The 288,358-nt window shown below is 38.1% G+C and overlaps 2 protein-coding genes across 2 annotated transcripts; both read left to right on the top strand.

Annotated features, from left to right (window-relative positions):
- Window positions 1-105,753: 105,753 nt before the first annotated feature.
- NECTIN3 (nectin cell adhesion molecule 3) lies at window positions 105,754-183,349 on the top strand (the record flags this gene model as incomplete). The annotated part of the gene is made up of 6 exons (XM_082655324.1): window positions 105,754-105,913; window positions 155,289-155,630; window positions 164,633-164,929; window positions 168,060-168,177; window positions 172,242-172,393; window positions 179,421-183,349. The coding sequence occupies 6 exons, from the start codon at window positions 105,754-105,756 to the stop codon at window positions 179,999-180,001; spliced, it is 1,650 nt and encodes a 549-aa protein (XP_082511450.1). The 3' UTR covers window positions 180,002-183,349.
- A 6,812-nt stretch (window positions 183,350-190,161) lies between these two features.
- LOC309823165 (uncharacterized protein) lies at window positions 190,162-242,692 on the top strand (the record flags this gene model as incomplete). Its single annotated transcript, XM_082655323.1, has 5 exons — window positions 190,162-190,168; window positions 191,515-191,653; window positions 193,805-193,889; window positions 241,661-241,723; window positions 242,513-242,692. 5 exons carry the CDS (start codon window positions 190,162-190,164, stop codon window positions 242,690-242,692), a joined length of 474 nt encoding a protein of 157 aa, XP_082511449.1.
- Window positions 242,693-288,358: the final 45,666 nt, after the last annotated feature.

Here is a 288,358-nt window from a genome sequence, read left to right as displayed (position 1 = left end):
AATTATGGTAGCAGTACTGTAACGTAGTAAGGCATGGACAAGGATTTAGTGTAGCCTTTAAAGAATTTGTTGCTTTTAAAGCCAGTGCTTTGTTCCATCATTTTCATTGTGCTAATTTAGTATGTAATGATGAGTGTTAGGCAGGATCCCAGCACCTTACATCAGGGAAGTGATAATAAGTACTAACGAGCTGTGCTAAAAGTGGATACCAAAGTCTAAGACCACCAAACATGACAGGAGGTTGTATGCCTTTCCTAGAGTGAGAACACTCAATTTCTTAAATGTGAAAATCCAGGAATGGTCAACCCTATGTAAATTTGTGAAGAAGCCAAAAACTTCACTCTTCCCCTTCTTATATCTCCCTCTTCATCCTCTTTTTGCAGAAGTCCAGGCTTTTCTCCCTGTTGACCTTTGCCCTTAAAAAATGAACCGAAACCAGTCTTCAGCACCTAGATGATATCATGCCAGGGAATATCCTCTCCACATTTCATGTATCTAAGTCTTATCTACTATTTTGCAATGTCAGTCCCCTATTTATATTATTTCATCAGTCTGTAGATAAGTCATGGATAGTATATGAGTAGCAAATGTGAAACCAGTTTTCTTTCCAGATGTTGCTTTTTAATGGTCCAGAGAGGCTAAATCTATACTGCATGAAGGGTAAAATTAAATGATTTCAATTAACCTGTTAATTTGATCCATATATCACAGCATTGAGAAATGCAATGATGCTTCTTAAACTTTCACTGGACAGTTTAAGCATCTTCACTGATAACCAAATGACTACCAAGTACTATCCTCTCCATGAACTGTGACAGATACATATAAGAAAATTATGTTCACGTGTAATATGTGTTATGTATGTAATATACTGTATAAAAAGCAACTCATATGCCAGGTGCTTTACACACATTATCTCATTCAAGAACTCTGCATATACTTGTGCCCTGGACAAAGGAGTCCAGCAAAGCAGACAGAAGTCAGGGCTGAAATCCAGGCCAGGTTCTCCTTGCCAAATTTAGGAAGACACATGGACAATGTTACCCAGCCCCCGACACCCCGCAGTGCGGCACCTTTTTCTAATTCACATAAAGGCACTGTGTGTGCTGGAGTTTGCCAGATCTCATTTCATACTCAAAATAACTCCATTAAGAATGTGCTTATAGGTGAACACAAGAGTTAGAGGGGTTAAGCAACTGGTTTCAAGCCCCACAACTACTAAGACACATCAGAACTTGAAATGAGACCTTTAAATGCCTGCCTTTAAATACCATGCTTCTTTCCAAAAAAGGGAAAGTGGGGGGAAACGCACACATTTCCTTTATCATTGACTGCTTAGCTCAATTGTTTGGAGCATGGTCCTTATGAAACTACAAAGGTTTAGTGAGAGGCGGTGAACTACACTTTGTTCTAAGTCATGGCTGCACGCTATGCTTAGAATGCAACGCAAGGACAGGAGGGTGTTGGGTAGCATAGTTCAGTGGTTCTCAAACTTCAGTGGGCTTCAGAAGCACCTCAGAGGGCTTGTTGAACAGAGATCGCCGGGCCCCCTCCCACAGAGTTTCTGATTCAGTAGGTCTGGGATTGACCTGAGAATCTGAACTTTTTTTTTTTTTTTTCCTTTGCGGTACGCGGGCCTCTCACTGCTGTGGCCTCTCCCGTTGCAGAGCACAGGCTCCAGACGCGCAGGCTCAGCGGCCATGGCTCACGGGCCCAGCCGCTCCGCGGCACGTGGGATCTTCCCGGACCGGGGCACGAACCCGCGCCCCCTACATCGGCAGGCAGACTCCCAACCACTGCGCCACCAGGGAAGCCCGAGAATCTGAACTTTTTACAAGTTTCCAGGTGATGCTGATGCTGCTCACCTAGGGACTGTACTTGCATAGTGTACAGGATCTGTTCATTCAAAAATATAAAACTATAACGAAAGAAAAAAGCCACTAGTCTGCAAGTCAGGAGTATTATCTAAGAACATAAAAACAGCACAGGTCTTGGGTCTCATTGTTCTCTCTGTTCAAATGAAACTGCTTATAGGATTATAATGGTATCTCTAGCTTCCTACTTACAGCCAAATAGTATTAAAGATTGAAATAACAATAAAAGATAACAGGGTACCAAACTAACTAGTTTGGGTGCTTAATATTATTAACTTTGGGAGAAATGGTACTGGTAGAAATCTTAGAAAATGAATAAAGAATTGGAAGCTTGCCCTACGAATTGCATATTCATTTTTGTCCCTTTATTCATTTTTCATATGTGGGCAATCACAGTTAATCACAAAGCATTTCTCTCAGGATCATTCCTAAAGTGTGAAATAAATATTCCAATAAAATGTTTAGTAGAGTGTATCCAGTTTCCAATTAAAGAAACATGCTCGTATGGTGTCATGAATTCCTTCCACAAAACATTTCCTTTGTGCAGAAACACTTTATGATAAATCTGAAAATAACCCTATTTTGTCAGGATAACTTAAAGCAGAGTGTCTGGTGAATCCCCCTATTGCCACCTCCCCTGCCACACATCCTAAGAAATAGCCTATGCAAAATAACTTGATCTTGTCTGTACATGTAGTCAGCCAGTGAGAAAGGCACTATCAGTCATCTTACTAATCTATACATATCACTCCATAATCAATATGGCTCATGTACCACCTGAGTGATCACGTGAACCAATTCTGTCAACACATACTGAATGGTTACCTAGGGCCACCATCCACTTGTCCACAAGAGATCCACAATAACCTTGTCCTTGCTTTCTTTTCTTCTTTTTTTTTCTTACTCTACTTCCTTTTGTCCCTTCCATATTTTTAATCTTCTTTTAAAGAATCTCAATTGTCCTACTCCCACTAGTAACATGAAACAAAACAAAAACAAAACAAAATGAGGCCATCCATTTTCTGAATGGTGGAACAGTAGATCCACAGCATTTAACTAGAGCTCATTTAAGAGTTTTCTTAGTCTTCAGGACCAAACCCCTTAAGGGAAATAGTGATGCAATTGTTTGATGTCTTTCACTCAGCTGGTTGGTTTATCTTTGGAGCTCTTAGTTACATCTGGGAAAAAAAATTCAGACAGGTGGGCTAGTCTTGATTCCCATGTAAGCAGCATTGTCCTGACAGTTTGACCACAGTTCTGAAAATCAAGTTTTTCTGGCTCTGAGTCGCTGACAAGTCTGTCTCTGGCTTTAAGGACAGCCTTGCTTGGAGAGCTGTTTTCTTTGATGAGCATGTCAAACTAACAGTGATAATACTGTAACAACAAGGCTTTTTCTCCCTTTATTAAAGCCACAGGTAGAAGGTGGTTATCTGGTTTTCATATGAACTACGACAAATGAGAACTTCCTAAGGCTTTTTTTTTTTTTTTTTTTTCGGTACGCGGGCCTCTCACTGTCGTGGCCTCTCCCGTTGCGGAGCACAGGCTCCGGACGCGCAGGCTCAGCGGCCATGGCTCACGGGCCCAGCCGCTCCACTGCACGTGGGATCCTCCTGGACCAGGGCACGAACCCGCGCCCCCTGCATCGGCAGGCAGACTCCCAACCACTGCACCACCAGGGAAGCCCCTCCTAAGGCTTTTTTAAAGGGACAAACTACTGAGAAATTTTTAATTAAAAAAATATTATGGGGACTACCCTGATGGTCCAGTGGTTAAGACTCTGCCTTCCGATACAGGGGGTGCAGACTTGATCCCTGGTCAGGGAGCTACGATCACACATGCCTCATGGCCAAAAAACCAAAACATAAAACAGAAGCAGTACTGTCACAAATTCAATAAAGACTTTAAAAATGGTCCACATCAAAAAAATCTTTAAAAAAAATTATAATTATGGTCAACTGATATGGACCTAAAATTCAATATATCATACAAGAAAGCCTCATTATAAGGCTAGGACATCTTCTTGTATATGACAGACCAAAGCTAGAATGGTAATTGACTTGCGTACAGGATTTTTAAAAAATCAGACTTGCCTTTCTCTCAAGTTGTCTTCCCAAGGGGCTATTTAGCTCCTCAGTTCTGAAACAACAATAATAAGAATAAAAATAATAGTGTAGAGGGATGACTGGTAAGGCAGAACTTGAAGTTTTCTAACGAGAGAATATGTATTTTAAAAACTGCCAATCCCTTCAGCTTCTACAAGGGAAGACATCAATTAGCTGTGGGAAGAACCATTTTTCATTAAGTGGTGTAAAACAAATAGGCATCCTGTGTTATGGGGTAAAAGTGTAACAGGCTTCCTTTTTCTTTTTCCCCCATGACTGAAGCTGCTCCACCATAAATCCCTTGGAATAAGGAGCTCTAAGAATGCTGAGATAGGGACTTCCCTGGCGGTCCAGTGGTTAAGACTTTGCCTTCCAATGCAGGGGGTGCAGATTCAATCCTTGGTCTGGGAGCTAAGATTCCACATGCCTCACAGCCAAAAAACCAAAATATAAAACAGAAGCAATACTGTAACAAATTCAATAAAGACTAAAAATGGTCCACATTAAAAAAAAAACTTTAAAGAGAATTTAAAAAAAGAATGCTGAGATAGAAATGTACAAATTGCTGAGGTGATTTCTGGGAAAAAAAGAGATGGAAAACTTTACCCTTGCTCCTTTTGAGGTTGCAGGTTATTCAAACACCTCTAGCTGACTACGGCTGACATGGCTGAGGTTAGCTGGTGCTTTCGTTGCTCAGAGAAAACTTGATATGAGAAACAGATTCTGAACTAGAGAGCCAGATTCCCGACCTGGCCTGAGTTGTCTTAGGCGTGTATTACTTCTGTGGAAAAATTGCCTGAACCCACCGCCCTGACACAGTGGGTTTGCCACAGGGAACAACAACAAAAAGCTGTGTGAGCAAGTTTGAGTGTGTGTGTGTATGCAAACCTAAATAGCTGCCTGATATTGGAGGTCCAGTCATCTGATGGCACTGGGTTACCACCATGGCTGGGATGACCCTGGCTAGGAAGACTTCCTCTCCCTCTACAGACCTGCACCCTGAGGCACCTCAGCAGGGCACAGTGGAAAGGCAACACAGTGGTCCCTTCTTAGCTGCAGTTGCACTTTTGGCAGTTTCAATTACCCACAGTCAACCACGGTCCAAAAATATTAAATGGAAAATTCCAGAAATAAACAACTCATAAGCTTAAAATTGTGTGCCATTCTGAGTAGCATGATAAAATCTTAAATCAGCATCCCCTTGTCTGGCATATCCCACACGTTAGTCACTTAGTAGGCTGTCTTGGTTATCCGATCGACCACCACTGTACTACAGTCCTTGTGCTCAAGTAACCCTTATTTTACTTAATAATGGCCCCCAAATGCAAGAATAATGATGCTGGCAATTCTGATATGCCAAAGAGAAGCCATAAAGTGATTCTTTTAAATGAAAAGGTGAAAGTTCTAGACTTACAAGAAAAAAAAAATCGTACGCTGAGGTTGCTAAAATCTACATTAAGAACAAATCTTCTTTCCATGAAATTTTGAAGAAGGAAAAAGAAATTCATGCTAGTTTTGCTGTCATACCTCAAACTGCAAAAGTGATGGTCATAGTGCATGATAAGTGCTTAAGATGGAAAAGATTTCAAGTTTGTACAATAAGATATTTTGAGAGAGAGACAGTATTCACATAACTTATTACACTATATTGTTACAATTGTTGTATTTTACTATTAGTTGTTATTGTTAAGCTCTTACTGTGCCTAATTTATAAATTAAACTTTATCATGGGTATGTATGTATGGGAAAAACATACTACATATAGGGTTCAGTACTATCCATGGTTTCAGGTACCCACTGGGGGTCTTGGAATGTATCCCCCACAGATAAGGGGGGACTGCATTACCATTTTCAACAGTGAACACCTACTCAGTGAGGCCAAAGGATGCAGACAACCAACCAATTTCCTCTTGATGGGATTTGATTATAATCCTAACTAAGCACAAGATCTAAGATAGCCTCTGGGTTTCTGGGCTCTGAGAGGACAGAGTTGTTCTTACAATGCCAAAATGGCTTCTCCAAGCCATACTGAATAGGATATTTAAAGAAACATGACTTTATTTTGTTCTGGGTTTCATAATTGCTGGTGAGTCTGTGTAAAAATACATCACAACATTTATTCAAAGCTTACCAGCTTACGCCAAACACTACAACAAGCCCTTCACACATATTAACTCACTTAATCTTCACCATGTCTTACTCTACAAAGGGACCCACTTTGATAAAAGATCATACGGTTATTAAGTGGAGAGCAAGGATTCAAACTCAGTCCCATTTAACTCAATAACAGTTTAGCAACAGAATTCAGCTAGCATTACCAATCTCAAATTTCAGATGCTATTTTGAAAATCTCTTAGTAAAGAAAATAATAATTAGCTGAAGCCCTGTTCATTAAGGAGTTAGCTACTTAATCTTTTAAAACAAATCCTCTAGAGACAGTACTGATTTATTAGAGAAAAATAAATGCAATTCCATATAAAGGTGACATTTTCAGAGAATAATTTCTTTTTTTTTTGCGGTACGCGGGCCTCTCACTGTTGTGGCCTCTCCCGTCATGGAGCACAGGCTCCAGACGCGCAGGCTTAGCGGCCATGGCTCACGGGCCCAGCCGCTCCGCGGCATGTGGGATCTTCCCGGACCGGGGCATGAACCTGTGTCCCCTGCATCGGCAGGCAGACTCTCAACCACTGCGCCACCAGGGAAGCCCTCAGAGAATAATTTCTAACAAATTCTGAGGGTAGTCAATGATGTCCATAATATACTTAATACTTTACCTAAATGTTTTACATGGTACAACCCACTTTCACATACCTAATCTTTTTTTTTTTAACATCTTTATTGGAGTATAATTGCTTTACAATAGTGTGTGAGTTTCTGCTTTATAACAAAATGAATCAGCTATAAGTATACATATATCCCCGTATCTCCTCCCTCTTGCGTCTCCCTCCCACCCTCCCTATCCCACCCCTCTAGGTGGTCACAAAACACTGAGCTGATCTCCCTGTGCTATACGGCTGCTTCCCACTAGCTATCTATTTTACATTTGGTAGTGTATATATGTCCATGCCACTCTCTCACTTCGTCCCAGCTTACCCTTCCCCCTCCCTGTGTCCTCAAGTCCATTCTCTACATCTGCATCTTTATTCTTGTCCTGTCCCTAGGTTCTTCAGAACCATTTTCTTGTTTTTTAGATTCCATATATATGTGTTAGCATATGGTATTTGTATTTCTCTTTCTGACTTGCTTCACTGTGTATGACAGACTCTAGGTCCCTCCACCTCATTACAAATAACTCAGTTTCGTTTCTTTTTATGGCTGAGTAATATTCCATTGTATATATGTGCCACATCTTCTTTATCCATTCATCTGTCAATGAACACTTAGGTTGCTTCCATGTCCTGGCTATTGTAAATAGAGCTGCAATGAACATTGGGGTACATGACTCTTTTTGAATTATGGTTTTCTCAGGGCACATACCTAATCTTAATTGTTCTCAACAGATGGCCTTTACAGGTCTTGAGATTTGTACAGAAATTAAAGTTGGCCAAGTTGAAAGATTTATTTCTAAAAAAGGACATTTAGGAAGATTTAGCAATACTCCAAGCAAAAACTCCTTTCCCCTCTTGATTTTCCCACTTTTATTATTGGTCCCACCATCATCCAAGCTTAAAACGCTGAGGTCACTTCTCATTCTCCCTCTTCCTTCATCTTGGTAAGTCACCAAGGCCTGTGACCCTTTCCATACGTGTTTACTTATTTAATTATTTATTCCCACATTATTGAGGAGGTTTTTCTTCCTAGGTCAACCATTAGCCATTATAAACTCTAGCAAAGCTCACCCCACACAATATTCCAAGCCTCTTAACTGGCCGGCCTATTTTCAGTCTCACCTCCCTGATCCATCCCTCACAATTTCAAGATTGACTCCCCAAAACACTAGTTTGTGTATATCCAAGAAAGTACATTTCAAAGCCATCATATACCAATCGTTCAAAAAGGACTCCAATACAGAATACTCCAGGTTCCACGGCGCTCTTTTTGACTGCTTGAGAATATATAAAATCCTTAGCCTAGCACTCAAAAGAATTCACGACACAGCTTCAACCTGCATTCCCAGGCTTCCCTCCACTGCTCTCCTCCTAATTCACCCCTCTGCTCCAGCCTAAGCACTCTACTAGTAGTCCCTCCCCTCCCCTCCCCCCCCCCACCCAAAACACCTGGTATTTTCCTCTTTTTTGTTTTTGTACTTCATATCTCTAACAGAAGAGTTCCTTTCTTCTTACTATCAACCTATACTCACTTTTCCCATCATTCAAAGACCAGCTTAGATCACATTTCCTATAAGAAACTCTCCTGGCCATCCCAAATAAAAGGAATAGTCCATCCGAAGTGTCAAGTGTCTCTTCCACTTATTTGCCATGGAATTATCTCATGGAATTACCAGTTCCTTTTCCATGTGTATATCTTTATTCAAACTAGATTGTAGAAAGTTGCAAGTAGGAACTAACATCATATATGTTGTTAACCTCGTGTGGCACTTCTTGTTACATATATATTTAAACTCATAATACTATATATCAATATTCATATTTCTGCCTCACAAAATACTAATTAACTTATTTTGGGGAATCCACTCCTTTGTGAGGATTTGTCTCCATGACCCTAAAAGAAATAACTAGACTAATGGCAGCAGACTGGAACTAGTCAGGTCAAATGTAGCTTCTATTTTGGTTGTTACTTAACATGAAGCTCTTTTTCTTAGAGCCCCAAGGTGAGTTACCTATCTAATGGCTAAATCAGTTCTGTTCTTTCTCATGTGCTGAGTCTGTAATTGGCATAAATGTTCATGTACCAAGGGTCACCTGTTTGACTTCGTGACTCAGATAGATTTTACAGCTCATACCAAAGAAAAAAGGCCCTTTGATGACCAGTGACACCCTGTAAGCTGACAAATCACCTCCTTATTATCCCTGGCATCTCCCACACCTAGCCCACTAGCAAGTGGCAGCTCTGAGAGATGCTGAAGGTTGAAGCCAAAAACGAGAACCAATACGAGTCCTTGAAATACTGACAGGCTTTAGGCAGACCAGACTTTTAAATTAGCCATTCTGAGACAGATAAAAGATTTTGTGTTAAGATAAAAAGAAAGTTAAGTCTCATAGCTTTCTTGTGTGGCAGGTTTTAATGCCTGAGAGAAGTTTTAACTGTGACTCGGGTGGTGGCTGGTCACAGACATTGTGCCTTACACCCTCCTCTTAAATGAGTTAACATCTTCCTTAACTTCACTCAGATGAGTATTACTGCTCTGAATTCTGCCATTTCAGATTAAATGAGCATTAGCACAGGTCCCGCAGATGAGAGTCAAACATGCTTGGGGAAATCTTATAAACTAGAGACTTGGCTGCTAAAGTTTATTTTCCAGAAGGGCTCTGGAACCTCTTGGAAGATTATTTTTTTCTAGGAAAAGAAGGAGTCAGACCCAAAGGCTCAGATGATAAAACCAGCTTGGTTTCTGACATTTCAGCCCTCCAAGGACTCAGATCTGGAGACGGAAGCTATGAGTAAAAACTAAAAAGACACTGGCATGCAAGTTACTACTACTTTTAAAGAATTTCTAATAAAAGATAACCCTCCCAAAAATGGGAGAGAGGCATTCCCCCCACCCCAATTCACTACAGAATAACCCCCTGCGTCAGTGGCAGCCCCCAGCAGAAGAGGCCCAGTGAAGCAGCTCCATGCAAATGTACCATATGATAAATACTCAGTCTTGTTGAGACTGAGCACAAGAGAGAAATACCCTTGTTGCCTCCTCATAAATACTGAGCTGGGGCAGTAAAGCTGTTTAGAGGGCTAGAGTCCAGCAATGACCTGTAAAAACCAGTGAAATATGGTAAAACTATCAAAGCGACTCCATGTTTACTCAGGATTCCTTGGGTAGAAAAAAACTTAGTTAATGTTTACTGAGTGCCTTGAACATGCCATTGCTTTTGACTTCCTAGTTTACTTGATCCTCAAGTCAATTCTGTGAGGCAGGTACTAATATTTTCTTTTTATAGATGAGAAACCTGAGTCTTAAAGAGATTAAGGTCCCAAGGCTACAAGCTGATCAGTGATAACCTGGGGATTCAAACCCAGGCTGTGAGGTTCCAGAGCCTGATGGGTAACCACTAAGGTACACAGACTACTTGCTTGCACTATAGCAGGAACCAGGAGGGCTTGCTGTGAAGCTAAATGAAAGCTCTTTGTTCCAACAAAGGCCAGAATTGGTGCAGCTGTTTAACATTAGCTGAGAATCCACTACAGCCAGGTGGGGATCAGGACCCCCTTTCTAAAGTGAACCAGGGAATCTCCAGAGCCTAACAAGAGGACATCCCAGAGCAGACAGCCTGACATCCAGCCAGACCAACAGAGGCAGGTGTAAGATTCTTGACAACTCCTGCAGCTGCTGCCACACCGTCTTTGAGACTTCGTGGCAAGTGCTCACAGAGGTTAGCATACTGGGGTAGCTCTTATCCCCTTCATTTGGACAGAGGGGGAGCGAGACAGTGTCATACTCTCTGCATGCTGGGAACGCTCATTATTGCTACTGTCCTGGGCTAGGCTTTAGGAGATTAGAATTCTTCCTCCTGATTTTTTCCTGGAAAAGCACTTCCTCATTCTGAGTATTAGTTTCCTATGTTATAAAATGAGGGAGTTGGAACAGCTTACCTCTGAATTTCTCTGTTTGAATAAGACTTTGAGTTAGGAAACTGGAAAAACAGGTTTTATATTTTATTGTAAAATTTTACTATGTAAAAGGAAGGAGAAGGGGAAGGGAAGGAGAAGAAGAAGAAGAGAAAGTAAGAAAGAAAGAAAGAAAGAAAGAAAGAAAGAAAGAAAGAAAGAAAGAAAGAAAGAAAGAAAGGAAGGAAGGAAGGAAGGAGGGAACGAAGAGAGGAAGGGAGAAAGAAAGAAAGAGAGAAAGGGAGAGAGAGAGAGGGAGGGAGGAAAAGAGGGAGGGAGGGAGGAAGGAAGGAAGAGAGAGAGAGAGAGAAAGAAAGACAGAAAGACAGAAAGAAAGAAAGAAAGAAAGAAAGAGGAAGAAAGGAAGGAAGGAAGGAAGGAGGGAAGGAAGAGAGGAAGGGAGAAAGAAAGAAAGAGAGAAAGGGAGAGAGAGAGAGGGAGGGAGGGAAAGAGGGAGGGAGGGAGGAAGGAAGGGAGAGAGAGAGAGAGAAAGAAAGACAGAAAGAAAGAAAGAAAGAAAGAAAGAAAAAGAAGGAAAGAGAAGAAAGAAAGAAAGAAAGAAAGAGAGAAAGAAAGAAAGAAAGAAAAAGAAAGCGAGGAAGGAAGGAAGGAAGGAAACATTTTAAAAATAAACCAATGGAGGGAGGGCTTAGAGACTGTAAGAAAGGTAGAACAGGTAACAGAAAACAAGAGAGAGAGAGAAAGAAGGCATCCCAGGGTTAGTAGCTCTTGGAGAGGACTGAAAGGTTTCCTCCAGGTTTTAACAAAAATAGATTAAACCTTTTTTCAGTGTGTTAAAACATCCTGCAGGGTATTTTAGGGACCAAGATAAGTCAGTGCCTTCCCCATTCAAGATGCAACGTACAAAAAGAATGAGGTATGAAATACTAGGAAGTTCTGAAAGTGACTGTCGCTGACAGTCAAGGACACATTTCTTGACATTGTAAACAATGGGATTTTCAGATTCATCTCCTTTAGAAAAGAGTGAAACCTTTGTTCCTTAGAATGTTTTAAACTCAGCGAGACAAAGAGTGTACTGTTTCAGAAATGTTCTGTATTGTGTCAAAGAGCCCATGGCTGAGAATGGTCTGATGGGGATCCCCAGGGAACAGAACTGGGTGACCTATAACTTCTCTACTCTTGTGGATTTCTGCTATCTTAAACCTTTTGCTGCAAGCAGCCAGGTCCCTGAGGAATGGAGAACTGAAATACAACAGGTGGTTTGGCTGGCTCTTTCCAACTGATGTAGAAGCATGCCAAATGTTTTATCACATCACCCAGTGTGCTTGCACTCCCTCCCCACCCCCGGCCCCTGTCTCTTTCTCAGACACACACAGCACACATGCACTCATCACCCACACCTTTTCGCCTGCACTGCACTTCTGGAAGGGGCCTACATAGGCAAAGTGAGGAAGAATACTTCATTGCTGTGCAGTGCTATAGCTCCCCATAAAGCGGGGCCCAGGGAAGAAACCAGTCAGGCTTTTTATCTCATCACTGCCCTAACAATGTACCCAATTTAGATCTACCTGCAGGTGGTCATAGACAGAAACCTAACCTAAACAAGAAACCAAAGCATCCTGAAATGTAATAACAACCTAAGAATATGTTCACTTAGGAATGATTCAATCCTCTGATCCTAAGATACAAACAAAAAACAAAACAAACCACTAAGTAGACAAAATGAGTTGAGATGATGCTACTGTCTGTCACAACTTCAGTGTCATGTGTATTTATAACATCAGATCTTAGAAAATGCCTAAAGATGATTCTGGGTATAGAAAATTGGAAGAGGTGGGACAGAAGTATTACATAATTTCCACTTTACTAAATGCCATCATATTTTTACTGAATGTTTAGTATGCACTAGGCTAAATAATGTCCCTGCCCTCAAGGGGCTTTCAGCTTACTACAGAAAGTGGACACATAAACACTTAATTGTAATAAAAGAGAGTACTTTTATTATTGAGGCAAAACAAGTATGGTAACACATAGGAAGGAAGGACTCTCTATGAGGTACTGATGAGGGTCATCAGAAAAAGCTTCACAAAAGAAAGAGGCTGAGGAGGAAAAGGAAAATACTTTTTTTCCTCACTTAATAATCTTATATTATCCCTAATTTGCAGAAGAGGAAATTGAAGTTCAAAGGGATACAATAACTCGCAAGAGAGCTAAGCTGTGAGAGGTAGCACTTGTGCCCAGGACTCTTTATGTCTGCCATGTCCTTCCACCACACCTAGGCAGTGGCCCTTGAGTTGATCCATCAGGATGTAAAGGGTTTGAATAGATGGAGACTGAGAGACCAACATGAGTCAAGACACAGGGGAGTGAAAGTGTACTGCAAATTTGGTGAACTTCAAGAAATCTAATGAGCTTAGAGCATCAAACACATGGGTGGATACAGAAAATGAGATCGGAAACATTTTAAAATAACAAATGGAGATGCAAAAGTTTCAAATCTCAAAAAAAGTAGAAATTATAGGTCACTCTCTCAGCTGCTTATCTACATCTCCCTTTTCCTAAGATCATTCTTGGTTTAAGACAATTCCCCTACATTAGCAGCGTGTATGTTAGATACTCAATATGACTAAGATGGTGACTTTTTAAAAATAATCTTCTAACAATCAGATGAGAAATTAATGGGATGTTTTTAACTTTGACTTATTATGTGACTTGAAGAAAGAGAGAGGAAGGGAAGAGGAAGATCAGAATAGGAAAATGAGAGCTTAGAGAAATCAAATCCACAGATTATCCTAAATCTACCATGTACTTATATAATCCTCAAGGCACTTGAAATTCTATCACTGGCACATGTTAACCTATTGCCAAAGCTTTATAAAATGGGGTAGGAGGAAGAAAGGCATTTGGTGTACATAATTTGTACCAAAAAAATTAGAAAATGAATCTCTCTTTGGTTGCTGCCAGAAATTGAACTTTATATGGAACCTTTAAATTCAGCCTAATTCGTAGACTTCTCAAAATACTTTATCTCGTGACTCAATTTATTCTCAGGCTAGGATTACACCAAATCTGTGGTCTGCACGCTGTATGTACAATGTGATCACTGTAGTAAACCATATCCACTCTACATGATAAGATTCTTCTGTACATGATAATCAAGTTAACTCAGCATATGTCCAATATTTCCTTTTCAAAGACTCTGCTTTTATTCAAAGAATTAAATATGAATATATTTTTCCTTAGTACTACCTCATTACTACCAGAATATGGATGTTCTTGTTTATATGCTTCATTATCCTTATAAAATATGAAACAAAAGTGCTTTCTGTATTTCCCTGCCAAGTCAAAGAGAAATCCAGAAATTTATTGGGTTTCTATTGACCCAGTAAATGTAAGACAGAAATCTAAATGCTCTTAACATTGTTTATGCTAAAAATGTATCAAATTCTATTCTGAAAGTACACTGACCTATAAAAAGCATTTGTCTTGCTGCGGTAAATAGGAGTCCTAGATATCTCAGCTCAAACTGAAGTTTACTTTGTTCTAATCAGAACTAATGTATCAGGTCACTTAATAATGTCCTTGTGACACAAGAGAATCATCCATTCCCTAGTTTGTTTGCACTGCAGCGTAAGGTACTCCACCAAACTCAAAATGAATAAAGAAAATAGAAATTTTTAATCCTACTAAATTGATAAATCTCTCTGAATATGGATAATAAAAGATACTTTGTTGAAATTGTCACTCTCAAAAATACATTGCTCAGAAATAAAACTAAGAAAACAACTTTCAAAATGAATTTTTTACAAACTTGTAGCCCAGAAGATCAAGAATATAAGGCATTGTGGATATTCAAACTCCAAGAGTAACTTTCTTTCACTTTCTCTTGCCGTTTGCTCCATGTACACCAAAAGTGTAATGTGGATTGAGACGTTCCTTTAAGACAGCTCTAATGTCACCTGTTTGGCAAGTCCTCCTTTAACTACCAAGTTCCATTGAAACATCTCTCCTCGGTGCTCCTATAGCCCATTACACACAACTCTATAAAGGTGCAGTTACTTATTCTACCCTGTAGTCTTTGACATACATATCTATTTGTCCTTAAGAACTAGAAGCATTACTTACTCAACTTTGTTTTCCCAATGCCTAGCTCAGTATATGGGACACAGTAGGTGCCCAATAAATGTTTATTTGATTGAATAAGTGACAAATGAACAATATCTACTCGTATAAAAGATCATTCTGTACATACGTCCAAAATTGCATCTTCAGATCTATTTATTCCCTATCCTATGCAGGTATATACCTCATTTTATTGTGCTTAACTTCACTACACCTCAACAGATAGTGCATTTTCTTTTACAAATTGAAGGTTTGTGGCAACCTTGCATTGAGCAAGTCTGTCAGCACCATTTTTCCAATAGTATTTGCTCACTTCACGTCTCTGTGTCACATTTTGGTAATTCTCACAATATTTCAAATGTTTTCATTATTATTATATTTGTTATGGTGATCTGTGATCAGCGATCTTTGATTTTACTCTTGGAATTGTTTTGGGGTGCCGCAAACCATGCCCATATAAGACATGAAGTTAATAGATAAATGTTGTGTGTTCTGACTACTCTACCAACTGGCCATTCCCCCATCTCTCGCCTTCTCCTCGGGCCTCCCTATTCCCCAAGACACAACAATATTGAAATTAGGCCAATCAATAACCCTACAATGGCCTCTAGTGTTCAAGTAAAAGGAAGAGTTACACATATCTCACTTTACAACAAAAGCTAGAAATCTTAAGGAGGAAGACATGTCGAAAGCCGCCAAGATAGGCTGAAAGCAAGGCCTCTTGCACCAAACAGTTAGCCAAGTTGTAAACGCAAGGAAAAATTCTTGAAGAAAATAAAAGTGCTCCTCCAGTGAACAGAAGAATAAGAAAGCAAAATAGCCTTACTGCTGATATGGAGAAAGTTTTAGTGGTCTATATGGAAGATCAAACCAGCCACAACAGTTCCTTAAGCCAAAGGCTAATCCAAAGCAAGGCCCTAACTCTCTTTAATTTTATGAAGGCTGAGAAAGGTAAGGAAGCTACAGAAGAAAAGTTGAAGGCTAACAGAGGCTGGTTCATGAGGCTTCAGAGAAGACGCCATCTCCATAGCATCAAAGTGCTTCTGTGCATAACCTGGCTCATTTTGACTTTCAGCATTATGATTTCCATCAGGCAACATATCTCACTAAAAGTATAAAAAAAAAGCTACAAAATGTACATATATTTTACCTTAATATTGCTTGAAACAATGGCATGGGCTTACGAGCACAGTGATGAATTTATAATCTGAAACTCAGTGACTGTGTTACACTGTGACTTGGGTATATAATTCATTCTTCAGGCAAGGGGCTGTCAATAGGCAGCTTCAAAAAATAATGAATGTTTGCAGTAATAATTTCATGGGTTGACTGAAACTTAATAGACTTTATTTCCAATTTAGGCCTGTGATATGTTCCAGTAGAAACAGTCTCAAATGAAATATAGTCTATTACAATACTATTTAACCCTCTCTTATTTTGTTAATCCTTTGTTGTTCTTTTATTTGGCTTTGTGTTTACAGCTGAGGCAGACTGTGTTAGCCACCTCACTTTTCACTTTACTGCATCTGTCTCAGCCTTTTTCAGTCTACTCTCCATTACCCAGGGAGTGGATGCCCAATGACTAGTTATCTGAGTGGTGAGGATCCTTGCTTCAGCTCACTACTGCCAACCTCCCTCTTGGCCCTTTTATTACTCAGCATTGGGTAAAGGAGGAAATAAAAAAGACTAAATCTAGATTAGTTCATCCTGCTATCGCCAGAAGATCAAATTAGGGACAAGGTTAAGGCTCACATATCAATAAAAGTCTTTGATATTCATAGTTATGGAAACATTTGACTACCAGGAATAAATAATTCGATGGGCTTGAGTTTGCAGGCCCACATGTACAGAGACAACATGTACAGACTATAATCTTAGAATTTAAGAAAGAAAAAAATGAGACAAAAACTAGGAGAGTATTGAAACCTTTCAGTTGCTGAGTGTATGATATACACCAAAACATTCTTTAAAATAATGGCTCTTATTCAGGGGTATATATCAGGTTCACCTGAGATGGCTTTGCAAAATTACACATAGCTGGTATCTACCCTAGAACAAATGAATCAAAAGCTCTAGAGGTGGCCTAGACACAAGTATTTTAAAAACAATTAGTCAAACTCCCCAAGGGGATCTGATGTGCATTTCTGGTAACAATAAATCATTGCTTACTTATTGTCCAGTTAGTACCCAAACCAATTAATTTGATGAGAAAAAAATGAATAAAATGGTTTAGGGTAGTTAAAAATTCATTGGCAGGACTTTTCCTTTGGGTCCTCTGTCATGGTGCTCAGAGCAACAATGGCTACTTACGCTTTTCATGATACTAACGCACAGAGAAGTGTCTAACACCACAGACTCATTCTGCAAAAGAACAGGCCAACTCAGTAAGTACAGTAATCATCTTCAATCACCTCTTATCTAAACTAGACTTAAAAATCACATATTTTAACAAAATTTCACCAAGAGCTTATTTTTAAACTCAGTGAATAAACTATAGTAGATAATGAGAATTCGTTCAAGTGCTACCCTTTGCCTGCTCTAAAATTAAAGAGGTGCTTATACAAATCTAGGAACTAGATAATCTATAAAAGTGAAGTAATAATTATACTAAAACTACATCATTTCAACATATTGTAGATACTAATAGGAAAGATGTGGATGAACCAGGGGATGTTTCTTTTCTTCTAGAGTTGATACAAAAGTAATTGAGAGGAAAGAAATGAGAATGGCAACATCAGAAGAAAGAAATTTTCAATGGAAACATAACATCTGAGGTACGACTGACAGAAGAAAAAGGTTGGTCTCTTTGGTTCAGGTAAAATGACACCTCTGCAGAGTTAAAATATAAGGGACAAGAATGCCAAAGAGTTGACTTCTTTACCAGAATAAATGATTCCCTGAACAGAGATCAAGAATGCTTCTATGTTCTCAACAGTGCTCATCATCTTGCTGCCTTCAGTCAGTGTTAATAATTATAGCATGTCTGTCCCTGCTGTGACCTCTGAAAGAACTTATCTTCCAAATCCTTTCTCCTGAGGAGAGCATCCCTTTCCCTCTGCTCGAGGACCAACCCACTTCCTTAGGCAGGGATGGCCCTCATCCAGATCCAGACCATTCCTGCTGGCAGCTCTTGTCTGGATCCAATTGTCCTCAGCTGGAGGTCCAGATGGCTCATTCCTTATTCCCCAGCAGGGTTTCAGCAGCATCCACCCCTTCCTGGTCTCTCTGCCATTAATGCCACCAGGCCTTGAATGTTTTCCCTAAATCCTAACAGCAGATTAGTAAAGCATGTAGATTTTATTCCCATGGAATAGAAGTCGGCAATAGAAGGAAGACAGCTTCAGAAACAGTACAATATCTTTATACAATGTAAATAGCGAGATCCAATTGTGAAGTATTCTGAAAGTTGGTTTTTATTCATGGCATTTCCTACATATATAATGACCTGTACATCTATATATGAATGTCTATCAACATCTATTGATCCATCTATCAATTGACAGATAAACAGATATGTCAGAGTAACAGATGGATGGAAATTGTTTGAAAAATACCATATATAGATAGAGATATAGACATAAAGATAGATAGATGAGACAGATAGATATCCATATCTATAGCTGCATCTATACAGAGATATAAAATTTTTCAAACAACTAGATAGACACCCTGTTTAAAAAGTTATAATAAGTAAATCTGTATCCATATTTATCTGTCTATACAAACATTTTTAAAGAGTTTCTGACAACTTGTCAGTTTACCTGAAGTTGCCATACTACATGAGATTTTCACCAAATTTGAAAGGTATGATTGGGATGATCTGACTTAAAATACAGACTCTGTGTCAAATGCAAAGTTCAATCTGGGATACTTTCTAAGGTAGCCAAAATTGAGGATATATTTTCACCTCATTTGAAGTATACATTTTGGATGGCCTGACTTAAGACTCGGGTTATATAGGATATACAAATTTCACTTTGTGAACCCCAAAGAACCTATCGGTCATCTTCCAGAACAGGTGAATTGAAAAAATGTGTTAGTTTGCTAGGGCTCCTGTAACTTATTAGTACAATCTGAGTGGCCTAAAACAACAGAAATTTATTCTCTCACAGGCTTGGAGACTAGTGAAATCAGGGTGTGGGCAGGGCCACGTTCCCTGTAAACACACTAGGGAGGGATCCTTCCTTGCCTCTTCTAGCATTTGGTGGTTGCTGGCAATCCTTTGCATTCCTTAGTTTGTGGCAGCCTAACTCCAGTCTCTGCCTCAGCATTCACATGGCCTTCTTACTGTGTCTTCTCCGTGTCTTCAAATCTCTCTCCTCATAAAGACACCAGTCACTGGATTTAGGGCCCACCCTAATCCAATATCACCTCATTTAGCTTGATTACATCTGTAAATACCTGATTTCCAAATAAGGTACTGAGGTTAGAACATTAAACTTTCTTTTGGAGGGACAAAATTCAACAAACAACAGGAACCATTAACCAACATGGGTGGAGAACTCTGCTATGCCAGGCGCTTAAATACCCATCTGGAGAGACAGGACCCGGGCTATAAGATGCTATGAACACAGAAAACAAACAGAGCTGCAACTAGGACCCTAAAAAGAATTTTTAAAAATTTATTGTCCAAACTAAAATACATTTGATAGTGGAAGTGCGTGCGATGAATGATTACGCCAAGACAACAGATATAAACCAGCACTATCCTGAACAAACTGTAATATATATTTGCCTTAGTCCTAAAGGGAAAAATCACAATACCAGACTCTTGAATCACAAGTATCATTTTGCATTTAAGTTGCTTCTCAAATGGGCAACTCCATATAATTAAGGTTCTCTGGGGTGGGGCACACAGGGATTTGTGTATTTAATGATGGATGATAATTTCTTTAGAGAAATAAACAATTGAAAGAAATTGTTTATATGTTTGTAAGTGTTGAGGTGTTTTAGTTTATCTAACAATCTGTAACTTTTTGCTGTGAACTTTTTTATGCACTTATAAATAGACTTAGCTAAATTTAAGCCTGACTCTCATCTTCAATTTATGTTGGTTAGCAGCTCCCAAAGAACCTTCTCTATGTTGTCTTCCCTCAGTGTATTTGATCACAGTTGGCAGGAATGTTACTGGTTATCTTCCCTGAAGCTTGTTTCTCACACCACCAAAATTAAACCCATCGTCTAAATCCTTATGAATAGAGTAAGGGGCTGTACAATAATTGCTTAGCTATCCGAAGTCACTGAAATTCAAATGTAATAACAGGCTGAGAAATTTGGGGTTTGTTTTGATCTTTCCAGAAAAAAAATGTGGGAAAAAAAGAAAACTCAACAAGCTGATAGTTTATCATAAAAAGTAGGTCAGCTCCCAGAATGAAAGGATGACTGTTTAATTAACTAGAAGCTTGAAACCCCAAAGTGGGTAAACCACTGTGTTTGTCTTTTTAGAGATTAGCCTTTTCGACATCTTTGACATATCTGCCTGAGTCCAAGATAATAATAATCAATTACATAGTTTGGAACTCCTAGATTACCTACCCACAATGTTAGATATTAGGGTAACTATATAAAAATAAAACGCTACAAGTCTACAGACATTTTTTTGTGTATTCAGTATATACTTACATGTATAACTAGAAAAATGCAATAATAAACCAGTGACCCCAACTGAAATTAAGTGCATCTTAAAGCAGGATGTGACCCAGTGTGGACTGGACTCATAAAGAAATTCTCAGAGTGAGTGTTATAAGTGCTGTTCCTTGAAGGTGAGAAGATAGAAGAGAATATACCAAGCGGAAAAGATAATGTGCAAAGTCACAAGCAGAGGAGAGAGGAAGGAACTAATATTTATTGAGTAACTGCTATGTGCTGGTCAGAGTACTTCATACCTCACTTATATTATCTAATGTGACCCTCACAGCAAGCCTGGGAGGTAAGTAGAAGTGACAAATAAATCACTATAAGTGACACAGCTAGAAGGCAGCAGAGAGAATATCTGAGCAAATATTCTCTGATTCCAGAACCTAGCCTTTTGTGCCAGGCTCCCCCAAGGCACCTATTCTACATAGTAAGGAGACTGGCCTCGCAGGAGGCAAGGCCTTAACGCTGGACAAGAGCAGGATCTCCCAAGCGAGAGGAGCCTCAGCTCTCTGGAGTCCCTCTTCAGGAAATAGTCACCGCACTGAGGTGAAGTTTCCTAATTTGGAAATTGGCACACAATCTTCATTTTCTCCTCTACAGCTATTTAAAGGAATTACTCTAAGACTTTGTTTATTACAAGGAAATGTGTAGGGAAAAAAATGACTTTACACAGCTGCCTGTGGGAGTAATTTTTAGCAGCTTGAATTTATATTAAAATAAGCTACAATGTAAGTGTAAATGTGATAAGTCAGTATACTGCCATTTTGTACATTTCAGGGCCTTTCTTTACTTTTTTGACATGAGCTACCAGATTCTTTTCCCCTTTCACGTACAAAGGATCTTGCAGGAAAAAATAATTGTTTAACTATTTGAGAAGTTGTTCAGCTTGGCTACCCACTCAGGGGTCAAAGTTTCAAAAGTTTTCAACTAATAATTACATGGATAGTCTACATAGGAATGACTGTCAGAAGGCAGGAAAGCCTCCTGGATAAAGAAAAGCCTTGGACTAATATAACTTTTGATGTGCATTTTCTCATTAGTGGATAAGAATCTAGGGGTTTCTTAGTTCACAATGATAAAAGGAGCTATCGATGCCATCTCTTTACCTCTACACACGGGACCATGTTTCCGTCAGTTAATTAGTATGGATAAAGCCATGTGAAATCCTAAGATAAAAAGTATATATATTATACACAGGAGACATTGGTGAATGTGTCATCAGGAGCATTATTTGAGTTTTCTTAAAATGAAATATGAGTTCTGCTAAAGGTGCTTCATATTCCTTAGGATGAGGGTTTTAGCAAGGTAAGTTTCATACTCCTTAAACTCAAGGTTTTAAGCCAGGTAAACCCAAGTAGCTAAAAACATGTAAAGATGTTTTTCTCCCTTGGTTAAAGTGGGCAGAGGTGCAATGTATTAACTCATAGAAAGGTTAAGAGCAAAACAACTTTCCTTGCTCTGCAATTTGCTCAAGAAAACTGTCTAGGAAAAGAAAAAAGGGGAAGTGGGAAAAAGGTAAATGCTTTTGCCAGGTCGTTGGACAGAGAAAAATAAGAGCCCCCGCAATCTAGACCACTGGTTCATTGGAAGATGTTTACTATGTACCAGACTCTGTGCCAGGCGTTCAAGGTACAATCTGAACATGACAGACACAGAGCTTGCAATCTCGTCAGGACAGCACAAAAGTAAATCAGCAATAAGGACAGAATACGGTAAGTGACGAGGAGATTTTTCAGACTTGGAATATCTAGGAAGATCCCTTGGAAACAGCATTGTCTAAGCTAAGACATGATATATGAGGATGAGTTATCCAGATGAAAATTTGGGGTGAACTGGGATGGGAGTTGGAGTGGGGGAAGGGTTTATGTTAGGGATGCTCCAAGCACGGGAAACTGTGTGTTCAAGGACCTATGGTATATTCATACTGTATTCAAGAAACTAAAAAAAAAAAAAAGTTCAGTATGCCTGTGGCACAGAGGGCTCCTTAGGTAGGGCCTGCTTCACACAACTACACTGAATGACACAGCCGTGAGCCTTACCCTCAAAGACATTAAATCCACTTCGACAGACAAAACTCAACTGTGAATGAATCAAGGACCAACTACATAGAAAAGAAGTATTCTAAGAAGAGCAAATCAGTGGTGGGGGAAACGATACCTTACTTCTCTGCCTCCTCTCTTCAGTATCCCTTGTGCATGTGAAAGTTTTGTGAAAATGAGAGGAGGATATTCATAATGGCTCCTTGGAAGAGGTTTGCCATTTGTCTGAGTATAAGCATGCTCTTTGGTTCTCTTGCAAGAGGAAGAGGTAAATCAAAAGTGCACAAGGAAATACAAGTGAGTGTCAGTATTTGACTGAGGGTAGGAACATGTGGTAAAGAAGACACATGGTAAAAGCATCAGGTAACCTAGGAGAGGGCAGGAGTTGGTCAAGAATTTAGTGAGTCAATACATATGGCCCTTTGATCTGAGTGGGAGTTCCGTAAGTGGACCAGAAAATTACAACAGGAGGTGTATACAGTACAGAGATTATTCTCTAGGGAAATTCTAAGACCTAGTCACAAAACCACTGGGGAAAAAGTGAACTCCTTTTAGATGTCGAATCCCTCACAACCCTATGCAAGTTGTAGTCAGAAACTCAGCTGCTTCCATAACCAGGGAAGACGCAAATTAAGATAAGACTGAGGCAGCCACATTAATTTTAACGCACTAGTCACTGCAGTGGTCAATCCTCAACAAGGCTTATATATCACTCTCAAAGTGGTCATTTTCCATAAGAAGATTTATTAGAGACTTTAGTTAGTCAAGAGGTTGAAGACTTCATGCTCCTTTACTTATCCTCCTTTGGCGGTGTAGACTTACTGCTCTGTTGGTACATATGGGAAGGTCCACCAGCAAGCAGATGGGTAGGGCTTGCTGTGAAGGGGTTTTTTTTAGTGTACAGTTTAGATAGTCATGTGCGTGTGTGTGTGTGTGTGTGTGTGTGTGTGTGTGTGTGTGCATGCTATAAGTAAGATAATAGCGCAAGGATAAGGAAGGAGAAAAGTGAAGGGACTGGAATGAGACAGATATAAGTATAAATGAGGAGAAAGAATATGCAAGAAAAAATAAAAGGAAAGACAGGGCTATGAAAGTATAATATAGAGAGCAGGGAAATGATTGGTAAAGTACACAAGGCTAACATTCATGTACCTTTTTACACATACAAAAAAATTATATGTATCAGGGCTATATTTATAAGTAGTTTAAAAAAACTGACTGGAAAGATCACATCAGGTTCAGAAAATGGTTCTCTCTGTGAGGGAAGTAGGGAGGAAAATGGAACTGGTTAGGTGGAGGAAAGAAAGTCAACTTTATCTGTGCTTTAAGTTCAAAACAATGTGAATGAAAATGGCCCCATTTTTAAATTCCAGGCAGGTACATGTGGATTTGTTATATTCTCAGCAGTTTTACGGTAATGATGGTGTGTGTAATTTTTTAAAACAGAAAAAGAGAAAGACGGACAGGGTTTTGACGACAGAGTATAGAGCAGTGGTCCCCAACCTTTTTGGCACCAGGGACCGGTTTCGTGGAAGACAGTTTTTCCACAGACGGGGTGGGGGCCGGGGGCAGGGTTCAGGCTGTAATGTGAGCGATGGGGGGCGATGGGGAACGGCAGATGAAACTTCGCTCGCTCACCCACCACTCACCTCCTGCTGTGCAGCCTGGTTCCTAACGGGCCTAGGACTGAGGACCATCAGTGGTCCAAGGCCCAGGGGTTGGGGACCCCTGGTGTAGAGCATTAAGGTACACTGCCTGCCAGCTAATTACCAGCCATGTGAGACAGGCAGGTATTTAATGTCACAGCGTCTGGGAGTGACTGGAGGGCAGTTGGTTTCCCACCCAGGATAAAGAGAATCATCTTTGGTTCCTTCTAGTCTCCGTATGCTTTTCCTAACATCACCTCTAGGAACCACGCTGGCTGCTTAGCAGTCGCTCTCTGCGGCTCAGCTCTGTTTACTTTCTGAGGTTGCTGATTAACTGATGTGTTTTCTGTCAACTGAAATTTACAGACACATTACCATGTTTGACAGGCACTGTGAGCTACAGTACAAGAATTTCCTGAGGAGAAAAGTGCAGCAAGCTTTACTGCAAGGCTTTTAATTCCCTTCTAGCTAAGGCAGTGTTTCCTACCTCTATTAATACCATTGGTGTGAAATGTTAAAAATCCCTCACTAGAATTCTTGTTCACCAGGTGCCTACATTTCCAAAAGGTAACTTTGCTTCTAAACCAAGGTAGAGTATAATAGGTACTTGCAACACAGATTCTTAATAACAGGCTATGTTGACCGAGCAAGAGAAGCTTTTCATATTTTATGAAGGGGAGCAGAAGTTAAAGCCTCCAGTCAACAAGTTACCCAGGCTCTGAATAAGTACAGACCTGGGAAAAGAGAAAGTGAGGTGCTTTGAAAGACAAATGAACAGAAGCAAGTACACAGAAAAAAAGATTGATTTGTGTATTTTATTGTGCAGGAGCTATACTAGCCCGAAGATGTGGACTGGTTAATGAATTTCCTGAGGTCACACAAGATGAGGTTAGTAGCATATAGAATCAATGGATAACCCTACATCCAAAGAAGAAAAAAACAATGACATGTAGAATGACTTTTAGAAATCCTTCAGGCACAAAAGGAGCCATGAACATAAAATCCAGATAATCTGAGAAAGTGTCACCGAAGGTTAGAACAAAGTAGGATTCTGTGATTTAAGAAGTACATAATATTTTTGTCTATTTATTTAATATAAGCCATGCCAATACACACTATCAACCCACACTGGCCCCAGCTTACCAAAAACGAAACTAGGCAAAAAGTAGCTGAGGGTCACAAAGCACTGCATATTATAAATCATCACTTCTAGGCGTGTGTCTTGGCTACCACACCAGCCTGTCTTCTTACCCTTATACTGCCTGCAGCAGCAGCATTTGCAGTTATTTAATTATATTTGAGCAAATTCTGAAGAAGAGACCAAGAAATTATTATATGGATACAATTAAATGAAAAAAACTCTTGAGTGTTTAAGATAAAATCTGGGGCCTGAGCTAGAGTCTGAAAGTACTGAAAGGGTAAACTGTGGCTTTGAAGTATTTCTGGTTCATGATAGAGATTTCACTAGTAGAACTGGAAGCAGAGGAACAATTGATCATTCACCTGAAGCAACTGCCAGACAACACTAACTCTTTGGTGGTTTTGTGCTAAAGAAGAGACCAGTTTGTTTCCTGCTTAACAGGAAGAGAAAGCTAAGTTGCCAGTCTTCTAACCTTATAATAAATATATGTTATATACATGACCATGTGCATCCATCCATGTGAAATACATACACATGGAGAAATATCACTCCCCAAAATATTTACACAGGTATAAATTTATTAAGGAGGTACTAGTACCTTGTTTGAGATGTTAAGAGCCAAGTATTATGCAACCCCGGTGTAGTTTCTCTCATTACTAGATGAGTTGAAGAAAGAAAAGAAAAAAACAAGCACAATGAAATTGAAGGAAGAACTGCAGCTCTGGCAGATGCTTCTCTTGTGTGAGCTTTCTTCTAAAGAGGATGAAATGCAGATGCAAATGAAAAGTGAAAGTTTCAATGTGTTTTGTATAAATGTGAGGAGTAAACACGTCGAGCAGCTAAATTAGTTGCATATGTGTTGAGAGAGAAGGGTGATATCATTTGAAGAGCTAAAATTGGAGGTGAGCAGTGACAATGACCGAGAAACAAACTCCCTAGGTGTTAGTGTCAATATAGGAGATGAGAAACAGAACGGAGAGTCTAGAGAGGAAGCAGGGAAACAGTCTGATCAAATTATGTTTGGTCGCGTTTAAGAAGTATGTGCCTGAGAAAGGGAAGGAAAGAGGGAGAAGTTCATACCAACACACTTTAACAAGCAAGCAAATAAATATAATTTTAAATTAACTTGCCATGGTGATATTAGTCCACTGTCAAAAGGACAGATGCAAGCAGATTAGATGAGGAAGAAGCATGCTATTTGGTAACTAAGAGAGAACTAAATATTTATATCATGACATCTAAGTTACCCAAAGTAGTATCCAGGAAGATGGAGGGTAGGTCATCCAAGTAAGTGAATATTTAGAATAATGAAATCTTAACCCGTTACATGTGACTACAAACAAGGCAATCATTTTGTTGAAAAGCTCACTGAGATATATAGGACTCCTCCCTGCTCAAATAACATACACAATAGCATTTACCCTTTTCTTGGGAACACAGAAATCCTATCATGAGCATCCTGCTGATGTTCTGGATGTCGCATAGCAATTGAGGACTTCGGATTTCAGAACGGACTCACTGAATTCCTCCCACCTACTAAGTTAGTCTAGATGCCAATTTTTAGCATCTCTTCCTCTGTGGCAAGTCTAATGATATGGAGGGCAGCCTCTTCACTAAATGTCCACAGACTGCTGCTCTAGTTATTTAAGCAGTTTCTTCCTTTATCCCTAGGCTGGCTTCCTAGACATCCTTTGCTCACTTTCTGGGTGGAACCTAACATGAAGTAAAGGCTGATAGAGGAAAAATTAGTTTTAGTCATTTTGTGTCATACTGACTCACAAAGGAAAAATGTGGTTCTACTCGGCTAAACAGCACAATGTATGAGATTCATGCATAGGCTGATTCTGATTTAGAGAAATTTTATGCTAAATTTTGATAGTGAAAATTATATACTACTTGACAGGTAGCGGGAGAGTGCCTTGCTATTATCATCTTGCCTTCTCTCATCTGATTTTTGCCTTACACTCACCCTTGTGCACACTGTCCACACTCAGCCTTTAGCCAATTTTTCACATTGACACTTCTGTGCAACAGCAAAAGCTCCAAAGAAGTCCCACTCTATTATGTGCTTCAAGATAAGATATACACAAAAATAGCATTTTTTGGAAAACATGTCACCACCTTAAACACAAAATCTTTCCCAACTCCTACGTCTAGTCCATGATTCCTTCTTTCAGAAAGGAGGCAGGAGAGGTTAGATGAAATGAAGTAAGCATTTCCTCCCTTGAGAATCTGCTTGCTCAATATCTTAACCTTGCAACTATACTTAATATTTCCTTTGGATTAAATGTCATAGATATAACAGCTACACTAAACATGAATGTGTACCTAAGTTTAATACAAATGACCTGGATGCCTCAAGGGGAGTTTTTTATACTTCCCTCTGAAATAAGAAGGTGTAGATAAATGACCCCTCTTATTTCAGAGGGAAACAGAGTTCTAGGTTTGTCATTTGGCTTTTTTTATGTTTGTCTCATTATTTAAAAGACGTAATGCACTCCCCATTTGTCTGCTCTGAGAAAAAACACAGATGGCTTCTTGGAATTGTGTAGATCTAAAGTGCTTAAAAGGGAGGGAGGGGATATGGGGATATATGTATATGTATAGCTGATTCACTTTGTTATAAAGCAGAAACTAATACAACATTGTAAAGCAATTATGCTCCAATAAAGATATAAAAAATTTTTAAAAAGTGAGTCTCATTTTGATTGAATTAACTAGAGATGTTATCTGAAAAGAATTAACTCAATCATATATCAAATACTTAAGACAAACAAGAATAAACTTTTCCTTCCTGCCTTCCAAAAAAAGGGAGGGGCATATATCCTTCACTCAGCAATCAGAAAAGTTTCTTCACTGCTTAGGGGTGACTGGATGTAATGACAAAGAATCAGAGATAAAAAGTTAGAATGAAAAGTCTTGGGTTTTCCAGTTTAAAAATGGTGGTGTAGAAGACCTTGAACTCACCTCCTACCACAGACACAGTGAATATACACCTACACATAAAGCAGTTCTTCCTGAAGAAGAACTGAGAGCTGATAACAGATTCTGCACAGCAAACAATAGAGGGACTACACAGAGATGGGTAGGAAAGACAGAGACATGGTACCAATGGGAATCCCACACCCAACACAGCAATCTGCATTAGGGAAGGATATCACTGAGAAGCCAGGTTGTAGACTCACCCTGGGACACAGTGAAAAAACAGTGATTTTAAAGGGCACCTAGACTATACATTAAGGAAATCCATTTACTAACCCCAGAGGATCTGCCAAAAAAGTGGGGAACTGCTGGAACTCTCTCTGTGGTCAAAGGTTCCAGAGAGCACCATATTTTGCATTCCTCCTCCACCTTGATAGCAAGGTGGAAATATGGCTCACACTCTAGGTGGTCTGCCAAGGCTGCCCCAGTGCACCCCAAGCCCTTCGCTCATACCAGCTACAGCAATCCAGCTAAAGGTGGCCCTAGCACAGGGCACCACAAGACCCCATGCCTGCATTTTTCCAAAGAAGACATACTAATGGCCAACAGGCACATGTAAAGGTTGTCAACATGACTGATCACCCAGAAAATGCAAGTCAAAATCACAATGAGATACCACATCACACCTGTCAGAATGGCTATTATCAAAAAAAAAAAAAGGAAGAACAAGTGTTGGCAAGGATATGGACAAAAGGGAACCCTTGTGCATTCTTGGTGGAAATGTAAATTTGTACAACCACTATGGAAAACAGTATGAAGTTTCTTCAGATTAAAAATAGAACTACTATATGATCCAGCAACTCCACTTCTGGATATTTATCTGAAAGAAATGAAAACACCAATTTGAAAAGATATATGTACCCCAGTGTTCATTATAGCATTAGTTACAATAACCAGGATATGGAAGCAACCTAACTGTCCACAGAGAAATGAATGGAAAAAGAAGATGTGGTATATACATACAATAGAATATTACTCAGCCATTAAAAAAGAATGAAATCTTGCCATTTGTAACAACATGGATGGACCTAGAGGGTAAGTGAAATATGTCAGACAAAGAATGATAAAAAGCATATGATTTACTTATACGTTGAACCTAAAAAACAAAACAAATGAACAAAAATAATAAAACAGAAATAGATTCATAGGTACAGAGATCAAACTGGTGGTTGCTAGCAGGTAGGGGAGTAGAGAGATAAGCTAAATAGGCAAAAGGGATTAAGAGGTACTAACTTCCAATTACAAAATAAATAAGTCACAGGGATGTGATGTATGGCATAGGGAATATAGTCAATAATAAGGTAATAACTTTGTATGGTGACAAATGGTAACTAGACATCGTGGTGATCATTTCATAATGCATAAAAATATCAACTCACTATGTTGTACACCTGAAACTAATATAATCTTGTAAGTCAATTTTACTTCAATTAAAAAAAGAATGAAAAGTTTTACTGCCTTAATAACTAGACATGAGAATCTGAAAGTCCCTCCAACTATTGGACAACATATAACAATAAATGGACAACCTGAAACTCAAGAAGAAGGCAGCATGATTGAGCAAAAAGAAGGCTAGATGACAAAAAAGCAAGAATGATATACTGACCTAGATTCAAACTGGAAAGATATTACTCATTCCTGAAGAAGCAGCTGGTGATCAAAGTATAAACTATCCTTATACGATAAGTTTATTTCCCAAATGACTGATAACAAGATGCCGCCATCTTTAAGTTCTCCAATTTTCTGGGGTCACTCTTCCTGTAGTTTATATTTTAAGTAGGTCAAGGCCTCATCCGTCATAATCCTCGGAGGATTTTACATATTTCACAAGAATTCTGAGAACTACTAGGGTCAAATGCTCTCATGGTCACCTCTTATGCTGCTTCACAGCAAAGTCAACAACCTGAAACCAAATATTACCCATCTTTGTTTTTAAAGTCCTTCAATCAACCTCTATTCTTCCCTCCCTACCACCATGGAAATTTCTCATTGGAAAAACTTTCCTCTCAAAAAGCCCAGCTTCCTAACACATTGCTGCATCAACCAGCATAAGCATCCTTAAATCTCACCTTTCATACTGTCCCTAACTTCTATCTCCCAGGCTACCTGAGTTACCTCTAGATTCTCTTTTATGCAAAGTTATTCAGCACTCAGCTTTGCCTTCTATTTCACAACAGTGACTGTACATTGGAATCACCTGAGAAACATATAGCATACCAAAGACCAGGTCCCATCCTATACCAAATGAATTACCATCTCTGTGGGTGAGACCAGAATATCATTACATTTTAAAAGTTCCCCAAGTGATTCTAATGTACAGCCAAAGTTGAAAACTTTTCTAGCCCAGTGCCCCTTGGGCTTTAATGTGCATAGAAACCACTGGGGGGTCTTGTTAAAATACAGATTCTGATCAGTAGATGTGAAGTGAAGGCCCAAGATTCTGCCTTTCTAATAAGCACCCCGTACTACCCTAGTAGCAAGATTCTAGACCAGTAATTTCCAAACTTGTGGCACACTGAAATCATGCGGGGAGTTTTAAAAACTGATGCCTGGGCCCTCACCCCAGCCATCAGAATTTTTAGTTTTCTAGGTGTTTCCAAACCCCTGTTTTAGACCATGAATTCAGGAAGAGTGAGTCTGTCATATCTGTTATCGCTTCCATTTCCAAACCAAAGCCATCTTTCCAATATCAATCTGGCTATTCCCCTTGTGTGCAAAAGCTTTTGTAGTTGGCTCTTATTTTAAACAGCATTTTTCCATCCCAGTTAAAGAATGCTGTACGTGTGTCTAGGACAACTATTTATTAACTAGTATTAGTTACTGTCCACTAGGAATTTATATGCAAAGACCCAATACAATAACACCTTTGAGTATATCTTTACCTAAATAGACATTTCTCCAAAGAAGACATACAGATGGACAACAGGCACATAAAAAGATGCTCAACGTCACTAACTATTAGAGAAATGCAAATCAAAACTACACTGAGGTATCACCTTATACCAGTCAGAATGGCCATCATGAGAAAGTCCACAAATAATAAATGCTGGAGAGGGTGTGGAGAAAAGGGAACCCTCCTGCAATGTCTGTGGGAATGTAAATTGGAGCAGCCACTATGGAAAACAGTATGGAAGTTCCTTAAAAAATTAAAAACAGAGTTACCATACGATCCAACAATCCCAATCCTGGGCATATAAATTCAAAAACTCTAATTTGAAAAGATACATACACCCCGAAGTTCATAGCAGCACTATTACAATAGCTAGGACATAGGAGCAACATAAATATCCATTGTTAGATAAATGGATAAAGATGTGCTATATATACACAATGAAATATTACTCACCCATAAAAAAGAATTAAATAATGCCATTTGCAGCAACATGTATGGACCTAGAGATTATTGTACTAAGTGAAGTAAGTCAGAGAAAGAAAATATCATGTGGTATCACCTATATGTGGAATCTAAAAAATGATACAAACGAACTTACAAAACAGAAATAGACTCAGATATAGAAAACAAATTTATGGTCACCAAAGGGGAAAGGGGGGGAGGGATAAATTAGTAGGAATTTGGGATTAACAGATACACACTACTATATATAAACTAGATAAACAACAAGGACCTGCTGTATGGCATAGGGAACTATATTCAATATCTTGTAATAACCTATAATGGAAAAGAATCTGAAAAAGAATATATATATATACACATATATATATATAAAACTGAATCACTGTGCTATAGTTTCCCTGAAACTAATACAACATTGTAAATCAACTATACTTCAATGAAAAATTGTTTGTTTGGGGGAAGAAAAAATAAGTATTATCGTTAGCAGGTATTGCTAAATCCAGGTGGACTTTATCAGCCATCAGATCTCAATAATAAGACCAACTGGACATTGCTCCATAATTGGTATCACGATATGGGCTCTTGTAAAATTGGTACTTAAGTACCAGGAGTGCCAAAGTCTTACCCTGGGGGGTAGTTAATGGGTTATTCATTTCATGGAAGCCCATCCGGATGTCAAGAGAATCACTGGTGAGTCTATATGGGGAGTCAGAGTCAGTGGTTGACTACACCACTAGCTTTATAGGCAGACACTCCTATGTTTAAATTCTCTCTTCAATTTTTGAGCTCATTTTTTCCCATCTATAAGAACTGGAATAATTCTAATTCTGCCTTCATTACGCACATATACACAAACACCACATATATATGGAGAGAGAGAGAGAGAGAAGTTAAAGAGAAATATATATATATTAAATCATTGCCTGTCCATAACCCTTTGCTCAATAAAAATTAGCATCTTTCCTTTGCATATTACACTCCAACCAGTTTGCAATTATAATTGGCAAGTAAGATTTTTTTCAAATATCAGTACTTTCATAGCTTGATTTTATATCATTCTATTCGTAATTCTACTCCTAACACTATTAAGCAGAACAGTATACTAGATGTTGTACAGAGGTGTGAAGGAAGTAGGTATGTTTTAAGGTATCTGAAAAGCATATGACTTACTGTCTTACAGGATAAACATAAATATATGAATATATAAAAACATATACTTACACACACAGCTAGTTTCAGCTGTGCAAAGAACCAGACATGAGGTCTGTACTGTTGCTGAGAGACCAGGCCCTGGGGACATCTATCTGTGAAAGCTGCATAAAAATGATGAGTTTGTATAGAATTTTTAAGCCACAAAGGAGGGGCCTTGGTGTGACAGAAAAGCGAGAGAGAGCAGGTAGAACAAAGAAGAACACTATTTAAACAGTGTCATTGTCAGTGTTCAGTGGCAATACAATCCCATCAAGAAAACTACAGATCAGGATTTAAGGACCTACATTTTTTAATAACTGAATATAAAATGAATTAGCTTTTTAAAGCTTAAGGTTCAAAGGTACTATGGGATTCTCCTTTCTCTTCTCTGACAATTCTGTAGTGTTTTATACAAAAGAGACATAGTTCAAGGGATTTAAAGGGTATCCTATTACCTTGAAGATCAGTCTGATCTGCAATTGCCTTGCTGTTGTGAGTTCTTTCTGCAGAAACTGGAGACCTTTGAATAGTTTTCACCTCAGAGTACTTTTAAGTCTTTTCCAAAAGTGAAATGTGTGTTTGTCATGTGTATTTGGCAGGAAGGACAGGAAAGCAGATAAAGCTTTTATTGTACTTGATACTCTGACAATTTGAGTTTCATTCACTTATAATGAGATGGCTGAATTTTGCAATAAATAATAGCTGCTCCATTCTCTGATCCAACCAGGCTCCATGCTTGTATAATCAGATGATATAAATGAACAGACCAAAAAGTCAGCAGTCTCACCATGTACTATCAATGTTAAATTGGTCAAATACCCTTTACGACTATCAGTAAATGGATGCCATGATATGAGAGAACTGAGATGGCCAGCAGGTTTTCCAGCACTGTTCAGCACTATTCTGAACTCAGTTGTCTTTTTACCATTGTTCTTTTTTATTTTTATGCTTTTTAAAAAATCACCTATCAAGGATACTTGAAAACAAGGAATATTGCAAAATCCAACTCTTTCACTACATTGTTTCTACTCTAAAGAGGTCAAGAATCACTATTCCAACCTCTTAGACACAGAGCCTTAAATAGAAGTATCTTCTCTACCAGAAGAGGAACAAGAATTTTCAGTTTGGGAGCACTCCAACAGCCAAGTGCTATGAATAGAACAACAGTATAGATTGGCTGTCCTGCTTGAGTCCTTATGCCTTCAATACCGGCTTCAATTCTATACTCAAGGTGCGGTGGTTCAATTTTTAAGTTCCATACAATCTCACACTGAGTATGCAACAATAGATGCTGGAAAATCTACAATACTTGAACCCATCATTTGGCTGAGGTTGCAGGGCAACAAACTAACCTGAAATCTAAAAAAAAAAATGCACTCCAAGGATAAATGGAAAGCAAGAACTTGATGAGCTGGGGGTAGATGCTCCTGGACACATGTAATAAGAATTCATCTAAAATATTTAAAGAATTGTTACAGGCTGAGTGTTGGCTAGTCGGAGAATATAGAACCCCTATGGGCTGCAAACATAAGGGGTAACTGCCCCCACTTGCAGACCCACTCTGCAGAGACCTTGCAGAATTTTCACAAAAACACTGTGAAAGTATTAAGTAAGCTTCCCTTGAGATGCACTCCTGGTGAGGGAACAGTCTGTTGGAAAAGCACACCCCTACTTGGATACTTTTCTCCAATCTCTCCTAGGATCAAAGGCCTTCAACTGTTGAAGAAGGGAAACAAGCCCTGTCTCCCTTCCCCTAAGGCACTGTTGAAACCCACTGTAGCTAAGGGACTGGAATAGAAAAACAACTCTCTACCTTTAAAGGAGGAGTAAGAACAAGTGCTGGCCCAGACCACAGAAGCTCTTCTTCAGCTAGGTGAGCAACAATATCATGAGGTCTCACTCCTATGACACAGTACACAGTACCTGCCTAAAACTAAATCTTAATCAAAACAACAGAGAATATGCCACCACAACCACACACACACACACCCCAACATGCAACTAGAGGTGAGTAGCAAGGAACACCAGTATGCTTTTGGGAAACAAGCAAGATCATGGAGGGAGACCCTCTCAAAGGGAAGATCTAAAGCAGAGGGTAGAGCAGCCATCATAAAAACCTGACAAACCAGCCTCCACTGTGGGTAGAAGGTAATGCTAAAAGATTCAAAGTTTGTGTTGCACAGAAGGTAACCACAGCAACAACAAAATACAAATGGAGCTCAACTCCTGACTTCACTGACCCAACCTCTCTCCATACTAAAGGCCTAGCAGAAGAAAGGTGTTACATCATCCTCAAGCATAAAAATTATTTATCTCAGTCTTTGCTATCCTATACAAGATATCCAAATGCCAACAAAATATTAGAAGGCATCAAACAAAGTAAATAAAAAACAATGCATTGTCAAGAAACAAAGCAACAAACATACCCAATCTCAGATATGATATAAATGTTGAAAACAACAGACTAGGAATTAAAAATAACTGTTATTAATATATAAATTAAGATAAAAGAGCAAAACACAAATATATGCTGTCTAAAAGATACCCACTTTAAATATAAAGCCATAGATGGATTAAAAGGAAATGGAGGGCTTCCCTGGTGGTGCAGTGGTTGAGAGTCCGCCTGCCGGTGCAGGGGACGCGGGTTCATGCCCCGCTCGGGGAGGATCCCACATGCCACGGAGTGGCTGGGCCTGTGAGCCATGGCCGCTGGGCCTGTGCGTCCCGAGCCTGTGCTCCATAGCGGGAGAGGCCACAGCAGTGAGAGGCCCGCATACTGCAAAAATAAATAAATTTAAAAAGGAAATGGAAAAAAGAAGATATATCATGCAAATGCTAAAGATAGACATCTGGAGTACCTATATTAATACCAGACAAAGTAGACATGAGAACAAAGAATATTGTTAGGGATGAGGAGAAATGTTAAAGAACAATAAAGGGGTTAATTCTCCAAGAAGACAAATAATAATCCAAAATGTTTATGGACTTAACAACAAAGCTTAAAATACATAAGGCAAAAACTAATACAAATAAAAGGAGAAATAAACGAATTCACAATTACAGTTGCAGATTTATGTCTCTCATTAATTGAAAAAATAATTAGGCAAAAAATCAATACAGATATATAATAGAAGACCTATCAACCTTATTTAACTTCATTTATATTTATACAATACACTACTAAACAACAGCAGAATACACACGATTTTCAAGAGCTCATGAAACATTCAACAAGATAAGCCATCTTCTGAGTAATTTAACAAATACAAAAGAATTGAAATTACACAGATTAGGTCCTCAAACCTCACATATAATCAAAGAAACGCAATTAAAAATAAAGATAACATTTTCTACTTACTCACTTGGAAATGATTTTTTTAATACTAAAATACAATCTTGGAAAAGACTGCTAGAATACACACTGCTAATGGGAGTGTACATTGGTACCGTCAAGAGAATTTATCAAACAATTTATTACAAACCTTAAATTTTGCAAAATTTGACTTAGAAATTCACCTTGTAAAAACTAATACTAAATAAATCATAAGAAACCTGCACAAAAATATGTATAAGAATTGTCTTGAAGTATTATTACAATGGTAAAAACTAGAAATAATTTAAATATGTATCAATATATTAACTCATAACAAATAAATATCCCTTCATTGAGTACTATGTACCAAGAACTGCTCTAGGCACTGAACAGGGAGGAGTAAGACAATCAAGTTCCCTACTTCCATAATAGTAGGGAAAACCAACAATTAAAAAATAAATAAATATATGATATAATTTCCAGTAGCAATAGAAAATTTGTGAATTCACCAAGTAAATTTGGTACATTTATACAATAGCATGCTATGTAGTCATTAAAATCAAATTGCAGGGGAAAAAAAACTGACGTAGGAAGATATTTCCACTATATTGCCATTTGTAACATGCAATAAAAGACACGTATATAAACTGAATTGTACCATGTTTATCACAGAAAAAAAGGCGTAGTATGAAAAGAATGATGCAAGAATATACCCTAAAATATTAATAATTATTATTTTTCAACTGTGACTTTTTTACTTTAAATTCTGTTTTCCAAATGTTCTAAACTGTACATACATTACTTTTGTAATCAGAAAAACATGCTCTTCAAAATAAGATTAGGCCATGAAACAAAGCAAAAATATAAAACAATTGAGGGGAACGTTTTTATGCTAGTAGTTGTTTGTAGTTCTTTGTTTATAATTTAGGATGGGGGAAATTTAATAAAATGTATAGGTCTAGGAGAAAGTAAATACAAAAAAAGGTGGCTAAAAAAATGCAACAGAGAGTGGTTGTTTAGACAAGGCCCCCCAAAAGATGGAGGTTATGGCATCCTAGGCACAGTCTTGAAGAGGAAAAGAAACACATATTTTTTGAAATAGGAAAAATCAGAAGATAAATAAAACTTCAAAGACAGTTTAGATGGTGCATAAAAGCACAAAGATAGTTTAGAAGGAAATAAAGTTGGGAAATTTCATAATAAATATGTACAGTTTCCTTCATTAAGAGTTAATCAATTGTGTCAGCTCACACTTAAACAATCAGGAATGAGTATACAAGCCTGGCAGAACAAAAAAGATTTGCATGGCTAAATGAGATCAATGTGAAAAGGAGTCAACTTAGATGAATAAAGGATTACTCAAGAACTATGAGGCACCAACTACGTTCAGAGAAACCAAGTAATAGTGAGATCAACCAATATGGCCATGTGACTTTGCCCAGACTCCCTTTGTACTATGGAAACAGGAGAAGAATTGAGATTAAAAGTGAATTGGTTCTCTCCACTAATCCTTGCAAAACATTTTAAATTCATAGGTGAGTTATACCATAGGAAAGGAAATAAGGTTCTTAAGTGTTTTTTATTTTGCAACAGCATAGAAATAAACTGTTTCCTAGGTGGGACTCTTCTTTTTTTTCATCTTGCCTTTAAAAAGAAAACCTTTTCTCATGTTTCTGAATGAAGCTCATCACTTATAAAAGGAGGCGTGTCACATATCTGAGATATATTTGAATTCGCATGGGTTGATTAACTCTAGGTGGAATCAGTAGAAGCCAGTGGTTTCACGTATTCATCTCTTAACTCCAAAACTTTCCCTTATTTATGGCAAGGAAAACAAGGCAGAAAAAAATATATTTCTGGGACTTCTGTAGTGGTGCAGCGGTTAAGAATCCATCTTGCCATACAGGGGATGCTGGTTCGATCCCTGGTCAGGAAACTAACATCCCACAGGCCATGGGACAACTAAGCCCGCATGCCACAACTACTGAGGCTGAGCACCACAACTAGAGAGTCTGCATGTCGCAACTACAGAGCCCATGTGCTCTGGAGCCTGTGCGCCACAACTACAGAGCTCACACACTCTGGAGCCCATAAGCCACAACTACAGAGCCCATGTGCCGCAACTACTGAGCCCATGTGCTCTGGAGCGCATGCACCACAACTAGAGAGAAGACCACATGTCACAACTAGAGAAAAGCCCACATACCACAACGAAGAGCCCACGTGCCACAACGGAAGATCCCACGTGCCACAACTAAGACCCGATGCATCCAAAAGAATAAATAAATAAATATTTTTTAAAAATTTATATATTTCCTTCATATAACCTCAAAATATCTTTGATTAGCATAAAAGCAGCTATATCAAATGTCAACGTGCTACTTTGATTCTTCTTGCTTCTACAAACACCATATTTAATCATGATCATAATTGTCATCATGGCTCTTTACTAAACCCAGATGTATCTTTCTGTTTGGAATCTTCCACTACTTCCCTATGTCTTACAAGTTCAAATTTCTTAGCTGCTATCATCTTTCTTACCTAAAGTTACCTTATGTATTCTTTGGGCCCTAGAAGAAAGCCAAGACTGTGATTTGCTTACCATGGCACAAAAGTTGGCACATGGAAAAAGCTTAAAAAACACACCATAAACAAAAATTTTGAACACCAAAGAAAATCATATGCAGGTTGATCTTCTCTTGTTTGTGTCCAAAGCTTGTATATGTTTAGCTGATAAATCTTTTCTTGGGCTTCTTCCTGGCTCTGTGAAAAAGTGGTGGTTGAAAAGTACAGCTAAGAGAAGCACATCTAGACTGGAAGAGTAAGGACCTCTGAAAATCTACTCCTCCATAAAAGTTCCTCTAAAAAAAGAACAAGAATACTGGCAAAAATTGTAAATATCAACTTTTTTTAACTCTGGAAAGTAAGAAAAGGCTTTCAACAATCTGAGGAGTGTTCCATCAAGAAAAGTGGCTGAATCTCAAGAATAACAAACTTCATGACATTTTAACTTGTGCTATTCCCATGCTTCTCTCCCAGCTGCATTATAGGTTTATAAACCAGTAGTCTTAGAACCATGGTAGTTATAAAAAACCAGCAGCCTAGCAGCCATTTGGAGGAAACAAAATGGGTTTGGAGCTCCCCCAAAAGTCCCATCCCAGAGAGCTATCAGTATTAGATTTATTTGGCAGCTCCCTAAGAAAGTCCCGTTCACAGAGCTTGTCTTTATTTCACTGAATTGAAAATTTCCTCAGTGAGGAAAGCCTTATACCCTGGATATTTGTCAAAAATAAAATGTTCTAAGAAAGTAGTATGAAAATCTTCTGTCAACAAATTAGACAACTTAGATGAAATGGACAAATTCCTAAAAAGATACAACCTAAAAAAAACTGATTCAAGGAGAAACAGAAAATCTGACTAGAACTGTAACAAGCAAAGAGATTGAAATAGTAATTATAAAACTTCCTGCAAAGAAAAGCCCGACCCAGATAGATAGCTTCAGTGATAAATTCTACTTGACAATTAGAGAAAAACTGATACCAATTCTTCACAAATCTTCCAAGAAATATGAGAATACTTCCCAACTTGTTTTATGATTCCAAAACTAGATTAAGATGCCACAATAAAACTAGATTAAGATGGAAAAAATAGATTAAGATGCCACAATAAAAGAAAATGACAGACAATTATTGTTAATGAATACAGATGCAAAAAGCTTCAACAATATACTAGCAAATGAATCCAGCAATACGTAAAAAAAAGAGATTACACACCATGGCCAAGTAGGAATTATTCTAGGAATGCAAGGTTGGTTCAACATCCCAAAATCAGTGTAAAACACCAGATTAATTAATAGAATGAAGATTAAAACCACATGGAGGTCTCAATAGACACAGAAAAAGGATTTGATAAAACCCAACCACTTTCATAATTAGAAAAAAAAAAAAAAACACTTAAACTATGAATACATGAAACTTCCTTACCTTTATATAGGACGTTTACAGAAAACCCATAGCTGACATACTTAACAGTAGAAGACTGCTTTCCCCCTAAAAACAAGAAACAATACAAGGATATCACCACTTCTATTCAACATCGTACTGGAAGTTTTATCCAGGAAAAATAGAAAAGAAAAAAAAGGGAGGGGGCTCCCAGATTTGAAAGGAAGCAATAAAGCCATCTCTATTTGTAGATCATGCAATCTTATATATAGAAAATCATAAAAATCCACCAAAAAAATACAGCTAATAAACAAGTTCAGCGAAGTTACAGAATACACAATCGATAAAATACCAACTTGAATTCTATACACAGCAATGAACAGTTCAAAAATGAAATGGAGGGCTTCCCTGGTGGCGCAGTGGTTGAGTCCGCCTGCCGATGCAGGGGACACGGGTTCGTGCCCTGGTCCGGGAGGACCCCACATGCCACGGAGCGGCTGGGCCTGTGAGCCATGGCTGCTGAGACTGCGCGTCCGGAGCCTGTGCTCCGCAACGGGAGAGGCCACAACAGTGAGAGGCCCGCGTACCGCAAAAAAAAAAAAAAAAAAAAAAATGAAATGGAGAAAAAAATTCCATTGACAATAGCATCACAAAAAATAACAGTAATTAGGAATACATTTAACAAAAGAAATTAAATACATGTACTCTGAAAACTATAAAACGTTATTAAGAGAAATTAACGAAAACCTACGTAAATTAAAAAAAATTTTATTTTCATGGATTGGAAGACAATTATTATTAACAGCAATATTTCCCTAACTAATCTACAGATTCAATGCAATCTCTACCCAAATCACAACTGGCATTTTTGCAAGAATTGATAAGTTTATCCTAAAATTTATATAGAAATTCAAGGGGCCAAGAATAGCCAAAACAATCTTAGAGAAGAACAAAGCTGAAGGTCCCAGTAAAATGGGGGAAAGAACAATCTTTTCAACAAATGGTACTAGAACAAATGGGTATCCACACAGAAAGAAATTAATTTGGACTCCTACCTCACACCACATGCAAAAATTAACTGCAAATTGAGCACAGACTTAAATATAAGAGCTAAAGCTGTAAGACACTTAGAAGAAAATAGGAATATATCTTTGTGATTTTGGGTAGGCCAGAGTTTCTTAAATAATGACACCAAAAGCACAAGCAACAAAGAAAATAAATTGGACTTCATTAAAATTAAAAACTTTAGTTGCAAATCACACCATCAAAAAAGTGATGTGATAACACAACCCAAAGAGTTACAGAAACTATTTGTGGATCACATATCTGATAAGGGATTTATATTTAAAATATAAAGGAAATCTTACAACTCTATAATAAAATTACAAATAATTCAGTTGAAAAATGAGCAAAGGATCTGAATAGACATGTCTTGAAAAAAGATATATAAATAGCCAATAAACACATGAGAATATGTCCAACATCATTAGCCATCAGGGAAAGTCAAATCAAAACTGCAGTGAAATACCACTTCACATCCACCTGATGGCTAAAATCAATAGGACAGATGATAACAAGAATGTGGGGAAACTGGAACTCTCATACTTTGCTTCTAGGATTATAAAATGATACAGACACTTTGGAGTACTGCTTGGTAGTTCCTCAAAAAGTTAAAGATATAGTTACTACAGGACCTAGCAATTCTGCTCCTAGGTATATATCCAGTAGTAATGATAACATATGTCCATGTAATAACTCATACACAAATGTTCATAGCAGCATTATTTGAAATCATCAAAAAGTAGAAACAACCCAAATGTCTATCAATTGATAAAGGGATAAACAAAATGTGGTATATCCATACAACAGAATATTATTCCGCCATTAATAAGAATGGAGTACCAATAGGTACTGCAACATGAATGAACGTTTAAAAGATTATGCTGTGTGAAAGAAGTCACACACAAGAGACCACTTATTGTATCATTTCATTTATATGAAATGTCCAAAATAGGCAAATCCAGAGACAGAAAGTAGACTAGTAGCTGCCAGGAACTAGAAGGAGAAGCAATGCAGAATGAGTATTAAAGGATACAGGATTTCTTTATAGTGTAATAAAAGTATTCTGCATGTTGTTGAAATGGCAAAATTTCATTCTTTTTTACAGCTGAGTAATATTCCATTGGGTGTATTTATGTCTGTATATAAAAATACAAATAACTCAATTGAAAAATGAGCAAAGGATCTGAATATATTTATGGCACATCTTCTTTACCCATTCACCTGTTGATAGACACTTAGGTTGCTTCCATATCTTGGCAATTGTAAATAGTGCTGCTATGAACACTGGTGTGCATGTATCTTTTCAAATCAGTGTTTTTGTTTTTTTCAGATATATACCCACGAGTGAATTGCATGGATAGATTTAGAGGGTATTATGCTAAGTGAAATAAGACAGAGAAAGACGAATACTATATGATATCACTTATATGTGGAACCTAAAAAATACAACAAACTAGTGAATATAACAAAAAAGAAAGAGACTCACAGATATAGAGAACAAACTAGTGATTACCAATGGGGAGAAGGAAGGGGGTAGGGGCAATATAGCGGTTGGTGATTAAGAGGTACAAACTATTATTTATAAAATAAGCTACAAGGATATATTGTATAACACAGAGAATATAGCCAATATCTTAATAATAACTATAAATGGAGTATAACTTTTAAAAATTGTGACTCACTATATTGTGTGCCTGCAAGTTATATAATATTGTACATCAACTATACTTCAATAAAATAGAAAACTTTTAAGTATTCTGCAAATAGATATTGTATGGTTGCACAACCTGTGAAGATACTAAAACTCACTGAATTGCACACTTTTAAAGGATGAATTTTATGATATGGAAGTTATATATCAATTAAAGTTTTACCAAAAAAAAAAGAACAGCCAGTACCCGAGATAGCCAGAACCAATATGATAAAGGAGTCAAGGAAAGAAGCTGGCAGCTTGAGTGATGGGGGAACTATTGAACCATGGAAACGGTGAGGAATGACAGGAGGGAAGACTTAAAATGTAGGATGATGGTACTTAAAGGATTATGAAGATTACTCTGTATGTGGTATAGAGTCCATAAAAGAGTTCAGGTGACTTGATTTCATAACCATAATCACAAGGATAAATAACAAAATTTAACAAAACACTACAGCATGTTGGAAAGTAATATAAAGGAAATAACTTACATGTTCTCTGGCTTTAAAATTCTCCAATAACAACAAAGATAAATTTGCAACCACAGTGAAAATTGAAAAAAAAAGGTTTTCTTTTCTTTTCAATGTAATAAAGCATAGAGAGATCAGTTTGTTAATTGTTTGTAATGAACAATGTTTCATTGTTTCATGTTTTGGAACAAACTACCAAAAAAAAAGTCACACAAAACACATGGAACTCAAACTAGGCCTTCAAGGGTGAGTAGAATTTAGATAAACTGCAGAGAGGAATTATCAGAGGACAGGATATTAGAAGGTCAAGTCCATTTGTCAAGCCACAACAGATTTGGATACAGTTACGCACAAAGTCAATTTCTGCGAATCCATTATTAACTTTTTTTTTCACCATCTCTGGATATGTCCATGGGAATTGTCTCTTAAGTGCTAAACCACCATCCTACCCCATTCAAAACTACAAGGTCACCAGAGTTATATTACTAAAACATCATTACCATAGCTTTGATGGTTCTTTTTTATCTCCATTATAATGCTCACATACCTGATAAGAAATCATAGCTCCTTAAAGATGGTCATCATTTCAACTTCCACTTTGCACTTTCTTTCCACTTTCTTCTCCCAACTCCTGTCAGCAAATCTTGCTCCTACCCCTACCCCAACCAACCCTCCTTCCAGGAACACTCAACTAGTCATCAGTCTCCAAATCTGATTTTCTTTCACATGCCTCAGTCACTGCCATTGTGCTCACTTTTACCCGTCTAAAATAATCTGCTCATCGATGTGTTACTTATTCTTTAATGCTAAGTTCAGTTACTAACCATCCATCATTAAACCTTCCTAAGCCTCTCTCTTTCTCTGTACACACACCCAGATGGTAAAGGGCCTCTATTGGTTGCTTCCACAACACTTCCTACAAACTGCTTTGCTGTTTCTTCTTCATCTCCCTTCACTTCATCTCCAACACTTACTACTGGAGTGTCCCAAGGTTCAGTCCTTTGACCTCTTCTTTATCTCACTCCCTTAGTAACATAAATAGCATGTTTAAAGATAATGAAAATATGATTTGTCACCTCAATTTCCTCCAGGTGTTTACTCAAATGACGCACTATTTTAAAACTGCGATTCTCATCCCCAACCTCAACACTCATTATTCACTTTTCCTATTTTATTTTTTTCTCCATTAACACTCGTTGCCTTCTAACATACTATATATTTTACATATTTAGGGTTCATTATCTATCTTGCCCATTAGAAAGTAATCTCATTTGTTAATTATACCTCAATAAAGCTAGAAAAAAAAGTAATCTCCACAAGGGTAGGGGTTTTTGTTTTGTGGACTACTGTATCCTTATCATTAAAACATTGCCTGGCACACCGAAGACACTCAATTAATTTTACGGTATAAAGCATATTTGTTATATAAATCAATTTCCTTATGTGGGTTGAACTCATTCTCTTGGGATACAATGGGAAAGTATACGGCATTTTCATCAACTTTTCACTTTACTGAATCCTCATATTCCTAACTTCCATGTTTTCCCAGAACAGTGTTACTTATCTCAACTGACAACTTTTATTTACATTTTCAATATGAGTAGCTTGCAAATAAAGATTTAATTTAATCTTTTCATTTTTCTCTTTATATAGTTGATTTATTACACAATGCAAGGAAGTATTTTATAAGGCCATTAAATTTAGTATTTACGTAAATGGTATTTATACACTGCCACCAGGTTGACCACAGAAAATTACACAGAACTGAGAAAACCAAAGGCACTACAACCAGATATCTGATAGAGTTAATGTTGAATTAGACTCAGACCGATAAATAACTAAACTAAACAGGATAATTGGCTGATGGAACCAAAATATCCTCTTTACTACTACTGAAAGCTTGAGTAGAGGTATAGGACAACACAGGCTTCCTAACTGCGAATAGAATATCCCCACGCGGTTACTGGCAGCACTGAATAAACGGCCACACTTCCCATTCGGGAGCCTTCCGGGTAAAAGAGAGACTTTACCTGGCAGGTCAAGGAGGTGCTCGTCTCGACTTGCTCACATTTAGAGATGGACACTCCCAAGACGAGGGGAAGAAGCAGCCCAGACACGCCCTGTTCCTCCCCTCCCTCAAATCCACCAATAAGATGAAGTCCTTCTCCTTGCTGAGGGCAGAGCTAGTGGAGGGGCGGGTAGAGAATAACGGAAGCATTAAGAGAAATGCCTTCCTCCCGGAAACTAGAGGAGCAGGAAATGAGGATTCCTCCCAACAGGGGTTCTCAGGCTTGCCGCTGGTAACATGAATGCTGCCTTTACGGAGAGTATTTGGAAGAAGAGAGGACCCTCTGGGCTGATCTTTGAGATCAAAGCATGCAGGTCCTATGGAAGCCTCTAGTTTTCACTCCAGGCAACATTTCGGTGTGAAAGGAGAAAAGGTGCACTCCTTTTTGTAAGGTCGGATCTTAACAAACGGCACCACGAAACAGAGGAAAGCTTCAAGTGAGCTTTATTAGGGAGCGCTCCCGGGCGAGGTTCACTGGTCCGAGAGAAAGGGGCCAGAGAAGTTGCACCCGGGCGAGGGTCGGGCAAGATTTTATAGGGGAAGAAGGGAAAGGGGTGTGGTGAATCTGGGAGGGCGCAGGGTATTCCTTATTTGGTGGTCTTTTCGGGTATCCTGGGCGACAGTTAGTCCTGCCCCTCGAAAGGCGGGAAGGCTGGGCTGGGTTCAAAGTCCCCAGGTCAGTTCCTGGAACTGGGTGGTCCGGAATGTCTCCAGGGCAGTTTCTGGAACTGGGTGGTCCGGAGAATTTCGGTCTGATGCAACCTGTGAATCTGATTGTGTTCCCCTGCCTCGGGCCAGTTGGCCTTACACTTTTTTCGCCCTTCCTTTAGAGTAACAGACACCTTTGGACATTTTAAACACCAAGGTAAAACGGGTTGAACCTCTCATTGGAAGTAAATTAAATCCCAGTATTCAAAAAGTAATTGTTAATTTTTGTATTTATCCTGGAAACATGCGGAATTGAAAGGCTTGTAACAGAAACAGCCCCCTGACTCCAACCTATCCTGCTACCAAAGATAGTCACGTTCAACGTTGTGGCTCTTTTTTTTCTGGCACTTAACCTCATATTGAAAAATATATCTAATCTGTTATGTCTTATCAATTTAAACATTAGTTTTTAACTTCCTCATAATTTAAGACATTAGCAGTTTTACTGTGCTTTCTCTTTTCCCAGCCCACAAAATTAAAAATACCAGACTGTTTATTCAGTATTTAGTACCTACATTAATATTTTCTGCCAGATCACATCATATTACATTTTTTTAAAGAGTATGAACATTTTTTTAAATTAATTAATTATTTATTTATCTTTGGCTGCTCTGGGTCTTCCTTGCTGCACACGGGCTTTCTCTAGTTGCGGTGAGCGGGGGCTACTCTTCGTTGCGGTGTGCAGGCTTCTCATTGCGGTGGCTTCTCTTGTTGTAGAGCATGGGCTCTAGGTGCAGAGGCTTCAGTAGTTGTGGCTTGCGGGCTCTAGAGCACAGGCTCAGTAGTTGTGGCACACGGGCTTAGTTGCTCCGTGGCATGTGGGATCTTCCTGGACCAGGGCTGAGACCCATGTCCCCTGCATTGGCAGGTGGATTCTTAACCACTGTGCCACCAGGGAATTCCCTACATTTTTTCCTTGACTGAATTTTATTTTCCCCTATAGTTAATAATTTCTTAGCTTTTTTTCCAATTTGGAGTTGCTAATTTTTCACACAACTTCCAGAAGTCTCTTGTTTCACTTTTCCACACAGTCAACCCTCTTTTTAAAACATATCTATCAGTTCTTTGCTTTTCTGGAAGTCACTGTGACCCCTCTTACCTTGTTCCTTTTCTTTGTTTTGCTCTTTCACGTTGGAGGAATTCCCCAACTGGCAGGTGATCCTTGATGACATATTCAGATTTGAAAGTCATGTACTATAAGACTTATTGGAAACTCCATGTGTGCGAAATTCTTGTTGAGAGTAAGCACTTCACTGTGGGGGTTGGGTGGCCAACTAGCCTTTTTGCTAGGTCATACAAAAATGTCACTCTCACTGGTTATTTTCTCTGTGTCTCTTCAATTTCCTCAGAGAAGGAGCCTCCCAATTCTTGCTTCAGGAAGGAGGTGACTGCTGATTTTCTGGGATTTGAGCAGGGAAGGCAGGGAGGGCTGTGTTCTTATTCATTATATATGCTTTGAATTAGCCAGTTTACCCACATTCATCTTTGTGCCTGACAACCACAAGTCTAGAGTCCCTATGGCTAACTTTCTTCTGAACCCAAACCTTTTATTTCCTCTGGAGGTGACAGAAAGGTGGGCACTTGCTGCATGGGGGAGGGGTGGGACCTAGATGACTGTCCAATCCTAATTTATATCTTAAATCGATGCATTTGTTTTCACTCCCCAGTGTACCCCTTGTCATTCAGGCCTATAAACAGCAGAAACTCACAGCTCTGGAGGCTGGGTGCCACCATGGTTGGGTTCTTGTGAGAGCCCTCTTCCAGGTTGCAGATTTTTCATTGTACCCTCACATGGTAGAAGAGTCAAGGAAGCAGCCTAGGGTCTTTTTTATTAGGACACTAATGCCATTCATGAGGGCTTCACTCTCATGACCTTTCACCTCCCAAAGGCCCCACCTCCTGATACCATCACCTTGGGGGTTAGGATTTTAACAGATGAATTTGGTGAAGACAAATATTCAGCCCACAGCACCCCTTCTTCTGATTAACTGGTACCTTTAATATCTGAGCCTTTCTATGGCTTGACAGATGAATAAGTTTGTATTTTGTTATCTCCCTCTGCTTGCTTTTAAGAGTCATCTTCCCCTGCCCTATTAAGTGTTCCATCCATCCACTTGTCATATTTCCCCCAATTTTTATCTTTCTTGTTCACTGCTATCTTCTCTCCCATTCTCATTGTCTTGTATAAATCAATACCTTTTTTATTCCTTCCTATAATTTTGCTGGAAATTTGGGAGGGAGCAAAGATGAATACTTTTGTTCAATCAGCCATGTTTACCTGACAGGTTTCAATGAATTTTAAAGTACCTACACTGTGCTAGGCAGATGGGGGCATACAAGCAGTAAAGAATTTGGTTTCTGCCCTGAAAATCTTAAGAATTAAATTGCACTTTGAGGTAATAGTTCAGAAATATCCACAAGGCAGTACAAATGAATGGTTTAGACAAGAAGTAATATGGCTGTTTAGATGAAAGCCATGATGATGTTGATGTTGAAGGATCAACAGGCTCTGGGTAGGAAGAAAGAAAACCGTGTTCCAGGCCTAGGGAAGTCAAAAACTAAGTGTCTGAAAGATTGCACCAAGTTGTGATGGAATAAAAACTCCGAATTCCAGTACATGCTTTATACTGATGGTTGAAGTCTATTTGATCTACTTGATCTATTGATTCATTAGCATGCATAACTCCTAAAATGCTTTAATTGACTTCCTGTAATACTGTAGTTTAAATTTTTCAGGCAGACATCTGAAATTATAATTTTTAGCTAGTCCCTGCCTAGTATTTATCTCTAAAATGTTTTGTTAAAACTTTCTCATCCAGGGGGCTTCCCTGGTGGCGCAGTGGTTGAGAGTCTGCCTGCTAATGCAGGGGACACGGGTTCGAGCCCTGGTCTGGGAGGATCCTGCATGCCACGGAGCGACTGGTCCCGTGAGCCACAACTACTGAGCCTGCGTGTCTGGAGCCTGTGCTCCGCAACGGGAGAGGCCGTGATAGTGAGAGGCCCACGCACCGCGATGAAGAGTGGCCCCCGCTTGCCATAACTAGAGAAAGCCCTCGCACAGAAATGAAGACGCAACACAGCAAAAATAAATAAATTAATAAACTCCTACCCCCAACATCTAAAAAAATAATAAATAAATAAATAAGTAGTTGGGTAGGAAGATATCACTCTTCATTTAAAAAAAAAAAAAAAACTTACTCATCCAGGCTTACAGTCTTAATTTTTTCCTTAATCTTCTGACTAAAAAAATAATAGGTATATTTAATATAATAGGTATATTTCTGATAGCTTTCTCCCCATTCTCCCAAAGTGTCAATAAAAATCACATACACACATTGATTTCTTATGGGGTATGTATGTATAGATATGTTTCTCTAGACCAAGAAAGGGATACTTTCAGCTGTATTTGAGGAGATAAAAGAGCCAGAAGTTGCTGTTGTTTGATTTTACAAAACAAAAAATACAAAAACAAATCTTGTCATAGCTTCAAGTTTTAAAGTTTTAGGGCTTTACAGAAACTTTCAGAATTTCAATTTCAATCACAACTTTCTAATATTTTACAGCCCTGCCAAGTTAAACAGCAACAGTTGTGAGATTTATCTACAGAACAAATGGCTAAATGACCTTTAAGGCAACTTGCCTCGTATGTCAACTACGGAAAAAAAATAAATAAATAAAAGAATAAAGAAAGAAAAAGAGCTGTAACTATTGAGATTAGTTGCTTTTCTTCTTTTTGCCTGTAACTCAATATCTGGTATAATAGATGTAACATAAGAGCATAGAGGTGTTTTTAAGGAATTTTTCTCTAAAATGTGTCATTTTAAAAATTTATTATTAAGACACTTGGAATTTTTAGGCATTTTGATCTAAAATATGTCAGTGTTTCTCAAAGTAATTGGGTTGAATTTTTCTACAAATGTGTGTATTGGCTTATGTTAAACTTGGCTGAACAAACTGTTACTGTGAGACTGCATTTAAAACAACTGGTGGGATTTGTGGAAAACACATTTCAATCACTAATAATTTGCTTTCATATTACACATCTCTTCAACCAGCTCAAAGGAGTTTATAAGACATCTTTTAAATTATAAATATCTTGTAATATCTTACAAATACCAGACATTACTTTCATTACAAAGAATTTTATTCTTCCCATAAGGAATGATTATCAGTAAAATGTTACAGATAAGAAAAGTGGAATATTTGATGGAGGTTTTATTCACCAGTAAGAGAGCTTTGTTCTAAAACAGGTAGCAACAATATTTACATTAGGTTCTGTGTTTATGATCCATGGTTATCACCATAATTAGGATAGGGTCTAGGTTAACAACCTTCTAGAGCATGAAAACAGGAAGGGTTCTGGTACTCCAGGGTGTTAATTGGGATACTTGCAAGCTTTAGCCACATAGGCCTGAAGTTAAATACTGGTCTACCATCTCTAAGCTATTTAACCTGAGGCAAATTGCTTCACTTCTCAGTTTGTTGATATAAGTAAAGGTGCCATATCATGGCAAATAACAAATGGAGACTATTATTAACTTGTACAAAAGAGGCAGCAGTTAATGGGTCAAGTCTTTCCGGTCCCTGGTCAAAAAAGCAGATATCTGCCTGTCTCAAAGGAGACACATTTAGATGAAGAGAAATTTTGACAGACCTCTTCAGGAGAAATCTGTTCTATTCCCTTCTGGTCTATATTTTAGACAGCAATTTGAAATTTTTCCTGACAACCTAAGTTTTTCTTTTCTTTTTTTTTTTTTTATTCTGTACTTTAAAAATGGTTGCCTTCACTACTGCTAAAAGTGACAGGGCTAACAACAAATCATAGCAAACTATAACTTCTATTATTCTGGATAACAAGGTTTTCTGCATTTCTGAAGATATGAATCATGTTTAAAACATTAAGTATTTTAGACAGAAACACTTTTAAGTCATTTTATATATTTCCTGCCTTCTTAAATATAGTGTATGAAATATAATTTTAAATCTTTTTAATGATCCATGATCTTAACTGTGAATAGCTATTGGACTGTGCTCTATTTAATCTCCCAGTAATCAATTCCTTTGATGAAAGGAAAGTTCCTTTTTTTTTTTTTTTTTTTTTGCGGTACGCGGGCCTGTCACTGTTATGGCCTCTCCCGTTGCAGAGCACAGGCTCCGGACGCGCAGACTCAGCGGCCATGGCTCACGGGCCCAGCCGCTCCGCGGCATGTGGGATCTTCCCGGACCGGGGCACGAACCCATCTCCCCTGCATCGGCAGGCGGACTCTCAACCACTGCGCCACCAGGGAAGCCCGAAAGTTCCTTTTATTGATGAATTTATACGATAGTATGAGAGATAAACAAGAGAATAAAAGTTCTAGAGCAACTTTACAATAACTATGCTATAGATAACCACAAGGTACTGTAGGAGCTCAGAAGTGGAGCCGCACCTCATTTAAAGTAGGGGTGGGCACTTTGAGATAAGGGATAGGAGAAGTTTTCCAAAGACAGTTGAATTCCAAAGAATAAAGAGAAATTAGCCAGCTAGAGAAGAGGAAAGGGCACAAAGGAAACTGTGAACTCAAAGGAGATTGGTCTGACACAATAATGGGGTGCAGGTGGCAGAACCGCAAGATATTTAATGATAGAGAAGTAAGCATAAACCGAATAATGAAGAATTATGAATGCCAGGATTCAGAGTTTAACATTGATCATGAAGGCTAGGGACTTCCCTGGTGGTCCAGTGGTAAAGAATCCACCTTCCAATACAGGGGACACGGGTTTGATACCTGGTCGGGGAACTAAGATCCCCCATGCCACGGGGCAACTAAGGCTGCGCACCACAAGTACTGAGCTCGCAGGGCTCAACTAGAGAGCCTGCTTGCCACAAACCACACAACCCACGCGCTCTGGAGCCCCCGCACCACAACTAGATAGAGAAAACACGCATGCCACAACTAGAGAGAAGCCCGCGCGCCGCAGTGAAGAGCCCGCGCACCACAACGAAATGATCCCGCATGACTCAACCAAGATCCTGCATGCCGCAACCAAGACCTGATGCAGCCAAAATAAATAAATTAATTATTTAAAAAAAACTGTATCACGAAGGCTATTAGAAGCCATTGGAGACTTTAAGAAGGAGACTTAGACTTATCAGACTCATATTTTGGAAGGACTATTCCAGCAGAAGTGTGAAGAATACATAGCAGGAAAATGAGACCAGTGATAAAAAGATAAATTAGGAGCCAACTGCAAGATTCCTGGTGATGCAGGTTTTTATGACTCTGGAAGTGTGGTAGCGGCTGTGAGCATAAAAAAGAGGGGATAAACCCAGGAGTTAAGAATAGTACTGATTTCTTGGGCTTCCCTGGTGGTGCAGTGGTTAAGCATCCACCTGCCAATGCAAGGGACATGGGTTCGAGCCCTGGTCCAGGAAGATCACACATGCCGCAGAGCAAAAAAGCCCAGGCGCCACAACTACTGAGCCTGCACTCTAGAGCCTGTGAGCCACAACTACTGAGCCTGCGTGCCACAACTACTGAAGCCCATGCACCTAGAGCCCATGCTTCTCAACAAAGAGGAGCCACCACACTGAGAAGTCTGCACACTGCAAGTAAGAGTAGCCCCCACTCACCACAACTAGAGAAAGCCCGCGTGCAGCAATGATGACCCAATGCAGCCAAAAATTAATTAATTATTTATTTATTTAAATAAAAAGAAGTAATGAGACCTTACTAAACACTGTGGGCATTCTGAGGTCTCAGAAAGGCCATGCTTAGAAGTAGGGCTTTTCCAGTTCTAAAGTAAAGATTGCTCTAGATCCATCCTAATAAAACCTAAAATAAAAAATACTGTTTATCAAGCAAAGTTGCCAGTAAATTAATTCACCTCTCAAAGGGTCAACACTCTTTAAAGAAAGACAACATAATCCAGATTCTCCACATGTATCTTCCGCAACATCAAGTATACAATCAAAAATTATAATACATATGAGGCAGCAGGAAAATGTGACACATGACTCCCACTCCCCTAAGAAAAAGCAGTAGAAACAGAATAAGAGATTACAAAAATGTTAGAATGACCAAACAAGCATTTTAAAACAAGTATTATAAATATGTGTTCAAAGATTAAAAGGAAAATATGGACATAATGAGTGGAGAGATGGAAGATCTCAACTGATAAATGGAAACTCTAAAAAATACTGAAATTAATTTTGGACCACAAAATTACCATATTTCTAATAGGGCGAAAATTTGCCAGCTGGTCTTAACATCAGATTGGACTCTGCAGAAGAAAAAACCCAGTAAGTTTGAACACAGTCACTAGAAACTGAAGCATACAGAGAGGAAAAAAAAAGTCTGTGACCTGTAGAAGATTATCAAGAAGTCTAGCACATAATCAGAATTCAGAAGAAGAAGAGATTGGGCAGAAAAATGTCCAAATGAATTATGACTAAAGTTTTTCCAAATTTAATATAAAAAATCAACCCACAAAGCCAGGAAACTCAATAAGACATTGATATTCTAAATGCTGAAATGTTAGAGGCAATCAAGAAAAACAAGACCTATACAGAGGAATAGCAGTAAGAATGGTCATTGACATCTCCTTAGAACTAGTGCAAGCCAGAGACAATGGAGTGGAATCTGTAAAGCACTGAAAGAAAAAACTATCAATCTAGAATTTCATTTATGCTTTCCCAAAAAATTCTTCAGAAATGAAGGCAAAACAAATACATTTCAAATAAACAAAAGTTAAGGAACTTTTTTTTATAAGCAAACCTGTACTGCAAGAAATCATAATGGAAGTTCCTTAAGCTGAAATGAAATGAGACAGGACAAAAACTCAAACTTATATCAAGGAATGAAAAGCACTAGAAATGGTAGATGTTTAGGCAAGTATATAACAGTTTTGTTCTTGTTTCTTAATATCTTCAAAAGATAATTTACCTTTTAAAAGAAAGAGTGATAATGAATGTGGAGAATCTCATAATGTAATATTTCTACGTGTTCATTATTAGATGGTACACAAGTGACACTCCATGTATTCCAGAAATATTTTCCTTGCTGTGTTATGAAAACAATTCAATACATTAATCTTATTTTTCAGTAATTAGTAATTTTAGCTTGAACTGAAGATTATGCAGAAGGAACAAACTTATGACAAGGGACAGTCATCAGTATGAGCCACATCTGGTTCAAATACATGAAACTTCAAAGATAATTCATTCTTTGCTAAGGTTAATGGCTCTACTGTTCCCTTTAAGGAAAAATTAAAAGTTGCATTCTAATAAATAAATAAATAAAACAGATAACTGCAATGGCACAATAATTTGGAAAGGATTAAGTGTAAGTATAATATCTAATATTCTTAAATTATACATCCTATGATATTATGTTAGTTCCAAGTAGACTGTTATAAGTTAAGGATGCATATAGTAAACCCTAAGGAAACCACACACACACAAAGAAAGAGTTATAAGTGAAAAGCCAAGAGAAGAGATACAATGGAATACTTATAAGTACTAAATTAATCCAGAAAAAGGAAAGGGGGAAAAATGAACAAAGAACAAACAAGACAAATAGAAAATGAAAAAGTGAGTGGTAGACAAGCACCAAAGTATCAATAATTATATTAAATATATTAGTACTGAGCATATAAATTAAAAGCAGAGATTGTCAAGCACAGTAAAAAAGTAAAATCAAAATATACTCTTTTTAAAGGAAATGTCAATGAAATAAGTAGGTACAGACATTAAAAGTAAAAGAATGGGAAAAATAATATTATGAAAACATATTAATGACTCTCCTTGAGTCATTAATAGAACAATCAGTTGGGGGGAAAAAAGTAACTACATGGAAGATTTGAACAATAGCAGCTACCAACTTAAACTAATTGGTTTAAACTAATTGTAGAACACTACATTCAACAATGGGAGAATATACATTCTTTACAAATAACTGTAAAGTATTCACCAAGATAGGGCATATAGACCTTATAGACCTTATAGACTGCCACAGTTTCAAGGATGCTGGCAGAAGACATAACAGTCCAGGGTCAGAGATAAAGGACTTTATTACTCATGGCAATAGCTAAAGCTAGAGTATCTCACAGGATATCACAAAAAGGGTCAGATGATAATTGTATACACGGTAGAGTGCATTTACAGGAGAGGAACCCTGAGTTTAGGGAACCCAAATCTTTTTATAATAAGCAGTAAGCCTGCCTGACCTTTCCCTAGGAGGGAGACATTACTTTTATTATATTTATTGTACTAGGCAATAAACAAGCCTGGCTTTTACTCTAGAGGGAGACACTATCTCTTATCCTTGAAAAGATATTCCAGAGAAAAGGCCATCAGTACTTCTGCTCACAAGACATACAGAAATGCAAGGGACCATACAGATGTCTTTTCTAACAGTGTATTGGCATAAATTTAGGCAAACAGATGAATGTAATAGAATAAAGCATCCATAAAGAGATACACACATTTGATCAACTGATTTTCCATACAGGTGCCAAAATAATTCAATAGGGACAGAAACGTCTTTTCAACAGATGATGGCAAAACAACTAGGTACATGGAAAAAAAGGACCTTTTGCCCTACTTCACACAATACACAATGATTAATTAGAGATGGATTTCTGATCTAAATGTAAAAGCTAAACTTCCAATGAAAATATATGAGAAATTCTTTGTCATTGATACTATGGAATAGGCAAAGATTTCTTAGGACACAGAAAGCACTAACCACATGCAAAAATAGAATGACTTCATAATTTTAAACTTCTGCTCATCAAAAGACACTATTTAAGAAAATGAATAGGCAGGATATAGATTGAGAGAAAATACTTGCAACAAGTATATGTGTTAAAGGACTTGTATGAACAGAAAACTAGTTTATACATAGATCAGGAGTTTTTTGAGTCAGTACACTAGAAGGACAACGGGCAAGACAGAAGAGAGTACTGCCTGAGTGTTTGAAGTCTTGAATCACCAGGTGTAGACTGGATAGGAAAAAAGTAAGAAAAAGAATTTGATATATTGGAAGACAATTAAGTAGTCATTTGACTAGAGATATTAATGCTTTCTGAAAGCAAATATAGACACAAGAAAAGAATGAGGATGGAGGAAAAGGAGGCAATAATCAGAAAGAGCATTACTTGGAATTTAAAATTTCAGACGTAGAGCAGACCTAGGAAATAGTGAAATAAAACGGATATTACTGATACCAAGGCACAAGTCAACACCTGACAACAGGATGCTGAAAATCAGTGAAGTAACAATGGCATGGGGTTATTGACGGGATGATGTCAAGCCCTGAGGAGGAAAGGAAGCCAGTGAGCCAGGTGCCAAAGCTTTCCATGATTATGGATTAATGAGAAAGTCAGCAGTTAAGAGTGACCAGAGGAGAGTGAGGGTAACTTGTTTATAATGGCATAATGGACACATATGCTATGCATGGTTAGACATTTTCATATTAAATTTTCACAGTACCCCTATAATATTATTACCTTATCCTCATTTCACAGATGATTAAACTGGAGTTCACAGATGTTAAGTAATTTGCTCCAGGTTATAGAGTTTGTGAATAACAGAGCTCGATTCAAAACCATATCTGCTTGAATGAAAAGTTAGTATCCTTTCTACCATGTCATACTAACAGCAGATAACCTGGGCTATAAGTGAGAGGGTATGTGAAGGAACAATGGTGCTGGTCAGGGAGGGACTAGAGGGTCAAAAATGTGGACAATTTACTCTCAGCCTGAGTAGGACTAAAAGCGCCTACTACTGAGAGGGTTGAGAGAACTGGGAAGAGATCTTTTACCTTCAAAAAACAGCAAGGTAGCAGTTAATTTAATCTGGGTGATGAACTGTTCTACAAAAACCTTGGGTGTATAAGAGAGGTTTTTGTGATTCTTAGGGTCTACCATGGACCACTCAAGGACTTATTACTCCAAACCTAAATCGAAATTTTTTTAATAATTAGGTCTGTTATTTATAATTTTTTTTATTCTTTTTTCTTTTCTTCAAGCTCACAGTTCTTACTTCTTACAGTTGCCAATATCTTTGCATGTAGAAGCTCCTCTCTCCTCTCCTAACGTGTTTCTCCTAACCTAGGAAAGGATTATAAGCCAGATAGCCAAGCTTATTAAAATCATAGGCTATATAAAGCTTAGTAAAAATATGTGCTACATAAGAACAAATTGTTTCTGACAGAGGCCCTGAGAAAGCCTTCTATAAATGAGGAGCAAGAGCTTTTGTTTAAGTGATCCATTTTTGTTTATTTTTAGTTTCAAGCTATGTTACGGGTGGGTGAGGTTGCTGGCTAACTAAATTCCAGTAGGTAAGGTCTTGCTATACAGAATCAGAATAATAAAATTATTAAATATAATTTGTTTAAATATTATTTAATTAACCTTTAGTAAATGTTAAATGAATTATACTAAAACTTTTTCAATTATAAGTCTTCTTTTTGGCCTATATATTTGTTCATCATTTGGAAGGTAAAGATATTTTTAATGAGCCAAGATCTAATTCAAACAAAATGAATTTGTTTTGGGCAACTGCTGACAGCATCTTTGGATCTTTGAGCTGAGCCTGGAGCTCACTGGATTGAAAATGGTGGTATCATAAAAACAAATATCATATATTAATGCATATATGTGGAACCTAGAAAAATGGTACAGATGAACTGGTTTGCAGGGCAGAAATAGAGACACAAATGCAGAGAACAAATGTATGGACACCAAGGGGGGAAAGTGGCAGGGTGGTGGTGGTGTGATGAAGGAGATTGGAATTGACATGTATATACTAATATGTATAAAATGGATAACTAATAAGAACCTGCTGTATAAAAAAATAAATAAAATAAAATTCAAAAAAATAATAAGTTTTCCTGAATATGCAAAACAAGCACTTTCACCTATTTCTGGAAAGCTTACAGCATTGCAGAAAGCAAAATCAGGAGACAATAAGCATACACCGGTGGTAAAAGAAAAAAAAAAGAAAGAAAATGGCGGTATCATAATTTATAATGTGAGAATAGACTCAGAATGAGGCATAAGAAGGATAGAAGAGATTTATTAAACTTTAGGTCCACATATCTTGTGGTAACTTCTGAGAAACCAGAAATTCTATTTGTCCATACGTATTATCTTTCTTCATAACACAGACTGTCATCAGACCATTTTAAGCTACACAGTAAAAGTCCACTGGCCTAAACTATTCATGTCTTTGGGAAAGCTTAAATGAGACATATTTCTGTAATGTTTGGGTTTTATATAATGAACATGTATTATTCCTGTGCTCAGAAAAAAACAAAGTATAATAAAAAAATTTTTAAAGTATGAAAAATTTATATAGAATTTGCTAGTTTTTCAAATTACACTGGAATAAAATTGAAGTTCTACTAAGCCAGAAGTGTTTAATAAACTAATTCTTGAAGCAAGTGGTCTTTATCACAAGAGCTAACTCTAAACTACTGTGTGGGCTCCAGCAAATCAATCTAAGTGCCTGCTATATTTTTCTACATATACCTTAAAAAGAGGATCCAGAAAAATTAAATCCCTCTCGACACGTGGGCGAGAAGTTGATCTGTGTACTTAGTTCCCGCTTCTCCATTCTGTGGCCACTGAATAAAGCTGTACTGTGAGGAGGAGGAGGAGGAGGAGGAGGAGGGGGAGGAGGAGGAGGAGGAGGAGGAGAAGAAGATCCAAGGCTATTTTTAAAAGAAAAAATAAAATCGACATAAATAAAGACCATCCCTGCCCTGTCTGTGGAGGACATAAGAAAGGCAAGGTTTATAATCCCACCAACTTTTGTTTGGTAAAAGCTTGTATATGAAGGTAGGAGGACAGAGAGAATGGATGCCATGGGCTTTCTTTTTTTCCTCTCTTTTATCCTTCTGACTGTTCCCTGGCATACTGACAAATCATCAGATTCTTCCATCAAAGTTCTAATATAGACAGCATTTGCCTTTATTTTTAAGACCATCATCACCTACAAATGAAAGAACTGTTAACTTGCTTATGTTATCTTTTTTCCAGCTCCTCAAGAATATGGAGGAAATTGAGTTAAGACAGGCATTTTTTTCCCTACATTTCATAGAACAAGCCTATATAATTTATAAACAAACCAAACTGTCAGTTGCTTTTAACTCATTATTTAGGTAGAAAACAGTTGTTTGAGGTGGTTGCTGCTTTTAATTTTTTTAAATCGCATCTGTAACAAGTTCAAGGTAATTTTGAATTCCAGGTTTGATTCAGTAATCAGCTGAATGAATTTTCAGTTGAAATTCTAAAGAACTGTATGAATAAATGTTACTGTTTTTTTTCTCTTTTGAATATGTGTTATATTTAAATTTGAAATCTTGGGCACTTCATACATGAAGTTATAGAGATTATATGGTAATCAACATATTTAAGTTTGTATTTCCTAACTGTGCAGTTATGTTTACATGCAGAATATAAAGTAGAGGGCCTTCTAAGAAGGCGTTATAAGTAAATTTAACCTTGAAAAATGAATTGTCTCTTCAACTATGCTATATCCTCTCGTTAATGTTTACAGTATTCATAGAAGAATTGCTAGAGAATGTGCTGGAGAATCTAGGGAAATGTTTAAAAAAATAAGCTTAAAAAATATAAAATAAAATAAAAAAATAAAAATAAAAAAATAAGCTTAACATTTAACATTGCCTATGTTATATTGATCTTCTTAGTGGAAGTTTCATAAAGCCAAATTGCCTGTCCATGTTTTCCAGCATGTAGTATTTGAAAAAAATTGTCCCACTGGAAACAATAATAAATGAATTTTCCTATAATTACCCTGGCCACAACCACTTAGTCTAGCTGCACTAGCATGAATGTTGGTGCAAGGCCCAGGAGGTCGGTACAAAATCAAACCTCAATAACTACAGCAACAGGCAGGAGCAGGCATGGGAAAATTGGAATCCTAAAATTAGATTCTTTCTAATGGGCAGAACAAATGGGCAGAACAAATAACTGCTCACAAAGTTTGACTTAGAATCGTGGAATGTTACAGCTTATGGTAAATCTGAGGACCAAACAGATGAGTGCAGCGATTAATTATTAATTGCTCCCCCCACACTCTCTGTTTTCCTACTCACCATCTCGCCACTTGGGCCACTCTATGGAAGGGCCCTCACTGCTTTTTGATTACCAACAGTGGAGTAACCGAAACTCGCAAACGCTCATTTTGTTAAGATCAAAAGCCTTGAGCCAAGAGTAAGGCAAGAAAGATCGAAAAGGTATATCATAAGATATGTGCTTTCTCCACCCTTCTACAACCCATCTAAAAGGCCTGTTTGACCTTTATTGTTGCTATCGTTATCTCAGTGTACCACAGTCTTCATATCCCCCCAGTGGTGGTTTGTGCTGAGCGTGAGGCCTGGGGTGCTGCTGGAGGGCTTCTCTCAGTGTTCCCGTTCCACCCTCAGATTTCATCAGTCCCTGCACACCTGCACCTCAGAGGGCATTTCTCTCCAAACACTGGCCCCCTGCCTCAGCAGGAGACTGCTGTTGCTTATTGGGGGTGGTTTTGATTCTTCTAGTCTAGCCCCCAAATTAGGCAGTCTGTGTACCTGGGCCTTGGGGATGGGGCCTTTTCAGCGCTCCTGCTTCTCTCCGCATGGCAACCAGACCTTCCCTTGTTTCTGAGGCTCCAAGAACAGCTCTCTCTGGTCTCCTGCCCTACCCTAATCTTTCTTGTGCACATCCAGGGTAAGCCTATGGAGAAGAGTTTGGAAAAGACTGTGAATTCCCCTCATGAGCCGGGCTTCCAGTTATCCTAAACTGATATGCTAGCCCACACATGGCCTATAGGAATTTACTGGCGTTTTAGCTGATTTCTTCTTAGCTGCTTCCCTGAAGGCCACCTCTTCCTCCTTTGCTCTGCTAAAAGTAAAAGAGTTTGTATGTCCCATCCCTCCTCAAAGGGGTTTATCACTCTTTGAGATTCAGTTGCCTTAGCTGCCTTGCAACTTGGTTCTCTGATAGGTTTAAGAAAAGATAGGCTCTTTTAGACTATCTGGATTATTCCTGTTGTTAGTATAGAGACAACATTTTTTTTTTTTTTTTTTTGGTACGCGGGCCTCTCACTGCTGTGGCCTCTCCCGTTGCAGAGCACAGGCTCCAGACGCGCAGGCTCAGCGGCCATGGCTCACGGGCCCAGCCACTCCGCAGCACGTGGGATCTTCCCGGACCAGGGCACGAACCCGTGTCCCCTGCATCGGCAGGCAGATTCTCAACCACTGCGCCACCAGGGAAGCCCAAGGCAACATTTTTTTGTGTGTGGCTTTCCCTGTCCTAAACAAAAGTAGAACCTGTAGTCTCTCATTAGTGTCCAAAAAACATCCTTTAAAATTCCTTAAACTTTTAAAAACTCAATAATCTCAGTGAAATGAAAGAAAATGAGAACCAACAGTGCTTTTGCCTACAGCAATTTCTCTGGCTTTCTCCACCAAGGGTTGGGAAAACAGATTGCCTTAGGCCCAATATCTGCCTGGTGAGCTCTGAAAGAATGGTATGGGATGTGTTCCCTAAAGCTTCTCACACATAGGGCTATAGAACTCAGGGTCCTGATCACTCAGTGTTACGGACTGAATGTTGATGTTGCCCTAAAATTTTTGAAGATGGGGGTTTTAGGTTGGTAATTAGGGTTAGATGAGGTCATGAGGGTAAGGCCTTCATGATGGAATTAGTGCCCTTACAGGAAGAGACACCAGAGAAGCTTGCTCCCCTATTTCAAGCACACAGAGAAGAGGTAATGTGAGCACACAACAAGATGGCAACCACCTACAAGCCGAGAGAAGAGACTTCAGAATGAAGCCTACCTTGCCAGCACCTTGATCTTGGACTTCACAACACCCAGAACTGTGAAAAATACATGTCTGTATCAAAGCCACATAGTCTACAGTACTTTATTATAGCAGCCTGAGCACAGACACCTAGTATTGAACAGTCTAGAATTATCCGAGAGATATTTCTTAGACCAGTGAAAACTGTTATGGTTTGTCACTGGAGTGTGGCGATCTCTAATCCAGAGAGGTTTTAGTTATGGAGTGGCTTTTCTTATAGCCCCAGCATGGGCTTGTGTGGGTGAACCAAGCCATGTGAAGAGTTACAAAGGATGGACCTGTGTGATCTGAAGATCCAAAGATCACTCCTATAGGATGAACAAGAAAGAGGGCAGCAACATCTTCCAAAGGCTCTGAATAAAACACACGTTTTTCCAGATAGAGTACCCTAGTAGGGACTTCCCTTTTCTGTATCTTTCCTTTGCATACCCGAAGGTCTTCTTTTTAATTTAACTTATTCATCTAACAAATATTAGTGTTTACCGTGTGCCAGGCACTGCCCTGGAAGGTTGGAATATATCAGAACGCAGAACAAAGAGCCCTACATCTAGTATGCAGTTTTCATTCTAGCAATGGGAGACAGAATTAAACAATATATGAGATACATAAGTAGATGATATAAAATAAGGAAATTTATAGGTGCTACAGAAAAAAAGAAAAAGTAAAGGGAGTCAGAAGTGGTGTGGGTGATAAGTTACAGTTTTAAGTAGGGTAATCAGTATAGACTCCAGTGCAAAGGTGGCATAGGAGCAAATAATTCACTGAGGTAAGGGAGCTAGCCAGGCAGATAACTGGGGAAAGAATGTTCCCAGCAGAGGGAGCAGCCCACAGAACAGCCCTGGGTGAGAACGTGCTCAGTGTGTTCCAAGAACAGTACAAAGACCAGCAAAGAGGAGAGTGGTGAGAGTGAATGTTAGAGAGGCAAGGGACGAGTTGGCAAGTTATAAAATTACAAGTAGCAGGGCTTATCTGTACATATTGTTTCTAAGCTCCATGCTGAATGCCCCTCCTATTGCTGAATGATCCCTCTCCTTTTGTATCTGGCTTCTTAAATAAAGAAGACTCTTATAATGTTCATGCTGGGCGTCACCAGACAGGGGTTGACTGGAGGGAGGCAATAGTTCAGTCCCAGATTAATAATACAGCAGTTAATAGAACAGTTGTTACCAGATCATTGAAACAGGTCTCAGTCTAGATGATCAATAAGTAAGATGATTTTAAAAATTCAGTATCATTAGTAATCACCAAGATATAATTTCCTACTATTAATATAGATTATTTCTATAAAACCTAGTTGGACATACTGTTATTTAGTATTATCAAAGATGGGGAAATAGAAACTCTCCAATCAGGTAATTGGAAGCATAAATAGGTTACAACTTTACTGAATGGCAATTTGGCAATACATTAGCAGCTCCCTTAACTGGCCTCTTTTTTTTTTTTTTTTTTTTTTTTTTTGCTGTTCGCGGGCTTCTCACCGCTGTGGCCTCTCCCGTTGCGGAGCACAGGCCCCAGACGCGCAGGCTCAGCGGCCACCGCTCACGGGCCCAGCCGCTCCGCGGCACGCGGGATCCTCCCAGACCGGGGCACGAACCCGTGTCCCCTGCATCGGCAGGCAGACTCTCAACCACTGCACCACCAGGGAAGCCCTGGCCTCTTTTTAACCAGTTTTCTGAATTAACCAGAACCCACTGTTCTCTCTACAAAGCACACTGTCTAATACCATCTGCACACTGAATGCTTGAAGCTAAGGGGCTTCTCTCAAAACTACCTAAGTACTGCTGCTTTCTCAATGTTTAGTAACCAAAGGGGTTTATCAAGAGGATTATGTTTTCTCTAAACTTATCATTTCAGTTCTAGTCATTATCATAATTGTTATTTATTAAATATTATATAATCTGATGAAATGAAAATGATTTTTTTTTCAGTGGGAAACATGTGCTTTGAAATGACTCAATGAATATACATTTTTTAAAGAAAAAAAATTGCTGTCAAATCAGATGTGGGTGAATCAAATGCAAAAGAAATTGTAAAAATTTTGAAAAGCTGCTTTTCAAGTGTTTTAAGTTCTCTCTCCATTTTAAGCAAAGTGAAACTAGAATCATAAATGATTTATTAATTATAGTTGTGATTTATGGAAAAAAAGGTGGTTCAGAGTTCCAATCAATAAAATGTACTGCAAACAGAAAACAAAACAAACAGACAAAACTTTGGCCCAAAATTAAAATGCTGGCACATGGAAGAACATAAAGCAAATAAAATAAATAAGGTATGTATGTATCATTTTAATAGATTTCCTGCCTTCAACAACTTCTTTCAACTAGCCTATCACTCACATGCAACAGGGCTTCAAATGTATAGGTCAAAACCTTAAAATCATATGGTCACATTAGCAGTCTAATAATGAGAAAACATCAGACAAATACAAACTGAGGGACATTCTAAAAAATAACTAACTTGTACAGTTCAAAAGTGTCAAGGTCATGGAAAACAATTTGAAAAAGATGAGACATAGTAACTAAATGCAACATAGTTATATGGATTGGAATCTGGAACAGAAAAAGAAAGATGTTAATCCTGAAGCTCAGTTTAATATTTACCAATGTTAATTGCTTAGTATTGGTAAATGTGCCATGGTTATGTAAGATGTACATTAGGGGAAGCTGGCTGAACAGTATATAGGAATTTTCTGTACTATCTTTGCAACTCCTGTGTAAATCTAAAATTATTCAAAGTAAAAATTTTTTAACTGTATGGGAAAAATCCACTTTACCCAGTTCCAGAAATTCTACTGCTGATGGCTTACTCTAAGGAAATAATTTAAGATGTATGCAAAGGTTTAGCCATAAGCTGTTAATTGAAAATAACTTAAATGTACAAAATAGGTGATTGATTAAATATAATTATGTATTACAATCAATAGCATATTTCCTAGCTATTAAAATACTATTTTAGAAGTATTTTTAATTATATGGAAAAAATATTTATTATATAATATTAAGTGAAAACAAAGGAGATTTGAAACTAGGCTGTAGAGTACGAACTCATTTGTATGTGTGATTATATATACACTCTCACAGAATGCACAAACACACACACACACACACACACACACACACACACACACACAAGCATGCACAGAAAAAATCTTCGGAGGGCCAAAGATTTTAATAAGGGTTATTGCTAGATTTTGAGATCAATGTTGCTTTATTTTCCCCAAATTTAAAAATGTATTGCATTTTATGATTTAACTATGTCCAATGAACTTCAATTTTTTTTCTTTCTTCCTTTTTTTAAATGCCCAATGCAGAGGTAGAACTTTCTATTTTTTTCTTTCTCTTCTTCCCTTTCTCTCTCTCTCCTTCCCTCCTTCCTCTCTTACCCTTCCTTCCTCTCTTACCCTTCCTTCCTTTCTCCCCTCCTTCCTTCTTAAGGTAAACTACTGATATTATCAGTATCTTTGAAACTGCCTGAGGGAACCACATTTGCATAAGATTAGTGGCTTCCTGGGATACAAGAGTACAGGAGCTCAAACCACTTTGCCCCAAGATTCAAGATTACTGAAATTTGTTGGAATAGATTAGGATAACCCCAACAGAAGCCCAGTGACAAGGAAAGGCAAAAAAAAAAAAAAAAAAAGCCATGGAAATAAAGTCACCACAGAGGCAGGAAAAGATGGTACCAGATGACATCTCTGACAGAAGATAGGTTCTACATAGAGGAACCTATCCCAAATCAGTCTTGCCACAGGCAGGCTGTGTCTTCCTGAAGTAATTATGTGAATGGCTCTAAAACGCTAGAATATAAGGGCCCCAGGGTAATTTTACCATGAAACACCTTTGTCCTAGTGCAGCACTGAGGAAGGTGTTGGGGAGTAAGAGGATCCTTCTTTGAAATCTTAAACAATCAGTGGACAATAAATAATCTGCACTGACTGATGCAGAAGCTGCTGGAGCATAAAGTTCATCCTAAACGTCATCTTCGCAGACACCAGCCGTTCTAAATGATTACCGGACTTCTGGTTGTCGCCAGCTTCAGCTGCAACATTACAAGGCAGCAGCACAGCGCTGGAGCAGGTAGTGGCTTTTTAACAAGCAACCAACATCTGTTGGCAGTTTTGAAGTCTGCCAGCTCAAGGGGTGGCGTTGCCAGATTTAGCAAACTAGAATATGGGACTCCCAGTTAAATGTGAATTTCAGAGAAACAATAAATAGTATTTTAGTACAAGATTTCCCAAATGTTGCTTGGGACCTACTTATAATAAAAAGATATATATATATATATATATATATATATATATATATATATATATATATATATATATAATTGTTTATCTGAAACTTCATTTAATTGGAAATCCTGTATTTTATCTGACAACCCCACCAAAATGATGAGTCCAAATCCCCACTGTAACAAGGTAAGCATATATTACTTCTCATTTTTCTAACTTAAAATGTTACTAAATAAAATAATATAATGGGAAACATTTCTGTTAGATTTTGTTTGTAGTAGCTCTAATGCCTTAGCAGGCTGATATTATAAAGAAGAGAAAACAAGGGAGGAGGCAACTGACCTCAGGCACTCTTCTATTAAGGCATCCTATTACCCTTGAGCTAGAAGTCTCTACAGATTGGACTGAAGGAAGAATTTTCAGCTACAGGAATTATTTATTTATTTTTGGCTGTATTGGGTCTTCATTGCTACCCGCGCGCGCGGGCTTTCTCTAGTTGCAGTGAGCGGGGGCTACTCTTTGTTGCGGTGCACGAGCTTCTCATTGCAGTGGTTTCTCTTGTTGTGGAGCATGGGCTCTAGGTGCGTGGACTTCAGTAGTTGTGGCATGTGGGCTTCAGTAGTTGTGCAGGCTTCGTTTCTCCACGACATGTGGGATCTTCCCCGACCAGGCTTGAACCCGTGTCCCCTGCATTGGCAGGCGGATTCTTAACCACTGCACCACCAGGGAAGCCTCTAGCCATAGGAATTATGTTAGGCATTGTTTGCAAGAAATATAAAAGCAATAAAGCTGGCAAGAAGACAGGAACAAGCAGGACTGGTCCTTGGAATACGAAAAGGAGTTTGGGAGGGAGATGAGTGTCAGGGAGAGAAATTGGATTTCTTGCTAACCTGCTATCTAAGTAGGTAAAGTCAAATATAACACTTGGAAACGTGGTTCACTGCTGGGAGAAGTTATTCACACCTCAACTGTAATTTGGGACACCCAGAACTGCATCTGCAAGAATCATTTGTCACTTCAGCAGTAAAGAATAATGATTATTAAGAAACAAAAGAAATAAGCCAAGCTTTTGAAGTCAGGAACTCAGGCAAGAAAAGTGACAGAAATCAGATAGGTTACTGATGTCAATCAAGGTAAGCAAATCTGGAATCTACAAAACTGTTATGATCAACACCCCTGCCATAAGGACATGGAAGAAGAGCCTAATTGCAAGGCCGGAAGTATTTGAGCTCTTAATATTACCTGCCAAAGGCGGAAGATGGTGGGCAAACTCAGGACTCCCTGGGGCTGCAGGGGACTGCAGGGACATTAGAATAGTTACCCTTGTGTTCCTACCATCTAGGCCTTTCTTGCCATATAAATCATTCAAACTGTTTGGAAAGAACTGATATTACAACTAGAGTCCTAACATAAGATATAGGTTAAACAAAGTTATTAAGCTTTCTTCAGTAACAAAGGATACAGCCCTTTTGCACTAATCCTCCTTGCAACCATGATTCTATTTGCAATACGGTGAATAACTAAGTGCTTAATAAATGCTTTTTGATGGGAATGAGAATGTTTTGAATGGTAACAGAAGGGCCAGAAGGAGACTTGAAGGGAAAATTGACTGCCACCCATACAGAGACCAACTTGACAGAAAAAGTCAGCTGGGCAAATATTTGACTTACTGTACTTGTTTCTATCTATCTGTCTTTGTCCCAAAAAGTTTTAAGAGGGCTTAGCTGGGCAAATGTGTTCTTGCTTGGTAGCCTAGCAAAGGACACACATGATGGGAATGAGTTATCCCTTTCTAGTTATGCTGCGTTTTCTGCAGCAAGGGTGCAGTTCCTTCTGGGATGGGTAAATCCAATTAAACAATTACTAAGTCTCCACGTTACATTCCATCTATAACTATGTTCTTCATATTTGTTCCTTTGTTCCGTTATTTGCTAGGAAATATTAAAAGACTTTAAATCAACTGTTAAATTATAGAAATTAATTCGCTTAAGCATTTCTCAGGTCCTACTATGTACAAGGACCTTTGCTTTGTGTTAAAAAAATATTTTTTGGTGGAACCAAGCAGTCCATCTTCTAGGCAAATAATTAAGAAGTTCATGAACATTGTCAAAAGTGGCAAAAAATGGAAGCAACCCCAAACTTCATCAATAGTAAAATTGATAAATAAATTGTAGAATATTCATACAATGAAATATTATTCATCAATGAAATGAATAAATGCAACCTGTTCTCATCAACATGAGTGAATCTGAAAATCATTTGGCTGAAATCATGGACAAATTCATGCAGTATGACTCAATTGGTATAAAGTTTAAGATTTGGGGAAACTAAACAATATAATAATGTCAAAGGATAGATATCTAGGTGGCAAAATTATAAAGAAAATCAAGGGGAACAAAAATTTAGGATAGAGGCTACTTCTGTTTCAGAGGTAAAAGAGATACATTTGGCAAGGTGTCTCTGAAGGGCTGATACTGTCCTATTTCCTAAGGCTGGGTGGTGGGTACAGAGATATTTATTTTACTATTATTTAAACATTACATATAGGTTTTATACACTTCTTTGTATGTATGATATATTTCAAAGATTATTTTTAAAACAGAGGTTTAAAAAATAATTGAAGGGGAAGCCCCTAAGGGATATTTTTTTCTATTTGGATATCTCAGAAATACCAAGTCTATAAAACATATTTTAATTAACTACTATATGTAACATAGATAGCTAGTGGGCACATGCTGTATAGCGCAGGGAGCTCAGGTCTGTGCTCTGTGATGACCTAGATGGGTGGGATGGTGGGGGGGAGGGAGATCAAAGAGGAAGGGGATATATGTATACATATAGCTAATTCACATCACTGTATAGCAGAAACTAACACAACATTGTTAAAGCAATTATACTCCAATAAAAATTTTTTTTAATTAAAAAAAAGAGCTTTCTCTAGGTTTTTATGAGTATTCAGATATTGATGTACAATGGGCAATTTAGATGATCACTATTATGGAAGGGATGTGGAGCAATGAAGAATATCTCTAAGAATATATGTTCTCCATCTTTGGCTCTAAGATAGTCAAATCTTGTTAAATAAGAAACCGTACTTATGTTTAGGATAAATTTAAATAGAGACAATGAATTAACTGAGATGACATCATACTATACATGACTATGATATCTATTAGCTGAGAGTAATCAATTGAATGCCAAACAAAATTAAGCCTCAAAACCAACTGGATGAGTCAACGATCCTATTATACAGATGGTGAGACTTTGATACAGAGCTAGCCAGTATTAAAAATATAATATTTGTGTTTTTTTTAAATTTTTATTAGAGCACTTAATTCAGAGACCAGATTTTCTTTTGTAGTGAGAAAAAGAAAAAATAATTTTTAAATATATTTACCAAAGCAAAGGTAATGGAATTGGAATTGTTTTACCTGGAGAAAAAAACCCTAAAAATCAATTGATGGCTGGCCTCAGACCCATGAAGGGTTTATACAGGAGAACCCTGAGCAGATGTTTCCTGTGTCTGGAGAAGAATAAACAAGAGACATTGTATTTAAGTTGAACAGGAGTAGATAGATAGATAGATACATACATACATACACAGACATATATACATGTCCGTTAATGTATGTTTGTTGTTTGTAAATACATAAATCTGGAAGGATATGTAACAATGGTTAACCGGAATTTACTTCTGAGGAATAGCATCAGGAGAGAGTCAGACTTGGGATACGAATCTTTAACTTTCTATACTTCTGTATTATATGATTTTTTTAAATTAACAAAGTATTACTTTTTACTTTTCTAATTTAAATTGTTAATAAAGAAAAAATTGGGATTGGGTTGGACAGCATGGTAGCTCTGATATTGAGTCTGTCATCCTTGTTACCCTATTATCCCTCCAACTGGAAATAAAGGACTCTTAACTATAAGCATTGTCTTAGTCAAGCATAATTTAGTTGTAGGAAATAGAAATTCACTTGAGCACGCTTAAGTAAAATGATTCCAGAGGACATGAGTATATCTGGGATGGTCAGGAAATGGAAAGCTGACAGGAACTCTCCAGCTCAAATGTTATCTTTTCCCTACTCCTCTGTGCTTATTTGCTTTACTCTTCTCTTTTTCTACATGTATAGAAATGGTGTCCTCCATCTCTGAATCTACATTATTTTCCAAGACTAGCTTCTACAACCAACTACCTAAAAATTCTAAATCATGTTTTCAAGTCCCAGATTGTCTCCTAAAAGTCAATCATCTGTACCAGAGTGTTAGATTTACATGTCCATTTTGCCAGTTCACAGGGATGGAGCGTGAGCTCTGAGAATGAGAAATGGGCAGGTTTTCTGAGATTGAATGTGGGACAGGAAGGGAAGAATAGCATCTTTTCTAAAGGGTCCTAAATCATTGTAATGGCCTGCTAAGGTTTAACTTTTGGGAATATGCTATCTACGCCATATAGTCCAAGGTTTCATACTATATATATTTATAATATCATACTTATATGTGATTTTTTTAGTAATATTATCTTTGAATTTTCATCAGACTACTTTATCCATGAAACTTTATATCAAAATTATTCAGAAAAGATATACTTAAAAGGATATGGGCTGCTTTATAAATCAGAAGCATCTCTGCAAATTCCAAAGCCTGGGAGAAGCCTAATAAACATAAAATACCGTTCCAACAGGAAAGGTGCAAATAACAAATGTCACCTTGGGACGATAGAGGAAGACGGCAGGTCATCAATTCCAAATAACTTTAATGGTGGTAGGTCCATGGAAATGATGTCAGTTTCCTCTAGACAAGACAGACCATCTCTGGTGTTTTGGTGAATGTCTGAGGTGGAGGGACAGGCTGAAAATAGAAGTCATAACATCAGTTATATTGGTGAAGATAATGTGTGCAAAATGAGCAAAAGAACATAAAATTGAAAAGTTCCTATATTAGGTATAGACAGACAACGGCAATCAGGTCAAATTAAGGAAAAAACTTTTTGAGGGGATAATTTTTACTGCTATGGCCCTGGAAGTGAATTTTCTACTCCTTTGTTTCTCATCTTTATTTCAATAGTACCTTCCTTCAAACTGGACATGTAACTGAACAAAAGATAGTTGAGATTGTGAGGAATTTATTTACAATGAGAATATATCCATTGAGAATCATATCTTAATAGCTTGGCATTGTACATTTGATCATGCAAATTTTTTTTCAGGCAAGAAAGATAAAAAGTACAGCCTAGATCAAGGACTCTTTCAAAGTAAGCTAGCTTCAATGTATTAATAAAGAGTTCCAGAAATTGGGTCAGTGTAAATAAAGTATTAGATAATGAATGAATATAATCTAAACTAGAAGATTTTTATTTAATATTATCTATTCTTAAGTCAATTCATTTGATTGGTATTAGGAGATGGAAGTAATGTACCAATAGTTTTCTAAATGTATGGATTCTTCGCTACAGCTAGAACTTTAAACATTGCTTAGGTATGCGATCTTGAGGATGTGTGCTATTGGTAAGCTCCAAATAAGATTCATTAAGACACAGTAGAGAGCTCAGTGCATTTTAAAAATCATATCTGAACAATCTATTTTAAACATTTTTCCTTGCATGATAAAAACATCTTTCCAGTTAAAAAATAGACATAAATTCAAAGAAAATGATTTGTTGGGTAACCACTTCCCTTAATTTAAACTAGCAGTTCACTGTTCTCAGAGTATAATTCCCAGACCGTCAGCATAAGCTCCACCTAGAAACTTCTTGGAAATACAAAATGTTGAGCCCCACCCAGACCTACTGACTCAGAAACTCTGGAGGTAGGGCCCAGCAATTTTAAAAAGCCTTCCAGATGACTCACATGCACACTAAAGTTTGAGAATCATGGCTTTTTATTACCATTCTACTCTGATGACCTTTACTGAAAAAAGGGGAAAAAATCTAGGCCATTTATAGAAATGAATTCCCCATCAAAATGCCTGCAAATGTATTTTTGAGCCTTGATGGATTAATCATTCAGCCTGGGACATAAAGATTAACCAAAATAATTACAATTCAGCAGCCTTTAAGCATTACATTATTTTAGATAAAAGAAGGCAAGTTTCCATTTTTCAGGTAAAAAGTATTACAATAGTATTAAATAATTTTTCTTTTGCTATTGAAGATTCTAATTATGGCATTCTCTGTAATCATAGCACAGCAGAAATAATCTGGTAAGGACTGAGAATGTTTGTTTAATGAGGTTGTCTAATTCAGAACTTAAATTGAAATTTTTGGAGTAAGTTTTCCCCTGGCCTGAAGATTTTTATACTGGTATTTCATGTTCCAAAAGATCATTCTTTATTCATAGCTCATTTTTCTCACCTTCATATTTTTCCCAGGCATGAAACTTCTAAGTACTTCAAAGGATGTTGTAAATGCTAGTTAACATAGGAAAGTGATTACTATCTATTTTATGGCCTAATTACTCTGTTTCTTTTTCCTGCATCTCTCTCCATGCTTTGCAGATCACCCTTGTTGGTCTACAAGAGCCCTTAGAGGCTAGAAATATTGTCCAGAGATTAATGAAGCTAATTATAGGTTGGGAAGCTAATGTGAGTTACTGAAGATATTAACAAAAATTTTACAAGACTTTCAAAAAAATCTCTTTGGATAGATTTTTAGGCCTAATCAAGCTTTCCTGTAGACAAATGGCCCATTTTAAAATAGCCTTATTTAAATTACATTATTCTGAAGGAAGGTTTTAAATTCACTGTCATTTATACAGAAAATAAATTATCACTTTGATTAGAAAGGAGAAAGACATTGTAGACAAAAGCAGGAAAACAAATCCACACTTACATTTTTTTTTAAAAACTATGTAAGTTATGTAAAAAAAAAAAAATTAGTCCTGCTCATTCACAAATTTTTTTCCCTTTTGGATTTACAAATAGAATAAGAAATTTTCTTTTTTTAGATCTCTGTTTCTCTTGAGTATATATTATCAGTTATTTAACTTTGAAAGAAAATATATATGAAGTATAACTTGAGAAAAACCTTAAATATTATTGAATTAAAAGTTGATAACTAAAAATTGGGCTTCCCTGGTGGCGCAGTGGTTGAGAGTCTGCCTGCCAATGCAGGGGACACGGGTTCGTGCCCCTGTCCGGGAGGATCCCACGTGCCGCGGAGCGGCTGGGCCCATGAGCCATGGCCGCTGAGCCTGCGCGTCAAAAAAAGTTGATAACTAAAAATTATCCTTTATATAAGTTTTATGATGAATATAATTTAGATATAACACACCTTAAGATATTCTTAAGCTACCCAGACTTGCAGCCAAACTTTCCCTAAAAGGTAGCCAAACATTTGAGGCCACTCATTCAGTACCCAACATACATTTCTTAATCACTGGTGGTAGTAGTATTATTGGATATAATAGCTTGGAGTTATAGCAGGATATAATGTTAGTACTATAATATTTAGTCAAAGATCCAGGAATACCAGAATTTTGTCCCAGTAGCACATCCACTTATTTAGTCGATACATATTTATTGAGCTCCTACTACTTGCCAGGTTCTAGGGATATAGTTATGAACAAAACACAGCACATTGCTACTTTCATGGAATTGATGTTCTATGTGGAGTGACAGACCATAAACAAATATATTGAATAAATATTTAATGTATCAGATGTCAAAAAGTGCTGAAATGAAAAAGTCAGTTAAGGGACAAGAAAGTAGGTGGGATATAAGTGGACAGGGAAAGCTATTCTTTTTTTAATAAGGGAGTCATATTAGGAAAGGCTTCTCTAAGAAGGTGACAGTTGCAGAGAGCAGAAAATTCAGGAAGGGAAGAAGCTTTATGAACATATGAGTTAAGAGTGAGTGATGAGTTAGTGAGGGGGAGTTGAAGATGATGAAGTATTAGGTAGCAAGCCCAATGTCACTAAGGGCTGTGTAAAATAAGGTACATCCTTTGGGTTTCATTCTGAGACAGAGAGAAAACATTGAAGTGTTCAGAGCAGAAGTGTGACATGGGTTTTTTAATAATCACTCTCGCTGCTGTATGAGTGGCAAAGCTGAAAGCAAGGGCATACATTGGAAACTATTATAATAGCCCAGGCAAGAGATGATAGAGACTTGGAGTAAGATGGTAGAGGTAGATGGAGTGAAAACTGGTCCTATTTTGGCTATATTTAAAGGTAGAGCCAAGAGGGTTTACTTATGAACTGGTGTGGGATATGAAAAAAAAAAAGAGAATCAAAGATGATTCAGGGTTTGAGATTTGAGCACTAGAAGAACGAAGCTCAGCAGAAAATATATATATGGCTGGAGCAAGAGAAGTTTCTTTACTATTAGTGGAAATTTTGACTTCTTAGAAGACTTATCACATCAATTGAAGGAGAACCTAGTAGGAAAAGGAAATAATCTGACAAGAGAGAACAATGTCCAGAAAAAATGAGGGCCATTCCCAGCAGAGCAGCCTGCGAGAGATGAGCAGGACATTTGTGGGAGACAGAGGCACTCGTGGGCCATCCTCACGTGGCCTATAGACAACAGACCCCTCAGCATTGAGCATCCTCAGATTCAGGTCAGAGTTGGAGATAAGGAAAATGGATGACACCATATAATAATATGCAATGGAACTTAGGAATTATGATAAAACATCACCAGGGATCCTTCAGAAATAACTGTAGGAAACTTTGCAGGAGGCTGGAGGTTCTGCAATAGCAGATGTGAAGAAGAGCCATCAAACAAAGGTTAAATTTAGTTTAACATTTATTTCATTTGAATAGAGTACGGCTAATCTAGGATTTCTTACGTGTTTCTTTGGTTTTAGAGATTTTTATAAGCAAGAAATGAGAAATTGCTTTCATGCTGCCATTTTTCGCTAGTGGAATGTTTTGCAATTATTTTTCTATATTATATAGAAAACAAAAATTCTAAAGTGGCATAAAATGTCATTTAAAATGCCTAAAACCTTTCTTTCCATGTGATTTTATCAACAAAAGATATATACAACTATCAATACAATTTTCAACACTGAAAGAAACAAATCGGATTTATATGTGATGTTACTTATTTTGATATTTCTTATGTACGCTATTTGTGCTCTTCTAGAATCAGATGTATAAAGATAGTTTACCAACAGCTTCATTTGAGATAGGTATGTTCTAAGATGCATTACATCTTTATGTGGACGGGATACACGGTGCATGCTGCAACTGATATTTTAAATCACTACAAATATAGTGAAAGAGATATGAGGCTTTTCATATCATATCTAGGAATATAAACACCTCTTTTCTAAATATACAATAACAACTGTCAGTAAGAGCTGATCATTATTTATGTAATAGAAAAGATGCATTTGGCTTTTGTGATACACACAGCTATTTTTCTCAATTATTCTTGCCATTTCACTCACCATACCAAGAACTACCTCAGAGATAAGAAACAATGGCCATTTTCTTCCAGGAACAAAGTGAGAATTATTTTGTTTCATGACGCGATTTTTCTTTCACAGTTCTGAAAGCCTCGCTGGTGTTGAGGAGTTATTTCTTAAAATCTTCTTCACACCAAAGACAGAGTAAAAAAGAGAGAGAAACCATCAATATAGTGCTATTTTCATATTTTAATGGGGCACTGAAGAGAAATTAAGATCAAAATGTTTAGGAACAGTTTTAAGATCATAATTGATGGAGTCCCAAATAGAAGACTGAGTTTCTGGCTTAATTCACTTTGATGGAAAAAGTGAACCCTATGAGGTAGGTGGGGAGTACAGATCTATTACAAAGCTTTGCTTTTTAGAGCAACCTTATGATAATTAAGAACAATTAGGAACCAAAGTATATTAAAAACCACTGCTTATGTGTTTATCCTGGGTCATGGGCTGGTGATCTTGGCATTGTGAAAAGAAATATAAGGAACTATTTCTACAAAATCTCTAATTAACCCAGGGGACTTTCCACAGAATTTATAGCCTAACAAGGATTCTAAATGGATTTAAGACATAGGCAAATATAGCTGTTGCATTTTCATAAATAACTCTCAAGGGATACATTGACATGAAATAAGGATATCACTTCTCCTTTCTAAATATCAGCACCACTTCCAAGATGTGGGGAGAATTTCAGTGGGATACAAGAAGATTCCTTGAGTGCAACTTGGAACATAAACTCCATTATAGTAGGGAGTCTATTGGTCTTGTTCATCACTATATCTTTAGCAGCTGCCACAGTGTCTGGTCTATAATAGGAGCTCAATAAATATATTCAATACATGATTGAACCTGTTCAGGAAACCATATATATTAGATGTATGATAACTATGAGTTGCTATGATGTATGTATTCCCTGACGTGTGGGAGTGAGCCAAAAGAAAAGATTATCTGCAAGTGTTGGAGTAACTCTCTTCAGGGCCAATTAAAGAACTTCCTATGGGCTTCCCTGGTGATGCAGTGGTTAAGAATCCGCCTGCCCATGAAGAGGACACAGGTTTGAGCCCTGGTCCGGGAAGATCCCACATGCCAGAGCAACTAAGCCCGTGAGCCACAACTACTGAGCTGGTGCTCTAGAGCCTGTGAGCCACAACTACTGAAGCCCACGAACCTAGAGCCTGTGCTCCACAACAAGAGAAGCCACCACAATGAGAAGCCTGTGCGCCGCAACGAAGAGTAGCCCCCACTCGCCACAACTAGAGAAAGCCTGCACACAGCAACAAAGACCCAGTGCAGCCAAAAATAAATAAATGAAGTTATTAAAAAAAAAAAAAACTTCCTATGATCTCATTTGAAAGGTTAAATTAATTACAGGAAAAGCTATCTACAGGTTAAATCTTTGAGCCTGTACCATGCACTGTTGGTGTCCCACCCATATCCCCTTGAGCTTTCACCAGTATAGTCCCCTCTACTCTCCAGCTACCAGCATCTTTATCTCTTTGCCAGAGGGCTCATCTGGCTGACCATATCAGGGCTAGCTTCTTGGGGGTATGGCCAATGCAGCCTTACAGGTTCCTGTACTCAGAAGGGGGCCTCATGCTTGGGGTTTAATTCTCTGCTGTTGCTATATTGAAATTCTTAGTAAGTTTAACTTTGTTCTATAAGTGAAGTCCAATGGGGCAGTAGAACATGCACAGGGGTTTGGAGGCTCCACTCATATGCACTCCCTCTTCTTGTTGCTTCCTGCCTCTCCCCTACCCTGACTCAGTGACTTCTGCCACCTTCTGCCTTTGGCCGAGGGTCTGGACACAAGTTGGGTGAAAGTCAGGGTCAGGCACGTGCATACAGCACATTCCATGTGCCCAGTTGTAGGATGAATTGGGGGAGGGACCAGGCAACCATGAGCCTCTGCATTTGCCCTGTGAGTAGCCCTGTGCCAGAGCGATCTATTAAATAAATAGCAAGCACACACACAAACTCACTCATATACACACCTATGCATGCACACATGTACCATGTGGGGGTAGGGGGCCTTTTCTTGGCTTTTTGAGCAAGCAGCCCCACATTCTCATTTTGCTTTGGACCATGCAAGTCCAATAGTTGATTCAGTGGAGCTCTCTCTGCCCACAGACATGGCAGACCAGCAATGCCAGAGAATGAATTTCTATCCCACTCTTTTCACACCAGCCTTAACTAATGGCTGACTGCTGGAATTGGTGGGAGAATTATGTGTTCTACAGTGGCTCCAGAGGTCTCCAGCGGGATTCACCTCCTTTATTATATGGTAACTTGCTTAATAAAGTGCTGTTATTGGCCACCTTCCCTTCTCTATTGTCCTTCCTCACTTCCTCACTGGTGCTTCCTAAGATCATCTTCCAAATATACCACTTGGATTTAAATCCTTGAACATGTTTCTGGAGAAACCCAAAGTAAGAGATTCCCAAGCCAATATTTGAGACGTTTCTAATATCCTTGACTAATTGAAAAATAAATATCTCCAAAAGAGTGGGGTCCTTTCTCCCACAGATTTCTCTGTAATTCAGAGGCTTTGGGGTTTGTATTTTTATATACCTTTTACTACTCAGGATGCATAACCAAACTTAATCATTTCTCCTTTGTTTACTTTCTCCTTCTCTGGTTTGAATGCAAAGGGTTCAAGTTTCCTAAGGGTTCCTCCACATTCTATAATTCTATAAATCTCCTGTCTTCTTTCTGAAGGAAAAAGAAAAGTTGTTCTACACTTATTACCACAAGAGACAATAATTTTCTGTGGATTTCTGAATTCTGCTGTGGTGGTGTTTGATTTTGTTAAATATGACCCTCATATGACAAAAATTACACAATCTATTTCTGATCATTTGTTCTAGAAAACAAATATATTCAACTGAATCTGAAATTTCAACATTACTTTCCAGATTTGGGGGAGAAATTGGAAATGGTGGGAAGGTGTAGTAGGTATGGAATTTTTTTTAAGACCAAAATATATTTTATATTTAACTTATTTCTGTTTTAAGTCTTTCCTTTAAATTTTTATTTTCATACCATGAAACTTGGTTATTATTATTATTCTGCATCTTCAGGCACTGCTGCTTTCTGCTGACATGAATGCAAGAGAGTTTAGAGAAGGTGCTATCAGCATATTTGTCAAACTTTGCATTTTGGGAATGCCTTAGAGAAAAAAATATGACGCTGAAACTTAGTAGTTAATTTCCACCTGCACCCTCTTCCCTCCAATGACTCATGGATTCTTGGCTAAAACTAGCTGCAGTCATTGATTTTTTAAAAAGTTCCCCTCTTGCCATGTCTGGGACCTAACGGATGCAGAAAGGATAAAACCAAACTAGGGCTGCTGAAGGAAATTCCAGATCATCTCCCAACATAAGTACCTTATGCATACCTCATCCTCTCTAGGAATAACACTGACTAACATGCCCCTTGACTTTGAGCTATCTGCTCCACCTGTCTCCAGTGATTCTTCAGTTCTAACTATCCTCTATACCTAACCACTTCCTTTTCCCAATTCCTTGTCCTGGTGAAAAGTTCATTCATTCATTCAAGTGTTCATTCTTTTAACAAAAATTAATTGGTAACATACAGTGAGATTCAATGATCTGTAACTCAAGTACAGCTGTGGTCTGCGGAATGCCAGCATCACTATCACCTATGAGTTTGTTAGAAATGCAAATTCCTCGTCCCTACCATAGACCAATTGAGTCAGAATTCCTGCATCCAGGATCCATGCCGTAACTACCTGTCCAGGTGATTCCTATGCACCCACAGTTTGAGAAGTATTGGTCTTTTTCTGGATTGGGACCCAATAATTGCAGTTCTAATAAGTTTTCAGGTGACATTGCTACCGCTAGTCCAGGGACCACATTTTCAGGAGCACTGATCTAGAAGTTCAAGTTATTATTCCTGCTACCTAACGAAAGCCTGAGTCTAAATCTCCTCAAATTATAGAGCTTTAACCTCTGCTTTGTCCAAACTAAATCCAATTTTACTGTGAATGTTTCAGCCCCAGCTTGCCAAATCATAGCTTTTTAAATTTGGTAGCAATTTCAGACAGATGCCCCTGTACCCTGTTAATATTATTACTCTCATTATTTTTGTTTCACTTGCTTTATCTGAAAATCTCATGGTATGTTCAACTAGGCACAAACTTAAAATTAGACTCTCTGAGTTTAAACTATAGATTTACCATATTACCTGTCTAATTTTGAACGGTGACATACCATTTCTGGAACCTATTTCTTTATCTGCACAGTGGAGATGAAATGGATTGGAAGAGATTATGTAATTGAAAGAAGCTAGCAAAAGGTCTGGTACATACTAGGTGCTCAATAAATGTTATTTAAATTTTTATATCACAGTACTCTTCTCTAACACCATCTAACACCAGGTAATGACATGAGATATGTTAAAAATCATTCAACTTTTCAATCTTATTTATGTCTTCAGAGTGCATTTAGTTTCACTTAAAAATTGATTCAACTTTATTGTCTATATTTTATTCCTGGTGACCTCTAGGAAGTGTAAAAATGCTGATTTTCCTTTGATTTTTAAAATTACCTAGAGTTTTAAAAGTAAAGCAGACTATAATAGAATGTTATGTGTATAATAGAATGTGGTAGTTCTAATGTTCAGTTTCCTATATTTCCTTATCATTTGATGTCAGATAAAAGTCATAGCTAAATGTACCCTAAAATTTCTCATTAGAAAAAAATAGCTTCAACATTGATGAAGTCTTTCATCCAAGCACCTGAAATCCCTTTATAGGCATTAGCTAATTAAGCTTTAAAACTCCTCCATCAGGAGAGTAAGAATTAGAACACATGGACTAGAACCACATAGGCTAGTTAAGAAATAGGGGCTCATACTAGATCTATGAGTAAACTGCAAAGATTACAGCACAGTCTGTTCACTTCCATCATTTTAATGACTGATGTGGAACTCCAACTTTAAAATGGTTTTTAAAATCCTATTTCCATAAAAGTAGTGCATGCATATGCTTACAAAAATCCAGTAGGATTGAAAGGGTTATAAGGAATATCAACAATTTCTTTCTCCGTTATCTCCCCAACCCTATTCCCTAGAGGCAACCTCTCTTTAACTACTAGTTTTTGTATTTATAAATAGTATGTTTATATTGCTATTCTTGATTTACCAATGTTAGATACTATTTATGCCCTTCTATGATAGATGAGGATTTACCAATCACAGCACAACCACCACCACCCCTCCTCCATTCCTCCCACTAGTTATGTCACTTTTAATTAAATAACCTAACCGTGTTGAGAGTATTTTGAGTATATATAAATGTTCACTGCAGAGTCAAGGAATTGTACTATCAGTCAAACAGTTGCACTACAGTTACATTTTCTGTCTTACTCACCTTTTAAGTTTTGTTCCTGGAATTCCTATTATTTTACTTTGTTCTTGCAGGTTCTTATAACCATTCTATTTTTTTTTTCTGAAGTCCCATCATATCAGGTGTTTATCAAATGAGTTTCCCCTCTCTCTCCCATCCTGACCACAGCAAGTTTCCATCTCAACTCTCTGCTTCCTTTGGGGCTGCTGCTCTCTAAACCTGCTGCATTGCTATCCTGGGATGATCCTTGACTACTCTCCTGGGTTGCAGCCCCTGGATTTCATACCTTCCTATTTCCTAGTTTATTCTCTATATTGCTGGAGGCAAATTTTCTGAGTCTTTGCTGACTGAAAATATTTTTCTGCTACTTTCTACCCCACACTTGATAGATTCTTTATCTAGGTATAGAATTCTAGGTAGAAAATCATTTTCCATCAGAATTTTGAAGGGATTTATTTGTTGTCTTATAAAGAAAATAAATGACTTGCTATGAGTAAATGCAAAGGTAATCGATTAAATATACCAAGGTCTAGGTTGGTATATATATAAGCATATTTTATATTTATATATATATACACACACACACACATATATATACACACACACACACATATATATATACACACACACGCACATATATATATATGAACAAAAGAAAAATATAGATTACATGGTAACAGCATTTGGGTTTAAGGCAGGACTGGTTACATAATTTGAGGAGCCCAGTGCAAAATGAAATTGTGAGGCCCTTTGTTAATAAATTAAAAATTTCAAAGCAACAAAAGTAGAGCATTAAACCAAGCATGAGGGCCTTCTAAATGCAGAGTCCTGTACAGTTGCATAGGTAGCACACCTGTGAACCTGGCCCCAGTTTAAGATCTGGCTTTATAGATCATTTTCTTAATCTCCAATCCCTCAGTTAACTTCGTGGAGCCTTATAGTGCCATTTATAAAACAGGAATAATAATATCTGTCGTTCCAACCATCCAGGGTTGTGGGGAAGTTATGCATAACATGGTAAAAACAATATGTGTGTAAGTACTATGTAAATCACAGCAGTGTAAAGAAGAGTAGGTATATGTGGAATATTTTCTTGTATCACTGATAAAAAGTGTTAGGTTGGTGTGTGCTTCACTGTGTCCTCATTTATGCATGGATAACTGATGTGCAGAAATTCACAGCTTCAAATATATATTTTAGAGCCAACCCAACACTAGAGTTTTGTACCAGAGAAGCTACAACTCATTGTTTATTATCACATCATTATCTGAAACTCTAAAATAATGGACTTTTAGTTGAAACTTTCTACTAATTTCACCTTACAGATAGCACTTTAGAGTCAGCACTTAAATCTGTCTTAAGTTGTGACCATGGGTGGTAACTGAGAGTGTGATTTATTATTATTCTGCCCTGTGATTTACCTGGTGTCCCTATTAAAACTATGGGCCTTTACCCAATTTCAAGCTGTATTCATTGGTAAGTGCGTACAGATGCTTGTTTGGGTGTTTAAATCCTAGATTAGTTACTAATCAGCATCCGTGGTTTTATCATAACCCAGCCACATCCATTCATTTACATATTGTCTGGGGCTGCCTTTACACTCCAACAGCCATTGAGTAGTTGCAACAGAGACCCTATGGCCTGCAAAGCCTAAAATATTTATTATATAGATCTGAAAAGTCTGTTGACCCCCCTTAGACCATCAGTCCTGACTTCTCAACGCATCACCACAACCCAATGAAACCGTCCTAGCACCCTCACATTGTTGCCCCTCTATCTGGAATCAGATCACCCTGCAGTACCGAGCACTCCACTAGTCAAACTATCCTGTCTCCCCAGCTCCTAATCCCTCCCCCATCTCCTGATACCTGCTGCCTCTCTGGTGGCTCTGACCTCAGCTTCTTGTTAAACCACAACTGACACTTAACCTCTGACATAACATCTGCTCCTGACAATCAGAAAGAAGAGACCTGCAGATCCCATTCAGGTGCAACGCCCCACCTCAGCAGCTAATCTAGTAAGAATTTTCAAGTGTTTTCTGGATCAACTTTGGAAAATTTGGTGCATTTCTTCACAGTGTATATTTTTCACTCCTATCCACTCTGGATATTAAACATCAACTTTATACCTAGCACTCTGCTGTCTAAGAGAGAAAGGGCTAGAAGATGGAGAGAAAGCTGATTTAGGGAAGAGGGAAGGGACAAAGGAGGGTGGATGAGAGAAAACAATCAAGAAAATGATCCAGTTTAGTGATAGGCTGTAAGACACAGGGTGATTGACTGACTGACTAAATATATTAATAGATAAATAAATGGGGGATTAACGAGAGTGATTGCAAAAGACTTTGCTGAGAAGATAGGATCTGAGCTAGCTAGGCCTTAAAGGATGGTGTGGATTTGGAGAGTGCATATAAGGAGAGAGTAGAAAAAATAAATAGGTAGGTGAAATGAGTTCTGTGTCTGAACACCCGCCACCAGGGGTCACAAATTGTGGAGCTGACTCCCTTCCCGTCTCACACCCTCTATCACCACTGACCCAGTCCCTGTAGCAATAAACTGCAAAAAGATACTTCTAATGAGTAAACTAGAAAATGGTGACTCTCTGGCTGAACCAATTAGGTAAAGGCACTCTCCTCCAGCGAGGCAGGCAGGCCTGAAGGGCACAAACTTGGGCAGACAGGGATGACTTTGTCTCCATTTGCACCCTCAGGACCAGACACTATCACGCACACAGTACTACTTGACCAATAATACATTGCAGACCAGAAAAGGGTGGATCCCTAGCTGCATCTTTTGTTTAGACATACTTTGTTGGAATCTTCCAGTGTGTTAAAACGACTTAAATTAATATCTGACAATATACTCTGTTTGTGAGACCATGGCTAAACAGTTATTCTCATACATTGCTGGTGAGACAGCAAAAATCACACAATCCCCACAGAGAGGAATTTGACTAATTCTAGTGCAGTTACTTATGCATTTACCCTGACACAGCAATTCCAATTCTAGGCATCTGTTGTAAAGATATACTGGCAAAAATACAAAATGACTTGTGTCTAAGGCTATACTTTAAGAATATACTTTAGAATAGCAGTAAACTGGAAAAAACAAAACTTCTATTAATAGTAGAGTGGCTGAATAAACAAGGGTTGGCAAACATTTTCTATAAAAGGCCAAATAGTAAATAGTTTAGGCTTTGTGGGCATATGGTCTCTATTGCAATACTCAACTCTGCCATCACAGTACAAAAGCAGCTACAGAAGATAAACGAATGAGTGTGTCTATGTTTCAATAAAACTTTATTTGTGGACACTGAAATTTGACTTTTGTATAACTTTTGTGCCACAAAATATTATTCTTCTTTTGATTTTGTTTTCAGCCACTTAAAAACATGAAACTCATTCTAGGCTTGAAGTCCATACGAAAACAGATGGCAGGGACTTCACTGGTGGCACAGTGGTTAAGAATCCGTGTGCCAATGCAGGGGACAGGGGTTCCATCCCTGGTCCGGGAAGATCCCACATGCCGCAGAGCAACTAAACCCGTGCGCCACAACTACTGAGCATGCGCTCTAGAGCCCGCGAGCCACAGCTACTGAGCCCGTGTGCTACAACTACTGAAGCCCGTGCACCTAGAGCCCATGCTCTCGGCAACAAGAGAAGCCACTGCAATGAGAAGCCCACAAACTGCAATGAAGAGTAGCCCCTGCTCGCCACAACTAGAGAAAGCCCACGCACAGCAACAAAGACCCAACGCAGCCAAAAAAAATCGGAGAAAAATAACAGATGGCAGGCTAGATTTGGCCCTCAGACTGTAGTTTGTCAATACCTGGAAAAACTATAGTATATAACAATGTTATCTAATATAGTTCGATAAAGAAATGAGGAAGATATCTATATACCGATATGAATCCAAACTGTGTTAAGTGAAAGAAACAAGGGGCAGACCAGTGTTTATAGTATGCTATTGTTTATGTAAGAAACTGAAAGAAATATGAGTACATATGTATAATGTTTATGTTTTCAAAAAGAAATGATGGAAGGATAAACCAAACACTAAGCAGTTACAAGGGGAGGGACCGAACATGGTGATGTGAACAGAAATGGGAGCAAGACTCCTGTGAATATAACTTATATTGTTTCGACTTTGAAATATAGTTTCGACATAATTGACAAACAAAATGAAGTCACAAAGAAAAAAATTGATTTAGTTATCCACATTTTTAAATGGAGATATTTTACAAAGAATCTACATTTCCTTTCTCTTGAAATATTGAAAGATCTGTCTGGCATCACTGAGTCTGCCTTCCCACATGGCAGTCCTCCAGAGGAAGCCACGTTTTAGCAACTTCCTTTTCAGTAAGACATATATTCTGTGTAGGTATTTAAGTTTGCAACTTCTGCCCCAGGAGAAGCAAATGAATTAATACTTGATGCTTAGTATGGTGCTAATAGAAAACTATTCACTATTTTGAGCACAAGCATGAAATGATAGAAGTAGTATTTCAGGGAGATTATGTCGGTGTCATGTGTAATGATTAGGAGTGGGGAAGAGCCTGATTCCAGGCGACAAAGACAAGTTTCTGAAGGGACTGTCCACGAGGCCTGCCCCACTCTCAGACGTACTTAACGCTGCCCTGGGCATGGATCTCACGGGCCTGCGGCGTCAGATACGTCGCTACTATTCAGATGAAGCTCGGCCTCAAATCCTGGACCCCGAGGGCCTGCTGAAGCCAGCCACTTGACCACCTCCTCCGCAGGAGCCCCGGGCGAGCTTGGGAAAGGGCCACTCTGATGGGACCGGGGAGCCCGCCATCCAGGCCATGCTTGTTAGGACTTGTGGGTGGCCACGTGGCTCCAGGCCAGGCAATGCGCTGTGGCCAAGTTGGGGCATTGGAGTGACCACCCTCAGGCGCCCAGGTGGTCAGGAGGGGGCCCTCACCCATGCCTCACCTTTCCCCATCCTGCACCCAGTGCTTTGCGGAGATGAGAGCTGGGGTGGGAGGCAGGGTCGGGGTGGGGGACTGAGCCTGTGGCTGTGAAGTTGCCAGGGCATCGCGGCACCCTTGCCTTCTGAGGCCACGCCCACTGCGCCGAAACCACAGCTCTAACACTGGAGGTGCCTGGGAGTCGGGCGTCCCTCCTCAGAGCCAGAAAACGGTCACTGTGCAGGGAGCAGCCTCAGAAAACCTCCACAAGGTGCTTCAAGCCTGATGGCCGCCCACAGCTCCTCTGCCAGGCTCGGGGTCAGATCTTGAACTCAGGCCACGGGGTGTGGATGGAATTTTATTTTAATGAAAAGACCAGTGGTGTGTCTCTAGCAGGTGGCGCGAGAGCAACACTAAGGTGAGATAAAAACCAGCTTTGCTTAAAAAAAAAAAAAAAAAAAAAATTGCCCAAGCTCTCTAGGTATAGGTCCTGGACTTGAATCCATTTCTCCTATCCTGTACAGCATCCTTCCTCTCACAGCACGTTAACTTAGGCCAATTGATTCAGTTCTGTGCATCCTTGGCCTGTGTCAACAAAAAAGCAATATGTTAAAATGGGATGATTTCTGTAGTCCCTTCCAGATCTAAGATTCTATTAGCCAGGGAACTGTGCTTCCATGTGTGGGAGTGGGTCTGGGGAAGAGGTAGTAGTATTTGGTTCCAATTCTCCCCACACCCCTTTCCTTTAACTGTAAAGCAAACAAGGAAGTAGAATACATTTGATCTGGCATGCCTATAGAAATTAGACTGTAGCTGGTCCCAAAAATGACTTCTAGGGTCACCTTGTATGTCACGGCAGACACTGGAAGGCTCTCACGATGTCTCATATTTTGCGAGTAGACTAGCCTACCACCTTTCACCTTACACCCAACTACTTCCTTAGGAGAAGGGTTTTTAGTTAACAAAATACATACACTGGCATAAATACCCAATCTTGAAGCTCTGCTTGTTTCCAGAGCATTCAAGCTGTTAGTAGCTGTTGGAGCCATCATTCCTACTTCATGTGAGTATAGTTTTAGATAACTCCCTTTGTACAAATTAAATAGCTTCTTTATGGGTGTCTTACTTCTCTCAATGGGGATAATTAGATCACATTTTCCTTTCAGCCTGGGAGAAAGATCCTGGAGAAGCTTTAGAAAAATTGGTAAGTCACTCTTTCTTTTGTATTTCCTCAACTCCATGGCTTATATTCCCCCTCATATAAGGAAGACTCCTTTTCAATATATTCTCCAATTTTGAGAAAGACAGACTGCCAGGAGCTGAACTGCTGTCCTGTGGCCAACAGGCAATTCCTGGCTTCTAACCTCTGGCTCTAACTTCTCTGTGTACCTCTTTGAATTGGGAAGATTAGTGACATAGTGGATCACTGTGGGCTGTCCTGCCTTATGAGAAGACCTTTGGGTACCTGTACTTCCCTCTTTATTCCCTGAGCCAGTGACTACATAGAGCAGGAATTTTTAAGATCAAAGACATGCCTCAAACATCAAGTATTATAATCTTTGTAGAGTGTAACAGGAAATCCAGTATCCCAGGGACAAAATAAAATGGGAGGTACAATCCTCGAATATCTAGAACTCATTTGTTAAACAGGATCCCAATAATGGTTAACATATCTGAGGTAGTTTATTTTAAACCTAGGAGAGTAACTCAGAGTATGGTTTATACAATTAGAAATCACATTTGCAAAAATATTACTAATTCTACTTACTCCACATGTTCAATATACATGTGCACACATGCATGCACTCTAAGAGAAAAAAAATCAAAAAACTACTCCTTCAAATACACTTATTTTTTTATATTTCAAGGTAATAACCACAGCTATCAGGGCAGGCTACTTGGGAACCTCAGAAGCATCAATCAGTTTCATAGTTAGCATCACCACCTTTCTCTGGGGACCACTTTGTATGAGGTAGAATGTGCCCCTGTTCTCACCAGGGCAGACAAAGGGAGCTGAATAGAGAGGATGAGAGCTACCCAGCCTGTTCTCCATGGAAGAGCAGGGAGCGGAGAATTAGTCAGCACTCACTCTTCCACCTGCTTCCCAGATGCCTCTTAAGACTGTTTTTGCATTATGTGTCTTTTCCTTCTAAACTTGGACTGTTTGCATAGATCAGCAAAAAGATATCTCTAACCTTGCCACAAACACTGGATAATTAAGTTGGATTTTCAACAACTCCTTGACACCACTTTCTCTGGACCAGATTTTTAGGTTTGGGATCTGAAACTTCGCTTTTTAATTTTTTTTTTTTTTTCCTAATCTTTTGGCCATGCAGCGCGGCATGTGGGATCTTAGTTCCCCCACCAGATATTGACATTGGAAGCACAGAGGCTTAACCACTGGACCACCAGGGAAGTCCCTGAAACTTTGCTTTTTAAATTGCTCTTTTCCTCTTCTCTTTTTCCCTTCTCTCTCTACCATTTTTCTACCTCCCAATTTATAGAAGAGGGAAATATGTGAATAAATATGGAATATATTCACTAAAAGCATTATCTATTCTTTGCTTTTATTCATTTGTTCATTTAACAAATATTATTTGAATGCATCTATATATTAGCTAAGTGCTGGGTATGTATGTAGTAGTCAACCAAATAGACAAGGTCATAATGAAGCTTATACTCTTATAACATTAAATCAGATAAATATTTGCTATGTAAAGAAATAACGAGGGGTAACTAATTTAGGATGGAGGGTCAGAGAAGGCTTCTCTGAGGGAGAAACACATATGAACATCATATGAACAGTAACATAATATGAAACATGAAAAATATTTGATGATTCTAGATATTCTGGACAAAGTATTCTCCTAATTCTTATGATATTAAAAAATATCCCTGAGCATATCTACATATTTGCGAAATAAATGTCATGGAAAGTTGTGAATATTTATTTGTAAGTAGAGGTCTATTCATTTTTCTAGAATTTAAACCGGTTTTATCCAGCAAACTTGCATTTTTCTGGTATTATGAGAGAAGAGCCCAGATAAAAATAGTTCTTTATTTGATGTCAGTGGGGCTTACTAAATAGAGTAGTAAAGGTAAAAGCAGTGAACCAGATGTACTTAGATGTGTAAGGAAAGAATTTAAAATCTCAATATGAATGAGAGAGGAAATCTGCTTAATACTATAAACAGACTTAAACTCTTCTCTGATTACACCTTTGCAAGCAATTGCGATGGAAAGAACACACAAACAGGAAGGAGGAGTTTTTCTAGACACTATCTTGGTTAAACTTTAGAACTTTGTTATAAATCCATGAAATACAGTCTGCCTCAAAGTAGGCCCACAATTGGACCCGCCTTCAATGAAATTACTGAATTAACAAGATAACGCATTTATAACTTGCTTTCTCATTTATAAAATGGTTAATTAACATACCACCTGATTCTCAAAACAGATCTTTGAAGAAAGTATTATTATCCCCATTTTAAAGAAGAAACAGAAGTTAGGTGATATGCATATAGTGAATTAGTGAGTGGGGAAAATGAGCTTCAAAACTTGATTTTTCTGACACCAAGGCCTGTGGCCTTGGTGCTGACTCACACGGCTAAGCCTTATTGTAAATCAGAGAGTCTCTGACTCTGTCCCGAGAGGAGTGACAGACAGATTTCATACAGTAAAATGGCAGTTGGACAATCATACTTTCTGCCATGTCACTTCATGGAGAGCAAGGTGTCACAACCTCATCTCATCCTAGCTTTCTTCAGAGACCCATTAAAGGACCTCGCATTCAAAAGCAAAGGGGCAGATATATCTTCACTGTTAACATGGTTCTGAGGCACTTGTGACTGGCGCCTGCAGAAGCAAACTCGGCTCAAATGAGATCCACACCTGAGACTCATAGATTCATTTCTGCCATGAGTGTCTTTTGGAAAGGAGGATGCAAAAGAAAGAGGACAGAGGTCTCTGAGCAGAGTGAGAACTTGCAAGCATGCTGAGAACTTTTCCTCCCAGAACAATATTTAGTGGAAAGTGTTCTTCACAAGCCTGATTTGCTCTTTAGAGACCTAAAATCCTAAAAAGAGGTAGGTGTGTCCCAATAATTTCAATATTTAAAGAAAACCAAGTTCCTGCCTTCAAGCAAGATGATAATAATTACAGTAATAGTAATATAATAATAGTGATGTGGAAAATAGGACACTTTTACTTATTTTGTCTCCACTCTGAAACAATTCAACTTTAGGCAACTTAAGCATCCTTGAATTATTTTTCATCCCAGAGTATTTACGTAGAATATAGCCAATTTCTAATTTTACAAAAAAATGATTTTCTAAAATCACAATAGCTATGCTTGACTGACGTTGTTGGTTGACCAACCCTACAATCATTTCTAAAAATGATTCTTACAGAAGGCTAAAAGGCCCATCCCAAGAGTAGATATTATACATGACGCAGTCCTAGCCAAAGAAACATGAGGAAGGTCTCTTGGAAGGGTTTTGGGAGGAGTTTCAGTATACTGTTGAAGAGATGTTGTTCACTTCCAATTCTCTCTTCTTCTTGCCTTTAATTTGGCTGTAATGCCTGGAGCTGTTGCAGCCTTTTTGTGACCACAAGCATTGAGGTTATGAGGATGAAAAGGCAGAAATCTATGTAGACCATGGAAGAAAGACTGAAAGAACCTAGGCCTTAGATGTTGTTAATTAGCTGAACTAACATCAGCAATTGGCTACTTCAGCCTTTCCATTATATGAGAAAGTAAATCCCTCTTTGTTTGAGCTACTGTACCTGAGATTATCTGTAATATGCAGCTGAAAGTATTCAACTGATAACACTGTGTAGCTTTGAGCTAGTTGCTTAAAGGGTTTGAACCTAAGTTTCTTTGTGTATAAAACATAAGAAGGTTGAACACTTTTAGATCTAAGAATTCTCTGATTCAAAAAGTTCATTGGCCCTATTCAGAAACAAATTTTTATAAAAAGATACTGTACCCATTTCTCACTTTGTTTTCAATTTTATAAATAGCATTATCTTTGTAGTGCTATGGAGATATGAAACAGTACATATTTTAAACATATTTTGCTGTTGTTTAGTGTATAAATGGTTATATCATTTTAATGCAAAGTGTTTCGTGTTTTCATAATTCTTCACAAGTGTGGGTCCTAGTCGATGCAATGGGAATATTCCACTGGACTCATATGGAAGGCCAAAATGCATGATTTATACTTTCCCATACAGATACATAACTATTGGCCTATCACAGAAGAGTATCTGTTTTAAGAGGACTAAGACTTAATTACAAAAGGCCTATCAATTAGGGTCTTACTCTGAGCCCAGCACAAGGAAAATACCTTTTCCAATGACAACTTCAAAGAAGTCTTTCTATTGTTGCTATTTAAAGATGACTGGGAGGTCACACTTGGTCTTTGAAAAGGAAAAATCTCCCTAGGCAAAAGAATGAAAGTAAGGGATTTTAAAAGCACTTTTGAAGTAGATTTGCAACAACACACTTGCAAGGAGTGAATGTTACCTTATTTTTAATAGGAGACTATATTATCATAACAAAAACTATTGTCTTCTCACACATAATTTTAAGAGTTTTAAATGATATGGGACTTCCCTGGTGGCTCAGTGGTTAAGAATCCGCCTGCCAATGCAGGGGACATGGGTTTGAGCCCTGGTCCGGGAAGATCCCACATGCCGCTGAGCAACTAAGCCCACGCGCCACAACTACTGAGGCTACGCTCTAGAGCCCGCGAGCCACAACTACTGAAGCCCGCATGTCTAGAGCCCATGCTCTGCAACAAGAGAAGCCACCGCAGTGAGAAGCCCGTGCACCACAATGAAGAGTAGCCCCCGCTCACCACAACTAGAGAAAGCCTGTGCACAGCAACAAGGACCCACCACAGCCAAGATATTAATTAATTAATTTTTTAAAAAGAGTTTTAAATGATAGAAGGGTCTTAGCTCCATCTGAAGATTAAATTCCTGAGAAATTACATTTATTTTCAATCTTAAAAATTTGGATTTTAAAAAAACAATTCTAGTGAGCAGAATTTTTCAGAGTATAATATTTGGACTGAAAAACTTAATGTGTTATTACTTTTGTGGGCTCAATTTTTTAACAGGTTAATATGTCAAAAATAGCTAATACACACAGTCTTTCTGCTCTTAACAGTTCAATAGTTACAAATCATCGTGATTCAGGATACAATTCTACTACTAATTTTGGCTTAAATGGTGGTAGAATAAAGATTCGGTTTAGTATACTACTCCTTTTTAAGTTCCTTTTAAAAAACCTCTCAAAACAGATGCATATTATACTGGATTTAACATGAGTAATAAATAAGTAAAAAAGAGTTTACACTAAGCTGACAACTTGTTTAGAGTTTTTTATAGATGGAGCTTAAAACAGTCAGAATCTCACAAAATTTCTGAGAACTGAAGAAAATCAAATAGAATTTGTGCTGCTTCTGTGTAAGCAAGTCCTTGTAAATTTGTTCTTGTCTCTGTTTGACAGATGATGGCAAATAGTAAAATGGTACTTATCCCTACTGGGGTGGCATTTCCAGGCAGCTTAATTACCCATTCTTTCTTTTTTTAAAAATATTTATTTATTTATTTATTTGCACTGGGTCTTAGTTGCAGCAGGCAGGCTCCTTAGTTGCAGCATGTGGGCTCCTTAGTTGCAGCATGCCTGTGGGATCTAGTTCCCTGGCCAGGGATGGAACCCAGGCCCCCTGCATTGGGAGCACAGAGTCTTATCCACTGCATCAGCAGGGAAATCTCCTAATTACCCATTCTTAGGGTATCCTCCAACTCACAGAGATCATCTCTTCCTATTGAAACAGGAGGGAAGGGGGCAGGGCACAACATTTAAAAGAATGACATAGCCTTTGAGGATCAGACATAAACTGGTTAGAACTGACTAGGCCCAAGATGGCGGAAGTTTCCAGTAGTCCTTGAGCCTCATTACATACTCAGTGTAATACATTAGCATCTAAATGACACACCCACCAGTGCCATGACAGTTCTGAGGCTGACCATAAAAGGACAAAAAGTAGGCAGTGGTCTAATTCCTGGAAATCCCTGCCCCTTCCCCAAAATAGCTGGAATAATCCTCCCACTCCTTAGCCTCTGAAATTACCCAGTCCATAAAAACTGTCTCTATGAGAATCTCTTTTACCTGGGCCCTTTCTATCTCTCTAACCCCTTATACCATTCTCCTATTCTGTATTAGTCAGTATATAGCCAGAAAAACAAAACCCAAGGATCATTATAGTGGTGAGATATTACCTGAAAATCAAGAAGCTGCTCTCTTCCCTGGTCTGGAGCCCACCAGTCTTCACTTCTCTTTGATACACTGGAGATATTAAACCTGTTTCTACTGTGGTTGGAACTAAACAGGCACTTGTCTTTCTGTAGATGCTGCTAAAACCTTTACTGACTACTAGGGCCCAGAGCCTACTACCACTTCTGTTGTTGCTACCAGAGGCTCCACCAGAAGCAGAAAAAATGGCTTCTTCATTTGCTACTCTAAATGTCCTACCAATGCTGCATGGTATCAGAAATGAACAGGAAATGTGCTGAAAAAGGAGTCTGCAAAATGTAGTTTTCTGGCTTCCAGCCCCTGTGATTTAGAGAACACAGAAGGTCAGGAATGGAGCCAAGAGCTACACACAAATAATTGGCACATGCGGGCTTTACACCGAACCCTTTCAAGACACACATACACATTCATATGGTTTTCATAAGGTTAATACCAATTTATTTTCTGGGTCTCAGCTTAAATAACAGTTCACCAATCAAGCTCTTTTTCACCACACATGTTGATTTGGGTCCCCTATTATATACTCTCAGGCACCTTGTACTTTTCCTCACATTAAGAAAATTGTCACCAAAAAATTGCATAATTTTTCATTTAATATCTATTAAACCAAACCAAAAAATCTCCTATTAAACCAAAAAATCCTTGGAAAAAAAGGACTTCTATGTCTTCTTTTTTGATACCTCTCCATTGCATGGAGTACAGATCATCTGAATATTTACTGAATAACTGAAATATATCTTCTATCATAGCATTTGAAAGGGTAGTTCCTTCATTCATTGTCAATAATCGCTCTAGGATAAAATATTTAATAGTTCTGAAAGATTATTTTATCATTAGGCAAAGGGTCAGTTTCTCAGGGATTTCTCTCATGTTGTTACACATACAGAGTTTGGAAGAAATGACATTTTAGTTTCTCTAGGTGAGTTGAATAGACGTATGAATGCCTAGATCTTTTTCAATAATGTAGTATATATATCTTTTTAATGTAGTATATTTCACAGTAATTTAAGTACCATGGAGATAGTTATGGAATTAGATTAAAAAAAGACAAATTAAGGAATTAAATAGATGGAATTTCTATGAAATGTACAAAAGACAGAGTAAAAAATAAACAGAAAATTATAAAGCAGAAGAAGGGAGGGAAGAAAAAAAAAAAGAAAATTATAAAGATTCCCCCTCCAATCTTGAGGTTCTAGCCATCTAGTTATAGAATCACATATGAAAACAACATCAAAACATTTATTTACCCAAATATTCACATACATTTTATACCAAAATAATATTTTCAAACACCGAATGGGAACAGCTTAGAATTAAAAGTATTTGATCATGAAAGGGATAGAGCTGATTTTTCTTGACAAACTGGCTTGTAGCTTTCTAATTTAGTTCCACTCATTAGGTCAACACTTTTGTTTGGCGTTTTATTCCAATAACAGAAAGACTGTAGGGTACAAAAGGGTAGCAGAGTTATCAGCAGTCTGTTATCTTGAAAGCTGGATTCCTGTTTCTGAAACTGGATTTTAAGAATTCTAATACTCAAAGTGTTTGATCTTTTTCTAAGAGGTGAGTCGTATTTACACTCTTCCATCCTCAGCTGCTTACAGTATAACAATCCATAGGTTCCATTTGTGGGGGAGGGAGGAGATGAGGTTACTGTCAACAAACCTTTAAATTATTGCGGTGGAGAGGAAAGGGTCACAAAACAAGTTAAACTGGAAGGTGACTGATACAATTCATCTAGGAGAGCTTCAGTTTTTTTTTCAGGGAAATAAGCAACGTTATCCGATGACAATGCCTAGGCTAAGGAAAGGGATGGAGGCCTGAGGATAAAGGAAAAACATTGGAGCGATCACTGTAAAGGTTTCAATAAGGATGATTATAAGACTGTTGAACAGCTTTGAGAACTCAAGGGGAAGTTTGATACCATGAAATTTCAGGAATTGTATCTCGTGCCCTGTTGAGATTTTATCAAGCAACTCCTGATCTTTTGAAATGGAGCAGGACCCTCTGGGGCCCTCCTGACTACAAATCCTTTCCCTTTCCCCCATTTCTTGTTTGTAGGAAATAGGCTGCATTCAGCCTCCTTGACCTTCCCTGAGCTCCAAAGAGCAGATTCAAACAGTTGCTTATCAGGAAAGGGAGGGAATGCAGAAAGAAAGGAAGAGCAGTCAAGAAACAATAGTGCAGGAATGGGACAGAGTCCTGGTTCCTCCTCAAGGGATATACATAACATTTATCTTTGAGTTCTGCAGGAACTAAGGCCCCCACCAAGGTGGAGGACGGTAACTTCAGCCTGAGCACAAGATTCCTGGAACACCGCCCTGTTACCTCACCACCACCCAATCAGAAGGAAGTCTGCACACAGTGGAAGATAATGAAGACTGTGACCTCCTCCCCAAATGATTGTCCCTTCAAAAACTTTCACGGTCCAGCAGAATCTTCAGAGTTGGTTTTTGGACACAAGTCCACCTTCTCCCCAGGTTGCTAGGCTCCTCAATAAAGCAATCTTTCCTTTTCCAACCAACACTTGTCTCTTGAGTATTGGCTTTCGAGTGGTGAGCAGTACTTCGGTAACACGATGGCAAGAATGCTGAGTGTTGTTAGTGAGGGCTAGCGAAGCAAACAAAGGCTGGTGAGTGCATTATTGAGAAATTTACCATGGAGTCCAGTCTGGATAGGAAGGCAGAAAAGCCAGAATGAGAGTAATGGATTTGGAGATAAGTGTTAGAAAACAAAACTCGGAAGATGAAGAGTCAATTCAATAATGATGGTAAACTGGTAGGAAAACAGTAAGCTAGTTTAGAAAAAGCTCTTCAGTGAGAAATTCCCACTGAGACCAGAGGTCCACAGGAGGTTGGAAAGTATTGATGTTGTCAAGGTCCTCAAGTAGTAGAATGGAAAAAGTGTACACAGAAATTCAAAAGAAGACAGGTTGTTAAATGATGTCTATAGCACAATGATCTAGAAGTAGATACACCCAGCCCTGTTCCAGGTAGCACAGGTTGAAGAAGTAGAAAAAAAAAAGAGCTTTCTATAGAAGTGGATGCAAAGAATCTTAAACTTTAGAGAAAAAATTATGTTTTATTTAGTTCAAGAAGGTAGAAGTATTAAAAGTAAGGATATGGGGATGTTAGTTCATGATGGAACAGGGGTCCTAAAGAGTCTCATGAAGAAAACAAACAGACTGGTCAGGAATGGAGTGAGCCTAGGGTGGTGTTAGGGAAACTAGGTAAGGTGGTTAGAAGTAATGCTGAGTTTTATGTTAAGGTCTTTGAATGTTGGTCAAAAGAATTAAGGTAAGGTGATGGGGAATTGTATTAATAAAAGAAAACTCTTTTTCCTCTCTGCTCTACTCACACCAATTTCTGACATCAAGTGTGGTGGTGGAGAAGTGGGGGGTTCCCAGACAAAACAATTCTCCAACCTTCCAGAGTAACTCCTACAATTCAGTTATGACACTAACTACCTGGTGTTAGCATAGGTCCTAAAAATTAAGGACCCAGCCCCACAAGACAGCCCCCATTTCAGATGCTCATCACAAGTTCCAGGTTGTCAACTGTACTTCTGACCAATCAGCTATAATTGAGCATTTCCAGGACCCTCTCCTGGGGTTCAATAATTTGCTAGAAGGGCTCTCAGAACTCAGAAGAAACACTTAATAGAATTTACTACTTTATTATTAAGGATACAACTCAGGAATAGCCAAATGGAAAAGCTGCATAGGGCAAGATCTGTGGGAAGGGGGACAGAACTTCCATGCTGTCTCTGAGTACATTACCCTCCCAGCACCTTCACATGGTCACCAACATGGAAGCTCTCAGAGTTTAGAGGGTTTATGTTTTTGTTTTTGTTTTTGTTTTCTTTCTGCGGTACGCGGGCCTCTCACTGTTGTGGTCTTTCCCGTTGCGGAGCACAGGCTCCGGACGCGCAGGCTCAGCAGCCATGGCTTACGGGCCTAGCCGCTCCACGGCATGTGGGATCTTCCCGGACCAGGGCACAAACCCGTGTCCCCTGCATCGGCAGGCGGACTCTCAACCACTGCGTCACCAGGGAAGCCTGAGTTTAGAGTTTTTAATAGAAGTTTCATTAAGTTTGTTACCGAGTCCAAGCTCGCTCTGCTTGCTGCACAACAGGCAAATAAATCAGGAGATAAGGTGTTGAGGCAAGGAATAGCGACTTTATTCAGAAAGGTAGTTGTCTGAGAAGATAGAGGACTAATGTCCTTGAGTACCATCTTATCGGGGCCTGGATGCCAGTTTCTTTTACAGAACAGAGATGGGGAGGAGGTGAGGAAGTAAAGTAAAAAGGCCATATGTCTTGCAAAACATCTCCTGGCTTGGCCAGCCTCAGGGAGGGGATGTGTTAATTTCTTCTTTCTTGCAGCCATTCACAGGTGGGCAGGGTCAGAATGTTTCCCTGTGAGCTAAAAGGGCACTTTCGTTTAACATTTAGGCACAGGGGCAGGGTTCCCCGAGGGAGGCCATTATGTACGCTTATAGCTATAGACAGCACCCCTTTAGTGATTATAGTAACAAAAAGCAACTGAGAGCAAAGGTTAAAGTAAGAGAAACAGATCCAACATGGAGTCAGATTTTTTTCTTCCCTGTTACAAGTTGACATAATTGATTAAATCATTGGTCATTGATGACTAAGTCAGTCTCCAGCTTCTCTCCCCATCCTGGAGGTTGGGAGTGGGGTGGGACTGAAACTTCCAACCCTCTAATCACTGGGTTGGTTTCTCTGACAACCAGCCCAAATCCCCCAGTCACCTCATTAGCATAAGCACACTAATGGTTGAAAGGGGCTTATTATAAATAACAAAAAGCACTCCTCAAGAGGGAAGAGATATGGGAACATATGTATATGTATAACAGATTCACTTTGTTATAAAGCAGAAACTAACACACCATTGTAAAGCAATTATACCCCAATAAAGATGTTAAAAAAAAAAAAAAAAGCACTCCTCTCACCCATGTCATTCAGGAAATTCCAAGCATTACAGGACCTCTGTGCCAGGAACTGGAGAGAAGAAGAACAAATGTGTATTTCTCATTATGTCACAATTAGTTTTCTACTATTGCTGTAACAAATTACCACAGACTCAATGGTTTACAACAACACAAATTCATTATCTTTCAGTTCTCTACATCAGGAGTAGAGCACAGGTCTGGCTAAAATCAAGGCATGAGCATTCCTTTCTGGAGGCTCTAGGGGAGAATCCATGTCTTTATCTTTTCCATCTTCCAAGCACTGCCAAATGCCTTGCCTTATTGTCCCTTTCCTCTATCTATAAAACCAGTAACTTTGTATCTCTCTGACCATTTTTGCCCACTATGCAGCAAAGCCAATCTACTAACACCAGGTTGGTGAAGGAAAGTACAGGCTTTACTGCAGGGCACCAAGTAAGAAGAATGGGCAACTCATACAACTCCACTCTTTTCCCTCCCTTCCATTCAATAATTATTTATTGATTAATGATAATATAAAAGAAATGGTACTGGATGTTTCAGCAACCTGAGACACATCCATAAGAATCAAAGGAATAATATAAAGTGGAAGTAAATTATAAAATTTGCCCAATAATTAAAAAAGTCAGTTATGTTATTTCAACCTTTGCCATTTGATCTTCGCCCACCCATTTTCTTCTCCATTTTCTGTCTTCTTTTAATATCCCTCTGCTTCTACCCATATTTTCATTACTTTTTTTGAGTGTTTCTCTTTCCATCCCTTTTCTTCCTCTTACTCATGTGTCTTTTACCTCCTGTTTCCCTCGGTTTCCTATGTTACTATATTTTAGCACACATTCAAACCACTGGGGGAAGAAACTATTTTGTTCTAAAATACTAAAATTCCCCTGAATTCATTTTCTCCTTTCCATCCACTTTATCACTGCTCAAGTTCACACTTTCATTCTCTCTTCTCCCTACCACTTCCTTACTAAATTTCTGCTTCTACCTCTCCTAAATCCCCTGACAACCCATCCATCCTCACCTTTACACTGTTCTATGACTTTTCTAGCAAACCTAACCTTGTCATTCCCCTACTCGAAGTTCTTCAAGTGTTCACACGACATACCAGATAAAATCCAAACTTCTTTATAAGGTTTAAAAAAATTCCTTCCTACCTACCTAACTTCATTTTTACCTTTTCCCCTAACTTCCCTTTGCATGTTACCCTCTGGCAGCACAGAAATACTTGTGGTTTCATCATTCTCTGTCATGCCTCTGTAACCTTCCATCTGTCATTCTTATATCCCCTCAGCTGCTTTCATGCCATCCATGTGGCAAACTCCTAGTTATTCTTTAAAACTGTTCAAATACTACTCAGCCATTAAGAAAGAATGAAATCTTGCCATTTGTGACAAACTGGAGGGACCTTGAGGGTATTACATTATGTGAAATAAATCAGATGGAGAAAGACAAATACCAAATGATTTCACTCATACATGGAATCTGAAAAAAAAAAAGCATGGTGGTGGATGGTAATTAGATCTTTGGTGGTGATCAATTTATTGTGTATACAGATGTCAAATTATAATGTGGTACACCTGAAACTTATATAATGTTATACACCAATTTTACCTCAATTAAAAAAAAAACAAGGGGGGGCTTCCCTGGTGGCGCAGTGGTTAAGAATCTGCCTGCCAATGCAGGAGACATGGGTTCAAGCCCTCGTCCGGGAAAATCCCACATGCCGCAGAACAACTAAGCCCATGCGCCACAACTACTGAGCCTGAGCTCTAGAGCCTGTGAGCCACAACTACTGAAGCCTGCGTGCCTAGAGCTGGTGCTCTGCAGCAAGAGAAGCCACCACAGTGAGAAGCCCACACACCACAACGAAGAGTAGCTCCCGCTCTCCACAACTAGAGAAAGCCTGCGCACAGCAACAAAGACCCAACACAGACAAAAAAATAAATGACTGTTCAAGTGTTACCTTTGCTGTTAGCGTTTCTCAGTCTTTTAGGCAGACCTGAGACTCATCTTCTGCTCTTTGCTATATTGTACATCCCTCCACTGTTTGCAAGAATACTATTATTGGTATTTGGGGTCAGGACTTGAGTTTTTCCATTCCTAACACCTTACGTAAACTTCAGCATATAAGAGCTCAATCATGTTTGCTCGATTGCCCTACCCTTTTATTTAACCTACCTGAATATCAGTGCCTAAAACTGTATTCTTTGGAACACTAGTGCCCCTACAAAGAGTTGTATATTATAAATAGAGTTAGCCTTTAGATAGCTATGTGATGTATGTTCTCATTGTAGGTTTAAGAGAGAAGTTCAATTCTTCTTTTCCCAAGTAATCCTCTTTTTTTTTTTTTTTTTCCGGTACGCGGGCCTCTCACTGTTGTGGCCTCTCCTATTGCGGAGCACAGGCTCCGGACGGGCAGGCTCAGCGGCCATGGTTCACGGACCCAGCCGCTCCGCGGCACGTGGGATCTTCCCGGACCAGGGCACGAACCCGTGTCCCCTGCATCGTCAGGCGGACTCTCAACCACTGCGCCACCAGGGAAGTCCCCAAGTAATCCTCTTATCTTTTAGTTTCATAATGATTCTCAAGGGCAATCAAGGTCTGTAAAATAAATCTAAACAACCTAATATTTCAAATTTCTATTTGTCTTTACCATGATCTAGATCAGGAACATCAACCAAAAAACACCCAAATCATACGCATATATGACTAACACACCAGCCTAATTACCTCCAAATTTACTTCTTTCAAACCCGCCTCTGCTTAACTTGGATTATTGTCAATGAAATAGAACAAATTTTGCTCATTTGCCTTATTGCTTTTATTTCTATTAATTGACAGATTGATGTGGGCTCTGTGATTTTAAACAGTTTGACTTACAGAAAAATAACTGTTATAAGGGAAAGTTTTGGGAAATAGTCACCGAAAAATACAGCATCAATCAAAGTTCAATCAGGAAAACAGAAACTATATTATGTCACCTAGGGAACTTAATAATAGGGCATTGTTACACAGGGCATGAAGGGGAGGCTCCATGCCAAAAAGGGGAACACTGAGGTGATTCAGAGATATGTAACGTAGGAAGCCGTTACCACCTTAAGGCTAGGGAAACAAAGGGAAAATTTTGGGTTATTAGAACTAAGAAACTCAGAGGACAGATCTCGCTGGCTAGGGCATGGGTCTTTGAGAAGTAGGCATAGCCTAGCTGGTGCTGGTGACTCTGATGTGTTGTGATGAGTCGGGTTCTTACAATGTAAAAGCGGGAGGCTGGAGCCAACTGCTGATGACAGGAAGAAGGGCTATTGCTACTGAGGTGATGCTGATAGCAGGAAGCAAACAGGATGGAACAAATGTCTTCTCCCCAGCCCCTACCTACCACCCTCCCTCTAATGACTTCTGTTGATCGAACCTATCAATAACTGGCAAAGAAGACATAGTTTGCACAGCCCCAGCCCCAGTATTAAGAGTGAATATGGAGTGGAGAGATGATAGCTTAATAAGTAGCACTAAGAGCAATTAAATCAAGAGTGTTAAGCCATGGTCAGTTAGAGTAACCGTCTCGCAGCTTGAAAAATTCAACATGATCATATACTCAAGACCTTAAAAAATTAATATTCTTCTGTTGAGTCTGTCTTCCATTAGATATGCACTGGAGTATGCTATGTCACTACAGTTATCATTTAATCATCCAATCTGGGAGCTATATGGCAGATACGGTTCTAGGTGGTTGGGTTTCAACAGTGAAAAAGTAAATAGGTCCCTGCCCATCTTTGGGGAACTGTCCTTCTAGTGAAGGGAAAACAGACAATATATAAAGATATAATGTGTCACATGGTAAGTGCGATGGAGATAATAAAGCAAGTTGTGTGTGTGGGAAATAGGGATTGGAGATGGGGACAGCTCTTTCATATGGGGTAGTCATAGATGATCTCAATGATAGAATGCAATTTGAGCAAAGACCCAAAGGAAATAAGACGGAGAAAGCAGTATGAATATATGGGGGAAGATCTTTTCAGTAGGAAAAAGCTGTATTTGATTAAAGTGGGTGGACTTTTTTGTGGGTTTACAGTTTGTTTTTAACTATTTGCATAGTTCTGCTATAAAAGACTGTGATTCTAGCTGGGTAACGTCAACTTACTGTCAAATATAGTGCCAATTCAAACATTCCACAAAGCATTGCTCATCTCTTCCACTGAGGGAAAAGCTATACTTCTTCACGTAGCAGGTTATAAAAAAAATTGCTGATGGTAAAAGGACTAGCTGAAGTACATACATAATAGTCCACCTCTACTAAAAAATACTTCTTTTAGAGTCAGCTATGAAATTCTAGTAGCCTCAAACCTTTAATTTGGATTATTTGAGTAAATGTAAAATGCCCAAAACTGTACATAATTATGTCTTTTTTGAGATGTCGACCTTCATTTTTTAGTTGAGCTAAGGAAACTCAATAATTGGCCAACAGTCTTTAAGGCATAAAGTGGGACGGACACCATCAGTACTTTTAACCCAAAACAATGAAATCACTGTTGGCATTAGGATTATGTTGCTTTTTGTTCAGATAATTTTTTTTTCTTGGAAAATACGTGCATACTTTGGGTTCAATGGTGCCAGAAATATTAATGTTAGCTATGATTAAGTTTCCTTCAACCAATTTGTCACTCAAACAATAAAGGTGAACTTATCTGTAAGTCAGGTGCCTGAAAATGGTATAACCCAGTTATACTCTCATGTTAAAGCCTTTTAAAAAAACAACAATAATTCTGGCCCTTGAAGAAAGTGAGTTGTACCACGTAATATAAAATCTTTTTCTGTAGCTAGTAATAATTTCCTACAGGAAAGCTTGAGGTGGGTATATCTTCATTTGAGGAGAATGTAATTTGAGACTGGACACTTCCAAAGTAGAAGTTTGAGTTAACTCAGTCAACTTGTTTTTAACTTTTTAAAAGGAATCTTGAGAGGTCAGTGGTGTCTACTGGAAGGCAAGAACTTGGTTCTGGCGGCGAGACCACCACACATGGCTTGTAGTGTTTGCACTTAACTTCTGTACCTAGGTTCCTCTGGCTGTCAAGTAGGGATAATAGTAATTTCCTGCTTTGACTTCTCTGGCTGAAGATGATACATTAACACAAATTACTATTATTAAAACATAATGCATGCATGCACGTAAAACACCAGCGTGGTGTTCTTTTCATGCTCATATAACATGTATAAATACTGCTCTTCCATGCACTCTTCACTTTAGGTCAGAGGAGAATAGCATGCCACTAATCCAATTCTCAAAATATGGAGGAAATATATTCTTTAAAGCTCCATATCATCCTTTTGAGAAGCACTAAACCTGCTAATCCCTCATGGTCTCTGTAGCAATTGCATTATGGCCCCCATATTAAGCCTTTGGCACCTTTTCAAATGTTGGCTAAATTACTTTTTTCCTGGAGACTAGAACCATCAGGGAAAGGCTACGGTAATGAAATTTGCTAGGGACATTAAAATTTTGGTTGTTTAACATTTAACTGAGTATCAACAACGTGTTAAAGTGCTATCTAAACAGATAATTAGCTACTCGCTGCGCAGTGGGCTCTGTCTAAATTTAACTGTGAAATTAGGTTTAGGGAATGCGAAAATAGGAAAAGAAATTTTCTCAAGGGAAACGGTGGTGTCAGCACAGCTGAGGAATGTCACAATAGCTACATTTCGTCAATTATGATCGTCATCAGGGCATCTCTAGGAGCAACGCAGGACAAGGTTTCTTCTTAAGTGCATCCTGAAACTAGGTGATGGAAAGGAGTGGTTGCAGGAGACAGGCTTACAGGGGACGACAGAGGCAACAGGCATAGACTGCGAGAGAGAAAAAAAAGGGGTGGAGGAAAAGAGGTATTTTAACCCAGCGCTGGAAGAGAGGTTGGGAGGCGGAAATTAAGAAAGAAAAAAGAGCGGCGGGCAGGGGGTAGAACTGTGTGTAGCCTTGGAGATGAGTAAAACATTGTAAGTCAGTGGATGGAGGTCGGGGAGACCCTAGTGACTGAAGGGGGAGGACAGCGTGATCTTGGCGGCAGACAAGCATTAGTTTAGCTGCGACAGGCGGCTAAATCCTTGTTTGACTTTCTTCCTATTGGAGCACATTTGTGGCTCTCTGGAGGCGACGGCAGGACCAACATAAAATTAATGGTGTCAGGACTGAGAACCTGTGTCCTCTGCCTCCAGCCCCCCTCAGGACAGTCGAAACTGTCCACCACCCCCGCAGAACCGCCGATGGCTGTGGCTCCAAGGTTAAGCCACCAGGGCTGTGCGTGGCGGGCAAATAAAGAGGTCAAGGCGAGCAGCTGCCGGGGTGAAGGAGGGTCGTGGTGGTTCACGGACGCTCCTCTCACGGGCACGTGTTTAGCACTTCCCGAGGTCGCTTTCCCGCGATCAGTTCATAGGAAAACAGGCAGTGAAAATAAAATTACACGTGCGAACATGCAAATGAAACAAAACCAAAGGAAAACACCACGGCACTACAGGCACTCCGACCGGGGAAATCCAGGCCTCCTGTTGCCAGTCGCCGGGGGAGGATAGCGGACAGCCTGGCGGTCAAAGAAGCGAGAGAGAGAAAAGCAAACCTTCTGGGGCCCCTCTCCTTTCCCGGCTCCGTTGACCCTTTCACCAAACTGCCCACCAGAGAAAGGGGCAAGAAAAACGGCTGTGCAAACGTGCCTCGGCAGACTGGGGGGGAAGTGGGGCTGGGAAGAAAGGAGGGATTCGGAGAGCTCAGCTGTCCCGGGAAGCAGGAAGGAGGAGAAAGTCTCTCCTTTCAGCCCTCGGCGAGGAGGGAGATGACTAGTCCGACACACTATGTCCAGCTTCCCAGACAGGAACCTTTCGCATGGGCAACGGAAAGACAGCCCCATCGTGCCTTCCCCTCCCCCGCCTCTCGTCCGGTCCCCGCCAGAGGGAGAGCGCCGCTCGGGGGAGCCTAGCTGCGAGCTGGACTGTCCCACCGCCCTCCGCCTCGGTCTGAGCAGGGGCCGCGGTGGACCAGCAAGGGGCGGAGTGGGCGAGACCATTGGAAACGCTGGGAAGGGGGACGAAGCAGGAACGCGAGGGGCGGGGCCTACTAACCTATTCCAGATTTTCCTGTCCTCTTTAAAGCCCTGCTTTCGGAGAAACCCCGTTATCAAAGAGGAGAAAAGAGATTTTGGGTTTTTTTGAAAGGGGAGGGGCGTGTGTAGGAGGGCGGGGTGGGAGGAGTCGGGCTTTCACTCCCGGATCAGACGTGAGCGCGAGTTGCGCGGGCGAGTCCCTGCGCTCTGAGGGTCGGCTTCCTCTCCCCCTCCCGTGCGGGCGGGGTGGTGCGTTCCGAGTTCCCAGGAGTTCGAGGCGGGCGGGTGCCGGTGGGGGGAGGGGAGTGGCGGTGGTGGTGCCGGCGGCGGCGGCGGGCGGCTCCCGCCTCAGCCTCTGCAGTGGCGTCGGCGACGGCGGAGTTGAAGCAGCCGCGAGTGCTCGGCAGAGTGTCAGCCGGCGGTGACGGCTCAAGAACTGGGAGTTAGGGACGCGCGCCCTTCCGCCGGACCTTCCGCCGCCGCCGCCCACAGCCAGAGGCGCCGGGGCCCGGGGAGCCGGGGGGCCGGAGAGCGAGCTGGCCGGGGGGAGGGTGGGGGATGGCGCGGACCCTGGGGCCGGCTCCGCTGTGTCCCGGAGGCGGCAAAGCACAACTTTCCTCCGCTTCTCCCCCCGGGGCCGGGCTCCTGCTGCCGCCCCCGACGCCACCGCCGCTGCTGCTGCTGCTCTTCCCGCTGCTGCTCTTCTCCCGGCTCTGTGGTAGGTGAACCTCGGCGGCCGGTGCGGGCTGAGGGAGGCGCGACCGAGGGTCCCGGGGCCGCGGCCGGGCCAGCGTGGGCCGCTCTCCCGGGCGGGAAGCGGTTGTGTTCGGCGGTTGGCTGCGCGAGCGGGTGCCGCGGACTCTGGCTGGAAACTTTTCGCCGCGCCTGGGGCGAGGCCGGGGAAGGGCCGGGGCCGGCGACTGCGGCGCCGGCCGTCCGCTCTCCTCGCTCGCGGCCGCGCCGCTCCCCACGCTGCGGGCTGGGGTTCGGCGACGGCGCTTTCCGCCCGGACGCCGAGTGCTTCGTGCGCGTGGCTCCGTGTTTGCTCCGGGGACCGTTACTTCCTCGCCTATTCGCGGAGGAAGCCGAGAGCGCGGACTTATGTGCTGGGGCTAAGGTGACGAGATGCACGTTTGCCGCCTCCTTTTTTCCCGGGTGAAACTTGAGCTGTGAGCCAGGATACCTTTAGGGACCAGAGCTCGACGGAATGAAGCCTTCGGGTTCCCACACCTCATCGCCTTCCACCCTGGAGAAGCACCATGTTAGCCCACCCTGCAGCATCCCCTACAGTTTTCTTCGGTCCTCCGGCCACTTTCTGCCCTGGCAGCCTCTGGATCGCTTTGCATTGAGTCCGTCGCTGCCTTCCAGTTTGTGGGACGTCTGTCTCACTGTGTTTATTTTAGCAAACGCTATTTGTCCTCAGGACTTCGTTGTATGTGTAAAATACCTGATTGCATTGACCGTGCCCCAGCTGTTCCGATCAAAACAAGCCCCACGCCTCTTCCCTTTCTTCCCACGTTGTCTTATAGTTTTGTCATATTTGGGAGGTAGTCTCTTTGTAAGTTCACTTCCTAGGTATCAGAGACTAGAAGCCTACTTGTTAAGAATAGCTTTAAAAAACAGAAAAAGAAAGATCTCCGTTTCATGCAAGAGAGGTGGACTTAAGTGATCCTTAATGGAAGGCGGCGATGTGGGAAAGTAAGGCCACCGGTCTTTGGGGACTGGCTCTGTCTTTTGGTAATACCGGAACACTGCAGGACGTTATTCATTCGATGACTCTTACTTGGTGAGGAAAGTGCAGAAGGAAAACTTAGGCTTGCTCAAAGCGTGTTTTACCTGAGACATTTTTACTGGTACCTAAGTCTGCGTTGGATATCAGTGTTTAATGAAATCTTAAATGAAACCAGGAGTTTTACCAGTATTTACTACAAGGAGAGATGTGTGCGGATTTATTGGATGGTGTGATTTAGAAGAAAGAGAATCCTGTACCCCTGTACCGTGTAGGTGTGTCAGGCTAGCTGGTTATGAGGGAGGCAAAATTTTCAAACGATTGAGTGCCTCTTATAGGCTGAGAATTTCCACTACCAAATCACCGTCACGTTTCAAGCACTGTAATGACACGTTCTGATTTACAGAGTATAGCATGATAGATGGCATGTTAACTAATCTACATTGTTTCTGTAGTCCCTCTCCCCAGATGTTTGGTTCCACTACATAAGTCTTAATGCTGTTACCGCTTTAGATTGATGCGAGATTCTAGATTGAATTTGTGTACCTTCTTTTCCATTCAGGAGGGTTGTGGATTACAGTTAGGTGGGAGGAAGGTGGGAGTGGATGTTAACAGTTTACTGTTCTGACTTAGATTGTGTTAAGGACTGAGAGAATATTTGTATCTCCAGTAAAGTTTTATCTAGCTAGGCAAAGCCCCGTAGAAGACTGAAGCAAGGTAATATGTACAGTTAATACAAGGAAATTGAACCCGGGTAATAATTTCATAGTGAATGTGCAAGTGAAATGTTGATTACTTTTTGAAGGAACACATTGGTTTTCACATGGAAGAAGAAAAGACTTAAAAAAAATCTCTTCAATAATATGCTGTTGGAGGGATTTGATATTTTAGAGTCCTAAAAATTCAAGTAGTGTAGGCAAATGGACTGTGATTTAGAGAGGTGTAAATTAAAGTTTTTAGAGTCAACTCAGCTTGTAGTTGTAGAGACAGACACTAGTTTTGTGTCACTGTGCACTGCTCATTTAAAGAGCTTCCTTTTTTGGGGCTTATAGTGTTACAACACCCTAATTTGTGAACCCTTATGACAAGTTTTTAATATCAACCTGTATTTTAGAATTCAGTCTTTGAATATGGCACAGTTGTCCTGATTTATGGATACTTAGTAAGTATGGAAACGGAATTTTCTTGTAACCTGTTCGTTGGTCTGATATTCATAGTACTACTTAACAAGGTTTGGCACGTACTGATGTTTGAGTTGTTTATTTATTTATTTATTAAAATTTTATTGAGGTATAGTTGATTTACAATGTTGTGGGAGTTGTTAGTCTTAGAGTTGAGAAGATTTTTAGGCTTTAAAGAGATGACTATATGATTTGTTAATCAGAATGCTTTACTTTTTTTTTTACCACATACAGATTTATTATTATTATTTTTTTGCTGCTGATATTTTTGATATTATGCTTACATTTAGCATGGCCTTAACTATGCTACACTTCTGCAATATCATCTATTAGCACAAGATAATTTTTATGTCATGTTAATTTTACTGCTGTAAAAACCCTCGCAGTCAAACTGGTAGGCATGATATTCTGTAAGCTATAAAAAATTAATCAGATTTGCTGTTTTGAGGGTGTACATTATCTGTCTTATTTGAAGAACTGAAATTTTAAAATGAGAATTTTACAGGTTAACCAACTGTCAGGGTTGGTTGGTTTTTTGGGGTTTTTTTGTGTTTTTTTTTTTAAAGCCTAAGAAAGTCCTAGGTGTAAAGGTCAAGAGAATTAGATTTTTCAACACTATCTGACTTGATATAAACCTCATTTATTTAATTATGGAAGTCCATATTTCTTTATAATGGCAATAATCAGTTCATAGGTGATCAGATTTATCTTACTTTCCCTTCCAACATTTTTTCTTGAGGAGTAGAGAATATTAGGATACGGTATTGATGAAAGAGAAGGTAGACTATTTGACCTAAGTTCCAACTTTTTCCATTTTCAACAGGGCTATATCTTAAATGGATATTTAGAAGGTGATGGAAAAAAGATCTAATATGATGATTGAACATTGAACAGCACTTTCAGAACTCCCTATGTTCATGGCGCTTGATAGGAACTTGAGGACAAAACATGAATGAGGCAGAGTCCTGGCTTCAGGGAGCTTACAGCAGTATGATAGACATAACGTAAACAGATGGATAGGACAGCTCAGTATTTATGATAGAGATCTGCATGAGGTGTACTGTGGGTTACCCAGAAGAAGGATACCTAACCCATTAGGTAGAGATGTTAGTGTAAACTGAGAAAAAAAATTGCTTAAAAAAATTCAGTTGAGTTAGATTTTCTTATTGAGATTAGACATTGTGGTAGGTGGAATAAGTTTGCTCTCTCTCTGCAGTTTATGATTTAGATGCTAAATAAACAGTTTTATTCTGAAAAATGACTGCCACTTACTAGCTGTGTGCATTGTTGGCAAGTTATTTAACCTCAGTAAACTTAAGGTTTCTCGTCTTTTCAAAAAAAGGTTAATATCAGTTTGCCTATAGAGTTCTTGTCCTCTTGCCTGTAGAGGATTAAATGAAAGAATAAAATAAAACACTTAGAATGCATGGAATGTACATTCAAATTTTAGCATTTATTTTATTGCACATTATAAACCAACCAACCTAATATTTGTCATTCTTAAATTCTACGCTGATGACTTGAATAATTGAGTTTTCAAGTTGATTGACTTGCCGTATTTGTACTTTATGTCTTTCAGTGTATAGCCTAGTCAGTGCTCTTTAAATATTTGTTAAATTTACCTCAGGTAAATAATCAGATGACCAACTTTCAGAATGTTAGGATATAGTGAAATTAACTCAATGGTATAGTTGTATGGAACCTAGTTGAATCATCCCTTAATGATGTAGAATGCATTTTAGGACTGGGCAGTTCTATACGATCACCCAGAATGTTAGTGGTTATATTGAAAAATGTGGAGTTGAAGAGGGAGTCATGATTTCACTTCTACCCTATGAAGTTACTGGTAGTTTCAGGTTGGAGCCTGTAATACATATTGCCCATATGAATCTTTCTGCATTCAAAACAGATATGATTGGAAAGTGAACCAAATTTAAAAGGACGCAAAAAAGACCAAATTTTCCTTTTTGCATTTAGCTACAGAATCAGAAATAGGAATTGGAAAAAGCTGGGCAATTACATATTTGTGGGTGTGTGTGTATTTACCGTTTTACCTTGTTTAGTCACGCTTTTATATATATATATATATATATTTACTGATTTCAGCAACTGATGCACATTTTGCATCTGTGTAGTTAAGGAATAGAACTTACGGCTTCTTGCCTATTATTTGAAAATTGTTGAAGAGAAGCTGGCTGTGATACCCTTGTTAAAAAATAGTATTTTGGCATTCTGTAATTTACCCCTTAAAAAATTAGTGAGTTAATAATATATTGCTATAGCATATTCTGTAATCTATTAAAGTCCTCATAAAATTGACAGTACTGGCTGTATGGTTTGTGAAAGATGTGGCATTTGATTAATAATGGCTATTGTGTAAATGTCGGATAAAATCAAATAACCTTTAAGTAAGTAATGGAATTATTTTGTGTACCAGGAACTCAGATCTAAAAATCTAAGCACCATTAATGTCATACTTTTGATTACCTTTTATATTTTTATCTAAAATTGTCTTGCACCCATATGCTTTCCTAAACTTATGATTTTTCTGTAAGGCTCTGACATAGTTTAATTATTTACATAAATAAAGTTGTGTATTTAAAATTTTAGTGAGGGCTGCCCCCTATAAGTCTAGATACAGCCATATTGCAGGTACTATAGTTGTTTTGGAAAGGATATTGTATTGCATACTTATATTATGACTTTTACATGTTCTCTTTAATATAACATCCAAGGAGGTTATTTTTCTTGTAACCCTATTAATTGCCCAACATTCATTCTGCTAATTAAGATCAGTAGGAAGGAAGTACCTTGTAGCGTTATGAGTAGATATTCATAAACTGGAATTTGAGGCATGTGTAAAAACATACCAGCTCATAACTGGTTTAAATGACTAAGAGTTGATAGTATGCTTTTCAGCGTTTCTGACGATTATTTTGTAGGTGTAAGGTAGTAAATTATACATGTGACTCTATAGATAGGAGAGGTTGTAATAGTTTCTTCTTTTTTTTTAACTTTACTTGTTTTCTTTTAACTTTAATAGTTAAAAAAAAAAAAAGAAAGGGACTTCCCTGGCTGTCCCCTGGTGGTTAAGACTCTGAGCTCCCAGTGCCGGGGGCATAGTTGCAATCCCTGGTGGGGGAGCTAAGATCCTGCGTGCCACAGGGTGCTGCCAGAAAAAGTACAAAAAAAATCAAACTTGCTCTTTTAGATAGGTTGGCTATTGTACCAGTAGAGGCTCTTTACTTTAAGCTCTCAGGTTTCTTCAGAAGAAGTAAAATTTTTAAAAGAGGGTTGTCTATAAATCACTATTCTCAGCTAGCCAAGGTCAGCAAATGTAGGGTACGTGGATAGGTTCAGATCCTAGTTTCTAGGAAATCTTTTTCAAAAGAACATTCCAGGCCCCGCTATGGACTTACTGGATCAACATTTTTTGCAAGTGGAGAGTGGGGAGTGGAGCCTGATGATTGGGGCATTTGTATTTTGAGTGACATCTTCAGATGATTGTTTCTTCCCTGGATGGGTGCTATTTTTACAGCATTTTTATATATGATTTGACCAGATATGGTCATTATTTTGTTCACTGTTGTACCCTCATGTGCTAGGCATGTAGTGGGCACTCAAATTTCTTTATTTCAAGTGCTTAATAGAAAAATAAAATTTAGTCTAAACCAGCACTGTCCAATAGAAGTAATGTGAACTATATACATAATTTTAAGTTATGGTGCCACATTAAAAAAGTGATAAAAGAAACAGGTGAAACTAATCTTAATATACTTTATTTAACACAGTATAACCAAAATGTTATCATTTTAGCATGCAGTTGATATTAAAGAATTGAGGTATTTTACCTTTTTTATTTTTGTAGGAAGTCTGAAATCTGATGTGTTTTACACTTACAGATTGTTGTTTGGATAAGCTATATTTCATGTGCTCAGTAGTCAGGTATGGCTGGTGGCTACCATATTGGACAGTGCAGGTCTAAGTAGGTTATGCCCTTCTCTAGCTCTTACTCATAAGGCCTAAAATGTTATTACTCTTCCTACCTACTCAAATTCTGAAGCGCCCAGTTTAAAATTAATTTTCTCGGTAAAGCCTTGCCTTACCACTTCTTTCATACAGTGAGCTTTTCTTCTTTATAAAGTAGTTACTCTTTTTATTCATTATCTAGTAATTTAATTGTAAGTTGTTTTGTGGTGTGTGCTCTTTGCAGTAAAAACCTTGCCTCAGACTTCACTGTATGTCATCAGCATGCATCACAGAATAAACACAAGTTTTTTTGTAAACTATATAGGTTTTAACATGTCAGGGAGGAAGAAATTTTTCTCTACCCTTCTAGGTTCTTCTGGCTGGTCTAAGAGTTACATTGACATGAGACAGATTAACAGGAGAAAATCAAACAAAAGTTTAAGGGCATGTATACATGGAAGAGACCCAGGAAAACTGCCAGAAACCCTCACCTTAAATACCAACTTCCGCTGAAGACAAAAGAGGGTACTGGGGGTGGCGATTTGGGACTTCAAAGGGGAGAAAGGCAATTCACATGAAGATGGAAAAGCAAATGTTTGGTAAACAAATTTTTGCTGGGCCTTGCAGAGACTATGGGACACAGAGTGGACTCTGATCTCTAGGCCCTGCTGAGTTTCCCCACCACACTTAGCCTGTACTTTTTGCAGATATCTCTGGTGATAGCTCAATTCCAGGAATAGGCCCACTATCTAAATTTTTTTAAGCAGTTAGGGGGAAGGTCAAAGTTTCTTCCTGAGTCTTTTGGGCCTTGATTGTTTTCAGCTCAAAATAATCGTGTGCCAAAGAGACGTTGTGGGGTGGTAAGTTTTGCTCCCAAACATTTGCTTTTTTTTCCCTGTTAATAACTTTAAGGAATTGACCAAATTTGCTATACAACAAAATGGTATCAAGAGAATACTCGGTTTATGATTTCATCTTCCATGTTGAAATAAAATAATAATGCAGAATAATAGCTGTAATAAGTAACTACAAAAACTTTTCTGGATTTGACTTCATTTCCTATCTGATGCTAGCTATCTTTCAAATCCTTAGTCCCTTGAGCAAATTGTGTTCATTTTTTCATGCTTTTAAGTTTAGAGCAATGTTTGCCGAAGTGTTTAATAGAACACTAGTCTCAGAAGATATGTTTTTGGGAGAAAGAACTGTGGTTGAATACACTTGGGAATGGGAAAAACTAACCATCATGGAAAGTCAGTATGTGCATTAGTTTATTAATGGTTTAAGAAATTCTTTAGTAAAATATTCTCTTTTGCAGTGTAATTAAACAACCTGTTATGCTGCAGAAGCTTTGTTGTACAGGACATGCTATAGGAAATACATCCTTAGAGAGCTTTGTATATTTGATATTATGTTGACGTTGCTTCTATCTGTACCTTCCAAGATAGGGGAGGAATGAATATATATATATATATATATATATATAAAATATACATATAACTCATTTATTTAATTAACTAGAAAAGGTTGATAGGCTTTAAAGACGTTACTTGGTGAGAAAATTCTTTGTTGGCTTTTCTTTTTTCCAGAAATTCCTTTTGCTTTCTTTATCTCTGTCTCTTTACTCGCCGTTGTGTTACCCATTTTGAATCTGAGGTATTTGCGAAATTGACCTAGGAGGAATACAATTCTTCCTCTTTGGTATGGCAAAATTAGCGGTGTATTATTTACCCCAGGATATATGTAGTTTAAGCAGCTTCTGTGGGATATACCTCACTTTATGTATAACACATCACACTCTGGGTCTGAGTTTTAGGAATAGAGTGGGTTTATTTAAGATAGCTATTCTCTTTTGTAATGGAAGTGTACCAGTGCTGTTATTGGGAAGGACATGAAAAAAATCAAGAGGCAGATATAAAAATAGGTGTACACAGCTAGGACTCCAACTTAGCATTTGAGAACATTATATATAATTAAGAGCGTGCTGGACTCTTCTAATTGCTTCATTTCAGAGGAAATACAAAAGTATTAATGAAATAAATGTTAGTACTGGGAAACTGTGGTAAGATGAATTTCATATAGTGACTCTTTCTATGAGTTATCCATGATGGACATGATTGTTATTACTAAAATATCTGAGGCCATGGGTTTCAAAACTTATTAATATGATATCTAATTTAGTCATAGCTACTGTGGGGTAGATTAAGATTTCATTTCACAAGTGTCCTTGTCATTATGAACTCCAAACTCCCTTCTAATTTGATTTAGATTAGAGATAATCATTCATGGTTATAAGTTCAATTTAATGTTAACTAAGTCAGACAATAGTCTATCTTTTATTTAAATCTGCTTAGTGATACCCTGGTTCCTTTATTTTAAATGCACAATTTTTAAAAAGGCTCTCTATTTATTTATTTTTTACTGAAGAGATTCAGATGGGAGAAGGTACATAGCTAACAGTTCTATCCTTCTCATTGAGGGCAGGGCTAAAACGTTATAGCATTTTTCACTAAACCATGAGTCTGCATATATTAATTGCTGTAGCAGCTACTGTAAATCCAAATCTCTGATTTCTGCTTGTTAAACTTAAAGGAGGTAAAACATTACCACCAACAAAAACTTTGAGGAACATATGCAAATAGTGCAGATGTATTGAACATCAACTTTTATAGTAGCTTCCCTATTCCTATAAGCAATTCTGAGGTTATAAATATATGATTATTTTGATGACATAGTTTCATTTGCCTAGTCCACATTAAAACCAGAGTGAATTTTAACTTTGAAATAACAGTAAGAAACTCTTCTTAAATTGTTACCTTCTGTTTGTTGTACACTAGTACAGTGTCAAAGATTCGTTATTTTTCTTTTAAAGCTGGTATAGTCTTTTCAGTTGAATGACAAAAAGAAGGTATATCAGGACTAGAATTAGTAATACTAATGAAAACATCTTTCTTAGCAAGAAATAAGACTGTTTAGACTGTTGACACTCTTTTCTGTATTTAAGATAGATTTTTACATTTTTCAATGAAAAACATTGTCGACTTTTATTTAAAGATTTTTAAAAGAGGTAGCAATTATGGAGGCTATTTTGAAACCATGCATTGTTTATCAAACTTATTTTCCATATGTGTATAAAAGGATCTGGGCTTTCATATATTTTTGTTATGTTTATAACTGATAGTGAAAATGTTTAAATATATAAGTAGCTGGTGAAACTTTTATACAACATGTTAAAAAGTCTCTTGTAAAAGCTTTAACACTAACAGCATCTGTTAAAATATAAAAACAAATCTGAAGTTCCCTAAGAAAAATACATTATTTTTCTTTGAGGATACTACTGTTGCTTTGCTGCCCTCTACAGTCATCTAAAATAGTCACTCTTGACTTTTCTCCCATGAAATGATTAAAATACTTCCTTGACTTGTGTGCTTTAAATTTCAAGAGTGGGTTGAATAATATTTACTGTCAAAATATGACAACGTTTTAATTAATCACAACAGTTGATCTATACCTGTAATGCAAAAAATAAAAGGTTTACAGATTGAAGCAGGGGATGGATTGGGGACTATTGCACATCAATCAGGGAACAGATGATAGATAGAGCACCAACCAAGTGATAGGTAGTGTAGAGGATATCACAGTGGAATAAGATGTGATGGCTGCTCCCAAGCTTATAAATCCATTTGTAAGACTAACTGCGTGTTAGATATCTGTAATAGCATACCAAGTAGTATGATACAGCCTAAGAAGATCAGTAAGGCTTGGAAGAGTCAGGGAATGCTAATTAGAGGAATTGAAACTTTTGAGCTATATCTTAAAGAATGATTCGAGTTCAGACAGGTAAAACAGGGTTATTTCAAACAGGGGAGAGAATATTTATTAAAACATAAAGCACCTGTTACACAGAAAGGGCTATGCTAGGACCCTTGGGGTCTTTGCCCTTAAGAAATGTAACATTTAATTGTTAGCAGATGTGGAATTAGAAAATGGTGTGTGTGTGTGTGTGTGTGTGTGTGTGTGTGTGTGTGTGTGTGTGTGTGTGTGTGTGTGTGTGTGTGTGTGTGTGTGTGTGTTATACCCAGTTACTTAAGCTTTCTGCCTGTTTCAGTCCTTATACACTTAGCTAAATAATAGCTCCTTTATCGAGTTGCTGTGAAAATTAAATGAAATCCTTATTAAACTGCAGTAAAGTGCTTTACAAATACAGCTATCCATAACGCAAGGGAAAATGAATTGTCTCATGTTAGAAATATAAAGTGTTGTGAGATTGCAGAAGAAGGAGCAGTTTAACTGGGAATGGAGGAAGACTTAATAGAAGACCTAATTTTCTAGCTGAACCTTGAAGGAAGAGTTTTCCATTTCTGAGGGAAGTCAGTGGAAAAGAGAGCATTCCAGGCTGAAAAGATCACTGGACTGAGGACTCTGCGGAAGGAATTGATGTTTCCATGTGGTTCAAGTATGAGCTTTATGGAGGGAAGTCATAGATTTTAAATACTTTGCTGATACTGAGGAGATTAGACTTTGTGTGGGAGGCAGTGAGGAGCTTTTGAAGGCAGGTAACTATTGTCTGTCAGTGATTTGAGAATATTTTATAGCTCTGATAGCAAGGTAAAAGATACACGGGAGATATGAGAGACAAGTGAAAGGGAAAACCATTGCTGTTGTCCATAATGTCCATAGTGTTGTCCATCCAAACATGGTGTTTGGATATCATAGGTGAGGAGAGAAGAGTTGGATATGAACTTATGTTTCTCTCTTGAATGACTAGAAAAGTATAGTAGAAGGATTGATGAATCGATTTGGTAACTTTTTGGAGGCATTTTAATTGTGCCTCTGGGGCATATTTTAGAGCTGTAGTTGGAAATTTGTTCTGAGAGGGTAGTGGGGGAGGATGTGGAATTGGGAATTATCAGGATCCAGGTATTTGGATTAGATAAGCTGTTTAAAGGAGAGAGGAGGTGGGGGGGGGGGGAGAAGAGAAGAGAGAAAGGAAGGAAGGGGAAGTAGGGAGCGGACTGGAAAAAATTTTAAATGTTGAGGTACTTTGGGGATTTCCCTGGTGGTCCAGTGGTTGAGACTCTGTGCTCCCAATGCAGGGGGCCCGGGTTCAATCCCTGGTCAGGGAACTAGATCCCACATGCCACAACTAAGAGCCCGCGTGCCGCAACTAAAAAAGATCCTGCATGCTGCAGCTAAGACCTGGCGCAGCCAAACAAAAAAAAGGTTGAGGTACTTTGATTAGATAAGAGGGAAGGAGGGAGGGGAGAAATAATCTGGGAACAAATTCTTACTTGATAAATAGACCAATACATTTGGTAGTTAAGGGAAGTGCATTGATGACTTAGTAATTTAGTACAAGTGGTTAGGAAAAGGGTCAAATTCCAAAAAATTAACTAATGAGGGGATAGTGAAGAAGTAGTAGGGTAGGGCCTGCTCTTGGGAAAGAGGAACATGAGCAAATAATTTGAGGGGGAAGAATAATGTATCAGTTATTGTGGGCTGAATGTGTTGTCCCAATATTCCTATGTTAGAGCCCTAACTACCAATCTGGTGGTGTTAGAAAGGGTTCTTTGGCAGGTGATTAGGTTTAGATGAGGTCATGAGGTTAGAGCCCCCATGATGGGATTGGTGCCCTTATAAGAAGAGAAAGACACCAGAGCTTCCTTCTTCCACCATTTTGAGGATACAGCAAGAAGGTAGCCATCTGCAAGCCAGGAAGAGAGTTCTCACCAGAACCCAAACCATGCTAACACGCTGATCTCGGATTTCCTATCCTCCAGAATTGTGAGAAATAAATGTGTGTTGTTTAAACCACCCAGTCTGTGGTATTTTGTTATAGCAGCCTGAGCTAAGACATCAGTGAAGGTTCTTAATTACGAACACTTCAAACTTAACTTTGATTAAAATAAAATTTATTGAAGGATATTGAGTGGTTCACGTATGGAAATGAAGAACCAAAGGAGGCTAGGCATCTAGAAACATATCCAGAACCATAGCCAAGATAATGTCTAGGGGCAGTCTGTCAAGGTCATTGCTTTCTGCCCCTTGAAACACTGGACAGTGTAGCTTTGCCTATTATACTGACATTGCTGCTCTTAGAAACTAGATATGGTTATTGCCATAGCCCAAGAGTATATATTTTCCATGGCTGTCCACTACAGAAAATTGAAGAAAAGCTTTTTAATTTTTATTATGAGACTTCTCTGTCTTTGGGAGGGGGATGGGAAAAGAACATTGATATGGCAAGGTCCAGGAACAGAAAGTAAGTGGAAACATTAAAAACACAGATGAGAGAGGCTAATCTTAGAAATGGTGAGGGGCTCTTCTTTCTACTAGGCAGAGAAAAAGAAAATGATAGGTGAAAATACAGAGAGATTTCCAGGTATAAGAGGGAAGTTCTGGAGAGGATTTCATCTTTATTGATTTACGTGATAAACTTTGAGAGTGCAGGGTGATGTTGGGACTTAGTAGTAGAACCTGTGGGCAGAAATGGAATAAGTCATCAATTAAGAATGAATAAAATGAAGTTAGAAGTCAATTGTTATTACTAAGGAAGAGAGAAGGATTTGTGATTAGAAAGTAATGGGAAAGGGGCTTCTGGAGTGCTGGTAAAGATTTATTTCTTGACCAGGATGATGGTTTTGTGGATATGCTTACTTTGTAATAGTTCTTACAACTACATACTTACCATTTATACTTTTCTGTTTGTGTGTGTATGTATATATACTTTGTTGAGTCTTTTGGATTTTCCATCTATACAGTCATGCAATCTATGCATAATTAAAGCCTTATTTCTCTCCAATCCTTATACTTTTTTTTCCTTTTCTGTTGCTTATTGCACTGGCTAGGACCTCCACTATTGATGTTGAATTAAAGTGGTGACCGCAGGCATCGTTGTCTCATTCCTTATCTCAGAGGTAAAAAAGTGTTCAACATTTCAAAATTAAGTATGATGTTTGCTGTAGTTTTTTTTTTAATAAAACTTCTTTTTATCAGTTTAGGAAAATTTCTATTCCTAGTTTGCTTAAGAATTTTTATCATGGAGTTTAATTTTATCAAGTGCTTTATCTTAATTTTGAGATGATCATATACTTTTTTAAATAATGTGAATTACATTAAAAAAATGTTAAGCCATCTTTGTGTTTCTGGAATAATACCAGTTTGGTTTTGATGAATGTATCCTTTATTATAGGATTCAACTGACTTTTTAAAAAAATTTTTCTTCACCATCTATGTTTATCAATTAAATTGGCCTGTAATTTTCTTTCCTTATGATGCTTTTGCCAAGTTTTTGTATCAAAGTCATGCTAGACTCATTAAAAAATATGAGAATTGCTGCATCTTTTTCTATCCTGTGTAAGAGTTTAAGATTGGTACTTTTTTTTTTTTTCGTAGAATTAGTTGGTAGAGCCATCCTAGCCTGAAATATTTTTTTTATGGGAAGGATTTTTAGTTACAGTTCATTAAATAATCATGGTACTGTCTAGATTTTCATTCTTCTGTGTCAGTTCTGGCACATTGAGTTTTTGTAGGAATTTGTCAATTTCATGGTTTCAAATCTTTTGACATGAAGTTGTTCATAATGTTCTCTTACTACCTTTTTAGTGCCTGGAGGGTCTGTAGTAATGCCCCCCTTTCTCATTCTTCATGTTCGTATTTTGTTTTTTTGTTTTCTGGATCAGTCTTGCCAGGTGTTTATCAATTTTATTAGACTTTTCAAAGAACCCATCTATGACTCGTTCTTGATGCTCTTTACGTTTGTTTTCTGTTTCATTATTATCTGTTCTACATTTTCTGTTTTTGGAGGGTTTATTTCCTATTCTTCTATTTCTTGAAATGAATGGTTAGATTATTGATTTTTAGCATTTCTCTTTTTCTTATACATGCATTTGAGCCTATAAGTTTTCCAACTAAGGTCATATTCACAGGTTAACACCTCCTAATTGCTCTTTCTGCATCTGTATTTTTTCCACTGTAATATGTGAACTTCTGCTACATTAATTTTTCTAGATAATGTTTTTGGCTTCCTGTATTTTCACTCTTCAGTATTACCTATTTTTTCCCTCTTGCTTATTTACACTTTCCCTGACTTGACTTTAAGCTCCTGGAGGGCAAGGAATGTGCCTCCTCTTTGTCCTTTCTCAGCATAAAGCCTGGTCAACACAGGTAAGTGTTAAATAAGTGTTAGCAAGAAATACGGATGTGCAAACAAACTGAATTAAGAATTTGCCGGGCTTCCCTGGTGGCGCAGTTGTTGAGAGTCCGCTGGCTGATGCAGGGGACACGGGTTCGTGCCCCGGTCCGCGAGGATCCCACATGCTGCGGAGCGGCTGGGCCCGTGAGCCATGGCCGCTGGGCCTGCGCATCCAGAGCCTGTGCTGCGCAACGGGAGAGGCCACAGCGGTGAGAGCCCCGTGTACCGCAAAAAAAAAAGAATTTGCCTTTCTGACTTCATCTCTGTTATTTGTTACCAATACTTAGATTTTTCTTCTCCAAACTTCCCTTGCATTTTCTGTTTCTGTGAATCTGTTTACTTTTGTACTTCTTCCCATAGTGCCCATTCTCTGCTTGGAAAAACTCACCTTGCCTAAGATCCGGCTTAAATTCCACTATTTTCCCACAGATTACCAAACAAAATTAGGAATCACTAGTTTGGGCTTAGCTGAAGGAAAATTTCACTTTTTAGATGCAACTTTTCTCACCCTACATGCTTCTCTCATTCGTTCTCCCAATTTTCTGTTTTCACCCTTAACTATGGTGACTTTCATAAAGGTGATATAACCCGGTTTGCCTTGGAAAGTCTAGGCTTACAACTGTTTTTCTGGCATAATTATCAATAATACTCCTCCACTTCCTTTCACTCTAAAAAATGTTTTGGCTTAGATGACAAATTATATGATTGCTCTACCATACATCCATTGCCTTGCATGTCTTATTTTCTCTTCAGAATTCTCACATCTTGGAAGTCTCAGGCTATACTGTTTTCTACCTTATAATACGTAGTACTTAATATTCAGTGAATGAAATGCAGTAAATATTTGAGCTCTTACTGTGTTTCATACATACTTGTATTTTTTCCATATTAGCTCACTTATTTTTTCAACCTAGCCTTGTAATATCTAATTCCTTGCCCCAGTGTTTTTCACTTAAAGTGAAACATCTTGCAAAATCTTCACTCTAAATCAGTTCAGCTGTACAAATTCTTATGCTTACTTCTCAGCTACTAGTGGGACTTGGGGAGAAAAAAAAAATCATATAACCATGCAGATTCGTGCCCCTAAAGAATCAGGCTTTAGCTTCAACTGGACCTCAAACAGTTTTTCTAGCAATCCTCTTTTTGGTTTAGTCAGTGCATGCTCCCATGTTTGAATTTTTTCTTTTAAATTTTACTGAAACCTTGTTAATTAGGTGATAATAGTCCCATTTTATAGGTGATAAAACAGGCTCTCAAGTACCCAGGGTCACACTGGTAATAATTTAGAGGTCTGTGTGTTCTTAAATCTAGGTTAGTCTGGCTCCAAAGTTCTTGCTTTTTTATTCCATCCTGTTCTACCATTTGCAATTTTAATTCTTATTCTTAGGTCTGAAAAGTATTACACTACTTAGCCATAAGCTCCATGTACTTGTTTAGAGGTACCTCTTTTAAAATGGTAAGTTTGAGATTTTTTGATTATGTTATGTAAATGTGTGTATAAATTTTTAGGTGTATCATTGTAGAAGGCTGTCATTTATGAGGATTGATAATACATCAGTGTCTTTAAAGCACTAGTTCTTTACAATGTCTGCTTTATCTGAGAATATTTACATGTTCACAGGCCTTCTGCTTTTTATGTATCATTTATAATTAGGTTAAAGTAAATTTAAGGATCAGAAGTAAATTCATCAGTATGGTTAAAAAACAGTTCCCTTGGTTGAAAATTGTTTACTGTTGATTATAAATTTTTACTGCTGTAATAACAGTAAGGCCTAAGATAATATAATTATTATAGTGTTTTGGGGAATACATTTTATAATGGTGATTGAAACTCATAATATCATTAGTGTTTAAAAATTGCTAAAATTTCAGTTTGAAATGGGAATTGCAAGAGCAGATTCTTAGTAATTGTTATGAAAACCCATCTCCCATGCATTTTACCTCTAGTGGAAGTAGTGCTTACTTAAGAACTACAGCCCCCCTCTACTTTTTATTTTGAAAGTCACTGAGCTTTTGATTGTCTCCATTAATAGCCATTCTAGGTTTTCTTTCTGTGAAATGTTTAGGATTTATTCATAACGTGCTCAGCATGATGGAGTTGGAAAGATTACTTTTCAAAGCCAAGAGGCTTCTTGTCTGTGTTTTGCCACTAGCCATATGATAAGGGCAAATCACTTCACAGTCTCTGTAAAATGAGATTAGATCAGATGTCCTGTAAATTCTCTTCCTGATCTAAGATTTTGTGCTTCTGTTCTGAAAATATAAAGGAACTGTACTTAAAAGCATAAGGTGAATTCAACTAAAGGGAACCTTTATGTGGGTTGATTAAATCAAGGTATTTTCCTTATTTGAAATTAAAAGGTAGTGACTGAGAATAGATGATGGAAACAGCATTTTAGAAAGAGCATTTTATAAAGGCTGAAATTGCTACTTAAAGATTGGTAAAGATGTACAGTGGCATGAAATTTATCTTTAGTGTTAATGTATAGGAAATACTGTAGTAGAAGTTTGCTGTTTCTTGAACCTGTTACTTCCTGTGTTGGTTACATATAAATCATTTTTATAGAAATCTAAACCTTAAAAAAATTAACTCTTTGGGGCTGATTTTTTTTAGCTTTGTAGAAAACTCAGACCTGTAGTTAGAAGTTAACCTTTATTGAATTCCACTCTAAAACTGTGCCATCTAGAACTTTCTGCAATGAAGCAAATGTTGTATAGCTGTAGTCTTCAGTATTACAGTCACTAGCCACATGAGGCAGCTAAGCACTTGAAATATGGCTAGTGTAACCGAAATTTTAAATTTTATTTAATTTTAATTAATTTAAATAGCCACATGTGACTAGCTGCTGGGACAGAGTTGTTCTATGAAATGCTAAGCACTGTGCCATAGCATAATTAGAAGACTTCAGTTCTAGTTCTCTACTGTGTCATTTCTGATTACTGCCCTTTACCCACTTTGGACTTAGCCTTCCCTTCAGTCTTATTTTATTTATATTTTGGCCTCATACTGGATCTTTGCGTAGCCTGGAATCGTCTTCCTAGCCAATGAAAATCTTAGCCTCGAAGGCACAGCTTAAATGCCACCTCCTGCAAAGCTTTTCCTGATCCTCTGGACTATAGCAAAGGCATTCTTATTATTTACATGACCTGTGGTAAGTCTTTTAACCCTTTTGATTCTTAATCTGTCATATGAGGTACCTATGTACCTCACAGTGTGGTTTTTTTGTGTGTGGGAGGGGTGATGAGGTGTGGGGGTCAGATGAAATGGTGTATGTAAAAGCGCTTTGATAATTTTCAAGAATACACAACTGTAAGCTGATGATGTGGTGTGAAAACTGAGTCTCAGAAAGATTGACTTTCCCACTGTCTCCCATTTTCTGCCTCACTTTACTTAATACTTCAATCCCAGTAATTATTTAGCTACATTGGTTTTTGTAATCTCTAATCGTAATTTCCTTCTTGACTAGTTTCAAGTCTGTAGTCTACCACTGAAATCATTTCTTTGCCTGCACATCAACTGCTTGCTCATCTCTCTTCTAATTGTGCTAGCCTGGTGAAACTCTCAACCTAGCTGAAATCTTTACTCTCTGCCTTGTTAGTTTCTCCAGTCAGGCAGCTGAATGCTGATTGATGTCACTGTAATTCAAGATTAGTAAATACAAGTGGCTCTTGGTACTACTCTGAAATCATACATTTTCCTAGTTAGTGGTTCTCAAACTGTTTGGTCTTGGAACGTTTTTGTGCCCTTAAAAATTATTGAGGGGACTTCCCTGGTGGTCCAGTGGTTAAGAATCCATCTTGCAATGCAGGGGATGCTGGTTCGATCCCTGGTTGGGGAACTAAGATCCCACATGCCAGGGGCAACTAAGCCCACGCGCTGAAACTACAGAGCCCACGCTGTCTGGAGCCCGTGTGCCGCTACTAGAGAGAAGCCCATGTGCCGCAATGAAGAGCCCATGCGCTGCAACGAAAAATCCCACGTGCCTCAACTAAGACCTGATGCAGCCAAAAAATAAAATAAATCAATATTAAAAAAGATTGTTTTTTAATTATTGAGCACTACAGTGAGCTTTTCTTAATGTGGGTTTTATCTGTCAATATATATTTGGTTAAAAATTAAAACTGAGAAATTTAAAAATGCTTTAATTCCTTCAAAAATAATAAACCCATTACATATTTTTATGAAAAATAGGTGTTTCCTATAAAAAATTTAGTGGTAAGAGTAGCATTGTGTCTTATTTTGTGAATGTCTTTAATGTCTACCTTAATTGACAACAACTGGATTTTCATACCTGCTTCTGCATTCAGCCTGCTGAGTATCATGTTTTATAGCCTCTGGAAAATCTACCATATACTCATGACAGAATGAGAATGAAAAAGACAAATAAGATCTTAGTATGACTGAAAATAGTTTTGACTTCATGAACAACCAGAAAAGGTCTTAGGTAATCTAAAGGGTCTCACTTTGGGTACTGTTACTTCAGTCTATCTACTCTTTCCCCACAATTGTTTTACACCTTATTTCTTTTTACGCTTCTAGGACCTCCTCTTATCTCATATGAAATCCTTTCTGTTTTAAAGAGAAAAGAGAAGTAGTCAGAAAAGAACTTTCACCACCATTATCTACCAACCTATCTGTCTGTACTGGTAGTCTCTGCCTGCTATAGCTGATGCACAATGAAGGGCCAACAGTATCTCTTCTAGTCCTGTCCCATACTGCCTCTTCTCAACAGTTGTCCCTTCTCTTGTCTCTTAAATTTTTTCAGTCATTTCAGTCAGCTTAAAAATATGCTATAACATCTCCCATTAAAAAAGTACTCTCCCTGACCCATCATCTTTCTTGAGCTGCTTGCTGTCTGATCTCTTTCTCTGCCCTTATGGTAAAGATTCTCACAAAAGTTACAGGTATAATAAATGTTTTCCAGTCCCTCTCCTATTCTCACTTTTTTATAAAAACAGCCTTACTGGGCATAAGTGGCATATAATAAGCTTCACATATTTAAGGTGTACAGTTTGTTAAGTTTTTTTTTTTTTTAACATCTTTATTGGAGTATAATTGCTTTACAATGGTGTGTTAGTTTCTGCTTTATAACAAAGTGAATCAGTCATACATAAACATATGTTCCCATTGTCTTCCCTGTTGCGTCTCCCTCCCTCCCACCCTCCCTACCCCACCCCTCCAGGCTGTCACAAAGCACCGAGCCAATATCCCTGTGCCATGCGGCTGCTTCCCACTAGCTATCTACCTTACTACGTTTGTTAGTGTGTATATGCCCATGACTCTCTCTCGCCCTGTCACAGCTCACCCTTCCCCCTCCCCATAACCTCAAGTCCGTTCTCTAGGAGGTCTGCGTCTTTATTCCTGCTTTACCCCTAGGTTCTTCATGACATTTTTTTTTCTTAAATTCCATATATATGTGTTAGCATACGGTATTTGTCTTTTTCTTTCTGACTTACTTCACTCTGTATGACAGACTCTAGGTCTATCCACCTCATTACAAATAGCTCCATTTCGTTTCTTTTTATGGCTGAGTAATATTCCATTGTATATATGTGCCACATCTTCTTTATCCATTCATCCGATGACGGGCACTTAGGTTGTTTCCATCTCCGGGCTATTGTAAATAGAGCTGCAATGAACATTTTGGTACATGACTCTTTTTGAATTTTGGTTTTCTCAGGGTATATGCCCAGTAGTGGGATTGCTGGGTCATATGGTAGTTCTATTTGTAGTTTTTTAAGGAACCTCCATACTGTTCTCCATAGTGGCTGAACCAATTCACATTCCCACCAGCAGTGCAAGAGTGTTCCCTTTTCTCCACACCCTCTCCAGCATTTATTGTTTCTAGATTTTTTGATGATGGCCATTCTGACTGGTGTGAGATGATATCTCATTGTAGTTTTGATTTGCATTTCTCTAATGATTAATGATGTTGAGCATTCTTTCATGTGTTTGTTGGCAGTCTGTATATCTTCTTTGGAGAAATGTCTATTTAGGTCTTCTGCCCATTTTTGGATTGGGTTGTTTGTTTTCTTGTTATTGAGCTGCATGAGCTGCTTGTAAATTTTGGAGATTAATCCTTTGTCGGTTGCTTCATTTGCAAATATTTTCTCCCATTCTGAGGGTTGTCTTTTGGTCTTGTTTATGGTTTCCTTTGCTGTGCAAAAGCTTTGAAGTTTCATTAGGTCCCATTTGTTTATTTTTGTTTTTATTTCCATTACTCTAGGAGGTGGGTCAGAAAGGATCTTGCTGTGATTTATGTCATAGAGTGTTCTGCCTATGTTTTCCTCTAAGAGTTTGATAGTTTCTGGCCTTACATTTAGGACTTTAATCCATTTTGAGCTTATTTTTGTGTATGGTGTTAGGGAGTGATCTAATCTCATACTTTTACATGTAGCTGTCCAGTTTTCCCAGCACCACTTATTGAAGAGGCTGTCCTTTCTCCATTGTACATTACTGCCACCTTTATCAAAGATAAGGTGTCCATATGTGCATGGGTTTATCTCTGGGCTTTCTATCCTGTTCCATTGATCTATCTTTCTGTTTTTGTGCCAGTACCATACCGTCTTGATAACTGTAGCTTTGTAGTATAGTCTGAAGTCAGGGAGCCTGATTCCTCCAGTTCCTTCTTTCGTTCTCAAGATTGCTTTGGCTATTCGGGGTCTTTTGTGTTTCCATACAAATTGTGAAATTTTTTGTTCTAGTTCTGTGAAAAATGCCAGTGGTAGTTTGATAGGGATTGCATTGAATCTATAGATTGCTTTGGGTAGTAGAGTCATTTTCACAATGTTGATTCTTCCAATCCAAGAACATGGTATATCTCTCCATCTATTTGTATCATCTTTAATTTCTTTCATCAGTGTCTTATAATTTTCTGCATACAGGTCTTTTGTCTCCTTAGGTAGGTTTATTCCTAGATATTTCATTCTTTTTGTTGCAATGGTAAATGGGAGTGTTTTCTTGATTTCACTTTCAGATTTTTCATCATTAGTATATAGGAATGCCAGAGATTTCTGTGCATTAATTTTGTATCCTGTCACTTTACCAAATTCATTGATTAGCTCTAGTAGTTTTCTGGTAGCATCTTTAGGGTTCTCTCTGTATAGGATCATGTCATCTGCAAACAGTGACAGCTTTACTTCTTCTTTTCCGATTAGGATTCCTTTGATTTCCTTTTCTTCTCTGATTGCTGTGGCTAAAACTTCCAAAACTATGTTGAATAAGAGTGGTGAGAGTGGGCAACCTTGTCTTGTTCCTGATCTTAGTGGAAATGCTTTCAGTTTTTCACCATTGAGGATGATGTTTGCTGTGGGCTTGTCATATATGGCCTTTATTATGTTGAGGAAAGTTCCCTCTATGCCTACTTTCTGCAGGGTTTTTATCATAAATGGGTGTTGAATTTTGTCAAAAGCTTTCTCTGCATCTATTGAGATGATCATATGGTTTTTCTCCTTCAATTTGTTAATATGGTGTATCACATTGATAGATTTGCGTATATTGAAGAATCCTTGCATTCCTGGAATAAACCCCACTTGATCATGGTGTATGATCCTTTTAATGTGCTGTTGGATTCTGTTTGCTAGTATTTTGTTGAGGATTTTTGCATCTATGTTCATCAGTGATATTGGCCTGTAGTTTTCTTTCTTTGTGACATCCTTGTCTGGTTTTGGTATCAAGGTGATGGTGGCCTCGTAGAAGGAGTTTGGGAGTGGTCCTCCCTCTGCTATATTTTGGAAGAGTTTGAGAAGGATAGGTGTTAGCTCTTCTCTAAATGTTTGATAGAATTCGCCTGTGAAGCCATCTGGTCCTGGGCTTTTCTTTGTTGGAAGATTTTTAATCACAGTTTCAATTTCAGTGCGTGTGATTGGTCTGTTCATATTTTCTATTTCTTCCTGATTCAGTCTTGGCAGGTTGTGCATTTCTAAGAATTTGTCCATTTCTTCCAGGTTGTCCATTTTATTGGCATAGAGTTGCTTGTAGTAATCTCTCATGATCTCTTTTATCTCTGCAGTGTCAGTTGTTACCTCTCCTTTTTCATTTCTAATTCTATTGATTTGAGTCTTCTCCCTTTTTTTCTTGATGAGTCTGGCTAGTGGTTTATCTATTTTGTTTATCTTCTCAAAGAACCAGCTTTTAGTTTTATTGATCTTTGCTATTGTTTCCTTCATTTCTTTTTCATTTATTTCTGATCTGATTTTTATGATTTCTTTCCTTCTGCTAGCTTTGGGGTTTTTTTGTTCTTCTTTCTCTAATTGCTTGAGGTGCAAGGTTAGGTTGTTTATTTGAGATGTTTCTTGCTTCTTAAGGTGGGCTTGTATTGCTATAAACTTCCCCCTTAGAACTGCTTTTGCTGCATCCCACAGGTTTTGGGTCGTTGTGTCTCCATTGTCATTTGTTTCTAGGTATTTTTTGATTTCCTCTTTGATTTCTTCAGTGATCTCTTCATTATTAAGTAGTGTATTGTTTAGCCTCCATGTGTTTGCATTTTTTACAGATCTTTTCCTGTAATTGATATCTAGTCTCATGGCATTGTGGTCAGAAAAGATACTTGATACAATTTCAATTTTCTGAAATTTACCAAGGCTTGATTTGTGACCCAAGATATGATCTATCCTGGAGAATGTTCCATGAGCACTTAAGAAAAATGTGTATTCTGTTGTTTTTGGATGGAGTGTCCTATAAATATCAATTAAGTCCATCTTGTTTAATGTATCATTTAAGGCTTGTGTTTCCTTATTTATTTTCATTTTGGATGATCTGTCCATGGGTGAAAGTGGGGTGTTAAAGTCCCCTACTATGAATGTGTTACTGTTGATTTCCCCTTTTATGGCTTTTAGTATTTGCCTTATGTATTGAGGTGCTCCTATGTTGGGTGCATAAATATTTACAATTGTTATATCTTCTTCTTGGATCGATCCCTTGATCATTATGTAGTGTCCTTCTTTGTCTCTTTTAATAGTCCTTATTTTAAAGTCTATTTTGTCTGATATGAGAATTGCTACTCTAGCTTTCTTTTGGCTTCCATTTGCATGGAATATCTTTTTCCATCCCCTCACTTTCAGTCTGTATGTGTCTCTAGGTCTGAAGTGGGTCTCTTGTAGACAGCATATATAAGGGTCTTGTTTTTGTATCCATTCAGCTAATCTGTGTCTTTTGGTGGGAGCATTTAGTCCATTTACATTTAAGGTAATTATCGATATGTATGTTCCTATTCCCATTTTCTAAATTGTTTTGGGTTCGTTATTATAGGTCTTTTCCTTCTCTTGTGTTTCTTGCCTAGAGAAGATCCTTTAGCATTTGTTGTAAAGCTGGTTTGGTGGTGCTGAACTCTCTCAGCTTTTGCTTGTCTGTAAAGGTTTTAATTTCTCCATCAAATCTGAATGAGATCCTTGCTGGGTAGAGTAGTCTTGGCTGCATGTTTTTCTCCTTCATCATTTTCAGTATGTCCTGCCACTCCCTTCTGGCTTGTAGGGTTTCTGCTGAGAGATCAGCTGTTAACCTTATGGGGATTCCCTTATGTGTTATTTGTTGTTTTTCCCTTGCTGCTTTTAATATGCTTTCTTTGTATTTAATTTTTGACAGTTTGATTAATATGTGTCTTGGCGTATTTCTCCTTGTATTTATCTTGTATGGGACTCTCTGTGCTTCCTGGACTTGATTAACTATTTCCTTTCCCATATTAGGGAAGTTTTCAACTATAATCTCTTCAAATATTTTCTCAGTCCCTTTCTTTTTCTCTTCTTCTTCTGGTACCCCTATAATTCGAATGTTGGTGTGTTTAATGTTGTCCCAGAGGTCTCTGAGACTGTCCTCAGTTCTTTTCATTCTTTTTTCTTTATTCTGCTCTGCAGTAGTCATTTCCACTATTTTATCTTCCAGGTCACTTATCCGTTCTTCTGCCTCAGTAATTCTGCTATTGATCCCATCTAGAGTACTTTTAATTTCATTTATTGTGTTGTTCAACGTTGCTTGTTTCATTTTTAGTTCTTCTAGGTCCTTGTTAACTGATTCTTGCATTTTGTCCAATCTATTGTCCATTCTATCTCCAAGATTTCGGATCAACCTTACTATCATTATTCTGAATTCTCTTTCAGGTAGACTGCCTATTTCCTCTTCATTTGTTAGGTCTGGTGCATTTTTATCTTGCTCCTTTATCTGCTGTGTGTTTTTCTGTCTTCTCATTTTGCTTATCTTACTGTGTTTGGGGTCTCCTTTTTGCAGGCTGCAGGTTCGTAGTTCCTCCTGTTTTTGATGTCTGTCTCCAGTGGCTAAGTTTGGTTCAGTGGGTTGTGTAGGCTTCCTGGTGGAGGGGACTAGTGCCTGTGTTGTGGTGGATGAGGCTGGATCTTGTCTCTCTAGTGGGCAGGTTCACGTCTGGTGGTGTGTTTGGGGGTGTCTGTGGCCTTATTATGATTTTAGGCAGCCTCTCTGCTAATGGGTGGGGTTGTGTTCCTGTTTTGCTAGTTGTTTGGCATAGGTTTTCCAGCACTGTGGCTTGCTGGTCGTTGAGTGAAGCTGGGTGCTGGTGTTAAGATGGAGGTCTCTGGGAGATTTTCGCCGTTTGATATTATGTGGAACTGGGAGGTCTCTTGTTGATCAGTGTCCTGAAGTTGGCTCTCCTACCTCAGAGGCAGAGCCCTGCCTCCTGGGTGGAGCACCAAAAGCTTTTCATCCACACGGCTCAGGATAAAAGGGAGAAAAAGTAGAGGGAATTAGTAGAAGTATGAGGAAGGAAAGAAGGAAAGGAGGGTAGGAAGGAAGGAAGAAAGAAAGAAGCAAAGAAGGAAAGAAGGCAAGAAGGAAAGAAAGGGAGGGAGGGAGGAAGGAAGGAAGGAGGGAAAGAAGGAACAAAGACAGAAAGAAAGAAGATACAGTAAAAATAAAATAAAGTATAATAAAGTTATTGAATTAAAAAATTCTTATTTAGAAAAAAAAAAAAGGGACGGAAAGAACCTTAGGACAAATGTTGGAAGCAAAGCTATACAGACAAAATCTTACACAGAAGCATACACATACACCCTCACTAAAAGAGGTAAATGGGGAAAAATCCTAAATCTTGCTGTCAGAGACCACCTCCTCAATTTGGGATGATTCGTTGTCTAAAGGAGGGAAGGAAGGACGGAAAGAAAGAAAGAAAGAAAGAAAGAAAGAACGAAGGTAAAGTATAATAACGTTATTAAAATTAATTATTAAGAAAAAAATTAAAAAAAAACATGGACGGATAGAACCCTAGGACAAATGGTGGAAGCAAGACTATACAGACAAGATCTCACACAGAAGCATACACATACACATTCACAAAAAGAGGAAAGGGGAAAAAATCATAGATCTTGCTCCTAAAGTCCACTTCCTTAATTTGGGATGATTGGCTGTCTATTCATGTATTCCACAGATGCAGGGTACATCAAGTTGATTGTGGAGCTTTAATCCGTTGCTTCTGAGGCTGCTGGGAGAGATTTCCCTTTCTCTTCTTTGTTCTCACAGCTCCCAGGGCTCAGCTTTGGATTTGGCCCTGCCACTGCGTGTAGATCGCTGGAGGGCGTCTGTTTTTTGCTCAGACAGGATGGGGTTAAAAGAGCCGCTGATTGGGGGCTCTGGCGCACTCAGGCCGGCGGGGACGGAGGGGCACAGAGTGCGGGGCGGGCCTGCGGTGGCAAAGGCCGGCGTGACTTTGCACCAGCCTGAGGCGCGCTGTGCGCTCTCCCGGGGAAGTTGTCCCTGGATCCCGGGAACCTGGCAGTGGCGGGCTGCACAGGCTCCGCGGAAGAGGGGTGTGGAGAGTGACCTGTGCTCGCACACAGGCCCCTCGGTGGCGGCAGCAGCAGCCTTAACGTCTCCTGCCCGCCTCTGGGGTCCGCGCTTTTAGCCGCGGCTCGCGCCCGTCTCTGGATTCCGCGCTTTCAGCCGCGGCTCGCGCCCGTCTCTGGGGTCCGCGCTTTCAGCCGCGGCTCGCGCCCGTCTATGGGGTCCGCGCTTTCAACCGCGGCTCGCGCCCGTCTCTGGGGTTCGCGCTTTTAGCCGCGGCTCGCGCCCGTCTCTGGAGTTCCTTTAAGCAGCGTTCTTAAACCCCTCTCCTCACGCCCCAGGAAACAAAGAGGGAAGGAAAAGTCTCCTGCCTCTTCGGCAGGTGCAGACTTTTCCCCGGACTCCCTCCCGGCTAGCTGTGGTGCACTAACCCCTTCAGGCTATGTTCAAGCCGCCAACCCCAGTCCTCTCCCTGCGCTCCGGCCTCAGCTCGCAGCCCCGCCCGCCCCGGCGGTTGAGCAGACAAGCCTCTCGGGCTGGTGAGTGCCGGTCGGCACCGATCCTCTGTGCGGGAATCTCCCCGCTTTGCCCTCCGCACCCCTGTTGCTGTGCACTCCTCCGCAGCTTCGAAGCTCCCCCCTCCGCCTCCCGCAGTCTCCGCCCGCGAAGGGGCTTCCTAGTGTGCGGAAACTTTTCCTCCTTCACAGCTCCCTCCCACTGGTGCAGGTGCCGTCCCTATTCTTTTGTCTCTGTTTTTTCTTTTGCCCTACCCAGGTACGTGGGGGGTTTCTTGCCTTTTGGGAGGTCTGAGGTCTTCTGCCAGCCTTCAGTAGGTGTTCTGTAGGAGTTGTTCCACGTGTAGATGTATTTCTGGTGTGTCTGTGGGGAGGAAGGTGATCTCCGCGTCTTACTCTTCCGCCATCTTCCGCTTTCTCCCCTGTTAAGTTTTAACAAAGGTATATACACTGTTGAGTCATCACTGCAATGAAGATAGTGAATGTTATCCATCACTCCCAAAAGTTTCTTTGTGTCCCCTATAAACCATCCATTTCATCCCTTCCTAACCCTCTTCCCCCAAGTAAGCACGGATCTGCTTTCTGTCACTATAAAGTAGTTGGCAATTTCTAGAGTTTTATATAAATTGAAACATACTCTATGTATGTCTTTTTCTGTCTTCTTCCAACATAATTATTTTGAAATTCATCCAGATTGTTGCATATATCAGTTTATTTCCTTTTATTGCTGAGTAGTATTTGGTTGTATGAGTATTCCTTTTAAAATTTTTTAAAAGACTTTATTTTTTAATAGCAAAATTGAATAGGATGTACAGTTTCTGTATCCCCCTTGGTCCATGTGTGTCTCCCCTTCCTCCCTGCAACATCCCGTACCAGAGTGGTGTACTTGTTACAGTCAATGAACCTGCACTGACATAACCCAAAGGCTGTAGTTTATATTAGGGTTCACGCTTAGTAATGTACATTCTGTGGGTTTTGGTAATTGTATAATGACATGTATCTACCATGATAGTATGCCAGGAGAGTTTCACTGCCCTAAAAATTCTGTGTTTCACCTGTTCATTTCTCTATCCCCTCTAACCCCAGGCAACCACTGATCTTTTTAGTGTCTTCATAGTTTTACCTTTTCCAGAATATCATACAGTTGGAATCATTTAATATGTATCCTTTGCAGATTGGCTTTTAAATTTAACAATATGCACTTAAGGTGTCTCCGTGTCTTTTTGTGGCTTGGTAGCTCATTTCATTTTAGCACTGAATAATACTTCATTGTCTGGATGTACCACAATTTAGTTATCCATTCTCCTACTAAAGGACAACTTGGTTGCTTGTGTGTTTTGGCAATTATGAATAAAGCTCTGTAAACACCCATGTGCAAGTTTCTGTGTGAGCGTAAGTTTTCTACTCATTTGGGTAAATACCAGGGAGCACAGTTTCTGGATTACATGGTAAGAGTATATTTCATTTTGTAAGAAACCACCAAACTGTCTTCCAAAGTGGCTGTACCATTTTTCATTCCAAGCAGCAATGAATGGGAGTTCCTGTTGCTCCACAACTTTGTTAGCATTTGTTGTTGTCAGTGTTTGGATTTTGGCCATTCTCATAGGTGTGTAATGATATCTCATTATTGTAATTTGCAATTCCTTAATGATATGATGTTAAGCATCTTTTCATATACTTATTTGCCATCTGTATATCTTCCTTGGTAAGGTGTTTGTTAAGGTCTTTGGTCATTTTTGAATTGAGTTGTTTGTTTTCTTGCTGAGTTTTAAAAGTTCTTTGTGTATTTTGGTTAATAGTCCTTTATTACATATGTATTTTGCAAACATTTTCTCCTAGTCTGTGGCTTGTCTTCTCATTTTCTTGATTATGTCTTTTGCAGAGCAGAAGTTTTCAATGTTGATGATGGCCAGCTTATCGTTATTTCATTTATGGAACATGTCTTCGATGTTGTATCTAAAATGTCATCACCATACCCAAGGTCATCTAGATTTTTTCATATGTTATAGGCTAGGGGTTTTCTGTTTTGTGTTTTACATTGAGGTCTGCAATCCATTTTTAGTTAATTTTTATGAAGGATGTAAATTCTGTGTCTTGATTTATATTTTTGCATGTGGATGTCCAGTTGTTCCAGCACTACTTGTTGAAAAGACTCTCTTTGCTCCATTACATTGCCTTTGTTTCTTTTAGAGATCAATTGACTATAGTAAAATTAATCTATTTCTGGGGTCTCTGTTCTATCAATCTGTTCTTTCACCAGTGTCACTGTCTTGATTACTATATCTTTATAGTCAGTCCTCAAGTCATATGTCACTGTCTTGATTACTATATCTTTATAGTCAGTCTTGAAGTCATATGGCATGTGTTCTGACCTTGTTCTTTTCTGTCAGTATTGTGTTGGCTATTCTGTATCTTCTGTTTTTCCGTATACGTTTAGAATCAGTTTGTCAGTATCCACAAAGCAATTTGTTGGGAGCAAGGATCATGTTGAATCTATAGATCAAGGTGGGAAGAACTGACATCTTGACAAAATTGATTCAGTATTTTATGGAATATTCCATGGAATATTCCACGTTTATTTAGTTCTTTAGTTTTCCTTATATAGATCTGGTACATATTTTGTTAGATTTATACCAAAATATTTTATTTTTTGGGTGCTAATGTAAATGATACTGTGTTTTTAATTTCAAATTCTATTTGTTTATCATTAATATTATAGGAAAGCAGTTGTATCCTACAAGCTTGCTATAATTGCTTATTAGTTTGAGGAGTTATTTTGTTGATTCTTTCTGATTTTCTACATAGATGATCATGTGATTTGTGAACAATGTTTTATTTCTTCTTTTCTAATCAGTATATTATTTATTTCCTATTCTTATTGCACCAGTATGATGTTGAAAAGGTACAACAGTGGGAACATCCTTGACTTGTTCCCGATCTTATGGTGAAAGCTTCTAGTTTCTCACCATTAAGTATGGTGTTAGCTGCAGGTTTTTTAAATAAATGTTCTTTATCAAGTTGAAGAAGATTCCTTCCTACTTGAGTATTCCTTTTTATTGCTGAGTAGTATTTCATTGTACAGGTATACCACAATTTGTTTATTCATTCACCTGTTGATGGACATTTGGGTTGGTTCCAGTTTCTGGCTGCTAAGAATGAAGCTGCTATGAACATTTGTGTACAAGTCTTTGTATAGGCACAAGCTTTTTTTCCCCCTACTGAGTAAAGATAAAGGAGTGAAGTTGGTGGATGATATGGTGCTTGTATGTTAAAGAAACTGCCAAATTATCTTCCAGTGAGGAGGTACCATTTTACAGTTCAACCAGCAATGTAGGAGAGTTCATTTTTCCACATTTTCTCCAACACTTGGTGGTGTCAATCTTTTTAAATTTTAGCTACTCTAATAGATATGTAGTGGTGTCTTATTGTGGCTTTAATTTGCATTTCCCAGATGATGTTGAACATCTTTTCACGTGCTATTTAGTGATGTGTCTGTTACAATCTTTTGCCCATTTTTATTGACCTGCTTTGTATTTATGGAGTTTTGATAATTCTTTATGTATTTTGAATTCAAGTGCTTTATCACCTATAAATCCTTTATCAGATTTGATTTGCAAAAGACATTTTCGCAGTAAGTGGCTTGTCTTAAGAAGTGTCTTTTGAAGAACAGAAAATTGTAAATTTTATGAAATCCACTGATTGTGCTTTTGATAACATATCTAAGAAAATATTTGCCAAGCTAAGGTCACAAAATTTACATTTGTATTTCCATATTAATTTTAGCAGTAGCTTGTCAGTTTTTATAAAAAGGTTGATTGGATTTTGATTGGGATTGTGTTGAATCTATAGATCAATTTACAGAGAATTAATGTTTTAAATATACTGAGCACTCCCTCTTACAAGAGCAACGGAATCACCACTAACTGCTGAATGGTCATCGACAGGAAAACACTGGAACTCACCAAAAAATATACCCCACATCCAGAGACAAAGGAGAAGCTGCAATGAGATGGTAGGAAGGGTGCAATCACAATAAAATCAAATCCCAACTGCTGGGTGGATGACTTACAAACTAGAGAACACTTGTACCACAGATATCCAACCACTGGAGTGAAGGTTCTGAGCCCCACGTCAGGCTTCCCAACTAGTGGTCTGGCAACGGGAGGAGGAATTCCTAGAGAATCAGATTTTGAAGGCTAGCGTGATTTGATTGCACAACTTCGACAGGAGTGGGGGAAACAGAGACTCCACTCTTGGAGGGCACACACAAAGTAGTGTGTGCCTCAGGACCCAGGGGAAGGAGCACTGGCCCCTTGGAAGACTGAACATGCTACTGTTGGCGGGTCTCTTGCAGAGGCAGGGGGTGGCCATGGCTCACCGTGGGGTCAGGGACACTGGCAGCAGAAGTTCTGGAAAGTACTCCTTGGTGTGAACCCTTCCAGAGTCCACCATTAGCCAAAGAGCTGGGTAGGCTCCAGTGCTGGGGTGCCTTCGTTAGGCACCCCAGCACTGGAGTGCCTACTTCAGGGAGTACTCCTTGGCATGAGCCGTCCCAGAGTCCACCATTAGCCCCACCAAAGAGCCCAGATAGGCTGTAGTGCTGGGGCGCCTCAGGCCAAACAACCAACAAGGAGGGAACCCAGCCCCACCCATCAGCAGACAAGTGGATTAAAGTTTTACTGAGCTCTGCCCACCAGAGCAACACCCAACTCTACCCACCACAAGTCCCTCCCATCAAGAAGCTTGCACAGGCCTCTTAGATACCCTCATCCACCAGAGGGCAGAAAGCAGAAGCAGGAAGAACTACAGTCCTGCATCCTGTGGAACAAAAACCACATTCACAGAAAGATAGACAAAATGAAAAGGCGGAGGACTATGTACCAGATGAAAGAACAAGATAAAACCTGAGAAAAACAACTAAACAAAGTGGAGGTAGGTAACCTTCCAGAAAAAGAATTCAGAATAATGATAGTGAAGATAATGATAGAGAAGATAAGATGATAATGAAGATAATGATAGTGAAAAGAATGGAGGAAAAGATGGAGAAGATGCAAGAAATGTTTAACAAAGACCTAGAAGAATTAAAAAACGAACACCTACAAAAATTAAAGAACAAACAAACAGGTGAACAGAACAATAACTGAAATGAAAACTACACTAGAAGGAATCAGTAGCAGAATAACTGAGGCAGAAGAACGGATAAGTGACTTGGAAGACAGAATGGTGAAATTCAGTGCCATGGAACAGAATAAAGCAAAAAAGAATGAAAAGAAATGAAGACAGCCTGAGAGACCTCTGGGACAAAATTAATTGCACCAACATTCACATTATGTACGGTTCCCAGAAGGAGAAGAGAGAGAGAGGACCTGAGAAAATATTTGAATACATTATAGTGGAAAGCTTCCCTAACATGGGAAAAGAAATAGCCACCCAGGTCCAGGAAGCACAGAGAGTCACAGGCAGGATAAACTCAAGGAGAAACACGCTGAGACACATAGTAATCAAATTGACAAAAATTAAAGACAAAGAAAAATTATTGAAAGCAACAAGGGAAAAATGACAAATATCATACAGGGTAACTCCCATAAGGTTAACAGCTGATTTCTCAGCAGAATCTCTACAAGCCAGAAGGGAGTGGCATGATATACTTACAGTGATGAAAGGGAAGAACGTACAACCAAGATTACTCTACCCGGCAAGGATCTCATTCAGATTTGATGGAGAAATCAAAAGCTTTACAGACAAGCAAAAGCTAAGAGAATTCAGCACCACCAAACCAGCTCTACAACAAATGCTAAAGGAACTTCTGTAACTGGGAAGCACAAGAGAAGAAAAGGACCTATAAAAACAAACCGAAAACAATTAAGAAAATGGTCATAGGAACATACATATCAATAATTACCTTAAACGTGAATGGATTAAATGCTCCAACCAAAAGATACAGGCTCGCTGAATGGATACAATAACAAGACCCATATATATGCTGTCTACAAGAGACCCACTTCAGACCTAGGGACACATACAGACTGAAAGTGAGGAGATGGAAAAAGATATTCCTTGCAAATAGAAATCAAAAGAAAGGTGGAGTAGCTATACTCGTATCAGATAAAATAGACTTTAATGTTACAAGAGACAAGGAAGGACACTACATAATGATCAAGGGATCAATCCAAGAAGAAGATGTAACAATTATAAATATATATGCACCCAACATAGGCGCACCTCAATACATAAGGCAACTGCTAGCAGCTATAAAAGAGGAAATCGACAGTAACACAATAATAGTGGGGGACTTTAACACTTCACTTACACCAACAGACAGATCATCCAAAATTTAAATAAAGAAACAGAAGCTTTAAATGACACAATAGGACAGATAGATTTAATTGATATTTATAGGACATTCCATCCAAAAACAGCATATTATACGTTCTTCTCAAGTGTGCACGGAACATTCTCCAGGATAGATCACATCTTGAATCACAAATCAAGCCTCAGTAAATTTAAGAAAATTGAAATCATATCAACCATCTTTTCTAACCACAATGCTATGAGATGAGAAATGTGCTTTGTGACCGCCTGGAGGGGTGGGATAGGGAGGGTGGGTGGGAGGGAGACACCAGAGGGAAGAGAGATGGGAACATATGTATATGTATAATTGATTCACTTTGCTATAAAGCAGAAACTAACACACCATTGTAAAGCAATTATACTCCAATAAAGATGTAAAAAAAAAAAAAAGGTGCAAAAAAAAAGAGAAAGAAATGTATTATAGGGAAAAAACAAACACATGGACGCTAAACAATACGTTACTAAATAACCAAGAGATCACTGAAGAAATCAAAGAGGAAATCAAAAAATACCTAGAGACAAATGACAATGAAAACACAACAATCCAAGACCTATGGGATGCAGCAGAAGCAGTTCTAAGAGGGAAGTTTATAGCTATACAAGCCTACCTCAAGAAACTAAGAAAAATCTCAAATAAACAATCTAGCCTTACACCTAAAGGAACTAGAGAAAGAAGAAAAAACCCCAAGGTTGGCAGAAGGAAAGAAATCATAACGATCAGAGCAGAAATAAATGAAATAGAAACAAAGAAAACAATAGCAAAGATAATAAAACTAAAAGCTGGTTCTTCGAGATGATGAACAAAATTGATAAACCATTAGCCAGACTCATCAAGAAAAAGAGGGAGAGGACTCAAATTAATAAAATTAGAAATGAAAAAGCAAAAGTTACTATAGATACCGCAGAAATACAAAGCAACCTAAGAGACTACTACAAGCAACTCTATGCCAATAAAATGGACAACCTGGAAGAAGTAGACAAATTCTTAGAAAGGTATAACCTTCCAAGACTGAACCAGGAAGAAACAGAAAGTATGAACAGACCAATCACAAGTAATGAAATTGAAACTGTGATTAAAAATCTTCCAACAAACAAAAGTCCAGGACCAGGTGGCTTCACAGGTGTATTCTATCAAACATTTGAGAAGAGCTAAAACCCATCCTTCTCAAACTCTTCCAAAATATTGTACGGGAAGGAACACTCCCATACTCATTCTACGAGGCCACCATCACCCTGATACCAAAACCAGACAAAGATACTACAATAAAGAAAATTACATATCAGTATCACTGATGACTATAGATGCAAAAATCCTCAACAAAATACTAGCAAACAGAATCCAACAACACATTAAAAGTATCATACACTATCATCAAGTGGGATTTATCCCAGAGATGCAAGGATTCTTCAATATACACAAATCAATCAATGTGATACACCATATTAACATAACAAATTGAAGAGTAAAAACCATATGATCATTTCAATAGATGCTGAAAAAGCTTTTGACAAAATTCAACACCCATTTATGATAAAAAGTCTCCAGAAACTGGGCATAGAGGGAACCTATGTCAAGATAATAAAGGACGTGTGACATACCCACAGCAAACATCATTCTCAATGGTGAAAAACTGAAAGCATTTCCTCTAAGATCAGTAACAAGACAAGGATATCCACTCTCGCCACTATTATTCAACATAGTTTTGGAAGTCCTAGCCACAGCAATCAGAGAAGAAAAAGAAATAAAAGGAATACAAAGAGGAAAAGAAGTAAAACTGTCAACTGTTTGCACATGACATGATACTATACATAGAGAATCCTAAAGATGCCACCAGAAAACAACTAGAGCTAATTAGTGAATTTGGAATGAAGTTGCAGGATACAAAATTAATGCACAGAAATCTCTTGCATTCCTAAACACTAACAACGAATGATCAGAAAGAGAAATTAAGGAAATAATCCCATTCACCATTGCAACTAAAAGAATAAAATACCTAGGAATAAACCTACCAATGGAGGTAAAAGACCTGTACTCAGAAAACTGTGACACTGATGAAAGAAATCAAAGATGACACAAACAGATGGAGAGATATACCATGTTCTTGGAAGAATTAAAATTGTGAAAATGACTATACTACCCAAAGCAATCTACAGATACAATGCAATCCCTATGAAATTATCAGTGACATTTTTTTACAGAAATAGAACAAAAAATCTTAAAATTTGTATGGAGACACAGAAGACCCCGAATAGCCAAAGCAATCTTGTGGGGAAAAAAACGGAGCTGGAGGAATCAGACTCCCTGACTTCAGACTATACTACTAAGCTACAGTAATCAAGACAATATGGTACTGGCACAGAAACTGAAATACAGATCAATGGGACAAAATTGAAAGCCCAGAGTTAAACCCGCACACCTGTGGTCAACTAATCTTTGACAAAGGAGGCAAGGATATACAATGGAGAAAAGACAGTCTCTTCAGTAAGTGGTGCTGGGAAAACTGGACAGCTACATGAAAAAGAAGGAAATTAGAACACTCCCTAACACCATACACAAAAATAAACTCAAAGTGGATTAAAACCTTAATGTAAGGCCAGATAATATAGAGCTCTTAGTGGAAAACATAGGAAAAACACTCTTTGACATAAATCACAGCAAGATCTTTTTTGATCCACCTCCTAGAGTAATGGAAATAACAAAAATAAACAAATGGGACCTAATGAAACTTAAAAGCTTTTGCATAGCAAAGGAAACTATAAACAAAATAAAAAGCCAACCCTCAGAATGGGAGAAAATATTTGGAAATGAATCAACGGACAAAGGATTAATCTCCAAAATATATAAACAGCTCATTCAGCTCAATATTAAAGGAAACAACCCAGTCAAGAAATGGGCAGAAGACCAAAATAGACCTCTCTCCAAAGAAGACATACAGATGGCCAAGAGGCACATGAAAAGCTGCTCAACATCACTAATTATTAGAGAAATGCAAATCAAAACTACAATGAGGTATCACCCCACAGCAGTTAGAATGGGCATCATCAGAAAATCTACAAACAACAAATGCTGTAGAGGGTGTGGAGAAAAGGGAACCCTCTTGCACTGTTGTTGGGAATGTAAATTGATACAGCCACTATGGAGAACAGTATGGAGGTTCCTTAGAAAACTAAAAATAGAATTACCATATGATCCAGCAATCCCACTACTGGGCATATACCCAGAGAAAACCATAATTCAAAAAGACACATGCACCCCAGTGTTCATTGCAGCACTATTTACAATAGCCAGGTGGAGGCAACCTAAATGCCCGTTGACAGATGAATGGATAAAGAAGATGTGGTACATATACCATGGAATATTACTCAGCCATAAAAAGGAACAAAATTGGGTCATTTGTAGAGACGTGGATGGACCTAGAGACTGTTATACAGAGTAAAGTAAGTCCAAAAGAGAAAAACAAATATCATATATTAACGCATACATGTGGAATCTGGAAAAATGGTACAGATGAACCAGTTTGCAGGGCAGAAATAGAGAAACAGATGTAGAGAACAAATGTATGGACACGAAGGGGGGAAATTGGGGGGGGGGTGAATTGGAAGATTGGAATTGGCATGTATACACTAATATGTTTGAAATGGATGACTAATAAGAGCCTGTTGTATAAAAAAATAAATTAAATTAAAAAATATTGAATCTTCTAATCTATGAACAAGTATGCCTTTCCATTTATTTTATTTAGGTCTTTAACTTCTCTCAGCCAATTTTGCAGCTTTTAACTATACTAGTTTTTCATAGCTTTTGTCAGATCTCTCCTTAGCCTATCTTTTTTTTAATGCTAAACAACAGTGTTGAAAATTTCTTCCCAATTTTTCATTGCTAATTCATAGAAATATAATTGATATTTGTGTATTGATCTTAGGTCCTACATAAGACTACTACCATCCTTGCTAATCACCCTTGATATAGTAGCTTTTTTGTAGATTCCATCTGATAGTCTACACAGATGATTGTATTTTCTGCAAGTAAAGACAGTTTTATTCTTTCCTAATCTGGATGCCTTTTATTTTGCTTTCTTGGCTGCTTGTACTGGGTAGAATCTTCAATATGAGGTTGCATAGGACTCAGGGAGACTGCCTGGTTCTTTACGTTCTCTCTCCCTAGTTGTGGCTCTGGAATTCACTATGGGCGGTAAGCTGAGTCCAGTAATCTGGCTCATCTGTGTGTTTGCTGTCTCTCGGGGATCATTCTCTTTTGTTGCCTGCTGCTTATTGTCTTGATATGGTTGTTTCAAGCAGGTGGGTATATCCTGTTACTCTTCCTTGGCTAGAATCAGCGTGTCCATACTATCACACATCTAGTCCAATCAAGTTTTTATCCTCACCACTCACTAAAGACAGTTGCCAAATTCATTAGTTACTTATCAGTCCTCTTTTTTGGCCTATACAGCATTTGGAGTAATTGATCACTCTCTTTCTAGGTACTTGCTAACTTATTGTGCAGGATACTTCTTGGTCCTCTTCTTTCTTCCCTGGCCACCCTTTGCCGTCTTTCTTGAATTCTGTTTAACTTCCAAACCTTTAAATGTTTGAATGCTCCATGGGTTCTTAGTCTTTGTGTTGTTAATACTCTTTAGTGGTTTCATTCAGCCTAATTACTTTATATACCTTTTTATAGGTTGATTATTCTAAATTTACATTCTCAGTCCATCACTCTCTCCAGAACAGCATACTTTTATGTATTCAGCCGCTTATAAATATATCCATTAGGTATCACAAACTTAACAAGTTGAAAACTGCACTTCTGAACTCTACCCCTTAAAAATGCTCCACTTGCTAATTCTCATTTTGGTAAATGGCAACTCCACCATGCCACTTATTCAGGCCATAACTTTGGAGTAATTTTGGCTTCTCTGTTTATCTTTGACCCAATATTTGGTTCCATCACCAAAAATCCTATTTGGTGTGCTTTCAAAATACAGTATATCCAGAATCTGACCACTACTTAACACTGCCACTTTGATTAGTATGGTCCAGACCCCATCTTCTCTCTCCTCCTTTAACAAAATACATTCTTAACTGGAATCCTTGGTTTAGTCCTTTTAAAAGGTGAATTAGAATATGTCATGTTTCTGCTAAAAACTGTCTAGTTTTTCACTTTATCAGGATTAATAAAAGCCAAGTCCTACAAATGTATAGTCTGGTCCCCTGCTGCCACTGTGGCCTCATTTCCTGCCATTCTTCCTCTCACTTCACTATAGGGACACTGAAAGGTTCTTTTTTCCCACTTTTTCACTTTTTTCAAATCTCTGCTCCAGTGTTATTTTAAAAAGGCCTTCTTTTATCACTCTTTGATCAAAAAGTTACGGTTTTCTCGTAAAGTAATAACCGTCCCTTTTACCTTCCTTTATTTTCCTCCATAGTTCTTACTATCTGGTATCTTTTTATTTTCTTGTTAATTCTGTCTTTCCAATTAGAATGTAAACCCTGTAAGGACAGGGACATCTCTCTGTTCAGTACTATTCCCAGCCCCTAGAACAGTGTCTGGAAACAAAGTACATACTTAATACATACTGATAGATTAATGCCCTGGATTCTCTCAACCATTTTTGATATGTGATCCAAGCTTTTCCTTAGAGTATAGGATCTCCTATGATCCCAGAGTTAGAGATTCTTTCATACTCTAATAGTATTTGAGTTTTCAGCTTATAGTTTTCACATTTTATTAGTCACTTGGCTCTACTCTGTCTGCACTTATCTCTGTTTTGAGTGTTGTTTGGGGATATTGTTGAAAAGACTTTTGTTACATATTTGGAGTTGACGTGGCAAACATTTATCAGTTTAAAACAATTCAGACTAGTTACTGAATCAGTGTGCTGAAATTGTTGAGGATACCTAGATTCTCTGATTTTACTAGTCTCTTGAAAATGTATACGTATTTCAGTCGTTGCTTTAAAAAATTATTCTGAATTTTGAGGAGTCTGAAAGGATCCCTACTTTAGAGATGTTTGGAAGTATTGTTTGTAGTTGGACACAGCACAATCAATAAATGTTTCATTTGTATACTATTTGCATATACTTATTCTGTAGATCCTAACACTTGGAAGATCCTGGGACCTAAAATGTCCAAGATGCCTGTCATTTCTTGTAGGTTGAAAAGTAAAATGTAGTAAATGATAATATTAAAATATCAAAAAGGATAGTATTAGAGATAGATTTGTGATGACTTCTTTTAGTTCTTGGCTCATTTCTTGGACAATTGCCACTTTACTCATACCTCCGTTTCAATCAGTTTTCTTTAATGTGATCTCTAATATGAATCTCAAGTCTTTCTGTTTGTTTTTGTTTTGAAAAAATCCGTAGAAGTTACATCAGTCCTATATACATTTTTTTTCTGTTAGAAGCTTCTTGATCAATATATATATATTTCCTGATGACTTGAATCCTCTGGGTACTCTAAATACTCACTGAATGACTTTACAAATACACATGAAAATTCTGAACAGTTGTTTATTCTTGGTTCTTGTGTTTTCATGGGAGCCACAGGTAGGGGAAAAGCAATCCTTTCTCTCTTTCTCTTTGAAAGGATAATGAGTTCAGTTGATTAACTACAAAACTTTTTATTTGATTTATATCAAATAGACACACAGAGCAGAAACAGGACATCGTATCTTATCATGTTTTTCGTTGGCTTCTAGAGTGTGCAGTAGCCAGGATATTACAAAGTTAAAGTCTTGCCAGACATGATAGGTTCAATTCTTTGCTGTTCTTAGCCTCTTTATGTTGTAGGCTTTACATCACCATTAATGAAGAACATATTTCAAATAACTTAGATCTTTAGTAATAAACAGTTGTTTCTCCAGTACACTTTTGCTCTCCAGTCAAATGCTCCAGTGAAGCTTCAGATGGGAAAGTGGGGGGAAGAAGAGGCTCAATGTTTGGGAGCTCTTGAGTAGTGAGGCATTCTAATATTGACCTTGGTCTAAGAACCACAAAGGAAAATGTTTCTCCACTTTTTTTTTTTTGCGGTACGTGGGCCTCTCACTGTTGTGGCCTCTCCCCCTGCGGAGCACAGGCTCCGGACGCGCAGGCCCAGCGGCCATGGCCCACGGGCCCAGCCGCTCCACGGCATGCGGGATCATCCTGGACCGGGGCACGAACCTGTGTCCCCTGCCTTGGCAGGTGGACTCCCAGCCACTGCGCCACCAGGGAAGCCCTCTCCACAGTTTTTAGATTCCATGGGGGAAAATCTTATTCAGAAGTGGCTTTTAACTTTTGGGTTTAGTCTAGGATTGGAAATGTAATAGACACTTTTGTTTGCAAGCAACAGAAACTAACTGTGGCTAACTGAAAAACAAGGAGATAGGTCATTAGAAGCTCATGGAATCTAAGGGAGAGCCAAATTATCAGTACTTAAAGGGTAGTATAAAGCCTTGAGTAAGGGTTGAAACAAAAAAGTTTTACACCAGAATTGACTTTTGCAACAAGCAAAAACTACTCAATGTTTCTGTAGAAAAATTAGAAAGTAAAAAACCACTCATAATCTCCTAGAAATTAAAACAAAAAAAAATCGAAAAGAAAAACCTGATAGTTACATTAATATTTGTTTATGAGTAAAATTGAACACGTTAAAAAAAGCCATTTATAGTTTTTTGGTAAATATCTGCTCAGGCTCTTCAATTATTAGAGGGTTAGTTTTTTTGGTCAAATCTGTCAACTTTTTCCTTGGTGGTTTTTCTGTCTTTGTTGTTATGCTGAGAGTGGTTTTCCCCGTTTACGTATTGTAAAATATTTTAAATACATTTTTGATTCAGTGGATCCATTTTTTCTTTTTCCTATCTCCAAATATTCTCTTTAATAATGGTGGCCATTAACCATGGTTCTTCTTTCTTTATTTTTCAAAAATTTTTCTTTAATTAAAGTATAGTTGACTTACAATATTATATTAGTTTCAGGTGTACAACATAGTAATTTGATATAGAATATGCCGCAAAGTTATTATGCAATATTGATTATATTCCCTGTGCTGCACATTGTATCCTTGTAACTTTTTATTTTGTACCTAGTAGTTTGTACCTCTTGAACCCCTTCACCTGTTGTGCCCCTCTTCACATCTCTCTTCCCTTCTCTCCCCCCTTCATAACTCTCTCCCCTCCCCTCTCTCCCACTAGTTTATTCTATCTGTGAGGTGATATCTCATTGTGGTTTTGATTTGCATTTGTATATGATGACACAAATAAAGAGATTCTGTATATAAGAGAAAACATACAGTATAATATTTGTCTCTCTGTCTTTATTTCACTAAGCAAAATATCCTCCAGGTCTATTTTGTCGCAAATGACAAAGTTTTATTCTTTTTTATAACTAATAGTCCATTTTGTGTGTGTGTGTGTGTGTGTGTGTGTGTGTATTACATCTTCTTTATGGATATTTAAGTCATTTCTGTGTTTTGGCTGTTGTAAATAATACTGCTTGAACATTGGCGTGCATATATCTTTTCAAATTAGTGCTCTTGTTTTTTCAGGTAAATACCCAGGAGTGGAATTGCTAGATCATATGGTAGTTCTATTTTTAATATTTTGAGGAACCTTCATATTGCTTTTCATAGTGGCGGTACCAATTTACATTTCCACCAGCTGTGCATGAGGGTTCCTTTTTCTCCACATCCTCATCAATACTTGTTATTTTTTGTTTTTTTGGATGATAGCCATTCTCAGTTGTGAGGTAATATCTCATTGTGGTTTTGATTTGCATTTGTATTTGATGATAGTGATGTTGACCATCTTTTCTTGTACTTGTTGGCCATCTGTTTCTTCTTTGGAAAAATGCCTGTCCAGGTCCTCTGCCCATGTTTTAATTGGGTTGTTTAGTTTTTTGATATTGAGTTGTATGAGTTCTTGGTTTAGTTTGGATAGTAATCCCTTATTGGACATACCATTTTCAAATATCTTTCCCCATTCAGTAGGTTGTCTTTTCGTTTTGTTAGTTTCTTTCACTGTGAAAAAGTGTTTAAGTTTGATTTGGTCCCATTTGTTTATTTTTGCTTTTGTTTCCCTTGCCTGAGGAGACAGATCCAAAAAAATATTGCTAAGACTAATTTCAAAGAATGTATTGCCTATGCTCTCTTATAGGAGTTTTATGTTTTCAGGTCTTGCATTTGGATCTTTAATCCATTTTGAGTTTTTGTGTGTGGGTTTGTTTCTGGGCTCTCTATTCTGTTCCATTGGTCATGTGTCTGTTTTTATACCAATACCATAGTGTTCTGATTATTGTGGCTTTGTAGTATAGTCAGAAGTCAAGGAGTGTGATACCTCCAGCTTTTTTTTTTAATTGCTTAGGCTGTTAGGGTTCTTTTGTGGTTCCATACGAATTTTAAGATTATTTATTCTAGTTCTGTGAAATATGCCACTGGAATTTTGATAGAAATTGTATTGAGCCTATAGGTTGCTTTGGGTAGTATGGGTATTTTAACAATCCATGAACATGGGATATCTTTCCATTTATTTGCGTCTTTTTAAATTTCTTTTATCAGTGTCTTATAGCTTTCAACGTACAGGTCTTCACCTTCTTGGTTAAATTAATTTTTTAATTTTATGGCCACACCATGCAGCTTGTGGGATCTTAGTTCCCTGACCAGGGATCGAATCCGGGCCCTTGGTAGCTCTAACCACTGGACTGCCAGGGAATTCCTGTCCTTGGTTAAATTTATTCCTAGGTGTTTTATTCTTTTGTTTTTGAAAATTCTGAATCATTTTATTGGATAAAGATATAAAACTGCCTATACAATATTCTTTTTTTTAACATCTTTATTGGAGTATAATTGCTTTACAATGGTGTGTTAGTTTCTGCTTTATAACAAAGTGAATCAGTTATACATATACACGTTCCCATATCTCTTCCCTCTTGCATCTCCCTCCCTCCCACCCTCCCTATCCCACCGCTCTAGGTGGTCACAAAGCACCGAGGTGATCTCCCTGTGCTATGCGGCTGCTTCCCACTAGCTATCTATTCTATGTTTGGTAGTGTATATGCGTCCATGCCACTCTCTCACTTTGTCACAGCCTACCCTTCCCCCTCCCCACATCCTCAAGTCTATTTTCTAGTGGGTCTGCGTCTCCATTCCGGTCTTACCCCTAGGTTCTTCATGACCTTTTTTTTTTTTCTTAGATTCCATATATATGTGTTAGCATACAGTATTTGTTTTTCTCTTTCTGATTTACTTCACTCTGTATGACAGACTCTAGGTCCATCCACCTCACTACACATAACTCAATTTCATTTCTTTTTATGGCTGAGTAATATTCCATTGTATATATGTGCCACATCTTCTTTATCCATTCATCTGATGATGGACACTTAGGTTGCTTCCATCTCCTGGCTATTGTAAATAGAGCTGCAATGAACATTTTGGTACATGACTCTTTTTGAATTATGGTTTTCTCAGGGTATATGCCCAGTAGTGGGATTGCTGGGTCGTATGGTAGTTCTATTTGTAGTTTTTTAAGGAACCTCCATACTGTTCTCCATAGTGGCTGTATCAATTATCACACCAGTCAGAATGGCCATCATCAAAAAATCTAGAAACAATAAATGCTGGAGAGGGTGTGGAGAAAAGGGAACACTCTTGCACTGCTGGTGTTTATTCTTTTTGGTGCAATTGTAAATGGAATTGTTTTCTTAATTTCTATTTCTGATAGTTTATCATTGTGTATAGAAATCTGCCAGTTTTTGTATATTGATTATGTAACGTGCAACTTCACTGAATCTATTATTTCTAATTTTTTTTGGTGGAGACTTTAGTGTTTTCTATATATAGTAGCATGTCATCTGCAATGACAGTTTTCCTTATCCCTTTCCAAATGGAATGCCTTTATTTCTTCTTCTTGTGTGATTGCTGTGGCTAGGACTTTCAATATTATGTTAAATAGAAGTGGCAAGAGTGTGCATGCTTGTTTTGTACCTGATCTTAAAGGAAAAGCTTTTAGCTTTTTACCATTGAGTATGATATTAGCTGTGGGTTTGTCGTAAATGTCCTTTATTATGTTTAGGTATGTTCCCTCTTTACCAAATTTGTTGAGAGTTTATCGTAAATAGATGTTAAATGCTTTTTTTTTTTTTTTGCATCTGTTGAGATGATCATGTGCTTTTTTTACCCTTCACTTTGTTAATGTGGTGTATCACATTGATTGATTTGCAGATATTGGACCATCCTTACATCCTGAAATACTGCTTGATCATGATGTATGGTCCTTTTTATGTGTTGTTGAATTCTGTTTGCTAATATTTTGTTGAGGATTTTTGCATCTGTGTTCATCAGAGATACTGGTCTGCAGTTTTCTTTTTTTGTCGTGTCTTTTTCTGATTTTGGTATGAGGGTAAAGCTGGCCTTGCAGAATGAGTTTCAGAGTGTTCTCTGCTCTTTAGCTTTTTGGAATAGTTTGAGAAGGATAGGTACTGACTCTTTAAATGTTTGGTAGAATTGCCCTGTGAAGCTGTCTGGTCCTGGGCTTTAGTTTTTTTGGAGTTTTTTGATTACTGATTCAATTTCATTACTCGTAATTGGTTTGTCCATATTTTCTATTTATTTGTTCCTGATTCGGTCTTAGAAGATTGCAATGTCTAGGAATTTATCCATTTTTGGGGGGTTGTTCAATTTGTTGGTGTATAACTGTGGTATTATGATTGTTTGTTGTACTTCTGTGATGTTGGCTGTAACTTTTCTTTTGTTTCTAATTTTATTTGGGCTCTCTTTTTCTGGAAGATTGTGACTAAAGGTTTATAAGTTTTGTTTCTCTGTTCAAAAACCCAGCTCTTGGTTTCATTGGTCTTTTCTGTTGGTGGGTTTTTTTTGGTTTTCTTTTTTTCGGTCTCTATTTTATTTATTTCTGCTCTGATCTTTATTATTTTCCTCCTTCTACTAGCTACCTTTGGGCTTTGTCTTCTTTTTTAATTCTGTTAGATGGAAAGTTAGGTTGTTTGAGATTTTTCTTGTTTCTTGAGGTTGGCTTGTATCTTCTCTTGGAACTGCTTTTACTGTGTCCCATAGATTTTGGAAAGCTTTGTTTCTGTTTTCACTTGTCTCAAGATATTTTTTGATTTCCTCTTTGATTTGTTCATGGACGCATTGTGGTGTTCTTTTTTGTGATTTGTTTCTGGTAGCATGTTCAGTCTCCACGTGTTTGTATTTTTTCCATTTTTCTTTTTGTAATTAATTTCTAGTTTCATACCATTGTGGTCAGAAAGGATGCTTGATATAATTTCAATCTGTTAAATTTACTGAGACCTTTTTGTGGCCTAGCATGTGATCTTTCCTGGAGAAAGTTCCATGTGCACTTGAAAAGAATGTGTATTCTGTATTGGGATGAGATATGTATTCTGTAGATATCTATTAAGTCCATCTGGTCTAATATGTCATTTAAGACCACTGTTTCCTTATTGGTTTTCTGTCTGGATGATCTATTCATTGATGTAAGCAGGGTATTATAATCCCATACTGTTACCATATTTTGTCAATTTTTTCCTTTGTGTCTGTTATTATTTGCTTTATATATTTAGGTGCTCCTATTAGGTGCTCCTATATTAGGTGCATATATGTTTACAAATGTTACCTCTGCTTCTTGGATTGATCCCTTTATCATTACATGATGTCCTCCTTTGTCTTTTGCTCTGGATTTTGTTTTAAAGTCTGTTCTGCCTGATAAAAGTATTGCTACCCCATAAGCTGTTATTCTTAAGGTTGTAAGGAGATATCATTAGCACTGTCCCTTCAAGTTAATTCTGATACTTAATGTCTTAGTAAGGTGGGATTGCTATAACAAAACACTATAGACTGGTTGGCTTAAACATCTGGCATTTATTTTTTATAGTTCTGTGAGTTTGAGAAATCCAAGATCAAGGTGCAAGCAGAGGGTGTTGAGGACCCTTTCCTGACTTGTAGACAGCCACCTTCTTGCTTTGTCCTCACAGAGAGGGAGAGAGAGCTTTACTCTCTCTTCCTTTTCTTATGAGGACACTAATGCCAGCCTGTGGGCCCTGCCCTCATATAACCTAATTACCACAAAAAGACCCCACCACCAGTTAGGTATTCAATATATACATTTTGGAGGAACACAAACATTCAGTCCATAATACTTCTTTTATCTTTTCTCTTTTCTGCTTCCACCTGAGGAAGATGATTCTGTATTTTTTATTTGCTTTTATTTTGAACATTATTTACTGTGATTCTGACATCAAAGAAGAACACAAAGTAAAAACTAAAAGTTCTTTCTTTAATCCTTAGTAGTGTCCCTCCTTAGAGTAACTAATGTTTATCTTCCAGAGTATATAAAAAATTATTGTCAGTATATATGGAATATGTGGCTCATTTTTTTACATTTATATCTTCAGTCCATCTGGATTTGTGTGTGTGTGCGTGTGTGCGTGTGTGTGTTTAGTAAAGCAGGGGTAGATCTATTTCCAAATATTAGCTCTTGTCCTTTCATCATGTCTTGACTAATTCATTATTTCCCCACTTGTACAACATATTACATATTGTATGCCATTCTATATGTTGATCTGTTTGTGTACTTTGAATTGTTTTAAGACATTAAGGTTTTTATTATTTTTACTTTAGTATTCTTTCTCCCCTTTACTGTGCTATTGTGGGTTTTTTTTTTAAACATAGTGTCCCTATTCTAGTTTCAATAAGTTTTGTCATGGTTTTTACTGAAGTTGCATTGAATTTGTGTGCTAACATGGAGAGATTTGCTGTCTAAGTAGTAGGTATTACGTCTTTCTTCTCAGGAACATATCTTCCATTTACTCAAGTTAATTTCTCAGGTTTCTAGATTCTTTACAACATTATTCATGGGTGTTTTAAATGTTAATATTTTGCAAATATTGACTTTTTCTACAGTAAGTTTGTAAAGGTTATCACTTGTTATGGCATGATGAATATACATTTTGTATACAGTTTGCATGGTTTGCAAGCAACCACATTATTTGTCCTAATAGCACTTTACTTGGCCTTCTTAGGTTTTTCTAGTAATAGGTTTTTCAAATAATAATTTTGTCTTTTCCTTTCTTATTCTTATTCTTCCTTCTTTCCTTTTCTTGTCTCATTGAACGGGAATTTCTAGTCTAAGTTGAATGATGATAATGACAGTGCACCATCTTGTCTTGGTCTTTCATTAATAACCATGCCCCCTTTTAAATTTTAGCGTTGTGATGGCCATTGATTTGAGAAAAATCTACTTTATTATTAAGACTCCTTTTCTCAGTTGTTAGTTATTTTTTAAAAATCAGATAATGAGGGCTTCCCTGGTGGCACAGTGGTTAAAAATCCACCTGCCAATGCAGGGGACACAAGTTCGAGTCCTGGTCTGGGAAGATCCCACATGCTGTGGAGCAACTAAGCCCGTGCGCCACAACTACTGAGCCTGCACTCTAGAGCCCGTGAGCCACAACTACTAAGTCTGTGTGCCACAACTACTGAAGCCCGTGTGCCTAGAGCCCGTGCTCCACAACAAGAGAAGCCACCACAATGAGAAGCCTGTGCAGCACAACAAAGCGTAGCCCCTGCTTGCCGCAACTAGAGAAAGCCTGCGTGCAGCAACAAAGATCCAACGCAGCCAAAAATTAAATTAATTAATTAAAAAATTAGATAATGAATATTGAATTCTATTAAATGTCTAAATTAAATTAATTAATTAAAAAATTAGATAATGAATATTGAATTCTATTAAATGTCTTTTTGGCATCAGATGAAAAAGTTACGTGACCTTTCAGTGTGATGAATAGTCTAAAAATATCCTTACATTCTTGAATATCCTACTTGGTCATTGTGTCTTTTTCTTTAAATAAAGAGCTGTGTGTTCTTTCATAATATTATATGAAATTTTCAATATTTGTAAATTGCCCTTTCATTTGCATAGTTTTGGGTATAGTACTAGGCTTATGATAGCTTGTTAAAATGCATTAGAATACGTTCATATTTTATATGTTTTAGGTTAAATTTTAAAAGCTTTGTAATTATGCTTGAAAGCATAAGAGCAATGATGGTACATTTTTTGGACTTGATACTTTTTTGGTGGAGTGGCTAAAAGAAAGCCTTTTTCTGCCATAGCTGTTAAGTATGGTCAGTGTGAATTGTCAGTCCTTTTTTGTAATATCCTCAATCATCTCTTGGGTGGTAAAGTTTGCCCTCTTATCTAGCTATCTAGCTATGTATGTATCCATGTATGTATCTATCTAATATACTCATTTATGGTTTTTTTTTCTTCCCAAGAAAGAAAAATTATTATTCATGGAAATAATATTGTGTAAAGGTTTTGTTGTTGTTTAGAACTGTTGAATATGTTTAAACACATTTTTCTTGGTTATCTTTTTAAGTGATACTTTTCTGCATTTTTGTATTTATTTAAAAATATTAACTAGACATAACTCTAAATTTTAAAGGTATTTATACAGTTTCTATATTCAAGTGCTTATATTGGTTTACTTCTTAGTTTGAGCATTTATTTTGCCAGGACATGTATGTGAGTTGTAAACTCTCCAAGGATTTGTTATATATGTTCTAATATACCTGTTAGTGAAGATCATCTTGCTTGAGTTTAGTATTCATTAGTATTAGTTCTATGTTCCTAAAAATGATTTATATTTCATCCATTGCTTTTAGGAAGGAAATCATTATTATAAAAGTGAAGTTTGGTATCATTTTATTTTAACTTTTGCTTGTAGAATAGTTTTTTTTCATCTGTGAAATAGAAAAACTTAATTTCACATTTATATGTGTTTTTTGAATTCATGTTTTCTGGCAATTGGTCTATCTTTAATGAAGTGTTTTATACAGATTTTTGGTAGAGGAACTCTCCAAAGGAAGAAACTTTGGTATTATATTTGGTTTGACAGATCCTAAATGTGTTAATTATCTGTTGCTGAGTAACAAAATACCCTAAAATTTAATAGTATTAAAACAGCATATATTTATCACCTCTCAGTTTCTTTGGGTCAGGAATCTAGGCATAGATCAGCTGGGTCCTTTGTTTCAGAGTCTCTCACAAGGCTGCAGTCAGGGTGTCAGCTAGGACTGGGACCTTACCTGGTGGCTTGACTGGGGAAGGACCTGCTCTTAAGCTTACTCTTGGCCCAATCTAGTGCTTTTCCACTGGAACACATATTGGTGATTATTTGATTCACCTGAGAATCATTCTTTGGGTCTTAAATCCAGCCCTGGGAACATCTAGCTCTTTTCAGTCCTTCCTGTTACTCGGTCATTAGTGTCTGTGTGTGTGTGTGTGTGTGTGTGTGTGTGTGTGTGTGTACTTACACAAGGAGAAGAAGGAAGAGGAAAACAGGAAGGGAGGGAATTTGATAATATGTTAATGTAACTTTTTTTCATTTTTAAGAACTACGCTTTTTTGTTTTTCCTTAGGTGCCTTAGCTGGACCAGTTATTGTGGAGCCACATGTCACAGCAGTATGGGGAAAGAATGTTTCGCTGAAGTGTTTAATTGAAGGAAATGAAACTATAACACAAATTTTATGGGAGAAGATACATGGCAAAAGTGCACAGACTGTTGCAGTTCATCATCCTCAATATGGATTTTCTGTTCAAGGAGAATATCAGGGAAGAGTCTTGTTTAAAAACTATTCACTTAATGATGCAACAATTACTCTACATAACATAGGATTCTCTGATTCTGGACAATATATATGCAAAGCTGTTACCTTCCCACTTGGAAATGCTCAGTCCTCTACAACTGTAACTGTATTAGGTAGGTGTACTTAAATTGCATATTTTGGTGGTGTGGTGAGGATTATTGTAAAAGTATTTTCAAGAACTTAAAATAATTGAAATTATATATAAATGTAGGTTTAAAATAAAATAATTCAGATATGTTTTTTCAAGTTCTGTCATAAAATTCTATGATTCTAGACTCTCAGTTTAAACTAAATCTTGTCCCTATCTATCTGTGTATCTATATAAAGCTGTGTAATTTATAGCTCTTTTACTTTCTTCATGAAAGATTGTTTTTTATTTATAATACTAAGTGCTGAGATTCTTTGACATTTATTTTCATTATTTCCCCTCAAATTTTCAACCTTTAAATTACCATCTTTAAATAAGCTTTTCCATTTTTTAAGTGACTGTGGTCTTAGAGCCATTGACATCTCATGTTTGTTTTTCAAATCAGATTTTATTTCTGCTGTTGCGGATTTGCATAGCTATTTGAATCTTGGTCTGTTGCTTGCATTGAAAGATCTTCTGCCTTTTCCTATCTGAAAACTATTAAAGTTTATAGCAGAATTTAGGAAGAGCTTATTAGCATTAAAATAGTCACCTGCAGTGAAAGGTAAACCAATTTGGAATAGCTGGTGAGTACTTTTATAATACTAGAAGGAGGATTAAGGAGTAAAAGCAACTGTAGCCATTTCCACGCAGAGTTGAACTCCTTTAATGGGTGGTCTTTGCTATGAATCTGCCTGTTTGCCTGTCAGGGACTTTGTAAGGTCTGCTGATAGCTTTCCCTACTCAATCCTTCTTCACTTTTCTCCCAGATGTTGTTCCCTAATAAGCCTTTTGTACTCCTCATTTGATCTCAGTGTCTGCTTCCAGAGAACCAAATAACTACACAGCCTCTAATATTTAATGGCATGATTTCAGGGTCACTGATGTGCAGGAAAGAAATTTTGTCCAAATATGTTATATATTTTTTCATGTTGAGAAATACTATTTAAAAATAGAAATAACATTAAATATTTGAAGACTTTAATGTTTAAGAGCCTGCCCTAGGAGCTGTGGGAAAAATATAACTTATGTTTACAAAATTGATACCTTTGAGACCTGTTTTGATTGGAAGGCAGGGCATAAATATCTGAAAAATCAAGTGCAAGCCATTGGGGTAAAAAAAGTCACAGAAAAATTCAGTGTCAAGAAAAAATAGATAAATAGTTCGCATGTAGAAGAGAGAACTCGTGAATAAGACTTTTTGCTTTAAATTTTAGTAATTCCCCTTAAATTAACACAATACTCAGTGGTTTAAAACTCGACTGTTGGTAGTATAAGACTAGTCACGCTTTTAGCTGGGTCTTCTCCTCTAACTTCATCTATTCCACTCCTTGCTCTACTTCTCCCAGCAACCCAAATTTTATAATCATAATTAACTATTTACACTTCATTAACACCTATATTTTTACATGTGTAGTTTTCTTATGCCTGGATTGCCACCTTTTTCCTCCTGTCTCTTTCTTCTAGATTCTTCTATTTAACTACTACTCATCAAACCACATCCTTTTTTTTTTTTAAAATAAATTTATTTTATTTATTTTTGGCTGCCTTGGGTCTTCGTTGCTGCACCCGGGCTTTCTCTAGTTGTGGCGAGCGGGGGCTACTCTTCATTGTGGTACGCGGGCTTCTCATTGCGGTGGCTTCTCTTGTTGTGGAGCATGGGCTCTAGGCATGCAGGCTCAGTAGTTGTGGCACGCGGGCTCTAGAGTGGAGGCTCAGTAGTTGTGGTGCACGGGCTTAGTTGCTTAGTGGCATGTGGGATCTTCCTGGGCCAGGGCTTGAACCTGTGTCCCCTGCATTGGCAGGTGGATTCTTAACCACTGTGCCACCAGGGAAGCCCCAAACCACATCCTTTTGGAAGCCATTCTTGAAATATCTACCCCTCTGCAATTTGATGGGGTTTTTTTGCTCTTTTGCCTTTGTATCTTGAGCTTATCTGTGTTGTAGCAATTAATATAATGCTTATTGTATGTCTTCTTCACTATAAATTTATGGTGGACTGCAACTGTGCACTTTAAAATTTAACTTTATATCCCTAAAGCCTGTAAGAGTTTCTGGTATGTAGCAGTAATACACTAAATGTTATTTAAGTAGTGTATAGGAATGGATAAATAAACTCTGTAGTTTAGAAATGTTATGTAGAAAAGTAGTTGAGCCAGTCCTTGAATGGTGGATAGGTTTTAGGTAGGCAAAAAGGAAAGAAGTATAGGGAGGAGAATGAGCCAACGCAGGGAGGCAGAAAACAGCATATATTAGGGCAGAGTTTCTTCAGAATTGGCATTGTTGAACTTTTGGGCTGGAATTCTTGTGATGAGCTGTCCTGTGCATTGTAGACTGTTCAGCAGTATCCATGACCTCTACCCACTAGATGCTAGTAGCAGTTCCTTAAGTTTCAACAAGTTAGAATGTCTCTCAACATTGCCAAGTGTCCTCTGCGGGACCACTGACTAATTTGTTGATTGTTCAAAGGATTTATATAAAATACAAGAATTAAAGGCTAGAAAGGTAGAGCAGGACCACTTTAAAGTAATCTAAATATTAAGATGGGGAATTTGAGCTTTATATTGCTGGAAATGCAAACTTAGTGTACAGCATTGTACTTCTTCTCACCTCTCTTCTTTTATTCTCAGATTCTTACTGTTTATTATTTATTTATTTTTGGCCACACTGCACGGCATACAGGATCTTAGTTCCCTGAGCAAGGATCAAACCTGTGCCCCCTGCAGTGGAAGCATGTAGCCCTAACCACTGGACAACCAGGGAAGTCCCAGATTCTCGCTGTTTAAAGCATGGTTCATGAACCAGCAGCAGTGGCATCACTTGGGAGCATGTTAGACATACAGAATTACAGACCCCTCCCAGACTTGTTGAAAGATAAATCTACATTTTAGCAAGATCCGCAAGTACTTTTTATGCACAGTAGAGTTTGAGAAACACTGCTTTGACCATCTTCTCACCTTGCTTAGAGGGATACCTAACTCGTAGACCTGATTTAGAAGTAATGTGATGAAAGTTGTGATTTAAGATGATGAGTCTGGTGTTTTTGATGGATTGAAATGAAGAGTCCTGAAATCATAATGCCTCAGCCATGAGGCCATGAAAGCTTGAAGTTAATTTTCTAATTTCTTTTACTTGAGTGAGGAAGGGAACTACTACAAAGGAAAAATTAGCAGAACGTTGTAACTGACTATATATAATAAACTAGGGAGGTTTGAACAGTAACAGGTTTTGAACCTTAGTGATTGAGTAAATTATGTTACCATTAATTTAAATGGGCATATCTGAATGAAAAACATGTTGGGGATTGGGAGGATGAGACGATGAACTCAACATTTGGCTTATTGAGTTGGAGGATACATAGGCAAACAATTCCAGGTAGGTGGTTAGAAACTATAGAGTCAAGCTTTGTATCAAAAGCAAATAAAATCAGGGATCATCCAGGTAGTAGTGTTTATCAGATAAAAGTTTTTAAGAAACTTATAAAAAGTAACTGAAGGCCTAAGACTCAGTATTTATTAGGGCAGAGATTGGAAGAAATAGAGATGAGGCGTTCAAATAGATAGCTTTGAGAAAAACTGTCAAAGTAATATTATTCATATCAAGAGAAGAAAAAAGTTTTTAAGATTACTCTAGCAGCTTTTTCACACAGTGAGAATCAAGCCATACAGAAAGTGATTTCAGTGACCATTTTATCAGTTCTCCGAAGGCTGGCACATAGCTACTATCATTCTAAATGCATAGCCCAGAAGTTAATTCATTACTTACAGCAGATACCTGAAGGCATTAGAACTTAATTCTTTTGGAACTGATTGGGAAGAACTGCACTAAGTATCAAATTTTACCAAATCAGTCAAAGAGAACAGGCAAAGAAAAGTATTGAGTGTATAGATTAGGCAGTGACATTAGAGTTTCAAAGGAGTAGTAGTAATAGAAAGTGAATTAAGGAAATGTAATATAGCAAAAAGCTTTGGGAACACTAAACAACAGATGCCCCATAGCAGAAGAGTTGTACAATTGGTTACTTCCTTTTGATATATGGGATATTATATAGTTGTTAAAATTATAGTTAAGAGAAGTATTGCTGCTTGAAAATAAAATGAGCCACAAAACTGTAGGTATGCCATGATTACATCTATATAGAAACTAGAAACAAATAGAAGGAAATGGAAGAATATGATAATGACTGTATTAAGATATTACAGTTGTGGATAAGTTTTCTTTGTTTTTCCAATTTTTAGTAATATTACTTTTGTAATTAAAAAAAAAAAGATTTCCACTGCTGCACATGATGGAGTAACAGGGACTGGATTTACCCTTTCTCTCTCTAGCAACAAAAAAACTAGGCAACTTAATAGGCATGGTAGGATTATGATCCCTGAAAGAAGGAAAATAAACAAGATGAGTTCTACAATTGCTCCAGCCTCCTCCTTAGGCAGTTTCCAGTGACAGCTCAGTGACAAGGAATTCAGGTAGAGAATGCTAGTCTCACTGAGTTTAAGAGACAGATTGGACAGGTGATTAGAATTTGTGGAACAGAATACTGGAAAGAAGGGAACATGAGAGAGAAAGAGAGAATGTGTGTGCTTTAGAGACCTACAGAATGGCCCTCTGAAGTCTTTGGCTTAGTACTGATCTATGTGCATGTGAGAGGAAACTTTTGAGGTGGATGAAAGAACCAACAGAAAGAAGTAGGCTTAACAATCCTGGCATTAATGCAGGGCCGGGAAAACTTCATGTTCCCCCAAATCAGAGTATATAGGGCATTGGGTAGCATCTTAAGAGGAAGCAACAACAAAACCACTAGACAGGGAAGGGTGCAGAAAAGTTAACTTAAATGTTGGGGAATATGAGAAAAGTAACTTTAGAAAGCAACTGAAGTGTACAACCAGGAGATTGATTCCCTTCAGAAGAAATAGAAATAACAATTTAAAATTGACTTTAAGGTAATTTTTTAAGTTCCTCGAAGATAAAAGCCTCTATTGATGGCACAGGTTAGTCACATTAACTCTCCCATGGTGGGGGATGGGCAAGTGAAATGTTAAAAACCATTGAAAACTTCAAAGAAATAACAACATAGTGTGGAATATAACTAGACCAAATCTAAGAGAAGGTGGAAACAGAGAAATAAACCTAGTACCGAAAGCTGAAATCTGTATTCAACCTTGGGGACATTAGACAATTCAGAAGAGACACTTAAGATGATGAACTAAGATTTCGAGAACCTTGAGAAGTGAGAGAGACAAATATCTGAATGCAAGTCTGCTCAAGATGGGATGTCTAATAACCTTTCTTATATTCTCCTGGTACCCAAAGGCTTAACAGTTTTCAGAATAATAGTACACGTGTAGTAAACCAGTCTTCTTATAGACTTCTAGGCCTGGTTTATATCACTTGAGTAGTCTGAAATTAAGGAGATCCTGGACTGGATAGTGTTCTCAGGAGCTAGCTTAGCAGAAGAAAACACAGAAAGGTACTGCATTCTAAGCCTCAAATTATTTCTACCTTCATTATTCAAACTCAAGGATTCATCTGCTTGAATAACCAGGCATACAAGTAAAGAAGACTCCACAAGCAGCAGCCAGCGCAAACAAGACAACAGAAACAGACCTGCATTAGATGTTGGAATTATCGGACACAGACTGTTAAACAACAGTGCTTACCATTTGAAGGGATAAGTCAATCTCTTAAATTTCTGTAGAGAACAAGAAATTTGGTCTACTTCAAGGCCAAATTACTATGTGATATATATAGTAATTTGACCTCGAAGTAGACAGGTAACTCTTAGTACAAACATACCTTGGAGACATTGTGGGTTCAGTTCTAGACCACTGTAATAAAGCTAGTATTGCAATAAAGTGAATATCACAGTAAACCAGTCACATGAATTTTTGGTTTCTCAGTGTTATAAAAATTATGTTTAGGGCTTCCCTGGTGGCGCAGTGGTTGAGAGTCTGCCTGCTGATGCAGGGGGCGCGGGTTCGTGCCCCGGTCCGGGAGGATCCCACATGCCGCGGAGCAGCTGGGCCCGTGAGCCATGGCCGCTGAGCCTGCGCGTCCGGAGCCTGTGCTCCGCAATGGGAGAGGCTGCGGCAGTGAGAGGCCCGCGTACTGCAAAAAAAAAAAAAAAAAAAAAAAAAAAAAAAAAATTATGTTTATACTATACTATAGTCTGTTAAGTGTGCAGTAGTATTATGTCTTCTTTTTTTTTTTTACATCTTTATTGGAGTATAATTGCTTTACAATGGTGTGTTTCTGCTGTATAACAAAGTGAATCAGCTATGTGTATACACACATTCCCATATTCCCTCCCTCTTGTGTCTCCCTCCCACCCTCCCTATCCCACCCCTCTAGGTGGTCACAAAGCACAGAGCTGATTTCCCTGTGCTATGCGGCTGCTTCCCACTAGCTATCTATTTGACATTTGGTAGTGTATGTCCATGCCACTCTCTCACTTCGTCCCAGCTTACCCTTCCCCCTCCCCATGTCCTCAGGTCCATTCTTTACATCTGCATCTTTATTCCTGTCCTGCCCCTAGGTTCTTCAGAACCACTTTTTTTTTAGATTCCATTATATGTGTTAGCATACGGTATTTGTTTTTCTCTTTCTGTTACTTCAGTCTGTATGACAGACTCTAGGTCCATTCACCTCACTACAAATAGCTCAATTTTGTTTCTTTTTATGGCTGAGTAATATTCCATTGTATATATGTGCCACATCTTCTTTATCCATTCATCTGTCACTGGACACTTAGGTTGCTTCCATGTCCTGGCTATTGTAAATGGTGCTGCAGTGAACATTCTGGTACAGACTCTTTTTGAATTATGGTTTTCTCAGGATATACGCCCAGTAGTGGGATTGCTGGGTCGTATGGTAGTTCTATTTGAGTTCTTTGAGGAACCTCCTACTGTTCTCCGTAGTGGCTGTATCAATTTATATTCCCACCAACAGTGCAAGAGGGTTCCCTTTTCTCCACACCCTCTCCAGCATTTATTGTTTGTAGATATTTTAATGATGGCTATTCTGACTGGTGTGAGGTGATACTTTATTGTAGTTTTGATACAATAGTATTATGTCTTAAAAAGCAATGTACATACCTTAATTTAAAAAACATTTTGTTGCTAAAAAGTGCTAACCATCATCTGAGTCTTCATCCAGTTGTAATCTTTTTACAGTAGTAACATCAAAGATCACAGATCCTCATAACACATACAATAATAAAGAAAAAGGTTGAAATATTGTGAGAATTACCAAAATGTGAGAGACAGGAAGTGAGCAAATGCTGTTGGAAAAATGGTGCTGATAAACTTGATCAATGCAGGGTTGCCCCAAACTTTCTATTTGTGAACAATGCAATATTTATGAAGCACAATACAGCAAAGTGCAATCAAATGAGGTGTGCCTGTATATAAAAGCAGTTAACTGATAAATTTTATGCATTTGAATTAAAAACTTCTGCTCATCAAAACACACCATAGGGTAAAGAGACAAGCCCTAAACTGGTGGAAGATATTTTCACATATAATCAGAAAAGGACTCTCCCAAATCAGTAAGAAAAAAACAATTGGCTTTAATAGGTATTTTGCAGAAGAAGAAATTCCAAATGGCTCATAAACAAGAAAAGATCCTTAACATCATTCATAATCTGAGAAATTAGAAACAAAGTTTCAATGATATGCTATGCTGTTACATACTTACGAGGTTGGCAAACATTGAGAAGTCTGGTTATCAACTGTAGTGGGTATGTTGGACCAACCAGAGTGCTAAGATTGGGAGTAAATTGGTATTTGGAAAGCTTTTTGGTATTATCTGGTAAATAATGGAAATAAACATAGTACCAAGGGTTAAACTACAGGAACTTTTATACAAATATACCAAGATACATGAATGAAAATGTTTCTTATAAAATTGTTTGTACCAAACATGAAATAGCACCAATGTCCAACAGTAAATGAACCATACAGTAGTTAAAACTAATAATTTATACAATTGCATGCAAATCTAAATGATCTAAAAGTAAAAACTAAAAAAAAGAAGAATTGCAAAATAATAATCTAAGGCGAAATGATCCCACATAAATAAATCTCAGGAGCAGAAAGTTGAGACAAAAAATATTTTAAAAATGAACAAATTAGAAATTTTGGAAATGAAAAAATGTCTTTTAGATTAAAAAGTTAATGCACACAGTAACCTATAGGCTTGAGCCAAAGAATTCATGACGGTGAGTACTCAGGAATTTACACAGAAAGGAGCATATAAAATTTGCTGGAAAATGTGAAGAGGTAGCTAGCATACATATGGAGGGTAGATTAAAGGGGTCTAACATTAAGGTTACTTCCTCTGCTGAGGAGCTTTCTTATACCAGATAAAGGTAGGTAGCGTGTACACTTCAATAAACTGTTAGTGACATTACATTTTAACAGTACCTATATTAAATGTGTTGTAAACATTTTTGCTGCAAATTGAAGCATTATACATTAAAACCGCTTTTTCTTTTCCCCGGTGGCGTAGTGGTTAAGAATACACCTGCCAATTCGGGGGACACGGGTTCGAGCCCTGGTCCAGGAAGATACCATGTGCCACAGAGCATCTAAGCCCATGTGCCACAGGCTTAGTAGTGTAATAGTAATAGTACCTTTAATCTCCTTTCAGAGTAGTAGTACCTTTAATCTCCTAATGGAAATTATGATCAAATTTGCAGGAATTTTTTTTATATACTAATTTTGGGGAAAACTCAAAAACTTGTCCCTGTAAAGAAAAGTGTATCTTTACCAGGGAGAGCCATCTTTGTGATGGTTATGTAAAGTCTTGCTTTCTGTTTGGTCTGGTTCATGATCTTCTCGTTCCAAGAATCCAACTGGTGTTGGCATTTAATGTGTGTGTATTTTATATGCAGTTGTCTCTAAGTTTATGAAATATGGCTAGTTGTGGCTTGGAAGGAGTAAATACGCTTTTGATTGAAATGTAACTAATTTTTTTAAATTTAAACAGTTGAACCCACTGTGAGCCTGATAAAAGGGCCAGATTCTTTAATTGATGGAGGAAATGAAACAGTAGCAGCCATTTGTATCGCAGCCACTGGAAAACCAGTTGCACATATTGATTGGGAAGGTGATCTTGGTGAAATGGAATCCACTACGACTTCTTTTCCAAATGAAACAGCAACAATTGTCAGCCAATACAAGCTTTTTCCTACCAGATTTGCTAGAGGAAGGCGGATTACTTGTGTTGTAAAACATCCAGCCTTGGAAAAGGACATCCGATATTCTTTCATATTAGACATACAGTGTAAGTAAAGAATAACATTTACCTTTTAAACATCATGCATTTTATTTTCTCCCTTTAACATAATTCTGTATCAAGCTGTCTTTAGTTTGAATATTTAATATTCAGATATTGTTATAGATTTTCCTTGTTGACATTTTTTCTTAATTAAAAAAGAATATTTTCATGGCAATTCCATTTAACCAGAACATATTTATGTTTGTAAAGACAGACAATGATTTTAAAGTTGCTGTCCAACTTAAAATTATTTAGCCTTGTCCTTTTTAGACCTTAAAAATAAGCTAGATTGGGTGAATTGTGGAAATTTATACCTCAGAATGTGCAATACTTGGCGAAAAACAGCTCCTCCTCCAATCCAATTAATTTAGCTGTTACTCATTTTTATTGATTCTACCCATGATGTTTTCAGCAAGGATCTTTTACTTCCTAGATGCATTTTAATTAGTTTGAAAATTTGTGTTTTTTCAGTATTATTTCTAGTCTGATTTTATTGATCATGTTGTAAGATCCTCATAAAGGTAAAACAGAGTCATCGTTGGGATAATAATAATCTTAGATAAGGTTCAAACCTGGCCCACCTTGTGCTTTTATTTTTTTGGTTAAGGGATACTCTCTTGTGTGTATGTTTGTGTGGATATGTACATGTGTGTATATACTTTCCCCTCTTCTATAAAGTTTCTCATTTTTGATACATTCTTTGTGTAGCATTTTAAAATTTTGAGCAAGAGAAAAAGTGATGGTGTAGATAGCATATAGCAAAGATAATGAAAATTAAGTAGGTTAAAGATAAAATTAGGAGAAGTGTTTAGGTTCTGGGGTCATTTCCATCCATGCACAGATCATAAATCTAGGTAGGTTTTTGAAGGAAATGTTCTGTTTTTTGTTGTTATTGTTTTGTTTTTTTTGATATGACATTCATGGAATTTTACACATATTCATTACACTTGGTATAATTAATGGTTTTTAAAACTAATTCTAAGGATCTTTTTAAACATTTACAGGGTTAAACTTGAGAAGCTGTGTTACATGGATGTTATTACCATTGTATTCTTGAGTGCAAATACAGTCCTAGTAGTAGTCCCTCGGTATCCATGAGGGATTGGTTCCAGGACTCCTTCAGTTACCAAAATCCGAGGATGCTCAAATCCTTTATATAAAATGGCATAGTATCAATATTTGTATGTAATCTACACACATCCTCCCATGTACTTTAAATAATCTCTAGATTACTTATAATACCTAATACAATGTAAATGTTATGTAAATAGCTATAAATTCAATGAAAATACTATGGAAATAGTTGCTGGTGTGCAGCAAATTCAAGTTTTGCTTTTTTGAACTTTGTAGAATTTCTTTTTTCCTGAATATTTTTCAACCACAGTTGGTTGAATCCACAGATGCTGAATTCATGGATACAGAGGGCTGACTGTACCTTCTTTTCGCCTCACTTGTTTGGAGAATCCAAATAAAATTTTTCTTCTTTTTCTTTCTTGCTTTTACATACTTTTAACTTTTTCTTTTAAAATTTACATCCTGGTTGTAAGTACCATTAATATTTTTCTCATATATATTTTTTTCTTCCCTGTGTCTAATAATGACTGAAATTTTCTTCAGTATTTATACTATTATTTTTTTGTTTGCCTGAATGAAATTCTAAATGTGTAAAAATATTTCTCCTGATGTAAAACTTTATAATTATGGTTTAGATTTAGTGGCCTACTCCTAAAATGTTCTCAGAGTATTCTTTTCTCCTGTTAATTGGGCCCTCTGAAACATGTAAACAAAGCTTAAGGAGATAAAATCTTATATCCAGAATTCATATCTCAAAATTTGGAGGTATTCTTTGGGGATACTTTACTACCTATTTTCTCCTCCTTTGAAAATAACTTAAACTCACATACATCTGTACTGTTCTTTCAGTAACATTTTTTATTACCAATTTTAAGTTAGAAAAAATGTTTGTTAATTCTTTGTATTTATAAGAGGCAGACATTTTTTTAAATTATTAAGGTAATTGTACCTTAGTATAAAAAGTTTAATTTTTTTACTACTTTTTTTTGTAAACTTTGCTTGATTGACTTAAGGCTTCCCTGCAGAGTTAAAGACTGACCTGGTCTCTCTCTAACTTCCCATCTGGCCACGTACTCTTTATCTAGTTTACTTGTATAGCTCACAGAAGGGTGGAACGTCCCTGTACCATACATAAATAGCATTTCTTTATCTTTTCTCTTAGTATCGCATTCTTTTCCTTCTTGGCCCTCATAACGGATTTTAGTTAAAGTTTTTAAAATGTCATCTTTCCTGTTACCATTAGAATGTAAATTTTGTGAATACAGAGTCTACATGTATACTAAACATCTAAAACAGTGCCTGTCACTTAATAGGAGCTAAACAATGGTGGTTGAATGAATGATTAGTATTGGATTTTACAGTTTGAAGGTATAAATTTATATTGATGGTAGATGTGGATAATTGCTCATTTAGCTAATTATATTGCACATATGCTGAAAGACCTTTGTGTACTTTTAGGCCATGAATAAAAATTTAATGTTTTAGAACAGTTGAGGCCTCAGATAATTTACTTTAGTTGTGATTATAGTCTTAGAAAGTTTGTCACATCTTTACATGCCCAAAGGATATTAATTAATTGTAATATAAGGAATCTTATTTTATTTTATTTTTTGTAATTGGTATCTCTTAGGGAATATTTCCTTTTGAATTAAACATTTCTTTAAAGACAGTTTTATGTAGTGACTTGGTACTTAAATGCCATGTCTCATCAAATTACCAACTATATTTTCTTTGTTCATATACCTCTGTGTATTTCATAACAGGGCTCTTACATTTTGCTTTTGGTGATTATAGGTTTGTGAATATTCTTACACTGTGTCCATAATAACTAGAATTGTACATGCTTATAGCTGCCTAGTGTTTGGTGCTCATTGTCCATTCATTCAATCATTCTTTTAGTCAACCAGTATTTACTGAGTACTGTATTCCTTATTTCTTATGTATATGAGAGAAGGCAAATACACCACTTCTAAAGTTGTGTATTATGTTAATGCTTTATCGTTGTGTATTGCATCTATCATTCACAAAAGATAATCTGTTGTATAATGCATTTATTTTATAGACGCTCCTGAGGTTTCAGTAACAGGCTATGATGGAAACTGGTTTGTAGGAAGAAAAGGTGTTAATCTCAAGTGTAATGCTGATGCAAATCCACCACCCTTCAAATCTGTGTGGAGCAGGTAATAATGTTAGATACTTCTAAAGAGAAATTATTTAAAAGTCAAAAGTATTCTTAAATGCATATTGGAAGTTTTTATCAGTGTAATATATGATTACACTAAGAGCTGGAAATTAAATTAAGGGTTTCTAAGTGTGTTTCTGCCCCACCTCTCCCCACCTTCCAGCCCCCACGATTCTGTTCCTCGGAGGCTACTTTGGCGATGTTAGCAATTCCTTCTGGTGTTTATCATCATTGGTCTTAAACTGCTGCTTCTTAATTTACTAATCTTTAACACTGTCTATTGACTTCTTATTATGAAAATGAAAATTTAATTTTATATCTACCCCTTCACACATAAACATACTCATATACATATTCCTGACCTTCATCGTCCCAATGAAATTAAGCTACTTTGAAATAAACTGTGTAATCGTTGCCTTCCTATGACAGGTAAATATTATTTACTGAGAGTTAAGTAGTATACTGGAATTTTGTTTTCTTTTGTTTCTAAAGCTGTTTGTTTTTCCTGAGGCTAATAATTGCTTCTCTTTACTTGTGTAGTTTACTATCTGAATATCCTTAATTCTCTTTATCTGTGGAATTTCAAACTGCTATACTGAGGTTTGCTTTCGTATTTCTCAGTGTTTGCACCCCTCCCCCCATGCCTCACACCTTCTCAGTCTGGAGAATTGTATCTGTCAACTGTGGATTCTCTTCTCTTCTCTCCTTTCTTTTTCTTTTCTTCTTTTTTTTTTTCCCTTGGTCATTAACCCTGCTTTTTTTTTTGTTTGTTTGCTTGTACTGGAATTCCTATTTATTGTATACTAAACATTCTTTCTTATTAGTTTTCAGTTTTTGTTATTCTCCCAAGATTTCCTCGATCCCTCTGCTCCACTGATTGAAAATTTTCTTTTGACATATTTTCAGTTTCTAAGAGTGTTTTCTTATTCTCTGTTCATTTTCATAGCATCCTTTTCGTATTTTATGGATGTAGTATCTTCTGGTTTCTTCCTAGAGATACTAGAATTATTTCCTCTGAAGAGTTTTTTCTGCTTCTTACATATTGTTTCTTTTTTCCTCCAGGTTCTTTTTTTTGTTTTTTTGGTCTTTCATTTTGTAGATATTTCTTAATTTTCTCAGTTGTCCAGTCATTTCACAGTGATGCATTAAAATAAAATGCTGAGTGGAAACTCTTCAGCATTTTATTTTAAAAGTTACTTAAATCTACTGGGTAGATTCCACTTCGAGTGATCAACTAGAGAGGAGTTTATTTCACTGGGGGAGCTTCAGATATCAGTTACTGAAGAGTAGAATTCTTTTTTTCATGGCCATTCAGTTTATTTATTGAATTAACCTTCATTATTTTGCCTAAAACATAAATGCCTGGTATCTGTACAGAGTTGAGAGGAGTCTGTTTTTTTGTTTTTTCAACTTTCAACTGATCTTATTTTTAGCCCTCTGCCTCACTCTGGCCTTCTGCAGTAGTGAGTCAAACTCCAGATCTTGGGTTCAGTGGACCACACTAGCTGCTTCCTCATTCATATGCCTCCTGCAAGCACTTCTTCAGCCAAAAGCAGAGGTTTTCAGTCTTGGCACTGTTGACATTTTGGGCTGGATAAATCTTTGTTGTTGGAGGCAGTCTTGTGAATTGTGGGATGTTTAGTGGCATCCCTGGCCTCTATTCTCTACAGCCAGCGGCACATACTCCCCCCACCCCAAGTTGTGACAACCAAAACTGTCTCAAGACATACCAGGTATGTCCCCTGGAGACAGAATTACTCCTGATTGGGAAACATTGGCCTAAAGCATATATTGTTTTCCCCATCTGTTTTCTGTCTTCTAAAAGTTTATTGAAACATCTGATGAATTCTACCTCCTGTTCTCTTTCTCCGCGTTGGTTTTTAATAGTTTTTTCATTCCTTTAATCTTACTTTAGGTGGTATTTTGTGGGTGCAAGGAAAGAGTATATTTGGTCAATCTATTGTCTTTTAGCAAAGATAAAGTTTTAAAAGTAGAGAAGGCCTTCCATTTACATTTTCTTCAATGTGGGAAGAAGGCATTGGTTAAGATGTGTGATAGGGTATTTCTAAAAGTCATACAATTCTGAGTTCTTATCCTGGTGTCTGTACTGGGAGATGTCTTTTTTTTTTTTGCGGTACGCGGGCCTCTCACTGTTGTGGCCTCTCCCATTGCGGAGCACAGGCTCCGGACGCGCAGGCTCAGCGGCCATGGCTCACGGGCCCAGCCGCTCCGCGGCCTGTGGGATCTTCCCGGACCGGGGCACGAACCCGTATCCGCTGCATCGGCAGGCGGACTCTCAACCACTGCGCCATCAGGGAAGCCCGGAGATGTCTTTTTTAAATAAGTTATTTAACCTTTCTAATCCTTTGTTTCCTCATTGATAATGGTACCCCATAGAGTTTTTGTGAGGGTAGAGACAGTGAATATAAATCATGTAACATAGGTACAGGAGCATGGAAGGTGCTTAGCTTGTCATTTGTTGTGAGTTTAATATGATATTTAGATTTTTCTAGCTTATTTGAATAAACAACTTTAAAGGATTATAAGCCATTTTTACATTTCTCAGAATTAAAGGGGTTAGAATTTTGGGCCCAAAGTACAGAGCTAACTGATAAGATACATAGACTTCATATTCATTCTTATACTCCTAGAAAAAGGGTTTACCTTTTGAAAGCTGATGCTTGTAAAAATGTTCTTTCCAAAGTCCTCTTAAGAAGAAGATATGGGGTTTTTGTTTTTGTTCTTTAAACCATGTAGGAATATTACCTTTATCCTTCAATGCAAATTAACGTCATAGCAACTGTAAAAGATTTTACTGATTGTTCTTTTATGCACTTGAGATCACAGACCAAAATCCTTCTATCTGTTCTCCAGTGTTGATTTGCTTCTTTCTACCTTTTCATTGTTCTGTGTTCTTATTACCTTTGTAATTAGTTGTTGGTCTCCTACTAATGTGCTTAGATCATTGAAAGCAAGGACCTAATCTTATTTACCTGTGCATTTCAGCAACACCAGCAGAGCAGAGTATGGTAAATAGTAAGTTCTTAGTAATTAAATAATGGATGGCTGAGTGAACGAGTGAATGCACTTTTTGAAAATCTGCTTAGCTCAAACTGTAGTAGTAGTTGAGTGCCTGGGTTTACTTCACTTTTTATCCTCTTATCTTAAAAAATAATTTATGGGCTGTAAAAACACTTTCAAAATAAAGACCTATTGGTTTTTTCCCCCCCATGGGGTATACCCTAAGGTTGGAAAAATGAGGTATAACAGTATACTTAGTTCCATTGCAATGAATGGTTTTAGAGTTCTTGTAGTGGGATTTTATTCCTATTATGGTTTATAATAATGTGTACACCAGATAGGACCTTTTAACCCAATTAGTAGAGAAACCATTTAAAAAGAGTTATTATTGATACCAAAGGTGCATTGGTTTTTGTTGTCACAGATTTTGTTGTTCACCTTATGAGTGAAATTATTGTATAAGAAGACCCTTGTTGGTGCTTTAGAAATTAACCATCTTTGGATAGGGCACAGTATAGATTTATTTGTTCCGTATTAAATGTTGCTCTTTAAATATGTTACAGAAGGTGCTAAAACATTATCATGTACTAAAATGATGACTTTTCATTAAGCAAGTTGTAGATGTATCATGTATAGATTCATAATTCACTGAGAATTATTTTAATTCTTTGGATACTATGGGTATGTCTTCAAATAATGTATATTTCTAATTTTCCAGTTTTCCAAATGTAATTCTTTAAAAATCACATATTTTTTTCTCTCCTTCCCTCCTATTCCCTCTAATGTTAGCCTAGCTTCACTTATATTAATTGATATGAATTGATATTTTGAAAGAATGGGTATTCTTAATGGACTTTATCAATTAATTCATCTCTATTAAAATGAAAATTCATAACATATGCTTTTATTTCATAGTGACTTTTACCTAAAGGATACTGATTCTTTCACTGACAACTAGGAAGTATAATATCTTATTTAAATAGCTGTCAATGAATAGAATCTGAAGATATTTAAAGTAATTTTGTGCCTTTTAAAATATAGGTTGGATGGACAGTGGCCTGATGGTTTATTGGCTTCAGACAATACTCTTCATTTTGTCCATCCACTGACTTTCAATTATTCTGGTGTTTATGTCTGTAAAGTGACCAATTCCCTTGGTCAAAGAAGTGATCAAAAGGTCATCTATATTTCAGGTAAGTTACTGTTTACTCACAAAATGAGTTACTTAAATTATTTCTGTAACAACAATCATAGCAATAACACTGTGATCTAGGCAGTAATTTATACTTGTGAAGATACATATTCCTCAGTGTGAGGTTTTCCAAATAATCTACCTGAAATACATAGGTAAAGTGGCATTCCATTACTTAAAAAATGTCAAAACGTCTCTGCACTAAGTTCATATACATTTTAAGACCTTATGCATATAGCTAATTTTTCAGTTAAATAGTATTAGATATTCTTTTTATTGGTAGTGTGTACCCTTCTAGGTTCTTTCGTATTTACACCAAGAATAAGTGTTGGATTTTTTTGTTTGTTTTTGGTAAGCTACTCTGCACATGTGTCTAATAAATAAAATGGGATATCAATTTTGATGAACCTCTTATTAAATATCATTGTCACTCAATATGAGGCTATACCATATAGAGTTACTGAGAGGTGAAGTAGGAACGCTACTGAAAATGTTCCAGTGAAATAAAATTTAAGATGTGCTTTATGGTCAGTCCATAAGCCACTAAGAACTTAGAATTTATGCATTCCATTTGTTTCACTGTGAATGTTTTTATCAATTTGACTGAGTATATATTTGGGTATTTACAAAACATAGTTGGAGCCAAAAATATATTTTTCCTGGGTGTAGCTATAAATAATAAATTATCAATGGAATGCTTATTTATAAAAATTATATAAATATTTTAAACGTCTCCCTCCTGACTATAAGAATGTAGCAATCTTTGTGTCTAACAAATGGAAAGTTAGAGGAAAAAGGAAGAGAATCTTGAGAAATGGAGGTTTGTATGGTAATTAGATAATAGGTAGTTAAGATTTTTTTCTGTGTTCAGTCTAAAACTAAATTTTCTTAAATCGAAGTGTAGTTGATTTATAATGTTCCATGTGTACAACAAAGTGATTCAGTTTTATATATGTATAGATATATATTCTTTTTCAGATTCTTTTTCATGATTTTAGAGAAATTTTAAGCTTGCATTAATGTTACATTCTTAGTCCTTCTGTGATCACTTAATCTAAGAACAGTTTCCCATATTATTTTCTCATGATATTTACCACAGTTTGTAGTTGTATGATTATTTATTTACCTATTATCTATCCTCATATTTAAACAATTTGTGTGTTTGTTTTTTTTTTATTACTGTATACTCAGCACTTAGTGCCTGGCACATGATACACAATTTTTTTTGGCATGTATCTCACAAGAAGATTAGAGCTTTGTACATCTCTAGCTAGTCCTTTCTGCCAACAGCAGTGCTTTGGTGTAAATCTATTAGTATATTAGTCTCTCTTTCTTCCCTTAGAGGTTTTTTTATTTTAAAAAAAAGAAAAGGAATCTTAAAGCCACAGGAAATCCATATTTAAAATGTGGTTACCTAAGGACCGATTACTTTTTATTTCTGTTGTACAAAATTTGGTGTGGGATATTACTTGTAAATCCTAGGCTCAATGTGTTCTAATTATGTAATCATTTAAATATCAAGCCTCAATTTTGGCGTCTTATCTATTGGTGATATGTTAAATTTATATCTTTGGTATTCTGGGTCCGTTTCCCAGTACTCGTGACTTGTGCGTCCCACTGCGTCTTAGTGATCATTAACCTCCTATGTAGAAGTATAATATGCATTCAGAACTGAGTTCCTCATCTTTCTTCTGCCTCTTGCCACCGAATCTCTTTCTCCAGCAGTCTTTGTTTGCCTTTTCTGTTATTGGTAGCTCCATCCTTACATTTGCTCAGGGCATGAAATCCTTGATACTTACTCCTGATTTTAATTTTCCCCTCATACCCCACCCCATCCATCAACAAATTGATGTGAGCTCTCTCATTATGTTATATACAGAACCTTACCAATTCTCCACTTTTGTTGCCAGTATTCTGGCACAAACAATCAGGCAACCCTTACTTCACTATAGAACAGCCATTTAATTTTCCTACTTTTCAATCTGTCATCAAATGAGCAGGCAGAATAATCCTTTTAAAGGGCATGTTGGATCATGTTGGTCCTCTCCTCCAAACCTTCCATGGACTTCCCATTTTGCCCACAATGAAAACCAAATCTTTACAGTGATTTATAAGCTCTGTACACGTTATGGCCCTAGATTATCTCCCTGAGCTCATCTCTTATTATATACCTTGTACACCTGGCTTCAGCCACCCTGGCCACTTTGCTGTTCTCTGAACAGAACAGGCACATTCCTACCTCAGAGTCATTGCACTTTCTGTTTCCACTGCCTAGAATGTTCTTCAGATATCCTCATACCTCTTTCCTAGGAAAGAGGTATTTGTTCAAATATCACCTTCACAGCCATATTTAAAATTGAAACCTCAGGCTTCCCTGGTGGCGCAGTGGTTGAGAGTCCGCCTGCTGATGCAGGGGACACGGGTTCATGCCCTGGTCTGGGAAGATCCCACATGCCGCGGAGCGGCTGGGCCCGTGAGCCATGGCCGCTGAGCCTGTGCGTCCGGAGCCTGTGCTCCGCAACGGGAGAGGCCACAGCAGTGAGAGGCCCACGTACTGCAAAAAAAAAAAAATTGAAACCTCTCTCTTCTCACCCATTTACTACTGTCTGTCATTCTTCTCTGCCTTATTTTTTCTCTGCAGTACATATTACCATGTGACATACTACATATTTTATTTGTATGCTTGCCTGTTTTTACCCCCACTAGAAAATATGTCCTAAGAGGGCAGGAGTTTTGTGTGCTTTAATCAATACTGTATTCTCACCCTCTGCAGCAATCTTTAGCACATAGTAAGTGTTCAGTAAACTTTTGTCGCATGCATGAATACATTTGAGAAGAAAATAATCAGGAAAGAATAAAAAATTCAGTCTGCATTTATGTGAAATTTTTTTTTTGACAGAGGTACTAATATACCGCTGATGATAAACTTTACACATTTTAAAATCAACCTCTACTAAGTCTTATAAGAGTCGAAACAAAACTTTGAGTAAATATGAAAAATCACAGTTAATTACCACTGAGTACTTCAGAAAAAGATAGCATTATATGAGATGGTGTTCTTTAAGTAATCATCAAGAATTAGACTTAATTTTCTGTCCAGTCTTTAATACAGTATACTGTACTGAGTTTAGTTAGGTCCTCTACGAGCTTCTTAGTGTATATAATGTATCCTAGATATAAATTGCTTTCCCCAACAGACTATTAAAGCCTACTAGTAGGCTTTTATCACAATAACAGGCCATAACTTATACAGTAAATGATCAGAAAGTTAATCTTTTTCATTGTGAGTTATATGTACCCATTTTCCTCTAGGAAAACATTTTAATCTCAATAATAAAATTTATATTTTAAAATTTCATAAATGATATTTTAAAATATTTGTAAAAGGAAGGTATGCTATGACTGGAGGCTAAAAAGTTCTACCCACAACAGAATAGAATTAGCAACTCTGAGTTATTTGAAATTTTGTTATACGTTTTCCCACATTGGCATAAGTTATTGTGCAAGAGGTACAGTATTCAAGATTGCAATATTCAACTTCAGTTATTACTCATGGTGGTACAGTGGCTCTTTGTCCAGGACTAACCGACTGCTTGAAATTGTGTTTTTCTAGTTGCTTTTGGTGTGTGTGTTTTTTCCCTGATACCTCTTACATCATGCCTAAAAATCAAAGTATATTCCTATGCAAATCTTGAATTTCAAATCATATAATTTGAATGAATTTCAATCCAGACATAATGAGACGCACTTAATTTAGCAGTCCTTCAACTTTAACATTTATAGGGCTTCCCTGGTGGTGCAGTGGTTGAGAGTCCGCCTGCCGATGCAGGGGATATGGGTTCATGCCCCGGTCCGGGAGGATCCCACATGCCGTGGAGCGGCTGGGCCCGTGAGCCATGGCCGCGGAGCCTGTGCGTCCGGAGCCTGTGCTCCGCAATGGGAGAGGCCACAACAGTGAGAGGCCCGTGTACCGGAAAAAAAAAAAAAAAAAAAAAAAAACTTTAACATTTATAGATTTTGTTTATTTAAACAATTTATATAGTCTAAAAAGGGAACCAATTCATTCATTTTTTAACACAGTAATTATTAGGCTAAAATATACTTCATAGCTACAGAGTTTTTACTGGACTGTTCGTTTTTCTATTTGGCAGAACTCGTTAATTTGAAAAAGAAACTTAAGAAGTTGTGTGTGGAGAACTCAGAATCTACTAGTTTATTACATTTGTTATATATTTATCACATTTAGCAAAGAATATAAAAAAATAACAACTGAATAAATAAAGAATGCTTATTTATTTATGGGAACGATTTGTAAATCATGATAAATAAGTAGCTGTTAGTGATTACAAAATTGTCCTCCTGCCTCCTTACACAAAGAATGACTCTCACTGTAATTATCTTGGAGCAGAGCAAGAATTGGAAAGCATGAATAAATGTCTCATGTGAATCATGATATGTCCATTGCTTAAGATACAAAATATAACGTTTAGCAATAGTCCCTCTTATTAATAGTGAGGCTATGCTATTTTTTTAATTAATTTATTTTATTTTTGGCTGTGTTGGGCCTTCATTGCTGTGCTCGGGCTTTCTCTAGTTGTGGCGAGTGGGGGCTACTCTTCGTTGCGGTGCGCGGGATTCTCACTGCAGTGGCATCTCCTATTGCGGAGCACGGGCTCTAGGTGCGTGGGCTTCAGTAGTTGCAGCATGCAGGCTCAGTAGTGGTGGCTCGCGGGCTCTAAAGCGCAGACTCTGTAGTTGTGGCGCGCGGGCTTAGTTGCTCCCCGGCATGTGGGGTCTTCCCGGAGCAGGGCTTAAACCCGTGTCCCCTGCATTGGCAGGCGGATTCTTAACCACTGCGCCACCAGGGAAGCCCTATGCTGTTTTTTTTACACTAGTTGAGGAGGGGCTGGTAGGTTTGAAAATTTCTAGAACTGCTGACAAAATAAGATTTTTAAATAGATTTTTTTTGGTTACTCTTTTTTTGTTGTTAGATTTTCTGAAAGTTGTATTTTGTTAAATCTCAGTTAAATACACAGTAGATGTCCATTTGTGTTCACATAAAGAACATTACAAGTAGAAATAAATGTCAGTGATTTTTTCTTTTTAAGAATACTTCGTTAAAATGTACAGTTATGTATCATATTTGGTGAGAGCTGATGTACATGTACTATTCTGAGAAAAATACCATTTCATCAAGAGCTATCAAAAACTTTAAAAATTTTATGTGCACAAAAATGTGTTAATTTTAAATCATTAATTAGGTGATTTGTGCTTTTGTTTAAACATGCCGATGCCCATTTATTATAATACTTTTTCCTTTGGGAATCATTGTGAAGATGACATTTAATATGTAAAACTTCCATTAGTCCTCCTCCTCAGAAAATACATGAGTTGTCTTATAAATGATTAATTTTTAGTCTGTTTCTTTAATATCCTGGTTCTGTGAGGTTGGATTATATGAGGCTTTACTACTTTTATAATAGAAATGATCCTGCAATTTCACAATTTTTTTTTAAGATTGAATTTGTACAACTAGTGAATTTGTTCTCACAAATTAAAACTCTTCTTTGATTCATTTACTTACATATAATATGATAACTAATTCACTTCAAGGTACTTGACTGGATTGCCTGTTATATTGGTTTAAACTCATAGGAAATTACTTATAATGTACTTGTTACATTTTACACTGTACTTGCTAAAGTTTTACTACATTCTATACATATGGCATTCCGTGATGAAACCTGTTTCAGTAAGTATTTTTCTTTAGCTTGTAATTTTAGAATAACTTACCCCATGTAGATTTAGTATTTTTCTAACAATCACTTTTTAAAAGCTCTGTCAGTACCACTCATTTAAAAATTAATTATAAGAGATTACCATTTGGGTCATTTATTTTTTATCAATGAAGAAATTCAAGATTTTTGAAGTCATCCTTTCTTCAAACTCTAGAATTTTGTGTAACATGACCTACAAATACCACTTAATTGATAATTAACCAATCTTTAATTTTTACTATTTATGTTTAGCTGCTTTTTAATATTAATGGCTATTTACTCTGTAATCTAATGGCAATACACAGGATCATTTGCATCTAATATTTAAGTATCCTTAGAATGTTCTCTCTAAAATATTAGCTGCTCTTTCTGAGACTCCATCCTAAAGCAATGTGACATTGAATTTTGCAGACATGGTTGAAATTTCTCAGTTTCCTTAATGTTCATATCTTACCCATGGAGTATAGACATGATGATGACATTTTTATAATACTATATAGTTTATAACATGTTTTTACTTTGTCTATTGGTCTCATTTGTTAATAGCCCATCTGGCTAACATAAATATGTGCTTTTTTATTTTTTAAATCACTAAATAATGGTATATACTACATATGTCCTTTCTAAAAATTAAAGAGTTTTCTTTATTTAAGGAAAATATTTTTGAGAGAATTATTAAGTCAACAGCTTATACTATGGCCACTTAACAAGAATCTATAGTTTTTCATTCTTTTAAAGATAAGTTCAGCTCTTACAAAAATAAACTATATTAGGTAAAGATGGATTTCAAGAAAACATATTTTAATTTTTTCATTCTTTTATTATTCTGTTATTTCCTTGTGCTACTGGCTAAGAAAATGTACATTTGAATGATTCGATTTAATTTTTTAGTAATGATAATTCTTAAGCCAGCTGTATATAGGACACTTAAATAATAGTCTTAATTTAAAAGAAAAAGTATTTCTTAGAATACAGTGTCACACTTAAACTTGGAATAGAATAATTTAGGATTTATGCCATACATAATTTTTCATTCCCTTTACATAATTGGTAACTGACTAAGTGTCAGATTTATTTTTTTTTACATGTAGAAGTATCACTACTTTCTAATCTTAAATTAAGAATGAAAAACTATTGTTACTATGAATATATTTTCATTAACTGTGCTGTCTTTTCAACTTGCTGCTGAATCAGCCTGCATTGACATTCTTTGCCTTTCTGTGTCTTGTCTATCTTTACCGTTTCCATTAGATCCTCCTACTACTACCACCCTTCAGCCCACCATTCAATGGCATCCCTCAACTGCTGACTTCGAGGATCTAGCAACAGAACCAAAAAAATTGCCCTTCCCATTGTCAACTTTGGCAACAATTAAGGATGACACAATTGGCACAATCATTGCTAGTGTAGTGGGTGGGGCTCTCTTCGTAGTACTTGTAAGTGTTTTGGCTGGAATATTCTGCTATAGGAGAAGACGGACGTTTCGTGGAGACTACTTTGCCAAGAACTACATTCCACCATCAGATATGCAAAAAGAATCACAGATAGATGTTCTTCAACAAGATGAGCTTGATTCTTACCCAGACAGTGTAAAAAAAGAAAACAAAAATCCAGTGAACAATCTAATACGGAAAGACTATTTAGAAGAGCATGAAAAAACACAGTGGAACAATGTAGAAAATCTCAGTAGGTTTGAAAGACCAATGGATTATTATGAAGATCTAAAAATGGGAATGAAGTTCGTCAGCGATGAACAGTATGATGAAAATGAAGATGACTTAGTTTCACATGTAGATGGTTCCGTAATTTCCAGGAGGGAGTGGTATGTTTAGCAGCCACTAAATGTGACTTAACTATGTACAATGTTTCATTCATACTAGTTGATCATTTTCAGATTGTTCATACTTTTTCTCGAGGAATAATAAGCTTTTCAACTTGATTTTCAAGCTTTTTATATTCTAATTTGACAAACAGAAATGTAAAATCTGGGTTCAGTGTATCTGAGCTGCTTTACAGTTTTTTTTTCAATGCTGTACTACTGTCTCAAGATTTAAATTTTAATGCAGAGTACTTTACTGGTCTGAGGCACACAGGTAAGAAGAAATGTCAACATTAAATGAATGACTTTTTTGGTACAAAAGTTAAAAAAAAAAAGGAAACTACCTTGGCATTGTGTATTAAATGTTTACCTAAGACTATTATCTCAAGTAAAATGTTTGTTAAACATATACCTCTCAAAATTTATCACCACTAAATGATACTACATCAAAATTGACTATAAAACTAATTCAAGAAATGTTTATATATATTTTTAGTATACAAAAAAATTCAGCCTGATGAAAAATTCTTTTCAGACATTATTTTCTATGTTTCTATACAAATGGAATCTTTACCTCTGCATTTTAATGAGCCTTGCCATAATTACTGTAGAGTGGCTTTTCAAAGGTATTTTGTTGCACTAAAAACTGTGGTAGTACACTCAGTGAACATGATGTGTGGAAGAGCATAATTAGCTGATCAATATTTTTGTCCAGAATACATACAAGAGTAATAAAAACATGCCTTTTAAACATGATAATTACTACAATCTTTTCATCTCTGGAGGGCAGTGCTTATATTGTCATGTGAACATAGGTTTTGGTACATGAAGTGGTAGTTTTGTTTTAATGATTTATGTCCTAAATATAATAATAATAATGAAAAGATGGTACATAGTTTAATAGAGTACAGAGAGAGCATTTCAGTATATGGAAAAGCATGGGTAAAACAAGCATTGGAGTACCATTTTTAGAAATGAGACAAACATTTCAGCCAAGAATCTGTGCAGAGAATTTTGTAGACCATCTTGTTTTAGTCATTTATTATTGATGTTGTTCAAATGGATAAATATATAGGAAAAAAGTAGAATAAACTTGGAAATTTGAGATTTAACAAGAAAAAATCTGAATTATAGAACCAATCACTAGCACTTGCTGATCGATATTGACAAACCATCCCCCTTTTCCTCCTAAATGTATGTATGTGTTTCAAGATTTTTGTTTTTCCAATTAAAACTGGAAACATCATGAGGTCTTTTTGTTTTGTTTTTTGTTTTTTACATAATTAAGTATATCCTTTCCAAAATCATGTATCTTTTGAAAAAGAAATCTTACCTAAATCCTCAAATGTGGATCTTCTTTGTTAGGTAATTAAATTGCTTCTACAGTGGAGTCCTATACAATTATAATGATGACAACTATTTTGAAGACCAAAGAATATGTTTTATCTGTTGATGATTCATTTGAAAAAAGGACTGTGTAGAATTGCCTTAGGAGTTTTTCCAGGGAGTTGAAATAGAAGTTAGCAGGAGAATCATAAATTAAATAACTTATTTTGTTAATAAAACGGCAAAGTAGGTACTGTTTTTTCACCTTCCCAACTGCTCCCTTCCCAATCCTCATCAAATCTAAAAAAATGTTTTTATAAGGCAAAGTTCTAACATGTTCATAGAATTTTGCAAGTAGTGAAGGCTTTATTCTCAGTGATTATAACCTAGTTTCCTTTATTTTAACATAGCAGTATTTTGTGGAAGTTTGAAATCTATTTTATTTCTCTCCCTCAAACACTTAGTATAACAGTAAAGTGTTGGTTAAGGATACAGTTAAGTTCATTGATGTCTTGTTAAAAATATTTGGTTTAAATATGGCTAACCACTGACCAATATTAAGACTCTTTGGTCCCAATCATTGGAAGAAAAACTTTCTTGATAATACCTTATGATCAAAGTGACTTTATTTTTTTATTTAAATGTTAGCAATGATATGGCCATAAGAAAGATGAGTCTAAAACTTTTTTCCATGGAAGATGTAAATTTGTGGCTTTTTTGAGCAAAACATCCTCTTTAGTGGTTTGAAGTGTCATATGAATCTGAGAAGAGTAATCCCATTTAGAATATTGTACAAATCACAACTTGACTCTAATCCGAAGGAAATTAGCAATGTATTCCAAGAACTGTATTTTAAAATATAAATATCTACTTAGTGATCATGAACTTTCTTTTAAATAGTGGCCATTGTGTGGTTAGGGTTTTTTGTTTAGTTTTTGTTGGTTTGTTTTTTTGGGGGTTTTTTTTGGCAGTAGGGAGTGACATGGAACACTGCAAGTGAGTATTTGATATATTCTGCATCCTTTCTAAATCATTTGGCAAGCTACTAAAAGACTTCAGAATTTTAAGAATATGATATGATACTAGTGCTTAAGACTTTCTGAAGCATTGCACTATTGTTTATTAGAGCTTTATGTATGTTTACTGTACATAGAGACTTGTTTGTAAACATAGTCATATTAATAAACAATTTTTTAAATTACTTTTTGAGTATCAGTAATGTGCACAGCTAATTGATGTATTGAACTCCTACTCTCTTCTTGGAAAAGGTGGAAGAATAGTTTTACTTTATTTTGGCCGTGTTTATTGCCTTTATATTTGAACTGGTTTTTCATTTTTGTGTTCACTTTAGAGTTTTCTTTCACAGTAGTTAAAGTACTTCAGTGATACAGTGGAGATGAATTCAACTCTTTGTTTTTCCCTTTTTTGCATTTTTATTAAAATATGTTGAAACTTTAATAGGCTAGGGGTTGACTTTAAAAGTGGTATCTGAGAAGTACTTTATAGTTGAAAGATATAGTATTTTACCATGTGCCTGAAAGGTTTCTGTTTGATAAGTCTAACATTAAAGAAACCATTAGGGTTTTTCAGTAGTAGGTATTGCTTCTGATAGCCATATATAGGAAAGTTATAATGGTAAGCCTGGCTGAATGTTCGCATAAGGGGCTATAGGAAGTACAATGTATAAGTGCAAAAATTGAGAGAAATGTAGTAATATTAGATGCAAAAACATCTGACTTTAGTTTGATTTTGCTTTTGGTAAATACTGCTGAAACAAAGTATGAACAAGAAGTTGTTAATGTGTGGAAGTAATCAATGTAAAGTGTAAGAAAGGAAGAAATGGTACCCATATTGATTTTTTAATTCTAACAGGGGAATGATTTACAAATTGGATTGTTTTTCCTATTTACTTGTTAATGTATCATCCATAAAAAGCTCTTTTCTCAAATTTTTGTTATATTGGGATATATTTAGTTTTAATGTGTACCAGGGATTTTTTTTTTTTAACCAAGTTACTTATCAGGTGGTAGCCCCAATAGCCGTTCAATAAATCTTTAAATAAAAGTTTTTTAAAAAAATTCTTAAGAGGCATATTTCTGTAACAAGCCTATGGCTCTGGATTACCTTCTTTGTCCGCATTTTGATTTTTGCTGGAGAGAGAGAGAGAGTGTGTGTGTGTAACCGAGTTTCCTTTAATTAATGATGTTTTGTGGAATTAGAAACCTATTTTATTTCTCTTTCCAAACAAGACTATATCAGGTTAAGGATACAGTTAAATAAAGTTTGAGGAAGCATCTAAGTTGGCATGTTAACCATTATAAAATTTACTTTTAATTAATCATATAATTCCTATCTCATATATACATATCATCAGTAACATTCTCCACAGTCATGAATTATCTTCTAGCTCTAGTCCTAGCAGTTAAAATAAATTTTAAATGTTTGCTGTGACTTTGACGTAAGTCAAATTTTTATATATTAGCTTTCAGTTTGGAATTAACACATTTCATAAAATATTTTTTAAGTTGGCATTTAGTGTTTTTAACTTGTTGCTTGTGAGCTGCTTTGAGTAGGAATGACATTGTTTCTTATTGTTTGTAGTTACCTTCTCCCTGTTCCTCATTTCTGACATTTGAAATTATGATACAGGGACTTCCCTGGTGGTCTGTTGGTTAAGTCTCCATGCTTCCACTGCAGGGGGTGCAGGTTCCACCCCTGATCGGGGAACTAAGATCCCACACGCTGCGCGGCTCGGCCAAAAAAATAAAATAAAATAAAAATAAAATAAACAGTATTATAAAACCTAAAATATTTTAAGATAAAATAAATTAAAATTTGATACATTTTTCCCCCTAAACTTTAAACTATTTTAGAGAAAGCAGCAGTTTTTTTCAAATAATGTACAATTTGACTGGATTAAGTTTGGTTTCATTCTTGTTATACCAATAAAAATTCATGCATGAAAGAATCTTTGGAATAGTGTACAGAGTATACCAACTTTTTGGTGTTTTTTTAAAAAATTGTTTCTGTTTATGCATTTCTGTTTTCTTCTATTCCAGTAAGCTACACTTTTTTTTTAAAGTACATGTCTACTTTGAGATGAGTAGTGATAGGTTTCCATCAAGAGCTTGAAACCAAACATTGCTTACAAAAGCTTTTGCTATATATACCTACCCTTAGGGGTCATTTCTTTTCTCGAACCTTGATAATAGTTATTTTATCATGTTCATTTCAATTTTGAAGGGTAAAATATGATTCAATTTTGTGATGTTTTATTTCACTTGCCTTTTAGTTAATAGCTGCTGTTTGTTCTGGCTGGGCACTATGGATGAAGCCTAGTGAAAGTGAGTTTAGCAGAATAACTTTAAAGTATAAATCTCAAAACTTGAGAATAATTCAAGGCCTTATTTCCTTTCATGCATAATACTTCTACATAGATGTGATACCTGATTTCACAGTCTCAGTTATGAGAAATATCTCAGGGAAAACCAAGTCTTGAAGGGACAGTTTGATCTAAAAGCTAGAGGAAACAAGACCTAGAGGCTTTGACCTTCCTGTTTAAAAAACAGATTATTATTAAAAAATATGCAATAGTAAGACAGAATAATGAAATGAATATTCATGTACCTGCTTCAGTTATTGTCAGTTCATGGTCAGTCTTGTTTTATTTAAATTTCTGTCTATATAATCCCTCCTGCCATTAGTTCACCTGTAAATATATCAGTATGTAGCTCTAAAAGTTAAGGAACATTTAGAGAAAGTAACCACAGATTCATTACTACACCAGAAATGAATAATTCCTTAATATCAAGTATCCAGTGAGTGTTCAAATTTCTAATCATATATTTTTGCAGTTTTAGCTAGTAACCAAATGTGATCCATACATTGGTTGGTTGAGATGTCTTTTAATCTGTGTGTTCTCTGTGTGCTGTTCCCCACTCCCGCACTTTTCCCATGCAGTTTTTTTGGTGAAGAAACAGCTTCATCTGTCCTGCAGTTTTCCAGTTTGGATTGTGCCAGTTGCACCTCTGTATTTTCTGTAAGTTGACAGATCTAGAGCCTTGATAAGATTAAGGTTTAATTTGGGGGGCAAGGTTACTTCAGTGGTGGTATGTTCCTCTATCAGAAGGCGCGTAGTCTTTACCTCGTTTTCTTTCAATATTAGCAGCCATTTGATGCTCAAAGCCTAGATCTACTAACAGGGAACCTACATAATTTCTAGATCTATTAACTCTTTTTTTACCGCACCATGTGCTTTAATGTCTTAATAATTATGTTCATGCTGCTCCCTTTACCTGAAATACCCTTTCCTCCCTTTGCCATATTGGGAAACCAGTCCATATTCAAGGTCCAGCTCAAATTATAGTTTTATGAAACTTTTCCCTGTAGAATTAATACTTGCTGTTCATAATTCTTTTTTATCAACTTATATCTCCTCTATTGTAACCTCACACTTTATTCTAGTTATTATCTATCTTCTTTAGATCAGTGCTCTTCAATACTCTTGACTGTGCCTATCAATTAAAGATTAGTATGTACTCATAGTCCTAATATGTATGTTTATAAATTATATATGTGCTACCATAGAATTTTGCTATATGCATTTTAAAATATTCACAAAAAACAAATTTTTAATCTGCTGAAATAACATTTTAAAATACTAATTATTTTCACTAAAACAGTAATATTTGGGTAAACAATATAATTGTGCTTCATTTTAAAAGTTAACTTTTTTTCTTGCTAAAACATTTTTGAGAAAACCATATAATTGTGCTTCATTTTTTTTTAATCTTGGTTTTATACTTTTTGATTCAGTGTTTCAAAGTTTTAAGTCCATGTTGAGTATATTTTAACACTTGTTTTTAGGTATGAAAGCTAAGCCACCTCTCAAAAGCAAGTAGATTCAAATGAAAGAAGTTCATTGTTGGGAACCGTAACAGTTTTCATCCCAGCTACTTTTTTTAGAGCTAGTCTTCATGTTCGAGGTGTTTGATTTTTCGGTATCATGCTAATCACCACTCACATTAGCTATTTCAGCACAGTATGGGTTTACTGTGAGGTTTGTTGTTAATAAGAGTGAATATAAATTTGTTTTATTTGGTTTCTAAATGTATTTGATTGGGGGGGTTCATTTGTCACATCTGATTAGGTTGCCATGGTTTTATTTCATAATGTAACTGGTAAAGTTTATGTATTAGGAAGAAGTTATTTGCATTGCCATTTTTGTGGGGTTTTGTTGTTATTTGTGCGTACATTATTGGTGTTATCTTACATTCTGTCAGTTCTTTGCAGGAATGGCATTTACTTGGATTAAATGCCTACTAGTATATAACACGGATTAACACTGATACCCTCACTTGGTTTATGAGTCAGATGTTCACCTGTCGGAGCACGCATGTCATGCCTCCTTTACATTTTTGACTTCTAGTTAAATCTAGATAAGTTTTTAGTTCATTCAGCTGAGCTCCCATACATCACAATAATGTCTGTCACAGGATGCTATGTTGAGAGGGACAACCAAGTAAAGATGTAACTGTTTACTTACTTTCATTCTGGAACTGTACCACTCCACACTTCCTATAGGAAATTTTGGGTGCCCTGTGTGGCAGGGTGCCATCTGACACATGGACCAACTAGGGCTACCAGTGCCAATCCATACTAGTACAATAGTAATTTTTATTAAATGCCCTCTCCCTCTCTTTTTTTAGAAAAGTGATGATTTCTTCCTATACTTCATTGGAAAATAAATATTTTTATGGATTCTCTGACCCTACCTTGAGGCTTTTGCTCTATTGTGAGGACAGGAACTGTGTAAAATTTATCCTTGGCATTCCTAGCACAAGGCTTGGCACATGTTTGGTTACTATTGGTAATTTGTTGGATGAGAAACTGAGGAGACTGTCCTGACCCAAATAGAGGACTTCTATTAAAAAATAGTGAGATAAATATTTGGATGGATATAAAGGCTTAGATGTGTATTGAAAAGATAAGCATTAAAACGGCTATTGAAAAATAAAACAGTGGGGCATATGGGGAAAATTTGGTAATACAGTAACATGTATTATGGGGATATATGAATTTAATCCCAAATGAAAGTTGGGAAGATAAGTTCGTAGGGTTTTACATTAAGCTGTGAATCAATCCATGGCATCACAGAAGTTTGGGTGGAGGAAATGAAGAAAAAGAGGGATGAAACTTAACATCTCAATTGTTGGGATTTGGTGTTTTAATGTAAGTGTAAAAAGGGACTATGGATTTCTGTACTCACCCATTTTAAATGGTTTTAGGAAATTGCCAGAAACACGTATTTTAGTGTATAGAATAGTATTTAACTTTTAAAAACTTTATAATGCCTCAGTTTCAGGTGTGAATCAGGTGAGCACATGTTTGAATAGCCTTTACGTAGGCTTTATTCACTTGTATCAGAGTGAAAACAAAGACAAACTATAATTCAGTTTAATATCTATAATATTTATATTTTTTCAAAAAGTAATGAAAGTTATTTCTCCTGTCTGTATTAAATTTTTTGTATGATTTGTAACTGATTTTTAATAGCTTTCTCCATAAGATATATGCATGGTGTCTTTAATTATGGATAGTGTACTTTGGTTGTATTGAGGAATGCTGTTTTTCTGTTTTTGGAGGTGAGTTTCCAATGTATATGGGTTAATAAGCAGCTGTGATAACAGAAAGATGTTCTTCTGGGAGACATGCACGAATCCTTTAATACTAAATATTTTAATGCTTTTGTCTTTTTGTTTTCTGCTGCTTGTAAGCATACAATTAGATTTAGTAGAACATCTCCTTAGGTTATGGTAAGGTAATATTGCTTCATGTCAGTCACTCAGTAAACTAGCTTAATGTTGAAAAATGCCAAATTTTTATACATTTACTTAGTTAAATTTTTTTCTGCTTGTAGTGGTTTTGTTGGAATATAGGGTCTATGTAGATTATGAGGACAGGGATGTGGGGAGGCAGTGTTGGGGCTAAATTCTCAATGTTCATCAAAATTCTTTGACTTGAATGCAAGAAACTTGAGCTCTTCCTTTGCATTTCATACTAGTGTTCATCACCCATTAATACTTTTAAAATCTTAATACTCTTAAATATATTATTTCTTCTTTTCTCAGTAAGTTGAAGAATCAGAAAAGGAAATATATATATGTCATATATGTACTTAATCAGTTTACCTATGTAGAGCAGGATATCCAATTGGTAAATGGACTCTACCTAACTTTTCTTCCACTTCCTCATTTCAGCACTTACTAGCCTGTTCCAATACTGAGAAGAGGTGTGCAAAAAATGTTAGAGATGAATAAAGAATGAATGGAACCAAGTGAAATAAATATGCTCAAATTAAAATAGAAGGAAGAGTTACAGTATACATACAGCCACCTCTCAGTTATGGAATTCTAGAGCTAGAAATTAGAAGACTAATGGGACAGAATTGGATAAGTAGACCATAATTTAAATGTTTAAAGAATAGTATTTATATAGACTTGAGAATTACTTCAGGATATTAAAAATAGTATATATTCAGAGTTGGGAATTACATTAGGATATTAAAAGTCTGATTTTGATTTATTACTTACAAAACACTACCAAATTAAATATTATTGCTAAGATTAAATGAAAGGCTTGCTTGTAGGAGGTGTGAGGTTTGATGAAGAATTTATAATGATATGTTGGGATTGAGTGATATATATATATATATATATATATATAATGTGTTAAGATTGTTAATCTTAATTTGGGCTAATTATATTCAAAGAGTAACCTGAGTTTTTGAAACATAATTTCAGAAGTATTACATAAATATGGTATCAACTTTGTCATTATCATCAAAATAAGAACACCCAAATTTAAATTCTCCACACTTGGGCAAAAGTGATAGGGCCACTTTATTCCTTAGCAAAAGAAAAAATTCCATTAAAAGGAAATCTTTAGACTAGTGTAGAATAGGTAGCACACTTGACACATTGGGATTTTTTATTTTTGCCACTGACAAGGTGTATGACCTTTGTCAAATAACCTTGGTCATGTAATCTTAATAGGTTTCAATTGGCCTATTGTTAAAAACCGAATACAAAACTACAACTTACATGGTGGGAAAAGTGATAGTGTAGAAGATAAGACTAGCCGTAAATCATCCCAAGTCTTTTTTCTACATTTATAAGAGCAGAGTAATACTTGACTGGCTTGGTTTTCAAATCTTTTTCTCATGTAGCACATATTCAAATGGAGTTAGTAGTGATTAGAGAAATGAGCAACAACAGGAAGATAAACCAGGTATGTATTAGCAGATGAGGGTAACATCCTGAACAATGAAGCTGGTTATATTGTTTAAAATAATTGTATATTTTTAGATTCTATTCAGTATTTGAAAGATCAGATTGGGTTCCTTGGCGCTCATTGGTATAAGATTTTTAGTCTAGAATGAGGCTAATGAACCATTAATAAACACAAGATCATTAGTTTGCTGAAGAGATTTTTATAATTGACAAGAAAGTAAAACGTTGTGGGTTTTTTTGTTTTTTTGTTTTTTTTTTGCGTTACGCAGGCCTCTCACTGTTGTGGCCTCTCCCGTTGCGGAGCACAGGCTCCGGACGCGCAGGCTCAGCGGCCATGGCTCACAGGCCCAGCCGCTCCGCGGCATGTGGGATCGTCCCGGACCGGGGCACAAACCCTCATCCCCTGCATCGGCAGGCGGACTCTCAACCACTGCTCCACCAGGGAAGCCCTAAAATGTTGTTTTTAGCAATCTAAAACACCACATGAATCACATTTTAATATGAACAGTTGGGAAATGCTTCTAAATACACTATGTATGTATTTGGAAATACCGTGATGGTAAGTAGGTAAAACATATTTCAAAACTGATAGTGCTTAATTCTATTTAAATTTGCCATGTCTGGATTCCAACAGTAATTGTAATTATTTAAGGGTGTATATGAACGTCAATTTAATTGAAGACTAAGAGCTCGGCGTTTCCAAATAGGGGACCCAAAAGGAGAGACTACGTTAGATGTTGCGAAAAACCATTTCCCAAAAAGGGCTTATGGGTGGAGGTTTCTATCCTGCCCTAACCTAGCTTTATTTCACCCTGTGTTCTCTCCTATTCATTGACTGAATGACCTTGGGCAGAATATTTAACTTTAGAATAGCAGTATCTTCATTTATAGAATGTTACCTTAAATATCTTTCTTACTGGTTAGAAAGATAAAATCATGTATATTGAAGGTTCTTTGTAACTGATGGGTTGCTTCACAAAATTCAGTTATTGGGTTTAATATGGCTGTAATTGTCAAAATAATACTCATAAGGATTGATGGTTTTGTCATATCCATAATACTTATATTTGAAAATAACTTTAGTAAATTCCTTTAATTGGGAGTTCATAAAGTAGGGTGATATTTTTTTTAGAATTGTGTGAAATGCTAACTATTAAGTATGTTTTTAACATCCTTTCTTATAAAATTTTGTGATGCAGGCTGGAAAAGAGAAATTGGTATTCAGAAATGATAGAGTGTGTCTATAGTCAGGAGACAGGGAAGAATTTACATAATTTTGTAGTATAGACACTATCTTAAAGTGTAATTTGTATTAAATGTGTGTGAACTAAAGGAAGTTATCTGCAGCAAGTACTGTTTTAATAATACTTCTATTTTAAAAACTTAGATTTTGCAATGTCACTTTTTGACTATTTATTACGTCTGGGATATTTTCTGTTTTTTAGTGTTGTTTTCCCTTTCTTGAAGGTTTTTGGTTTCTTAGAATTTCTTTTAATGGAATGAAAGGTAAAAATCTATTCAATACATTGTTGGCTAACTCCATTAAAGAATACTGAATTTTTTTTTTATCACCTTTTAGAGTAAGAACTTAGTTTTCACCCTTTTCTCTATCTTCTTTTCTCGTTCAGACATTCTTTGCCCGTTGACAGTAGATTCACTCATTGATACCTGACTGGGGCTATTCTTTTCATCACTTTAAAAAAGTAAAGTTGGAGTGCTAAGGTGACATCTTGCAAGGAATAAATGTGTTAGCATAATGCTCCAAAAAGTAACGAATCAAATTTGGGGTCATCTAAACTTGTGGTTGGATAACATACTTAATCAGTCCTTGCACACTGTAGAAATCAGAGGACACAAACTCAAGAACTCTTAAAATTGTTTAAAAAACCTAATTTTTGTTACTTTACAGATGTTCCACTTAAGCAGACCTCTTCTATAGCTGTAGCTGGAGCTGTAATTGGAGCTGTCCTTGCCCTTTTCATCATTGCCATCTTTGTGACTGTGCTGTTGACTCCTCGAAAAAAGAGACCATCCTACCTTGACAAAGTGTAGGTAAATTTTTTGCTTGTGTTCAACTATGAATATTCAGTATGTGGCCGTCGTTATCTTTACAGCTACTCATATGAAAACTGTCTGAGGGATGGAAGTAAAGATACTGTTAGGTCTTTGTAAGATGACTGGTTTTGTCAGGAAGTCTGACTACATTTTGGTAAATAAACAGTTGCAAGGGGCTGCTAGAGACAAATATATTAGACACCTTTTTAACCTACAGTATATTACATACCTTTCCAAATGGTAACATAATGACTCTACGTTGTCCTGCCTTCTGAATAAAAATGCAGGTCTTCCATGAAGTGGTTGAAAGACAGATATAAAAAATCTTAGAAGTTTAAATTACTTCTTTAAATTGCTTATGCCGGTCTTATGTATAGATATAACTAACTCTAAACTGCCAGAAGTTATTAAATACATTGAGTTTTAAAGCTTTTATCTTAAAGAAATTTGGTTTTGGTGAATTACAAAATGTGCTTTTATTTAAAGAGAAAGCAATGTTTTGGACCTAATCATGAGATAGAATTACAAAACAGAAATTGCACTCTGTTGTATAATCAAAAGACCGAAGTCCCAGTTCCCTTAATTCCATCAGCAGCTTTTGTTGCTTCATCTGTGAAATGTGAATAATACTTTTCCTGCTTACCTCACATGGCTGTGATAAGAGTAGAATAAGATGATGTTTCTGAACTGTGAAGTTCTATACAAATGACATTATTTCTTGTGTGGTTATTAGTGATTTTATATGACATGAGGCTGGCTCTGAAGGAATGTATTTCTTCTCTCTTCATAAATGCTTTGTGTATGTCTCTGCCTCTCTAATCTGGCACAGTTAGAGCACTGATCTTTTTGGATTAAGGACACCTGGGTGTTAGCTCTATTACGATCAAATTAGTGGTATGATCATGAACGAGTCACATCACCTCCATGAACCTTGGTTTTCTCACCTAAATAACTTACGGCATCTTGCAGCTATACATTTGCTGTGATTTTTGTTACATTAAAGGAAATAATTACTTTAAATAAAAGGACTATAAAATACCCTTTCAGTCTAATACCTGTAAGACCGATTCCTCTAATATTTCAAGAGTATCTAGCTTGTGGTTAACTTCATCTTAGTTGCCAGATTATCTCAAACTTTTCTATAATTTCCAAAAGATAATTTACTAGTAGACTAGTAATTACATCCATGTAATCATTTTATTTATTATTTGAATTCTGTTCATTTAAAATATTATTTCATGCCCACATGGAGAAGTGAGAATTTGTAATTTCTTTGGCCTCTATAGCTTTCATCCTCTTTATCTTTTAATATAGGTAAAATTTTTATTTGATTTACTGATCTCAATTACTGAAAATTAGTTATCTGTGATCTTCAAAAGTAGGAGAATATATGAAAAATTATTTTCTAAAATGCAGAGAGCTACAAGGTATATTTAATTCTATTTTTGTTGTAATGCAACAATTTAAAAATATATGAAAATACTTTTTTTTAGTAGATTAGGTCATTTTGGCAAAGATAAATGCATTCCCCAAGGATGTAATGGTCTCTTCATTTATTTCAGGTGCCAAGATTTATAATGGTTTGTAGATTGAAAATCTTAATTTACATGATGAATATTCTAAGAATGACCATGGCTTTTGAAAACTAATTATGGAAGTATTTCCAAAATATAGTATAAGCATATTTTTTCATTATCATTTTAAGATACAGTCTTTTAAATCACTATTATGACACTTTGGAGGAAAGTGTTTTCCATTACACATGTTTGACTATATTTAAAATGTTGGTAGGCATAGTCATATGTAAAAATGTGCAGTACTTAATTAGTCATATACTAGATTACTTGCCTAATAATAATGTTCAAAAAATACTTCTATTTGCTTTTTTAGATTTTTCAAAGAATTGTTTATTTCAGATTAGTCCTAGACATTAGAACCTTTAAAACCAGTTCACTTTTTTGTTCCAATTATGATTGATTAATGGAAATGTAAGAACTGAATTAAACATGTATGCTAATACAAATATTAGTATGAGGAAAATATTCTCAAAACTTAAGCGAATCTTGAATGTTTCCCCCACCCACCCTTTTTTTTTGTTTTTTTGCTAAAAGTGGCAATCACATTTTTTAAACTTTTTAATGCAGGATCGACCTTCCACCCACACATAAACCACCTCCTATGTATGAAGGACAGTCCCCCCCTTTGCCTCAGAAAGACCTTCTATATCCGGTAAGTGTTCCCGAGTACACGTAAAATAAAATGAAATAAAAAATATTAAGCAATGTATATTATTTGTTTCAAAATGTTATCTAGTCATTATACATTAAATATTACATAATAATATATAATCATTTCTCTGAAACATTCAAGGGATCAAATTTAGTCTACAGATTGGTAAGAAAAGAAGCTATGGCCAGTATAGGTAAGACAAATCAACACTGTATTAGGAGTACAAATTTTTACAAAAGCTTATGGCTGAAGACTTATTGTTAATAGAGTTTTATTGACGTAACGATCCATTGTAAAATATGCATTTTTATATAAAATAAAAGGTAGAAAAATTGAATGGTAGGGTCTAATTTATGATGGAGAGGTTTTTCTCCTTGGCATATGTATTTTATTTTTGTTTATTTTTCAGTATATGCAAAATTTTCAGTATATGCATCTAAGTCTTAGCATTCCTTTATTTAGCAACAAAAGGTTTATATTCCAATTTAAAATTCTGGGCATGAATATTGGGCCCCATTTTACACTTAACGATAATTGAAAATTTCTTTTGGAATCAGTTTACAGTAATTCGTGTGAAAGTATTGATTCAGTGCTTCTGTCTTAGATTCTATATCTAGATTAATATGCTCTACTTGGGAAGGTTTAAGCCATAATGCTTTTATTCTTAACTTTAATTGTTTTGTTTTTGCTTTTTTTCTCTATCACCCATGCAGCCTCCTGGGGCTCTAACCCTGTATTGGGGTTTTATTACCTGTGACACTATAATATTTTTCTCCTAAATTATGTCCTGTATCTTCAGCTTGAGTAAGGCAAAGGAATATTTCTGTTAAGATGTTCTCAGCTTCTGTTCCTAGGTTGACCATATAATCAGTCTCCTGCCTGAGCATGGGGCAGGGAGGAGCATTCCGTGGCATGTGCACTCACTGACAATGGGCACCACCTTTGTCATCTTGCACAAGTTTGGTGTCTTAGGGATGAAGATGCGTCATCTTTACAGAACTCTGTTTTCACATAAAGAATATAGCCTCACATCTTTTTTGGCAAATAAATTAACTTGACAAGTAGTGTGAAATGTCAACAAAATATTTAGCTAAAGGTGTTAACTGCTGCAGATGGATAGCTGTTTTTCTCCCTCCACAAAGCTAGTCACTAACTGGAGGATTTCTAGATTCAGGTGTGGGAATTTTTTAAGAATGTTGTTAGTAATTTTTTAGTACAACCCTAATTGCATACAATTTTATTCTTGTCCTTAAAATCAGTTTATTTACTTGTTATTTAATATTTTCAAATTAAATATTTATAAAAGCTTATGAATTGAAAAAAAATTATTCGGCTCAGATCATATGTCCTGGGTTTTAGTTAAGAAAATATAATTTCTATATATGTAAGTGCTGCTAAATAAACACAAAAGGAAGATTTTTCTTGGATGACTTGACAGTGGTACAAACTGCAGTTTTTATCCTTGGAGTCAGAGAAGTCTTCCTGGATGGATCAATTTTGGAAGTAGGATTTTGATACATGTGATAAAATTACTCAGTTGTTGATTAGAGTAAATTGCATAATCACAAGCATAAATCTAGGTGAAAATGAACAGTTATGTGAAAGAGTAATAGAAATTTTAGAAAGGAAATTGGTGGGACAGCATCTGCAGTGGATAACAAACATTGGACTTTGGGAGTCAGAGACCATTTACATTTAGTACTATTGTGACTTTTTTCTCATCTGTTAAATTCAGCAGGTGAAAAACATGATTGTTTCCCTCTTCTAGCTATAAAACTGAGTCTATAAAATATTGCTAAGGGTCAGCTGGTTGCTGTCATTTTGCTTAGGAGAGTCAAAACTTGAGTTGGAGATGAAATAATTCTTAATTCTATAAAGATTTTGGGAATAATTGAGGCTAAAATCATTATCCATCAGTAAGATAATTTGTTATGATTCATGTGTTATAATGTCGTATGTTAATTATATGGCTGTCTGCGTTTTAATTAATGTTGTGATATCAAAATGCAAAATACATAGAACTGTTTCCTGGTTACCAAGAAATCTGTAAGTGTGTAATTACTATCTAATTAGTTTCATGCAATGATAGCCTGCTGTAATAGTAAATGCCTTCGTAATGTTCCGCTTCAGTAGATAACTTGTCAACTTTAAACTCATGAGGTAATTCCTAATTGAAGTCATTAGTCCCTAACCCTCACAGCCAGGCCATGCTCCCAAATATTACCATGGCTTTAAGGAAGAGAGTCCCACTTGTTCTACTCATCAGTGTTCTACCCTCGGGAAACCACAGAAAGAAAGAGTTCTTACTACTTAACTTTTGTTTCCCCTGCTTAACCATTACTTTTGTGATAATAGTGCCAAAACTCATACCTGAGAATTTTCCCTCTAAATATAAGTTAGGAGGATGAGGTCTGGTATTGTGAGGGGGTGATTTCCTTGAGTGGGAATGGAACTATTACCATACTGCAGAGAAGATGCATGGAGGCACACATAAGTATGAGGGAAATAAAAAGAAGAATGTCTTGCCTGAAGGCAAAGAATAATTAATACCACCAGCTTGTCATGTTATTAGTTGATAATCCTAGAAAAGTGAGTCTTCATTTAGGAAACAAATACTAACTCAGGACATTTTTTCTTAACATTATAGGTAATAAGTAGGTATATTTTTGGTACAAAAAAATCCAAATACTACAGAAATTTAGAGTTAACGGTTAAAGTTCTGTTTCATCCCCCTATCCCCCAATATATTATTTCTTTCCCTAGAGGTTACCATTGTTAGGAATTTAAATATCCTCCCAAACTTTTTCCACAAGTTTACTTTGAAGTATACATCATCCATATTTACATCTACAAGTAGTTTCTTTATAAACATAAATGTGGTCATAGAAATTGCTTTTTCCACTCTACTACCAATGTTTTTCGGAGTGACTAATGTTGCCACCTTTATCAAAATCCTCTGGGTTATTAAAAATGAAGATTCTTGAACACACATTCAGTTTCACTGAATCAGTATCCCAGGGGTTGGAGACAATGGGCATTTTACCTAGCTCACCAGGTGAATTTTAATGCACATTCAGGTTTGAGAACTATTGCTATTTCTCTGTCTCATTCTTAATGGCTGTAATAGTATTCCATTGTGTTGATATACCACAAATTACCTAATGATATTCCTAGGTTTTTTTTTCTATTACAGTAATTGCTGCATTGAGTGTACTTTTACATATTTTATTGTACACATATATTTATAAAATATATGCAAAGAAATAGAATTACTGTGAATATTTTTTACATTTAAATAGGTGTCACATTGCTGGCCAGCCTAGCTGTATTAATTTATGTTCCCATAAACAGTATATTAAAACCCATTTCCCTCTCTAATACAGTTTAGTAGAACTTTTGTTGTTGTTGTTGCCAGTTTGATAAAACTGGAAAAACAGTTCATTTAAAAGCTTCATAGATTACTGGAAGAAGTTTCATAATTGATTGCCTATTTGTAGTTCTGTAAACCACCTATTTGCATCTTTTTTCAAATTTTCAGTTACTTTTTGAACTTCCCTTGTTAATTTTTTAGCAGCTCTTTGATATGGACAGTAATCTTTTGTCTTATATTCGTCTCTTATTTTTTAACTTTATAGTGTCATACAGAACGTTTACGTTTTTATGTAGTTAAAATCTCTTTATCTTTTTCCTCATAGTTTCTGGAAGTTATATATTATCTAAAAAGACCATTTCCCCCTCTCTCCCTGATCTGAAATGTTAAAAAATCATACAAAACTCTTCACAGTTTTATGGGATTTTTTTTTTATTTTAAATAATTTAAAACTTAGGTTTGCTTATGATATAAGGTAGTGACCTACGTTTTTTCCCCAATGGTATAACCAATTGTCCAAAAATTATTGAATTGGCTGTCCTTTTCTATGGTTTGAGGACACTCTTATCCTAAAATAAGTTCCCATATATATTAGGTATATTTCTGAACTCTTAGTTTTGTTATGTTGTTCTGTGTTTCTCTTCTTAAAGCAAGACAACACTGTTTTTTTTTAATTTACTTTTATTGAAGTATAGTTGATTCCCAGGGTTGTGTTAGTTTCTGGTGTACAGCAAAGTGACTCAGTTATACGTACGTGTGTGTGTATATATATATACACACATACATACATACACATACATATGTGTGTGTGTATCTGTATAATACTTTTCCATATTCTTTTCCATTATGGTTTGTTACAGGATATTGAATACAGTTCCCTGTGCTATACAGTAGGACTTTGTTGTTTATCTATTCTATATATAATAGTTTGCATCCGCTAGTATTTCAGCAGAATTTACTATCTGAAAAAATTATGATTTTTTTCCCCAGTAATTCATTATCATATATCATAGTCTTTAGTAAATTTTTGTAAATGTTCATCGCAGTCTTGTGGAGGAAGAGTGTTTCTACATTTTTTTTTGAGTGGCTAATACATGCAAAACAGTATAAAAGGGTATTTTCTAAAGTCTTAGTACCATTTTCCATTCCTACTTACCCTAACCCCACCACCTCCTACAGAAAACCATTTTTATCAATTTCTTCTTGTTTGTCTTCATATGGTTTATGTAAAACATAGACAAGGAAACACACACACATTTTATCTTTTCTCGGATAAAAGGTAACATATATACACTGTTACATATCTTGCCATTTCCTCTTAAGATATACTGGAGCTCTTTCTTTTTGGGGTAAAAATCATTCTCATTCTTTCTTATGTCTACTAAGATTCTAATGTGTGTATATTATGTAGTTTGTAATGTCAAAGTATTTTAGTAAACCAATAATGCTGCAGTGAATAGCTTTGTATATATGCTATTTTGTATCTATGCAAGTATAATCTGCAGGCTACATTTTTAGACTTGATCTTGCTACAGCAAGTAGTAAATGTGTTTATATTTTTTATAAGTACTGTCAAATTATCCTCTATAAATATTGTACTGTTTTTTACTCGTGTGAGTAATGTATGAAAGTGCCTGTTTCTCCACATTCTCACCAACAGTATATGTATTCCACTTGATTATTGGTAATCTGATAGGTGGAAAATAGTAAATATATAATTGCAATTTTTCAATCTCATTATTAGCAAGTTTCAGCATCTTTTCAAGTTTTAAACGATCATTTTTTTTTCCTGCAAGCTGCCATTCTTTTGTGTGCTATTTAAAAATTTTATAAATAGATATGAAAATTTTTTGTTTTGATTCCAGCATGAATAATATGTACATTGTTCATTGGTATCTAAATTTGTGGTATACAGTGTTAAGTAAGATGACTCATATTCCCATAGATTTATGTGATAAAATAAGAAGATTGAAAAATTAAGAAACTATGTTATGACTAGAACCCTAATGTTATCAAATTGTGTGGCTTTAGAAACATGATGGTCCTACTTGTTATCAAGTTCTGGAGTTAGAGATATGTCCTCCAGGTATCTTAATTTCAGTTACTAATCATACCATATTTCATTTATGGCTTTCTTGAACCTGTTCACCCTACTACTCTTTATAGTTTTATAGATTCTCATTATTTCTCCTCAAAACTCAGCTTTCCAACATATCACTGCCAGTTTCCAATAGTATTTTTAGATAAGCTGTTTATGCTCATTATTAATGGTCTGGTGTTCTCCCTGGATCTGAATATTTTAACGTGTTTCCAGATACCAGATATCAGTAGTTATGGTCTTTGGGGTCAGGGAGAAGGGAGAGAGGAAGATGATAAAAGAATTAACATTTTTCTTCCAAATTCAAGGAGACTAAATGACTGAGTGTAATATTTAAGTAAATGAGTTCTGAGTATTTCTAGGATGGTTTTGCCCTAGAGTAGCAAAAAGTTTTCATCTGCCCATTGCCTCCAGTTAATAGGTAGTGGTAATTATTGATAAAAGTAGTAAAAGAATTGTAGGGCCTTGTTCTGGTCTGAGGAGGGAGAAAGTTTTATGAACAACAAAGCTTGGATGAAATATTGATTTATAAACAAATAATATCTAAATAATATATTCAAATAAAATATCAGTGTAACCTCTGAAGTATAAAGGATTGGTATTTTTACTAAGTCAGAGCTCTACTAATCAATCTTATAAATGAGAAAAGATAAACCTACTTGATATGGTTTCATAAAGATTAATAAATTACCATATGCTACATCCTTAGAACACTGCTTGGCACATAGTGAATACTATGTGTTTGCTGTTATTATCATTATTGTTAGTTAAAAAGAAGCTATGTAATTCTTAGAAAGTTACTAAAGAGACCAAGCAGTGAAATTATTTCAATAGCAGGATAAAATTGTTACTACTTTGGCTCATGTAAACTCGGCATATGTTGCTTTTCGAAATTATTGATACTTTTATTATAAGTTTAGTAGTGCTTGAAATGAAATTAAAATGGAGTTTGCATCTTTTCGTTCATAGTTCCGTTTTGTTTTTTTCTCTGTCATCCATTTATCAAACATATTTCTTAGGTACTAATATGTCAATATTGGGAATACATAGTCAATAAAACAGAGTTAAAAATTCTTGTCTTACTCTATGCCAATAAAATGGACAACCTGGAAGAAATGGACAAATTCTTAGAAATGCATAACCTGCCAAGACTGAATCAGGAAGAAATAGAAAACATAAACAGACCAATCACAAGCACTGAAATTGAAACTGTGATTAAAAATCTTCCAACAAACAAAAGCCCAGGACCAGATGGCTTCACAGGCAAATTCTATCAAACTTTTAGAGAAGAGCTAAGACCTATCCTTCTCAAACTCTTCCAAAATGTAGCAGGGGGAGGAACATTCCCAAACTCATTCTATGAGGCCACCATCACCTTGATACCAAAACCAGACAAGGATGTCACAAAGAAAGAAAACTACAAGCCAATATCACTGATGAACATAGATGCAAAACTCCTCAACAAAATACTAGCAAACAGAATCCAACAGCACATTAAAAGGATCATACACCATGATCAAGTGGGGTTTATTCCAGGAATGCAAGGATTCTTCAATATATGCGAATCAATCAATGTGATACACCATATTAACAAATAGAAGGAGAAAAACCATATGATCATCTCAATAGATGCAGAGAAAGCTTTTGACAAAATTCAACACCCATTTATGATAAAAACCCTGCAGAAGGTAGGCATCGAGGGAACTTTCCTCAACATAATAAAGGCCATATATGACAAACCCACAGCCAACATTGTCCTCAAGGGTGAAAAACTGAAAGCATTTCCACTAAGATCAGGAACAAGACAAGGTTGCCCACTCTCACCACTCTTATTCAACATAGTTTTGGAAGTTTTAGCCACAGCAATCAGAGAAGAAAAGGAAATAAAAAGAATCCAAATCGGAAAAGAAGAAGTAAAGCTGTCACTGTTTGCAGATGACATGATACTATACATAGAGAATCCTAAAGATGCTACCAGAAAACTACTAGAGCTAATCAATGAATTTGGTAAAGTAGCAGGATGCAAAATTAATGCACAGAAATCTCTGGCATTCCTGTACACTAATGAAAAATCTGAAAGTGAAATCAAGAAAACACTCCCATTTACCATTGCAACAAAAAGAATAAAATATCTAGGAATAAACCTACCTAAGGAGACAAAAGACATGTATGCAGAAAATTATGAGACACTGATGAAAGAAATTAAAGATGATACAAATAGATGGAGAGATATACCATGTTCTTGAATTGGAAGAATCAACATTGTGAAAATGACTCTACTACCCAAAGCAATCTACAGATTCAATGCAATCCCTATCAAACTATCACTGGCATTTTTCACAGAACTAGAACAAAAAATTTCACAATTTGTATGGAAACAAAAGACCCCGAATAGCCAAAGCAATCTTGAGAACGAAAAACGGAGCTGGAGGAATCAGGCTCCCTGACTTCAGACTATACTACAAAGCTACAGTAATCAAGACAGTATGGTACTGGCACAAAAACAGAAAGATAGATCAATGGAACAGGATAGAAAGCCCAGAGATAAACCTACGCACATATGGTCACCTTATCTTTGATAAAGGAGGCAGGAATGTACAGTGGAGAAAGGACAGCCTCTTCAATAAGTGGTGCTGAGAAACCTGGAGAGGTACATGTAAAAGTATGAGATCACTCCCTAACACCATACACAAAAATAAGCTCAAAATGGATTAAAGATCTAAAGGTAAGGCCAGAAACTATCAAACTCTTAGAGGAAAACATAGGCAGAACACTCTATGCCATAAATCACAACAAGATCCTTTTTGACCCACCTCCTAGAGAAATGGAAATAAAAACAAAAATAAACAAATGGGACCTAATGAAACTTCAAAGCTTTTCCACAGCAAAGGAAACCATAAACAAGATCAAAAGACAACCCTCAGAATGGGAGAAAATATTTGCAAATGAAGCAACTGACAAAGGATTAATCTCCAGAATTTATAAGCAGCTCATGCAGCTCAATAACAAAAAAACAAACCCAATCCAAAAATGGGCAGAAGAGCTAAATAGACATTTCTCCAAAGAAGATATACAGACTGCCAACAAACACATGAAAGAATGCTCAACATCATTAATCATTAGAGAAATGCAAATCAAAACTACAATGAGATATCACCTCACACCAGTCAGAATGGCCACCATCAAAAAATCTAGAAACAATAAATGCTGGAGAGGGTGTGGAGAAAAGGGCACACTCTTGCACTGCTGGTGCGAATGTGAATTGGTACAGCCACTATGGAGAATAGTATGGAGGTTCCTTAACAAACTACAAATAGAACTACCATATGACCCAGCAATCCCACTACTGGGCATATACCCTAGAAAACCATAATTCAAAAAGAGTCATGTACCAAAATGTTCATTGCAGCTCTATTTACAATAACCAGGAGATGGAAACAACCTAAGTGCCCATCATGAGATGAATGGATAAAGAAGATGTCACACATATATACAATGGAATATTACTCAGCCATGAAAAGAAATGAAATTGAGCTATTTGTAATGAGGTGGATGGACCTAGAGTCTGTCATACAGAGTGAAGTAAGTCAGAAAGAGAAAGACAAATACCGTATGCTAACACATATATATATGGAATTTAAGAAAAATAAATGTCATGAAGAACCTAGGAGTAAGACAGGAATAAAGACACAGACCTACTGGAGAATGGACTTGAGGATATGGGGAGGGGGAAGGGTAAGCTGTGACAAAGTGAGAGAGTGGCATGGACATATATACACTACCAAACGTAAAATAGCTAGTGGGAAGCAGCTGCATAGCACAGGGAGATCAGCTCCGTGCTTTGTGACCGCCTGGAGGGGTGGGATATGGAGGGTGGGAGGGAGGGAGATGCAAGAGGGAAGAGATATGGGAACACATGTATAACTGATTCACTTTGTTATAAAGTAGAAACTTACACACCATTGTAAACCAATTATACTCCAATAGAGATTTAAAAAAAAAATTCTTTATGGAGCTTACATTTTAGTGACAAATAGGTAAATGCCTATGTTTTTTCCCCCTTTTTTTGGAAAGAATTTTATTGAAGTATAATTGGCATACAGCAGATACACAAACACATACATACATAGATACCCTAGAAACACCACCACAATAAATATAATGTATATAGTCATCATTTTCAAAAGTTTCCTGGTACCCCTTTGTAATCTTCCTCTCTTGTCATTTCCCTGATCCCTTTCTACATCCCAGGGAACCAACTACTAATCTGCTTTCTATCTATATACATTAGTTTAAATGTTCTTGAATTTTATGTAACAATCATACAGTAGATTCTCTTTTCTGGTCTTGCTTCTTTCACTCCACATAATGATTTTGAGATTTCTTCATGTTGTTTTGGTCTTTCTTTTATTCCTTTTAGATAGGTGTACCTTGTAGAGATACTACATTTTGTTTATACATTTACCTATTGATGGATATTTGCATTATTTCCAGTTTGGGGTTATTATAAGCAATGCTGCTATGAACATTTATGTATGTCTTTGTGTGAACATATGCTTTCATTTGTCTTGGGTAAACCTGTACATGTGGAATGACTGGATCATATGGTAAATGTAACTTAAAAAGTGTAACTTTTTAAGAAAATGCCAAACTGTCATCCTAAGTGGTTTTACCATTTATGTTCCCACCAGCAATGTATGAGTTGCTCCATACCCTTGCTACCATTTATTATTATCAGACTTTAAAAATTTTAGGTACTAATAGGTGTGTGGTTAGTTCATTTTTATTTTAGTTTTTTCCCTAATTACTAATACATGTAACTTTTTTTCCTTTGCTGATTTGGCTTCTTTAATGAAGTCTCTGTTCAAATATTTGCTCATTTTTATTGGATTTTTAAAAATTATTGGATTTTGAGTGTTCTTTATATGTTTTGTGTTATGGAATGCGTGTTTGTGCCCCTCCCACTCATTCATACATTGAAACCCTCATCACCAATGTGATAGTATTTGACAGTGGGACCTTTGGGAGTGATTAGGTCACCAAGCTGGAGCTCTTATAATGGGATTAGTGCCCTCAGTAAAAAGAGACAGGGGAGAGCTTATTTCTCTTTCTTTTCTCTGCCTTGTGAGATTACAACAAGAAGATAGCTGACTGCAAGCTAGGAAGAGGGCCCTCACCAAGAACCGAAATCTTAGACACATAGGAGGTTTGGACTTCCATAGAACTGTGAGAAATAAGTGTTTATTCTTTGCTTAAAGAATGGCTTCATCTATATGTGTTAATATACGATATTTGTTTTTCTCCTTCTGGCTTACTTCACTTTGTATAATAGATTCTACCATGCATAAATTAGATAGCTAGTGGGAACATGCTATAAAGCGTAGGAAGCTCAGCGCCGTGCTCTGTGATGTCCTAGAATGGGTGGGAGGAGAGGGGGGTTGGGAGGGAGGTCCAAGAGGGAGGGCATAGAGGTATACATATAGCTGATTCATTTCATTGTACAGCAGAAACTAACACAACACTGTAAAGCAATTATACTCCAATTTAAAAAAGAAAAAGAAATTAAGACAGATTAAAAAAAAACAAAACACAAAAAATGAAAAAAAAGAATGGCTTCACCTAATCCATGTTAATTTGTTATAGCAACCTGAGCAGAATAAGACATTTTGATACAAGTCCTTTGTTAGATAATATGATTTGGAAACATTTTCTCCCATTCTCTTGGTCGTCATTCTCTAAACTGATTTTTGAAGAGCAGTTCTTAATTCTGAGGAAGTCTGATTTATATGATGGCAACGTAATGCCATGCTTTCTTTCTGGAATGTGGGTGTGTTGTGGTAATACCGATTTTTATTAGTTTCTATTAATTTGGTTAATATATTTCTATGATATATCATTTTTATTTTTCCTGTATAAGCATCAGCAATTAGGAAATTTAATGAATTATTTCAAAGACAGTAGATTTTCTTTGTCACTAGTGTTCCTTCAGTATCTGGTATCCTCAGGAGACATAAATAGTGTAAGTAATTCTAATCTCACCTGAGAAATATATTAGGAAGATTTGGCCTCTGTATATAGTATTTTGTGGCCCGTGGTACTGAAGCAGCCATTATGTCTTTATATGTTCTTTTCATCTCTATATCAAAAACAGTAGTTGGCACAGAGAATAACTCTTGTTTTCAGTAGAATCAAATGGGACCTAACAGTTTTGTTATAATCATTAAGAAGATTCAGATTCACTTATTTTGACTTGCTGTAAGTTATAGAAATACTTTAAGAAACTTTATTTCAGATTTCCTGTATACATGTAAACCAGAACAGATCTGGGGAACCTGGAGAGATGATTTCTAGGCAATAAAGATTTTGAGTTTAATTGCATTTTAGTATTTTTAAATGGTTTTGCCAGCATTAGTGCATTTGTTATGTGATTTTTCAGAAAGGAGTTGAAATCCTCTGACCCCGATTCTGATTGTTTCTGATTTGTAGCTGAACTAAGTGGGAAAGTTAGGTCTATCTTAAGAAAGAAAAAAAAATTAAGTAATGCAGTATTTCCCTCAGAACTATTTCTAATACAGATTGAATTATTTTATGTAGATTAAATGATAGAAAAGAGCTGGCTTCATCCTAGTCACCAATACTCATTACCAAAAAAAAAGCAGTAGATGATTAAAGTAAAAGAACTACATGTTGGCCTTTTAAGATGTTCTGAGCAATCCAGAGAGAATATTTAATTCACACCTTTTCGTAAGACTTTTTATAGTAAAATTCCACTTGGTTCTGTCTATGTTATAAACATCTCACCTTCTTTCTTCCTTTCAAATCCTATCTGTTATAAACATCTCATCGTTTTTCTTCTTTTTAAATCCGTAAACGAGTTATAAGAACTGATTCATTATAAAAATTATATACTCACTATTTGTTCTTAATAGATGTGTATTTCTGAGTTTCCTGTTTTTCTGTTTTCTTAATTATAAATTATAAATTTCTATAAATAGAAACCATGACTTACTACTGCCTTTGTAACCTTTCTTGGTGTCTAATAAACTGCTCTGTACAAAGGCTACTCAGGAATTGTTGTTGAGTTGCTGTGATAGTGAAATTGTTTGCAAAGTCAGTTTCCCGAGCTAGCTGAGGGTTATTCCGTGAGTTTGGGGGAACAAAGAAGACAGCAAAATCTATAATAGTGTCACCTCATCCTTCTGCCTGTGTAATACCTAGAAAGTTTATTTTAAACAACTTGGAAATTTTATAGCCAGTCCATCATTAATTTTGAGTAAGATGGTGTAACAAGGTGCCAATCTATAATATCTTATCATTTCCAAAGATTTAATCACCATACACTCCTAATAACTGGAAATGAACCTCAACTTTTTGACATTACCACCAGAATACTTTTAGAGCACCTCATAAACCATGTTAAAGTCTGAAATATTAACTCAGATTTAATACTAAACTTTAGGGAATAAAACTGTTTTAATGGCTCAATGCTACTTGGGAACTCCTGCAAAAAAGTATTATCCTAACCATTAATTTACTTAACTTGTGTTTTTTGCCTTGATTTTTGAAGAATTAAATTTAGGCTATTCATACCTGAGACGCAGTCAGAATATTCAATTTCGAGTGGTTTGAGATCTGTGTTAAATTCACACTGCCACCAGGGAATTATAATTCTTAATTAGAGGTGACTTTTGATTGACTCATGAGTAATGAGAAGTAAAAGAATTATTGAAGTTAAGTACAGTAAGCTAAGTACAATGAACTTTCCTCCCAAACTTTAGGGGACCTAATAAAATTCTTTATTTAAAAGCGTTCATGATTTCCTTTATTGGGAGAGATTCCTTTTTAAGTACAGAGACAGAGAGCTGAGTTACTTTAAATGTTCAGAGCAACTAAATTTTTTTCAGAGAATAGACTTCTTATATGTGAATTAAATTTTACATAGACATTATCAAGCAAACTTTGAATTTGGATACTTAGTCGTAATTTTCGTCTTGGCAAATTGTTGTTTTGAAGTTATTTTGACGTGTTAAATATAAAAAATTAGTAAAGGCCACACATGAACTTTTGAGAGAATAATGTAAATAATATATTATTTTAGATAATTGTTACCCATATGGCTAAACTTATAATGTTCATTCATTCATTCAGTGAATTACAGTAAACTATGCTGAGTGATTTTTTTTTTTTTTTAGACTCTTCCTAAGCAGATTCAGTTATGGAGTCCTTGGTTAAATTAAGCTGACCTAAATGGAGTGTTCCTTCAGGCAGCAGCTGTCATATCGTGATGTGTGCAGTGCTAGTGCGGCCTCCATGCCTGCCACAATGCCTGACTTACCATCAGAGAATAATAATAGAGATAAACAGAGATTAATAAGAGAGATTAGTAGAGATTAATTTAGTGATATCTTTTACGACCTGTTAACATGAAATCACTATGGGAAGACTAACTCAGACTATTGACTATTATCAAAACATTCCTAACATATTGGGACAGCAATCTTGTATCCTAGAATTTCCAGGATTGTCCTAATTTCACATATTCATGCTTTAGTGTCAGTATGTATTTAAGTGCACCTATCCCAATTTTGAGACTTCTTGCACTTTCCCAAGCCTTTTCTCCAATTTCTTAATAGCTTCTTTCTCCATTTCTGATCATTCTAATTCAAAGTACTTTCTTCCTATATTTAAAATGACTCCTATATCTTAACATCTGAAAAATATTCCTAAGATAATTAGAAGAATATCTAATTTAGAATAAAATGTGCAATGTGAACTATAGGAAAAGAACTTGTCACAGTGATATTCACTTTCAAAAGTAATAGGAGACATTAATCTTACAGAACTTCAAGAGGTAGAGAGCAAGCTGGGTTCTAATTTTCTGATCTGCTACGTATTATATCATTTATTTAATATTTCATTTTTATTCCCTATTTCATAAAATGATAGAGTAACTAGAAAACACATAAGATACATTTAGGAAGAGCCAGAAAATGGGGTAATTGACCCTTTCATTTAGTTGATTCAGATTTCTTAAATAAAATGGCATTAGAGTCAAGATTTTCATTGAAGTAAAATTTTAAGTTTGAAACCTCTTAAATTTGAAGAAAGCATGTTTGAATGAGCCAATTTAAACATTTCTAAATAGTCCGTTGGCTTTTTTCTTTTAATAAAAAACCTCAATGATAAAGCATAGGCCATATATATTTTTTTAATGCTACAAGTTAGAAATCAGAAATACTAAATAAAATTGTCTTACACTTCGTGTATTACACTTGTCTAACACTTGGAAATTAAATTCAAGATGCTTTTTGGTTTAGAAAGCTTTACAATGTCAAAAATTAAGAAAAATTAAAAAAATCTAATAGATGGAAAAACGTTCTAAAGGCTTCGTTTTGGATAAAGTAGTCAAGATCCCAGTTTATCCTTGGGTGAATTAACCTTAGTCATTTGACCTAGAGCCACTAAGTTATTCCATTTTTTTATGAGTATGGGACTCTGTCACCCAGTCTGCCTTTGCAATTTGTCAGATGAGTTTCCATAGTTACCAACCTACCATAGTACAAATTTCCTGTTCCTGGGCATGATAGTAGACATAGTTAGCACTCTCTTTCCCCAGAGACATGCTGTCGCCACTGGTTAAGTTTAGTTGTGGCATGATTCCAGATTTATTTTGTTGATTCTTTGGCACATGTTGTCAAACCAAGATGTTTGTCTCCTCAATTTTATGTACTCTGTTTGCTTTCCTGATGTTTGCTTAATTAGGAATATGTGCAGGGCAAGCAATTAGCCTATTGTTGACTCATTGTTTTTTAATGTATTGCTTGCTATTTGGGAATCTGACTCTGAAAAGATATAAGCCCCAAAGTGATATACGTGTTTCCTTGGGCGTATGAATTAAGAAGTTAATCTTATAATTCAGACTAAACAGTATTTTATTACTGAGGAATTAGTAAGACTTGTTGGGGGAAAAGACTTATCCAGAGTGGTACTTTGGTTTGAATCGTTGGTGCTGCCTTACAAATACTTTTCAAAAATCATTAGGCTTGTTATCATTCCCATATTTATAAAAATGCACAACTCACTTTCTTTACCTTTGTGTGCTGATTACTAGCAAATATGTATGTAATATATTCAGGATCGCCTCTTACGATGACCTCCTGTATGTCTGTTTTTTTTTTTATTCTTCAATTTGTTAATATGGTGTATCACATTGATTGATTTGCATATATTGAAGAATCCTTGCATCCCTGGGATAAATCCCATTTGATCATGGTGTATGATACTTTTTTTTTTTAATTCAAACAGAAAGTCACAAAAATTATAATCATCCTCATCAGTTCACTCAGTCCCATGTAATTAATTTTTTTTCATCTTGATCTTTTGTTAGCACTTTTATGAATTCATCAGTTTTCCATTAGAGTTCTGAAAATGCTTATTCAGTTCAGCAGTATAGTCAGTTACCAGAAACCTGTACTTGTCAGAGCCTTTTCCATGAATTCTTTGAAGATGAAACCCTTTTATAGGAACATTTTTGCAAAAGCATCAGAGTACACCCAGAACTGTCTGTAAATGACAAAAGACGTAAAAATGACCACGGTTAAAGATTTGATGAAAGTTCATAGTAATGTAATTGACAAGGAAATTTAGTTAGTTCTGAGATATACATTTTATAGTAATAAGTAGAATTATGACTTATAACATTATACCAGAACACATAAGATTTTTAGAAATTTCATGTACTGTCTGAAACATTTATATTAACATATTTCCATACAAATAACCCAAAGAAAGATTAGTATTAGTTGGTTATTTTGTTTGTTTGTTTGCTTTTTTGTACTGCAGGGATTGCATTGAATCTGTAGATTGCTTTGGATAATATAGTCGTTTTCACAATATTGATTCTTCCAATCCAACAACATGGTATATCTCTCCATCTGTTGGTATCATCTTTAATTTCTTTCATCAGTGTCTTATAGTTTTCTGCATAGAGGTCTTTTGTCTCCCTAGGTAGGTTTATTCCTAGGTATTTTATTCTTTTTGTTGCAGTGGTAAATGGGAGTGTTTCCATAATTTCTCTTAGAGATTTTTCATCATTAGTGTATAGGGATGCAAGAGATTTCTGTGCAATAATTTTGTATCCTGCAACTTTACCAAATTCATTGATTAGTAGTTTTCTGGTGGCATTTTTAGGATTCTCTATGTATACTATCATGTCATCTGCAGCGACAGTTTTACTTCTTCTTTTCCAATTTGTATTCCTTTTATTTCTTTTCCTTCTCTGATTGCCATGGCTAGGACTTCCAAAACTATGTTGAATAATAGTGGTGAGAGTGGACATGCTTATCTCGTTCCTGATCTTAGAGGAAATGCTTTCAGTTTTTCACCATTGAGAATAATGTTTGCTGTGGCTTTGTCGTATATGGCCTTTATTATGTGGAGGTAGGTTCCCTCTATGCCCACTTGCTGCAGAGTTTTTATCATAAATCGTTGTTGAATTTTGTCAAAAGCTTTTTCTGCATCTATGGAGGTGATCATATGGTTTTTATTCTTCAATTTGTTAATATGGTGTATCACACTAATTGATTTGCATATATTGAAGAATCCTTGCATCCCTGGGATAAATCCCACTTGATCATGGTGTGTGATCCTTTTAATGTGTTGTTGGATTCTTTTTTTTTTTTACATCTTTATTGGAGTATAATTGCTTTACAAGGGTGTGTTAGTTTCTGCTTTATAACAAAGTGAATCAGTTATACATATACATATGTTCCCATATCTCTTCCCTCTTGCATCTCCCTCCCTCCAACCCTCCCTATCCCACCCCTCTAGGTGGTCACAAAGCAGCGAGCTGATCTCCCTGTGCTATGTGGCTGCTTCCCACTAGCTATCTATTTTACGTTTGGTAGTGTATATATGTCCATGCCACTCTCTCATTTTGTCACAGCTTACCCTTCCCCCTCCCCATATTGTTGTTGGATTCTGTTTGCTAGTATTTTGTTGAGGATTTTTGCATCTATATTCATCAGTGATATTGGTCTATAATTTTCTTTTTTTGTAGTATCTTTGTCTGGTTTTGGTATCAGGGTGATGGTGGCCTCATAGAATGAGTTTGGGAGTGTTCCTTCCTCTGCAATTTTTTGGAAGAGTTTGAGAAGGTTGGGTGTTAGCTCCTTTGTAAATGTTTGATAGAGTTCACCTGTGAAGCCATCTGGTCCTGGACTTTTGTTTGTTGGAAGATTTTTAATCACAGTTTCAATTGCATTACTTGTGACTGGTCTGTTCATATTTTCTGTTTCTTCCTGGTTCAGTCTTGGAGGGTTATACCTTTGTAAGAATTTGTCCATTTCTTCCAGGTTATCCATTTTATTGGCATGATCTTTGCTATTGTTTTCTTTGTTTCTATTTCATTTATTTCTGCTCTGGTCTTTATGATTTCTTTCCTTCTGCTAACTTTGGGTTTTGTTTGTTCTTCTTTCTCTAGTTCCTTTAGGTGTGAGGTTAGATTGTTTACTTGAGATTTTTCTTGTTTCTTGAGGTAGGCTTGTATAGCTATAAACTTCTCTCTTAGAACTGCTTTTGCTGCATCTCATAGGTTTTGGATCATTGTGTTTTCATTGTCATTTGTCTCTAGGTATTTTTTGATTTCCTCTTTGCTTTCTTTAGTGATCTCTTGGTTATTTAGTAACGTATTGTTTAACCTCCATGTGTTTGTGTTTTTTACGTTTTTTTCCCTGTAATTCATTTCTAATCATAGCGTTGGTTAGAAAAGATGGTTGATATGATTTCAATTTTCTTAAATTTACTGAGGCTTGATTTGTGGCCCAAGACGTGATCTATCTTGGAGAATGTTCCGTGCGCACTTGAGAAGAAAGTGTAATCTGCTGTTTTTGGATGGAATGTCCTATAAATATCAATTAAATCTATCTGGTCTATTGTGTCATTTAAAGCTTCTGTTTCTTTATTTATTTTCATTTTGGATGATCTGTCCATTGATGTAAGTGAGGTGTTGAAGTCCCCCACTATTATTGTGTTATTGTCAATTTCCTCTTTTATAGCTATTAGCAGTTGCCTTATGTATTGAGGTGCTCCTATGTTGGGTGCATATATATTTATAATTGTTATATCTTCTTCTTGGATTGATCCCTTGATCCTTACATAGTGTCCTTCCTTGTCTCTTGTAACATTCTTTATTTTAAAGTCTATTTTATCTGATATGATTATTGCTACTCCAGCTTTCTTTTGATTTACATTTGCATGGAATATCTTTTTCCATCCCCTCACTTTCAGTCTGTATGTGTCCCTAGGTCTGAAGTGGGTCTCTTGTAGACAGCATATATATGGGTCTTGTTTTTGTATCCATTCAGCGAGCCTGTGTCTTTTTCATTCGAGCATTTAATCCATTCACGTTTAAGGTAATTATCAATATGCATGTTCCTATGACCATTTTCTTAATTGTTTTGGGTTTGTTTTTGTAGGTCCTTTTCTTCTCTTGTGTTTCCTACTTAGAGAAGTTCCTTTAGCATTTGTTGTAGAGCTGGTTTGGTGGTGCTGAATTCTCTTAGCTTTTGCTTGTCTGTAAAGCTTTTGATTTCTGCATCGAATCTGAATGAGATCCTTGCCGGGCAGAGTAATCTTGGTTTTAGGTTCTTCCCTTTCATCACTTTAAGTATATCATGCCACTCCCTTCTGGCTTGTAGAGTTTCTGCTGAGAAATCAGCTGCTAGCCTTATGGGAGTTCCGTTGTATGTTATTTGTCGTTTTTCCCTTGCTGCTTTCAACAATTTTTCTTTGTCTTTATTTTTTGCCAGTTTGATTACTGTGTGTCTTGGCATGTTTCTCCTTGTGTTTATCCTGTATGGGACTCTCTGCCCTTCCTGGACTTGGGTGGCTATTTCCCTTCCCATGTTAGGGAAGTTTTCGACTATAATCTCTTCAAATGTTTTCTCTGGTCCTTTCTCTCTCTCTTCTTCTGGGACCTCTATAATACGAATGTTGTTGCGTTTAATGTTGTCCCAGAGGTCTCTTAGGCTGCCTTCATTTCTTTTCATTCTTTTTTCTTTATTCTGTTCCGTAGCAGTGAATTGCACCATTCTGTCTTCCAGGTCACTTGTCCGTTCTTCTGCCTCAGGTGTTCTGCTATTGATTTCTTCTAGTGTAGTTTTCATTTCAGTTATTGTATTGTTCATCTCTGTTTGTTCTTTAATTCTTTTAGGTCTTTGTTAAACATTTCTTGTACCTTCTCGATGTTTGCCTCCATTGTTTTTCCAAGGTCCTGGATCATCTTCACTGTCATTATTCTGAATTCTTTTTCTGGAAGATTGCCTATCTCCACTTCATTTAGTTGTTTTTCTGGGGTTTTATCTTGTTCCTTCATCTGGTACATAGCCCTCTTCCTTTTCATGTTGTCTATCTTTCTGTGAATGTGGTTTTTGTTCCCCAGGCTGTAGGATTGTAGTTCTTCTTGCTTCTGCTCTCTGCTCACTGGTGGATGAGGCTATCTAAGAGGCTTGATGGGAGGGACTCTGTCTATTTCTTGTTTTTCAGGAGACCCAGCTTTAGTTCATTTAGCATTTCTATGATTACATAGTTACTTATCTGTTTTTTCCACAGAGCTGAACAACTCTATGATTTCCTATTGTTCTTTTAATTTGGGGAGTATAATTTTTCTTTGTAGCTTTAGAAAACAGAGCTAGGACCAGAAGGTGAAGGACATAGAAACATAGATTTGAATACTCAGTGTAAAGAAGACCTTTCCATTAGTTAGGTCTGTCTGATAATGGGGTGATATAAGAACTAATAGTTCATATTTCCCGACTTGCCTTGTTTAAAGGACTTAGCTGATGTCTTTTGTTGTATGTGATAGGAGGCATTAATGAATTGGAAGTAAAATTGAATTTCAAGGCCCATTCTAGTCCTGTTGTTGCAGGAAGGGATACCCCTTCCAGGGCCCAAGAGTGGGCTCTTGTCTAACACTCTGAAATGAATTGTCGGAGGAGACACCCGTGCTGACAAAGCAAGAGACTTTATTGGGAAGGGGCACCTGGGTGGAGTGTAGGAGGGTAAGGGAACCCAGGAGGACTGCTCTGCCATGTGGCTTGCAGTCTTGGTTTTTACTGTGATGGGATTAGTTTCTGGGTTGTCTCTGGCCAATCATTCTGACTCAGGGTCCTTTCTGGTGGCGCACACAACTGCTCAGCCAAGTTAGATTCCAGCAAGGAGGATTCTGGGAGATTGGTAGGACATGTGGACTGGCATCTCCTCTCTCTCCTTTTGACCTTTCAAGTATTCTTCTTGTTGGTGGTGGCTTGTTACTTCCATGTTCCTTACAAGCATCTCCTGTCATAAAATAACTCAGGCAGATTGTTACTGTCTTTGCCTGGCCAGGACGGGCGGTTTCAGTCCGTGTTTCCCCTAACACTATCTCTTGATTTTTTTCTTTTTTTCCCTGAGTAAATAATATTGGTGGTAGATTGAAAAATAACATTGGTGTTACTTGGGACCAGTGTTCTGCATAAATATTTCAGTGTGATTCTGAGCGTAATATTTAACTATATAATTGATTAGTTAGTTAATGAGTTACTAAAAGCGGTCACATTAGAGGTAACCGACTCTATTCTATCCATGTTTTCATTGAGTGTAATTTCAAGACCTATTTCCATGTAGTATTATTGAGTCTTCATAAAAAGCAATTTGACATATGCAAAACTTACTTAACATTTTTTTCACCTTTTTTTACGGAAGAAAAAGATTTTCTTCTTAAAATGCAAATTATACCTTGTTTTATGGCTGTTTTATGACTGTTTGACTGCCCACATAGATACTAAAGCTTAAAATACACTTTGAATGAAATCTTTACGGTGGTTTTACTACAATGAATAGTAGATGAAATATAGAACTTGCCAACTGCAGAATATTTCATGTACATAAGTAACTTTGGAAGAAAGAGAATTGAAGGTCTTTGAAAGGAAATACTTAGCTTTATAATAGTTCCTATTTTAAATTCATTGGCACTTTACAAAGGTAATATCAATTTCAGATGTTTGGTGGGCATTAATTATTTAGGCTATCAATCCTGTTTATTAAAAGAAATGCCATGTAAATGTATTTGTTTGAAACATTTTATATGCCTTAATACTAATGTATGTGTTCCCATGGAAACCACAAATATCCCTTTAGAAATATGATGTAAAAGAGTAGCTTTACTTAACTAGAACCTAAGAAATTGCAGGCTATATTCAAGAAAAGATAGCTATAAAGTTGAAAAATTTTGCTGTGGTTACTTCTTGCTGAGATATGAACTGCATGTAAAACTGTAAAACCATACGTGTGTGTACGTGCAATTTTCAAAACAAATTAATTGTACTAGAACACAAAAATACAGAAGAGAAAATGAAAAAAGTGGTAAGTTAGACTTTGTTAAAGTTAAAAATGTTTGATCTTCGAAAGACACCAGTAAGGAAACAAAGGCAAACCATAGATTGGAAGAAAATATTTGCAACATATATATCGGACAAAGGAATTATATCCAAAATACATAAAGAAGTCTTGCAACTCAATAACAGGAAAACAATGAACAACCCAATTTTTAAAAAAGTGGACAGAAGATGTGTGCAGTCATCCCTCATTATGGGTTGGGGGTGGAGGGGATTGGTTTGAGGACACCCTGCAAACACGAAAATCTGCACATGCTCAAGTCATTTATATAATATCGCATAGCTGAATCATATGGTAGTTTTTTTTGGTTTTTTTTTAACAACTTTATTGGAGTATAATTGCTTTACAATGGTGTGTTAGTTTCTTCTTTATAACAAAGTGAATGAGTTATACATATACATTTGTCCCCATATCTCTTCCCTCTTGCGTCTCCCTCCCTCCTACCCTCCCAACCCCACCCCTCTAGGTGGTCACAAAGCAGCGAGCTGATCTCCCTGTGCTATGCGGCTGCTTCCCACTAGCTATCTATTTTACGTTTGGTAGTGTATATATGTCCATGCCACAAAAAAAAAAAAATTAGAAAAAAAAGATAAAATACATACAAATATTGAATTATGTTGTAAACCTGAAACTAATATAATGTTATATATCAGTTATACTTCAATTTAAAAAATTAATTCATTAAAGTAATACAAGCTTATCTTGGAAAAAAAAAGATGACAGCATTTGTATATAACCTATCCACATTCTTTCATATACTTTAAATCATCTCTCAATTACTTATAATTACATTGTACCTAGTACCTGTTAATGCTTTGTAAATACAATGTAATGCTATGTAAATAGTTACCATTATGTGGGGAAATTCAAATTTTTCATTTTGGAACTTTCTGGAAAATGTTTTCAAATTGTTTTTCAATTTCTGGTTGGTTGAATCCTCATGTGGGGAGCCCACAGTTATGAGGGGCTGACTGTATAGACTTTTCATCAAAGAAGATATGCTAATGGCCAATTGGAACTTTAAATTTTATAATTCTACTTTTGTATTTTTTTAGTTTATATAAAAGCAACTTATACTTAAATTTATTTTCCATTTTTGCTCTACTAGGTTAATTTTCATTATTATTTTCTGTCCTTATATCTCAAAGTACTTTATGTAATTAAAAGTCCAAATGCCAAACTTGTTTCAGAGCGTATTCCCTCACCCTCATTACGATTCTTATGTACAAGGATTTATAATGAATAGGTAATGTGGTTCTGCAAGAAGTGACTCAAGTTTATATTTTTATTTTAAAGTTCTCTACAACTGAGTAATCCTGTTTTTGATGGTAGTTTGTTCCCATAATGAACTAATTGCCTCTGATCCTCGTTTTTAAAAATGAGGAATGTGATATTATGGGTTACCTAACTTGCCACACTTGCATTAATAATTTTACTGACTCCCAAGGCATTGTATTTTATTTTTGATGGCCAGCCTTGCTAGAAGATTAGAAATCTCTAGCCACCTTTCAACCTAATTAGTCCCGATTCTGACTTCTGTAATTCTCAAAATTCTTTTAAGCATTTTAAGCTGCAGCTATTAAGAACAGATTTCTTTTACCCCAGATACTTTTCATACATACCTCAAATGCTTACAACAACCCTTCAGGAATTGTTCGATAGCTTTTTCCAATATTTAAAGTTCTCTGACTTGCTCTCACTGTTTTTAAAAACCAACTTGAGTGTTTACAGTGTTTTTAACCATTCCTTATATGATACAGTTTATCTTCTCTCTCTGGTCCCTCTCCTCTATCAAAATTCTAGTTTAATATTTCTCATGAAATATGTTTTCTGAAACAAATTGCAATAGTCCAGAATTGGTAAGTGCCAAATGAACTTGAACCTCCTCTTTTCTAACATCTGTACTTCTATTAAAATGGTCTGCTTTCGTGTGTGTGTGTGTGTGTGTGTGTGTGTGTGTGTGTGTGTTTGACAGCCAGTCCTGTCAATCCAAATGTCTTCCTTTCAGTTATATTGATTTTCTAACCTAATTGTGGTTTTCTCCATTACATTTAACCTTTATTTTAGATAAAATTCCAACCTATTGCAAATGTTTTAACTAATACAATAAAAATTAAGAAATTGTGATTTTTTTAATGCCCTGAGCTGGTGTGAGAAAAAATAGGTAGCCATAGTGATATGACTCAGAATGAGTGAATGAGATGTCAAGACCTAGTTGGATTATCAAAATCAATTATTGTAACATTCATGCCTCCTTACTTGAAGACAATCTTCTGCTTATTTTCCCCATGCTCTGCATCAACGCCTTTTTGTGTCACCTTTGTTTTTACTTTATATGCTTTACACTGTGTAGATTTTTCAAACGATGGGCACATATTCTAATTTTAAAACCTTTCTGATTAAGAAATTAGAACTATTAGGAGAAAAAAATTAGAATTGGGTATAGCAGGAAGCAATGTTGAGAACAGAAGTAGAGAAAGAATGAACTTGCATCTCTGGTAATCTTGAAAGTAAGAAAAACTGTGATGTTGTAGAGTAAAAGTGGAGTGGGGAAAAAATAAAATATGTATGGATTATAAAGCTTTCCAGATACAATCTGGTGGCATAGGATGTGTTATACCTATGAGGTAATTAGAGTTTCAAACAAAAATTGGTGCCCAAGGGTTGTTAGTCTGGGACTACACCCACCTTTTTCTGGTGGTTAAATGCTGCCACTTGGCTTCTGCCATCCCAGGATGCCATTTTCTCCATTTAGTGCAGAGAGCCAGTTCGTTGGCAGCACTACCCATTCATTCTTGGCTTACAGAGAATCGCTACCCCAGAGCTCTTCAGTAATGCTAGAGCTTACCTATTGAATGCATTTCATACAGAATTGATCAAGAGAATGTTCTCAGGACTCTACTGGAGGTGCACAGTTAAGGGATGGCTAAACAGGTCTTACATGATAAACCCACCCTTAACATTTGGTTTCCTTAAGTCTTTGGATACTTTCCACTATAATATATCAAGGAAATGCTAGAATTTCACCTTCATTTAGGGTAGTCCACGTTTGGGCCTGGATTTCAGTCATCTAACCTGACTGTTAGAGCTACTACCAGCTACTCAATATATTGAATCAAGAATCTTGATTTAGTACATCTTTATAAACATGTTTTGTTTGATTCAACATTACATTCCTTCTAGCTGATCCAAAACCCTTAGTATCTGTTCCCACCTAGGTTCTAAAGGTTTCTATCTCCATAAACTGGCAAAATCTTGCAATTGCAGGGTGTGGGGGCACACTTAGTAGTTTACCCTAGGGTATATTGATGTAGAAAATTAAGCAATTACTTAAAAAAAAACCCCACTATAAACAACTAAAAGAAAATAGTTGGCACTTACATCATGTTGCCTAGAAATCTCCTAAAGTAAATCTACCGTTTCATTATATAATTTTTCTCCACATCATCACAGGCAGCAGTGCTTCTAAACTTTATCCCACTGTATAGTAGGGTTCCCTTTCCTTCAGCTTCAATAGCATTTGCCTAACCTTCCTTTTAGTGCACAGCAAAAGCGTCCTTGAAAGCCATCAAGCTTCATTAGCTCTCTCTTCAGTATCCTTCTGTTTCCTGTAGCTTTGTCCCAAAGCCACTGCCACATGTTGAAGATTTTGTTACAGTAGCACCCCACTTTCAAGGACCAAAGTCTGTTCGTTTTCTGTTGCTGCATAACCAGCCACCCAAATTTAATGGCTTGCATAAACAATAGTCATTTAATTACTGGGATTGACTAGGTGCCACTAGGTGGTTATTGCTCAGGGTTTCTCACAAAGTTTCGGGCATATGGTGGCTGGCTATAGACACCTGAAGCCTCATTGATTTTAGATGGAGACATTTGAAGGCTCCGGTTCCTGCTCTGGGAAGGCTCAAACAGCCAGGGTCCCGAGCAATGTATACTCCTGCCCCCACCCACACCCGCCGAAGGTCTCTGTCTGTCTCTGTCTCTCTTCCTCTGTATTCTCTCTGCATGCTCTAGCTTGGCAGCTTCTGGGCACTGAGACTTACTACATGGCAGCTCAAGATTCAAGGATACAAGGCAAGGTGGTGATGCAGACTCTACTTCTTGTTGGGGGACTATATTCTGTAAGACCATGTGTGACTCAAAATAAACGTTGCAGCAATTTTTGGAAAATACAGTTTGCTGCTTCTTTGTGTTCTCTTGTATCCAGAGCCTGTTGAAGGGTGTAAATATAAAACTAAATGTTAGATAGCAATATAGGAATGTAAATCTTTGCAAGACTTGTAATGTCACTTTACAATCTATTTACCTTATATTTGCATTGTAGTTGTCATACATTGTTGGAAGGTCACACCATTTCGTGACCAATGAGAGACTGAAGGCAAAGATTTTAATGCTAATGAGAAGAAATTAAGTAGGAAAAGATATTTGAGTGGGAATTCATTAACTCATATTTCCATGTCACAATGACTTTTTCTTCCCTTTGCAATGTCATGATTGTAGTTACTTGTATAAATAATATTTTGAGAAAGAGTATTTCCTATTTTTCATATATGGGTAAAACAAGTGGGATAACTCAAAATCAGGAAAAGATTGCCCAATGGAAGGAATAAAAGCTAGGAATACTATCGAAGTAAATCTTTTTTTAAAGAGAAAAAGTCCAATAAGAATACAGAATTACTATCTGTGAAACAGAAAAGAAACTTAAGTACAAAAGTACAAAATGGGAAAGGAATTGTATTTCAGAAGTGACTGTGCTTGACATCAAAACATTAATAAAACTAGAATGAATATTAGACAATTAACAAAATACCATAGTTTCCAGAAAGACATCTGAAATCTAGTTTTCCTTGTATTTATTATTATTATTTTAATCTTAAACTTGTATCCATTTTTTGGTCATTTTAAAACTTCTGGTTACCATGACATTTTATTTATATAAAACTAAATAGTTAAGGGAATTCCCTGGCAGTCCAGTTGTTAGGACTCTGCACTTTCACTGCTGAGGGCCGGGGTTAGATCCCTGGTCAGGGAACTAAGATACTGCAAGCTACGTGGCGTGGCCAAAAAAAAAAAAAAAGTTTAAATATTTAATTTTATGAAATAAAATTATATTAACTAAACATTTAGATGCTATGTCTTAAACCTGTCTCCCATGTGGAGTCCTTTGGCTTTGTTTCTCTGAGCTGTAGACTGTCAGGTACTGCCCTGAGTTTTGCAGTTAGCCTCCAAAGGGGGTTTCTTACCCCATATTCCCACCACTAACAAAAGCTATGACTGAAGTATGTGTCCATGTATATTAGTTTCCTAGGGCTGCTTAACAAATTACCATAAACTGAGTGTCTTTAAACAACGGAAATTTATTCTCTCACAGTTCTGGACACACAAGTCCCAAATCAAGGTATGTGCAAAGTGCCTGAAGGCTATAAAGGAGCACCTCTTTCCACAACTCACTCCTAGCTTCTGTGGTTATCAGCAATTCTTGACATTCCTTGTCTTGTAGTTTTCTTCACATGACGTTCTCCCTCTCTGTGTCCAGATTCCCCTCTTATAAGGACACCAGTCATTGTATTAGGGCCCACCACAATCCCATATGACCTCATTCTAAGTTGATGACATCAGCAAAGACCCTATTTCTAAATACGGTCTCATTCAGAGGTACCAGGATTAGGACTTGACCATATCTTTTGGGGGGACAATTCAACCCACAACACCATGTAACTCAAGCACTGGACTTACACAAAGGAATATTTAAATGACAAGACATTTCATGCTTGTTTCATCTTTCATTATCAAAATTTTTACTATTAAAACAGCTTAGTTTAACTTTAATCAGGAAGCAGGTAATTCTTTTAAAGAATTATTCATTGGCAAAGATACCAGAGTATGGATATCCTGGTATCTTTGCCAATGAAGTTTTTCAAGCAAAATAGTTGTTCACATAATTCATTAGATCTTTCTTTTTTTTTTTATTTGGTTGTGCCGGGTCTTAGTTGCAGCAGGTGTGCTCCTTAGTTGCAGCTCACGGGCTCCTTTGTTGCAGTTTGCTGGCTCCTTAGTTGTGGCATGTGAACTCTTAGTTGTGGCATGCATGCGGGATCTAGTTCCCTGACCAGGGATCGAACCCGGGCCCCCTGCACTGGGAGTGCGGAGTCTTAACCACTGAGCCACCAGGGAAGTTCCTGGTTAGATCTTTACTACTTAGAGAATGAGAGGAATTTCTTCAAAATGGTATTCCTAAAAGAACCAGAATGACATACAATGGAAAAAATGTTTGAACCTGACCCATATTGCCTGTTTGTTATGTAGAATTGACAGACTAGCCATTGGCAAAGCAGAGGAAGCCTTTGAAATTCTGGTTTTCCCAGAGGCTGATTTGGATGCTTCACACATGCTTGTAAAATGAAAAATAACATAAACAAATAATTAACTTGGCTACTTTGAATAGACATCACTACCTCATAAGCTTGTTAGCTGTACAATGGAAGATTACAGTTATGGAATAATGAATTTGTAATGATTAATATACTCTGTATTTCAAGAACAATATTTAGGAAATTGCCTGGTCTGAGTTATAGACAAAGGTGTTGAATAAAATAATTTTAAAAGCTCTTCTGATAAATTACATCTATATCTATATATGTAAGTATACATATCATATATAAATATACAATAAAAATATATATTTGTTTTTATCTTCAGGTAGGATTTTTTAGGGTGGTCTTTTTTTTTTTTTTCCAATTTCATAGCTTTATCTTTTTCAACTTTATTGAGGTATAGATGACAAATAAAATTGTAATATATTGGGTTGGCCAAAAAGTTCGTTTTGGTTTTTCCATAACATCTTATGGAAAAACCCGAAGGAACTTTTCGGCCAACCCAATACTTAGAGTAAACAGCAAGACAATTTGATATACGTATAAATTGTAAAAGGATTTCCACCATCGAGTTAATTAATGCATTCATCACCTCACGTTTTATCCTTTTCATTTTTCTTGGTGTGAACACTTAAGTTCTGTTCTCTTAGCAAATGTCAGTTGTGCAAACAGTATTATCAACTATAGTCACCATATTATACATAAGATCCTCAGACCTGAAGTGAAAGTTTGTACTCTTTTACCAACCACTCACTGTTTTCCCCAGCCTCTGGCAACCACCATCATTCTTTTCTCTGCTTCTATGAATTTGACTATTTTAGATTCAACATATAAGTGAGATAATGCAGTATTTGTCTTTCTGTATCTGATTTATTTCACTTAGCATAATGTCTTCCAGGTCCAGTCATATTGTCACAAATGTCAGGATTGCCTTCTTTTTAAAGGCTGAGTAATATTCCATTGTATTTTCTTTATCTATATATCCATCAGTGGACATTTAGATTATTTCCATATCTTGGCTATTGTGAATAATGGTGCAGTGAACATTGGAATGAGGGAGATATCTCTGAGATTCAGATTTCAATTTTTTTGAATATATACCCAGAAATGGGATTGCTGGATCATATGTATGGTAATTCTATTTTTAACTTTTTGAGGAACTTCCATACTGTTTTCCATAGTGCCTGTACCAGTTTACATTCCCATCAGCAGTGTACAAGAGTCCCCTTTACTCTACATCCTCACCAGTATTTGTTATCTCTTGTCTTTTTTATAATAGCCATCCTAACAGGTGATATTTGCTTTTTGCTGTTGAGTCATATGAGAACCTCTTCTATTTTAGATGTTAACCCCTTACTGGATATGGGTTTGTCAATATTTTCTTTCATTCCATAGGTTGCGTTTTCATTTTGTTGATGGTTTTCTTTGCTGTGCAGAAGCTTTTTAGTTTGATGTAGTCCTACTTATTTATTTTTGTTTTTGTGTCCTTTGCTTTTGGTGTCAAATCTAAAAAATCATTGTTAAGACTAATGATTTTTTCTAGGAGTTTTATTCAAGTCCTTAATTCATTTTGAGTTGAATTTTGTGTATGGTGTAAAATAGTGGTCCAGTTTCATTCTTTTGCACGTGACTGCCCAGTTTTCCTAACACCATTCTTTCCCTATTGTATATTTTTGGCTTCTCTGTCAAAATTAATTGACCATACATTCATGAATTTATTTCTGGGACTTCGAGTCTATTCCATTGATCTATATGTCTATTTTTATATCAGTACCATATTGTTTTTTGTTTGTTTGTTTGTTTTGTTTTTTTGCGGTCCGCAGGCCTCTCACTGTTGTGGCTTCTCACATTGCGGAGCACAGGCTCCGGACGCGCAGGCTCAGCAGCCATGGCTCACCAGCCTAGCCGCTCCGCGGCATGTGGGATCTTCCTGGACCAGGGCACAAACCTGTGTCCCCTGCATCAGCAGGTAGACTCTCAACCACTGCGCCACCAGGGAAGCCCTACCATACTGTTTTGATTACTATACCTTTGTAATATAGTTTGAAATCAGAAAGTGTGATGCTTCTTGCTTTATTGTTCTTTGGTTATTCATGGTCTTTTGTAGTTTCATACAAATTTTAGAATTTTTAAAAATTTTTGTGAAAAATGCCATTGGAATTTTGACAGAGATTGCATTGACTCTGTAGGTTACTTTGGGTAGTTTGAGTGTTTTAATATTAATTCTGACTCATGAACATAGGATAACTTTCCATTTATGAGTCATCCTCAATTTCTTTCATCGGTGTCTTGTAGTTTTCAGTGTATAGATCTTTCATTTCCTTGGGTAAGTTTATTCCTAAGTATCAATATTTTCTTTTTCTTTTGATGCTGTTGTAAATGGAATTTCCTGTATTTCTTTTTTCAGATAGTTTCTTGTTATTGTATAGAAATGCAACTGATTTTTGTATGTTGGGTTTGTATCCTGAAACTTGATTGAATTCATTTGTTAGTTATAACAGATTTTTGGTGGAATCTTTAGCATTTTCTATATAAAAGATCATGTCATCAGCAAACAGAGATAATTTTACTTCTCCTTTCCAATTTGGATGCCTTTCTTTTTTTCCTTGCATTGCTCTGGCTAGGACTTCCAGTACACTGTTATACAGGAGTGGTGAGAGTGGGCACCCTTGTCTTGTTCCAAATCTTGTGATTTTAATTGAAATATACTCCTTTTTTGTTGTGAATCCATTAAGAAATTATTGTAACTATTTTTAATACTTTTGTCCTTATCCTTTATACTAGAGTTAAGTGTTAACACACCACATTACAGTAGTACACTATTCTGAATCTGACTTTATACTTACTGTTACATGTATATATTCATGTATCTTGCCTTCATTTCTGGTGGACAGCTTTGCTGGGTAAAGTATTCATGGTTGGTAAGGTTTTTTTGTTTTGTTTTGTTTTTTCTTTCAGCACTTTGAATATATCATCCCACTCTTTCCTGGCTTGTAGAGTTTCTTCTGAGAAATACACTTGTAGCATTATAGGGGTTCCCTTGTATGAGAGAAATTTGTTTCTCTTGCTGCTTTTAAAAAATTCTCTTTTCAATTTTAGGTAGTTTTATTATAATGTGACTCACTCAGGGAAAGTTGTTTTAGATTGAAATTATGGGGTGAACTATTATCTTCATGAACCTGGATGTCCAGATTTCTCCCCAGGTTTGGGAAGTTCTCAGCCATTATTTCTTTAAATAAGTTTTCTGCCTCTTTTTCCTTCTCTTTTCCTTCTGGGACTCCAGTAGTGCACAGATTGTTTCCCTTAATGGTGTTCCACAAGTCCAGTAGGCTTTCTCAATTCCTGTTCGTTATTTTTAGCTCCTCTGAGTGAATAATTTCTGCCTTCAATTTCACTGATTTCAGGGTGTCAAGTGTGGGGGCATATTGTGGCCCTGATACAGGCCATGCGCGATGTCTCTTTGGCTCAGATTGCTTGGGTCACAGCATCAACAACGGTGTGGTCCTTGGCAAGCCCTGTGGGGGGATCTGCAGTGTTGAGGTCTTCAGCAACACGTCTAGGTCCAGCAGCTAGGGACCAGGGCAGGCAGAAGTGGTGGCCAGAGAAAGTAGTGTGCATACACTAGGTTGCAGGGGGCCAGCTGCAGGTACCTGTGTAGCAGACACTGGTTGCAGACATGTACATAGTGACAGGGGCCAAGGCAGCCAGCAAGGATTGGGGCCAGCTGTGGGCACACTGACAGCTGTGGATACCTTGGCTGTCAGCGTGTGCTACTGTGGCCACTGGGTCTTGCCATGGGCACATGTCAGTGGAGGCAGGTACTGGAGGTATGCAGGTACACAACTAGAGGGCTAGCTGCAAGTGAGCCCAGTGGTACAGGCCAGTGACTAGAGAAGGCTGAATCTGGTCCCCCAAATAGCTGTGGGGCCCTTGGCTTCTATGACTGCAGGATCTTGCTACAGGTGCATCCAGGGCAGTGGAGGCGAGTGATGGGCATAGACTAGCAGCGTGCAAGTGCACAGCCAGAACAGCTGGCCCCAAGCATATGCATGTGGTGGGAATCAGCCAAGGGAGTCTAGCCTGATGTCTTGCACCCAAGCAGCCACAGAGGCCTGGGCTGACTGCTAGTGAGGATCCTGGGCTACAGAGGGGGCAGGGAGGGGAGGGAATAGGGCAGAACTCAGGTAGTTGGTGGTCTGCAAATGCAAACACCTTGAGGTGAAAAAAGGTAAAATCTGCAGGGATTTCATGGCAGCCATGTTGACAGTTGGTTTCATCAGTGACAAAAGATGCTGGATTCCTCTGCAGAGTGGTTTACAGGGAACCGTGGCTACTCCCACTGTGTGGCTCTTTTTGGCAGCCTCTGCTATTTTTCCTTGTTCCTAGACATCTCCATACATCTCAGCTGTGCTGGTCTCTGGATGGGGTGAAACCGAGGTGGATCCTTCACGTGGTGCCCCGAAAGACGGGTTGTTCACCCCACCCTGTTTTTCCCAGTCAGTGGAACTCTTCCTAGCTGGAAGTGCGCTCTTGGCCCTGAGCAGTGCCAGCCTGGGGGATGGGATGATGCAGGCAAAATGACATTATTCTTCCTTCCTTTTCCTGTAGTTATTTTTAGATTTCTTTGTTCCACTGTGTTGCTAAAGCTTCTTAAGTGGACTCCTGAGCTCTCTCAGAACTGTTTTTGTTTGTGATTATCTGTCTGATTGTTGATTTTTGTAGGGAGCTGGAGGCTGGGTTCTCCTACTCCAGCATCTTGGTGATATCACTCCCCAAAATGTTTGATGTTTTAAAATCAATATTTGGCAAATACAGCATGACATTGTGATATTATCAATGAGCATTTTCCCCCTAGCAAACTGCTGAAGGGTAAGTAAAATACACTATCATAGAAAATTAATAGATTATAAGCATGGTTACCAGAGCATATTTTAAAGTTGTTTGTGATTATTCCATTTACTTAACTTATAGGTCTAATGTGAAGGTATTACTTTTCCATTAAAACCCTCAATGTATAGGTACATATGACTAGGTACTGGAGAGATACCTAGAATCTTGAACTAAGAAGTAGGGAAATAGTTTCACATTCAGCTGCAGTGATTAACTTGTAAATATATTTTTTATACGTCTAGAACATATCTATTAGATGAATCCCTAAGAAATGGAAATTAATGGGTATATGGATTTTTATTTTGATGGTTATTGCCACAGATTTATACTTTATACCAAGGTACACTGCCACCAATAGTATATGAGAGGAAAACACGTCTTTTAGTTCATTTATTAGCTTGTTCTGTATTTAACAAAATTACTGCTCTACTTTGTTAAGGCCCTGAATGGTATGCTGGTGAGTTGAAAATGTTCTCACGCATACAGCTTTTCCTTTCTCCAAAGTGTCAGCTCTCATGCACTGATATATTGGAAAATTTGGCTGTTTCTATATCGGGCTGGCCAAAAAGTTCATTCGGGTTTTTCAAAACCCAAACTTCTTGACCAACCCAATAAAATGAATCATCCTTTTAAACTTTTTTTTCCCTTCTTTCCCTTATTTAATGTTGAAAAATAAATCCCCTACTCTTTTCTTCTATGTTGGGCATAGGGATGGAGAAAGTTGAAAGGTAGAAGGAGACAGTATTAAGTAGGGAGGAAATAGGTTGGTGATAGAGAGTTATAAGTTTTCATTGAATTATTGTTTGTGAATAATATCTATTATTTGTTGAGTGCTACTCATGTGCCAGGCACTGTTGTAAATATTTCACATGAACCGTCTCATTTAATCCTTATAGTCACCTTCTCAGGTAGGAATTACTATTTTCCCCGTTCTATCAATGAGGAAACTAAGGCTTTGAGGGGTTAATTTCCCCAAGGTAATTTCTAGTGAAGGGCTTAGGTTTGGGCTCTGTTGTTCCTTGCTGCCTACCAACTGAGATTACACCTGTTAACACTAACTAATTAGAGCTCACATTTAGTTAGCACTTGTTAAATGCAAGACATTGTCCGAACTGCTTTATATGTATGAATTTATGTACCCCTTATAATAACAACCTTGTGAGGCACATGCCAGTGTGATCCTCATCTTTCATGTAAGCAAACTGAAGCTCAGAGCGTTAAATAACTTTGACAGTGTCCCCAGCTATGAGAGCCGAGATTAGAACCCAGGCAGTCTAGCTCGAGAGTTCACACAAATACTGGAAAAATCACTGGCATGGGACTCAAGAAATATGGATCTGGATTTGTGTCCCAGTTGTGTCATGAGTGAACCTGGGGGGAAATCCCTTTACGTCTCTGGAACCCTGTTCCCTCATATGTGAAAGGAGGGCATTTGTTCCTGGATAATTCCTGAGGACCTTCTTGCACTAACATTTTAGAATTCCTCAGATAAAAGGGACTAAGCCAGTCTGCTGCTTCTGATTCATCAGTTATTAAGGACAATCTTAGACTTTAGCAGCTATGTTATCCCACAGCCTCTGAGACTGTACCTAGAAGATGCTCAGCTGCTGCAATTTAATACATCGTCCTTTCCCAGCACATCAGGTGCCTTTGCATCTGTACAGAACAGAGCTCCGTACTCCAGTGCATATTGCCATTTGAAAGCTATTTATAAGGAGGTGTCACATTACCCCACTGTACATATGGGTGGAACCTCATAAGGAGAAAAACTCTTAAATTAAAAACAGTTGAAATATATATATTTCATCTCCTGCTAAGTTAAGGAAAAAAGTTTAGCTATAATGTGAAGTGCATGCATTTTCTCAGAACAACTCACTTCGTCATCCAGCTTGCCCTGTTAAAGATCTGTTGCAGAGATTTGTAGCCAAGTTCTTTTTTTTTTAAACTTAAATTCTTTTTTTTTTGAATTTTTGAATTTTATTTTATTTATTTATTTATACACCAGGTTCTTATTAGTTATCCATTTTATATATATTAGTGTATATATGTCAATCCCAATCGCCCAATTCATCACACACACACACACACGCACACACCCCGCTTTCCCCCCTTGGTGTCCATACATTTGTTCTCTACATCTGTGTCTCAATTTCTGCCCTGCAAACCGGTTCATCTGTACCATTTTTCTAGGTTCCACATACATGCGTTAATATACGATATTTGCTTTTCTGTTTCTGACTTACTTCACTCTGTATGACAGTCTCTAGGTCCATCCACATCTCTACAAATGACCCAACTTCATTCCTTTTGTATGGCTGAGTAATATTCCATTGTATATATGTACCACATCTTCTTTATCCAGTCATCTGTCGATGGGCATTTAGGTTGCTTCCATGTCCTGGCTATTGTAAATAGTGCTGCAATTAACATTGGGGTGCATGTGTCTTTTTGAATTATGGTTTTCTCTGGGTATATGCCCAGTAGTGGGATTGCTGGATCATATGGTAATTCTATTTTTAGTTTTTCAAGGAACTTCCATACTGTTCTCCATAGTGGCTGTATCAATTTACATTCGCACCAAGTAGCCAAGTTCTCGAGGTAGATTTTTTTTTCAACATTTCACAAAATAGGGAAACATTCAGGCATTTGCTGGCATTAATCATCTAAATATTCTGAGTGATCTCTTCTTGTTTTGAACTGAATGCACATTCAACTAAACTGATATTTTAGAATAAATAAGTTGAGGACTTTGTACTGTTACATCTCCTTTTTCTTTTGGATACTTGCCGAAATCTAGATGAGGAAGGATGAATATAAAAACTAGATCCTTTTCATCTACTTCTGCACATTTAAAGGGTCTAAAGTTAGCCTGGATTTTATTTCTCAGAAAAGAAACTTGGATTACCTAGCTTCTTTATTTATTTATTTTTTAAAAATTCATATTTCTCCAAACCATACTAAAAATAAGATGATATGGTATTCAAAATTGATTTTAGAAGGAGAAAATTAAAGTGGGTCTTCAGGTTCATAAGAAGTAAAACTTTCACCCTTAATGGTGCCATGGTATCTGTTAGAAAATTCTCCACCCACAAATTGTTGTCAGGAGGACATTATTCCTGTTGGCCTTTTCCTTTGATCTGCCAGGTACCATGCATATTGGTTGGAGGCCTCATTTGTTCTGTGAACACAATAAAGCACCTAGACTTACTGTGAAACCCTGCATAAGTCTCTCAGAGAACCTTTGTCTGTTCTAACCCTTACTGCTGAGTTTCCCCAAATCCTTTTGGAAGTAAAAATGAGATTCTAGCAAAGCACTCTGAGCTTCTTTGGGGGGAAAGTGATAGAAGATTTTTGGAGCTTTTGAATCTAGTTATATTGAGTATATTCTTTTCCTCCTCTCTTCCAAGCAACTTACATAGAAATGCAACATTAAAAAAAACACAACAACAACAGGCTACAATCAGAAGCAAACATTATGCCCTTTCCTTGAATACACAGATGGTGCTTACTCTGTTTGATCTGTTACCCATTCTGAGTCTGTTAGGAAAACACGACTCCTCTTCCAAGTGCATGCCACTCTTCTTTAATACAACATGCTTCATCTCTGTGAGCATGGAAGGTCTATTTCTGAACCTGCAGCTGCTGCTCATCTTCACACGAGCAGCAGTGTTTTCCTCCATGTGATAACGTTTAACCCCTCCCATTTTGTTGCATCTTGTCATTGTCAGGCCAGCGGCTTTCACCTCTTCTGCATCTTTCACCTGTAATCACACACGATGCTTTCGGTCAGAATTCTTTGATTCAACTCTGATTTGCCTTAATCTTCCATGGGGGCCCATAAAGTGTTACCCATCTTCTGGGGGCACAGCAGCCCTTTTCCTTCTACTCCTCCTCCCCAGCCTCACAACTGCTTCAATGTCTGTGACATGAGCAGCTCACTCCCCACCCAGGGATTTTACAGCCTTTGTGCTCTCTTTAAGAACTATCATTCTTAAATCTGTGATCTGTTTTCCTGGATAGAATGTGATTTTTCTCATGATTCGACTCAATCTGTAGTGATAATCTCTGCTATTATCTACACTGTTTCTCTTTTCATGGACAAATATACCTTCTGTCCCATAAACCTTTAATGAAGTACATGGCCTACGTTTATTCTTTTTCCCTCTTATTTTCTCTTTTTGTACATGCTTATAGCATCTGCAGACTTGGTGTATAGCTGTAGGTCTGTTGGTGTTTTCTGCCTTCTCTCACTTCCCCTTCTCTGCTCCCTGCTATTCGTGGTCAAATCCTGGATTTTCCTGTTCTCTAAAAAGCCACACTCACCATCATTGTGATCATCACCACTGGTTAGATGGTTATTTCTCAGGCCCTGCTTTCACTGTGTTGCTCGCATAGCCTAGAATCTGGGTGGCTCTGGAGGCTTGGGACTCTCAGCCTGGTGCTCTGTGGTCATACCCCCGCCCATACCCTCAGTGCGGTCAGATGAGTCCTCCCACCCCACCAATAGAGTCTGGGTTCTCACTAATACTGTTTCACCTTCACCTCTCCACAGCTTATCTTGATTGCTCTAGCCTCTGAATTGCCGTCATTCTCATGATGTGTGTTATAGGTCCACAATCTGTTATCTACATTTATAAAAATCTCTAGGCATCTGAAGTTTTTTTTTTTAAGTTATTTATTTATTTATTTATTTTGGTGGCATTGGGTCTTTATTGCTGGGCACAGACTTTCTCTAGTTGCGGCAAGCGGGGCCTACTCTTCGTTGCAGTGTGCAGGCTTCTCATTGCAGTGGCTTCTCTTGTTGCGGAGCACGGGCTCTAGGCGTGCAGGCTCCAGTAGTTGCGATGCTTGGGCTCAGTAGTTGTGGCTTGCGGGCTCTAGAGCGGGAGGCTCAGTAGTTGTGGTGCACGGGCTTAGTTGCTCCGCGGCATGTGGGATCTTCCTGGACCAGGGATCTAACCCGTGTTGCCTGCATTGGCAGGCAGATTCTTAACCACTGTGCCACCAGGGAAGCCCCTGAAGTTTTTTTTTTAAACTCATTTTGCACCAAAATCTGACCTGAACTGTTGACTCTCATGAAGCTGTACATAGTCATTACTTTCTTTATTTAATATGAATGCTCATATTTCCATTGCAGAAATATTTATATGCTTGATTATGGGGTTCTGTATGGGGTTTATATTTATAAAACATCTCCAGATCCTTCTCCAGAAGGGTCTGGAGATGTTTTATAAATATATGGAATAAGTGCATATCACCTTTCTAAAAATCTGAAAAATTTCTGAATTCCAAAGTACGTCTGTTCCTAAAACTTTCAGATAAGAAATTGTGGATCTGTAGCGCTTTGAGGTTATAATCAGATTAGATCAGTAGGTGTTTATATACGGCATGGTAGGTACTGTGGTAGAAGAGAAAAAGTAGAAGCGTAAGACAGGTTTCCCGCTTTTGAGTGGTTTGCATTCAAACTGTGTTGCTTTGTTGTTTAACTGTTTGGAAGACAAGACACGTGAAGCAAGGTTGTAAATTCCTGGAGGGCAGGGGAACAGGTAAGTTCTTTGGCATTCCTGTTGGTAGAGTATTACTAATGATGAGGTTATTTCAGAGGACAGACTATTGATTTCCAGCCCATTTAGAGAAGACTGAAGTTCACCTCTCTGGAGCTCAGCTCTCATAAACAGCAGCACCAAAATCCCCACCAGCTCTCAGACCAGGCATCCCAAACATGATGGCACCTCTCACGAACACTGTGTCTGAACTAACGACGCAGGACTAAGGAAGGAGCTGCTGCTGCTTCAGTGGCACCTGCTGGTGGCCCCCAAGGAGACCCCTCTAGGTAAGATCCATTCCAGCCAGGCTCACCCACAGCCTAGGGCTATTCCAGCTTGGGCAGGGACTAGGTAACTATGTCACCTTAAATGCCATTAATATGGAATTAATTTAAATATCTTTTAAGTTGATATTTTAAAAATATGACTTACTCCTTCTGCTTTTTCCCCCAGAAGTTCACATTTAGTTCTTTGTTTTAAATAATGGAAATGATCATGTCCTAACAGACCGACTCCTTTCAGTATCCAGTGAAGGAATGTCAGTTGAAGTGGTATTTACAGATCCCAGACTTGGCGGATGACCTGTTATTTGTAGTTGTTAGCCTGTTCTAGGGGCTAATAGAAAATACCCAGGCTTTGTTTGGCCATTTAAACTATGTGGGCATGAAGACAAAATGCTATGTTAACTGTCATTTACTTTAGTAAGCAGTGTTTCTTGCCTGATAGAGGAGCGGCATCTAATAAGAGCATATATTGAACACTCAGTTCTGACTCTGTTGAGTAAACTGAAGGCAAACAAAAGATCCTTGACTCATTTTCTTATCTCCACTGGAAGGATTCCCCTCCTTTTGTGTCATCGACTTCATCCTCCTCCTTAAACCACTGGTGCTGTGAACTCTCTTCCAGTCACTGACATGTTCTGGTCATGCTTAACCCAGGAGCTGGATTCCAGCCCAAGGTGCCTTTGTGCAGGTTGCTCAAGACGTTAGTGCCTGTGGGCAGGGAAATGCCAAACTGGGATTACAGCTACTTCTCTATTTCAAACAGAACTGCCTACTTTGGGCTTTATATTTACAAAATTGCTGTCCCTGAAGGTTAATACTAGCTTTCCATAGCAGATGATTTCTCTTCTGTCTCGCCTTCTTTACTGTTATTAGGTTATCTTCCTTTAGAAGAGGAAATAGTGTTTGTTACCTAGATTTTCTTTTTTCTTTTCAGGAAAACGATGAAAAATGCCTTTCAATTAAATGTAAGACCCCAAGGGAAAAAATACATGTAATTATTAAATAAATATATTCAAAGATCCTTTAGATTGTTCATGGGTTAGTAATCATTAAGCAAACAGATAAAGACCTATTCATATTTTATTTTCTACCTTTTAATTACACTCTCAATAGAAGCAGTAGATTATTGGTAAGGGAAATGATTCCTGTATTATCTCACCTTTCAGTAGGAAGGAATATGAGTAGTGGTGCTCTACATTTATTATACTGCATCTTGTTTCACAATCTAAAATATGTTTAGTGTTAAAGATTTTAGGAGGCTCTTTTTACTTTTTTATCTTTTTGCTAAGAATAGCGTAACTTACTAAGCACAAAGAAGTTCTTATGAGAGTATCTTTTCCCAGTGCCATGAGTTCAGGAACGTTGGATCAAATATGAGATTTGGGAAGGCTCATATTAATAGTTTCTAGAGAGGAATTAGAATTTGGTTTATGAAGATAGTATTTCTGCACATAGTGGCTTGGAGTACAATACTGTGCCTGATATAGAAGAGGTAATTAACACCTTCTTTGAGGGCATCTGTGTGCATGGATGAAAATACATTAATGGCTCTGGATTGAAGGTTTACCTTGTGGGCAAATTTGGAGATAAAGTGATACGCGTGGGTAATTCGGTGCAGTGTTAAGGCAAGGGGTTGAAGAGCAAAGGTGCCCATTGTGACAAGGACAGCACAGCATTCTGATGTTAACATGTGCAGGTATTTATTAGTTGTGGAAAGTAGCACATATGAATGCATAATCATTTGATTTGTGTCCTTTAAATGGGTAGGATTTATGATTGGGGGGACATCTTAGTATTGTATGTGGGTGTCTCATTCGCCTGCAGGTAATTTTCCATCATCTTTATCATCTGTCTGCCTTAATTAGGTACTTTGCTTTGCATACATATTACAATTTAGGTGAAGTATCATTTTCTTGTGTATTTTAAGGTAAGCATTAGTGAGACCATAGCCAAGATAAGAAATTTCATTAAAATGTGTCATACCAAATTTTACATTGAAAAATTAAAATCTAGAATGTATACTCAGTAGAAGTAATGAAATTTATTTACCAGTGATAAGAAGGAACACTGTCTTCCTTTTGGATAAGAAAACGGTTTCAACAACAACTAGGCAGTTATAATTCTGTGGTGACTTAAGAAAAACCCAATGCTGCCTTGTAGGATAAGATATCTAATATTCTTCTGTCTTATAATAAGCCTCATGATTAAGCATACATTTGAAAAGTTTGCCATGAGGACATTCTGTAGTCATTGCTGCTTGTAATTGCGTCATTGCAGTCTTTAACATTATAAATTAGGGGACTGGACATTGCTCTCAAGGTACCAACTATCAATATATCACTGAAAGGTATAGACAAACAATAAAACAGGAGAGGAAATGCCCTCTAAATTAATTTTATAAAGTATTATCCTACAGCAAATGACCATTATGTGTTCAGCCCTGAGAGTCCTAAACTGCTCAGGAAAAGCCCTGCCTTTTTAATTGAGGCTGGAGCCCGAGCAGGAGGGGAAGTAACTTAGGCCATAGCTTCTGTTTGACCAGTTCAGATGAAGAAAACTCGGAGCAGCTTGCAAAATTGTCGAGTACTGAGCATCGCAGTCTCTCCCCTCAGTTTTATGCCCTCTCCCCTTCCAAGTGCCCATTGTGTCCTTGCTTTTGAGTCCCCTTCTGCAGTCAAATTAGGAAGATAGTGGATATACTCAAGGTAGGAAGATAGGTAGCTTTGTGTGATGGTTTAAGACACAGACTTTGGAATTACTTAAATATAAATGTGAATCTTAGCTCTATGAACTGGGAACATTGCTTCAACTCTCTTGAGCCTCAGCTTCCTCATCTTTATTATAGGAACAATAATAAAATTACCTTTAGGACGTGGTATAAGAATATGAGGACATTTAAAGCATATTGTACAGCACCTACCTTAAGAGGCAAGGAGTAGGGGAAGAATCTTTTGTCAGTCCTTACAAGTTACAGTTGTTCTTTTGTCTACGCAGAGCCTAATGATGTCTATTTTAACCATGTTGACATTATTGAGCCAACTTCTTTGTTCCCCTTTTCTCTTCCTTTAACCTTAGATCCTCTCCTCCAGTCTTTATAAGATTTCTGAGTATTGAGGATCTAGAACCTATTTTCATGGTGTTCACACCCTTCTCTTGAACATGTTCAGACCTAACTCTGCCCTATTCTTTGCAGTTAGGAATTTAGACCCCAGGGTTTCTAGTCCAACTGACACAGCTTTCACAACATACTCTAGCACCCAAGACTTTTGTGGTGACCGCTGACTGAGAGTGGGAGTCACTGAACATCTACTCTGTGATAGCACCATGTGAGGTTTGGGGGAGACCTCCCAGTCTCCTTCTTAGAGTGTTAACAGGAAAGGATTTATAGGATGGAGTGCATGGACGGAACACAGAAATGAACCTTACTCTCTCAGAAATTGGGAAAGAGGAGTTATAAGCAAATAAAATCTCAAGTCTTGGGGAATAACATCCAGGTACACTTTATACATCGAATCTGTATAATGTGTAGTGGCAATCTGCATTGATCATGATTGATTCTAGATATTAGAAACCTAAGAATTGACTAAAAATCAGTAAAAAAAAAATTCTCAATTTGAAAGGAAAAGGTTGATTAATAACAGCACCCCTTTGACATTCACAGAGGAAACTTCACAGGCTTTTGAGAAACCCTACATTCTTAAATACCCCTATCTTTTATAGAATTCATATATGAGTTGAGAATAACAGAGACACAGCTTAACAGTTTCTATGCTCATTAACGAGCTAAATGACTATTCCATGTCAGAAATCTCCTCAGTCTTCATTCAAATTTGTGTCTCAACAAAGTTACAAATTACAACCTGTCATAACCTTGTAAAATTCACTCATGAATGGTTAAAACCAGCAATGTTAAATCTGTGAATGCCAAGGGTCTACTGTAATAATAAGAGACATTCATGCGAGTAGCTTCGGTAATTATCGTGGAGAACAGTAACAATTATATATCTCATTAAACAAGTGCCTAATTAATGTTGTTGTAAATTTTGCTTGATTAGAACACAGTCTCTATAGTTGTTGCTCATACAACATGGCTGGCTGCCCTCACAACTATTAATAAAAGTGAAAGGGAAAATTGACTTTTGGTTCACAGTTTTAGTCATGGCTTAGAGAGGTACTTAATGGATAGGAATGTAATATCCTTTATGCCTTGAGGAATCCATACTTAGTGAATGATGTATGATAACCATTTATTCATGTGTTAATTCCTTTAGTGTGGTGAAATCATATATCTATGGATTAGGAACTCAGTCATTAGAACACAAGTAAGCAATTGAATATTGGAGTCGAGAAACTCCTGCATCAAGGACAATCTGTTATAAAGTATTTATTGAGAATTTACTGCGTCCTTGCATCACGCCAGATTCCAGACTATGTTGGTGAATTCCCATTTGAATTCACCTCCACGTGCATGCTCCTCCAAAACGGAATGACTGTGATAAAATGGAAAGGTATAGTTTTTTAAAAAAAAAAAACCCTCAACTTTATTGAGATATAATTGACATAACTCTATGACCCATTTTAAGTGTACAGTTTGATAAGCTTTGACAATTGTATACATTCATGCAACCACTACCTCAATCAAGGACATTTCTATCACCTGAAAAACTTCTCATACACACCCTCTACCACGACCACCCCTCCTTGACACCTCAGGCAACCACTAATGTGACTTCTGTCACAACATACTAGTTATGCTTTTTAAAAAGAATTTCACATAGAGGGAATCACAGCATGCTTTTTTGTGTCCAATTTCTTTAGCATTATATTTTTGAGATCCATGTTGTTGCTTGAATTAATTTCCTTTCATTGCTGAGTAGTATTCCATTTTATGAATACACCATAATTTGTTTAGACATTCAACTGTTGAGGGCTGTTTTGGTTTAAGGTTTTGGGATACAAGGAATAAAAACTTTAGTTTTCTTTTTTTGTAATATCTTTGTCTGGTTTTGGTATCAGGGTGATGCTAATCTCATAAAAGTAGTTACAAAGTGTTCTCTTTTCTCCCATTTGCAGAAAGAATTTAAGCGTAGTATTAATCCTTTAAATGTTTGGTAGAATTTACTAGTGATTCCATCAGGGCCTGGAGTTTCCCTGTAGAAAGAACTTTGTGTCTTTCAAGACATTACAGGTAGAATCATAGTAGTTTACTAATAAATTCATTATTCATACATTCTTCATATAATCTCTACTCTGAGGTTCTCTGGTTTTATAAAAATAATGAACATTAAAATATTTGGCTATGTCTGGTGTGCTATAAGTGGCAGTGTAAAGTTACCCAAGGATGTGATGCGGATGCTTAGCAGATGCTTGAATTGGGAAGGTAGCAATGGAGGAGAGACCAATTACAAACGAGGTATGAGGTTGTGGGGTGCTTAGTTTACCTTCCCTTATTACAACCTTAGGAACTGAGGGAAGATGGATGGTCCTTCACCAGGTTATGAGTTTTAGGTATCTTGTTAAGTGGAGGTTTTAAGAGGTAAGTTAATAATGACCTTTTAGAATTTAAGACAAAGTTTTAATAGATATTTTCATTTATCTCTTAAGATGGCAGATTCCTGAATATGTTTGCATGCCAGGAGGTAGGAATCCATGGCAAAAAAAAAAAAAAAGAGAGAGAGTTGAAAAATAAGAGAATGATATGGAAGTTCTTGTAGATGTGGGAGTGATTTGCACTAGTTAGAAGAAATCCTGTTTCCTCCAGGCTTAAGAAAATTCTTGAAGAGGCAGATGTCAGTTGGGGCTAGGAATTGGAGGGAACATTTTAGAGAAAAGTTTGGGAAGGTAGGAGAATGTGTTTAACAAGAACAATGTTTACGGTTTACAGATCACAACGAAAGAGTCTGAGCAAAAGGGAGACATGGAAGGAAGTACAGAGCATTTTGAGGGTGAAATTATGAAACAAGAGAGAAGACCAAAAGGACTCCAACTTGGTAGTGGGGATAATGGTTCCAAATGGAGCTCTAGTTTGACGTTCTTCTACTGCCAGAGCAAGCAGAGTATCAGGGTGATTGTAGACTTGTTGACAAAAGCAACTTGAAATCTTGGTTCTGTCGTCCCCGAAAATAAACCTTAGTAACTCCAAAAGCTCTGTTTATGGGGTTTTAAAATATTATCTACATGAAAACAGATTAAAATATAACACCTAGTAAAATGTAGAGGTTTTGGTTTATTTGTTGAGTCAGAGAAAGTAAAAATATTTATTAAGATACTATATAATAAAACTTGAAAAACTAGTGTCGTTAGCACCTTGGAAGACAGGAATGAAAGTCTACATGACTTTAGTAAATCAGGAAAGTGAATATGGGTTTGTAGCTCAATAGAAATTGTTACAGTACATGTTAAGTAGGGAAATCAAAATACGTATTAGAGATTCAGAGTATCCCAAGGCTTTCTGGGAAAAAAACCACAAGAATAATAGAATAATATATATCATGTATCCATCAGTTAAAGTATTATAGGTAATTCAGTTTATATATACCAAGCACCAACCATATGAAAGGTATCATGCAAGACCCTTTTCTGTATACTGTGGTGATTAACTTTATTAAAAAGTCAGAATATGCAACGTTTAGGGTAGTTTATGGACTAGTGGAAAGAGAGCACAGGTACCCGGAATTTAGATTGAATTTAGTTCCTTAGGTATCTTGTCAGAAGCTAAATGGCCACGTAATGCAGAGGCAAGCACAGCATGCTGTTGCATAGCCCTGGTCCCTAATGCAGGGCCATCCCTAGGATGTGTGGGGCTTCCATCTATATAAAGAATTTGATTAACTATTGCACTACAGAATTCATGGGCTCATGTGAGGTATAATGATTATTGATGAAGGGTTACAATATTGGGTAGAGAAGAAGAACTTAACATTTGCTAATTGTCCATTCAGTGCGAGTGAAGACTGTTCATGGTGTCCAGACACCATTTCTTTCTGCTCAGTCCTAGGAATTCTCTTTTCTTGTCCAGTATTTTCAAGTGTACCGCTTCGGGCTGAATTTATATCTCAGGCCATGAGAAAAGGTTAGCAATGCTGTTATTGCTCATAAAGCCATGGCTCATCTAAAATAGCCAAGAAACAAAAGAAAATGCTAATTTTAATTTTAGGTTATTTTTTTTCTGAGTCTGTTTTCCTTGGACCAGCACCATGTATGTAATTTGTGAGGCTCAGTGCAAAGCAAAAATGCAGGGCCCCTTGTTTAAAAATTAAGCATGTCAAGATGGCAATACAAGGTCCATGAAGCAGGCCCTGCCTTGGACTTTTACCAGTGTGTACTGTCAGTATCAATAGTCATGTGGGAAGCACCCTAGAATCATGCAGAATGTGACAGGGGGAATGAATTTGTCACAGATAACTTACAACTTGGATAACGTGGCATATGATATAGAATATCAAGAGTTGATAGTTCATATTTCAGTGAAGTTATTGGTTAAATGTTGAATTCTTGCTGTTGCAGAACCACAGGCTAGGGTGTGGGGATGGAGGAGGATGACCAAAAGAGGTTCACTGTTTACTAGGTTGAAAGATACAGACATTAGGAACCATAAAACTGACAGAGCATGATGTCTGCTTGTTTATACCTATAATGGAGGTATAAACAAGAACAATAGGAAAAGTAGGAGTAAATAAACTTTGGTGGGTAGTGTGGAAAAGCCTTTTAGGAAGAAAAAAAATGACTTTAGTCAGACCAAGATGGGTAGTATTTCAAGTGTCAGAGGTTAAGTGGCAGACCTTCCAGACAAAAAGGACAGCATGAGCAAAGACAGTGAAATGAAGAGCGTGTTGATAGATATGCCTACATGCTGGGACTTTCAGGCATTCTTTTGTTATATTTATTGAACATCTGTTTTCCAGGCACTGAGCCAGAAGCATGGGTATAAAAGTATAGGTTTAGGAATCAGACAAAGCATCTACCACTTACCAGCTGTGTGACTGGAGACACCTTACTTAACCACTCTGAGCCCCAGTTTTAGTCATCTGTAAAATGAAGACATTGGTTTTGCAGAATTAATATAAAAGTTAAATGAGGTAATGTCTATAAATACTCCAACCAGCACCCTCAATCCAGTGAAGGAGAAAGCAAATAAATAATTGTGATAACACATGCTGTGAAAGCACGGAAAGGAGAGTGGCTCTCTCTGTCTGAGGGTTTTGTGCCTCACTTCCTAAAAAGGGATGATATTTGAACTTGGGGCTGAAGGGTAAGTATGTGTTTATAAGCGAAAGGGAAGCCGAGAAAGATTCTCTTAGGCTGAGGTTTGAAAACGATGAACCCCTTTATGATCTGTATGGGGTTGGAAGACAGGGAGTAGCAACAGGAAACAAAAGCAGACCATGTATACGTCTATAAAATCTTTCATTGCCACTCCAAACCCTTTTTAGTCAATTCAAAATATCAGACTCTTCCACTGAGAAAAGGCAAGAGACCTGTGCTGAATGTTACCTCAAGTAAGATGTAAACAAGTTTGCATGAGAGCTTCTGTAGCAGATATTCTGTGTATTTTCTTCCTTCTACAAGAAGTTTGGAGCCAGGAGAGAGAGACAACTCTCAGGAAATGTAGTTGCTTTTCCCATCCTCATGTGGAACATTTTGCTTAGTTGGCAGACATTTAACAACACATGATTGGCTCTTTTAAAAACAGGAGTCTTAGCGGTCTTGGTTGATACGTCTTATCATGTGCTTGGTGCTTTAAAGTGCATGTCTTTTTCTGTCTTCTCCCTCCAGACTGAACACTTGCCTCTGCAGACTCAGTTCAAAGGAAGAGAGGCTGGCAGTCTCCAGCACTCTGTAAGTAACATGGTCCTCTAGTAGGGTCAGCCCAGGCGGAGCCGGGGACCACCATGTTTATTAAAATACTGTTTTATTTCCATGAAATTTTGTTTTATTCACCTCTGCTATCTGACCATCTGTGGTGTGATTTTGTAAAGTCCTTGAGCTTGCTCATACCTCTTAGAAGTAATCAAGTTTTACGAAACCAGTAACCTGACAGAGGCTCAGTACCAGACACACCATAGAGCATCAGGGAGGTTCATTTTATGGTGTCAGCTGTGACCCAGAGTCAAGCGAGGAAGAAAGGTCAAGACAAGAGGCTATTTTTTGACAGCATTTCTTAATCCTCAGCCACGTTGGGCGTACAGTCAAATACCAGTTCATTTCACTGTGTCTCTTCCCTAATTCCCCAGTGCTGAATCCTGAAGCTTCTTTTGGTTTTGTTTTGGTTGTTTTAGTTCTCTTTATTATCTCATGCATGGATTCCAAGCTTGAGCCTTGCTGAGAGACTCCTGCAGTTCACAACCTGGTTTTTCTCCAGTTTACCTTAATTGATACCAGTTCCAAATTTTGAAACCTGAAACTGACCACAGTCCTCATTAGTCACAATTTTCTATTTAGGAGCTGCTACCACTCTTGTACAGGTATTGTAAGCAACAAGTGACTGGAAAATGATAACTTGTTGAACTTTACCTTGCCATTCAATAGCTTGTGTGTAATGAATTCTGTTCTTGCCTGTTTTTGCCCAAGAGCTAGAAAAAATACAAACAGCTGCTCTGATAATGTAAGCAATGTTTGAATTTTTAGAATGGACTGAATAGCAGAAGATTTGACTACGAAGATGAGAATCCAGTGGGGGAAGATGGGATTCAGCAGATGTACCCCCTCTACAATCAGATGGGCTACCAAGACGGGAGTCCTGGCAAATATCATCCAAGCCGTGACCTGGAGAGAGTCTACATCAACCCACGGGAGCATTACGTGTGATTGTCCTCTTTCTCCAATGGTGTTCTAACAAATGTTTATTCTTAGATTGAGGGAGAGAAACTGAGGCCAATAGGTATGCTTTTATTCTGTCTCGTATAAAACAATCCCAGTCTAAGTATATCAGAAGTAGTGATGAATGACTTGGAGCCAATAGCACATTTCTTCCTTTCATTAAGAGTTTCTTAATCACCAGCTGTGTTTTTGAACTTGGCTCTAGCTTTGTGTGTTTCTGTGATGATGGTGTTTAACTACTAACATTTGGCCTACAACGGCATGTGCATTTAAAAGTAAAGCATCTGCCTGGGATGACAGCAGTGATTCTCCAGAACGAAAGGCCCCAGCTGGGAGTATTAACCTCACTGGGTCTCAGGCAGACCAGCCTGTTCATCTGTAACTCAAATGGGCAGGAAAAGGAGCTCAAAATCCATCTTACTAATTATTTAGTTGGGATTTGGCTTTTCCTGACATGCTTAATACAATTACAATACCTCCTTACAAACAGGAGGCCTGAGAAAAGAGGCAAAATTTGTTGTTTATCCCAGAAACAATAACAAAAGGCAGTTCGGACCTTCAAGTCTGTTGGTTTCGTTTAGACTCTTGTGATATTGTAATATGCATTCCTTCCTGATCACCAAGGTCCTGAGGGATGCGTATTTCTTGCTATTATCGGCCTGATCTTGATGAGCTGTGTGCTAACCAGGGTTCTTCTCTTACTCGGTCATTGTTCCCACAGTTCTGTTCTTTATAGTCCAGATTAGCCTATTTCCCACCTATTAAATTCTAGAAGCCCTGTCTAAATGGTGGACAACCTTGAGCCTTGAGCCCTCTTTTCTGTGGTATTGTATATGACAGACTCAGCTTTCACTACTGAAATTTCTTTCAAGCTAATCCTCTCCGCACAGGCTTTGGCTACCCTTTGCATTCTTCAGACTTTTTATTGTCTGTGTTTTATCTACCTCAGAAAAAAGCCTGCTGGAAAATCACCATGAAATAACCCCTACTCTTAAAACCCAGCTAGAGAATTTGAAAACCTAAAAAAACAAAAAGTGCCTTTAATATGGCATATATGCTAAACCCACATGTGGTCCTTGATCCCTCTTCCCCTACTTTAACTGGTCAATAATAAGAGTAAAGAGATACTAAAATGCAAATAATACAGTGACTGACTTACCAGTCTGGAGTTTTCTCACTTCCCTTTGCCAACTTTTCCTCGATGAGCTTGAAGATAGCAATTATAGTGGGGTGAGCAGAGGAAGAAACACAGGTACATGTGCAAGTGTCAATCATCTGCCCTCATATCTTAAGAAAAGCATTGCTTTACTATGTGTTCTGGAAGATTATGGGTCTGTCACAGATATAAAAAACACTGCAGACTTGTCATGTATTAGGAAAGAGTGACATAAGCACTAAAATAAAATAGTACACGTTTCCAACCTAAGCTTCAAGGGAATAGGAGAATATTAACATAGATTTCTAATGGGATACCAAAGATACATTATGATTCACGTTTTGCTGGCTGTAGTTCTTGCTTGTGTGTTTGTTTCCTTTCTTCAGTTGCCATGCTTTGTCAGACAAATTATCCAGGTTGTTCTACAGTAGTAATACACCACCCCCCTCCATTACCTGGGTGACCAGCAATTCCGTAAAAGATGATGGTTACGTGGAATCAAAGGGTAAATTCCAAGAACCATCATTGCTCTTTCACTATGTTACCTCAGAGTTAGTGTACTGCCCTTGCTAGCAAGCTGACACAGAAAGAAGATATCTGACTTTATCACTTGGAATCCCATCAGTGAGTTAATGTAAACTGAAGGTGTTGGGATCCTTGCAGTTGTTTTCCAACAGAAACATGACTCTAGTCAGAGCTCTCCTTGATGAGGAAGTGTTTTACACATACTAGATGTTACAGAGGAGGACACTGTGGTGCGTTGCCTCCTTTAGTGAGCTTTAAAAATGTCTTACACATTGGGGATGGTTTCTAGGTGCTGCTGGGAAGCAGGTTGTTGAATTAGTGTCACAAAAGTAGACCCTGGACCTAAAAAGGGGAGTTGAGATGTCTTCATTTGCACTAGGGAAAGAGAGTTGGAAGCACTGAGTTTCAGAGCCCTTTGACCTGTCTTCTACCCTCCCTACCATCAAGAAGCCACTCTTGCAATTTTTAACATTCTCAGTGTAGTTATAGCAAAGAAATCTCAGGATGTAGACACTTCTCTCAACAGCCAGCTAGTTCAATACCCTCTTTGCCTCTCTGTCAGCTATGATATTTCTTTAACAGACTGGTAGATTTTATAGCTGTTGTTCCCTTACATGGGTCACAGAAGCTATATAATTGCTTATCCTGGTGCCTCCCATCTGTTCTAAATACTGAGTGGAATAGAGCTCAGTATTTTAAAGGAGCTTTAAAGGGGTTTGATCAGCCAGCCCCCTCGAGGAAAAAATGCCATCCAAAATTAGCCTGTTGATCTCTAAATTTGGAGGCTAGACCACTTGACGATGGCCATTTAAATTTGGAAGTTAGACTCCTAAAGGTCAGTGAGTGAGGCTTAAGGATATAAGCCACAGCTGATACTAGATACTCTTCCCATAACTGGTTTATTAAAACACACTGAAACAGAAATAAATCCCCAGAGTGTGTTTCCACTTACGGTTGCAGTTTTGCGTTGCAAGGGGGAGTGTGCATGCTCCATCTTAAACACACAGCCTTGAATGCCTATTTTGTAGGCGGCCCAAGCTCCAGGAGCGTGCATCATCGCTGCAGTAGGAGATCACCAGGTTCTCTGCACACCGCACTAAAATAAAGCATCTGTACCAGTTAGGATTGCTCTGACATAATGGGATAAGAAGTTAGGTTAATTCTTAAATGGCAGTGATTTATTTTCTATGAGGACTCCCCTATCCCTGGCCACCTTATATGTTCTAAAATTGAAGAAGTCCATGCTCTTTAGGAGATGTAATATAAAATTCCTACCTGTGCTAGGCCTCCCTGTAACATGCACTTAGTAGATACTAAAGAAATGTGCTGTAAACTAAATGAACTGGTCCCCTCATTAATTTTTTATGGCCTTGTTTACTCACAGGGATAATATATTTTTTCATCCATCTTTTGAGAATGATTTCCTAATTCCTCTTTCACAGTAGTGTAAAATTTACTATTTTGTTTTTCGTTGTGCACTTTTCCCCTGCAGTGTGCTGGTCTCTCAGTGCTGTTCTTTATATCCAATAGAGCCTTTCTTCAAGCCTCTTTTTCCCTGGGGCATAGAGGATAGACCATTATACCAAGAATCAGAAGAATAGGTTCTACTCCCACTTAATCTGTCTAGGACATCAGTTGCCCCTATCTGTAAAGCAGAGATTGTAATTCTTTCCCTGTCAGCCTCTCAGAAATGTGGGGAGAGTTAAAGAAGATAATAATGGATGGGAAATTGTAAGTTCTCTTCAAATGAAAATACCCATGACTCTATTACTGTTGCATATTGAACCTGAACTCCCATCACCCTTGCCAGCATTTTGAGTACCATAGCGTCTCCCCAGGGAGAACCAAGTGGCAGATGAAAATTTCACTTCGAGCTAATTTGAGTATAGCCAAGTGCAAGTGGAAGACATCCCTTTTCTATAATAAGCACTTGTCATATGGAAAGCTTGATATCTGGATTTTAGCCTTTTAAGCTCTGTTGACCTGTGGTTGCTCTTGTTTAACAAATTACTGCTAATAATAGCTACCATTATTGAGTGTGTCGTATGGACTGGATTCCAGGGCAAGCACCTTACAAGAGTCATCTCACTGACTAGAACCAAACTCCTGTTTTGTCCCCTTCCAGGAGACCCTGTGGGAACAGAAAGGCTCCCACTCCTACGCTGCACACCCACAGACCACACTAATCATCAGTCAGCTGTTACTTCTTTTAGTCTGCTTTTGGGGAGTGCTGTTAGGGAAGAGGCTTTCTTGATTTTTTTGGAAAACAGAGGTGTAAGAGGGTACATGGAAGAAAACCATCAAAAAATGTTTACTGAGAAGAAAGCAATTGCATGTGCTCGTTTTTACTTACCTTTCGAACTTCTCAAAATGCTCGTGAAGAGTCTCATACCCATTAGATTAACCACCTCTGCAAAAATAACCAACCGAATAATTAAAGCCGCTCCATCCCAGTTGGTTCGGTCTCAGAGGGCACAAACTTCTAACATCTCTTCCTCAGCTCAGTAATTTGATATACTTACTGCCCCTTTGAGTTTGTTTCACCTTTATTGAACTCCCAGGGGATGGTGGCACTGTTACAGTGGACATCTGGAAAGAGAGCTGGCTCTGGTAGAAAGCCAGAAGAATAGGAGGAAGGGTGTGAAAGTAGAAATGTCTGTGGTTCAGCTCTATGCTTCTCTTGTTCCTGTGCTGAACTGGCAACACCCTTCATCCTTGGGCCATTTACAGACTACCTAGGAGGACCAGGGACTTCTGGTTCTTCTGTTAAACTAGAAACTGCTCTTTGTAAGCCTACTTAACTGTGGACTATGCCTGGATGAATCTTATGGCCCCTGAAAGGTACTTGTGTTCCCTCCATTAAAGAAAATTGTTGTAAATTGGACTTTGCCAATTTGGTCACTTGCAATTATTAGGTGGTTTAGTGGCCTTCAGTAGGTAGGAGTTGGGTGAGGGCTATATGTCTCCTCCCCGCTAACCTTACCAGGTGGTATATTACACTGAAATCAGATTTTAAGCCAGTGTCTGCATCATTCATCTTTATAAACACTCAGGCACCAGAACAGACATCCTGTAATAGTCAACCTGTCATGTAAGCTTGAAAACGTCCCCACTCCATTCTTTTAGAGAACCCAATGATATCTTATATAAAAGGGTTATTAGAAATGAATCCAATAATATTACAGCAGATTCGGTGTCAGGCAGCCTGATTTCTGTTCAATTTCTAGACATAGAACAGGTTAGTAATCTAGGAATCTTAGGGCTAGTGGGCTTGCTAGAACTTTATGCCCTGTTCGTGAAAGGGATGGAGTGCCCTATGGTATTTGGGCCAATCCATATACATTTAACACCACTAACTTGACCACTGAAAAAAATCACTTATTAACAAAGTCTCTGGCGCTGAGTTCTTATGGTAGTAGCCTCTGAAGTGACTTGAGTTTTTCAAGTGCTAACTAACAACTTTTGGAGGGTGTATTCCCAACTAGGAAACTTTAAATGTTAACTAAACACTCCTAGGGTGTATATTAAGACCAATTAACATGTGCCAAAATAATTCAAATTACATTCAACATAACAGAATTTCTTAAGGATTCCTTGTGTTATCACACCTTCACACTGGGGTAAGGTATAGTCACTGCTCTAATGTCAACCACCTGCTGCCTGCTGGCATTTCTCCTTAGTAGTGACCTTGTTAGAGGTGTGCGTGTGTGCGTGTGTGTGTGTGTGTGTGTATGCATCAGAGAGAGAGAAAGACAGGCAGAGGGGAGAGAAGCCGACTTAAAATTCACAGTTGAAAAAAATTTTGGAGTTCACACATACAACAGAACCCTCACATCTACAAACATCTATTTCAGGCCCATTTTATTATCTTTACTTTAGCATTATCTCTGTAAAAAGGTTAGAGGTAGGAACAGAGGCCATATTTACCTTGACAGTGGAAATATATAAAATATTAGGTTTATTTCTACTGTATTTCCACTTATTAGGTTAGTTATTCTCTACTCACATTTGTATGACTGTGGAAGTTTGGAGCTGAGTAGACTAGAATGAAAGAGAATGTCAAAAATTCAGATGACACTAAACATCTTTTTATCAAACATTATCAATTGAGAACATGATTTGGAAGTTCCTTCTATATCTCAGGGAGAAGGGAAACCACCACTGACAAATAAAAGGATTCTCCATTCCATTGGTTGGGAATAAATCACTTCCATTTGTCCATTCCCCAGAATAGTAAGTGTTTGGGGGCTAAAGCCATGATATATATCAAATTACATACCTACATACCTCCCTACACCAAAAAGTTCTAGTTATATGCAGTATCTGGTACCTCTAGCTGTGAGGTATAGGGATAAATGCCTGAGTTTGAGGGGAACAGATGTTGTGAATATTTATGGAAAAAAGCAGCATCTCCGTGAATTAAAGGTTGGCAGGGCCATGTCCTCTAAGTGCTCCCATTCTAGAGCTGTGTTGTTTACAGTTGCCACTTGCACGTGATTGACATGGCATGTCCTTTGGACCCAAGGAGATAGACTAATGGACTTGAAGTTATTATTAGATTACAACTGCCATCCCAAACAATCTTCAATAAACAAAAAACAGCTTCCTGAGATGTTTCAGTGTTTTACCCCATCTAGAGACAGGAGACTGAACAGTTCCCTTCTTGAGGTTTTTCCCAGCCTTACCATTTAAAGATTTTATGATCAGGTTCCCTGTAGCCCAGCAGGACACTTGGTATCATGGCCTAGACCGGTTGTATTTATTATCATGACACGGGACTGAACTGTAAAGTCGATTAGAGGAGGCCTCGAGGGAAAGCCCCCCTGGGAATCCAGAACATCAGATTGGCTACACTGGCTTAGAACTGTGGCTTATCCTGCTACAAATATGACTGACACTCATGAAGAGGTGTTTTATGTGTCTCCTCCAGAGGTTAGGAATGAACTTCAAACATTCGTAATGTGCCTTAATAACTCACAGTGGGTCTATAAAGCCCAGGGTTCCACTGATTCCCAAATGCATGGGCACCACTATTTTGGTTTTCATTATTCTTGCCAATAATGACCAGCTTTTCTTTTTTTTTTTAAATCCACCCTAACACATTGATCAGGCTAAGTTAATTTCTTCTCATAAGTCATGTTGATGGCTCCATGTCCGTCATAGTTTAACTACAGGCAGCAGTATTTCGTCCTAAATGCATTGGTTTGCACTTACCCACACTGTGGCTCATTAATGCCTCTTTTTTTCACATGGTTTCATGAGAACTTATTGCTGTATTCCCTTCAACTGAGCATTTCAATACCCAGAAGAGCATTTGTCATCTTAGGTTTCACTGTGGACTTGAAATTCCACGTCCTTTGTAAAAAAATGTTAAGTAGGTGGTGTTGCTACTGAATCCCTGGATTATTCCACTTGTCTATCCAGAAAAGTTCCTGTTTATCCTCTACCTTCTGTTTCTATTTCTAAGCCGAAGCTTAAGACATAACATCTGCTCCAGCCTATTCATTTTCCATGTGGTCTTAACCTCTTAACTTCCTTACTTCTCAGTTTCATCCCTGTAAGTTAGTACTCTCCACCTCACAGAGGTTTTATGGAGGGGGAAAAATAAGATGTTTAAGAGTCGTCTTCAAGAGAGCTCCTACTTTTAAAGTGATTTTATAAAAGCCCCTTGGCTTAGAAATGAGAAACTCTATAGCTATTATTTTTGCCTATCCTTGTTTTGCTGTTTTTATTTCTGAAAAGTGATCTCTGTCTGAATAGAGTCTGTACCCTGGTTTTAACTTTCTTCCCATTACCCCCCTTCACAATGAAATTGTCCTCTCTACCTTGTCCATCCTCTGAACTTTTTACTTACAGAGCCAAAAGTAGTTATCCCACAACAAATCCCACATGCTTTTACTTCCATGATTGAATAAATTAATGTCCTCCAGAAAGAGGCATCTGGCTCTGGACATAAGTCAGAAGGTAAATGAGGTCTCACTCTGGCACTGGCAAGATCTCACCGTGGTGCCTTGGTTCTCCCTGTATAAACTAAGGTTAATTCTGCTATTTCACAGCACCTGGGTGTTATGAGTCTTGACAAAAAAAAAGAAAAGAAAATGATGAAAAGTATTTTTCAGATGTCCTGTACTATATAAATGTGTAGTGAATAATCTGGGGAGTCTCGGGTAGAAATGTGTTCTTGTGTAGCTCAACTCAGATTACTAATCCACCCATTGCAAAAGAAATGTTTTACTAAACTGTTCTTTTTCTTTTTCAAGTGAAAATTAGTTTCTAATCATTTGAACTATTTTAATTTTTCCGTATGGGAAGAGATCAATAGTATACAGAAAATACCCAAATTGTATTTTAAGTGTTAAAACTGAAAGGGTTTCATAACAATGTAGTGGGATAAGGAGGAGGATTCTAGCTCAAATGTGGCAAGAAATAGAAGTTCTAAGATTAGCTTTGATTTTGAGATTGTATTATAAATAGTAGATGTTAATGTGGTTGTTTTTTTAGGTACTCTTTATTTTTAAGTTACCAGAAATTGTCTTTTATTTTTGAAGTTTTGAACTATGTGGTTCTTGACATGTTTTGAATAAAGCTTTTATCAACTAAACTTTTTCATTATCAATAAATCAAATATTAAAATACATTTAAAAATTAATAGCCTAATTATATGACTGTAAAATTCAAGATTTAAAGAACATCTTTTATAGAAATAGTAGATTTCTATACTGGAGTCCTTTTAAAAAATGATTTTAAAAATAGTAATAGTACTTTTATACTTCAAACAGTATTAGAAATATTTTTAAAACATGTGACAAGTACATATTATTGTAATTGCTTGGGGAAAACTTAATACTTTTTTAACGAAACTAAATTTATTCCACTTAAAGAATTGTTCGTCATTCCTGATTAGTCCTTAGGTGTTAAAATGTCCCTTCTTTTATGAAATGATATCGATGCTAGATGGTAACTTTTTAAATGTTGTTATTTTAAAAAGAGTTGGCATCTCTGATGGATCCCTGTATTTTGTTCTAGGGATGGGTGCTTTATTGGTCTGTGAAATCTCAAAATCTAGGAACCATTTTAAAACAAACATTTTATTGAGATACCATAATTTTCATCCTCTTAAATTGTAAAACTCAGTGCTTTTTAGTTATTCAGAGAGTTGTGTAATCGTCACCAAGGTCAATTTTAGAATATTTTCATCACCCCAGAAAGAAACCCACTCCCAGCTGCTCCTGCCTCCATTCCTCCATCCCCTTGCCAGTCCCTGGCAACACCAGTCTACTTTCTGTCTCTGTGAATTTGCCTGTTCTGGACATTATATGTAAATGGAATCCTGTAATGTGTAGGCTTCTTTCACTTAGCATAATGTTTTCAAGGTTCAACCATGGTGTAGCATTTATCATTCATTTCTTTTTATTGCCGAATAATATTCTATCTTATAGATATGCCACATTTTATCCATTCATCAGTTGAGGGACATTTGGGTTGTTTCCACTTTTTGGAAATAATTATGAATTATTCATGTACAAATCTTTGTGTGAACATACGTGTTTATTTTTCTTCCATATATACCTAGGAGTGGAATTGCTAAATCATATGGAAACTCTGGCTTAACGTTTTGAGGAACTGCCAGACTATTTGGCAAAGATGCTGCACCATTTTACATTCCCACCAACAGTGTATGAGGGTTCTAGGGTTCCAATTTCTCCACATCCTCACCAACACTTGTTGTTGTCTGTTCTTTTTGATTATAGCTATCCTAGTAGGTGTGAAGTGCTATCTCGTTGTGTTTTTTATTTTAATTTCCCTGACTGCCAATGATGTTTGTTTGTTTTCTACAACCCATTAAAAATGTGAAGCCACTCTTAGCTCATGGGTCATATTGAAGGCTGGATTTGACCTACAGGTAGCCAACCTCTGACCTAGAGGGTAGAATTAGTAAACAAATACATTAAAGCAGTATTATAAATACCCTCTGTATGTTCAAGAATGTAGAGGAGGGGCTTCCCTGGTGGCGCAGTGGTTGAGAGTCTGCTAATGCAGGGGACACGGGTTCGAGCCCTGGTCTGGGAAGATCCCACATGCCGCAGAGCAACTAGGCCCGTGAGCCACAACTACTGAGCCTGCGCATCTGGAGCCTGTGCTCCGCAACAAGAGAGCCCGCGATAGTGAGAGGCCCACGCACCGCGATGAAGAGTGGCACCCGCTCGCCACAACTAGAGAAAGCCCTCGCACAGAAACGAAGACCCAACACAGCCCTAAATAAATAAATTAATTAATTAATTAAGGAAAAAAAAGCGTAAATCCTATTTTAAAAAAAAAGAATGTAGAGGAAAGTGTGAGCCATTTAAAGGGAGATATTAAAAAGAATACATGTGGTAGGGCACTGATAAATCGGCTTACTGGATTTAAAAAAAAAAAAAAACTTGGTTTGCAACATTTGTTGATTTCCGTGGTGTAAATACTCTGACCATGGCCAGCGTTAAGCTATGGACATGATACCAATGAACTTGAAGTTGGGAAGGGACATGCACAATTGGCACCTGCAAGCTGGTGCCAGCTGACTGTAGCACACTGCTGATGTAAACCGTCTCTAACTGCACATATGACATAAAGTAATCAGGAACTAGAGCTACCATCTACCTGGCTGTCATCGGTCTTCTCCTCCACTCCTACAACCATTAGGAGGGAGACTATCTCCCTTCCTGTTATATTATTAGACTCCCAAATAGCCTTTGACTGTTTCTCAGCCTTCATTACTCTGGAATCATGGCCACATTTCCACAAGACAGCTAGGTGTGTACACATGCACACTCCCCAGCATGTCAAAAAAGTGCTGGAATGAAGTCAGAGCAACAAAGAGGAACATGTTACGATCCATCCAGAAAACTTACTGGAAAGTATATTTTAGTTGGGTGTTGAATGGATAGGAAATGGCTGGTAAACAAAAGAGCAGACATATTCCACACAAACAGATGGTTTGGGCAAGAATTCAAAAGTGGGAGTCAAAAGAGAGTCGGATGAGTCTTCACGTTTAGATACAGAATCATGAATTCTTGCGATCGGATATTTTGCCTCTGAATTTCTTCTCCCCAAAGGTTCTGGGAAAAGCCTCAACTTGAGATTTATGCTTTTACCAAAAAGCACCACATAAGGAAGAAAACATTCCTTCTACACCTGAAATTGCTGCAAGAAAGCTCTAGAGAAATTAGATGGCAAATCATCCAGAAATAAGTAGTTCATATCTCAGACTTTTAGCCCTTTGAAACTCTAGTCTAACATGTTTCCAAATTGGCATTAGTTCATGAACTGTGATTAAGAACAAACCAGCCTTCTTATCCACAATCTCCTGCCTCTCTGCTTCTAAACACTTCCCTTCCTACTGATGGTAAAGCCCCAAGTTACAGTGTGGGATTGATGCTGCTGACCAGTATTTGTCAGCTCAAATCAAAGCAAAGCAAAAAGATGCTTTGCTAGGCAGAAGTGGTCATTACGTTACCTCACCTGGCTGCTCATTAGGATAACTGCATCCACCTGCCTGGCTAGGCAGTTGCACACCTGCCCTTTATTATGTGGGATTCTATCACGTGGAGTACTGTCCTACCCCCATCTGTGGTGCTTTCCTCATTGCTGGACACCTTGGTGATGCCAAAGCTCCTCGCTGGCATATTCCTGATGGCCTTGGTACATGGTATGTCCTCCAGGGCTTTCTTGCATTGGTTTTCAGGCCTCACATAATATATAATATATCTACTGTGGTATGTCCACATCCTGAGCCCTTTAATTCTTTCCTCCTCAATCTGCCAAGACATTCTGGCATTCCAACTTCACTTAGTATATGGGCCATTGCTTTTTCCATGCTTCTAGGTACCATCCTAGACACCATGTCCTGGGGTTCTTACCAAACTGTAAATCCTGTATCTCTGGGGTGTGTTCCCAAATCGATAAACTCTCCCTCGTCCAGCCTTACATTCCAGCTCCTCTCAGTGAAGCAGCCTCAGAATCCAGTCCCACTGGTACCGCCCTGCGTCTGCCAGTGGGTGTTGGCTAGGCCTTGCAGCTTCTTTGGAGTCAAGTCCCTTTTCTCCCTTAACAGGCCCAACATGACCCTGGGTGATTATGTTGGAACTTAATCCTCCTTAGAGGCCTAATAGCCAGGAGGAGAGGTAGGGGTAGGTCTTGAGTAGGGCACTTGAAGGGGGGCAGTGGTGTCCGTATTGATTCCAAGCAAGAGGGAAGTGCTAAGAGGCTCAGAGAATTCAGAGGAATTAGAGAACAAACAACAGCCCCGATTTGCCCAGGACTGTCACACTTTTATCACAGGAAGTCCCACATCCCAGGAAACCCCTCAGTCACTGGAAATCAGGATAGTTGGTCACCCTACGATTCTGGAGATTCAAAATTTTCAGGGGAATCTTCCTAGATATTCCCATCCCGAGTGTCAGGACCTCCTTTCCCCCAGTGAGTAACAGGTCTGCTTGGTTAGATATTTAACCGTCTCTGGAGATCAGCACTAGATTTACTCCTGAGCTTGGGCCTCAGCTGAAGGATACGAGAGCCTCTTTGTTAACTACCAGGGAGATCTTCTGACTTCCATATTTGACTCTCCATTGCCTATTAATTGCCTGCAGTTTTCCTTTATCTTTTTTGTATCAGTGGCTCTTAGCAAAACTCATGTAATCCCACTGTCCTTACAGTTACTATTTCTCCCTTAGGACTGTCACAATGGGCCAGAGGATGCCCGTGTTCCATCTGTCATCAGTTGGGTCCTCATTACCTGCCGGGTGGCTAGTGATTCGTCTCCCAAATCCCATATTATTGATAAACTTTCTAGGACCATTCCTGGATGCACTGTTGCAGGTTGGGTTCTCTGGAAGCAGATGCTGAGATGGATTTGGGTGTGCAGGGTATTTTCTTAGAGATGAGCACTTGTGGAAGGGAAGGGGCTGAAGCAGAATTGGGCAGAGAAACGTTAGGACTGTGATGCAGTTCTGCAAAACATCGATCCACCCCACGGGGAGGTCTGAAGCATCATGTCCCAAGCTGAGCAGAAATAGCCCGTGTCCATGCTCAGCCTCCCTCAGTCGGTGGGTGTGGGCAGCCCGGAAAGGGCGTGTTCTTGGGTCAGGAGGCCCTTTGCAGCAGGTCAACCCTGGAGCTAAGGGCTGGGGTGAAAAGTCCTTCCCTGAAAGGGGATGTGGGTAGTGCTTTTCCGCTGCTCACACCAAGAGAGAAATTGGAGGAAGCTGATTACTTTCATTAGTTTGGTTACTATTCATTTATTTATGGACTAAGGAGGCTCTGTGAGTGGAAAGATAATGTTTAAGTTTTTATGCTTTCTGTCTATATTCTGCCCCTTTCTCCTTCCCCATTCAAGGGGATAGTTTCTTCATCTCAGGGCAGGTTTGTTTTTTTCTTTTCCGTTTTTTCCCCAGAAGCCTAAAACCATTGTTCTGAGAACAAAGTTTGAAGAGAAAGGCAATTTCTCTCAAACTAAAAAAAGATGCTCTAGGATGGTCGGTCTCAAAAGAGATACAGACATGCATGTTGTTTCTGGTATTTCTGTGTATGTAGCAGAGCCTCGGAGGAAATGGTTCCCCAGGAAATATGGGAGGTGAGACTGTTCTGTGTCCTAGTCCTGGCAAAGAAGGGCACAGTGCTGAGCCTGAAGAGACACTACCCGCACCTCACCACTGTGTCAGACCCCAGGACTTTGAAATAACCTTGAGACAGAAAAGGCAAGAGAAGAATGTTGCAAGAATAACCTCAAATTTCCAACTCACCTGTTGGGATGGAAGCAGGGTTTTAGAAAAAGTTGACTAGAGAAAAAGAAAGAGATGTGATATTTATTGTACTCTTATGTGCAGGGACTGATCCTTCCCTGCTTCGCACATGTGAAAAGCCATCACGTCAGTCTCCCCATCCCTCCCCAAACCCTGTTAATTGCTCAGGTCCTTTCAGCCTCCCAGTCCCTCCACACATGCTTTCTGTGCCCTTAGCCATCTGGACCACATGTTACCAGATGGATGTGGAGAGGATATGAGGCCCTTCGTGCAAAGCCTCCCTCCAGCTCCTCTCTTGTCCATCTCAGAGCGGGAGCAAGCCAACCCCCCATCACCAACCCCAAACCCACTGGCTTGTGCTTGCATTGATCTAACCTCAACTCTAGTCCTACCAGTATTTCTTTATAGCGGCACTTTAGAGAAAGCTTGACTCCACCCATTTCTTATTTTTATCCTCTTTTTTTTTTCACTCTCACATTCATGCTCCTTTCCTTCATATCACCATCTCATATCTTTTTTCTTCCTTATTTTCAATTTCCACATATCTGAGGTTCTTTGAGGCTTCTAATTGTAAAACAATGGATTATAATATTTGTCATAAGAAACCTCAAAATACTCTTTTAAAAATAAACTCTTGAATAAAACATACTAATGCTGATTTCTGACCAGTATTAAAGTGGATTTTTTTTTCAGTAATATCAAGCAGAAATAAAGATAGAGGGGGAAAAGTACATGTTTCCAAACCTCATTAGGAATATCCTGGAAAGAAAAGGTTGAGATTTTTTCATGTAGCAGGTCACTTAATGGGTCTCAATCAGATGTTCACTGTGCTTCGAAGATGATTCTCCTTTATGAAACTGGGCCTTATCAGGCCATGGTTCAGACACTCTGAGTAACAGCAGGGCTTCTGAGGAGAGGACATGCATTTCCTTATTTCCTCCTCTGGCACCTTCGTATAGCTCTCTATAGTTATCCCCCATTTCTCCAGAGCTCCCATCCACTTTACACCCTTAACACTTCTCAGCTTTCTGTGATGTTTATTTATGCATTCATCCATTCCTTTATTTGATATATGTGATTGGGTGCCTACTGAGTTCTGCTCCAGGTGCTGAGAATATGGCAATGAACAAAACAAAAAAAAACTCTGCCTCTTGGGTGTAGAGGGTAAGAGAGACAGGAAACAGTTTAATTGAGAAAGTTGTATGTTAGAAAGTGATACTTATGAATGAAAAACAAAGCAGGGAAGGGAGTTAGAAAATGTTGGGGGCATAGGGTTTACAACTTTAGATAAGGTGGCCAGGGAAGGCCTCACTGAGAAGGTGATATTTAAGTAAAGGTGGGAAGGGGGTGGAGGGATGTGCATCTGGGGAAAGAACTATCCAGGCGGAGGGAGCAGCAGGTGCCAAGGCCCTGTGGCAGGAGTATGGCCACCATGTTTAAGGAATAGCAATGAGTAAGTAAAAAGTAGAAGATGAGGTCTGAGAAGGAATGGGAGGCAGGCGCTGGATCAGGTAATACTTTGTGGGGTATTATGAGGACTGGGCTTCTCCTTGTGTGGTTTAGGAGTCATTGGAGGGTTCTCAACAGAGGAGTGATATACTCTGCTTATATGTTAACAGGATCACTCTGGCTGCCATGTTGGGACTGACCAAAGAGGGAAAGGACTCCAGTAGGGTGTCCAGTTCAGAGAACAGTTCAAACATTTAGCTGAGAGGCTGTGTGGCTTAGATCAGGGTGGGGGCAGTAAAAGTGATGTTTATAGTGAAGGCACACCCTCCTAACCGTCTGTCCATGCTCTAATCCTCCCCGAATTCTCCAAAGCTGGACCTCTTTCTGTAAGTTCACTCTTCTCATGTCACTCTCTCACTCAAAAACAGCAAAATAACTCCTTGCTGAGCAAATCATGCTCTGTTCTTTTTTCGAGGACTCTAACCCTTTGCAAGTTGGCATTCTTCCTATCTATGGTACTTGAGCCCCTCCTACTTCCTAGCTGAGCTCTCTACTCCCATCAGCTTATTTACTATTCCCCCAACGCACAGGACCTGCTATTCTAACTTCTGCAAGGGGAGCCCACGCTCTTCTTTGCCTAGATCCTTCTTTCCCCTCCTTAAAGCCCATTTCAGGTGCCCTCTTCTTCATGTCTTCCCGTTCAGGAAGTCCACTTGAGCACCTCTGTCCCTGGGCCTGGCCCTCAGGTGCTGCACCTCACATGCTGACAGTTTAGCTGACACCATTTTGCACTATTTTCTCATTTGGTTTGGTTGCTTCCATGAGTTCATAAGCTTAGTGGGAAGCAGCCGCATAGCACAGGGAGATCAGCTTGGTGCTTTGTGACTGCCTGGAGGGGTGGGATAGGGAGGGTGGGAGGGAGGCGCAAGAGGGAAGAGATATGGGGATATATGTGTATGTATAGCTGATTCACTTTGTTATACAGCAGAAACTAACACACCATTGTAAAGCAATTATACTCCAATAAAGACATGTTAAAAAAACAACAAAGAGTAGATATAATATATTTTTGCCACCTTCATCCCCTCCAGCACAGGTGAGGCATGTAATATGTATTTGGCAAATTTTTACTGATTGAACAAAATATAACATATGAACTTCAAAACTAGGGTAGCTCTTCCAAAAAATGCCTTTCGTTGCATTTCGTGGCAAACTGTCTTGAACTTGTTAAAGACACGCAGGAAAACATGGTGATGTTGACCACCACGTACAACTCCTTCCCCGCGTCCCTAACTAATTTACCCTAAGGAGTATTTCCTGGCGTGGTGACACGCTTTAATGCCTGCTTCCCAGGACTGTACTGAGGACATCTCACAGACCTCTTCTCTGATACCCATCTCCGCCAGCATGCTGCAGGGCACTCTTCTAACCAGCTGCCTTCCCTCCTTTTTTCCAGTCTCCCGGCTCCTCCCCACTTCGCCTACCCTTTCCTCACATTGTGTGCATTATTTGCAGGCATCACTTCAAGGATGAATCTCATCAGGATCTGCTGAGCTGCATATTTTATACAGTCTCCAGGTTTTTCTTACCAGCTGTGGACATTTTTGCAAACTCTACATTACCACCTAATTGAAACAGCGGCTTGGTTCCATTTCTCTTATTAAAGACAGATTAAGAAAATCAGTTCAATACCTTAGCCATTTTAAAGTCATCGTTAGTCTCATGCTCTTGATTTATAAGCTGGCTTTTTAAAAAAATGCTTCCCTGCAAATCCTTCTCCGTTTTTCAGCGTCCCCCGCTTGCTGGTGTCACAATACACTTCATTTTGGTTGCTCATTTCATTCCTTTTAGCCTACTTTAACAGTTAGGGGTTTTGTTAATTCCCCACTGGGCCTCTTCAAGTACTTTTTTTTTTCCCCTCACCCGTGAATCTCTTGCAATTTATCATTTGAAGCATCCAGTTGTTCATGAACTTGAATGGTGAGAACGAAATGCAATATTTTGAGTTTCATTGGGGGAGTTCTCAAGGGCTCTCTGCTTGTTTTCTCTGTTGCCATTCCCTGGCTCCTTGCCCCCTCCGCCTGCCAGTCCCCGTAGCTGAGACCTCTCAACCACATCTGGAGGCAGAGTCTGGGCTCAATCCCAGCTGTCACCACAAGAATGCGTGGAGTCCCAGCTCTTGCAGATCTCTTTGCCCAGCTTGCACCTTGCACGTGAGCTCTAGAAACTGGCCTCTTGTCTGGACGTCTAGGCCCAAGGATCTGACCTAACTTGTCCAGATTGTCAAATCATCCAGGGTCCCCCTTACCTTTGCTGGTCCTTCCCCGAACCACAGTTAAAAGCTGGGGGTCTGTCTTTGCTTGTTGCAACGGCTTGCTTAAGGCTCACGTTTGAGCTGACGGTGTATTCAGCTTTGCATCCCTGTCAAGGTCAGGGACATCCACCAAGGATCACCCAAGGAACTCCCAATGCCAAGTGCCATCTGCTTGGGCAAGAGCTGCCACTTGGGATGGCACGCTCTGCCTTCCTAGCTGGATGTCCATCCACTGTGTGCTGCTTGACAGGAGGCTGCCCGCCAGATGGGTAGGTCTGACCTCTTCCATTTCTAGCAAGCATCTGCATCTGACACCCATGGCTATAAGAGTGTTTAATGACTTCCGCCATTCCAGCATCCTCTCAAGGCTTTCCTCTCAGTAGGAACATCCTTACAAGACAAGTTATTAGACAGTGTTTGTCTCAATACCTTCATATCCTAAGATTCTTTTCTATCATCCAGCACCTCCTTTCCCAGTGTCCAAAGTCCTCCTGCTACAGCAGCTCTGACAGGGCTGCCCTTCCTGCTCGGCTCCAAGCTTGAAAACAGCCCCCTTCTCAGCCCTGTCCCTATTCCCTTTCCTTTCTGCAGCTGGTGCTCTGATGTGTTGATTCCATAAGGCACAGCCTCAGAGACTGGTGAGTTTAACTCTATATTGAGAATATCACTGTTACCACCAAATAGTTCCATTTGTGAGAGTTAAGGACGGCCCTATGGGTAGAACTGCTATAGATGTTGTGAAGAAAGTATGCCATACACAAAATCACGCTTCTTTTTTTCTTAGAAAAATAAAACCTCTTAAAAACTATGAGGTTTGGCTATTTTTCACTCCTTATAGCAATAAAGAACTTTTAAATCATACTGTTCAGTATTGGAAACAGGATAATGAAATAATACTCTCATACACTGCTTCTAGGAAAATAAACATACATTTTTCTAAAAAGAAAGCCCATACTCTCTGACTCAATCATTTCCCATTTTGCAATCTACTCTATGGATATAGTAAAACAATCAGACAAAGATGCTTGTATCAAGATGTTTATTAAATTACTATTTGAAAGAGCAAATTGGAAAAAATACAAAAGCTCATTAATAAAGTTAATATATAATGGTACATTTATTCTGTGGAACATTATGCTGCCATTGAAATGTTTTCGAAGAATATTTTACAACATAGGACAATATTAATGATATATTATTGGGTGAAAACAGTAAGATTCAAAATACTATATCCTGTAATCTCAATTATGTCACAGGTGGTAAGGCGTGTAAATGTGTTTGTGTAGGTGCACATTGTATAAATAACGCTGGGACAAATACATTAAAACATTAACAGCACTCCTTTATGAGGTTAAAATAGGTTTTTCTATTTGTTTTTGTGTTTTGTCAGATATTCTACATTTCAGTAAATATGTATTAGTTTTATAGTCTCAAAAACAGTATTGAAAACAGGTAGTTAGGGCTGATTTCAATGTAAACATTTCCAGCAACTGGAGGGGCTGCCGGGATCACCCTCGGCGTCGAGAGGAGGGTCATTCAAGCAGAACAGTGATGTGCATGTCAGTGAGTTTGCCTGTCATGTTGCTTGAGAAATTACATCCTTTCAGCTTCTTAGCTGACGTGTGGAATTCATATTTTCTCGTGTTCAAGAGGAACAATTGGGCTTCCCTGGTGGCGCAGTGGTTGAGGGTCCGCCTGCCGATGCGGGGACGCGGGTTCGTGCCCCGGTTTGGGGGGATCCCACGTGCCATGGAGCGGCTGGGCCCGTGAGCCATGGCCGCTGGGCTTGCGCGTCCGGAGCCTGTGCTCCGCAGCGGGAGAGGCCACAGCAGCGTAATGCAAAAGAAAAAAAAAAAAAAAAGAAAAGAGGAACAATTAAGGGGTGGAGCATGACAATCATAATGGTATAAATTTGTGTTTGTTGAGATGAACCCCATGCGGCAAGAATGCAGGAACTTAAACTTACCGTCGTGTCCTGGTGATTCGTGACGGAGTCACAGAAAGGAGAGTGCAGGTTTGGCCTACGTGCTGGGCCCTCCCCAGGTGCAAAATGTCTGGCACGCGCTCTGGAGACGTTCGCTAAAGGAAATGCCAATAAACTCAGAACATATACAGGAAGATTGAAAGCAATTTTGAACTCCTAGAACAATGGGTGTCTTCTATTTAAAAAAAAAAAAAATTTTTTTTTTTCTTTTTTCCCTGAAACAAACTTTGAGTAGCTTCCTAGAAAAACTGCCCCAAGTCTTTTGCTTGAGGAGGGAGAGGATGGATAGCCGGGTGGAGTCAGGCACACAGTGAGGAGGGACGCAAACCTCAGCCGCCTGCCTGGGCTGGTCCCACATGTGGCTGTGTCTTTTTAGGCCACAGAGCAGCTGTAGTGTAAAAGGCCGCTTCACCACCTTCCTCCCTGTTCCAGCAGACCTGATCTGGGTGGCAGGCCTTGCAGGCGGTCTTTGTGACTCCTCGTCTTGCCTTCCCAGGTTCCAGTGGGCGGGGCACGGCTCTGACCCCGCCGTCCTGCACTGCCTTGGCTTGGGCTCAGCCGTACTCCTTTTACCGTGTCACCAAGTCGCCCAGCTCTGGCTTATGCATTCCTTACTATCAAGGCTATATTTTCCTAACCTCAAACCAGAACATGTGGGATAAGGACACTTTTCCCCGATTTGTCTTGGAAAAGTCTTTTCAACATAAAAATTAGATCATATTTAGTTATCGTTAGCAAAATGCCTCTTTTGAGGAAAAAATGCATGAAATTGAGCTGTCCCAGCACATTTGGTTCTTATGGTCACTGTACTTCTGGCTGACCGTTCTGAAGACGCCCTGAAGAAGCAGCAGGGTCTTCCTCAGCCTCCCTTCCAGCCCAGGTCAGGCTACTCCAGCCTAAATGGGAAGCAGCGCTTTCTTCTTTCTGACGCTCCTGTCCCATGAGAATTTTGTGCACAATTACTTGGCCGCCTATGAACTAAGAGGCTAGCAGTTTGCAGCCATCGCCAAACATTTCTAAAGGAGCTTTAGTATTTTCACTGCTAAGTTTTTAAAACAGTCTCTACATCTGATAAGCAATAAAAAAAATTAGATCTGTCCTCTCTTATTTTGCATAGTTTCATTTTTCCAAAGGTCAACGAGAGACAAACAATTTATCTCAAATTGCAAATTATTTGCCCCAAATCTGAATAATCAGTTCTGATGGGAGCGTAGCCAGGGAGGGAGGAACTTCAGGGGGCTTTTCACAGCCCCTAGAGCCACACTGGGTGGGTGAGCGCTCCTTCTGTATAAGGTCAGATTTACTGCCAAGATAGCTCTTTTTCACTGAAGTGGGAACTATCTCTCATAAGTTCTGGGAGGGTTCCAGTGCCTCATGGATCTTGTGATGTGACTCAGGATCTGAACTGGGATGAGAGTGCAGGATTTTTTTCTTAGGGAAGAAAGAGAAAAATCTCAGGATGTTCTTTTAAGGATAGTCCCCTGTCTTGGCCCCCTTAGTTTAGAAGATAGCCAAACTGAATGAGATGAAGTACCACTTCTGCCCTCTCTGGCTACTGCTGACTTTGAATCTTTGGCTGATCAGTAAAGAACAGAATTGTCACCACCAACTCAGGGCTTCAGGGTGCAGCCTGGCAGCTGCCCTTCGTGCCATGGCTGTGGAGAAAACCTGTGTTCCCAGCCTGGGGCGCCATCTTACCCTGGTTGAAGAGAAGCAGAGCGTAAGAGTATTCAGGAAGAGTGCAAATCCGTCACCCCAATGTCAATTCACCCAAAAGATCTGTCCTACCCTTGGAGAACAGCAGTGGCACCTTTCTCTCTGAAAAGGAGACCATTGCTATTATTCTGGTTTAAGGTTTTTATTTAATATAATTAAATATGCTGTTTTATAAAAATGGAAAGCAAAAAGGAAGGTTTTTTTTTCAAGCTATTGTGATAGAATTGCCTTGAAATATATTAATGGACTCATCATTGAAGAAGAGGAGGGAGTAAGGATGTCTTAGTTGCATTTGTATTATTCAGTTCTTTCCTATAGAGATTTAGATAAACTTGTTTCTTTCTCCCTAATCATCTCCATGAGTGGAAAAGGATTTCTTCACAGAATTTTAATGCAGGAAGGAACCCTAGAGAATGTCAAGCCTGAGGGTAGATTTACCAGAAGAAAAAAACCAAGAAACTTTTATTCAGATATTCAAAAGAAACTTCGAGCTGGCTTCCCCTCCTGGGAGAGACTTATAAAGGTCACTGATCCCAGATTTGAAGTATAATGTTATCCAGGAAGACTTGATGAGGCAGGAAGGAAGAGAGCCAGATTTACCCAGGTATTTTTTTTTAAGAAATTTATTTATTTATGTATTTATTTTATTTTTGGCTGCACTGGGTATTCACTGCTGCACGCCAGCTTTCTCTAGTTGAGGCGAGCGGGGGCTACCCTTTGTTGCGGTGTGCAGGCTTCTCATTGCGGTGGCTTCCCTTGTTGCGGAGCACGGGCTCTAGGCATGCAGGCTTCATTAGTTGTGGCACGTGGGCTCAGTTGTTGTGGCTCGTAGTCTCAGTTGTTGTGGAGCACGGGCTTAGTTGCTCCGCGGCATGTGGGATCTTCCTGGACCAGGGCTCGAACCCGTGTCCCCTGCATTGGCAGGCAGATTCTTAACCAGTGCACCACCAGGGAAGTCCCTTACCCAGGTATTTTTATTTTATTTTATTTTACTTTTTCCTTTGCGGTACGTGGGCCTCTCACTGTTGTGGCCTCTCCCGTTGTGGAGCACAGTCTCCGGACACGCAGGCTCAGCGGCCATGGCTCACGGGCCCAGCCGCTCCGCGGCACGTGGGATCCTCCCGGACCAGGGCACGAACCCGTGTCCCCTGCATCGGCAGGCGGACTCTCAACCACTGCGCCACCAGGGAAGCCCAACCCAGGTATTTTTAATATAAAACAGTGGAAAATATTAGTTTTATTAAATAACCAAGAGAAAAAAATGTCTTTGAAAGTAATAAATGCAAGCCATGAAATATGTTTTCAAGCAACCCATGGTAATAATAATACTGACAGTTAACCCTTATCTAGCCCTTGCCAGGTGCCAGATATTGCGCTGCGTGCTTTATGTTAACTCATTTAGTCCTTAGGACGTAGGTGTTCTATTACCATCCACACTTTACAGATGAGGACTCTGCAGAATAGAGAGATGAAATAACTTGTCCAAGGTTTTTTAAGTAGAAAGTGCTACAGCTGGTGCTCATAGCTTGGCAGTCTGGCTTCAGCATCTGCACTCTTCACCACTTACACGCACTGCCTTGAATTGACGGGCACTCTCTTATGGAGAAAATCTCAGTAAAGGACTAGAACAAGCATTTATTGAGGCCCTACTCAATTATTGAGCCAATTCTCACAACAACTCAAGGCAATCTGTTACCCAAGAAAATCTCAATAAAAGACTTCAGTGAGAATTTATTCAGCACCTATTGTGTGCCAGTTATTGGGTCAATTCTCATAAAATTTGAGGGGTAGTTTTCCTTATTCCTGTTTTACAAATGAGGAAACAGACTTAGAGAGGTGAAATAACTTGCCCAAGTTACAGCTGGTCAAGAAAGAGTGGACATGTGAAAAGGTGTCTGTTTGATTTCAAATTTGTGTCCCTTCCACTAAGAAGTACAGGCAATATCTAAATTTGTTTTGTTCTCAGATTTTTAGTTTTAAAAATACATAATTGTGTACAAAAATGAAACAGACCCACAGACAAAGAAAACAAACTTATGGTTACCAAAGGGGAAAGGGGGGGTAGGGTTAAATTAGGAGTTTGGAATTAACACATACATATTACTATATATATAAAATAGGTAGCCAACAAGGACCTACTGTATTGTATAGGGAACTCTACTCAATATCATGTAATAACCTATAATGGAAAAGAATCTAAAAAAGAGCATAAAACTGAATCACTTTGCTGTACACCTGAAACTAACACAATATTGTAAATTAACTATACTTCAATAAAAAAAGACAAACTTTATAAAAGAAAACAAAAAAATACATAATTATTAAATTTACCAGACTGCCCTGGTGGTACAGTGGTTAAGAATCCACCTGCCCCTGGTGGTGGGAATGTAAATTGATACGGTCACTATGGAGAACAGTATGGAGGTTCCTTAAAAAACTACAAATAGAACTACCATATGACCCAGCAATCCCACTACTGGGCATATACCCTGAGAAAACCATAATTCAAAAACAGTCATGTACCACAATGTTCATTGCAGCTCTATTTACAATAGCCGGGACATGGAAGCAACCTAAGTGTCCAACGACAGATGAATGGATAAAGAAGATGTGACACATATATACAATGGAATATTACTCAGCAATAAAAAGGAATGAAATTGAGTTATTTTTAGTGAGGTGGATGGACCTAGAGTCTCTCACACAGAGTGAAGTAAGTCAGAAAGAGGAAAACAAATACCATATGCTAACACATATATATGGAATCTAAAAAAAAAAACAGTTCTGAAGAACCTAGGGGCAGGACAGGAATAAAGACGCAGACATAGAGAATGGACTTGAGGACACAGGGAGGGGGAAGGGTAAGCTGGGACAAAGTGAGAGAGTGGCATGGACATATATACACTACCAAATGTAAAATAGATAGCTAGTGGGAAGCAGCCGCATAGCACAGGGAGATCAGCTCAGTGCTTTGTGACCACCTAGAGGGGTGGGATAGGGAGGGTGGGAGGGAGGGAGATACAAGAGGGAAGAGATATGGGGATGTATGTATCTGTATAGCTGATTCACTTTGTTATACAGCAGAAACTAACACACCACTGTAAAGCAATTATACTCCAATAAAGATGTTAAAAAAAAAAAAAAAATCTGGGCTTCCCTGGTAGCGCAGTGCTTGAGAGTTCGCCTGCCGATGCAGGGGACGCTGGTTTGTGCCCTGGTCCGGGAAGATCCCACATGCCACGGAGTGGGTAGGCCTGTGAGCCATGGCCGCTGAGCCTGCGCGTCCGGAGCCTGTGCTCCACAACGGGAGAGGCCACAACAGTGAGAGGCCTGCGTACCGCAAAAAAAAAAAAAAAAAAAGAATCTGCCTACCAATTCAGGGGACACGGGTTCGAGCCCTGGTCCAGGAAGATCCCACATGCCGTGGAGCAACTAAGTCCATGTGCCACAACTACTGAGCCTGCGTGCCATAACTACAGAAGCCTGTGAGCCTAGAGCCCATGCTCTGCAACAAGAGAAGCCACTGCAATGAGAAGCCCATGCACTGCAAAGAAGAGTAGCCTCCGCTTGCTGCAACTAAAGTCCGCACACAGCAATGAAGACCCAATGCAGCCAATAAATAAATAAATAAATAAATTTACCAGATGAAATTTTTATTGAACAATATAACAACAGTCAGTTAACACTAACTACTCTGTTTCAACCTACAATCGTAAGCACCTCTGCTTTGAAAGCAATAGCATGAGAAACAGCTGAAAGGATAAACAGTGCAATTCACATTCCCAAGATAATACCTGGTCATATCATACAAGCACCAGAGACACACATATAATTGTCCACCCTAACCTGAAGGACCTTCTAGGAAGAGAGACTTTAAAAATAGAGCCCAGAGCCTGCTGTTTCAAATCAGCCCTTTGCCACTCTACTCTGATTAAGGCTCCTTGCTTGACCAGGGAGGAGCAGAAACTGAATTACAGACTTTAGCCTTCTCTGAAGGCCCCTCTTATGCCAAAAAGCAGCTGATTTATCCTTCAGATCTGTGTACTAAATGAATTCACCCAGATAAACAGATGGCCTGACCAGAGTGGCATTTCACAGCAACATGTGTTTGTTTGAATAACATGGTCATAAACCTTTCACTCTGGGTCTAAAATTAAATTGTGGCTTTTGGATGTTACCTGGGGTAACTCAGGAGAGAGCACTCAAATGTCAAATTTATGGTTTAGTTTCTTCAGTAAGTTCTAAATAATTTTTATAGTCATTTATAAGAAGAACTTAAAGCATGTATACGTTTTGTGTACATGTGTGTGGTGGTGGGGTATTGTACATAAAGATCCAAACTCTGTGATTCTGCGTACAGCTAAACAGACAGATTCATGCACGGGTTTGTGCCTTATCAGATGAAAAATATACTTCACTGCCATTTTGGGCCTGAAGTTTTACTTTCCAACGTAACAGCAGGCCAAGACTCTGGGATCTACTCTGCTGTAAAATTACTGATTGTCTCTGTATAATAAAAAATTAAGAGAAATATAAAGAAAGAAACCTTCAGTTTGTACAGCAATTCTGCCCTAAATGACAATCTGATGTTACTCTTTTTTTTTTTTTTTTTGCTGTACGCGGGCCTCTCACTGTTGTGGCCTCTCCCGTTGCGGAGCACAGGCTCCGGACACGCAGGCTCAGCGGCCATGGCTCACGGGCCCAGCCGCTCCACGGCATGTGGGATCTTCCCGGACCAGGGCACGAACCCGTGTCCCCTGCATCGGCAGGCGGACTCTCAACCACTGTGCCACCAGGGAAGCCCTGATGTTACTCTTAACATCCTCTCAGAAGAGCCAAGGATGGTGTAGGCAGGATGACATATTTATCAAAGGTGGAATAGGATGCATAAGAGAGGAACCTGAGTCTGCAATGCAGTTCTGTCCTGTTTTCTTCTCATATTTCATATTAACAGAGAATAACTGACTGATATTTTTGTCATACTAGAGTTATGTACTATTAGTTGAGATACTCTAATAAACCCCATCCTATTCTGTGTGTTTATCCAACTACTACCCACGAGAATACAAGAAACGGCCATTATTGTTTTAATGGTGTGATGACATTATGGAGATTATTTTTACATTTCTATTCACTATTACGTTATACTTTTTAAATAAAATTTTATTTTGAGATAATTATAGTTTCACATGTAGTCAGAAGAAACAATGCAGAGGGTTCCCTGTATATCTTTCACCTAGTTTCCCCTAATAATAAAATCTTGAAAACACTATAGTAAAATGTCACAAACAAGAAATTGACATTGATACAATTCATGAGCCGTATTCAGATTTCACCATTTTTACACGCACTCATTTTTGTGCGTGTGTGTGTGTGTGTATGTATTTAGCTCTACATCATTTTATTGCATGTATAGATTCATATGACAACCACTATGGTCAAGATACAAAACAATTCCAGCATAAGGATCTCTCTACTATCCTTTTATAGCCACAGCCATCTCCCTCCCTTTTCCCACTCACTAACCCCTCATAATCACTGATCTATTCTCTATCTCTATAGTTTTGTCATTCCAAGAATGCTATATAAATGGAATTGAATCGTATAGTATCTAACATTTTGAGATTGGCTTTTAAACTCAGCATAATTCCCTTGAGATCTCTTCAAGTTGTATTTCATGGTGTAGATGTACTACACTTTTTTAAGTCATTCATTCCATTGAAGGGAAAATGGTTAGGCAAACTGGGTTTTTGTTTTTGTTTTCTTCCAGTTTGGGGCTATTATGAATAAAGCTGCTATGAACATACATGTACAGTCTTTTGGGTGAACAAAAGTTTTCATTTTTCTGGGATAAATGCCCAAGAGTGCAATTGCTGGGTTTTATGGTAAGCACATACTTAGTTTTGTAAGAGACCTCCATACTCTTTCCAGATTGGCTAGACCATTTTACATTCCAACCAGCAGTATGTTAGATTGTTCTTATCATAATAAAATGACATTCCACACATCTTTGATAGCCCAGATCAAGTTCTCAGTGACATCTTCCCTCCCTCATCATTTTTATCTATGCTTACCTCTCTCTATCTTACTGCTCATTAAGATTTGTAGTCTTCCAATTTTTAAATATTCCTCCTCTTTCCAACTACACTGAAAACTGAGTCCTAGGATTGCTGTTTTCCTTTGGCATTTCCCTTGCTGAGCTTGGTACAATAATTAGTAATCAGAAAATAGGTTTCTGAATGTTTAAAATCTTTTATTTTAAATTAATTAATTTTTGGCTGTGTTGGGTCTTCGTTGCTGCATGCGGGCTTTCTCTAGTTGCAGTGAGCTACCCTTCGCTGCGGTGTGCAGGCTTCTCATTGTGGTAGCTTCCCTTGTTGTGGAGCACGGGCTTTAGGCGTACGGGCTCTAGGCGTACGGGCTTCAGTAGCTGTGGCACGCGGGCTCAGTAGTTGTGGCACATGGGCTTAGTTGCTCCACGGCATGTGGGATCTTCCCGGACCAGGGCTCAAACCTGTGTCCCCTGCATTGGCTGGCAGATTCTTAACCACTGAGCCACCAGGGAAGCCCTTAAGTCTTTCAAGTTGAATAGATAAAAAGTAATATGAATCAATGAAATGTGTTGTAGTTTTCAAAAAATGACCAACTTTGTTTTCAGAAGTGAAGTTATCACACTTAGGTAAATTCTAGAGCCATTGTTATTAAGCAACTTACTACAGATACAGCAAATATGTGCTTATTCTATTTTGTTCCCAAAATAACCTTGATACTTTCTCTATGAAGACGTTAAACTATTACAGAAATATCAAAATACTGTATCAGATTTTTAATTAGAATGGCTTAAATTACTGGTTTTCATTGCCTCTCTCTGGGTGTTTCTTGCCTAGCCATCCTGGCATTAGTTGACGTAAGAGCAATGATATGCTGGTAAATGTTTAACAGCAAGCTGTCTAGAAGGAAAAAAAAATGCCATGATGTATAGCCTTTGACAATTTCCATGATGTAAAGACTCTGACCATGGCCAATTTCAAGCTACCATTTTGACATCACCAAATGCAGATTCAGGAAGAGATGCTTACAATAGGCTCTAGTGAGCCAGTATGAGCTAGCTCCAGCACACCAGTGCTAGAGATATATTACATTTAATTCGGAAAATGTTTTACTGTATATCAAATTCAAATGAGTCATCTGCACATGGGAGTTTTTCGGTGACTTAAATCTCCAAAACCTATTTTCTCACCAGTAACCTCCAATGTTTAATGCTTTCCTGGATTTAGCCTACTCTTCCCCCAGCTAACATCTATGCATCCTTTTTTTTTTTTTTTTTTTTTTTTTTGCAGTACGCGGACCACTCACTGTTGTGGCCTCTCCCGCTGCGGAGCACAGGCTCCGGACGCGCAGGCTCAGCGGCCATGGCTCACAGGCCTAGCTTCTCCGCAGCATGTGGGATCTTTCCCGACCGGGGCACGAACCCGTGTCCCCTGCAGCGGCAGGCGGACTCTCAACCACTGCGCCACCAGGGAAGCCCTATGCATCCTTTTTGTCGTGCTCAGATGCCTCTTTCTTAGTTTCCATGGACCAGCAGCCTCCATCCCGCCACACCCAACTTATCACAGGACCACATGTTGTATTTTCTCACCACAGTCCTGACTTTCCCTTCAGAGTACGACATACAACTTATGAATATACGTTTCTTTTTGTTCCTCTTTGCCTGTTCTAGACTGGACACCATGTGAAGGCAGGAACTGGGTCTATTTTGCCCCCTCTAGCCCCAGCAGCCCAATGAATGAACGGGTAAATTCACCTCCTTCTGCACTGGGGTGGCCCTTCCTCTCTCACTTGGCCCATGAGCTTTTCAGTCTGTTAAGATATCACAGGGGAAAAGAAGCTATTGCCTTTCCAGCCATCCTCATCTGTTAGAGGAGGTCACGGAGAGGACGTGACTGTCGGCTGATCCACGAGCTGGACCAGGGCAGTCGGAGGCCGCTCACCCCCGCCCCTGTCCTTGGAATGTACATTCTGCCCACCTTTTTCCACAGCTGGAGCCGTTCTCAAGGATGCAGCTTTGAGAGAGCAAGGTGGCGTTGAGACCATCTGGATGGTGGGTGTGACTGAACCCAGGTAAGGCCTTTGTGTAAACGTTTAAGAGTCTGGCCAGGGATGCAGAGATCTCCTCCTCCGTGTACGAGCGCCAGTTTCAGATTTCACCAGGGGGAGACTTGCAAGGTTCCTAATCATCATCATCCCAAGTCGTACTCACATCAGCAAAACACTGTGCACTATCACCATTGGTTGGTGCAGAGGCTGTTACGGAGCAAAGCGCCCCTTGCCCAAAGCCACATGGAGGCCAGATACTGTGGAGGCCTTCCGCGAAAAGAAAAAGCTTTATTTCAGGGCGGTCAAGCAAGGAGACAGGAGGCAAGGCTCAACTCTGTCTCCCCATGGCAGAGTGACGTGGCTATTTAAGAGTCAGGGTTCTGGGACGAGGAAGAAAAAGGTTGAGAGAGGCTGGTTCCAAAGTTTATTGACTAGCTGAACTCTTAACGCGCAGGCGCAAGCAGGTTCCCTTAACGCGCAGGCGCAATCACAGGAGACCTGTGATTCAGGTCTCCGTGAGCCGCGTGTGCGAGTTTTAGGCGAGCGGGTATGAAACAGGTGGGGAAAATTTGGATTGTGTTGTCAAAAAGGTTACCCACTGGACAAGCAAGCTTATTCTAAGCAGACTCTGATCGGCCACATAGGTTCAATCCAGTTTTAGCCAGTTTTGTTGCGTTGTAAGCGGAGAGGTTTTTTTTTTTTTTGCGGTACGCGGGCCTCTCCCTGTTGTGGCCTCTCCCGTTGCGGAGTGCGCAGGCTCCGGACGCGCAGGCTCAGCGGCCATGGCTCACGGGCCCAGCCGCTCCGCGGCATGTGGGATCCTCCCGGACCGGGGCACAAACCCGTGTTCCCTGCATCGGCAGGCGGACTGACTCTCAGCCACTGCGCCACCAGGCAAGCCCCGGAGAGGTTTTTAACAAGCTGTTGCCTTATCTGCTGTTGTGTAAGACAAGCTCAAGAAATTCTGTTAGTCATCGGTTTCTGTTAACCCTGTGGGGCACGTCTCAAGGTAGGGGGAATTTATTTCTTTCATCAACATTTACCAACTTTTTTCTTTTCCTCTGTTTTTTTTTTTTTTTTTGCGGTACGCGGGCCTGTCAGTGTTGTGGCTTCTCCCCTTGCGGAGCACAGGCTCCGGACGTGCAGGCTCAGTAGCCATGGCTCTTCAACTGGTTCATTCGGCCGTGCAAATGTTCTCACCACCCCATTACCCCCTTGCACTCTCTCTCTCTCTCGTCTTTATTAACAATCATGTATGATTGTTTTATCATTATAGAGGTAAAGGGGCATTAAATGGTTCTGTTTCTTTCTTCGTTTTTGTATCACTTGCAGAAATTGCAAAGCTAGAAAGATTTTCTTTGCTCTGTTTTCTCTCTTCCCACACTAGCTCTCTGAAAGCATGTTTTTGTTTTTTATTGTATATTCTATCATCTGGGACCTAGAACAGTGCCTGCTACACAGTAGGCATTCAGAACACATATGTTGAATGAGTGAATTTATTTCTGAATCATTTAGATAAGTTAGGAGAGTATGCAGTTCATTCTAGAAAGAAGCCTGAGGACAGATGTTTTATACAATAATGATATTTAAATATTTTAAAAAGTAAACCAATCTGCGAATAGATAACTATTAGTTAGTTATAATTAATTTAGCAACTAAATAAATACTTGAAATGAAATAACTGTAAAGTTACCAAAAAATTCAGTATATTATGGGTTGATCTTTGTTTTGTCCTATAACACCTCTCAGGCTCTGGGTTTTGAAAGTACCAATTTCCTGAATTAACAGCTAGTTGATTTTTGTCTCAAAGATAATATTTTACATGTATGTGGCACTTTAGAGATTACAAAGCTGTTTCTTATATTGTCACACTTGATTATTATTCAAACTAAATGGAGAATTTCCCATGCTTTTAAGTCAGACTGTATGCTGTTGGATATAAAAGAAATAAATACTATGTCAGAATATGCTAGTTAACTTGGAAGATCTGTTTCTCTTTCCTTAGAAATAAGAACACTGCTTTTACACAGGGCACAGATCAGACATCTAAGAATCTATTTTCCTCAGCTCCCTTACAGCGCACTGTGAATATGTGGCTAAGTTTTTATCAATGAGATTTAAGTGACATTGTGAACAATTCCTCCCTTAAATGGAGAAGACATGCTCTTCTTCATCCTTTCCTACATCCAAATACCTGAAATGCATTTGTGATCGCTGGAGCTTTTTCAGTCATTTTAGACCAAGAGGGAAAAGGCCACAACCATGTCCATCTTATCCCCTGTTGTATTTTCAACACTTAGCACAAGACATAGCATATAGTAGCTATAAAATTTAATATTTACCAAATAAATGAATAAACATAATTTCCTTGATTATATTCTTTCCTGCCTTTATTTTCTTCTTGGAGAAGCTTTGGCTAGCTATATTCTAAGGAAGTAGTTATAATACTAGAGGTATTAAAGGTCCACGTTTGCACAGTCCTATGCCATGCCATAGATCATTTTTAGCCATTTACACAATTAACTAGGTTTTTTTTTAAAGCTATAGAATTATTTTGAAGTCCCCATTGTAGTTCTTGGGAGAGTTACTGCATATAAGGCTTTACCATGACATAAGGAGCTTGTGCAAGAGAATTTATATCAGCTAAGAGATCTATAAGGTTAGGACTAGATTCTCACAAATCTCCAACAGTTTCAATAAGATAAGTTGGGGAAAGTATGCAGGTGACCTAAGGAGACATTAAGTACAGTTGGAGCCAGAAGGTAAAGGAAGATTAATCTCTGGAGGGAACTGAGGTCTGCATTGGGGTGTGATTCAGGGTGGGCTTCTGTGTCCTGGGCTATTGCATATGCAGTAGCTTTTACCCTTAGAGTTCTTACAGGTGTCATTCCGTCACTGGTAATTCCTGTGATTCTATGACTAACTTTACTTAAAAACTACATTTTGATAGTAGCTGTCTCTGGTTGTCATTACATTATTGTTTTAAGATGTAAATTATATTAAAGCTTTTGGGAACAGATATCAATACATTATATGGTTATTATATTTCCAAATGATCATTTAGAATATCCTAAACTTACAAACTTCCAAAATTCCTTTAAAAATTGCTTGGTTAGTGTAGTATCAAAAAGATCTGAAGGCAATATTTATACAAAGTAATAGCATATCTTTCCTACCTTACTGGTTTGAAAGATAGAGTTCAGCGACGTGCCGTAAATTGCTTAAAACATTATACATACCCAGTCTTACTGGATCCCAGGTGGACTCATTGCCTCATCTTTATAAAGGATGGATTTTTTTTGACATGTGTTTAATGGTGGTATTTTTTGTAGTAGCTAATGCTGAGATTTCAGGAGAGAAATTTGGTGCTGGAAATATATTTACTATACTTCTGGCACATAAACCAAAAGTTATTAGACTTTAATGGTTTTTTTCCCTAAACTTTTTATAGCCTTTCAGTTTTAATCGCTGCCAATCTGCTGATTTTATTTTAAGTAGATACTTCAAGACTGTGCTTTGTCAAAACAGACAGATGTATCATTAAATTCCCTCCCAAATTACACATTAGGCAATGTCTTTGTGTCTTTGTTCATGTGCTACTGAGGTATTTGAATTTGTTATAATCTGGAGAAGAAAGAAGGCCAGAGAGGTGATTGACAGAGCAAAGAGCTCTGTAATTTAAAATTGATTGTTCTGATTGCAGATGACTTTGTGAAATGCATATTAGCCAAAGTGGGGGTGATAACAGCTTTATGTGCTCATGTTGGCAGGTCACTGTGGCACTGTTTTGCTGCAAGAGGCTAGTGGAAGAGTCCACACCAGAAGTCTCTGGAGTTGCTTTCCTGTCTATTAATCATCTCTTGATAGAAACGGGTGAGGGATAATTTGGGTAACTCTCAAATGTGCCTTTTCAATTGGGTTATGTAGTAACTTCCTGTTAGTGCTGTAACAAATTACCATAAACAAAGAGGTTTAAAACAACACAAAATTTAGTTTCTTACAGTTCTGGAAGTCAGAGTCTGAAGTGGGTCTTACTGGGCTAAAAGTAAGGTGTCAGTAGAGCTGCACTCCCTATGGAGGCTTTAGGGAAGAATTTGTTTCCTTGCCTTTTCTGGTTTCTAAAGGCTGTTTGCCTTCCTTGGCTTGTGGCCCTTTCTCCATCTTCAAAGCCAGCAGTGTAACATCTTCAAACTTTCTCTTATTCTGACCTTCCTGCCTTGTGATCACATTGAACCCACAAGAAAACACAGAATAATCTCCCCATCACAAGGTCCTTAAGTTCATCATATCTGTAAAGTCCTTTTTGCTATGTAAGGAGACATTTTCACAAGTCCCAGGGATTAGAACATAGACATCTTTACAGAGGCCATTATTCTGCCTTCCACAGATTATTTAAATCTAATAATGCATATTAAGGGACTTCTGTATGTAAGCCCCTTTTCTAAAGCTGAGAGCCCATGATAGACTTCCATAGTTGTTCCTGAACCACACTGTCTGGAAAGCCATCTTTTTACCAAATGAGTCTAGTTAATGGTTTTAGTAAAGGAAAAGAAGTAGAGATTATCTTGAGAAGAGGGGCATACCTTCCAATAAGGGGAGCATCTAAGTAAATTGAAGCTCCATGAGAACGACATGCATATCGTTGCCCATTGCCCCCACCCCATGATACACAGGACAGCGATACCACATCCTTGTTTTCAGTGACCTTTTTTTTTCTCATCCCATGAAGAAAATTTGAATCCATAATCTCAGAATTGGGTGAGAAAATGTTCCGTGAAAGGATATCTGGTATACCATGGTTATCATGTTTACGGTTCACCTGCGTCAAAGATTGAGGTTAAAAAGACAATTTGGTGATCTTCAGATAAAGCATCTCTAGATGCGAAAATATGAAAACTAGCACTGGAAGCCCTCATAATGGGGATGATGGAAAAATTCCATCAACTCTGGCAGCTGCTGTGTTCTGAGAATGTTGTGGTTTACCGAGTTGTGTGAAATGACTGTGCCTCTCAGAGTAAACAAAGCTACTGAGGAGAATCTAGCTGGTTCGAATGACAGAACGACAGAAGAAATGCAAGCCCTGCATTTTATGTGCAGCCTGTCATTGGAGAAGCCTTTGCATCGTTATTAGCAAGCTGTACTAAATCCTGAAAACGTGCTGTTTCTAAAACTGTCCCCACTTTTGGGACTAAATGTTCTTTCTGTTCCTTTTACTGCCTCCAGCTACATTTAAACGTCCCTTTAGTACCTGGAGTTTGTCATGTGTTGGCCACTTCGGTTTTTGCTGAGCTGAGCAATACTCTGTTGGGTTTTGGAGGCTCCTCGATCATTTGCTTACTGGAGCACCCTTGTGGGCACTGAATGAGGTTTTCTCTTTACCCACCAGGAAAAGATAGACATTTTTACATTTCTTTCCAGTTTCTTGGGACCTTAAACCCAAAGATGGATGTGTGCGGGCCTCCCTGTGCGTTGCCATCACCAGAGTCATCTTAACTTTCTCTCTGGGGACAGATTCAGATACCTGATGCCAACAGGGGGGGCAGACAGGAGTCGATGTTCTACTTTTAAGGTAGTTTTGTCTCTGCTTTTTCTTTTCTCATGTCAAGTTAAGAAAAGGAATTGATGTTTATTTTCAGAGCCTCCTTTTTCTCCATGTAAAGTCTTGATCATTAATGTTCAAAACTTTAAAAATTTATTCTTCTACTCTTGCAACCTTCATTTGTTGACGGTCTGCTACATACAAAGTACTGTGCTTAGAATTCATGAGGATTCTATATCTGAGTCCAAAGGATAAGCAGAGAACGGAGAGAATACAGGTTCTCTCTGAGATTCTAGACCTGGGTTTGTTATGATGTCACCAACACGTTGTGACCTTGAGTAAATCCTTTCCTCTTGGGAATTCTGTCTCCTCCTCTGTGAAAGGGGTTGGTGCCGGTTGATCTCCAAGGCCGCACAGCTGTGTGTTCAGATGAGTGTGAGGCCAGGAGTGCAGCTCTCCTTACCTGCCCTGTTTCCACTAGTGAAGGGGGAATCTTAGGGAAAGGCAGGATGGCAAGATTCCTTCCAAAAGATGACACTTTAAGGGGAACACTCCCTTTCCCATTCCAGGACAAAAACTTTCCCCCTCTTAGTGTATATAATGCCAGGAATCATAGACAAAATCTGTTTAAAGTAAACCCAAGGCAAACAAACAAATAAAATGCTTAGTTATTGCAAAAACAGGATGGTAGCAATTTTTAGAGAATTAACCAACTTGTTTTTAAATTAAAAAGGTAGCCCATACTAAAAAATTTAGAAAATAATAAAAAGCACAGAGGGGAGGGATAACATTTAGCAATAATCCCACTGTTCAGAGATACTCATTGTTAGCGTTTTAGTGTGCTTCCTTAGAGCCTTACAGTTCTTTGTAGTCCTGACATAGACTGGATGTTTGTGTCCCCCCAAGATTATATGTTGACGCCTAACCCCAGTGTGATGGTATTAGGAGGTAAGGCCTTTGGGAGGTGATTAGGTCATGAGGGCAGAGTTCTCATGAATGAGATTAGTATCCTTACAAAAGAAAACCCACAGAGCTTTCCCGACCCACTGTGTGAGGACACAGTAAGAGGATAGCCATTTCTGAGCTGGGAAGCTGGCCCTCACTAAGTGCCAAGTCTGCCAGTGCCTTCATCTTGAACTTCCCAGTCTCCAGAATTGTGAGAGGTAAATTCCTGTTGTTTTTAAGCCACCCAGTCTATGATTATCTGTTATAGCGACTCAAATGGACGAAGACGAGTCCCAATTAAAATTAAGAATGTGTTCCCTATAATACATCTTTTTTTTTACATAACACTGTATTTTCAGTAGCTATAAAATAATATACATCTATTGTTATAATTTTGGAAATTACTTAATAATTATTATTTAATAATTATTAAATTACTTAATAATATAAGGAAGAAAAAATGAACACCTTAAACTTCATCTTAATTCTTAGGTAGTGGTGATTTTTTGTCTCTCTCACTTTCTGCTTCATACTTTATTTTTCTCAAAGATCTCATTTGAGACTCGGTACTATTCTCAGACAGCATTGTTTCTTTTTAAGCACAGGTAGAACAGTGTGTGATTCCTGCCCTGTGGACACTTCCCTTGGCTGGCAGAGTGATTAACCTGGCGTCAATTACACTAAGTGCTATTTAAGGAGGGAGGACATGCAACCTGGAAGTTAAACCATTAGCACTAAATTAAGGCCATTGTGAAACAGTCAAGACATCTTTTAGATACAGATACGCTTTGTTCTCTTTCTGCTGGACACAGAGATTTGGTGATTTCATCCAAGTTAAGCTGAGTTGGTCAGGTGGATATTTGAAGAAACATGGTTACTAGGACCACCTTTCCTTGCAGGAGAAGTGTCTTCTGCTTTGCACTAAGGCGGTGGGTGCCGTGCTGTTCAGGGTTCACAGAGAATTCACCCCCTCCCTGCAAAAACACACTTATGGTGCATATTATTTGTACTCTGTATTAAGCTTTGTGTGTGTGTATGTGTGTATGTATCTGTGTATGAATGTGTGCCCACAAACACAGGTGACAGTTCATAGACACCTAGGCATTTTTAGGTGCAGAAACAAGTTATAAGTAGTATAGAAGGAATTTATAAAGGGATTTGAAGTCAGAATGCTTTTTTTTGGTAGTTTATATGTGCATTAATCTGGCTAATTGTGATTATTTTCTTATATGGAAGGTTTTAATATGTCACACAATTTACAGTAGCCATTTATTATTATTTTTTGAGGGCCTACCATGTGTCAGGCATCTACTAAGCATTGGAGCTGTAGGAGTGAACAAACAGACAAATTCTCTGCTCTCTCAGAATTTATGGTCCAGTGAATGGAGGCAAAGAAAAAAGCAAACAAATAAATTAAATAGATGTTAATAGCTGCTTGGAAGAGACAAAAAAGCAAGGAGAGACAATAAAGCAGGGGCATAGGGAGTATGTATGAATGTTGCTGGGTGTTGGTGCAGAAGGGTTAGAGGGTGGCTATTTTAAATAGTGTCAGGGGGCTTCCCTGGTGGCGCAGTGGTTAAGAATCCACCTGACAATGCAGGGGACAAAGGTTTGAGCCCTGGTCCAGGAAGATCCTACATGCAGCGGAGCAACTAAGCCAGTGTGCCACAACTACTGAGCCTGCTCTTTAGAGCCCGCTAGCCACAACTACTGAAGCCCGCACGCCTAGAGCCTGTGCTCCACAATGAGAAGCCACTGCAATGAGAAGCCCACACACCACAGCGAAGAGTAGCCCCCACTCGCCGCAACTAGAGAAAGCCTGTGTGCAGTAATGAAGACCCAACACAGCCAAAAATAAATAAATAAAATAAGTAGTGTCAGGGAAGGCCTGACCATATATGGGACGAATCATGCAGATCATAAATGTGAGTGATAAGGAGGCATGTGAGTGGAGACCTGCAGCACATGAGGAAGGGAGTCATGCAGCCATCTGGAGGAGAGTGATGTAGGCAGAAGGATCATCATGTGCAAAGGTCCTGAGGCAGATACACGCTTGACCTATTTGAGGAAGAGCAAAGAGGCCTATATGGCTAGAATAGAGGAAGTGAGGAAAATAATGGTAAGAGGCGAGATCAGAGAGGAATCACGGTTCTCAACTTTAGTAAGCATTTCTCTTAGATGCTGTGTGCATATCATTTCACTCATACTTTGACCCAGTGTGCTCTGATTCCTGGGGGAAATCATACAAGGTAGCGTCCAACCACATGGACTGGTGGTCGTTTGCTCTCCTGTTTTGGTAATCTGAGAGGGTGTACTAGGGTATTCATTTTCCATTGCTGCAAAACAAATGACCACAAATTTGGTGGCTTAAAACAATGCCATTTATCACCTATAATTTCTGTGGGTCACAAGTCCAGGCATAGATGAACTGGATCCTCTGCTCATGGTCTCACAAGCCAAATTCAAGGTGTTGACTGGTCTAGGTTCTTATTTGGAGGCTCTGGGGAAGAATCCGATCACGAGCTCATTCAGGTGGCTGGCCACATTTTGTTCCTTGCAGTTGGAGGACTGAGGTCTTTATTTCCTTGCTGACTATCACCCAGTCTCAGTTTCTAGAGTCCACTGCAGTTCCCTGCCACACGGCACTCTCTGTCTTCAAAGCCAGCAATGGAGAATCTTCCTCACATCAGATCCCTCTCATAGTTCTAATCTCTCACGTCAAGAAGGGCCCAGTCTCTTTTAAGGATTCATCTGATTAAATCAGGCCGGTCAAGGGTAATCTCCCTATCTTAGAGTCAACTGATTAGGGAATTAATTACATCTGCAAAATCCTTTCATAGCAGCACCTAGTTTAGCATTTGATTGAATTACTGGGAGAAGTTGTACGGGTGTACATACACCAAGGGGCAGGAATACTTTCTACCATCTTAGATTTCTGCCTACCATAGTGGGGAAACCTACAACTAGAATAGACTGTATGTAGGAGGGGAATGTTTGTGGCTAAATGTCCTTAGGCACACTCAGACCCAAGTCATCCACATTTATGTTGGAAATGGGTGCAGTGGGTGAGGTTGAGGAGGAGGGGCATTTTACAGGTGCTGACTTGGAATCACCACTGCTGAAGGTGTGAGGAGTGGGGACAGGAAGCTGGCATTTGTTGAGTTTGATTGTGTGCCCCCTGCTGGAGGATGTGAACACTGGCATAAATAGGGAAGGGCAAGAGGCGGTAAGGGGTAGGGGCTGCATAGGGAGACTGAAGATTAGGGATCAGAAACACAGAATTATGAGTAGCCTCGACAGTGAGTTTTATCTGCAGGGGCTATCTGGTTCGAGCATATGAGGAAAGTGAAGTTCAAAGAATAACATTTGAGGAGAGGTGTGGCCAGGATGCCAGGCCAAGCCTCCTATAGGCCTGCTAATGCTGGTCAAAGTGTGGTCCATGAATTGACAATGTCAGCATCACCTGGGAGCTTCTTAGACATGAAGAATCTTAGGTCCCACCTCAGACTTTCTGAATCAGAATCTGTGTTTTATCAAGATCCCCAGGCGACTCCGTGTGCGTTAAATTTTGAGAAGCGCTGCTCTACCCTGTTGGCCCGAGGAGGAGACCTTTTGTCTAGACTTCTCAGTAATCTGGCAAATGTTCTGCAGCCAAGGCAACCCCCGAGTCTCCAATAAACCAGGACAGTTGGTCCTCCAGCCTTCTGTCATCAAAGGCACAGTTAGTTATAACTATAAACACCTGCTAGATGTCACTGCTCTGGCCCTGTGCCACCCTCTCCGGTCCTCCCGCTGTCACCCAGGGATTATGTCACTCCTAGAAAGTAATTTGAGATCCTTTGGGCTGATAGAACTTCTTACAAATATCCAGCCAGAATAATGACCATGGCTGTCATAGACTCACTGAGTGCCTGTCGGGGATGAGAACTCGTGAGGCAGGACTCAGTCTGCCCAAGTCGATCTAGCAGAAAGGTTCTCCCTGGGAAGCCAAACGCTCTGAGGGTGGCCCCGTGGGAGCCGGCTGGACTGGCTGGAGCCATCAATCTTGTGAGCTGCTTCTCTAGCTCTTTAGAAATAATGAGTCTGTCCGGTGGAATGTGACTAAATGGCTTGAAGTTATCAAGCTGAGTGCCAGCTGAGGGCCTGTCCCTGCTCAACAAACCTGCCAGCAGCCTCCACTCAAAACCCCTCAAACAAGATGAATGGCCAGGCTACTTTGGAACTTCACCGAAGCTCCTCCCTCTTCCAGGATGACATGTCAGGCGTCTGCTATGCTGAGATAATGACAGAAACAGTTGTGGATTAATGGGGGTAGACTGTGGGCCAACTACAGTACTGAGTATTTGACTGTGTCTTCCCTTGGAAGCCTCACAACAGTTCTAGGCAATAGTTTATTTCACAGATGGGGAAACCGGAGTTCAAAAAGGAAAATAACTCAGAGAGCAGGTAGCAGGCCCAGCATTCTCACCTGGCTCTTTCTGACCCCCAGTACATGTTCTTAACATCGCTCTAATCTGAATTTGCCTTCGCGATCCTTTACCCACTGCAGAAACAGTCCACACAGGGGCACATGCTCCGGCAGAGGGGCATTTGTAAGCATCGCATCAGAGCACAGCCCAGCCCACCGAACCTTAAAAGTTGCTCTCTCCTAGAGGAGGCAATGAATAGGAAATTTATTTCAAAATTGGAAAGATCTATAATCATCTGTGTTCCTAGTACCCGGTCCACAGCTGCGTGTGGGCATGCTACGTTTGGTAAATACAAGAACGACAATATCCAGCATTTTATGATATGTTATAGTTTACTCCCGCATACCATCTTCATTTGTGTTCACAATTATCTGTTGTATACATAGAAGAGATATTATTTCCACTGTTAAGGAAACTCAGGCTGAAAAGTGAAACTGGACTTGCCCGAAGTCATACAGCTAAGATACGGGTGAAAAACTCAACCCTGTGTGTCCTGACTCCCCGTTCTGTGCTCATTCCATGAGACCACAACTGTGGTGACAAATACAACTACACTTGGCAGTGTGTCCTGATCACAGCTCACTGTCTTGGAGGAAAGTACTACTGGGCGATAGAACCCGTGATAGTTGGCCTAATACATGACAGACTCAGGTGGTCTTTGAACCTATGAGTTCTATCTGGATGACAGCATTTAGAGCTTATAAGGTGTGTTCACAGAAATTATCTAGTCATATGCACCCATCTTGTGAGGGACATAGGGCAACACTGAAGCCACTCACCACAGGTGGCTGTCAGTCACTTGAAATGTGGCAGCCCAGATTGAGATGTAAATGTAAAATACACACTGAGTTTCAAGGACAGAGTAGGAAAGAAAATGTAGAACATCTCTTTGATAAGTTGTTATATTGACTACATGTTGACATAATTATATTTTGTCTATGTTGGGTTAAATGAAATATAGTGTTAAAATTATTTCCACCTGTTTCTTTTTACTTTTTAATGTGGCTACTAGAAAATGTACAATCACCTCTGCAGCTTGCCTTTGCATCTCTTGGACTTGCCTAAAGTCCACAGTAAGTTGATATCACAGTGAAGAGTAAAAGAAGTCCCACAGCCCTCTTTCCAGTTTGAACCCTTAAGAGAGCAGTACCTTTAGTGAGTGATTAACTCTGCACGGCTGAAAACGTGGGACCCTGTGGAGCAGCGCCTCTCAAATTTCATTTGCAGACAGAACACGCGCAGTTCTTGTTAAAATGCACATTCTGGTTCAGTAGGTCTGAGGGTGGGACCTGAGGTTCTTTATTCATAATGAGCTCGCAGGTGATGCTGATGCTGTGGTCCATGCTCCTGCTTTGAAAAGCAAGAACCTCTAGATGAGCAGAAACCACATTTCTGCACAGGGGGCTTTCATTGCTTCTCAAGTCATGCCATGAACACAATAACTGAGGCCAAGACTACCCTGGTGCTGAACACACCCATTCAACCTGTGTCAGGCACTGAAGTAGCTGAGGGCAACAAGCTTGTGTATGGATTTCAAATATGTGATGCCCAGAGCCACGGGAGGAGTGAAAGGGGTGTGGTGTGCATTGTGCATGCGTGTGTAGTTGGGGGGTGGACAGGAGGAGCTTGACCAGGTGAGCTGTTAGAGCCAGGAGTGCCTTTTCAAAATTTGGGTTGTTTGTGTGTTAACAGCCCTTTGAATTCTGCTGTACAATTTTCATGTCTACATAGAGCTAGAAGTTTTTTTTTTTTTTTAAATGACTATATGATATTTTCCTAAATGAGGCTTTAGGTGAGAAGCTTATTGGGGAAAAGTTTTGGTTGAACCAGACAGCAAATAGAAGCTGTAATAACCTCTCTCATCCTTTTAGTTAAAAATGTTTCTAAAGTCAGGCTGGAATTCCTCTTGTGTTAGTCCTAGTTAAGTTCAGTTAATGAAACTCAGATATTTTCTCTCCTTTGTTTCCCAGTGTTTTTTTGGGAATTTTTCTTACTCACAGCCCCTGAGTATTACCTGAGACAGTCTAATTCTCCTTTCCCTTTCCTTTTTTTCCCCCTTTCCTCTCCCGTCCCCTCCTCTCCCCTTCTTATCATTTCCTTGCCATCTCCTTTGGCTTTCAGCTGCTTGTCTCAGGGGCTTGTTTTTGTGCTGGAGGCTTGGGCTTGGACGAGGCTGTCTTAGCGCAGTATCTGTGTGCAGCCCTTAAGACCTGAAGTGCGCTCCTTGGAGCAGAATGCCTCTGTCTTGATGTCTTCCTCAGGTGGTGGGTCTGGAGTGCAGCTGCGGGAGCTCTCATGTTCTCGTTGTGCTGGAGCCCCTCCATGAGACATTCTCCAGTATCAAGTGGGCATTCTTTCCGGGGAAACCATTTCAGCCAAATTACGTACAACTTTCTCTCTTAGCATTGTTATTGTTATTTTTTAGCCTCTTGCCTCTCCTTAAATCCAACATTATCGTGTAGCCATCTGGGGAACTAAGCCTTTATTTTGCAATTTGCAGAAAATTCTGGTAAGAGCTTGGTGTAGAGCTCATAATCACTTTATAACCCAGGTTGTTAGGATGGCAAAAACTGGTGTTTGCAAACCAAAGCCAAGAAGCCAGTAGATTATATCTGAGGAGTAGTTGGCCAGTGGGAAGTATAGTGCAGGTGGCTTTCGAGAATAGAATGCTGTGCCTGTGTTTTCTCATGCTTTATGTTTTAATAGACTTTATTTTTTAGAGCAGTTTTAGGTCCACAACAATATTGAACAGAAGGTTCTGAGATTTCCATTTACCGCCCTGTATTTACACATACAGAGCCTTCCCCATCATCAACATCCCCCACCAGAGTAGCATGTTTTTGCAATTGATGAACCTACATTGATACATATTTTACTATCCAAAGTCTGGAATTTATCTTAGGTTTCACTCTTGGTGCTGTGTATTCTATGGGTGTGAAAAAATATACACAGATGTGTATCCACCATTATAGTATCGTACAGAATATTTTCACTGCCCTAAAAATCTTCTCTGCTCCGCCTATTCACCCCTCCTTCCCCACAACCCCTGGCAATCCATTGATCTTTTGACCATCTCTGTAGTTTTGCTATTTCCAGATCTCATGTAGTTGGAATCATACAGATTATTATTTTCAGATTAGCTTCTTTCGCTTAGTAATAGGCATTTAAGGTTCCTTCGTGTCTTTTTCTGCCTTGATTGGCATTTCTTTTTAATGCCAAATAATATTTCATTGGCTGGATATGTCATAGTTTATCCTTTGACCTACTGTACAGCATCTTGGTGGTTTCCAAGTTTTGGCAATTATGAATAAACATCTGTGTGCAGATTTTGGTGTGGACGTAAGTTTTCAACTCCTTTGGGTAAGTACTAAAGAGTGTGATCGCTGGATCGTGTATGTTTGGTTTTGTAAGAAATGACCAAACTGTCTTCCAAAGTGGCTGTACCGTTTTGCATTCCCATCAGCAGTGAAGGAGAGTTCCTGTCGCTCCACATTCTTGCCAGAATTTGGTCATTGTCAGGATTCTGGATTTCGTCCATTCGAATAGGTGTAGTAGTATCTTCTTATTGTTTTAATTTGAATTTCCCTGATGGCATATGATGTGAAGTTTTCTTTGTTTTCTCCTTAGTATGAAAGCAATACATGCTCGAAACTATCCAGCAGTTTCCCATCTCGTTCTATGCTTTTATCACTCAGATGAGGATGTGGCTTGCCGGGGCTTAGTCTGGGTCAAGGACCCAGAGATGTCAATATTTGCGAACATTCTTTAATCAGAAGCATATAGATTGTGTATCAGTCAGGGTTTGGTCAGTAAAACAGAAGCTACCCCAGGTATCTGAAGGAGGAAAAGGTTGAATAAATGGTACTGGAGTCAGCATAATTGGAAGGCCTTAGGTTGGAAGGCTGGGGGTGGGGGGAGGGTAAAGGGAAGCAAGATTTCTGTCTAGCAACCAGGAAGAACAGGCTTACAAGAAGCCCTCACTGTGGCTTTAGCTGACCTCCACATGGAAAAGTGGGTGGCTCTCGGGAGGATGCCTGATAGCCTCACGTAAAATCCTTGCCATGTCTGTCATCTGCTGATACACACCCACGTCCTGGTCTGCAGCTGCCACTTAGAGCACAACTGGCTCTTCTTCTCTTCTGCCTCAAAGTCTCAAGCAAATGCTTTTCACTGGCTGAATCTAACTGGGTCTACTGGCAAGGGAGCCTGGGAACCGTGGGTTTTGAGCTTCTCATCCCCACAGTACAGAGGAGAGCTTAGAAAGGTTGGAAAGGTGTGCTTTTCAACAACAATAGCCAGTGTGGACTGTGCGTTTGTTGATTAGGGAATTCCTGCCAATCATAAGCCGCCTGACATACGGCAACAGCAAATTTTAAAATCTGAACCTAGGGTAGCTAGTGGGTATCCTGGCTCATGTCACTAGAACCACCCTACAGGCTTCTTCTTTGTCCCACGTAGCATTTCCAAATGTGCCTCTGGAATGAGTGTCTGGGAGCGTGCCAGACACGGGATTCCCTTCTCCTCAGAGTGCAGTGCGTTTGTTTTTCCTTCACTGGAAAACCCAAGAAACTCTTCCCTCCAACCTCTTACACTATCCCTTTCTCTCAGATGTACCCCCCCCCCACACACACACCTGACAGGTGCTCTGGGAATAACCTTGGCTCCACTTGCTTGCAGGTGTGCCTGCAGCCAATGGGCCAGTGGCCCCAAGCATCCAGGTCTCAGTGTTTCCCTGACCATCCAGACAGGCTGAGATGGGAGGGAAGCAAGGAGTGCTGAGCCGGAGGGAAGCCTTGATAATACTCCACGGAGGTCAGAGCAGGCAGAGTAAGTATTGTCCTGACTTCTGCATTAGAGCAGAAATGAGGCAGAACAGCTTGCCGGTGATGGCGTGGTTGCCGTGGTGCTTGTGACCTCTCCTGGTGAGTCAGCAGCAGCCCTGCCAGGAATAGATCTTTGGACAATGGCTCCTATTCCATTTTGCTCAGACAGCTTGGAGACTTTGGTCTCAGCTAGTTTGGGACACATCCTGCAAACCAGTGTTCAAAAACGGAACCAGCATCATCTATGAATTGCTCTCAGGCCTGTTTCATTGTCCTATTATATTATGTAATGTTGAAAGGCCTTCAGACAGATACAGTCATATAGTTGGCTGGAGATTGTGAAGGCAGGCCAGTGAAAGGAAGTCTCATGTCCTCCTGGGTCATAGGAACATGAAGATGGTGGCACTCCTGTTAGCCTAGAGTAGTCCAGTAACAGCTCAGAGCATCAGTGCGTCATACTTCTCTTCCAAGAGACAACGTGCTTCCCTTCTCTCCTAGTGACCCCATTAACTTGCACTTCCCCATTTGACATCATGATTGGTCACTGAGAAGTACCCTAAGATACCCAAAGCCATGGTCTTGAATTTTATGTAGGGTGTCAAATTCTTTCTCTCACCACAAAAACTGTAGAGCTCTTTGGATGCATCTCTTCGTTAGATGTTTGACTCTTCGGAATACTATTCACTGTAAGGAAAACAAATTTCACAGGCAAATATGTAATACTCTTTCACACCCCCATGATTGCTAGCAACACAATCTAAGGACTTCACCGAAAAAATGCTCCTTCCATCTGTGGCCTGTTGATTCAGGAACTGACTTCAGTTCCTTTATTATGTCCCCTTGGAGATTGCAGAATC

This window comes from Grampus griseus (genome assembly GCF_964374135.1).
Source record: "Grampus griseus genome assembly, chromosome: 5".
NCBI lineage: Eukaryota > Metazoa > Chordata > Mammalia > Artiodactyla > Delphinidae > Grampus > Grampus griseus.
Note: the sequence above shows the minus strand (reverse complement) of the source record. Positions and strands in the feature narration are given on the sequence as shown.